Source organism: Paramormyrops kingsleyae, chromosome 4, assembly GCF_048594095.1.
Source record: "Paramormyrops kingsleyae isolate MSU_618 chromosome 4, PKINGS_0.4, whole genome shotgun sequence".
In the NCBI taxonomy this organism is placed as follows: domain Eukaryota; kingdom Metazoa; phylum Chordata; class Actinopteri; order Osteoglossiformes; family Mormyridae; genus Paramormyrops; species Paramormyrops kingsleyae.
In genome coordinates, this window is record NC_132800.1 from 38595324 (window position 1) to 38863008 (window position 267685).

At 44.5% G+C, this 267685-nt stretch overlaps 8 protein-coding genes and 2 long non-coding RNA genes across 19 annotated transcripts; 5 read left to right on the forward strand and 5 right to left on the reverse strand.

Moving 5' to 3' along the window:
* Window positions 1-42287: 42287 nt before the first annotated feature.
* LOC111837191 (polyunsaturated fatty acid 5-lipoxygenase-like) lies at window positions 42288-55686 on the reverse strand. The gene is made up of 20 exons (XM_023799046.2): window positions 55409-55686; window positions 55100-55280; window positions 53195-53263; window positions 52931-52960; window positions 52799-52834; window positions 50966-51007; window positions 49353-49412; window positions 47561-47651; window positions 47349-47381; window positions 47028-47147; window positions 46747-46847; window positions 46110-46261; window positions 45774-45914; window positions 45474-45677; window positions 44626-44712; window positions 44205-44374; window positions 43898-44013; window positions 43645-43745; window positions 43374-43544; window positions 42288-42969 (listed from the first exon to the last, which is right to left on the reverse strand). Exons 1-20 carry the CDS (start codon window positions 55517-55519, stop codon window positions 42790-42792), a joined length of 2196 nt encoding a protein of 731 aa, XP_023654814.2. The 5' UTR covers window positions 55520-55686; the 3' UTR covers window positions 42288-42789.
* Window positions 55687-56048: 362 nt separating this feature from the next.
* Window positions 56049-83130, forward strand: LOC111837188 (SWI/SNF-related matrix-associated actin-dependent regulator of chromatin subfamily D member 3). 4 transcript variants are annotated; one of them, XM_023799041.2, is made up of 14 exons: window positions 56049-56161; window positions 57982-58211; window positions 65985-66172; window positions 70391-70433; window positions 71670-71792; window positions 72027-72149; window positions 72872-72967; window positions 75395-75496; window positions 77335-77496; window positions 77644-77741; window positions 78219-78354; window positions 78590-78712; window positions 78883-78984; window positions 79106-83130. In XM_023799041.2, the coding sequence occupies exons 2-14, from the start codon at window positions 58200-58202 to the stop codon at window positions 79157-79159; spliced, it is 1362 nt and encodes a 453-aa protein (XP_023654809.1). In that variant the 5' UTR covers window positions 56049-56161; window positions 57982-58199; the 3' UTR covers window positions 79160-83130. The 4 variants fall into 4 exon arrangements, with proteins under 4 accessions (XP_023654809.1, XP_023654808.1, XP_023654807.1 ...); XM_023799040.2 differs by lacking the exon at window positions 56049-56161 and adding an exon at window positions 57815-57884; XM_023799039.2 differs by lacking the exons at window positions 56049-56161; window positions 57982-58211 and adding an exon at window positions 61634-62105.
* A 1310-nt stretch (window positions 83131-84440) lies between these two features.
* On the reverse strand, window positions 84441-91438 carry LOC111837190 (chondroitin sulfate glucuronyltransferase-like). The gene is made up of 4 exons (XM_023799045.2): window positions 90098-91438; window positions 88261-88825; window positions 86900-87082; window positions 84441-86679 (listed from the first exon to the last, which is right to left on the reverse strand). Exons 1-4 carry the CDS (start codon window positions 90529-90531, stop codon window positions 85405-85407), a joined length of 2457 nt encoding a protein of 818 aa, XP_023654813.1. The 5' UTR covers window positions 90532-91438; the 3' UTR covers window positions 84441-85404.
* Window positions 91439-92801: 1363 nt separating this feature from the next.
* Window positions 92802-99669, forward strand: abcf2a (ATP-binding cassette, sub-family F (GCN20), member 2a). 2 transcript variants are annotated; one of them, XM_023799048.2, is made up of 15 exons: window positions 92802-92930; window positions 93808-93984; window positions 94201-94416; window positions 94504-94686; window positions 95326-95497; window positions 95712-95807; window positions 95891-95993; window positions 96544-96639; window positions 96788-96907; window positions 97147-97236; window positions 97323-97433; window positions 97530-97592; window positions 98605-98733; window positions 98818-99021; window positions 99183-99669. In XM_023799048.2, exons 1-15 carry the CDS (start codon window positions 92816-92818, stop codon window positions 99297-99299), a joined length of 1992 nt encoding a protein of 663 aa, XP_023654816.1. In that variant the 5' UTR covers window positions 92802-92815; the 3' UTR covers window positions 99300-99669. The 2 variants fall into 2 exon arrangements, with proteins under 2 accessions (XP_023654816.1, XP_072567406.1); XM_072711305.1 differs by lacking the exon at window positions 92802-92930 and adding an exon at window positions 92934-93021.
* A 1425-nt stretch (window positions 99670-101094) lies between these two features.
* On the forward strand, window positions 101095-106645 carry faim2a (Fas apoptotic inhibitory molecule 2a). The gene is made up of 12 exons (XM_023799061.2): window positions 101095-101185; window positions 102175-102321; window positions 102477-102604; window positions 102694-102758; window positions 103049-103102; window positions 103217-103267; window positions 103397-103436; window positions 103712-103749; window positions 103843-103930; window positions 104020-104115; window positions 104348-104401; window positions 104583-106645. The coding sequence occupies exons 2-12, from the start codon at window positions 102177-102179 to the stop codon at window positions 104727-104729; spliced, it is 906 nt and encodes a 301-aa protein (XP_023654829.2). The 5' UTR covers window positions 101095-101185; window positions 102175-102176; the 3' UTR covers window positions 104730-106645.
* Window positions 106646-106948: 303 nt separating this feature from the next.
* On the forward strand, window positions 106949-111614 carry ttc19 (tetratricopeptide repeat domain 19). 3 transcript variants are annotated; one of them, XM_023799055.2, is made up of 10 exons: window positions 106949-107296; window positions 107516-107584; window positions 107755-107865; window positions 108252-108290; window positions 108376-108432; window positions 108526-108587; window positions 108672-108766; window positions 109242-109396; window positions 110052-110214; window positions 110391-111614. In XM_023799055.2, the coding sequence occupies exons 1-10, from the start codon at window positions 106964-106966 to the stop codon at window positions 110531-110533; spliced, it is 1227 nt and encodes a 408-aa protein (XP_023654823.2). In that variant the 5' UTR covers window positions 106949-106963; the 3' UTR covers window positions 110534-111614. The 3 variants fall into 3 exon arrangements, with proteins under 3 accessions (XP_023654823.2, XP_023654824.1, XP_023654825.1); XM_023799056.2 differs by having other exon boundaries at window positions 107006-107296; window positions 107493-107584; XM_023799057.2 differs by having other exon boundaries at window positions 107008-107296; window positions 107496-107584.
* Window positions 111615-112878: 1264 nt separating this feature from the next.
* LOC111837195 (anion exchange protein 2) lies at window positions 112879-155082 on the forward strand. 4 transcript variants are annotated; one of them, XM_023799051.2, is made up of 24 exons: window positions 112879-113032; window positions 125912-125970; window positions 130394-130526; window positions 138516-138675; window positions 139275-139519; window positions 140911-141047; window positions 141198-141472; window positions 143455-143591; window positions 145165-145345; window positions 145602-145737; window positions 145945-146134; window positions 146413-146518; window positions 146656-146840; window positions 147400-147616; window positions 147763-147969; window positions 148551-148699; window positions 149292-149486; window positions 149716-149943; window positions 150159-150248; window positions 150595-150761; window positions 150972-151225; window positions 151365-151534; window positions 151715-151888; window positions 151988-155082. In XM_023799051.2, the coding sequence occupies exons 3-24, from the start codon at window positions 130500-130502 to the stop codon at window positions 152066-152068; spliced, it is 3711 nt and encodes a 1236-aa protein (XP_023654819.2). In that variant the 5' UTR covers window positions 112879-113032; window positions 125912-125970; window positions 130394-130499; the 3' UTR covers window positions 152069-155082. The 4 variants fall into 4 exon arrangements, with proteins under 4 accessions (XP_023654819.2, XP_072567407.1, XP_023654818.2 ...); XM_072711306.1 differs by lacking the exon at window positions 112879-113032 and adding an exon at window positions 113126-113547; XM_023799050.2 differs by lacking the exon at window positions 112879-113032 and adding an exon at window positions 121487-121636.
* Window positions 155083-158155: 3073 nt separating this feature from the next.
* fastk (Fas-activated serine/threonine kinase) lies at window positions 158156-167792 on the reverse strand. Its single transcript, XM_023799047.2, has 10 exons — window positions 167275-167792; window positions 164623-165436; window positions 164054-164524; window positions 163655-163803; window positions 163101-163317; window positions 162418-162577; window positions 162244-162335; window positions 160355-161027; window positions 160153-160267; window positions 158156-159369 (listed from the first exon to the last, which is right to left on the reverse strand). The coding sequence occupies exons 2-10, from the start codon at window positions 165392-165394 to the stop codon at window positions 159283-159285; spliced, it is 2736 nt and encodes a 911-aa protein (XP_023654815.2). The 5' UTR covers window positions 165395-165436; window positions 167275-167792; the 3' UTR covers window positions 158156-159282.
* Window positions 167793-170972: 3180 nt separating this feature from the next.
* Window positions 170973-173508, reverse strand: LOC140588846 (uncharacterized). Its single transcript, XR_011990045.1, has 4 exons — window positions 173286-173508; window positions 172871-172975; window positions 171636-171728; window positions 170973-171408 (listed from the first exon to the last, which is right to left on the reverse strand). It is a non-coding gene; the product is annotated as an uncharacterized lncRNA (long non-coding RNA).
* A 77876-nt stretch (window positions 173509-251384) lies between these two features.
* LOC140588847 (uncharacterized) lies at window positions 251385-256160 on the reverse strand. The gene is made up of 2 exons (XR_011990046.1): window positions 256068-256160; window positions 251385-252184 (listed from the first exon to the last, which is right to left on the reverse strand). It is a non-coding gene; the product is annotated as an uncharacterized lncRNA (long non-coding RNA).
* Between the last annotated feature and the right edge of the window lie 11525 nt (window positions 256161-267685).

A 267685-nucleotide genomic window follows, 5' to 3' on the forward strand; every position in this document is an offset into this window, starting at 1 on the left:
TTACTGTGTCTTACCCATCCTGTCTAAACATCTAAACAGTGCATATAAACAGTTACAATATTGCTTGGTTTACAAAAAACACAAACGATAAATATATCACATCATGTAATATTTTTTTCTGACAGTTTTCACTTAGAAAACCACTACCCTCTGTTAAAATGGTTTAGTCTAAACTCCCACTCCGGGGTGCCTGTTCCAAAAGCGCAGTTGCAACTTGCATAGTTGGGAAACGTGCCCCCTGGTGGCAGACACTCACTCACAGAGCTGTGAGCAAAGACGCTTTGTGAGTGTCGAATGTAAACCAGCCCTAACATTTAGTCTACATGCATAGCCTGCCCTATGCCTAACCTAGGCCACTGACAAGCTTTGGTTGAAAGCCACAAACTCTGTATCAAAGATATTTACTAGAATTAGATAGATGACATATCTAAATAGTTCAACACCCACGCAATATTTTGGTAACTTAACCATCCCTTTAACATTGCTGGGCTTCAAGATGTCCTAGACATACTTCTGTAGCATTAGCTTGGTTAATTAATGTTATATTGGGGCATCTTGCTGTAACATTTATGTCAGTGTAAGTTGAGTAAAACGTTAGTGGAATTCCACTTAGTTAGTGGAACCGCTATGAGCCCCTGGGCTCTGGTCTGTGACAAATACAGCCCTCCAGAGTATGTAGATGGAAAAGTGCTTAAAAGTCCTCAAGTCAAGCACAGAGTAGAACACGACCCACAGTTGTTAGTCCAAATGATCAGTGCACATCTCTACCTGTGATTTAAAAACTGACTGGTTTGCTGTGGTTCAAAGATATTATAGCCGGTAAACTGAATTTTGAATATGTAGCTAACATTACTTCTGCGTTTTGATTACAGAGTCGGACTGTGATACATGGGACCTGGTTCTTTACAACCATAACCTTCTAAGCAATGGCTCACCATTCCGATGAAAAGGTTTGGATGTAACGTTTTGGCATAAGATGCATGTCGTTAGGGCCGTAAATACCAGACACTGAGAGACAGGAAGCCTTAAGTTCATAACATGAATAACTATGTTCAGCTGAAGTTTGCTGAAAATAGCAGACAAAAAGCTCACTCTCCGCAGTGCTCTTCCTAAGGCTACTTCCTTACCATACCGCACTGCACCAAATGTTACAGACGTACTGTAACACAACAGAATAACTTAGCAAACAAGAGCTCACTCTCTGAAGTGTTCTTCCTCAGGCTACTTCCTTACCATACCGCACTGCACCAAATGTTACAGACGTACTGTAACAGAACAGACTAATTTAGCAGACAGAGCTTACTCTCTGCAGTGCTCTTCCTCAGGCTACTTCCTTACCATACCGCACTGCACCAAATGTTACAGACGTACTGTAACAGAACAGAATAACTTAGCAGACAGAGCTTACTCTCCACAGTGCTCTTCCTAAGGCTACTTTTTTACCATATTGTGCTGCACGAAATGTTATTGACATATTGTAAAAGAATAACATAACTCAATATAAAATATGTGTAATTATATTGTATGCTGCCTTAAAATGACATATTTGGGCCCAATCCCAATTCTACCCCTTACCCCTACACTTACCCCTACCCCTCCGTTTGGCGCGTTCACGTGTAGGGGTAGGGGTGTCTCAATTCTCTTTTGATTGGAGGGGTAGGGGTAAGGGGAAGGGCTAGATAGCCCTCGAAACGAAGATTTTTCGGGACCTCACTTCAAACGAAGGGCTAAGAGAAATTTACAACATGGCTGCCCACTCGAGCAAGCAGACCCATAAATGTTAAGTAATTTTTGCCATTAATAAGGATTTTTATGACATTTTTTCATTACATGTATATTACCATCAATCTTGTGTTTGTGTTTACGGTGATGTTCTGTAAAGAAACGTTTGAAAAAAAATCGCTAAAGTTTGCTGCGGATAGCACTGATTGCACAATATTAGGAAATATATTTTTATGTCATATAACGTTACCCGGTAACTGCATGTTGTAACGCGTTGTTTTGTTTTGCTTACGGCCATATGTGTACATGTAAATGAACGGTGCTTACACTATTCGTACTTATTGCAACATGACAACATTTTTGTAAATTATATTCTGTATAGGGACAGCTGAGGAAACCCGAAGGCTCATACGTTTTCGAGGTGAAAACGAACATCTGTTTTTAAAGTCCAAATACGGCGCAAATAAACTTTGGGAGTGAGTAATCTTTACATGCTACAATGCTGACGGCGACATCTTGGAATTTGTGATAACATCGGCGCTTGTCCTCTGACGTAACGTTAGGAGGTAGTGACAATGGATGATGACGTATAACAGTGTAGTAGTGGTGTCCCATTTCTTAGGGGAAATTTTTTAACCCTACCCCTTTCCACTTCATTTCAAGGGGCAAGGGGAAGGGGTGAGGGGTAGGCAAAGGGGTAGAAAATAGAATTGGGATTGGGCCTTAGTCTATGTTGTTTTTGACCTCACTGTTTTAATGTGATCTGTTGTTTCTTGCCTTCTATGTTGAACAGGCCTCGCTCTTAAATTTTTAATATCAGTGGACTAACAGGTCTAGTTAAATAAAGCTTATTTTAAAGGTTATTAAATAAAGGTTATGAAACCTAGCAGGTTTCTCCAACAGCCACATAAGACTGTGAGTAGGAAACCTGTCTTCTGTTAACGGAAAGATCAGTGCATGTGCGGGAGTGACCATGTACGGGTTTGTGAGTCTCATGGACTCATCTCTCACATACTGCAGACCCAGACCTCACTCGCCAACCTCTTGCTGGATTACCTGGAGGAGCTCAGTGATGAAGAGCTGAAGAGGTTTAAATGGAAACTGAGTAACACAACATATGAAGATTCAAAGCTCCCTCCTTATAATCGGCTGAAGGACCTGGATATAATGGATTTCACTGACCTAATGATACGTTCCTATGGTGAAGTTGGTGCTCTCAAAGTCACGCTTGAAGTCCTGAAGAATATGAACCTGAATGACCTTGTTCAGAGATTGGATAACGTCCTGCGGAAGTGTAATCATATTTTTAACCTTTCTTGTTTTTCATCTAAAGTGTAACCCTTTTATGCTCTGGAAAAATAAATATAGTATATAGCATTATAAAGAAAATCATGAACAGTTAGATACTGATGTTGGAGACAGAAATGAATTTGAATTTCTTCAAGCAGGAAGTGAGTTGGGTGACATTTTGGAGCAGAGTAGGAGCTGGATGCTGTTCTGTAGTTTACTCTTTGCTTTTAGCAAGCAAGCCCACTCCTCCTTTTTCTATACTGTTATCATGCCGGGGTGGGGAGGGGAGAGTTTTTGGTTCCTCTCGTCTGCTGTCATCTGACATTCTTTCTTTCTTTTTTTTGGTTCCTCTCTTCTGCTATCATCTGACTTTCTTTTATTTCTTTGCCTTCTCTCTTCCATATTTTTGTAATTATTCTGTCACAACATGCCCATGTAAAGCACTTTGGACTCGGAAGTGAAAGGTGCTATATAAAAATACATTGAATTGAATTGAATTCTGTATATCAGGGCCTGTGGCATCGACAATGTACACAAAGGCTAGGGGTGCCATCCAGTCAGAAGGGGGCGCCCTGGTGCCGAAAAAGATAGGAAAGGAAGGGGGAAAAAATGAAAAATTTTAACTTTTAATATATTTATTCACTAAAACGATTTAACATTGTTATTTTTAAATAATAAAAAAGCTTATTAAATAAGCAAACCTTACTAAATAATGGATATTTTTTTGCTTTGCCCGGCACCCCCCTCCCCTCTGTATCACACACTGTATGTGTCTTTAAGTGACATTGATACGAATGATAAGTGTGTGATACGATTAATGGTATCTAATTCAAACAGACACTATCATGTCAGAAAAACCAAAGCCCTCCAGTGCCCAGGGAATAAAAAGAAGAAGAGAAGAGGAGGAAAAACGGGAAAAAGACAGAGGTAATAATCACTACTCAGAGTAATTACCGTGTTACTGTCTGTGGTCCGTGGAGCAGAGTGTTACTAGCTTACCTTGGATAATTCGGCATTTCCTAATTTAATAAATAGCTAGAATCAACGTCAGTTACTCCCAACGTAAATTCACTAGGGAAAGTTGGAAATACTTTTCAGGTGTTTGGGAATGTGAGTAACCTACAGCATCATTTTCAGAGATACACTTTATCTTTAAAGTGTCCTGCTGCACCTGCATGAACTGTCCACTGTGTCTGTCTCAGAATAGTAAACTGTAATAGTCAAATAAAATGCATTTCTATTTCTTTTTCCCGTCCCCTTTTTTAACTAATAGTTTAAAACCTTTGCATTTATATGCATAGCAAACAGCATTATCATGTGAGCGATGTGCTCATTGAATGAGGTTTTGTGCATGAATGCCAGCCAGCTATAATTTCTCTTGCTGTTTATTTTGTGTTTAGAAAGTTATAATCTGGCTTAGGTGCTGTTATTGGCTGAGTTTAATGCCGCCCCAGCCAGGGCCAGTCAGACCTATAGGCGACATAGGCGGCCGCCTAGGGCACCACCTTCTGAGGGGGCGCCGGTGGTGATGCTCTCCTAGGGCTCCACATCAGCTAGGACCGGAAGTGCTGTACAGATATCTGGGGCTTCAGGAAAAATAGTTAGGATGTGAAATTTAATTTTAACACAATGAAATAGTAAAAAGTTTTTGTGGTGGGGGGGGGGATTTTGTATAACAACAATAATGACCTGTTATTTTTACAGCTTTGGGATCCTTTCTCAGATCCCCACTAATATCGGTGAATGCAATCAAAAAACTAAACCTGCCAAAAATCTTGTATTTTGTTTGGTAAGGGCTGTGTAGGGGTAAAGGTCGTCATGTTGGGATTAATGTTGTGTGTTTTAATCCTCCTACCACACTGGTCAGGATCATGTTGAGAATTAGTGCATTTTCCTCTCATTTTTCTTCAGGGGAGCTCATGTTCAGCATGATCAAATGTACCCTGAAGCAGAAATGTGAGTGTGTATTTGAAGGGAAAGCTAAGGGAGGACAGCCAACACTTCTCAGTGAGATTTACACAGAGCTCTACATAACTGAAGGTGGGACTGGAGGAGTCAATGATGAACATGAAGTGAGACAGATTGAAACAGCATCCAAGAAAAGGCAAACAGAAGATAATACAGTCAAGTGCAATAATATATTTAAACCCTTATGTGGGCGTAAGACACCTATCAGAACTGTACTCACTAAAGGGGTGGCAGGTATCGGGAAAACAGTCTCTGTGCAGAAATTTATTCTCGACTGGGCAGAAGGAAAAGCAAACCAGGATGTTCACTTCATATTTGCTCTTCCTTTCCGGGACCTGAATTTGATTAAGGATGAATACAGTCTGATTGAACTTCTTCACCGCTTTGTCCCAGAACTGAAATCACTTGAATCCACTGAGCTGTTCAGGTACAAAGTCTTGTTCATCTTTGATGGTCTGGATGAGTGTCGCCTTCCTCTAGATTTTCAGAACAATGCCAGCTGGTTTGATGTGACAACAAAAATGTCACTGGATGTGCTGTTGACTAATCTCATTAAGGGGAATCTGCTTTCATCTGCTCTCCTCTGGATAACCTCCCGGCCAGCAGCAGGCAATCAGATACCTCCTGAGTGCCTCCACCGGGTGACAGAGATACGAGGGTTCAGTGATGCCCAGAAGGAGGAGTATTTCAGGAGGAGATTCAGTGATCAGATCCTGGCCAGCAGGATTATCACACATGTGAAATCATCAAGGAGCCTCTTCATCATGTGCCACATACCTGTGTTCTGCTGGATTTCAGCCACTGTGCTTAAGAGACTTTTTAATGAGACTGACAGGGGAGAAATTCCAAGGACTCTGACTGAAATGTACACACACTTTCTGATCTTTCAGACAAGGTTAAAATATGACAAGTATATGAAAAACTATGAAACCCAGCTAATGGAATACAGCAAGGAATTCATTTTGAAACTTGGTAAACTGGCTTTTGACAACCTTGAGAAAGGCAATCTCATATTTTATGAGCAAGATCTGACAGAGAATGACATTGATGTCAGTGAAGCTTCAGTTTACTCTGGAGTGTGCACAGAAGTCTTTAAGGAGGAATATGGGTTGTATGAGGAGAAAGTGTACTGCTTTGTGCATCTGAGCATCCAGGAGTATCTCGCTGCTTTATACGTGTTTCTATCAAACTCATCAGCTGACCTGCTGGAGACTGCAGTAGATCAGGCTTTAGGGAGCAAGAATGGACACTTGGACCTCTACCTCCGCTTCCTCCTGGGCCTCTCAACAGACTCCAGTAAGACTCTGTTACAAAAACTACTGGGAAAGACAAGAATCAGCTCACATAACATTGAGGAAACAGCCAAATACATCAGGGAGAAAATACAGGAGAATTTATCTACAGAAAGGACCATCAATCTGTTCCACTGTCTGACTGAGCTGGGTGACAATTCTCTAGTAGAGGAAGTCCAAAGCTACCTGAATTCAGGAAACCTTTCAGCAGAAGACCTCTCACCTGCACAGTACTCAGCTCTGGCCTTTGTGATGCTGATGTCAGATGAGGAGCTGGATGTGTTTGTTCTGAAGAAATTCATCAGATCAGATGAAGAGCACTGGAGGCTGCTGCCTGTGGTCAAGAACTCCAGGACGGCTCTGTAAGTGACATGGGGATGGGAAATCATGTCTGGTCTGGCAGTAATACATGAATATTGTTTGAAATGTCTGATGAATATTATTACTTTGATAGTCTCGACTACAGCTGTTTCTATAGCAGTAACTGATCTGGACCACAGACTTTATGATGACTGAAGGTAGTGATGTAGTAACAAACAGAAAAGTGACGTTTCCGTTCCCATCCAGTCTGCCTTCTGATCACAGGCACAGCATCCTAACCTGCTATAGAAACAGTGAGGGCTCTTTATCCACAGGGTGTATAAGTGGTATGTGAGTGTTATTGTCAGCAGGTGTTTTCATGTGATGGGACCCAGAGCTGGGAGCTTCCATATGACTGCTATCTCTGGCTGCTTACTGGCGCCCTCTGCTGGCCACAGCTGCTCCTGGCTGAAGAGAGAACAGAACAGAATATCTTTATTGTCACAGTACATGTACAAAGATACTCTGTGTGCTTTCCCACCAATAACAACACCTCCAGTCGGGCAGTTATATATTAACATTGTATAAAGTATATAATGAAAATATATCATTCATTTCCCCTGTGGATTAATCACGAGGCTGGATTTTTTTTATCATGACAGTCTGGAAGCCAGATTTTATATTGACTGAAGTTAGTGATGTAGTAAAGTGACAGGTTTTCCATGACCGTCCTTTGTGTGACAAACAGCCAAGAGCCAGAATTTCACAGAATGTTCGGACTCTGTGCCTGTGAGTGGAAGGCCACTGGTTCAGATCTCCTGGCCAGCAGAGTGATGTCATCGCTGGGCCCTTGAGCAAATCCCTTAATGCCAATCACTGCAGGGGCACTGGATGCTGGTCGACCCTGCGCTGTGACCCCAAACTTCCCCTCACCTGTGTGTGTCTGTGTGTCTCATGGAGAGCAGAATGGGATGGGTGAAAAGACAATTTCCCCATGGGGATGAATGGAGTATCACTGTTCAGAAATATTTCTTTTAAATGAATGTTCCTTTTAAAAGTATATCTGAAAGGATTGGTAGTCCTACAATTATGGTATTGGTGATTTCCCAGGTAGAACAATACAGAAAAGAAAGGATTTCACGCACAGGATCAGGAATTCAGGTGTCATTTAAAAAGCATAAACTCCTCTGGACATCATTCAAATCCCACATAAACACACACACACACACACATATCCCAGGTGGGAACTGAACACGAAACCCTAGATTGTCGGCTGTAGTGCTGATCACTGAGCCACAGCGCTGCTCAGAGCTTTATGAAAATACTTATGCAGATATTAAAGAGTCTCAGGGTCACTGGCCCTTTAAGATAATTAAACAGCAGTGCATTAAAAATTGATTTGCAGTTGGTTACAGGGTTTCAAGGACATAGAAACAACAAAATAACTGATACAGTGGTACCTTGGTTTACGAGCATAATTTGTTCCGGAAACATGCTTCTAATCCAAAGCACTTGTATATCAAAGCGAATTTTCCCATTAGAAATAATGGAAACTCATATGATCCGTTCCACAACTCAAAAATATTCATATAAAAATTGTTAATACAAAATATAAAGTAAAAATACATAAAACAAATTAACCTGCGCTTTACCTTTGAAAAGAATCGTGGATGGTGTGAGGGAGACGAGAGGAGAAGAGAAGGGTTATTTTGTAGGACGACTTTCACTATAATTAACGGAATCACTGCTACCTGTTGGCTCACTGGAATCTTTTTCTGTTTGTGCGACTTTAACAAGGAACCCATCCAATGACAGCCTCTTTTGCCTCCTTTTCGATTTCGTAAATGTGGACATTGCATTGTCGTTAAACAGATTCATGGCACGCATGCGCTTCCTGTTTTGAAGCCGAGCGCGCGTAAAAACAAGAAAAACAAGGAGCGCATGTGTGCCATATGATTTTTGATGATACTTGGCGGTTTCCAAGTCAAAATTTATTAAAAATCCTTGCTCGTCTTGCGGAACACTCGTAAACCACGTTACTCGTAATCCGAGGTTCTACTGTATATTGTAATTAACCTATGACTGAATGGATTTTAGAGCACATTCACACTCATGCCCTCATTCAAACTGGCTCTGGAAGATAATGCAGTATAACACATACAGAACATTATTGGGAACATGGTCTGTATGACTTATGAAAATGTACAGTTTGAATAAAACTATACGCTTTTAACGTATGATAGACTTACCCACTGTCAATGATTATATGACTGCAAAAATGCCCAAAATACACAGTAATCTCGCAGGAGATCCTGTATTGTGGCAAAAGCTGCTCGTTTGAGTAGATTGAGCCAGTTCCTGGATATTCTGCACACAAAACCTTTCAGGATATTTGTGCTTTTAAATGAAAATGTTCACTATCTTCTTCATGTCAGGGAACATGATGACCATCATAGGATTGGCCAAAATTAAAAATGTACTATATTTAATCACTTTTCTAACTGTGGTGATTTAATGTACTGTTTAGCTACTAATTCTGTTTTAACTGTATTCTGTGCTTCTTATTACACTGAAAAAAGAGTTTGGATATTTTGTATCACTATGATCACTGATGTGTAGGATTTATACTGGTCTGTTTGTGTGTATAATAACACGGCTCCTTTTGCAGGCTGAACAGCTGTAATCTCACAGAGAAATGCTGTGAGGCGCTGGCTTCAGCTCTTAGATCAAACTCCTCACCCCTGAGAGAGCTGGACCTGAGTGACAATGACCTTCAGGATTCCGGAGTGAAGCTGCTCTCTGCTGGGCTGAGGGATTCACACTGTAAACTGGAGATACTGAGGTCAGTATTACTGGGGATTCCACACTATAAACTGGAGATACTGAGGTTAGTATTACTGGGTATTCCACACTGTAAACTGGAGATACTGAAGTCAGTCATATTTGTCCGGTCAAATAGTAAACTAGTATTTCATGATGATCACTATGATCACTGATGTGTAGGATTTATACTGATCTGTGTGTGTATAATAACACAACTCCTTTTACAGGCTGAGCAGCTGTAATCTCACAGAGAAATGCTGTGAGGCGCTGGCTTCAGCTCTCAGATCAAACTCCTCACCCCTGAGAGAGTTGGGCCTGAGTGACAATGACCTGCAGGATTCAGGAGTGAAGCTGCTCTCTGCTGGACTGGGGGATTCACGCTGTAAACTGGGGATACTGAGGTCAATTGTATTTGTCAGGTCAAATAGTTAACTGGTATTTCATGATGACACTGCAACTGGGACACAGATTAAACCACAGGCCACAGGTATTTTACAGTACAATTGAGACACCCTCTACCCTGCAGACACAGAAAGGAGTGTCCTGGGAAGGGCTGAGGGATCAGCCACATGGCCAGTTCCTTTACTCTGACTTAAGCTCCTGTTTAGGCCTCTAGATGCAGCAGAAGGACTAATTTTATAAGAGCCTCTCATGTCTGAAGAGCCTCAGACAGTAATGCGGCTGATCCTGTATCCAAGCTGTCTAAGCATGAACTATGTCAGTATTTTATATTATAAAGTGTTTCTGTGACGTTTGCAAGGCAAGTCAGACGAGCAAAACGCTGCACTCACACCATTTCATTCCCACTAAGCAGGTTTAGATTTCAGCTTTTTATTTCTCGGAAAAGAGGACATGATGCGGATGTTTTGTTTTAATACTGTTATACTGACTTAATATTGTTACACTACGTACTAGAATAAATATCTGGGCTGGACTTTTCACAGTTTCATAGCAGAGGAACCTAAATCACATTTCCTCAGATGGAATTACACCAAATAAAATCCTCCTTTATTTTGGGTGCCTGCTGCATGGACCCCTTCCTGTGTCATATCAGCTGCCTGTTAGCTATGAAAGAGGAATCACTCCTGTAATCAGCTCTCACTGCACTGTACAGATCTGTGTGGACCACAGTGTTTAAAATGTTCATGTGCTAAGGTCTCTCAAACAGGATTCCTGAAAGTACTGTTGCATCCATAACTTTTTTTCACAATTAACTTTTAACTTCATGATTTGTACGATTTTAATATTAAACAAGCCGTGCATCAGGTAGATCAGCCTGACAGGCCTGCATTAGCTGCTGGGGATGTTCACATCTCCTCCGGTCAGAGTTCCTAGTCAGTTTGGGGACACCTGGCAGAAAGGTGGCTGACAATCTATGTGTTATACAGTACCATATAATATTCCATATGGACACCCCCAAAGGGGCGGTCTTTATTTTAGGGGGATAAGGGGGGGGCATTTAGGAAGGGCAGCCGGAGTGTGGATTCTAGCTCCCTCCTCACGCGGCTGGGCTCGGCTCCTTGGTCGCTGGCTGAGCAGGTGGGGGGAGGCAGTCCCTTGTGGGTGGTCATCCTCCAGGCCGTCTGTGTTCAGAGAGAGAGACGACAAGCAGGCTGCTCCCCAGTCACCTTCTCCCCCCCTCTGCCCACGATGCAGGCTCTGAGTCGTGCTGGGGGAGGCGATCCCGCCCCCTCTCTGGGGCTGTAATCAGCTGTCACTGTCAGCTGCCTCCTGTTGACATTCCTCACTGGTGGTTCTGCAGCTGACCGTGGGGATCTTTTGGTTTCTGTCTGGCGCTGTGGTGCTGATCGACCTCTTTGGGATTTAGCCGACTTTCCTGCCCCTGTGGCGTCACACTGTTTGCTCTTGGCGTCACTGCAGGGCCTCATCCTCTCTGCCATCAGAGCTCTTCTTGTGGCAGGACTGTGGATGAGGGAGGCCAGGTCTAAGTTTAATGCAGTGGGTCGCTGTCACTGGATGGTTTAATTTTGAACTGAGCTGATTATTCATATCTGTTACTACACAATCAGTCAGGCTAAAAGGTGAGTTTCAGTGAACAGTGTGTGGGGGCCGCAGGAACAAAGGCACACAGGCAAACCCGGGTGCAGAATAATGCCCCCAAATGGCAGCTTTTTATCAGGAACAGGGAGAACAGGGATGGAGGAAAACGGGGAGGTGCTGAACGGTTGTTTGGTCTGGGGGGGTCCAGGCCAGTCGCTGGTCCCAGTCAGGCAGTGGCTTTGGGCATGTCAGCACTGGCATTTTGATGGGTTGTTGCCAACTGTATTTTGTCCGTAATTTTGTGATTTCCTTTCTGCAGGCTGGCAGGCTGTAGAGTCACAGAAGAAGGCTGTTCTTCCCTGGCTTCAGCTCTGAGTTCAAACCCCTCACACCTGAGAGAGCTGGATCTGAGCTACAATCACCCAGGAGACTCAGGAGTGAAGCTGCTCTCTGCTGTACTGGAGGATCCCAGCTGTAAACTGGAGAAGCTGAAGTGAGTACAGAATGAATATTTTATGTCAGTTCAAGTAAAGTTTGTTTATGTAGCACATGTTCAAACACCAAGGTTATTCAAAGTGCTTTACAGGAAAGATAAGAAATAAAATGTATAAAGTAAAAGTGTGGGAATAAATATGAAAATAAAAAGAAAAGAACATGAAACATTAAAGAACAGATATTAAGTGACAAAGTGCCATTTGCATCAGTTACTGTTACATAGTCGACCATGGAGCTGCGGCCTGAGTGCTCTGGTGCCAGGAACACGCTTATGCTGGAACACGGTGTTCGTTACGGACAGACTGTGGTCAGCACAGGAGTCCAATAAGAGAGCAGCGTTCGGGTTCAGATCAGTCAGGCCGTTCCTCCCAATCACAGCCCTCCAGGTGTCACTGTCGTTACCCACATGAACATTAAAGTCCCCCAGCAGAACAATGGAGTCCCCAGAGGGGGGGCGCCTTCCAACATCCCATCCAAGGTCTCCAAGAACGCCGCATACTCTGAACTGGTGTTCAGTGCATAAACACACACAACAGTCAGAGCCCGTCCCCTGACTCGAAGTCAAAGGGAGGCGATCTTCTCGTTCATTGGGGTGAACTCCAACATACTGGCCCCGAAGCGGGGGGCTATAAGTAGACCCACCCCTGCCCTCCACCTCTCACCATGGGCAGCTCCAGAGTGGAATACAGCCCAGTCCCTACCCAGGAGTTTGGTTCCAGACCCCGAGTCGTGTGTCAGCAGTCAAACCATGTTAGAAATAATCAAGCAGTAAAGCAGGAAACCAATAATTCTTAGCACACGATTTGTGTTGGTTAGCAGCATTAAGAGATGAAGAAATGTGACAGTTAATTTGCAATTTAGAACTTAACTGTGTTTGGTTTAACAAAAGTTACAAATTAAAATATAATGGACACCAATCAACACCGGGGTGATTGATAATATGCTTTTTATATACTGTACAGTCATTGATTTAAAAAAATCTCTTCTGTGATGGCTGTGATGGCTCACATTATTGTAATATACAGTACAGCAATGCAAAAAGTGGTTTTATAAGTGTTTCACTTTCCTAAGGGTGAGCCGGTGTGAACTCACAGAGAAATGCTGTGAGGCGCTGGCTTCAGCTCTCAGATCGAACTCCTCATCCCTTAGAGAGATGGACCTGAGTGACAATGACCTTCAGTATTCAGGAGTGAAGCTGCTCTCTGTTGGGCTGGGGGATTCACACAGTAAACTGGAGACACTGAGGTCAGTATTACTGAGTATTCCACACTGCAAACTAGAAAATCTGAGGTCAGCATTACTGGGCATTCCACACTGTAAACTGCAATCATTGAAATATTTGTTAGACCAGACATATTTGCTTAAAAGTAATACTTTTAATGGTGAGATGATATTATTTATTGGAGAATTTTTGTCTGTCTCTCTGCAGGCTGTCAGGCTGTAGAGTCACAGAAGAAGGCTGTTCTTCCCTGGCTTCAGCTCTGAGGTCAAACCCCTCACATCTGAGAGAGTTGGATCTGAGCTACAATCACCCAGGAGACTCAGGAGTGAAGCTGCTCTCTGCTGTACTGGAGAATCCCAGCTGTAAACTGGAGAAGCTGAAGTGAGTACAGAGTGTGTGTCTGACACGCTACAGAATCTTATGCATATATGTGAAGAAGAAGCACCAATAAATAAATGGATACAGCAATACTATGTTATGGCTTAATGGTTAGGGAAGCGCACTTGTAATTGAAAGATTGCTGGATGGAATCCCTGACCAGCACAGCACTACTGAGGTACCCTCAGCAAGGTACCGCCCCCAAGCACTGCTACCTGGGTGCTGAATTAGCTGCCCCCTGCTATGTCATTATGTCACATATGGGTTAAATGCAGAGGACACATTTTGTTGTTGTGCACTGTGTGCTGGTGTGTTAACAATAACCACTGATCATTAAATTCTAATTCTAAAATTCTAAATTCTGCTTTTGCTATAGTGTGGACCACAGTGGAGAGTGCAGGACCAGACCAGGCTTACAGAAATGTAAGTGTGTTTGCATGTTTTTATTAATAATACCATTAATACCATTTTATGATTGTATTCATGCAATTGTTGTGATGAGTGTGGCTTTTTGCACTGTATGTAGATGGATTTCCATGTTTGTATTTAGGTGAGTTTCTCTGTGTGTGACAGTTTAAACAGTATCCAAAGGGAAAAAAAACTAAACAGACAAAACATCCAGCCATCCATTACCATAACTACTTAATTCAAACTGGGGTCATGGAGGGGCCCAGAGCCTATCTCAGGAACAAGGGACACAGACAGACGCCAACACACAGCAGGGTGCACACACACACACACAAACACACACACACAGTCACAGGGTCAATTTTGACTCGCGAATCAGCCTGACGCTTTTAGACCATGGGAGGATTCATTTTGAGATTCATTAGCATTTTCCTAGATGGCACCCGTAGTCTTTTCCCAAACCGGGAGAATGGTCTGACTACAGAACACTGGGTGTCTCCGCTAGGAGGATCTCCACTGTGGGACACATGACCTCCACTCCTGGGCCGGACATGATGTTATGCAAACTTCAGAAACAGAGCCGAAGTATAGGATAGAAATATGATTATTAATGTTAATAATTATATTATTTGTATACTTATATAATGTACATGTATATATGTGTCTGTATAATGTTAAACATTAATACAACATTTTATATATAATTCTAGAATTATATAAGTATTATTATTACTGATAATAAATCATAATAATGCATTATAATAATATAGCATAGGATATTATTATTTTTATCTTCACTAGGATTATATCATATCACTCTGTATAACGTAGGATATACCACCACTAGGGGGCGCCGGAATCACATGACCGCCACAATAGCGTGGACATGACGTCAGTGCAACATCGGGAACTATCTTTAATAATCCAGCCTACTGAAATACAACATTGAATATATAGGAAATGTATTTATTTTATTGGGAAAATATTACATTCATTAATGTAAATTTTTATCAATACTCCCAAAATTATATAATTTTCTCTGTGATTTCAAATACATAATTACAACTCTTAAAAATGTTAATAACAGAAAAAGTGCCAAACTTGTGAAATTATACAATGATTTAATGAATGTTACATAAATTTTCTTTTTACATTTGTCCTTTTTTTTACTTATAGTTAGTAGTTTATTTATTTATAGTTCATTGTTTATGTCTTATTGGTTATGATTATATTTTCTCATACATTGTTATACTGTAATGTTGTAATTATATACACCTCTAAAAAAAATAATCCAGCCTACTGAGTTCTCCGGGTCAGGATTGGAGTTTCCAGCCCCACAGTAAAGACCCTCCTGGCGGAGTCTGCAGCCAGATGTAATCAGTTCATGCTCCTTACCTCTCTCTTCTAAACCGGTGTTCCGATGCCGGACTCTCTCTTCAGTCTGCGGGCAGCGCTGCTGTGAAGAGGCGTGCGGTTCGAAGGAAGGCTATATTTTAAACTAACGACGCTCACTTTTAGTATTGATCTCTGATGCCGTTTTGTGATAAATATGCTTGTGGTGAATATGTCTGATGAATGTCGCTGCTTTATAATTTTATTTACCCGTAATTACGCTGTTAGTTTAGCATGCGCAGCATTTTGGCGGCTCTTCCCACCGGCATTGCGCGCCGTCCGACATTTCCTGAGCTATTTCATAAACATTAATCCCCTTTTCGTTCGGGGAAGCTGTGCTGTTTTTATATTATACAGAAACATAAAGTACAGGCTGCCTGATGATATTAATAATTCTTCCTCCTGCCTACAGACTCCTGCCAGCTGACACTGGACCCCAACACAGCACACAGACACCTGTCTCTGTCAGGGGAGAACAGGAAGGTGACATGTGTGTGGCCAATGGAGCAGCCATATCTTGATCATCCAGAGAGATTTGATGGCTTCCCCCAAGTTCTGTTCAGAGGGAGTCTGACTGGCCGCTGTTACTGGGAGGCTGAGTGGGATGGTGATGAAGCCTGGATAGAATATGGAGCCCGGAAAGAATATGGAGCCCGGATACAAGGTGGAGCCCAGATAGGAGTGACTTATAAAGGAATCGGGAGGAAAGGAGAGAGTAAGGACTGTGTGTTTGGATTCAATGACAAGTCATGGGTTCTGTGGTGTGAGCCTGACAGTTACTCTGTCTGGCACAATGATAAAGAGACTCTTATACCCATAGAGTCCTCAAGCTGCCGCAGAGTAGGAGTGTATCTGGACTGGGGGGCTGGTGCTCTATCCTTCTACAGAGTCTCCTCTGATGGACTGACCCTCCTGAGCAGGGTCACCTCCTCATTCACTGAGCCCCTCTATCCAGGGTTTGCAGTTTATAGAAACTGCTCATTGTCGCTGTGACGTGTTGCTGGTTCTCCTGGAAAAAAGGTAAAAATTCAGCTTTTTAACCTTTATGATAATTTTTATTCTGAAATGTATGTTTTTCTCTCTAAAATGTAACTAAATGTAATCCTGATGAGTGGGGGGGGCTTTCCCCCTCCCCTGTATTTGTACATTTTATATATTTATGTCTATTTACTGTATTTCCTCCCTGTACAATGACAATAAAGGCTTTCTGTTCTGTCCTATTAATGTCCTGGTTCAGCGTCACCCAAAGCATAACTGAGTAACATAATGAAACCACAGTCTAGCAGATTAAGTTAAATTCACTTTACTACTGCAGCTGAACATAACTAACATAATGACACTAAATCAATGTATATAATAACAATTTAACTGGAGACATAACAGAAAAAACATTGGTGTCACGCCCAGCTCATCCGATCCTCGTGTGTGCCACGCCCCCCTCATTACCTCGTGTTACTACCCAATTGTCATCATTTGTTCCTTGTTATTTCCTGCCCATCTGATGTATTTAATCCGCGTCTGTATCTGTATTCCTTAGTTCCGTCATTGAAGTTGTGTGTTGTTGCTTGAAGTTCACCGTTGTCTGCCTCGTTCTGCCTAATAAACCCCGTTTGCCTGTCTGTACGGCTCGTCTCGCCTGCTTTCCGGCTCGTCTGCTCCACCAATTGCAGAATGATGGAACTCCCAAGCGCACCTCCGCAGCTTGAGGACAGCCGCCTCAAGCTGCTGGATGAGGTGATATATTGGCTGTCCCAACCCGAGGTCCGTGAGGACCCTGGGCTATGGCAACTAGCCAGCAAGAGCGGCCGCCTCCTTCAGGGGATGACTCCGCTCACGGGCACGCACATCGGCAATGAAAATCTCCGGCAGCTGGTCGAAGGATTCACGGAGAAGCGGATCCAACCGCTTGTTCTTGCCAGGACAACCCCATGTCTTCCAGCCAGAAAGTCCCGGATGAAAAAGAAGCGCAGTGGAACCAGAGTGGAGGAGGACGTGACCCTGTACCTGGGAGCTTCCTCGCTCTCTGCAGCCTCCTTCCTCGCTGACTATTGTGAGGAACCCCTCTCGATACGGAAGCCAGCGGGGATCCCTGCAGTTGCACAGTCGACGTCACCAGCAGCCTCCATATCCCAGAGTGGCTACCTGGAGTATGTGGGGATCAGGGCCGTTTGGGATGCTATTCCTCGGGTCCCCAGAGGTCTTAAAGGGGCAACGCCCGCATTAGAAGCGCCAACTCTAGCAGCAATAGGAGACGCCCCCGTCGTGCTGGACCTGCCCGTGCCGCTTGTTTCGGTGCCTGCTGAGGCGCCTCCTGCTGGCCACACGCCCGAGGTGCCTGCTGAGGCCGCTACGCCTGTGGCCCTCCTGCCTGGTGCTGCAGCTATGCCCGGGGCTTCAGCACCGCCTCCTGCTACGCCCGAGGCTCCTGCAGCACCGCCTCCGCTTGCTGCTATGCCCGAGGCGGCCTCTTCTCCAGCTCCGTCCGTCTCGCCTGAGGTCCCTGCACTTGCTGTTCCTGCTCCGTCCGAGGCTCCTAGGCCTCCGCCTCCTGCTCCGTATCTACCTGCTCCAGTTCCCCCAGCTCTGGTCCCAGTCCCTGAGGAGGTCCCAGACAAGTGATACGCTAACAGCCAATCATGTACCAGTATCACGTTTGGTTGCGCCATATCGTTGTATCGTGCTGGTCTGCTGGATTCCTCTTCATAAGCAGAAAATGAGTGCCGCAGCGACCGAGGAAATTGTAAATAAAAGAGGAAAAGTCAGCTCGCCAGTATGGCAGTTTTTTGGATATTATAAGTCTGACCGTAGTCAGACCAATGTCGTGTGCAAATTATGCAAGACCGTCGTCCGCGCCAAGACTGGTAATACCATGAACTTGATGTACCACCTTAGCCGCGCTCACCCTTTGGAGCACAACCGTATTCAACCAACAACATCTGTAGCTGCAACACCGCACAAGCAGCAGACCACCATGGAGAGGTACTCTGCATCAGTGCCTTATGACAAAGAATCTAAACGATACAAAGATATAACGGAGGCAGTGGCATATCATATAGCCAAAGACATGCTTCCGCTTAGCCCTGTCGAGAAGCCAGGTTATAAAAAGCTTATACACGTGCTTGACCCATGCTATGTTCTTCCTGGCCGAAAGTACTTTTCTAAGACTGCCATTCCTAAGCTGTATATAATGTGCAAAGAATCTGTGCAGCAAGAAATATTGTCAGCCAAGTACTTTGCAACAACCTCTGACCTGTGGTCAAGCCGTACTTCTGAGCCATACATTAGCTTGACCATTCACTTCATCAACAGTAAATGGGGTTTGAGAACCAGATGCCTTGAGACTGCATACTTCCCTGAAGATCACACAGGAGAAGTGATAGCAGAAGGCTTGAAGGAGGCACTGTTGTCCTGGAGTCTGATTGAAGACAAAATGGTGTGCATCACCACAGACAGCGGGGCAAATGTGGTAAAGGTGACTTCACTGAGCAACTGGACACGGCTGCAGTGTTTTGGCCATCGTTTGCACTCTGCTGTTGGTGAGTAGCTTTGTCATTTTAATGCTCGCCATCAATGTTGGTTCCTTTAGTGATTTTATTAGCCAGTAATTGAGATTATATATTATGATCTATGGAAGCAGCTTTACACACTGACATGACTCTGTGTGTGTGTGTGTTTCTGTGTGCGTGTTTCTGTGTGTGATTTATTATCAGTTATTAACGCTGGCATTGTTTTTCTGCAGGTGCTGCAGGAAAAGATAAAAGAGTGGAGAGGGCTGTAGGTGTGTGCAAGAAAGTGGTATCTACCTTTTCTTACTCGTGGAAGAAAAAGAGTGCGCTCTCTAAAGCACAGGAACGTCTCCATCTTCCCACACACCAGCTGGTCACAGAGTCACCAACCAGGTGGGGCTCAAGACAAAAGATGGTGGCAAGGGTCCTAGAGCAAGAAAAGGCCATCACTGAAGTTTTGTCTTCTGACAAAAACAACAGGCACCTGATCCCAACGTGGCAGGATATTGACGTCCTTGAGTCAATGCATGTGGCCTAAACTCCTCTCCTGGAGTTCACAGACTCCCTTTCTGGGGAGTCATATGTGACGGTCTCGTACGTGAAGCCTGTGCTCCACCTTTTCCGCTCCAGTTTGCTGAAAGTTAATGAGGGGGGACACTCAGCTCACAAAAGAGCTGAAGACAAAAATAATGACCTATCTCGATGAGAAATATGCTGACCCTGACACAGATGATCTCCTTGCCATGGCTACTTTCGTGGACCCTAGGTTTAAACACCAATACATCAGATCAGAGAAAGTAGGGGCCATTCAAATGAGAGCTGTGTCTGAGATCATGGATGAAGACCAGGGCCAATCACAGGCAGGGCCTTCTGAGGGAGCAGCAGACCAAGGTGCAGAAGGAGGAGCTGTCAGTGGACCACCTATGCCACTGGGCATGAAGAAGCAACGCAAGTCATTGGGGAGCTTTTTCAAAAAACAGTGCCAAGAAGATGATGCTTTGCCTCTCACTGAAAAACAAAAAGTGGAGATTGAGCTGGAAAGGTACCTGATGTGCCCTGATGCAGACAGTGAGTCTAACTCTCTGGACTGGTGGAGGCTACATGAACACAACTTCCCCAGATTGTCTCAGCTGGCGAAAAAGTACTTGTGCATTCCAGCCACCAGCACCCCCTCAGAAAGAATTTTTAGTACTGGGGGTAATATTGTCACATGCATCAGGGCAGCTTTAGACCCAGAGAAGGTCAACCAGCTGGGGTTCCTAGCACAAAACCTGGACTGAAAATATACTTGAATAGTTCAACTTCAAGTATGATTAGAGTAAGAATAACTTGAAGAGTTACTTTTTCATATTTCTGCAGGTTTTATATTTCAAACAATGTTACTGTACTGTATCAGGTTTGTTTTTTTATATTACAGATGTATCTCAGTCTACATCAGTTTTATTTATGTTTACAAAACACTGCACATATTTTAAAAACACTTTATTTACCAGAAGGTGAACAGCTAGTGAACTTGCACTAAATTCTCAGGTTTCTCTGTTTATATTTAACACTTTGCACTATTTTATTACACTTTATTAAGCATTTCTTACATTTTCTTTCATTTTGCACCTTAAATGTTGAGAGATAATTGTTAAGTGTTCATTGTGACTTTAGACTTATGTTTACATTTTAATTTTAATTTGAGTTTTCCATGGTTGTTGACATGTTTAAAATAAAAATGTTTAAATGTAATATATTTTTCTCCTGGTCCTTATTTTAAATTGGTCATAAAAATATCAATAATTATCGATATCGACCGATATGAAACACTCATATCGTGATACAGTTTTCAGCCATATCGCCCAGCCCTACCTTGTGCCTGTTCTCTGTGTCTGTTTTGTTTCCGTTGCCCTGCTGATGGTCTCCTTTTTGTCTTCCAGGTCCTGTCCCCTCGTCTCGTCCGTTGCCTCCCCTGGGGCACGCCCGGAGTGCGCGCCTTTGTTAACGCCCGGCTCGTCCGATCCTCGTGTGTGCCACGCGTTACCTCGCGTTACTACCCAATTGTCATCACCTGTTCCTTGTTATTTCCTGCCCATCTGGTGTATTTAGTCTGCGTCTGTATCTTAAAATTAAGCAGCTTTATTTGTCATTGCATAAAATACATGGTATCAAACACAACGAAATTTTGTATTCAAATATCTGTATTCCCTAGTTCCGTCATTGAAGTTGTGTGTCGTTGCTTGAAGTTTGCCGTTGTCTGCCTAATAAACCCCGTTTGCCTGTCTGTACGGCTCGACTCGCCTGCTTTCCGGCTCGTTTGCTCCACCGATCGCAACAATTGGAAAATATAATTATATCCAGTTACTGCCCTGGTTCAGTGGATTAAAGTAAATAAAATTAATGTATTTTATTATGTAATTGAATTTGTTTTGTGAGCCAACTACTCTGAGGAAACATCTGCCCTCTTTATGAACTCAAGCACTAACTGTGAAGTAGTATCTGATGGTGACCCACTTATTCGTGATGATAATATTACCTCCACTGAAGTAATGAGGGCAATCAAGGATTTAAAGAATAATAGATCCCCAGGCAATGATGGAATTTCAGCAGAATTTTATAAGTTGTTAACTGATCAACTTTGTCCTTTCTAAGTTAATGTTTTTATAGAAAGTATTGTGTCATGGATCGTGCTAGAGAATCCCCATCGCCATCTCAGCCACGCCCCCCGGGGATTCCGACCGATAGGGCTTCCCCGATGCTTCGCACCCTGTTGTCCAGTTTTTCTAGTCTTAACAGTTGCTCTGGTCTCGGACACTCCTCTCCCAGCTGTTCCTTGTTTCGGTGCCCTATATACGGCAAATTGGTTTTCTGATCTGTGCGAGATCATCACGGAGTGTCGTGAATTCGAGCATTTTTTTCTGTGTCTGATTATCTGTTCTCTGACATCTAATACGCTTCCTAGATTCTGAGTTTCAACCTATTCCCCTCTGTACCTACGCTGATCGCCCGACCCCCGCCTGGAAGACCGACACCGGATTTTGGTTCAGCCCCCTGGTTACCTTCACCATCTACAGTTTAGGAACCCTGCAACCACAAGACCTGGAGCTCCAGTGTGGATTTGGAGATCCACAGACATGGGGTTATAAAGATTTCATAAAGGGGAATACCTGAAGCTGATCCGTGTCAGTGTCCGTCTTATTGATAAAGAGGAACTTCCCCCTAGACTAACTCAGGATGTTATTACATTAATTCCCAAGTAAAAAAGATCTCACCAAATTAGACACCGCACACCCCATTACACTCCTGAATAATGATTATAAAATTCTTGCCACATCATTTGCTGGGAGATTCAAGGGCTACCTAGACAGTGTTATAGATGAGACCCAATCTGGCTTTATGAGACACCGTAACATAGTTAGCAATATACAGTTGGTCTTAGATTTACTGGATTATACTGAACTTGTAGAACATGTTGAGTTTATGGTGCATCACACCAGGTCGCACTATTATGTTTCTGATGCCAGGCCTAGTAAATTATTTGCTGTCAGGCTTAGGCAACGTGACTCTTTCAATGATCTCATCAATCAAAACTAGGGCTGGGGTCGTCAACACTAACCCTCTGAAAACCAGCAAATGTTTTTTTTTTACTTCTACTCAGATTTATTCTCCTTACCCTCTGCCCCCCAGTCCTCTCCCTCCCCACCCTCTGCCTTCTCACCCTCCAATCCCAATTAGTTTCTTGATGCTTTACCCCTCCCCCAGCTCTCGGGTCCAGAAGCCTCTGTGCTCGATGCTCCTCCTTCACTCACTGAACCCAAAGAGGCTCTGGACTCCATGAGCCCTGGGAAATCTCCAGGGCCTGATGGTCTCCCTCCCGAACTCCTTTCTGCCTTCTGGAAACAGTTTTCTACTCCACTCATCCATATGCTGAATTCTGCTATCTCTGCTTCTCATCTTCATCCTTCTCTTAGTTCATCCTTGATAACTTTACTCCTTAAACAAGGTAAAGACCCGACAGACTGTTCCAGCTACCGCCCATTGTCCCTGATGAAGGAGGATGTCAAGCTGCTCGCTAAGGCTCTTGCTAGTCGGCTGTAGGTGGTGATATCTAAATTGATTCATTCTGACTAAACCAACTTCATTACGTCCCGCCATGACGGCAACAGCATACGCCACCTGCTGCATGTACGTCATGCTGCTCCCTCCCTTCCCTTCCCTGCTGCCCTTCTCTCCTTAGATGCAGAGAAGGCTTATGATTGGATGAATTGGACATTTTTCTGGAGGGTCCTCCATCGAATGGGCTGTGGCCTCCATCGACTTACCAACATGGTCCAGAGCCTTTACTCCTCCCCCTCCTCGCTCCTTCTGACTAATGACTTGGAGGAGCCAGGCAGGGCTGTCCTCTATCCCCTTTACTCTTTAATCTCTCATTAGAGCCTCAAGCTGCAGCCCTCCGTCATTCAGACATTACTTCTCCTATCCTAATGAAAGGTGTCCCTCTAAAAGCTTCCTTATATGCCAATGATCTGCTCCTTTATCTCGGTGACGCTCCTGATCTTCCTCACGTCCTTAACCTGTTTCAAACATATGAATCCCTGTCTGGCTTTAAGATTAATAAGTCTTCTCTCCTTCCACTGAACCCTGCCTGTCACTCCTCTTCGTTTCCTTCTTCTACTCCTCAGATGGGGTCTTTCAGATACCTGGGGTTGAATGTCTACCCCTCGGTCCCAGAGCTCACGGCTGCTGGCTTCCGCCATGTTAGTCTCGCATATCTCGATCTCCTCCTGATCTTCTCTTTCCCTCTCATTCCAGACAAGGCTGGCCATTATTAAAATGAATCTGCTCCCAAGGATTAATTGTATTACTTCCATGCTTCCCCTTCCTCCTCCACCTAGATACTGGGCCTTTTAAGTCTCTCATTTCCATGTTTCCTTGGGATGGTAAAAGACCTTGTCAGACACTCTACTCTAATCCACGACCGGTTAGACTGGGGTGTCTCCCTCCCACATTTTGAATTGTACCACCTTGCTTTCACTCTAATGCCAGTTTGGAGATTGATCAATCCCCCCCAGCATCCTAGCCTTTAGCCATCTAGCCTCTCTCCCCTTTCTGCCCATTAAACTGAAATCCATCTCTGCCTCTGTCGGTCCGATTATCTCCCACGCCCTTTGTACATGGAAGGATGGAGAAACAGAATGAAAAATGTCACCCCCACACTTCGTAGCTCCACACCCCTGTCCTGAACGTTGGCTGCCGCCCCATCTCTAGCTCACCATGGTCACAGTCACATATTTCTACCTTGGGTGACATTTTTAACAGCTTGGATCTCAAATCTTTCCAGTCTCTTAAGTCCACGTTTAATCTTCCCTCCTCTTCATATTTTTTCTCCCTCCAGCTGAGGTCCATGCTTAGGGTTTGTAGTCTCTCCTTCTCCTTTCCACTGCCGTCTCACCCGCTGTGCAGATTTGTTTTGTCTCTTTCCCCAAGTCCTAAGCCTGTGTCCAGTCTCTATTCCCTCCTCCATAAATCCTCTCATAAACCTCTCTCCGTCACTTCTGTCTGGCAGATGGAGCTCTCCTCCACCCCTGTTTTATCCTGCAGTATCATTTTTCAAAATATTAAAAACTGCTCTAACAATCCCAAACATCACACAATGTGAATGTGTCCATAGACTGTACCTCACTCCCAGGAAATGCCATATCATGGGATTAGATCCTGACCCATAGTGTCGTCTCTCTCCCCTTCTAGTCCCTGACACCTTTCTCCATATGTTCTGGGACCCTCCTCCTGCTGCTGCACTTTGGGATCATATGGCCAAATCTCTCTCATCGGTTCTTTCCTCTTCCATCCCTCTGTCCCTTGCAGTCCTTCTTCTTCTGCACTTCTCCTCTCTCCCCCTTTCTCGCTCCCAGCAGAGGCTTCTGATGTCCGCCTCCTTGGTGGCTGAGTTGTTATTAGCCTCTCTCTGGAATCCCCTGACCGTGCCATTCCCTGTCTGAAGTCCACCTTCCTTACTTTGCTGCTGCTCGAACCGTCTGCAGCCCGGATTAATAATTAATTCATCCAGCTCCACCATTCAAAGTTGGCTTCAGGACGTGCAGCTAATCAAGGGCTGGCTGGGGGTCTTATGCTGTGACCATATTTCTTGAATTAAACAATTTTGGCTACTTTTTATTTTCCCGAATTCAACATTATTATTATTATTATCATCATCACTATTTCAGTCATTACCTCAGCTGTCCCCCTCGCTCTCCTCAGGGCTCGGGGTGCCAGTGACCTCTACTGTCGTTGATCCTTTTCTTTCGCTGTTTTCTTTTAGGCTGCTGTTAGGGTACACTGAACATGACAGTTTCATCCTTTTCTAGACTTTTATAAGGCATTCGATTCTGTAGAGCATGACTTTATTTTGAAATCGCTCTAGAAATTTGGTTTTGGTGATATGTTTTGTAAAGCAATTAAAACACTTCATAAGAACTGCGACTTTCTCCTTTGTCTCTGTTTCAGCTCCGATCCGCCCGACTCTGCCTGCATGCTCCCGCTTCCTTTTGAGACAATATAATGTTGTGAAAATGCACTACCTAAATAAATTTGAATTGGATTGAATTAGATTAACTTTCCTGTCAGACCAAAAGGAAGAATGCAGTTCAGATCTACATGATAAATCGGGTTTATCATCCATATTCAAGGTCTGTGTTTGTTGCTGATATGTTTTCTTAACTGTTATATGAATTAGCTTATATTTGATACAGCAGAATAATAAGAAATTCATCATGTTAAAGGAAATATATTTAAAACTATTATTCATAAGTAAAACTTTGAAAAGGTTTGGTGCAAGTAGCAATAATTAACTGTGACTGTTTGTTTTAGTTACTAGAGGAAAAAGCCATAAAGTTCCTAAAGGATGAGCTGAAGACGTTTGTGAGGTACCTAGATCAGACTTACCCAGAATGCTCTGAGCCTCAGCTGGAGGAGGATAATGACCTCAATGATACAATGATAAGTCATGGAGTCTGTACTATGGAGGGCTAAGAGTGCCAAAATTAAATAAATAAATACACCAATAATTAATTAATTAAATGTGCCATGAATTGTTTAAAATGGGAAATATAAAGATAAATTATTACTTAAATGTGTCATGAATTATTTAAAATGGGAAATAAAAAATATCGTTAATTAAATGTGCCATGAATTATTATCTACCATTAGAAATAAAATCATTATTAATTAATTACATGTGTCATTTACAATTATTTCACTATTTATTTCATTTTGGCACTATCACCACATCATGAATTAATTTTATCTGTCACTGCGGGTCGTCAACCGAGAGTAACATCTGATTGGTTACCCTGTACAGCAAGTCAAAACAAATAGATCCCAGATAATGGATCGGTACGGGACCCGTCAACATACTCCGAGACAATAGATGGCAGTATTTGTTTTCACATTGCTACCTATAATAATCAAGAAGAAGAAGAATTTCGCAACGGCCTTAATTGAGCGATATAGGTAGGGGTGTCACTACCGAAAATGTTACATCTACCGAAAATGTAACTTCCGCTACTACGCATGCGCACGCTTGCGACTTCTGGAAGAAGGCGTGCTATTTTTATGGCATCGCGTCACATTTCATCGTCTGTTGATTTTTTATGATAATGTCGACAGCGAGAGGAAAGAGAATTAACCGGATAATGATGGAGTCCTTCGACTTTAAAATATTTTATTTCGCATAGGCCTTTAATACCTAATGTGCTTCAGAAGGAGCGACGTAAAATACAGGGTATGGCCATCAATTTTAGTCAAAGGTGACATTAATTTAATGTTACCATTATGTACTACTCCCAGTTCGATGTGCTGTGAAGTTTCTTAAACTAAGCCTCCTTTTTTCTCCTTAGTCATTTAATTCTTTTCTTAATTGTATCAGTGTAATTACCACACACTCCTGTCAGTTAAGGCAGCTGTGTCTTGTGGTGCTAAATGAAGCAAATTATATTTGTTTCTGACAGACGACCGATTGTTTTATCTTGGGCCAAACCGCACAACTTAAACATTGTTTATGTTCTGCAAATAAAAGTTCTTAACTATTATTTTGGAGTGACTTTTTTTTTTTTTTTTAGAAAATGCTGGACATATATCACAGCCCCTTGATAAGCAATATGGGTACACGAGATTGATATACACTCACCTAAACGATTATTAGGAACACCATACTAATACGGTGTTTGACCCCCTTTCACCTTCAGAACTGCCTTAATTCTATGTGGCATTGATTCAACAAGGTGCTGAAAGCATTCTTTAGAAATGTTGGCCCATATTGATAGGATAGCATCTTGCAGTTGATGGAGATTTGTGGGATGCACATCCAGGGCACGAAGCTCCCGTTCCACCACATCCCAAAGATGCTCTATTGGGTTGAGATCTGGTGACTTTGGGGGCCATTTTAGTACAGTGAACTCATTGTCATGTTCAAGAAACCAATTTGAAATGACTCGAGCTTTGTGACATGGTGCATTATCCTGCTGGAAGTAGCCATCAGAGGATGGGTACATGGTGGTCATAAAGGGATGGACATGGTCAGAAACAATGCTCAGGTAGGCCGTGGCATTTAAACGATGCCCAATTGGCACTAAGGGGCCTAAAGTGTGCCAAGAAAACATCCCCCACACCATTACACCACCACCACCAGCCTGCACAGTGGTAACAAGGCATGATGGATCCATGTTCTCATTCTGTTTACGCCAAATTCTGACTCTACCATTTGAATGTCTCAACAGAAATCGAGACTCATCAGACCAGGCAACATTTTTCCAGTCTTCAACTGTCCAATTTTGGTGAGCTCGTGCAAATTGTAGCCTCTTTTTCCTATTTGTAGTGGAGATGAGTGGTACCCGGTGGGGTCTTCTGCTGTTGTAGCCCATCCGCCTCAAGGTTGTGCGTGTTGTGGCTTCACAAATGCTTGGCTGCATACCTCGGTTATAACGAATGGTTATTTCAGTCAAAGTTGCTCTTCTATCAGCTTGAATCAGTCGGCCCATTCTCCTCTGACCTCTAGCATCAACAAGGCATTTTCGCCCACAGGACTGCCGCATACTGGATGTTTTTCCCTTTGTGCACCATTCTTTGTAAACCCTAGAAATGGTTGTGCGTGAAAATCCCAGTAACTGAGCAGATTGTGAAATACTCAGACCGGCCCGTCTGGCACCAACAACCATGCCACGCTCAAAATTGCTTAAATCACCTTTCTTTCCCATTCTGACATTCAGTTTGGAGTTCAGGAGATTGTCTTGACCAGGACCACACCCCTAAATGCATTGAAGCAACTGCCATGTGATTGGTTGATTAGATAATTGCATTAATGAGAAATTGAACAGGTGTTCCTAATAATCCTTTAGGTGAGTGTATACCCCAATTTTATTACGATTTCTAAAGAAAAGGCATCTATTCAGCAATACCAATTGGGAAAGTGTAAGATTACTGTCCGGCACTAAAAGCAACGCGCACACAGATGCAAATATTACAATCGGCAAAGTAATATCATATGGTTTAAATACCACAATAAAGTGACGGCTGAACTATAAATATAAACATCAATGACCCATCTCACAATACGTGACCAATGAATGATGATACACGACATCCATGCCCTGAATCACGGTCTGCCGCAAAATGTGAATACATGCGCAGTATTGGGCCTGGTCCATGATTGGTAGCGCCATGTTGGAAATGACACAGCTTCAGACCAAAACAATCGGCTGCACAAGATCCAGATAGATCATTGTTTGTCCCGCCTACTGACTTTGATGGGTCACACTGACAGATAAAATTAATTCATGATGTGGTGAAAGTGCCAAAATTAAATAAATAGTGAAATAATTGTAAATGACACATGTAATTAATTAATAATGATTTTATTTCTAATGGTAGATAATAATTCATGGCACATTTAATTAACGATATTTTTATTTCTCATTTTAAATAATTCATGACACATTTAAGTAATAATTTATCTTTATATTTCCCATTTTAAACAATTCATGGTACATTTAATTAATTAATTATTGGTGTATTTATTTATTTAATTTTGGCACTCTTAGCCCTCCATACTGTACTGCCATGGGCGTAAATTTCATTTAACAGTAGGGGGGGACAATAAATATAAAATTTCTCATGAGCAATTTTTGAAGGGGACACAAGTAATACAGTCAAATTGTACTTATGAAGATATGTCCCCACAATGAAAAACTTTGCTTCTATCATTATCATTGTAGCACGGAGACTGCGTCATTATGGTTATTTTCAAAGGTTTTCTCAGGTTCAATGACAAAGCAGATTTTTCTTCAAAACTATTTATTGCATTGTTTGTTATGTTGTTTACAGTCAAGCCATCAACATACAATAAAATTTAAACATGACTTTAAATGCATAATAGAAATTGTTTATACAAAAATGTTAAGTTAATGTTAAGTTAACATTATGCCAAGTCGTCACAAATAAAACAATGCATGGGAAACGGCTTTGGCGTGTTAGTTGCAGTGCACTATGCAACAAGCTAACGTTAACTATAACTTAAATATAGCAGATTCATGGAAAATTACATCGGTAATCAGCATTTTTGCCGCAACTAATTTATGAATGAGTCTGCATCAATTACATTAAAGAGAATCGCTTTATTTAAAGTGAATAAAATACCCTACTTACTGGAGTTCAACATTAATTGAGCCACACCCCTGACTCGTGTGCGTGGAGTAGGCGATATGAACTGGGAAAGCAGGCAGTTGGCCAAACCACTGTGAGGAAGGGGAGGGGGAACTTAACTGTTTCTAAATGCATTTTTTGCGTTTGTTTTTTTTTCTACTTACAGAATTATTTTAGATATACATACATATATTTTTCACAATAGATAGTGCGATTTTTTTTTTTTATATATATATATTTTTTTTGGGGGGGGACAACCCTTGGATAGGGGGGGACATGTCCCCTCCGTCCCCCCCGGGATTTACGCAGATGTGTACTGCTATCATGACAGTTACTCTGTCCGACACAATAATAAACAGAATCACATTCCAATACAGGCCTCAGGTTCCCGCAGAGTAGGAGTGTATCTGGACTGGGAGGCTGGTAATCTGTCCTTCTACAGTCTCCTCTGATGGGCTGATTCTTCTGGGCAGGGTCAAATCCTCATTCACTGAACCCCTCTGTCCAGGGTTTTGGGTTCGTGGAAACTCCTCAGTGTCGCTGTGCCGGCATACACAGCGACACTGAGGAGTTTCCACAAGCTCACTGCTGGAGGAATTATTTTTACTGTATCATAGTGTGATATGTTGCCAGCATTGGTAGAGTTGACTGGCTTGAGATTTTCAATTCGAGACAAGTCTGCACACGCATTTACATGTATATAAGAGTTTTATTACCTTGTAAATAGTCTGTAAGGTTTGCAAACTACCCTGTTACATACTCCCAGTAGTTACCAGTCTGGTGCTAACGGGGATGGCCAGTAACAATCATACTGAGAGTGAAAGAGAGAACACCCACAACGCAGACAGATGGGTCACACAAGTAAACAGGTTTTATTTAACATATTGTACTATTAATAAATAACATGTAAACGGACTGAACTGTGGACGGCGCTAAAGGAAAGAACATAAAAGAACCAAACGTACCTCTACGCTAAGCTGGCAATATACAAGCATAACACTACTCTAAAAAAATCAAATGTAAGAAAGAAAAGAAACTGCTCTAGTCTTACCTGACTAACAAACATAAATATAGGAAGTGGCACCCGCACCATACCTGATGTATCTAAACATAGGTCCAACTTACGTATGAGGGAATGTATAGACGCGCCCCAGCTTCCCTGTCCGGTCCTCAGAGGTAACATACCCCAAGACTTTTGATGTAGCTAAATTTATGTTTACAATGGAAAAGTATAGATTTGCCATAAGATTTTTTTGTGTGAGCATGAAAATTGGTAAGCGTGAGTGTCATGCCACTCAGTCATGATATTATATATAATAGATATCACCACGATATCATAAATATCTAACGTATATGAGATCAAATCTTAATCTCATAATGATCTCACAGTGACATTGCATCATGATATGGCCTGTTTGATATCACTGTGCCATACTTATGACATCATATTGTACCCAGAGGTGGATTTAGTGATTTGGGGGCCCAACAGCCAAAGATAGGTACGGGCCCCCCATACCCCATATCCTCTGGTATTTTAACCCATAATAATAAATAAGAGCTTCTCCCATAAGACCAAACAAAAAAAAAGTTGTGTTTGTGCATTGTATTCATGCAGATATGGATGGGACCTGCCACTTAGAATTAAGGATCATATTCCTGTGGATAATTATCTGTTTTAACTTGTAACATCTGCAAGATTAATATGCTTAGTATTAGTATTAGCCTCAAAGTATTTAACAGATCACCTTTAAAATTATAAAAGCATTCGAGTGCTCAGATCTCAGGAGAAAGGGCTGTTAGTTCCACGCACCAAGACTCGTGGCTACCGTGCCTTCCAGTCTGTTGCCCTGAGGTTATGGAATGATCTGCCTCATTCAGTATGTGCAGCTGATTCTGTTGAATATTTTAAACATAGCATTAAAACTGTTTTATTTAAACAGGGTTTTGGTTAGATTTTCTTGTTTTATCCTTATACTCAAAATAACTGATTTTCCCTCTGACTAAAATGTAATGAAATGTAAGTCTGATGAGAGTGGGGGGGGGGGGCTTTTCCCTCCCCTGTATATGTACATTTTATATATGTATGTCTGTATATTGTATTTCCTACCTGTATAATGACAATAAAGGCTTTCTATCCTGTTCTATTAATATCCCGGTTCAGCGGTGCCCAAAGGATGACTGAGTAACATAATTGAAACAGCACTCTCTGGTGAATTAAATCAAATAAATTCACTTTACTACTACAACTGAACATACATGTAACTAGCGCAATTACACTAAACCAACATATTGTAATAACCAAGGCATCTTGGCTGCAGCAAATGACAAGGAGACTTCTTGCCAGGAGGAACGTACGCTCCAAAAAATGGCCTTTCAAATTTAAGATAAACTGTTTCTGTTTGGAAACAAGATGGCCTAAAACTAGCTGTGTCATTCTCCTGTGATTCCTGTCCACCTGACATGACACTAGCAAAATTATTTGTTAATGCAGTAAGAAAATTGTACTTGGTAAGATTTCCTAAAGTAAGACAATATGTCTAAATTTAATGAAAAAATCCTAATGCTTAAAGTGAGGGAAATTTTTCAATTTTAAACAATTTAACCATATATTTTTCTTTAATTGCACATCTGCGGTTCGATACAATCCATATTGTCAGAGGTGTAAAGAGTACCTGAAAACCATACTTGAGTAAGAGTACAGATACCTTACTGTATAAATTACTCCATTACAAGTTACAAGTCACCAATTCCAATAAGACTTGAGTAAAAGTCGTAAAGCATCCAATTTTAAAAGAACTTAAGTATTTTACTCGTACTGAATGTAGGCTCAAAGAACACCAAGAAATGTGGAAAACAAGGAACTATTTATTTATGAGGCTTTATTTCCTAATATAGACATTAAATTGAACACCTCAATGTTTCAAAATGGCAGAAGAAGAAAATAGAACAAAAAGTCAGTCTCAGTCAAACTCAAATGTTCAAAAAAAAGGTAAAACAATAAAAAAACTAATAAAAAAACAAATTCAGAGCTGACTTTAATGGTGTCTTAAGGGCAATTCTTAAGGGCAATTCTTAAGGGTATTTCAAGCAAAAATGGAGCACTCCTAGTAATAAAATAATGACTTGAATTACACCATGATAATTATCAATATCGTTTGATATGATCATGATAAAAATATTTTTGCTATATCGCACAGCCTTAATGGATGCTACCACAGTGGCTTTGCTAACTAGCTAATAACTAGTAACCCATAGGAAGCAAGCTGAACAGTCGTTTGAGCAGACAGTAATATCTGATGACGCACAAAGTCTTTAAGTGTCAAGTCTTGTTAACTACATGGAAGCTATATTATCAGCAAGAAGGTCTTTACCTAGTTACCATAGTTTTGGTAGTGAGTCGGCTAGATAGTCAGCTAACTGATGGAAACGTTTAACCAGCAGCAAAACAACCACAAACAACCATGCGGGTCCCACAGTAAAATCTTTGTGCAGTAATTGACAGTCAATAGTGTGTCTAGCAGAAACATTAACAAACAAAATAATAAATAATAGATAGCACTGTTATTACACTGGGATACTAAAGATTTTTAACTTAATGACATAACAGGTACTACAACGGTTCCGTTCTGCGAGTTCGCTTTGGCTTCCGCTTTAAGACGTGTTGGACAAGGGCGTGGCTTTCGCGGTACGAATGGGCCGGGTTGGATGTGGGCGGGGTTGGATGTCCAACCCCGCCCTCCTGCAGGCTGCAGCCAGACATACTTGAAGAAATTAGCCGTGGTAGATAAAGATCCTGACTTGTCGCACGCAATCACAATGTAGCGAGTAACGGTAAACGTCCGTTCAAATGTAGTGGAGTAAAGAGTACATATATTCAGTCACAAATGTAGTGGAGTAGAGAGTAAAAGTTGCTTATATTTTTGATACTCAGTACAAGTACAAAGTAGCCAAAAAAATACTTAAGTACAGTAACGAAGTCCATTTACTCAAGTACTTTACACCACTGCATATTGTTATAGGCAAATCTGTCTTTCATGTCTGTTGCTTAAATTAAGTATGAAAATCTTGAATTTTTTTCCAGTTTTATTCTGTATAGTTTTCTTTCTTTATAAGATTACTTAAGGCATGTTGTCTCTAAACAAGTAAATTAATCTTATATGTTGTTAGTCAGTTTGTTACTGAAATTAGAATTTTATCTAAATATAAAAAAAAAATTACATATTGCTTAAGTTTTCGTTTTTCGTGGAGCTCTTTAATTAGAGCCCTTAATATGACTAACACAAGCACGGGAACCAAACACAGGGAGACAATTTGACGCATGATGCTATTACTGGTTGTAAGAACTGCAATCACGATTGCTTTCTCAGAGCCTATATAAAAAATATGGCCTACTGAATAAAGATTATAAGAAAGAAAAATCTGAATGTTGTCATTACTATTATGAATATTTATGCAATAGGTCTATTCTAACAGTTCCGTAACTATATAGGCTTCTATAAAGACTATATCTTCTGTCGTTATAATGGCGATGGGCGACTAATTACCCCGGCCAGTGCAGTGACCCAGCACCCGCCCCCCCATCAGACTCACATGTGGGCCATACAACGTGCAGTCAATGAGCGCAGGCTTCAGATAATGGAAACCAGCTGCAACTGCATGCCAGCCAGAACTGCCGCAAACAGTGCATGGCGAGTGCCGATTGGGCGGTTTGATCAGTCATTTCGTTACTGTCGGGAATGAATCCTTGAACGGCTGAATACTCATAACGATTCGTTACAGACTGGTATTTGTTACTTACTTACTCGTTACTACTCAAATCGACACCACTAGCCTGTATCTGCCATTGAGGACACTGAGGTCAAGACCTTAGTAATTTTTCTGCAGCTCCAATAACCACAATCTGTTACGGGGCACATTTAGGACTCCATGAAAAAACTAAAAATGCAAAAACTCTTGCATTTTGTTTGGCTACTTATGGTTATGGTTAGGACTGAGTAGGGGTTAAGGTTGTCATAGTTAGCGTTAGCATTTTTCCCATAGAAATGAATATGTGTGAGATAAAAATTCAAATGTAATACCCAAATGTAATACAAAAGTAGTAAATGTTATGTACATGTATAATCTCCTAGCAATAGAAGAATGCACTAGGCCATTAGGAACCATGTGTTCAAGGTCAGATGATAGCATCAGGCCCTAGTCAAGAAATAGCAAGCACTGAAATACCGGAGCAAACCATATATGCCCACACGGAAATAACCTATATAAACATATATGTTTTAATATAGGTTTTGATATAGGTTTTTAATATATGTGACATATATAAAATTGGCCGTTTTCCTATATTATATGTACATATATGCACATATATGTTCACCTATATGTTCACCTATTATTCAATTATTATTAAATTATTATTATTACTAAAATTATTAAAATCCATAGCTGCTAGACAACATAAATAAAAGCCCAAAATGTAGAAATTAAATTTTTTTATTTACATTTAGAAAGTGTCTTGTCACACAACGACAGTCCACACCTGCAGGAGCCAGGATTCAAACCCTCAACCTTCCGATCATGGGACAACCCGCTCTCTCATCTGTGCCACTGTTGCTGTTAAATTGCTTTTTCTTTTTCCTCTATTTCTCCCTCTCCCTCCGAAGGTTGGCGTGAAAAAGAAATGTTCTTCTAAATACAACTGCATAGTAAATGTTTCATGGGACTGCATAGTAAATGTTTCAGGAAAACGTGTAGACATCATAGCTTTCCATCTCCTCTCACTTATTTTCCATAGTTAAATTCCATAACATGCCAATTGCATGTCATACCAATTTCACGTGTTCGCACATAAGTTTTTTGCATTTTTTTTTTTTTTTAGTTAGTTCTTAGTTATTGCCTTGATAATAGAAAATATGAGCTAGGCATCATGTATGACAGTTGCCAAAGTGAGATATGAGCTAAAATGACCAGATCCTGCCATGAGCTATATAGGAGATATATCTTGTATGTACATATAGGGCTTATATGTGGATATAAAGAAGCAATACAGGAGACCTATATGGCCTGTATATGCACATATATGCACCTCAATTTTGCCTATATGTGGCATATATACGCATATATGCAGCATATATATCATCATATATATGCATATATACTGCATATAGGTTTCATATATGCGCATATATACTGCATATAGATTTCATATATGCGCATATATCCTCATATAGGTTCTTTCCATGTGTGTGGAAACACACAGTAGAACTCAAGGTAACTAAGAATGAGACAGAAAGGGCAGCAGGAACAGGTGGCATCATAAGGAGGGACCCTCAGAGCAAAGCAGAGTTTGTTGCCAAAAAAGGGCGTGAAACAAAGGATAAAAAGAACTGTAAGAAGAGGCTTGGGGGAGAACTCCTGCGGTATCTCCCAGGGCCCGTGCTGTAAGATACCACAATAAACTGAAGGCTGAAAAGACTTTACGCTGTCCTGAGTCCTACATCGTGAAATTTCCACAACATGAGCGGTCTCCATAAGGATATGTTTACCCGACGTATGTGTGTGTGTGAACCATCCCCCATTATATACATTTCAAGTATTACATATTTCTACTGAAAAGGGTTATTTCAGATAGAAAATAGAATTTTTGCACAAAATGCTGCCAGACTTGGCTACTTAAGCTGTTTTATACACTGATCAGCATTGAACCTTAAATACCACAAAAACTGACAACTGTTGTATTTGACAGACTAAATGCCATTGAACAGAATAACCCCCTAACAGAATAAATACAGCAACATGTATGAACAAACTAGCAGGAAGAACATTACATATACAAAATCAAAGCATGGGCTATCTAAGAACAAATTATGAAACACATTGTTTTACAAATTAGTGCCGCATATTTATTCCTTGAGACACCACTAAGTTCCCAGGGGGGCTATAATGTACCAACATCAAGAAACAAGTTAGCAGACTTTGGGAGAAGGCACCTCTAAATTCTTCTCTGAAAACCTGTTCTCTGACAATGCCCAGTCTAAAATGCCTCCTTAGTGCGAAGCCTCTTCCACTAAGGACAGAACACCAGTCACCTGCATGTTTGCTCATTGTTCTCTGGCATTTTAATGGACGTTCATTGGGGATTTCACCACAAATTTGGGTCAAGACAGCATCATTCACACAAAGACTTTGCAATGCTTCAACTGATGACTGAATCACCTCTCTGGGACTGCATGTATCTACACACTGCGACTGTAAAGTAACATTAGCAGGTTCCAAAATGCCAAGAACGTGAACCAAAAACTTACCAATGACAAAGAACTTGTGCTTATTAAGTTGACATGCAAGCTCTGCTGCTGCTCTGCCCTGATTAAGAGGCATCCTCATCATCTCCAACCTTTGACAAGATGTCAAGGATCACCTCTTCATTGTCAACCACACACTTGGTCACCTCATAATGATTAGTCCACCGAATTTCGAAGAGCCTATTGTGGAGAGGGCAGTTGTAATTCTTGGTGACATAATGGTGTTGAAAAAATGGGTGTAGTGAACCTGCCAAATCAAAAACCCTTTTGGCACAGAGTTGGTTTGAATTGCATGTACAACAGCTAAATGGATTTGGTGAATCATAATTTTAGCAGTGCAGAGCAGCATCTTGAAAGTGACTGCTGGTTACCATGCAGTCTTAATGGGCTGCGTTTCAGTCACTATTTCATGCCCATTCCTTTGTCTGACAACAGAAACAGGGCAGGACACAATATAAAATTCAGTTTTCTCTTTTTTTTGTGGGTCATGTGGACAAAGAAACTGCACCCGATACAGCAGGTGAATATGCAGCCCACAAAATTGTACATCGAGCTGGGCCCAAGTGAAGCCGAGGCTCTGAAATCAAAACCATAGGCTGATCTTGTTTTTTCTTCGGTGGTCTGTTTTTTCTGTGGTGGCCTGCAAAGACAAATCTGACCCGAGACTAGTAATGTAGGATCTGGCCTGTATGATAAGTTACTGCTCTAACCTGCACTGTGAACTTGCCTCATTTCTGGTGTATATCCTTATAATCATGGGCTGTAGTCAGCCACCACTAGCAGATGACAGCCGTAATCGGTCAATACTGGTTTGCTATATGGGATCTTTACCTGGGCTTGAGAACAGATTCATCTGCAGTCAAAAAACCACGTGTTTAAATGATTTGATGCCTCTCAATTGTCTGTAGTCTGTGAGTATTTATTAATAATAATAATAATAATAATACATTTGATTTTGGGTATGACTGTGGTGTGTGTGAATGGTGTGTGTGCACTGCGAAGGGTTGGTGCCCCGTCCAGGGTTATTCCCAGTCTCACACTGGTAACTTCTGCAATAGGCTCTGGACCCCTGTAACCCTGCAAAGGACAAGCAGGTATAGAAGATGGATGGATGGATGGATGAATACATCTAGATTCACTTTAAGAACTTAATGACTGTTATAGTAGATGAGAGAAAACAAAGCACAGTGAGGCAGTAAATAGGATAATAAGACTGGAAAATTACCAGACAGCTTGATAAAGATGCAAAACACTGATTACGAACAAATCTGAAGAAAAAAAACAGAAGCAGCTAAACAAGTTTTACCAACAGAACCTCCCACCTCCCAAGATTAACTGGCAGCAACCCCTCCCACAGTTAACAAGTTTAACCAGCCAGTGCAAGAGCACAACATATGCCAATCCACGGTCATCAAAAGGTTGGGAACCCTATGTTAGGGTATGTAGACTGTGGGACGTAATGCAGTAATAAATAAATACATAGCAATTTAGCAGGATACATATAGAGGAGTAAATGTAACAACAATAGGTAATAAAACCACAGAATGTACCAATGGGAATGATGAAGACAGCGAGGAGGACAGGCGATGCACCAATCAAAGAGGACAATGTAAAGTGAGGGGAGCCTGAAAATTAGAGAGGGGAGCATATGAAAGTTTTGGACAAACAAGGTTTCAGGGGAGATTTGCAGACAGAGTTACAAACATCTGGGGGAAGGGGATTGCAGAGATGGGGAGTTTCCCTAGAGACAGTTCAGTCACCAAACCAGGAAGTTTAAATGGAGGGATAGTGAGGAAACCAAAGGAGGAATGTATAAGGGGCTGGTAGCGGAAATGTAAATCAGACAGATAGAGGGAGAGCAAGATTGTTGATGTGTGGCCACGTGCCAGTTTATAAGTCAGGTGTAGAATTTTGAAATGGATCCAGCATTTCACAGTTAGCCAGTGTAAGCCATGGAGAACAGAAGGAATGTGATGGTGGGTTTAGTTGCAGGTGAGAAAGTGAGTCCTGGGCCAGTTGAGGTTTGTTGAGGGACCTGGAGCTGATGCCCATGAGAAACAGCTGGAGATGAAGGCATTGATGTAGGAAATGGCAGCAAGCTGTGAGAGGCAGGGTCTGACTCGGCCAAAGTTGTATAGATGGAAGAGGGAGACTTTTGCAAGACATGAGCATTCAGTGATAGATGGGGGTCTGGTTCTGTGGGCTTAATCCTTTGAGTATAACCTTTATGTTAAAGACAGGTTAGTATCTGCAGTGAATCCTATTAATGTGGGATGCAGCAGATGTAAATGTTAAGTAACTAACTGCATGAGTGTTTTACTTTGTTATTAAAAAAGTTGACTCTGAATGAGTCTGTCAGATTTAAGATTAAAGTTTTCATGGCCAAATTTATGAAGAGAAGATGCTGCTTATGTCCTTAAGAAAACAATTCAAATGTACCCATTTGCTGAGACACTGACTTTCAGGGATACACAGTGACACTGTCTCAGAGTTTTATTGAGTCACCTCTGGTGGCCACTCAGAGAAGTTCAGGTTCACCCCCCCTAACTGTGAAGGTAACAGCATTAGGATGATTGTCTAAAGGCAGGCCGGTACTGCCTGTGGCAGCACGCGCACCATGGAGTGGAATAGAAGGGGCACCTGAGGGAAGACACTTCTCTATCTGAGTCTGCGTTTGCTTAGAAATGCAATCACTGTCTCTTCAGCCTGACTTTAATCTTGTTATACACTGTAAATATGCAAATACTGTTCAGGTTGTAATTCCCTGGTTGTTAGAGATCAGCCTGGGGGATCCCCGATGATGTCACATGGGTTGTCCCAGTACCTACGCCTATGTCTCCAGGAGAATCCCGGTCTGTCTATGCCTCTTCTCGCCAGTGTTTCTTGTTATGAGGCTACTCCTCCTACCAGATGTTTGCAAGTTTATCTAATTGACTTGGTTTCTTCTGCATGTTTGGCACGCCTGTGAGCGAGTGTAGCCTTACCGTAGCATTGTTCGACAAAGTAACACTGATCAATAGACGTAGGCCTAACTGTCGGTTCACACTACAGCTGCATTTTTCAACAAGGCAGCACACCTCACCAGATATTCCTGGTTTACCCGTGAGTTCAAGCGTTCCTGTATCCGTCTACCTATCTACCGATCTTCTGAACCGTTTCTGCCCTTTGACCCCAAAACCTGTCCAGCCCCCCTGCCAGCCTATGCTCCTTGCCTTATCATTGCCCGTCCTCCGACTACTGAAACCCGTCTTGCCCGACTTTTGTCTGCCCCATGACTACAATTCTTTCGGCTCTCTCGGGTTTTGAACTGGACTGTTTTTGTCTACAATCTGGTGCCTCATTAAAACCACTCACCGTACCTGATCCTGCACAAGTGTACTCTTCCCTTCCCATGCTGTCCGTCACGCTGGTCCAGATATGGCCCTTATCTGTTTCAAATCCAGAAAGCAGATTCGGACCTGTATTGGTCCATTTTGCAAAAAGTCACCGGGCCAGATAGGGTTTCTGATCAACATTTGGCCCGGCTCCGGTTCAGACTCATTTCGCTATGTTGGTTGTTTTGTTACATATATAGACCGTAATATTTATAGTTTAGTGGGAGAAAAAATAATGCTGAAAATTTGTTTTGGATAAATACAGATGTATGTGCATAAAATTTTCGCCAGATGAGCTACTTGCAAACGTGTAAATCAGTTACAGATTTGGAACGTAGGACATTGATTTTAATTGGATCCATGTTAATTCAGGCTCAGATCTGCTATGGATCCGTAGTATGTATCCGGTTCGGGTTTGGACTTGTGTACAAGTAGACCACACCAGTTTTGTGGACTTTGACTGAAGGTATATGCAGAGCAGTGCCCATTTGCCATCTGGGTCAGTGTGAAAGTGCCCTATAGTGTCTGTAGTCTTATTCATGGCTTTTAATAGAGACGGGTTACTGGGAACCTTAATACTGGACATACTATGCCCATTTTAAATAGGATTCACTTCTTTCCTCTTTTGGATGATGACTGAACTGCTCCTGTTTGCCACAAGAGCATGGCCGCTCAGGAGCGTGTGCAGTCCATGCTCAGGACACTTTCCAAACTGCTGTGGGATGCGCAGGTGGAGGGCTGATCACTGTATATTTTATAGATTTAATACAAGCATCATCATAGTTAATTACTGGCTATACTTTACTTTAAAATGTTTATATGAGTGATGTGCAGCTCTGATGTGCCCCCTAGTGGAATAATGCATTTTTGTGTGAATTCCATGGTACAAATCACTCAGATCAATAAGGATGTACTCACATTTTTGGCCCAGTTTCCTTGTACCGTGCCCAAGCACGATTGTCCCCACTCCCCTGCTGGTCTGCAGTGCCATTGCACTTCACATTCTGGGCCAAGCATGCTTTCATTATCACTGCGCAACTTTTTTGTGTTGAAGAAAGCACAGGAAGAAGAGGGCAATCGCACAGCATAATGGGAGACTACGATTAATGTTAACCTTTGGTGGCTTATTTGGAGTCATTTTGGGCACAATGACACATGGCTCACAAATTTATGGATTATGCAACACAGTGATTTTCAATTAATTGTGCTGCACGGATAAGACGAAAGTCTTGTATTTTACCAAATATCTCAATTGTTCCTGGATACTGTCATCAGCTCCTATTTTCAGGAGACACTACACCTCTGCTGATTCCAGCCTATGTATAGTGTATGGGTGTATATGTATAGGTGTGCATGTATATGTCAGTCACATCGACATCATATCTGTGTTCCGTGCCCAGGCACGGTTAGCGATCACACTACACATACTGTCAGATGGCACAACCAAAAATTCATCCATTCGTTTTCCGTAACCACTTGTCCTATTCAGGATGGTGAGGGTCCGGAGCCTATGGCCGCAAGATAGGGAACAGCCCAGAACGGGGCACTAACCCATCACAGGGCACACTCACACCTACAGACAATTGGGTAACTCCAATTCACCTTAGCAAACCTACAACATGGGGGAAAACATGCCAACTGGAGCCATGGTGGATATTTGAACCGTGCTGACAGAGGAAAGAAACAACAGTGCTAATGACTGTGCCATTCTGTCACCCCTTATAACCAAAAATAAATTTTACAATTATTTTTTTCCAAATGAAAATCTTCATTAAGTAACCATCTAAATGTCTATAATGCAATAGACATTAATTCCTATATATTAGTTGCAGATTAGCAGTAATATTAATTACAGTTGCTAATCTGACTTTCCAAGCTCATGTCAAATTAAGCAGACGTGTTGGGTCACCTGCCCAAAGCACTGCCCTTGATATTAAAACTGTATAAACTAGATAATAGTTTCATATTTTTGTGATTTTCATGGGGGTAATTTTTTATGTTATTATTTTAAATGTTTCAAACAAATTAATTTTGAAATTTACTTAGAAAACTATTAATTTTGGTATGTTAACTGCTCATTTGTTCAGACAGTTGCAGCACCTGACACGCTATGTATTTAAGGGTTAAAAAAAGGACACAAATTTTCATATCATGTCATTCACCCTTAACCTTTATTGTTTGTCAGCTCATTACTTTAGGTATAAGCTTCCTGATTCATGCAAAACAAAGTAACGTGAAAAGACCATAGAAATCTAAATGAAGCCCCTCTGATTGCTGTAGGGGTGCTACATTTCAGAGTTTGAACCCCACACCTACAGGTATTATCTAATGTGTTTGCGGTCACTTCATTCCTCACCAGTTCAGGACCAAATGAATGGAAGGTGAAATAGCCTGCAGCCTTAGGAACATGCAGCACGATACAGACTAAATATAGGGTTAGGAAAAGACCAAACGCCCATGGATTACAGTGTTACATGTGATTGGGTGATACTTTGCTTAATCCCAACACCAGCTATGAGCTTTGCACCAACTTTCAACTCAATTAATAGCATCTACTACCTACCAATCAGAAACAAGAATGTGAGTAATGTTAGCAAATCAAAGTGAAGGAGGACATCAAATTCTGGTTTGCGACCCCATCTTTCAGATGGCGATGCTGTTTTCGATTCCAGCGGGGTACAGATACGCGTACGGGAAGGGCTGCTCCCTTGACCGCTCCTTAATTGCTTCCCCAATTGCGCTTAGCTGTGTCTGGAATTTCTTGATAGCATCCCTCAGACGTGGGTCATTGGATACTTCATTCCCATAAGTTCCCAGGGCAACCTGTGGGGGCAGTGTAGAGGACTGACTGATGTAAATAATTGATTTATAATTCCAGATATGGAAGCTGAGGAGCAAAACTATCAGGAGAAATCAACATTTCTACACTTGGGAGCTGAAGAGAAGATCCCTCAAAGTGCATAATGCTTGCAGCTCACAGGGCAGAATGGATGAGTTTAAGATTAGAAGAATAGATTGAGATGGCAAGAGGATAATGCTGGATCTCACAGGGAATCATTTGTGGGGAACACAGGGACCAAGGACTGACTGAAATATTCCAGGTCAATTTCAGTACCAGCATCCTACTGCCAGTGAGATGTTTTTTTTTTTTTTTTTAAACTAACGAAAGGTTACCGATGCAGATACGTGTCACAATGGTCAGAAAATTCAAACAGCTGAGCACTTACAAAGTCTTCGGAGACCTGACTGAGGAACCGGGATACAGACATGGCTTCCAGGGTGGACGCCAAGCCAGGCAGAGTGTTGACAATGTATTGCTCATCCACCAGATCCTTGTACTTTGGTGGGGGCTGCCTCATCGTTGTGGGACCGTTTGGCATCCAGGCGTAAGTGTCATACTGTAGGGAGGGTAAAGGATTCGGTGTAACTCTGATACAGATTTAATAATAAAGATCTTTTCATTCACGGATGACGTGGTTGTAATTATCAGCGTGTCACCTGTGCGTGGTTCACAGCGGCGTGCTGAGCTGAACAGGTGAACATCACCATGCTCAGGTATCTGACCGCTTCCGCTTTGGTCTCCACGTTTTGCGGTAAATCTAATAAAATACAAGGAAAACGCCTCCCTTTGATTTCTGCAATTCTTAAAAAAAAAAAAAAAAAAACTCATGCTGTTTTGTTTGTGGTTCATGATATAAATACATACTTTACCTAGATAAGCACAAGATACTTAGATTATTAACCACATTACCTGTTTCTCCCTGAAGTCCATAACGGTAAGTATAGGAAAAGAAGTTCTGAAGTTCAGTGTCCTTTCTAATATCGTGATCGTCTTTGTAGTACGTATCAATGACCCTCTGAAGGAATCTAAAACAAACAGTAACAGCATTTGAAATAAGCCATGATACTTTTATCACTTACACCATGTTATACAAAATCTGATGCCAGAAAACATCTGGCTAATGTGCGAAAGTTGCTTTCCCAAGGTCCCCGACAGAGTGGTGATTGGATGGATGGGTTACAACACACAGCCAATGAAAGCAAAGAAAACTCCTTACTCAGATATTGCATCCCAGATAACCAGGGCATCTTCCCTGTAGTAATAGTTCATCAGATTCTGCACTCCACGGCTCTCCAGGTTGTCAGGCAGACAGAGGCTCTTGTAGGTTACTTGGCTGAACGCTCTCTGCAACACCTCCCACTGGGCAGCCTTGCCAAAGGCTGTGTACTGTGAGGGAAAATGACAGTGTAAGATGAATTCAGGCTTTTGTTGCATTATGTTAAATGAAATGCTTTATTTGCTATTTGCACAAGTAAAATTAAATTCTTTAGTGTTCACATATCCCCTTTTAGAGCATTCTGTGGGGTTTAAGGTCTGGCTTAATGATCCAATGGCAACTACCCCTCTGTGAGTTACTGCATATTAAGGTGAGAACCTTACAGATAATATTCAAACCAGTATAAAACAAGTCCACTAACCTCCATAAAGAAGCCCGTGTCGTTGGTGAGTGTAGCTCTGGCAGCTACGTTGATTGGTATCGTGTATCTCCCCGTGGCAGCAAGGATCTGATTGTGGACACCACAGTATGGAAGGGTCTTAAAAATTGTCTAGTGTTGGGCAGCAAAACTGAGCAAATTAAAAGTTACCTGTTGGTCATTTCACTGTTTCAGCATTTAAACACAATCAATTGTGACAGTAGGTCTTGTATTCAGTCACCCTAAATGCTGTCATGTGACACCCCTGCTTGCCTTCACTGACTCCCTACCGGCACTTGCATCAAGTTCAGATCCTTGGTGCTGGCTTACAGGTCCATCAAGAGTCAAGCACCCATCTCCATCAAAAGGTTCCTCAAGACCCATGTCCCATCTCACCCCCTTCAGTCAGCAGACCAATAACCAGACAGTTCACTAGGTTGATTTCCAGCTGATGGAATGAGCTACGGAAGCACATCCAGTCATCAAATTTCCTCTCCACCTATAGGAAACTGCTCAAGACCCATCTGTTCTAGAACTACCACTATTAGCCTAGAACCTCCATGTTCCCCAAATGCTTTTTAGGTTGTACTTTTCGCTTAATTAATAGTAGTAGTATTTAGTTATTGGTTTGTGAGAAGTTGTTGTGTAGCTCCTGCTCTATTCAGCATGTCTATTTGTAATGTGCTGCATGCCTCACTTGTATGTTGCAGACAAAAAAAAAAAAAAATTTAAAATTACAAAATTAAAATTAAAAATACGAAAAAAATGTAATAAAATTTACATTTTAAATGGAAAAAACTACTCCTGACTGAATCCCATGTTCTTTGCCCATTCATAAAAAAGAACTGTACCCTCAGGATTGGGTGCTCATCATGCAGTGACGTGATGATGCTGAAGAAGAAGACCTCAGCCAGCAGATGTGTCCTCAGAAGGTGGGAGATCAGCTCGTGCAGGTAGAAATCAGAGTTACGGACCCAAATCTTTGCTAGTAGCCAGGCCTCAGGCTTGTCGTTTGGAGTGAAGATGGGGTTCTCTTTACCGGGCTCCTGTTTCAACTGTGGAAGTACAGAAAACAGGCATCAGAAGTACTGTTCAGCACATTACACAAACACACTGGTAGATGAATGGTGTTGCCATGGATACTGCAGTACCTGGATAGCGATGGGCATCAATCCCTCGTCTGTCTCCTGAAGAAGCACGATTGGTGCAGCTAGATGCTGCTGATGACCATCAATGGCGCCCTCTTTGACATCATCAAGCAGCTTATAATCAACCATATATATCTTCCCATTCTAAGCAAACAAGACCAAAATATCTATTAACACATCCAATTCCTACCTTAACTTCAAAAATTGGTTAAGTTTCCCCTGCTTTTAAATTATGGTTCATCCCAATATAAACAACCAACACGAATATGATCTGTTCTAGTGAAGATGCATCACATTTCAACAAATAAGCACATAAGTGCCTTCAATTGAAGGGCCCACCTGGATGAGCTCTTTGATGTTAGGATACACTTTTGTTATCTCTGGAATCTTCTCTGGGAGTTCAGTGCACTTCTCTATCATTCCTGGGTTACATCCATTAAGAAACTGGCTCCCAAAAAAGGCGTCATCCTTCCAGTTCTCAGAGATGTACACTAGGAGAAAGACACAGGTGCTTAGTGCATGAGGACCCTACACCCTTCAGCAGAGTGTAAGGCTGAGGGTACTTTCACACCACAGGAACTTTTTCTGGAACCAGAACCTTATTAAAAGAACCAGGGACTTCATTTTAATAAATTAAGTCCATAGTTCCCTTGACTTTGCCCTGACCTGGAAATACTATGTTGACAGGGTATATGATTAGAGCCTTTCCCCTTTCTCAGGGCTCATTTGGGCTTATTAATTTTCTGGACAAATTGAAGTTGGTGACCCTGTGTAACTGAAGTGAACCAGTCTTTACTCCACTGTTTCTAGTCTGTCAGAGGATTCTGTTCACCAATCCTCTGCATTTCAGTCCTTGAATTTTGTATCAAACTCAATCTAATAATGATATATCCTTGTTCCCCAAGTCTGGAGGAACAATATTTTGAAATACTACAAAAATGATGATGCTTTAAATTTACCATAAAACTTGACCTACCTGCTCTTTTACTTGGAAATAAAAACACTCTTCTGACGTCATCAATCTTACTCCATGTGCGGCCAAAATTACTAAGTCTTCTTAGCAAAGTCTGAATGGTCCTTTAGCAAAGAGAAGAGAATATTACCATGGTAGCTAACAAGCCAAAAGGGGACAGAAGTGGAATGTTAAAAACAGATTCTTTGAGATAAATACCATACTGTCACAGGCAACTGACAATGTCTGATTAGGACACTCTGAATTCAGTTTTGCATACTGCAATTTGTAAACTCAGCACTTACACAGCCATGAAATTGTTGGATAGTGTCAGAAGTTTGAGGGGGCCAAACCACAAGTTCTCTGGTATCGTGAGGAACTGGCTTTCATTCACAAAGCTTGGAAGGCCGCTTGTGTGGACGGCGCTGTGAAGAGTGGAAATCGGCTCCATTAACCAAAATTTATACGCTTAAAGTGTATTTCACGGCATACTTTCTATACATAAATTCATTATGATATTTACAGGGAGTTATTTTCCACTTTGATATCTTAAAATATACATATATGCAAAAACAAAAAAGCAAATAAACAAACCAACAAAATGAAGCACAGCAAGAAATACTCACTTTAGTGGTCTGGACATTTTTCCCACACATATCCTGAAAAATAATATTACATTAAACTGGTGAAATACAACGATAAAAATCAGCTCCAAACAAACTTTTGACTGCAAAGATTTTGCAGCATGTCACTCTCTCTGGAGTTTGCATGGACTTTCCACTTTGCGGGGTGGTGTGAAAGTGCAGAGCTGTAGGAAACTGCAGCCACATCCACTTACAGAAGGAAACGGATCAGACCATTGAACGGGTTCCATGGGCTCTTGTTCTGGCTGTACTGAGGAGATGCAGTTGGACTGGGCGCATTACGACCTGAGTGAACACAGGAGATTATAGGGGCTTACTAAGATTCATGAAAGAGCCAAAACTCAGCACTATAATCCATCACCACCCGAATGTGCACAGACTGATTCACTATGGCATCGGTTACGTTGCTGCTGCATGCGCGGGATCTCAGGCCACTGCAAGTGTGAAACACGGTTAAAGTGAAGACTGCAATCAAGGTTATCATGTCATCTCAATTGCTAACTATGTATTCAGAACAATTAGACATTAATTGAAACAGGGAATCGCTGATAATAAACAGTGTATCTGCTTATGACAACCATGCAAAACACTGAAGGATCCAAAATGAAATTTTCCACTATTCTATGAAGCCACAAAGAATGCAAGATTTTGCAAAGGTTACAGTTACACTGTTATCACACTGTGTGATGTGTGTGCTTTAGGGGTAACTTACATTATGGGCCATTACTGTTACTCAGAAAGGCGTTTTGAATAGATTCCGGCAAGTGGTATACAATGATAAATTATCTTGACTATTTGCAATTGTACACGGTAAACATTTCAGGGTTACTGAAAGAATCTCGATACACTACTTGTCACTGTTCTTATAAATGCCAGAACAAACTGACAAATGCCTATCACATGATGCCTGTGTTCGGAGGGTGCCACAGTTCTACAACAAAAACAGATAAATGTAAAACAAAGCAATTTAAGCATGCATTACATCTCAGCGCTGTTGGTATATCTTCAAAAAGCTACTCACAGGTGAAAGAAAAAACAACCCTTTTATTTCTTTTGGTTGATCAAAGGGAGAGTCTATCCCAATCCTGGGAATAACAACTCATCCAACATAACTTACACAACTCTTCTTATCGATATTTGATCATCTTTTAATTAATCAGAAATTCACACTTCATTGGTTAGCCTACAAATAACTTAATACACCCCTCAATCCATATACACATTTCTTATTGGTGTCCTGAAAGTTTCTTAATGCTACGTCAAATACAAGGTCTACCTTAAGCTTTCTCTTAACGTTCCAACGTGTTTTACGAAATATTCTTAGCTAAGTATATCTTCCGTAAGATATGCTTTCATAAGGTTGGTCTTAGCCTCTTAGCCGTCTCTTATCGCTGCTGTTGGCTCATACTGCTTATTTAAAATAAAACTAACATCGTTAAGGGTACAGTTTCATAACTAAACATCACTTAAAAAAAAATAAAATAAATATACTAGTTCATATAAATTATTTTGTCTGATACATGACTACAATCTTCGTTAGGTTTCGTCCTTGTGCTCTGAATGCACACCGAATTGGACTCAGTAATGTGTGGATTCATAATGAACCACATGGAACACAGTGTTGATTATGTATTTATTAACTGGAAATTCTTTCGATATTGGGGTGGGAGCTTTCCCCCAATTTCCAACGCCGGAAATGCACACACACCTCTGTAAATGTGCCAAAGTCACAGTATATCACAGTACATTACTGGCCAAAAAGCACCATAGTCAATACTGAAGCACATAGGACGTTCTATGTTTAGACTGACACAACTTTTCTTTTGGCTATTGTGCTATTGCTCCTCCCAATATCAATGACAAGCACACATAATGGTGCACACAGGTGTTTTATAGAACAAATAAAATGGTGATACTACAAATCTCGAAAGGTGGGTTCATGCACCCCTAATCCCAGCACATCTAAGACGATAGAAAGTCACCTACCTTCCATTTTATTCACCAATTTGCTCCTCTTTGTTGAATCCAGCGCCAAAATAATTCCACCTAAGATACAAGGCTTGGACTGAATTCACCTGATGTACTTTGTGTATTAGTGTTCAAACTGACATGTGATATATAGTGTACATTTGGGTAAAAATATTAACAACAATTGCATGTGTTGTATTTGAGCTGATACTGTGGAAGGACACAGTATCATTTACAAAGCATTTATTTTCCCCAAAGTATATTTATGGAGGACCAGAGGTGTTTTTCTCCTAGTGTCAGGGGCTCCAGAGCTCTGTTGCCCCCATCATGAAACAGGATTTCTTGCTTAGCTGGATAACTTGACAGATTTAAAGCACCCCAGTGTAAACAGATTTTTGTTCATTCACTATGAGCCCAAAACTACCTTAACTTGTGGGATTTATCTGACCAAGCAAGAAATCCTCCTTTGTGATACAGACCCCTAGACTCCACAACTGTACAGAAAAATAACCCCAGAAACAGAATCCATCACAGAAGAATATCAAGAAAAGCATCAATGCACTCTCTGAAACACTGAAAAGGTTGGGGATATAGGCTGCAATTTTTTTTTAAATCTGTGTACAGTGGTATCTCAGTTCTCAAACTCATTAAAACTGGAATTTCTTAAAAAGTCAAACCAACCAGTCCGAAAAAAATAAATACCTAGAACTCTGTCTGAATCTCAAAGGTCAAACTATGAAAGTAGACCTAAGAATTTTGTACATGGCACGTCTCTCAGCAGAAACAAAGGGTAACGCTTCAGTCTCAGCCTCGCATTCGCTGTGATAGCATCACGCATGTTTACACTAACTGAATACATTTAGACAATGATAGACAGTAACAGTAATTATATAATACTTAAAGATTTCTTATTTTAATATTAATAATAAACCATTAATACATTAAATTACAATAATATTGTTGTGCCCAGCGGGGCTGGAATGGAGACAAAGGCGCAGACGTCAGGGTATTGGGGAATACAGGTAAGGCAGGCAAAACGCAGACGGACAATACAATGACCGGACTGGGGAAACAAACTGAAATGCAGACAAAATACAGAGGACGAATGACAACCAGAAAGAGCTGATCACACGGGGATTCCACACAGGGTTAACGAAGGGGCTTGGCACACAGAAGGAGTGGGTGATCGGGGCATGATTTTTTTTTTCTTTTTTTTTTTTTTTTTTTTTTAAACTTTACACATTGGATACATTTAGTTTCTTACTTTAAAAATTACTGTTTTGATAAATGTGCTTAGATGTGTTTAGTACAGTATATGCTTTTCTTGTTTTGTCAAGTTCATTTTGTGTTTAAATGCTAAAAAAAAAAAAAACACACACATTTCGGTGTTATTTTTTGGGGCCGGGAATCAATTAATTGGTTTTCCATTATTTCTTATGGGGAAGTGTCGATCAGAACTCGAACTTTTTCGGATTCGATCCGGAGTTCTGAACGGATTAATTTCGAGTTCTGAGGTACCACTGTAGTTGGAAATGGGATCACAGTTACAGAAGCCCTCATGGGTCAGTTCTTTAGGTTCACAAAAAGATCACAATTGTATGATCTTACCAACAAAAACAAGGTTGACTTACAGCAATGATGTTTGGCCAGTGACATGAGGGAGAAGGTGTTTGCTGAAAAGAAGATGGTTTATCAGAACTTAGAAAACCTCCATTTACTGAATGACAAGCACTGGTCATAATACGCTAAAGATCAAACATACAATCAAAGGTCAGAAAACCGGCCACAGGGAAGACAGATTAATAATGTCAGTTTCTAATGCATTTTGTATTGTTCTCCATTTTACAATATTTCTGCTTTGATCTAATATTCTCATATTGATAGTAATACAAACAAAGCGATGGAAGCTTTTGAAGTTAAATGCATCATTTACTGGACTCCAGCCAGTCATGAAATATCAGCAGTGAAATCAGCAGTCGGCCCTCCATATCCCCAGGTTCTGCATCTGCAGATTCAATCTAAGTATTCGAGAAAAAAAAAAAAAAAAAAAAAAAAAAAAAAATCCAGAAAAATTCTAAAATGAAAACCTGAATTTCCATACGCGGTTTTGGATGTTGGTGAGTGTTAACCACTGTACTGTGTATGTGTGTGTGAGAATGAATTGATATTTTCTGTATCAATAAATTATTTTTCTATGGTAATTCAATACGATGGCTGCATCTGTACTGAACATGTACAGTTTTTTGTCATTATTCCCTAAACACAGCATAGCAACTACTTACATAGCATTAAAGTTTTTTGATTTGAATACCTATTTGTCCCCGAGGGGCAATTTGAGGCACGTAGAGCAGTGTTGCACAGACACAGAATCTAAAGATTTAAAGCAGGGGTTTTCAACTAAAATTTAAAGAGGTCCAGTTAGAGAAAATTTCTTGAAACAATGGTCCGGAATATCATAATGTCTAACTATTTAGTGTGATATATATTTAAGTAGCCTATTAGTTGCATCAACATTGCATTTAATCAGTACCTGACTGTCAAATCAAATTAATTCAGTACAATTCAAAAACGTTTTGACAATATTTGTTGTCACGTGACACAGAACTTCGGATGGCCAATTCGAGATGTCTGCACACACATGCAACAGTTCTTACCTTGTAAATAGTCTGCTTTTGTATTTAACCGTATAAATACACATTTGATGTAGCTAATTTTAGGTTTTATAATGGAATAATATAGATTTGCCGTAAGACTTCCAGCGTGAGTCTGAAAGCGTGAGTGTCATGCCAAATGCTTGAGATTTGGCAGCCATGAAAACGTACATTTTTTGTTTATATAACAGATAACATTATTTTATACATATGTTAAAAAGCAGAAACTTCAACGAACATGAAACAATAAACTACGTCTATTTATCCAACATGTTATATAATACATACTGTATTTAAAAACTTTTCAGCTGTATGATTTCAGGACAAACCAGTCACTCTGTTAGGAACATTACAAATTTTTGGTTGCGGGTTTTAGCTTCGCTGCTGCTATTAACACTAATGGCACATCAGCGCAGACAAAGGGCTGCAGGAGACAAACTACGTCTAGCTTGGCGGTTAGAGGTGTTTGACGTTCATTGGCGTGGGAAACGGCGGTTCTACTGCTAAAACCCTACCGAAAAGACCACAAAAGCTGCGCCGGATAAAATAGAAGCGTCAGGTTTTAAATAATAACTTAATGTTTTGGCTGTCGGTCCGGGTCCGTATAGGACAGCTTCTGGGTCCGGACCCGGACCGCGGTCCGCCTGTTAGTGCCCTCTGATTTAAAGTATATGGAAGGATCTACATATTACACCATTTAATCTGACGGATTTGAGAATCTGTGGATTTTGGTATCCGGGGGGCATCTTTTAGCCAATTCCCCATGGATACCGAGGGCCGACTGTATAGAGTTTTAACATGGATCAGACATACTTAAATTCTGCGACTCTGCTTCTTCGGAAGGTGCACCTAGAAAAAAAAAAAATTCAATTCATTAGATAGAGGAAATAATTTTATTCAACTAAAGACCATGGTGTGTTTCAACAGTATAGTGTTTAAGCTTACTGAGAGGAGGTGAAGCCCAGCCAACTAGCTCTAGAAAAAAAAATTGAAATCCATTAGAAAGTGACGGACATTTCCCTTAAGCAGAGAGAACCGTCTTTATCAAGAGCCATATCTCACCATCCATACAAAATTTAACACGGTGTGATTCAGACAATTAAGTTCCCGACTGTCACCTGCTGGCTCACATCCTGCAGGCCATGGAACTACGACACTGATCCTCATACCAACACAAACGTGAGTGCAGAGTTATAAATGGTCACTTACCCTGGAGATTCCTTTTCTCTGCCATCCCCTCCTTCCTTGTCTGCTCATCATCTTCCCAAGGCAGCTTTCCTGGAACAGATAGTTTAACTGAATCATTCACATCCATCCACGCATCTTCTAGCTGCTTACTTTGATCGTGGTCTCAGAGCAAACATATCAGAAAACCATCACAACATAAATAGAAAATATTACCTTCCAGCCTATTTACAGTCTGCCATGTGTTTAATGACACCCCTTCATCATGGTGAGAACACAGTACATGCTGTTCTGCATAATGTTTAAGATGTATAGGCTTACACTGTGTCAAAAGTTTGGACACACCAAGCCACGTACAAAGGAGAGTGACGCATGACATGACCTGGCCTATCCCATTTCTGCATGATCCCGCTAACAATTTATCATTCAAGGAAATGTTTAGCGAACATTACGATTAAGGTAGGCTACGGAAATGTTCAAAGTGTCCAGTTTTCCCAATGCTCCCAGAATGTTATCCCACTACTACAACAGGGTGGGATTATGCCCCAGACTAGCGCATTTTGTCTTCATTCAGGGGGAACTTAGATAAATATTACAGTTCAAGTCTTATTATAGTGATAAAATTATATTACACAAAATTTTCTACCTTCTTCCTACCATTCACCGTTTGAGCAGCTTCCAATGATTAGCAATAACAAGCGACTAGCGGTGGCACCTCCACAGCCGCGCACTGCGCTCACTCAGTTCTACAATCTACAAACCCCATTTCCAGAAAAGTTGGGACATTTTCTGAAATGTACTAAAAACATAAATTAGCCTTTATTCAACTGACAAAAGTTGTACTGACCGAACTAACTTGTATTTTGTAAATATACACAAAGTCATGATTTGATGGCTGCAACACACTCAGTTTGCACAGACTATTCCAGTAATAACAGTTCGGAAGACTCTCTCAAGACATCAAGCAGGCTACTTGGTAGCAGGTGAGGTATCATGATTGGATAAAAAGGTAGCATCCATTACAGGCTCAGTCTTTGCAAGCAAGGACGGGGCGTGGATCACCCCTTTATGCCAAAATTTGAGAGAGATCGAATTGTTAGTCAGTTCAAAAAGAACATTCCTCAATGCAAGAATGCAGAGAATTCGGTTCTTGCGATATCTACAGTGCATAAAATATCGTGAAAAGATTGAGGGAATGCAGAGACATCTCAGTGCCTAAAGGGCAAGGTGGGAAACCACTGTTGAATGCGAGTGATCTTCGAGCCCTCAGGAGGCACCGCCTAAGATACCATTATGCCACTAAGAAATATAGCTAATTGGTTTCGGGAGTGCTTCGGAAAACCATTGTCACTTAACAGTCCTTCGCTGCACCCAAAAATTACGCAAGGAGGAAGCCGTACATTAACTATGTAGAAACGCCGGGAAGTTATCTGGGACCAAGATCATCTCTGATGGACCGAAAGAACCATGTGCTGCGGTCAGATGAGTCCACATTTCAGCTTGTTATCGGGGGGGGGGGGGGGGGGGTGGAATACGGGCGCCGAGTTGGGAGCCACAGATAAAACCGGCAATCTAGATTGCCATCTGCGATAGGTGCCCCTCGCGCGCGCCGGGAGAGAACTCACTGGTTAACATTTGAAAGCATTGTAAAATTTTAAACTTGTACATTGTTTTTACCAAACCGGCGAAGTCTCAAAAAACGGTACTTTTAGAAGATAAATATCTTCTCCACACACTTCGCACAATTGGCCTATGCATACCTTGTGTGAACAAGAAATTAACCAAACTCTAAAAATATGGTCACCAACCCTGCTCCTGAAGATATACTTTCTAATTTTCCCAGTCTTGTGAGAACACACACACACACATATATAAATCAAAATTTCCTGATCCTGTGTGAAAGTAGCGGCAGACTTTCACACTACATACCTGAACCTTCTGCTATGGTCTCCTTCGTGATGGAAACGTTTCTGAAGACCGGAAAGTAGAAGACAGACCCCAAGCTCTCCACCTCAATGTATTTGCAGTAAAATGTCGTGAATATCCTTTTAATAAAAGATGCTTGCCGTCGGATGATGATCTCTTGTGGTTCTTGATTAAACTCAATGGCCTTTGGGAAGGAAAAGGCAGCATTAACCACATAATAAAAATAAATCTATATTTTTATATATCAATATATTAGTAAAGGTTTCATAAGTCACAAGCATGTAAATTTTCATTTTTTTGTATCAAACTCACTGTGCCTTGTTTTGTAACTTTGACCTCTCCGGACAGCCATTCTCCATTTTTCAGCTCAATATAAATGCCGTGTGCTGCAGCTTCGGGTTCGATTCTGATTGAGTAGGACATGACTCAATTTCTGGTCAACATTAGCCTTCTCAGCAAACAAAGCTGTGTTATGGAGACTCCCAAATCACACGAAAAGTGATTCCTTCACACGACGGCTGTTGTAGCTCCTCGGCCCAAAACTGGGGTTTATACTGCAACCTGACTTGATAGCAGGTGCCCAGGATCTGGCCCACGAACTGCACACCAATCAGAATGAGGGTGTGGCCCAAATGTGGCAAAGACACTACGAAGAGGTGAATTCTTAAAAGTACGACTCATGGGTCTCATTTATAAAAACAGTGCAAATGACTCATACTAAAACTATACTTAGGCACAAAAGCCGAAAATGGCGTAAGTAAAAAAAAATCTGATTTATAAAACCGTACGCACGCACATTTGCGAGCAATGTTCTCTATATAAATCACACTCTACCTAGAAGTGTGCGCACGTGGATCAGCCTCATATTCCGCCCTCGCCCATATTTGGCCATAAATGGTCAATGCAAAACACTATATTAATATTGATGCATACATATAAAGCCATAAATGGTCAATGCAAACACATCATGAATATTGACGTATACAAATTAGGTCTGATAAACGTTTACTTATTATGGCAATCGACTGAAAGTGCAAGAAAATCCAGGTGCTTGTGGGTGAGGTGGTAAGTAGAAAAACCATTTCTTTGGTGGTTATAGCAGTGGGGAGACAAGCAAAAAAAAATGCAGCGAGTGGCAACACGTTGCAGATCCTGTTAGTGCTGTGAGCACAGCAAACAAGACAGCACGTGGCATTAAAAAATCCTTGTGCAGCTTTATGCACCTGCGTGACCGTAGTATTTATATATTTCCAGCAATCAGAGTGAATGCTTCACACTTTGTCCAAATGATCGTTATTATCCAGTCATGGCCACCACTCTAATGTATTCACATGTCAACACCTGCGAAGTAGACAGCGCTGATGAATATTACAAGTGTAGCTTGGTTTAAGATTTGAACCGTTTTTTTCTATGGTAAAGTAGATGTGTATGTGACGTGTGCTATGAGGTGAAATTAAATGTACGAGTTATGACGCACAAGCATAAGGCATCATTATACGTGTAATGATGCCACTCATTTTTTCCCAACAATCTGGCTTCATTTCACCATCTCCGCCAGGGGTATCATTTATAACCGCTGCGTACGCACAAAACGGCACATGAAAGAGGCGTCCGCAGCTTCCCAGGCAAACGTTGCGATAAATAGAAACAAATTTGACGACAGAATATGCGGATCTGTACGAAAACTCTGAGTCATGCGTACGAACATTTTTGAGGAAATGGAGATGGTGAACTGAAGCTGGATTATATGAAAAATGTGAGTTTCATCATTACATATAAAATGCGTGTTACTCTTATGTTTAAAGCTATTCAGCCATATATTTAGCGCACTGATGTGTACTATAGAAGCTTGGTTTTAAAGAGAAATGTTTTCGGCTACTTTCATCACTATTTTCCAAACATGCAAAATATTTTTGGCTCATAATAATTTGGTAAGTTCAATGTCTTTTCTTGACACTATTAATATTGTGGAGTTAATCCTTGTATATTTTGTACAAGTCATGAAATTACAGCAGGTAAAATTAAGCAGAAATGCCTAGAGTTTAGGAAGCTAATAACGACCAATGATGATCGCTTCATGACATTGCATATGTATAGTTTGAGTATGTTTTTATGTAATTTTATGTAAGATTTTGTACTGATATTGTGTTGCTGCTACCTTGGCCAGGTCTCCTTTGCAAAAGAGATCTGTGATCTCAATGGGACAAACCTGGTTAAATAAAGGTTAAAATTAAATAAACAAATATTATCATGGCATTAAATTTTCTTATAAAAACTGTTACCACACTGAAAACTATAGGCAGCAGTTTCTGGCAGCATAAAACTAGGTGCAAAAAAAACTGCTTCCACACTAAAAACTATAGGCAGCAGTTTCTGGCGGGATAAAACAATGTGTGAAAAACTACAACAACACTGAAAACAATAGGTGGCAGAATGAAACTATGTGTAAAAAAACTCCCCCCTTTTAGGGAAGTTATTTTGATAGCATAAATCGTAGTGCATCCTAGTAGATATAAGTGTTTTATATTTTATTTTTTAGGTAGCAAATTCTGGTAAGGCAGAAAAAAATTGCAGAACTAACAAAACGATTTAGTCACCCTCTATTGTTTGAATTGGCTGTGTGGTTCAGTCTACGAGCTTTTTGCGTCTCCCATGCTTATTTAGCATTAAAATCACATTTCCTGTTATGCGGTGGGAAAGCGACACACAAACGTAGCCAGGAACTACAAAAGTTCTCGGTCGAGACAACCCAGGAGCTCGGAACCAGGAACTACGTTCCTGATCTTCGGTGGGTCTGCGCCTTAAAACCGAGGGGTTAAAATTACATAACAAAGGAAAACCGACCTATTATTGATAATAAAATGTTTTTTTTTTGTCATCTTCAGTGGTAATTTGCTGACGCTCCCTTCCAGCGCTTCGGCACCGCTCCCCTTTCCATCGATGGACGCGCCTGCGCGGCTGCCTCCGCCGCACTGAACGCCGAAGACCCCCGACCCCCCGTCCACAGTCCCCGTGTACCCTCCCCTCTCAGCTGGGGAGCCGGGGCGCCGGACCGGACACTCGCCGCTTGACGTTTGCCGACGCGGCGCAGCGCATCGCCGAGATGGAGAAGAAGGTAAGAGTTCAGCATGGAATCTAGTAGTGCCCCCCCGGCCGTGTCTGCATTGTGAGTTGCATTGTATCCCACCCTGAAGCCCCCGCCGCGCAGCCCTGCCCACTTTGGCCCGGTCGGGAGCTTGGCCAGCTCGCCACCTACTGAGACATGATGCGCTCCGATAACGTGGCGCGATCTTAATCAACCCGCGCTGCGCTGCTGAGCCGCGGCTGCTCCTGCTTTTATCCGGCTTTGTGGGGCTGCTGCTGAATGCAAGACCCTGTGCATACAGGGAGGATGGGACCTCTTATTCGATCAGGCGGCTCATTATGGTCTGCGGCACCAAGATGCCTTTGCCGATATACCTGTGTGACCCTTTCCGAGGGACAACAATTAGTGCGAGCATAAACAGATCACCCCGATGGCCTCAGGCTGGGCTGTGGCGCCAGGCTGGTTTCGTTCTCATAACTAACTGGGTTTTGTGGGTCAAGTTTCGACATCACCAAAACTCCTTTTCTGGTGCTTTTTTTTGCCTAAGGCAAAAAAAGTAAACAGCTTATTCCCATATAGTGAGAAACACAGACCATGATGAGGATGAGGGAAACAGCCACTGGTAGCTGTGACCAGTTGTCTTCCACTCGTACTTCTGGTTTGGAGGGAAAACAGCCTCGTCCTTTCCATATAAATTTGGAGAAAGAATTATGCTCACATAGACAGACTCTGATAATTTATATACAGCCCCACATGTACAAGATGCCCTGAAAAAGGCCTAAACACTGTCACACCCCTGTCCCTTAAAAATCTGTGGTGGTCAGGTGGGAATTTTTTCTTAAATTTGATTCACAGCTTCCTCTGCTTCAGATCTGCATTACCCCTCCCCCCCCCCCCAATTACACTTACACCCAATTTATGATTTTAATCGATTTATTTTCCTAAAAAAGTAAAACAAAAAAAGATATTACTCAATATTCATAGGCACCACAACCCTCAAAATTTGTTTTTAACCAATCAGGCATGTAGCCACTTAGCAAGATACAAGTTTGCAAGCAAGCCCAAAACAAAACACTACAAACAAATCTGCTGGCTTTGTGCATTTTTGCAATGCAGTGTTTTAGCCAGTGTGCCACTGACTCGTGGAGCTTTAAAAGCACATTATGTGGGCTCCCTGACTTTTATGGGGAAACAAAATTCAAAAACTACAAATAAACAAAAACTACAAATATTCCTTCTGAATTTAACTGAAATAAAATAAAAGCGTATGTTGAATACTTTCCTTTGCCAGTTCTTAATTTTTTTGCCAAAGTAATGATTTGTTTATTTTTCATTACCATTAATGATACCTGGAACATATTTAGCCTATTTTGAGGACTTTAGTCATATTCATATAGGATTCTCTACGGAACTGAAGCATTAAATAGATCTACAACTCTCTGTTTCTCTAGAAATAAAATTACTAAACCTTAAGCTGAAACCAAAATACATAGAAACTAAATTGAAATGTATCTTTAAAATAACTAATAAACCCACACTGAAAACTAAAAGTAAACTGGATTTCAAATGAAAACTGGAAATGATACAAAAATAAAAACTAAATTGAAAAATCAAAACTATAATAACACTCATCAGAGTTTGCATCTAACAGCAAGAGGAAGCCTTTTGAAGCTTCTTGTAGCAAAACATGCTGTTTCTGTCCATAGAAAAATGCCTAAAATGGACCAGCTAAAAAGCAGCAAACCATGCTGACGTCTGTCTGTCTGTCTGTCCATCCGTCTGTCCACTTACTGGGCAGGTGACTGATGACCAAGCCAAAGGACCATGAAGCATTATTCTACCTGAGGGCTTGAGTGGCCAGCAGGGGGAGTGCTAATCCACCAGCTGTGCTGAACCCCCCCCCCCCCCCCCCCCACCCCAGTCATTATCATTTGATGCCACTGGCTTTGGAGACTGAGCAATGGGGGTTCTCTCAGGGGGATTCAAACACCCCACAGTCATTGTCAAAATCTCTTTTTGGCCCTGCCATATTGGGTTTCCATGGTTACATGAATCAAAGCACGTTTTCTTTTTACCTTTTGTATGGCCATAGAATGGAGCTGTATTACTGTGTATAAATTATATGGAGGCTGTCTGTTGTGTTTGAATTTAGCAGTTAGGATGCCAGTTCTGTGAGTTTAATCCTTTGAGTATAACCTATACTAAATAAGACAGGTCAGTATCTTCAGTGAATCCTGTTAATTTAGGATGCAGCAGATGTAAATGTTGAGTAGTTGACTGTGTGAGTGTTTTACTTTGCTATTTAAAAAGTTGACTATGAATCTGTGGCTATTGAGATTTAAGATTATTTTGTTGAGACACTGACTTTCAGGGAAACACAGTGACACTATTTCAGGTTTTTATTGAGTGACCTCTGGTGGCCACTCAGCGAAGTTCAGGTTCACCCCCCTGATTGTAAAGGTAACAGCATTAGGATGATTGTCTAAAGGCAGGCCGGTACTGCCTGTGGCAGCACGCTCACCATGGAGTGGAATAGAAGGGGCAACTGAGGGAAGACACTTTTCTATCTGCATTTGCTTAGAAATGTAATCACTGCCTTTGCAACCTAATGTTAGTAACTAATATTAGTATAAGAGTGGTTCAGGATAGATTCCACTGCATGTTGTACCTGTTTAACTATGCATGTGACAATTAAAGAATCTTGACGCTATACACTGTAAATGTACAGATACCGTGCGGGTTGTAATTCCCCCGATGTCCACCAGGGGATAGCCTTCAATCATATTACTTCACTGGGAGCATCTAGCTAAACCCCACATTCAAAGGTGCAGAGAAGTGTCTGGTCACTTTCGCTCACTTTTCATGATGGGACACAGTAGATGAATAATGTGGGGAATTTTTGTGATGTTTAACTTGGCTGTGGGGTGGATGCAATATGCTTATTTTAGTGTGTCAGAGTTACGGCCGTGCCGCCTGTGCTTTACAGGCGGAGAATGACCAGCCTGAGTGAAATGCTGCCTCTTTTCCCATTTATAGTCAGTAACTGAATATAATTATTCAGTCATTCCATGAAAAGGTCCAACTGAGGACATGTCCTTAATGCTGATAAAAAAATATGCATTTGTAACATGTAACATGTGAGTCTAAAAGTCACATCCATAATGCTGGAATCGTGCTACTGCAAATTCTTTAGATTTTTATTGCTTCTTTGCGGCGAAAAGTGCTTTATTTACTGTAAACTGACATATTTCTAAATCATATTTATTTATAGGTATTGGATTTTTTTGCCATTTTTCTGTGGCAATGAAAGACTGCTGCTCACCGCTCTTAATGGTCCCCTCTGTAAAATGCGTCGTGGCTCCTTTAAGCGGCTCTGCTCCTTTTTCAGAATGAGCGCACTGCGTTGGGGCAGCTCACAGTCCCAGTGTAGCCTGGGGAACAGCACTCCAAAGAGCAAACTTCTCCAGCCCCGACCCATAAGTAGCGGAGAGCATCAGCCAGTCAGACCAGCCGCCCTCATCAGCCAATGGAATGCGAGAGCTGCACTGGGGGCCATGAGGGTGGGCTGGCCACAGCCCCCCTGCCGGAACCCTGTCCTCCACTGGGCTTGTGAAAGGCGGCACAACTAGAAAAGTGTGCGAGTCGGAGAGAGGACTTGGCGGGGCGGCGCTTTAAAAAGGAGAGAGGGAGGGGCAGCGGACGGGGGTGAGGGACACGGCGGCACGGTGACGGCAGGCGCGGCGAAAGGCAGGTGGGAGAGGAGCGTGGGGGGCGGCCCTGGGAAAGGCAGAGGGAGAAAAGGGAGCACAAAAGAAGGGGAGCAACGGGGGGAGGGGGGGCTGCTCAATGGCTGCGGAGGACACAGCCGGCGGAGCGCGCAGTGCCACCAAGAGCAAACTGTTTGAGTTCCTGGTGCACGGGCTGGTGAGTCGGGGGTGGTGGGGGCTGAGCGTGTGACCGAGAGTGTGACCGTCACTTTGTGTGTGTGTGTGACCATCACAGTGTGTGTGTGTATGTGCATGTGTGTGACCATCATAGTGCATGTGTATGACCGTCACAGTGTGTGTGTGTGTGGGACCGTCACAGTGTGTATGTCACCGTCACAGTGTGTGTGTGTGTGAGGGTGTGTGCGACTGTCACTGTGTGTGTGTGCCATGGTCACAGTGTGAGTGTGTGTGTGACCGTCACTGTGTGTGTGTATCACCATCTCAGTGTGTGTGTGACCGTCACTGTGTGTGTGTATCACCGTCTCAGTGTGTGTGTGAGTGTGTGTGTGACCGTCACTGTTTGTGTGTGACCATCACAGTGTGTTTGTGAGTGTGTGTGACCGTCACAGTGTGTGTGAGACCATTACAGTGTGTATGTGAGTGTATGTGTGTGTGACCCTCACAGTGTGTGTGTGATTGTGTGTGTGTGACAGTCACAGTGTTTGTGTGTGTGTGTGTGTGAGAGAGAGAGAGAGACCATGAGAGTGTGTGTTTGTGACCACGAAAGAGTGTGTTTGTGACCGTGAAAGAATGAGTGTGGTGTATGTGTGTGAGTGACCGTGAGAAAGTGTGTGTGTGTGACCGTGTGTGTGACCACGTGTGACAGTGAGAATATGTATGTGTGTGTTTGACTATGACAGCATGTGTGTGTATGTGTGACTGAATGTGACAGTTTGTGTGTCTGTTTGACCATGAGACCGTGAATGTGACCATGTGTATCTGACTGTGTGTATCTCTGTCTCTCTCTCTATCTCTTTCTCTGTCTGTCTGTCCGTCTCTCTGTCTGCCTGTCTCTTTCTCTTTGTCTGTCTTTCTGTATGTCTCTTTCTGTGTCTTTCTGTCTGTCCATGTCTCTCCTGATGATTAGCCTCATGTGAAGGTTGTTTCCATCCTGCTGAATGCTGTGATTTGTCACTTTCTTTGCTCATTCGTTTAAGGGGGGGTGATGGGGGGGCAAGGTGAAGCAGGAGAGGCAGGAATGTCAGGAGCATCCTGGACATCACACAAGCTGAGAATGGGGAAGCGATTGGCCGACTCCAGAACATTTTGCGGGGGGGGGGGGGTATAGTGCCGAAGGGATGCAGCTCTCTGTGTCTGCAGGGTGGCAGGGGGGCAAGGGGGCAGTCCGGAGGCTGCTGTGTGCCTCACTGAGCAGGCGGGAATGGTTACAACATGACCCCCGGCATCTCTAGTCATCCTCATTGATGGGACGGCTAAGTAGGGCATACCCCCCCCCGCTTCACCCAAGGTCTTAATGAGGAGATGGGGGTCTGTTGGGGGCACAGGCAGCTCAGCTGGAACACGGACTTGTGACATGCAGGCCAACAGCAAGTTCAGGTGTCCTGATAGTGTCTTTGGTTTAGCACATGTGTTCGGAGCCTTGAGGTACCATCAGCCTGTGCCATCATCCTCAGCGGAACTCTGGGCTCACCCTGGGGATGCTTTGCCAGTGTTACCATGGAGCTGACAAAGTCTCTCTGATCAGACTCTGTAATCTGGCCAGCGGCCGACCTGATCTCTCTGATTGGACTCTGTAATCTGGCCAGCGGCGGACCTGGTCTCTCTGATCAGATTGTAATCTGGCCAGCGGCCGACCTGATCTCTCTGATTGGACTCTGTAATCTGCCCAGCGGCCGACCTGGTCTCTCTGATTGGACTCTCAGGTCTGACCAGCAGCCGCCTCGTTTTCTCTCTGATTGGGCTCTATAATCTGACCAGTGGCAGTCCGGTTGGTCTGCACCGTTAGTCAGTGGCTGTGCCACCGTGCTGCGTTCTGTGCATGTGGATGTCCTCTTTGTCAGGAGGTGAATTCTGCAGAAGCTGAAAGTAGCCATTGGACTGTGAGCAGATGCTCAGTCGGTGTGCCATTGGTTTGTGAGCGGATCATCAGTTGATCTATAAACGGACAGTAAGATGCTCGGTGGGCATGCTGTTGGCCTGTGATTGGATGGTAGGTTGGCGTGCCGTTGGCGGTGAGCAGAAAGTTGGTCCACATGCTGTCTGTCTGTGAGCAGATGGTTGGTCGGCGTGCTGTCTGTCTGTCTGTGAGTGGACAGTTGGTCGGTGTGCCCTTAGTCTACAAGCAGACAGTCGGTCTGCACTGTTAGTCAGTGGTGCTACCACCGTGCTGCGTTGTGTGCATGTTGACGACCTCTTTGCCTCCCGGCTGCCCCGGGCACCGCTCTTTCCCGTGCCAGGTCTCCGCCTAGCCCTGCCGGGGTGACAGCAGTCAGCGAGGACCCCTCCTACTTTTGGCACACGATGTGACGGGTAGCGACTCGCGTGCCTGGCGGGGATGGGGACGTTGCCGTGGAGACGGGGATCAAGGACGGTCTCTTCGAGCCGATGCCCTCTAAAGCGAGTCACCCTCCTGAGTTCAGAAGACGTCTGTTTCCAGAGAGTTCCTCACTGTTAGAGCGTTTCCAAGCTTCGCACAGTGCGTTTATCATTTCATTGCGGCCATCTGAACGGTCCTAGAAGCCTCAGCTCGTGGTTTTATTAACCTGCCAACCCAGACATTTCGCTTGCATGAGATCTTTGGCTGAACAGATCTGGCTTGACCAAGTGCCCCTCTATAGAATGTTCTGGAGCCCTGAATGACAGATCAGGTACCTTCATGTGGATGGTGGGGAGCCCAGGTATTTTTGAAAGGATCAGGCAAAGGCAGAGAAGGACTGAGCAGGAGACCTAATATCCACACAATTTCTTTCAGTTCTGTGAGCGAGATAAACTCTGCTGCTCCTTTGTGCATCTCTGTGTGTTTTAGATACATTTGCAATTAATTGTCATACTTAGATTCACCCTTTCTGCATAGCTCACTCTACCGTGTCTGAATCGCTGCCAGAGAGCATGAGCTCACTTTGAAATTCACTCCCATTTTCTCTGTCCATTCCTATCTATAAAAGAAAAAAAAAACGGGTTATTTGCGTTTTAACGCATTCAGTGGAAAACTCGCTACTGTAATAAATATGCACCAAAAGGGGCGGAACCATCTCTGAACTGTATGGCTGTGTCCTTTATCGCCACTGCCTTTGGTGTTTTACCCATAATTCTCTCCTTGGCTCTCCATTTATCCACTGCTTTTTTGGCTCTGCTGTCCCTCTAGGTTATGTCTGCAGTGTGTAAGACCCAGACTGTTGCTGTTTCCTTATCAGAAGCATCGCTGGTTTTAAAGCGGAACCATAATATTAATATGTAATACATACATGTATCTCTTCATCATCTTGGTCCCATGAGATCATCTGCGCCATGTGCGGCCAGTTTACATTTTCTTACTAAGGTGTTGCTTGACTTATTTGTGGCTTTTAATAGAGGCAGGTTACTGGGTACCTTAATATGGGATGTGCTGTGCCCAATTAAAATTGGATTTGCTCCTTATTTTGGAAAACCACTGAACAGTCGCTATGCGCATGCACAGTCCGTACCCAGGACACAAACCACTGAGCCCCAGCTAGTCCTCTGGCTGAAAAATGGAAGCCCAAATAGGACAGTCATGAGCAAACTTGGAGAGCAGAACCCATGTGTAGAATCTTTGTTAGTGTACAGATCCAGTTTGGAATGTTTGCTGTTGTCTTACCTACACTGGGTTTTATGGGATGTTTGCGGTTGTCTAACCTGCTCTGGGTTTTATGGGATGTTTCCTGTTGTCTTACCTGTTCTGGTTTTATGGAGTTTGCTGTTGTCTTACCTGCACTGGGTTTTATGGGATGTTTGCTGTTCTCTAACCTGCTCTGGGTTTAGTACTTAAATAACCATGGCAGGAATGAACCCCCTGTGTTTGAGACACCCCTGACTCTCCCCCTCTTCTCCTCTGCAGCGTCCTGGAATGCCCTCTGGCACGAGAATGCCGCATCAGGGTGCTCCCATGGGCCCGCCTGGTCCCCCTTATGGGGGGAACCCCTCGATACGGCCTGGCCTCCCCACCCCGCCAATGGAAGCCAATCGCAAACGGCCCTCCATGGTCCCGCAGGTCCAACCACAGGCTGTTCAGAACCGCACCAGAAAGTGAGTCTGTCTGTCTGCTTGGCTTGTAGATTTGACCTCAACCTCTGCATTTAGATAGCAAGTACTTAGGACTGTTTGCATGTCTGTCTGTCTGCCTGTCCGTGTGTCATTTTCTCTCTTTATCTATTTCGCTATCTGTCTCTGTGTCTCTGTCTCTGTCTCTGTCTCTGTGTCTCTCTGTCTCTGCCTGTCTCTGTGTCTATGTCTCTGTGTGTTTCTGTCTCTGTCTCTGTGTCTCTCTGTCTCTGCCTGTCTGTGTCTCTGTCTCTGCCTGTCTCTGTGTCTCTGTCTCTGTGTCTCTGTCTCTGTGTCTCTCTGTCTCTGTGTCTCTCTGTCTCTGTGTCTCTCTGTGTCTCTCTGTCTCTGCTTGTCGCTCTGTCTCTGTGTCTCTGTCTCTGTGTCTCTCTGTGTCTCTCTGTGTCTCTGTCTCTGTGTCTCTCTGTCTCTGTGTCTGTGTCTCTGTGTCTCTGTCTCTGCCTGTCTCACTGTCTGCATGGTCACCTGTCAAAGATTTTGTTTGGCCTGAACAGCTGTGTTCCTGGACTGCACACGTTTCTCTGTTCTTTCTGGCATCTTCCTTTAAGCTGCTAACATCTCCACTCAGTGACCATGGTGTTTTTTGGAGGTTGGGACTCCCCAGAAGCTTCCTGCTTGCTGACAGATCACTAGAGTGTTGGTCAGCGCCCTTGATCACTGGCAGAGGGATATAATCCTGGAGGGAAATCAAGGGCTCGCCAAGGTGCAGCCATGGCGAGACAAAGGCTGGCCTGCAGCACGTTTGTGGAGAACGTGTGAGGGCTGACATTTAGTACATGGCCAGTGAGCTGCCCACATTCCTTCCTTCTTCCCGCAATCCCCTGTTTGTTTGTTTGCTTTGGCCAGCCTGTTTCCCACGTCAAGCAGGCCAAGCTGCCAAGCTGCCATGTGACTGTCACATGTTTACAGTGCTTACCGGCTGGTTTTGTCACCTGAAGGGCTGACAACGACCAGTCAGCCGGGTTTTTAGAAGTGTGGGTGCCACACGGCCCCCAATGTCTGTCAGTGCCAGAGAGTGCCTGTTTGGGTACCCCTGTTCTTAAAGACTTCCCTGTGTCTCCCTTCTATTCATTTATCTTTTGTTCATCTGTGTTTCCACCTATGGGCTTTTCATAAGTCCACAAATCACTGTCCGATTACGTTCCGATGTATTTGCAAAGCGTCCTCTGTCTGTTGACGCCCAAGTTGACGCTCAAGTGTACTCTCGGTGTGTTGTCTGTCTGGTGACGTACCGGTGTACTCTCAGAGTGTCCTCTGCTTCTGTGATGCACCGGTGTACTCTCAGAGTGTCCTCTGCTTCTGTGATGCACCGGTGTACTCTTAGAGTGTCCTCTGCTTCTGTGATGCACCGGTGTACTCTCAGAGTGTCCTCTGCTTCTGTGATGCACCGGTGTACTCTCAGAGTGTCCTCTGCTTCTGTGATGCACCGGTGTACTCTCAGAGTGTCCTCTGCTTCTGTGATGCACCGGTGTACTCTCAGAGTGTCCTCTGCTTCTGTGATGCACCGGTGTATTCTCAGATCATCTTGTGTCTAGTGGTGTACTGGTGTAAACTCAGAGCATCCTCTGCCTGGTGACGTACTAGTGTACTCTCAGAGCATCCTCTGTCTGGTAATGTGCCAGTAAATTCTCAGAGCATCCTCTGTCTGGTAATGTGCCAGTAAATTCTCAGAGCATCGTCTGTCTGGTGAGGTACCATGGTACACTCAGAGCATTCTCTGCCAGAGGGTCCTCTGTCTGGTGACCTACCAGTGTACTCTTAGAGTGTTGTCTGTCTGATGCCGTACCGGTGTATTCTCAGAGTATCCTATGTCTGGTGATGTACCAGTGTACTCTCAGAGCATTGTCTGTCTAGTGATGTACCGGTGTGAAATCAGTGTGTCCTCTGTCTGGTGACATACCAGTGTACTCTCAGAGCGTCCTCTGTCTGGTGATGCACCAATGTACTCTGAGTGTCCTCTGTCTGGTAATGTACTGGTATACTCTCAGAGCGTCCTCTGTCTGTTGATGTACTCTACGAGCATTCCTTGTCCACTTCTTGTCCTTATCTTCTATTTGACTGACTGACTAATACCAACAGTCAGATAGAGCACTTCTTAGTCAGGCAGCGGTCTGCACCCTGAACAAACCCACCAGCACCCTCAGTCACTACACCCATGACCTCTTCTACCTCTTCTGTGTTACATTCCCCTCTACATGGAGCTGATTTAGATCCCGCTAATCCGTTGGAAGCCAGTGGGGTTTTCTGGAGCCAATGAGATCATAATAAGGCATTTCCCATATTTGGCTCAGAGCTGTCTGGAATGATAAGTAGACTGTGTTAGGTTGAAATGAATACGCCATAAATGATGCATAATCATAATAATATATAACATGAACAAACTTATGATTATACTATATCATACATTATTCAGGAAGAGATAATGTTTGTCGTATTTTAGAAAAAATAGATTAAAAGGTGCCAGAATTACTAGAAAATACAAAGAGATACATTTTCAGGGACCCAAGGTGACAACAGAGTCACTCCACACATGTCAGTGTGCTCTGGTGCATGCAGATGCCGCACGGCGTGGTGGGAAACCTGAGAAAGGTTTCTGGTTCATTAGAAAAATGAATGAGGGGCCATCTTCCAGTGCCAAGCGCTCGAGCAGGTGCCCTTTAAAGCTGGCATTTGTGACATTGATTAAAGGCCCCTTTCAAAATTGAAGATATATTTCCCATCATAGAAGGACATCTGCTTGATCATACGTCAGCAAGATTGTGGGAATTTGTTATCTATCACACTGTTACTCAGCTAGTAGCTTCACCGAGGATGCAGGTGACCTTTCTCTGTCACTTGGAAGTCCCTCAGATGTGCAAAGGATTATTTCCCTGAAGGCAGCAGCCATGAAATGGAGAATATTGTTTAATAAAGCTGTGGAACGTTCAGAGCCCCCGCTTAGAACTTCGTAGACTGAGGACCATGTTGTCTTTGCTTTGGCTTCATAAGCTATTTTATAAGGTTATAAAATTGTCTTCCCTTGGCCAGTAGCAGGAGTTCCAGGCCACCTTTGGGCTACATGTTGTCTTGGGCTCACACTGAAGGTCTTCTTGGAGGCTGTCAGTCATGCCTACCCTTAACTCTGAAGGTTCTATTGTGGATGTTTAGAAAAAACTTTTGCCCCCCGAGGACCACCCTCCTTCTCCAGAGGAAAATTCTTAGCCTCTCTTAGCATGGAGTATCCCTGCAGAAACCACAGCCCATGCTGGAAATGGAGGCCATGGGAGAGGTTAGCAGCAAGCAGCGGGAGGGGCGGCCACTTCCTGTCCCACTGGCGTGGCCGGAGGCAGCTGTAGACCCGGGATGAAGAGGCCTCCCCATGCCCACGACCTCTGGAGGACAGTGTTTGCAGTGACCATATCCTAACATTACGTACCTCATTAGCAGCTCAAGCAGTTGCTTGCACATCTAGTATGGAAATACGTGGGAAGCCTAAAATCGCTCACCAGTCAGCTGTGATACTGGCTCTGTGGTCCAACAGCAGCTCCTTGTCCTCCGTGATATATGTTGGCTGGTCTGGCTGTCCGTTCCCATTCAGCACATCGACTTCAAGATGTGCGCTTCTGCCTCACATGGAGGGGGGAGGCGGGTCTCCCGCGCCGAATACCGTCGTTCAGGGGGCCGGATCGATGTGCGTGACGCACTGTTAGATTGGGTACATTTAAAGAGGGCAAAGAGGGGCTCAGCTTGGGGGGGGGGGTGGGGATCTGGAAACGGGATCAACCAAAACCTGGCAGTTAAGGGGGCTTGAGCGGATCAAATGTGAAACGTTGGAAAACTGAATAAAAGGTGGCAGGGGCGCACACACGCACACACACGCGCACAACACACACACACACGCAGCATCACGCATGACTGCAGACACCAGCCCAGAAATCCATCCAAATTGAGGAGGCTCCATGCAGAAGTGAGAATAAATTGGCCGGCTGAGGTCCCTCCCGTTGGCGGAGCAGCGTGAGTCCCAGCCGCTGCCCGTCCCTCCGCGCTCAGATCCACGCCCTCGCTGGAGACCCGCAAACAGCTGGGAACAATATCTGGACGCGTCCCAGTAATTTAGCAGATGGCCTGTGCACTCTGCTATCTGTCACCATAGTAACGTGCTCTTTTTTATTTATTTCCTTCTGTCCTTCTCCCCCTCCATAGTGCCAAGAGAAGGAAAATGGCAGACAAGATCCTGCCTCAGAGGGTAAGCCGCTCCTCTTGCTGCGCCGTATTGTTTGCTTGTGTGCGTCCGTCCGGGTGCCGGCTCGGTGGCCGGATGCATCGCGGGGTCGCGTCTCCTTCCGGCCGGGGTTCTGAGCGGGGTGCCAGGGCCGCGAAGACCAGGTGGACGCACGCGGTGGGTTAGCGTTCCGTTTCGGGCTGAGCATGGCAGTCAGAAAGGGCTGCCGGATGGGGGGATGAGGGATGGGTGGGGCAGGTGTCTTGGGCACTCGGTGGCTGGGGGGCTTCTAAACTGGAGAAGGCTGTTCTTCCCAGGTCCGGGTTGAGGGGGAGGGGGGCTGCTCTGGATGCAGGGTGTTCTTTTGGGGCTCAGTGGTGTCTCATTCGAATGCGCCCGTGGTGAGAGGCACCGTGGGGTGACGTGCAGACCTCTTGTTGTCCTTATGATTGCAAACTCGCCCCCCCCCCCCCCCCCAGCGTGTTGTAATTTTATTCAGGAGGCAGAAGCTGAGCTACATCAGACTGTTTAGTTTTTGCCTGCCTGTCGCCATCGCCGACTCCCCGCATCATCGCCTCCCTGTGACTGGATACCATGTTTGCTGCCATCTCACCCTGGGCCCACAGATATCCAGGGGCACAAAGAGGATTTCAGGGGAAGGGAACGAGGGGTAGACAGAGAGCAGACCAGCGGGGGCAGCTCTGATTACAGAGCTGTATCTGATGTGCCTCTGGAGGGCATCATCAGTAGCCATACCATCCCTGCACGCCGTGCCTTGGGTATGTCGTTAATTGTATCTCCAGTAGGATGTCGCTGTTTTGGTGGTGTGAGGAAGCTCTTCTGATTGAAACTAGGTTTGCTGTTCCTCATAGCGATTTCAGTCAGAGAGAAACTCAGTGGTACTTTTGAGAAACTACTGCATATGTACACCCTCATGGTCTGGGCAGCGGAAGACTTTGTTGTTGCATTCAGCTCCAAAGTGCTATGATTCAGGGTGATGTAATGTGCTGAAATTCCGTTCTCACGAGAGAGAGGGATTTTTGGAATGCTGGAAACTTCCTGGTAACTGTAGGATTACCATAATATGTGAAACCTCCGGCTGGATGATGTCATCCGTGTCTGAATCCCACGTTCTCTCAGATTTATCTCCTTTTGCTTTTAGATGAGTTGCTCAGACAAAATGTCAGGTAGAGAAGACTGTTTTTCTGAAGAGTGGTATGTATTATCTACTTCTTCTATACTTCATTTCTTGAACTTCAGATTCGTGAGCTGGTCCCAGAATCCCAGGCCTACATGGATCTTCTGGCTTTTGAACGCAAATTGGACCAAACCATTATGAGAAAGCGAGTGGACATTCAGGAAGCTTTAAAGAGACCAATGAAGGTAACGCTGATCATGGTCTGTCATGCTAACCTCTGGTGTCATCCCTAGCTTTGATAAACCATTAAGTTACCGAACATTCTGTGCTGTGCTGACATCACAGTTTATTTTCTGTATGACATGAGTAAATACATGTGTCCCACTCACTGGGTCACAGTCAAAGGCCTGATCACAATGGTCTGAGTAGCAGTACAGGACCTTCACAGGCTCATGGTGATGCTGGCCTTGCTTTCACAGCAAAAGCGCAAGCTGAGGCTGTACATCTCCAACACCTACAACCCGGCCAAGCCGGACGCCGAGGACTCGGATGGTGGCATCGCCTCTTGGGAGCTGCGGGTCGAGGGCAAACTTCTGGATGATGTGAGTCCACTGTGTCCCATTTATCAGGCCGGTGAAATGAGTGTACACTGGGACTCGCGACAAGGGAACACTGACTCATCCAGGCATTTGTGACACATGTGACAATACTGTAGCTGTGTTTCAAATGCAGTCAGCCTTTCCATAAGCCTGTGTTTGTCATGACACACACAAAATGACCCCTAACACAAAACCCTAACCCTTACATTAGGAGTAAGGCAGTCCCAGTCTTTTTAATCATGCTTTAATATAGGACCACATGTGACACAGGTCTGAGGCAAAGACATTCATTGGTAAGGACCAGGGGCCGCCTTCAGCAGATCTGCATGACCCTCAGGGTCTTCATGGGTAGAGCTCAGGTCTACAGTCAAAGAGATTCATTCGCATTGATTGTTTACACCAGAATAAGAATTAATTAGAATTTGGTGATCAGTGGTCATTGTTGACACACCACAGCACACAGTGCACAACAACGAAACGTGTCCTTGGCATTTATCCATATGTGACATCGTGACATAGCATGGGGCAGCTAATTCAGCGCCCGGTGGAGCAGTGCTTGGGGGTGGTACCTTGCTCAGGGTACCTCAGTGGTGCCTTGCTGGTCAACTGCAAGTGCGCTTCCCTAACCATTAAGACACCACTGCCCATAAGGACGACTCTGATGCCGTCTGTCCTGCCATTGTGGTTGTGAATGCTCAGTCCTGAACCTCTGTTCTCTCTACCAGCCCAGCAAGCAGAAGCGGAAGTTCTCCTCCTTCTTCAAAAGCCTGGTAATTGAACTTGACAAAGACCTTTATGGTCCTGACAACCACCTGGTGGAGGTGAGTACTTGGTCACATTTGTCTAAAAAGGAATCTTCATAACCGCTATTGCCTTTGTGACCTACAAAGCATATTCTGAACAAGTCTGATCTTAGTTCTTAGAGATATGTCGAGAGATGAATCCAGCTTCATCGTCCACAGTTAATTAGTTGCCATTCCTGAAGTCACAACCTTTGTTTAGTCGTAGTTCCACCTTTTCAGTCCTTTCTTCTATGTGTCCTTAGATCTTCATTTTCTACTGTAAGTGTGGTATAATCAGAATATTGTTGATATTTCTTCCACCAAACTTGAGTCCACAGTCATCTTCCAGCTCAGCTTTTCTTATTATATGCTGTGTATGCAAGTTCAATAGGTGTGGTAGTACTATGGCAATGCAATGATAATACTGTGCAGTCTTATCTAACTGCTTTACAACTGCGGAACCGGACAGTTACTCGATATTTCCAAGCTTTAGAGACTCTTCATAAGGTCAGTGAGATGCTCTGCTACACATATTTTCCTGAGAAAATTCCATAGTTTGACAGGGTCAACTTTGTTGTCAAAGGCTGTGTTGTGATTAACATTGACTTCTTTCCAGTATTTCCGTGTTTTATTTGATTATCCAGCATCTGTCAGCAGTGACGTCTCTTGTTCCTTGGTGTACATTAGGGTGGTCCTTAACTATGAGTCAAATTTTAAAATGGCTGTTTTTCATGCACTCACCCTTTTATCTTGTGATGTGTTGTAGGATTGTATTCCTGGCTTTTTTTCATAGTTTTACTGATGTTTAGAGGCTGCTCAACATGATCAAAATCTGTAAATGTAAATTATCAAAATATACTAAATTTCAGACTGAAAATGGCTACAGCAACAAAGAATATTTACTTGTTTACCTGTAAAAAACAGTTTTTTAGAAATAATTAAGAACAAAACAATGTGAATTTGTAATCAGCCATCAATAAATTGACACTACAGTCGAATAGTCAAGCTTTTTAAGGCTTAGATGAGTTATCCACTGTCTGTAATACTTGTTAATCTCTTGGGTCATTCATATGATTGTTAGCAAAAATGTGTTAAACATCATATTTTTCTTGTGGTTCGGCATCAAGCATGCTCTCTATCATATTTCTTAACGTTTGGTCAATTTAACTAAAAAATTAAATCAAGAATCATGAAATTTGATCAAATGAAACACTGTGTAAAAATTTTAAAATATGCTAAACTTAAATTTGTGACGAAAGTTAAGAACAACAAAAGGCATTATTTTAAAAAGTTCTTATTGCATGATTGCTACCTGGATTTTTTTAATAACGGTATTTTTCATGGCCTGTTTTTAATTTAAATAAACCAAACATTAAGAAATACAAAAAAGAAAATGACCACAGAAAAATAACAATCAAATGAATGAAATGAGAGATTAACAAGTATTACTGATGTTGGATGACTCAACTAGGCTTTAGCTACTAGAGCTGCTTCAGCAACCTTGTCAAAAATCATCAAAAAAATCATCAGAAAATGTTTGCTTATATAAGATAACAAAAGAACTTGCATTTTCAAATTTTCATTTTTAAGGGCACCCAATTGTACATTCAACAGTCCTTTTTTAAATAGGACTTTGTGGAATCTATCTAGAATGATCTTTACTGTAATCTGAAGAGAATTTGTGAGACGGATTATACACTTTCTTTGGTACTTTTGGTACTTTTCTTTGGTAGATCTCCTCCAATCTGTAGGCCGTTTTGTTGTTTTTCCATACTTGGTATAATTCTTCTTCAGCTGCTTCTGAGGAGCTGTGTCGGTGTGGTTTGTTCCAGTCGTCATTAATCCAATGCAGCCTCAGTTTTTCCTTAGGAGCTCTGGCTGTGTGCTGTCAGATGCTCTCACAGCAGGCGATCTGACCACTTTGCCACCTTGTTAAAAGGATGCAGACACAAGCTGGTTTAGGTCCTAGACACTGTGCCAGGTCCTCATGGGTGCAATCAGCTGGTTCCCCCTCATCTGTTCACCACCGCATTTGAACACTCTCTGCTACTTGCATTTTCACCTATCAGCTGCCAGGGTGATGTCACAGTGACCCAATGATAGGGGACTTTGCCTTTATTTATGCCAAATGTCCCAAAGTTTTTCACCACCTTCTGATGTCTGTGTGTCCGATTAAACTGAGCAGGTTGCCAGCAGGAGAGGTTCTTGCAGTAACTATAGCAGGTGCTGTTAAAGGAACTGCTGGTGTCTTTGCAAGTGATCCTCCCTAATGAAGCTTTTAACCTCTCCCTTGATACAAGAGATGAATAGCATCAACCTGCTGTAACAGATTTACACGAAGGCTTAACACCAAAAACGCCTTTTTCATCGCTGATTTGAGCCTCCTCCCTTGAGATCCAAAACACCCCTCTGGTGTTGTGACCAGTGATATGGATCCTGACGTGTAGGTCTGTGTTATTTACGCAGTGGCACCGCACCCCAACCACACAGGAGACGGACGGCTTCCAGGTCAAACGGCCGGGCGATGTGAGCGTGCGTTGTACTCTGCTGTTGATGCTTGACTACCAGGTGAGGGTGCAAGAGGGCCTTGGGATTTTAATTTTAAATTTTTATGACTTTGAGTATAGGTAAAAGGGGTCACCTTCACTTATTCTCACTAGAGAATGTCCTGCAGCCTTGGATATCTGCATAACACCATGCAGTTTATATACAATCCAAGACAAAGAGGCCTTGCCCACCATTTGCCCAGTGATCTTGCCCATAATTAGTTGCTGCCTTGCACATGGTTCAGTTCCTACTTATTTCAAACATGCGGTTTACCCATTACTAAAAAAACAAAACCTGGACCCTACAATACAACACAATTATACACCAATCTCCAACCTGCCATTCCTATCCAAATTTATGGAAAAGGTTGTGTTTTTCCAGTTGTCTTCCTGCCTCAGCCAGCATAGCATCATGGAGAGGTATCAGTCAGGCTTTAGGTCTTTACATACTGTAGCACTGAGTCTGCACTACTTAAAGTATCAAATGACCTCTTACTGTCTGTTGCCTCTGGTTCCTCTGCTGACTTGATTCTGTTGAATCCTACCTTTGACTTTTGACACAGTCAACCATGATATTCCCCGCAGACCGACTCTGTAATAGCGATTCAGGGTACTGCCCTAGGCTAGCTCATTTCCTGTCTTAAAAATTTACAGTTAAGATTGGCTATAAGTCTTCTTTGGCAGCTCCAGTTAGCTGTGGTGTTCCTCAAGGATCTATTCTAGGCCCTGTCCTGTTTTCTTTGTATATGCTCCCCTTAGGCTCTGTCTTTCAAAAACATACTAATTCATATCACTTCTATGCAAATGATATGCATCTTTATCTTCCACTGAAACCTGACAACTGCTCCTCCTTCATGGCTCTATTTAATTCCCTTGAAGTGTTTTCAGCTCAGAACTATTGCTAAATTCAAGCCTCTTCTTTCATTGGAGGATTTGGGGAGAGTCAGTCATGCCTTAATCTCCTCCCACTTGGACTATTGCAATTCTCTCTATATAGGCATTTCTCAATCTTCCCTGTCCCACCTCCAGCTTGTGCAATATGCTGCAAGCATATTGTTTTCAAAGCCCTACATGGTCTGGCACATTCATTCCTTTCTAATCTCATTCATTTTCATACACTCTTCAGTTGCTTGTATCCTCTAACCAAATGCTTTTGTCAATCCTAAGGACCAATCTAAAAAGCCCAAAATTGTGGAATAGCTTGCCACTCCAGTGTTGCCAGTCTCCCTGCATTACCACTTTTAAATTACGGCTTAAAACTCCTTTTGCTCCTTAGCATTTGGGTCTGTTTGATGTTTTAGTTTTTAATGTTTTAATAGTTTTAGTAGTTTTCTATTTCAACGTTGTTGATCTGTCTTCATTACTATCAAAATTTTTTATTAAATTAAAATGTGCCGTTATGCATTATTACTTTTAAATCATGTCAATTTATTTTGTCAAATAGTTAATGTTATGCTTCAGTATGTCTTTTTAGTTTTAATTCTCTTTTTTTGTGCAACACTTTGGTTTAACAATTGTTATTTTAAAATAAATAAACTGATTTCAGTCAGTGGCTATTGAAGGCTCCTGAAGAACTTCGTACTCAATAAAAGGTTAGAAGATGGACAGATTGACAGATGGTCTTGGGGTCAGGCCTTATAGGATCAATGTCTGTAGCATTACCCTTATGGGCTACCAATCATTCTGGAGGTTTATTTGGCTAATGTGACTAGTCATTCCCGTCTTTCACTCTATCCCAGTTGGTTTAATTTTATTTATTTATTTATTTTTTAAGATTTGTTTGGTGGTATTTAATTTAGATATTGCTAGTAGAGGGTACAAATATCACGGAAACCCTAAACGCTGCTGTGTCCCTCTCAGCCCCCGCAGTTCAAGCTGGACCCGCGTCTGGCTCGCTTGCTGGGAATCCACACCCAAACCCGCTCAGCTATCATCCAGGCCCTCTGGCAGTATGTCAAGACCAACAGGCTCCAGGACATGCACGACAAGGAGTACATCAACTGTGACAAATACTTCCAGCAGGTAGGGTACCCCTTCATCACTCTCACCATCACAGTGGATACAACACAACAAAAGCTGTAGGCGGTGGGGCATCAGATTATCAGTTCAGTTTCAGTTTCAGTTTCAGTTTGATTCAGTTACCCCAACTCACTATGACACCTGCTGCAGATCTTCGACTGCCTGCGTCTCAAGTTCTCGGAGATCCCCCAACGTCTTACCAACCTGCTTCTGCCCCCTGACCCCATTGTCATCAACCACGTCATCAGGTAAGCAGGTCCTGCATGTGACTGAGGTTCACAGCTGAATATGGATATGCAGAGCACAGTTACCACACTGGATTGTATATTGGAGCAGACAAATCAACTTTTTTTGAAGTAAGCGATGATCATGTCCCAGTTGGCACTGCTGTAATGCTCTTCATTAGCATGGCCTAATTACCCAGCAATTTTAGGAAAAAAGAAAAACTCTTAATTAATATTGTTTAATCATGGATTGAGGGGCAAATGCTTTATGTATTTAGCACTATGCAGTTTGAAAGCAGTGAAGTTTCCCCTGAGGAAGAGAGGCAGGAGCTTTTGTTCCAGAGAGTTTGAGTAACCTTGGTATAATAGACTTTTATGCATGAATGACATCATAGTCGGAATAAACCATGCCAGGAGTCATTGCCTTTAAGGCTGGACATATATTAGTGTTGTAGTGTTATGTTAAGGTGGCACACAGAGTTCTTACCCTGTACCTGACAGTGTGGACCCCAATGACCAAAAGAAGACTGCCTGCTATGACATTGATGTTGAGGTGGAAGATCCTTTGAAGAGCCAGATGAGCAGTTTCCTGCTCTCTACGGCTAACCAGCAGGAGATTGCATCCTTGGACAACAAGGTTACACAGATTTTTTTCTCCATGTCTTTAGAATGTGTCTGGTTCGTCCTTGACCTCAAACGGACCAAGATAATGTATCAGTGAAGTCGGGCTAATCCAGCCTGCTTCGACTAGTCCATAAATGGCTTTGTTTAATGTATTATGACCTTAATCTTGGTGGTGTTTATAGACAGTTCTATGATGTCTACTGAACATGACTGTCTGTTTACCTGGCTCTGTCTTTTTCTTTGCCTAGATCCATGATACTATTGAATCCATAAACCAGCTGAAGATCCAGAGGGACTTCATGCTTAGCTTCTCCAAGGACCCAAGAAGTTATATTCAAGACTGGCTCAAATCCCAGAGCCGGGACTTGAAGGTGTGTTCAGTGTTTGACTATATGTAAACCACAGAGCCATAGTTTCCAACGAGAAAGTTTGCTGCTACAGTATGTTGGGTCTTCTGTACAGTGATTCAGGAATCACTGCAGATCTGCTGTCACATGTTCAGGGCAGTTCTTTACTGTAGTACTGTACTGTATTGCTGTAGGCAATGACTGACATAGTGGGGAGCCCAGAGGAAGAGAGGAGAGCTGAATTCTACTACCAGCCCTGGTCACAAGAGGCCGTTAGCCGTTACTTCTACTGCAAGGTGAGAATCACATGGAACCTAATTAACAGTCAGTGAGATGAGATTAGCTGCCCAGTATGGAGTACAGTTTGTCATCAGGGTTCATCCTGAATTTTCAGTATCCTCTCACTTTCCTCCACAGATCCAACAGCGAAGGCAGGAGTTGGAGCAGACCTTGGCTGGCCGCAACACCTAAACCTGTTACTCATGTCCCCGTCCCACATACTGTTTCTGTTAGACACCAGTGCAGCCTCCACCTCTGTTCATTTGTTGGTCTCCATGTTCTTCCATTGCCTTGACCCCTGGTAGGCAGAATACAGCCACACATTTGGCCTATTTTGGCCCTTTTTTGTCCTAGATTAAGTCAGAAGATGTCATAATCACTGTTAGATATTCCTGCTGTTTCTCTTATACGCCAGATCCCCACCATAGGCCAGCACCATCCTGTTCCACCTTTTACACATCGAGCCAGCATTTTTTACAATCTCTTGATGTCTGGCTAATGCATATCTGATCTTTTTTTAACAACCACCAACTGGCTCTACAGCCTGGACATAAACTCTCCCTGGATCTGATCCACTTGTGGGTGCTGAGATCCATAACCCCCCCACCCCCCAATGAATGCTACTAGGTTCCCAGCTTGGATTGTGAAGGCAAGTGACTTTAGTGACCTCCAGTCAGTGGGCTGCCACCTTCTCAATACAGCCACACTGTCAATACTGAGCCATTCGCACCTGTTTTGCAACCCTGGACTCTCAATGCAATTATTGTTTTAGCCATCATCCAAAAATAAAACACCACTCACTGAACTGTATTTATTGACAGTCTTGTAATAGTTATAGAAAAATATTCATAGCTTGTTTAGTGGAGCCACCATGCTGTCTGTCCAGGGCTCAAATTCAGGATGATGAGAAGACCTCTTCCCAAGGAGCAGGATTAAATATCCCATGCAGTCACATGCAGGATGTCAAGAAGGTTTTGTCGAGCTTTTTGCTAGCTGCACACAATGTACTTCATTCATCACCTTCAGCGTTGACTGTGAGACTGTGAGCTCTTTTAAGAGTAGGTGCTTCTTCAGTGAAGAATTGCCGTTTTATTGAAGAAAGTTTCTACACAACCGCCTGCAGACACACTCAGCTCCTTATGTAGCTTGTCTCCGTTTCTTAGCAGATGAAACCCAGGAAGTGGCTCACGATTGAAGTGCAGACCCTGAAATTAACCTGTTTCAAGCTACATTTTGCCAAAGACATTTCGGCAGCTCATTGATTTGGTTGCAACACACGTGTCCATGATTGTTTATTGATAGTTTGATTTCATGTATGTTCAACAGGTTATTAATTTGATTGAATTGTTAGATGCCCAGTCATTTGTCATTGTATGTTTGTTAGGTCATTCCTTTAGTGTGTCATTTATGTTTGGTAGGTTATTTGTTTAGTGTGTCACTGAATGTTTGTTTAGTCATTTGTTTGGTGTGTCATTGTGTGTTTGGTTGGTCATTTATTTCATTACTGTCAGAGAAGATGACATCTAGGTACCCAAAGTAGATATGGACACTGTGTGTATGACATATATTTGTGTATTTATGTATTTCTAAAATATTTAACAGACTATTGTTGTTTATTTCATCTGTTATACAAAAGGAAGGATGAAAAAATGTTCAAAATGTCTTTTACCACTCAGTTGTCATATTGTTTTTTATTACCGTTGCTAGTATGTTTATTACATATGAATGTATGAAGTAATGTGTTATTCAGACAAAGACCTAGAAGGGTAGCAAATAATATGTTTCACATATGAACCTGCGATTCTGTACTGAGCAGTTCATCCAATCTGCTAATTGGTTGGATGAGTTGGTAATACAAACTACAACCTTCTTGGTTTACCCTACAAGTAGAGTTGAAAGCAATCACCAGCTAAATAGGACTCACCAGCAAATGTGATCTAACCACAGATATTTGGAGTATTTGCATTTCCAAGGGTACTTGGTGAAACAGGGAGTTGTTAGATGTGTTTGCATGAGGTTCTGGTTTGGCACTAGACTTTGCAGTCCAAATATGTCATGATATTGATTGATTTTCTGCTGGCATTGCAGTTCAACATGGCATCTAAAGTTCATTGGCTAACTTATTTCCTCTGGTCCAGAATGTCTGGCAGATCCTTGGACAAATTAGGCTTTGTTTTGAGCATGACTGTACTGGTATCAGTCAGAGAAAAATACCAGAATGTAAAAATGCAGAACCAGCAAGAAAGACTGGAAAGTGTATCTGCACGTTAGTGCTCCATTACCAGGGCCCTGCATGCAGCAGCTTCTTAATATCAGTGTTTTTTTCCAGTGCTTTATAAATGTGTAACCGATGGATCTGTCTGCAACCTTGGTAAGGATGAACGGATGGATGGATGGAAGGGTTATATATTTCAGTAAGGTGTGAAGTTGTTGGATGCCCAAAAAGGGCTTTTGTCAACCTGAATACAGATCTTCAAGTAGATGTTCCTCATGCACTGTAGCCAGTTCATCACTTGTGATCCATCTTGAGATAGGGCACATCACTTTTGTAGACCTGTCTGATCCTGACTGTAACATTCAGCTATCCTTGTGCAGTCTGCGTGTGGCGTCACATGAATATTAAAACATTCCAGTTCATGTGTGTGGCTCTGAGCCTCACTCGCAGGGATGAACAGATTCTTACACAGTTTCATTCAAATTACTCAGGTTTGTTCCAAAAAGGAGAAAGTATGGAAATGGGATGAAAGAAAAAAGAATGTGATGATGATTTTCAGAGTTTCTCCCAATGGCTTTTGGTGAGCTGCTGGCACTTAAACCCATTTTACTTTCATTTAGTGAACTAATGGGTGGTGCCTTGACTGTAGCCAGTATGTGATCTGTTGTTGCTGTCAATCATAACCTTGTACTCTATGTAGAAATGTATTGTTTACATGTATATTGGGGGGGGGGGGGGCTAGTCCTCAGAAATGGAAAAAAAAACCCACTTCTACTAATGTTTGTTTTTATAAGAATCTATGCATGTCGCATGGACGCCATTTTATATTTTTAAAAGGACAAGAACGTTTTTAGCATGACTATGAGATGCGAAGATCAGCAAGCCTGACTGAGCCTGAGCCACATGGCAGCTGTGGATTTCCAACTTGGAATCCAGTGGTCTTTTTAAGGACTAGCAGACCTCTACAACTGGCTAAGACGAACATGTTCCTTCCCAGATGATGAAGCCTTTTATATCATCAGGGACTCAGTGACTTGTGCATGTTCAAGATGTCTGGTGGAGCTACTATCCTAACATCTCCTGGGACTAGACCATAGATTTAACTGTTCTGTATCAGGCTTACCACTCAAGGTTGATTAGACCACCTGTGGTCTGAAGGCCAGGTAATGACGTCCTACTGAAGCTTGAGTTGCATAGTACAGAGATGTGCTCTTCTTCTTGCAGTTTTCTTGTAGTGTACAGCTGAAAGCATGTAAGACGCTGTGTCTGAAAGGTCTTCAGTAATAAAGCTGGGACGGACATTTTGAGGCAGCTTGGATGTAAATAAATGCAGTGTTTGCCAAAGGCAGCAGGTTCAAGCTGAATCAGAAATATTACAGAAATGGTAGAAGCCAGCAAAACCAGCCATTTGGTTGCTTCACAGGCTAAGCTAGCTTAGCTCCTTTAAGATAGAGGCTAACATACAACCAAAAAAAAGAACACTGGCCTTGTTTGTGACATGCTGACCTGATGTTTGCCTGATGTTGCCAATCCCCCGTGTCCACTGTGGTCCCTGTTTGAAGGACGCCCGAGAAATATGGTAACAATGGGACTCCCATGTGTTGTTACCAGCTGCATCAGGACATAGAGCACAAGTCCTTGAACTACATAAAACTCATTTGGCTTAACTAGGTCTAGCAGGTTTGTGCAGCCAACTGCAAAAACACAGTGGGATACTTATTTTTTTTTGAGGAGTCATCCGTCACAATCCAGGGGATTTGGGGCAGTGTAACAAAATGGGGATAGTACCCTTCTGTATCCTGGACCCAGATGCCTGACCACCGCTTCCCAAGAACCATTCGTCCTACTTGTGACAAACTGGACATATGCAACGTTTCTTCTGTTTGTACTGTTGTTCTTGAGCCTGATGTTCCATTTTGTGCTGTGAATTAAATCTCCTTTAAACAAATATGTGAAATGCGTAAACTCACACAGACACAGCTGGTTTTTTCCAGCAGAAATGGTGTGTGAAGAGACTAGATTGAGGCACCCTTGGGGGTGAAGTTCTAAGGACGCCACGGTGGCTGGTGCTGGGACCTTACATCCCCCACCAAGCTACTGTAGGTTTATCCCATAGTCCAGACACATGGGACAGGAGGAGCTGTGACTGAGCTGCCCTTGGAGCTCCATGCTGGAGCTGCACCGTGGAGCTGGCGGCCTGCCCACCGTTTGCCCTGCGCTCAGCGAGAGAAGCTCAAGCTCTGGATCACAGTGACCCCGATCGGATAGGGAAGACGTACCAAGAGGACACTGCTCCTCCGTGCTTCTGTGGGTCTTTGATCTTCCATTTGAGATGTATCGGCTATATAAACAAAAGACCCTAAATCAATTCATAGCTATTCACCCTGCATGCACATGGACTTTCAGAAAATCATGGGAGACCCCGGCACAACAGACATATCTGTCATACAGCATCAACGGTCACCCGTCTCCTGCAGGCAAATGTAGCTGCTGTCCACATGTCTAATCTACTGAAACTGGAAGAGTACAGACGCTCCTCTACTTACGAACTTTCAACTTACAAACTTTCAGACGTTCAAACGAAGAGGACTGTAAGTCCAAATTATGCTCATTGGGCTCCTATTTCCTGTCCGCAACATAGATTGTTTTTTCTGTGCACCAATTCCTCCTAGTACGACTTCTGGCCGCTACTCCCGCCGTGCAGCAGCGTAGCGTGCGTACTCCCAGCATCCTAGTTATTTGTACTTGCACATACCCTTAAAATGATGTTGAATGACGACTTACGAACATTTCAAGTTATGAACGGCCGTTCAGAACGTATCTCGTTCGCAAGTAGAGGAGCGATTGTACAAGTAAAATGTACAATTCTGCCTTTTTGGGCTAAAGAATGTAAAACATTTCAATGAAAGTAGGTACAGGGGGTCTCCTACAGGACAAATTGATAGCCATTTTAGATTAATTCCTGGTACATTAAGGCACCTCCCCTGTGGTATTTCTGATAACCCTAAAATAAACACACAAAGGACCAGCCTGTTTTCCATCTCCTCAGTTTGAGTAGATTACTAACAATGTGTAACTTGTGCCTTGTATAACCTTATAACCTGAAAAACAGGTTAAAACTTATATATACACAGTGATCCCCGCCTATCGCGGAAGATGCGTTCCCATCAGCGACAGGTGAAAATCCACGATATAGAAAGACCATATAAATAAACATTTTTTATGGTTTAAGCCTTAAAGTACCCCACCCCCCACACACACGCTTTAAACACATGTAAATTTATTAAAACAACACATATGTTATGTGGATGTTGAGCTAAGGAAATGAGTAACATAAAAAATTATATGTAACATGTATGTATGTGTATATATATGTATATATATGTGTGTGTGTGTGTGTACACATCTCTCTCTCTCTGTATACGTAATAGAATATATAAAAAATAAGAACATTTTAATAATGGCGAGTGACATCTGCGTAACGCTTTCCTTCCTGAAGCATATCCAAGAGTTTTACCTTCTCCTGAATGGCGCTGGAGTTTAGACTCACTACTGCCAGAAGGCTTAGAAGATGCAGGACGCTTGGGAGCCATTATAGGGCTTAAAACTAAACAAAAATAATCGGACCACAAGCAAGGTACGCGATACGCAGAGAACTGTGACGGGTCGTGGGAAAATCCACGAAATAGCAGGAGGGGCGATAGCTGAACTGCGATATATAGCGGGGGATCACTGTGTGTGTGTGTGTGTGTGTGTGTGTGTGTGTGTGTGTGTGTGTGTGTGTGTGTGTGTGTGTGTGTATAAAATCATTAAGATGTGGATACTGGACATCTCCATCAGAATCCCTGCACAAACACACTCCATCAGAATCCCTGCACAAGTACTTGGAAAGGTCATCTGCTGACTTTTGACCCTCAGCTGTACACTGGGCTAAGGGTACTCTGCTGTAGCCACAGCAAGATGCATAAAATATGCAAAAAAAATAAAATTTAAATAAAAACATAAAACAAGTTATTGATGTGATAATATTTCCTGAACTTGCTTTATAGATTCCTCAAAGACAGCCCAAGTCAGGTAACATTAATACCGATAATGAGAATGAAAGCTTTGCAGTGTTTGGCACTTTTCATACATTGGCAGTCCATGAAATTTTTAACGTTTAATGCTGTGTGTGATAAGCTTTATGTTGCTCTGCTCTCTTCTCTACTTGGCAGAGTCTTTTCTAAGTGCTGTTTGCCTGTTCCTGTTCAAAGAGACTCATAGCCAGGTGGGATCGGGAAGCCAGCCCCTCCAGGTTGCTGAGGACGCAGCGGTGGTAGATGTCCTCGCTGAGGCGTGGGTTACAGGCCCGCCTCACGTACTTCTGCACCAGCGCCGGCTCCACGGCCCGAAATACATGGAGTCCGGAGTAGCGTACAAAGACCTCGTAGACGTCCATGTTCTCTAGCAATTCGTCATTGTCCAAGATGTCGGCTGCCATCTTGGAGCGGGCGGCCATGTAGTCTGCGTTATAGAAGCAGGCTTCCTCGAAGACATGCCGGTCGAAGTGACCATCCCGAAGGCCCTCAGAGGCAAAGGACGAGGCAGCTGCCGATGGCTGCTGGTCACGGTATATGATGGCTGGACTGTACTCCTGGAAGTGGATGGGGAAGAAGACCTGCCAGCTGCTGATGGCGTTCATGCGGCACCGGTTGAGGAAGTCGCCGTTAACCTCTGTCCACACACTGGCGAGAAAGAAGAGAGTGTCCACTGGATGCTTCTTAGAGATGATGTCCATGAGCTTGACCTCCGAGGGTACCTCAGTCTTCACACTAATCCATGGGATCTTCACGTCGCCGTAGCGCTTCTCTACCTCACCAATCAAGGACTTGACCCCAGCAAATACGTCGGTTTGGCTAACTCGCTGGGCATCAAAATGGTCATAGACGAAGAGAAACGTGAGCAGCACGTTGTCATGGGTGTCCAGAGTGTTCATTGCATACATGTCCAAGAAGTTTCCGACGTGCTCCTGTACACGGGCCGTCACGGGCAGGATGACCTGCACACGTGTGGCCTCGGTCACATAGGGCATGGGGATGATCTCCACAGCACTGAGGGGTCGGAGGAGCCCCACACGCTTAGCAATGACTTGGCTGTGGCCCTTCTGGGTGAGGGCCTCAAGAGCCAGATCCAGAGTGTACTCCATGCCACGTGTGGGGTCGAAGCGGCGGTAGCCATTGAGGAGCCGGCGCTTGCGGAAGCGGAGCTGTGGTTGGTAGCGCTCATTCAGGTGCTCCACTGCAGTCTCGAGCACAGCAATCACGTCCGCCTTGTCCACCCCGCGCAGCTCGCACTTGGGAGCGCCATCAACGCATGAGTAGATGTGTTCCTCGGTGAAGTATTCCCAGTTGATGACCTCAAAACGTGTCCTGGGCTTGAATGGGGGGTTGATTCCTACAGGCCAGGTGGCTCCTGCCCTGCCCTCTGGGGTCAGCTCACTCAGATTGTTGATCTGAACCTGCCCAGAACATACAGAATCATGATTACCAAAGCAACATACTGACTTTCCATAGTGCTCAAGCTTCAAGCAATGGACTGACTATGAATTACAGCTATGGATCTCAGTTACATCAAAGAATCTTTCTCTAATAGATAATGCATGGAGGTCCTGAGATCTGTTGAGTTATTGCCGTTCCTCTGGAGATATAAACTGCATGGCCAAGAGACGAAGCACTAACCTGCAACTGCTGGATCTGCAGGTAGGTCCGGTCCAGCTCTATCTGGCTGAAGCGTTTGTGTAGGCGATACATGAGGTCTGGTTCTGACACAGGGTGAACTGTGAAGGCGTTCTTGAAATGCGGGCTGTCCTCACGTTCTGGGTCTGCGTTCTTACCCAGCTCAAAATAATGATACTTCATTTCCTGTAATAACAACAATACGAGGGAACTTAACACTGTAATATTACATTTATGTGCAGACACTTTAAAGGTCACACTTTAGGGGCAATAAAATGTATCAGGACTAAAGTTCCCAGGTCTGCTTCTGATATGCATTTTATTATAAGGAAACTTTCTGCTAGGACACAATGCTATTAAAAATCACATCCACTAAACAGCAGCAGGGACATAACGGCGTGATATGCATGTGGAATTGTTCACAAGTAGTAGGATTTAAAAGCTGGAGCTCGCAGCATTTGGCCAGACATCTGGAATGCATAAAATGATTGAACCACAGCCAATGGCAAGTGTGTTTACCACACGTACGTGACCTGAACTAACTTCACACAGTTTGGATGTTCAGTCATCGCATTCCTTCTCAACAGCCTGTAGCTATCAAAACATTCTAGTGAAAAAACTCACCCAAATATGACCCAAAATTATACAATACAAATTATGCAATACAGATTCTACAAATATCCAGTAGTAAGTTATATACAGTAAGCATAGTTTAGCATAGCACGGCATAGCATAATATATAGTATATACTATACAGTATATAGTATGGTATAATATTTAGCAGGGGTGGGGAAGCTGTTCCATGGAGAGCCGGTGGGTACAGGTTATTGGGATGGCCTCTCAATCAGCCAATACGGTGGGTCCCCAGGACTGGAGTAGAGAACCACTGTTTTATTATTGGCCGATTGAGAGGTCATCCCACAAACCCACACCCATACAGGCCCTCCATGGAACAGGTCCCGCAGTCCTGGTATATAGTATAGTATATAGGTCTGTTTAACTGCTCCTGGATTTCAGATGCTTCCTTTACACTTCCTCACAACTCAAAAACCACATTGATACATTGTTGTCCTTCTAATCCATAGATTGACCCAAAGGCAAACTGTCTAAGGAGTTAGAGCATGATCGACAATGGGCTGGTTTTGTTCCTCTCCTTATTTCAAAAGGACAAATGTAACACAATGAGTAATTAGGGACTAGCAGACAAAAATGCATTGAAATGTCCAAGAACTAAAAACCCTCCTGAGAAATTCCCAATAAAACAGATGGTGGTTGTAAGGCCAGACGAGGATCAGAACGATTCAGAAACATTTTAAGAGCAGGCCGTGAATCTGATCTTAACCCTCAAAAGTAACACTGGTTACCTGGTGGGTCTCTTTGCAGCTCAGACCCAGGTAGTCGATGATGCAGCGGCCGAGCCACTCATCAGGCCTGACGCTCAGGATGTCATTGCGGCAGGTATCCAGGTGGGGCTGTAGGCGGGCCAACAGGCTGCGGGAGAGCAGGTAGCCATATCCACCGTGGCAGTAACGGGCACGCTCCTCACCGCCGATGAACTCCTCAGGCCGGCCCATGTAGAGGTCCTGCCCGGCGCTCAGGTGGCCCGCCAGTTCCGCCAGCCGCTCAGCGTGCGTGTACGTGTCATCCTGCGCCAGGTAGAACCAGTCATAGTCGGCACCATAGTGCTGGTGCAGGTGCTGCACCGTCTCATACATGAGCCAGACAGGCCGGTCGTCGCCGTGGGCGACCACCGCCATGCCGTGTGGCAGTTTGGTGCTGCGCAAACCGGTGAAGAAGAAGATGCGACGGAAGTGATGCGCCACGGTGCGGTTCACGGCCACCGCCAGCGTGTTGAGGGTGGCACGGGAGGTCAAAATGCCCACAAGGAGGCGCTCTCGGATACCCAGCTCCGTATGGATGTACCGTGTCCTGCAAAGAAGACGCTGCTATTACGATTGAGGAAACTAATCCACTGTAAACAACAATGGCAAAATAATGGTAATCTCCACTGAAGTGACCTGGAACCAAACTGTGCATGTGAGGCATTTGTGAGTGAACTGGTGCATAAATCACCATCAGCAACCCTAAAGCGCCATTCTAATGCCAACCACATGCTGGTCACGATGCAAATTGCATGATATAAATCTCCAATGAAAGATGCTGATGATTCGCTGGCATGGTGAACGGAGTTGTTTTCGCCAATTGCTGATGATTTCTGCGCCATCCCCAAATGCCTTATTGTTGATAAGCCAAATTGTGTTCTGATATACTGTGGTTTTTAGATCATAGCGTTATCCTTGCAGTGGTCCACGTATTTCCATTAGGGCCTCTCTGATAGACAAGGGGCTAGAGATGAACCCTCAGACAGTTTACATGGCATGTAGCATGAAAAGCCCAGTGATAAATGGTTCTACAAATAGGTTCAGTTACATCACACAGGGCCGAAGGCCCAGAACTTTCCAGGGTCCCTTACGTAAGGCAAGGGGTAAATAAAAGAAATCGCAGTAGGCCGTAAACAGTTTCCAGTGTTTATTAAAAGTAAGTAGAGCAGTCATTGCGACTGCCCCCAGAAAGCTGCAGGCTGCCCCTGGCCCGAAAGGATAGAGGAGCATGGATTTCTGCAAGCGTAGTCAAGGGGCAGCTCAGCGTCATTTAGCAGGATGCAAGGCACAGATACCTGCAAGCTCTCAGTAAACCATTAAAAGACCAATGATTCAGTGTGACCAAGCAGACAAGTGAAGCTCAAAGCAGAAAAGATGACAGAAGGAGGATCGCAAAATCATGTGAAGGTGAGAGACAGGCAGAGCAGGCAAGACACAGATCCTGCAGGGAAAATGGAAACTTTAAAGATCGAAAATAGTCATCTCTATTCAAAGGTTTATTTGATTGTTCCACAGTACAGAACACGGGACTATACAGTTCGTACTCATGGTCTCCAAGGAGACACGGTGCAGCATGTGCATCAAACTGAACCACAGAGCCCTAATATATTGTGCTGCATATGACAGGGCAATATTGCGTTATTGTACATGATTACAGTAGGACACCACAAGTCCCAACACATTACCAAAGTGGTACACTATCCACAGATGGGCAAGAAGGCCTTTTAGTGAATATTATTTTCCCCCTGATATCCACAATACCCTAATAAACGCACTTTAAAAAAAAAAAAAACACAACACACTGGCTCCATGAACTTGCCTGAGGACTTTCTTGTGTGGCTTGTTTGGGTCCATGTGATAGGGCACAATCCGCGGTTGGAAATCTTCGTTTGCGGCATCCCCATCCAGACCCCCCTCAGTGTCTCTCCTGTGGTCGCCGGGGAACAGCACACGGTTCCCCAGCTCATCCCCGCATGAATCGCCCGCATCCCCCTGGGTCCAGGAAACCATGAGCAAACTGAGGCTGCAGCCGAGGGAAAGCCCCAGGATGAGGGGCAGCGCCGGTCGGAAGGCTGCGAGGAGGGAGGACACCCGCATGGCGCAAACCCTATCCACGTACTGGAAACGTGTTCGGGTCCTTTCAGGGCGGACGGCTGACCGCTCAATCGAAAGTAATTCACCCACAACAATGCGGGGCAAAATGCGTAGTTTTAGTAGCTTCCAAATCTCTGTCCATTGTATAAACAGGGACATGGATACCTGGCGTCGATCGGTGCAGTGCGTCCTGTGCAGGTATCGGATATGAAACGCCGCAAAGATTTCTCAGCTGACATCGTGTGCTGGGAATCACTCAAGACTCGCCCTTTATCAGGTTAAAATGTGTATACGTCTCATGCATACAGATGTTTTAAGGGTCTGACAACCTGCAGAAAACCGACGCTTCTTACAGCATATCGTGATCTACACGTTATATTTACACACACATATGTGTCATCTACAGCAAAAAGTTAATGGGACAGTCAGACTGATCTGGTGTCCGAAAGGGATTTAATATTACCCTGAACCAGTCACACATTTTTTTAAATTTTCCGACACAAACAGCTATGTTCATTTATTCTAACAGCGGATATTGTAAACTGCATTTATTATTATTATTATTATTATTTATTTCTTTTTTACTTTGTCTAACAGCAATACGAAAAGCGGGCTGAAAATTAAGCCCACGTATATTTAAGGCAAATTGGCAGTCTATGTAAAACAGACTCTCTTCATTTTAAACGATTTTAGGTTAAATGGCATAGACGGCGATCATCTGGGGTTTTTTCCTCACCAGTAAGCAGACGTATCACTTTTAGCGATCACGAATAAATTCATTAGCAGCAATCTGTAAACAATCCCTTATCGTAATTTTATCTGGAACTAAATCCTTCTCATCGACACACACACAGCTACAGCATTCAAAATAAAAACGTACTTTGCTACGATTTATGTTGTCATTTTTATCGCTTGCGACGTCTATCCATTTTCAAGACATAAAAAAAACACCTATTTGACGCTGTCCGGAAAACCACGGCCTCCCGTCCAGACCGCTTTCTGGCAATCCGAAGTCAAGCCCCGAGTCTCGACGCGATACGAAACGAGCTGAGCGGTCACACCGTATCCGGACTACAGCTCCTCTGAAATAGCCGGGTGCTGCGCAATTTACGGAAAGAGAAGGCGGGCCAATCGAGATGAGCGACATTGTATCCGAACTGTAGTACTGTACCGCTTCGGAAATAATCGAGCGCTACGCAATTTACGCAAAGCCTGTCCTGCGGAGTGAAGTCAGGTCAAGCAAGCCCGCTGTTCATTGGCTTGACATCCGCCTTCTATTTCTCTAGTGCGTCTCTTTGATGTGATGCAGCGTGCTTTTCCTATGGAAGCTCTGGTTTCATTTGCTTTAACACTTTTGCCCGTCCTACGTTTTTCTTTTTTCTAATAGAGTACAGTCATCTTTCCGTTTTTCGTGCAGAGAAAGAGAATACATGTGTAATATCGGGCGAAGGAGAGGTTTCGCGGGGATGTTGGGCGACAGGGGGAGGGGTTGATCGGAAAGAGTTCTCGTCCGCAGGGAGAAGGGTTCTCATTCAGTTGTTGCGAATTTTGCATGATCGCCTGTTATCAAGTGGGGCATAGGGTAAAGTTTGCCTACCAGGGGTCCTTCTGCCCTTGGTGAATTTTGCAGTGGGCCTGTGTAATATGCTGTGTACCAATATACTGTAGTATAGACTCCAGCAGGGCTGGACTAGGCTTTAACAACGGCTCTGGAATTTGGGGCCCTCCATGACCCCACAGTAAATTATCATTGGTCTCCCATGTTATTTTTTTCTGAGTGATACATTTTGCTAAAATAAATTTTGTTGGCCGCGCACCATGTACTCATCAGACCACTGGGAAAATGCCAGATGCCCACTCCAGCTCCCTGGACATTCCAGACACATGAATATTTTACGTGTATATTTACATTTATTTTTAACAGATGCTTTTATTGAAAGCGACATACAGTATAATTGAGAAAACTAGGTCAACCAATCACTGAAGCAATTGTCAAATGGGGTTTAGGGTGTTGCTCAAGGGTTGAACAGTGAAATCACTTTGCAGGGCATTTGAACTATAGCGACTTTCCGATCACAGGCACAGTACCCAACTTACATTACTTTCCACGAAAAATGTTATAAATGGTATAAAATAGCAATTTGGTATGTAAACCATTTGTTGTTATAAACACTTTAATATTAATAATACACATTAGTTATAAATAAAACCATTAGATAAATAAAAAAGTTCTGTAGTGTATTGAACCTTTCTACGATTTCATTAAAAAATGTATGAAGTGGTCTTAATACCGAAGCAAAGACAAAAGTCAGGGAACAGTGTGCTTAAGGCATTTAAAACTTTTGCCTGCAGTATTCGGTATGCCGCACTGTGTTTTCGTTGAGCGGATTTTGCCGCAGCGAAATCACGAAAGACTACCTATCCCAGAATGCCGAGCAGTCGCATGATGTCAGACTCGCGCTGCACGCAAACCAATCAGATTTTCCTCCCCGGCGTTAGAGACACGCGCGGCCGTGCGGGTTTTTCCTTCTCAGAATCGCCGGCAGTCGAGAGGGAAGGTAAGGTATCGGGGTGTGGAAACATGTAACTGGCTTTACGATCCCCTTTCCGAACATTCGTTATTCTGTCTAAATCTACGGTCTTGAAGAGGTACTGTCAGCGTCCGTGAAGAGGTACTGTCAGCGTCCGTGTACACGTAAGGCGGTGCCGGTTAACCGCGCAGCTCTCTGTCTGTCACGCTGCGGTGCGGGTGGCGGGGATGCGGGCCGGCCCGGTGCCACTCCATGTGCCGCTTTGCCCTCCCAGATCTTCCGGGCCGCACTTGTCTGGTGGAGTACGCGGTCGCTGCGTTGAGGCTCAGGTGGAGCTTAATGGAGCTCTTTGTAAAAGCGAAATGGATGCCGGGCCTAGTGCCGCTGTCGGCCCTACGCTTCGCGGGACCCCAGGGCCCGCATAGCGTCCTAAAGCCGGCCGCCCACGGTAGGGGGGGTCTGTCCGGAAGAGGGTGCCGCGTCCAGAAACCGAAAGGCGGGGGGGACGGTGTTCTTTCCTGAAATGGCTACAAACATGGGTGGGGGAGGGGATCTGTCCGGAAGAGGGTACGGCGACGGGGGAATCGCTTCCAGAATGGGGGGGGGGGGGGGGGGGGGGGTGCTTCTATGGAGTCACCACGTGTTAAGTATCTCCTTTGTTGGGGCCGGTTTGTAACCTGTTTTCTTATGTAAGACAGGTTTTTGCTCAATAAGTGTTTATAAACGGACGATCTGTATATTTAAATTTGTTTGTTTGATTTTAATCTTAATACTGCCGCTTTAGTGTATGTAAACCCTTTAAAGTGGTATACTCACAAATCCTGTATTTAACTGAGGTAATTTTACTGTTAGTGATGATCACTCGTGTGTCCATACTCGGAACTTTAAGCCATGTGCTTCTTAGGTTGCTGTCTTGTCGGATACTCCTGGGGGTCTGCAGCCATGCCGTCTGATCTGGCTAAGAAGAAGGCCGCCAAGAAGAAGGAGGCCGCCAAGGCTCGCCAGCGCACTAAGAAGCCAGATGAGGTGAACGGGGATCCGGAGAGCCCGGAAAGCCCGGAAAACGGAGCACTGGACAGTGGTAAGACAGACTCGCCACTCGGGGTACATTAAGATACGGTCTGCCTGACTCCAGCCTTTGACTAGGACAGGCAGGTTTGCATTCAGCAGTGATTGAGGGATGATGGGTTTGTGTTGTACTCAGTTGGCGTTGAAGCACCAGGACTCCTTGTCCCAGCAGGGGTGGTTGAACGCCCTAGTGATCAGATCTTCCTCTCAGGCTTTGCTTTCTCTGTAGCTGAGGTAGCCAGCCTGACGAAGGAGATGGATGAGTTTGAGCTGAAGAAGACCGAGGCGAGGGCAGTGACCGGCGTACTGGCATCCCACCCCAACAGCACAGACGTGCACATCAGCAGTCTGTCGCTCACCTTCCACGGTCAGGAGCTGCTCAGTGACACCAGCTTGGAGCTCAACTCGGGCCGCCGTTATGGGCTGATCGGCCTCAACGGCACCGGTAAGCCCCCCCAGATGACGACGCCCTTCACAATGGCCGCTGCTTGAATGCGCCGCTCTATAAACGAATCGCGTCCCTCCATCTCAGGAAAGTCCATGTTGCTGTCGGCAATCGGCCTCCGAGAAGTCCCCATCCCAGAGCACATTGACATCTACCACCTGACGCGAGAGATGGCCCCCAGTGAGAAGACGGCGCTGCAGTGCGTGATGGAAGTGGACGAGGAAAGGATCCAGTTGGAGAAGGAGGCTGAGCGCCTGGCCCACGAGGACTGTGAGTCTGCACTGGGCTCAGCCTACGTTGTCACTTAAACACATTGTCCCTTTACTTCCTTCAGATTTAATTAATGACATTCTAGATTTATTGCCTTCTGGAACATATAATGTTCTACATATTGCTTTTCTCTTCAAGAAGTGTGAATTCTACTTTTGAAAAGGAACATTTACTGTGCAATAGTGGCCTAATGATTAGGGAAGCAAGTTTGTGATTGAGAGATTGCTGGTTTGAATCCTCAACCAGCAAGGTACCGTCCCCATACACTGCTCTCCCAGTACTAAATAATAGTTGCCCACTGTCCCAATGTCATATAACTGAAGAGATAAAGTGCAAGGAACCCATTTTTTTGTTTACTGTGTGCTGTGGTGTGTCTACAGTGACTATAATTTTGGCATTTCTACCCTCTTTCCATCAAGAAAGTTGTCAGCATACATATTTACCACTAACTTTTTTTTTAGCTAGCCTGTAATTGCTGGTCATAATCCATTCCCACCTCCAGTGTTAACTCATTTTTGGTCATAATCTTTTTAAATTAATGCAGTTTGATGTCTTAACAGCTGATGGCATCTTGGACCTTCTAGGTACAGTTTGGGTTTTGCCGAACCATACCGATGAAATGTGCTGGTGTCCCCTCAGCCGAGTGCGAGAAACTGATGGAGCTCTATGAGCGTCTGGAGGAGCTGGATGCCGACAAGGCCGAGGTGCGCGCCTCCCGCATCCTGCACGGCCTGGGCTTCACCACCGCCATGCAGCGCAAGAAGCTCAAGGACTTCAGTGGCGGCTGGCGCATGCGCGTGGCCCTAGCTAGGTGAGGACTCCGCCCCTTTCGCGGTGGGGCCACAGTGTCGCGCGCGGATATGATGTAATAAAAGGCCGGATGAGCGCCACCGCCCAGCAGTACGTTCTCAGTGCGGTGCAGCGATGAGAATTCGGGAGAAAGCGTAGACTGACCTGCGTCACCCTGGCTGTGGAGTTATCCCTCCAAAAATGGCCACCCCTCATATGCATGTCTCCTGTGACAGAGCTCTGTTCATCAAGCCATTCATGTTGCTGCTGGATGAACCCACCAACCACCTGGACTTGGACGCCTGTGTGTGGCTGGAAGAGGAGCTCAAACAGTAAGTCCGCTTTGGCTGCCACTGCTGTCCATCTTCGCTGGCATTTTCTGTCAGTCTCCATGCTGCCTTTGTCCTCTGCACAGGTTTAAGCGTATCCTCGTCCTGATCTCTCACTCTCAAGACTTCCTGAACGGCGTGTGCACCAACATCATCAATCTCCACCAGCGAAAGCTCAAGTATTACACGGTAGGAGACTGGGCTCTCCTGTGTCTGCGTGGGTGAGGCTCGGTAGACCTGAGGCCTGTATTGCAAAGCTGGATTTCTCGGTTAGCAAAAGAACTTGTCGGATTTAAGGTAGTCTGGACTAAATGTTAGTGAACGAAGAAGTCTGTTTAAACTGGGACACCTTAAATCTGGCGAGTTATTTAGCTAACCAATAAATCTCAGTTTGTGATGCATGTGCTTGGTCAGTGTGCTCAGAGGCACCCTCTACAGGCTTGGGTTGCTGCTCTGATGTGATGTAAACAAAAGGCCGAATTATAGTACCGTCGCCAAGCAGTATGTTCTCAGTGCGATGGTGCGTTGATAAAGATGGACCGAAGCGTTTATCTGATCAGGTGCGCAACAACACAACAAGCCTCTGATTTTAGGGTGTCTGGGTCTTCTGGGGTGGGGGATGAGGGGTCGTGACCATGTGCAGCTCAGTCTGAAATAACTGCCGATCAGTCACATCCTTTAAGCGCCTTTGCTGGGTGTTTAGATGCATGCAGCATTAATGCCTGTGTTTGTGTTAAAGGGTAACTATGACCAGTATGTGAAGACCAGGGAGGAGCTGGAGGAAAACCAAATGAAACGGTACAACTGGGAGCAGGACCAGATCGCACACATGAAGGTAAGCACGGCCCCCCTGTGGTCATATGGTATTAAGTTGGAACTTCACAGGCTGCAGTTACGCTGCATATACCTTGTGATCTGCCATGTCAGATTGGCACCTCCACGGCATGCAGATCACATGTGATTTATGTTTCGTCTTTGTCTAGAACTATATTGCACGGTTCGGTCATGGCTCTGCCAAGCTGGCCCGGCAGGCGCAGAGCAAAGAGAAGACCCTACAGAAGATGGTGGCGTCGGGATTGACGGAGCGCGTTGTCAATGACAAGGTATGTTTGGGGCCGGTGCCCATTTACAGCAGTTGAGCGCGATGCACTCTGAAGCTGCTTGGGGATCCTGGCTTGTTTGAAAGAATGATCCCCAATAATGCTTTAAGAGTGATGGTGGTCTTTGATCTTCAGTGTGTTTAATGGGCTATAGGCTTTCTGGCCAGCCTGCAGATCTGTCCTGGCCTCAGAGCTCAGCAACACAGGCTGATCTGTTGGCTTTCCATTTGCTGTCTCTGCAGACCCTGTCATTTTATTTTCCTCCCTGTGGGAAGATACCTCCTCCAGTTATCATGGTTCAGAACGTGAGCTTTAGATACTCTGATGACTCGGTGAGTTTCCTGTATTTCTCCGGACGTGGTCCTGGTACTGCGGTTGGTGCCGTGGGCCTAATGTCGCTCCCGACTCTGGGTTTCAGCCTTGCATATACAAGAACCTGGAGTTTGGCATAGACTTGGACACACGGGTGGCCCTGGTGGGTCCGAACGGGGCTGGGAAATCCACGCTGCTGAAGCTCCTTGCAGGCGAGGTGTGGAGCTCATTCCTCATGTCAGGTCCTCAAACTGCTGTGAATGGTCACTACACAGCAGGTGAATGAAGGTCTAACACATCCTCTCTATTTCAGCTTCTCCCCACTGATGGTATGATTAGGAAACACTCTCATGTTAAGATCGGCAGATACCACCAGGTAATGTATGACTGCTCTTGTCTTCTGTTTAATTCAGATGAAGCACGTACAGCTCTGGGAAAAAATTGAGACTACAGCTGAATTTTCAATTTCACTTATTTCTCACTTTATGGTTATGCACCTGTGTAAAATGCACATTTCTTGCTAACTCCAGTCCGGCTCTTGCCTGCTTCTCATTAATGAAGGGCTTCTTCCTTGCTTTATGGGTCTTCAGTCCTGCTTCTGCTAACCTGTTATGAACTGTCTTAGCAGTGCACTTCGCACCAATCTTTTTCCCAATCTTTTTCAAGGTCCAATTTGTGAGGCACTGCTGGATAAGTTGACAGTCATCTCTGGCATTAGAAAGCTGCTTCTGCCCTCTACCTGGCTGGTTTTTGGTTACTGCCAGTATCTCCTGCTTCACCTTCTTGTGTACTGCTGTCTTAGACAACTTGATGGTGATCTCAATTTTTTCAAGAGCTGTATATGCTTGATTTGAGGCTGTAACTGCAGAACATTGTGCAGTCTTGATTGCTGCTGCTACTGAGCTAAGAGTGTTGTGCTGCCCGTACTCATACTCAGCCAGAGTGCTGAAGAGTGCTGTCTATGATAGTAACCTGCTTTTCTGGCTGATAAACTGGGTGGATGAAGTTTGAGAGCCCTGGTTGTCAGTGTGCTCACAGGCGCCCTCTACAGGCTTGGGTTGCTGCCCTGATGTGATGTAAACAAAAGGCCGAATTATAGTACCGTCACCAAGCAGTATGTTCTCAGTGTGATGGTGCGTTGATAAAAATGGACCGAAGCGTTTATCTGATCAGGTGCGCAACAGCACAACAAGCCTCTGATTTTAGGATGTCTGGGTCTTCTGGGGTGGGGGGTCGTGACCATGTGCAGCTCAGTCTGAAATAACTGCCAAGAGGTCTCGTCCCTTTGAGCTTCCTGTGAACAGGATGGTAATAAGCTCTCCTGTCGGAATGTAGTGGGCGATTTGCTTCTGGGCTGAAGCATTGACTGCTTAGGTTGTCCTTCACAGCACCTGACTGAGCAGCTGGAGCTGGACCTGTCTCCACTGGACTACATGATGAAGTGCTACCCCGAGATCAAAGAGAAAGAGGAGATGAGGAAGATCATCGGTCGCTATGGACTGACTGGAAAGCAGCAGGTGAGCCCTCGGTTGAAAGCGGGTCCCCCTGAAGCTCTTCTTCGTGGTTGCCTGTAGCCCATGCCGCTTCTCTTCCTCCTCCAGGTGAGTCCCATCAGGAACCTGTCAGATGGGCAGAAGTGCCGGGTCTGCTTCGCCTGGCTGGCCTGGCAGAACCCCCACATGCTCTTCCTTGATGAACCCACCAACCACCTGGATATTGAGACCATCGATGCCCTGGCAGAAGCCATCAATGACTTTGAGGGTGGCATGATGCTGGTCAGCCACGACTTCAGGCTGATCCAACAGGTACGTTTTCACAGCCGGCCCTGTAACCTTCAAATGCAATTCACTTGGAATTAGTCGCGTATGTTCTAGAACCTCTTGGTCTACAAGCCTCTGGTCACAATTTCTAGATAGTGTTGGATTGAATGCCCACCTCCTGCATCTGTCTTTGTGCTCCCACACAGGTGGCTCAGGAAATCTGGGTTTGTGAGAAGCAGACCATCACTAAATGGAACAGGGACATCTTGGCGTACAAGGAGCACTTGAAATCCAAAATCGACAAACAGATGCATGACATCTGAACATTGTCCAGGTGGCACCACCAGAAACCTCATGAAGCTTCCTCCCTTCCTCCCTCAGTCATGGCTGTTTGGAAGCATGCTGAACTGGCAGTACACCCCCCCCCCCATCTCTTTGCAAAACGCCAGGTCTCCCTCATGAACCATCTTCAGCGAGGATGTCAGTCTCGTCACAGTAGGCTTGCCCTAGTCTCTCCAAATAAAGCTGTTTGTGACGTTTGCACTTAATCTTCCTTTTAATTGTATCTGCAGCCACACAAATGGGACTGAATCACTTTTAGATTCCATTCCCACTCAAGAGCTTTTATTTTGTCATTTATTTAACATTGTATTTGCAATAATGGGTTTGTCTGAATAAATGAGTAAACTCCCATTGTGATACTTTCACTTCCCATCCCTGTTTGATGCTGACTGCAGTAGGACCACTGATGTTGGTGTTTTTGAGGGTGGAGGCTATTCAGATGGATTATTGGCATAAAGACACACATTGTTTTGGGCCCTCAGAGCTGGTTTCGGTGTCATTTACTCTGTTTGTTACACATTCTTTTGAGAAGCATTTTTTTTTTACCTGTGTTTAGGTAAACTATTTCCCTGAAAGTTATGGAGAATGTTTGTGTTGCGCAGCCTGTACTCTGAGATCTGGGTGTTGTCTGTTGGGATCTGGATATCAGATGTAAATCAAGTGGTGTGTGTTTTTCCTGTAAGTCTCCAGTCTGCTACTTCTCCCCCGAGTAACTAAAGTTAAAATGGGGTTTTAAAATCAGTCGACAGGTTTACGTTTATTTAGCAGATGCTTTTGTCTAAATCGAGGATAAGAATGAAGTTTCAGCCTGTCCTGAGCTGCACACTGCCGCCTGTTTCTTGATCGCCCAGTTCACTGTACAAGCTCTGGATACCGGTGTAGCTTGGCCCACAAGAGGGAATGATTTACATGCTATTCCATATTTATCAGACACTAGGAGGAGTACGCCATTGTGGTGTAACTCATTTCTTGAATTAAAGACAAAAGTCTAAATAAAATGCTCTAAACATAAGAGATCTGAGGGTATAACTTCTATATTCCAGGTGATGCACAGTCCAGGCCATTGTTGCCAGTATCTCTATTTTACTTTATGCTGGCTGGTCCCACACAGGATCCCTGTGATCATGCCCTTTGGACAGCAACCCATGGAACTGGGCTGTAGTGATTTGTGAGGTTCAGTCCATGGTAACAGGCAACTTGCAATAATGTGCTGCAAGTGAAATTTTCTCCTTTTTCTCATTAATTCATAAAATTCCCTGTACTTTTATGTCACTGGACAGAAACATCTGATAAATAAAAATAAATGCTTCCTTGGCTTGAGGCTTGCCCTCCTATGCAGTTTGGATTTTGTTGTTCCTCTATAGGTTCTTTTTATTTATGATCCTTTGCTTTGTATGTCAGGCTGAATTTCATTTGCTATTTAGGAAAACTGCATTGGTGTATGGCAACCAGAGGATTATGTCATGATTTCTTTCACCATTTTAAAAACATGGCCTTTTTATTGAGATTAATACTATTCATATTATGTAATGTTTTCAGTTTCTTGGAACTAGGTGAGGATGACTGAACAGACTGTATCAAGCTGTCTTAAAAACATAATAAACTGCGTTTATACTAAAACCCACCAAACTACTATACTGGATACAAACCCTAAACCCAGTACTGGGTTTCCAGTTGGTATCTTTCCTAAATATGGTACGGTCCATTTTTACTCCATTGCAATTTTGCTGTGGCGGGGGTGCCTATATGGACTCCTTTTCCCATAATCCCCAGCGGCGCACGTGGCCGCTTGCGTCACCTGCGGGACTGTTTCCTCATCTCTCTCGCTAGCAGGTACCGTCATTTTTCAGCCACCTCTCTGTTGCAGGTAAGAGTAATGCTTTGAAATAATACGTTTTAGCTCGTATTGGCCTAGCTTAACCCTGGTATGGTGCCACCGTGCTGTCGAAATGCCCCGATTTCCGTTCCCACCAAGTCGTGCTGTGTGCAGCCGCTCCAGCGCACATTTTTGTATTCAGATATACAAAAGTACGGCTGAGGTTCGGAAAGGCGCCGAAATTCTGAAATTCAGGTACCGGCGGACACCTGCTTTGGGTGCAGCAGAAAAGTTTGACTGTAAAAAGCATTTTAGTGGCAGGTTTACCCTGAGCTTGTTGGTGTCGGTCCTTTTGTTGACTGCGCCTCCACACATCCAAGCGGCCTTGGAGGAACCGAAATTGTTTTTTAAACGGTTTCCTTGTATTTAACAAAGGAGTCAATAACTACACCCCACGTTTTGAACAGTAAGCTTGCTCTACAGGTATCTATATGCTTTGTGCCCGCCCGTGACACTCAGGTAAGCTGAAAAATGATTAACAGGGTTGCCAACTCTCACGCTTCTGGCGTGACATTGATGCTTTCAGACTGTCACGCTCACGCAAGAAATCTTACGGCAAATCTGTATTATTCTATTATAAATCTAAGATTATATACATAAAAAGCGTTGGGTTGGTAAACAAACAACTGTTACATACATGTGAATTGTCTCGAATTGAAAATCTCACTCCAGCCAACTGACCAAAGTTGGCAACCCTGAATTAATCAGTTATTGACTGCAGTTAGCATTAGTTCCCCGTATCTGGCTCTGCCTTATGTGTTTGGGTTTGACTTCAGGCTGTGACGTGTGACTGTGTCTGGTGTGGTGCCATCCGGAAATCACAGTGTAGCTTCTGAGCTCTGTCTTCGCTACTGCTGGCCCGTATTGCTAAAGCATTAAACCGTTTATAGACATCGGAGTGCCATTTTTCATCTTCGATATGTTTGTGTTGAACTGACATGGACCCCCATCTAACCCCCGGCATCCTGTTCTACCCCCAGTCATGAGTATGCCCACTGAACCCCCCAGCTACACTGAAGCCACAGCTGGAGACAAGCCTCAAGGCCCTAGAGGTCTGGCGGGCGCCACTCAGGCTCTTCCCTTTGTGCCCTTCCACCCAAGCTGGGCGTACGTGCACCCCAGCCCCAGTGAGTAACCCTGTGATTCTGCTGCCCTGCCTTGTCTTTCTGTTGCCCCCTGCCCGCCAGCTGTCGTTCACCTGGTGCTCTCTAACTCGCCCTTTAGGGTGCTTTACATGCAGTCAACGTCCGCCCGGTCCTAATGCCCCACCCTCCTCTTGTAGGCTCGGGCTACTCCAACCCCTACGCCTCCGATGTGTCTTCACCATACTCGGACCCCAGCGACAGCTGGGACGGTCTCAGCGGGAGCGGCTGGGAGGACAAGAGCATCCGGCGCATGTTTATCCGTAAGGTGGGAGTCTTTTAGCTAGGCTGGACTGGGCTCTGGAGCTGCAGGGCGGGTCCGTGAGCCGCTAATGTGAACCAGTGACCTTCTCGCAGGTGTTTGCCATCCTGATGCTCCAGCTGATGGTGACCTTCGGCGTCGTGGCTCTCTTCACATTCTGGTAAGCAGGCCCTGAATTGAGTGACATTATCAGAATACTGCTGTTGCTGTCCCTGACATGCCCTCAGACTGCTATATGATTGTAATGTGATGAGCATTAATTTTTGCCAGTTTATTTTATTTATGAAGTCATGTTCATTGTAGGCTGATTGGGGGCTGATTGTCTTTGTCTGATAAGGGAGTGGAAATGATGCACGTCAGCTGACTCTTCTGCTCTCCCCTCCCCTCCCCTCCTGTCCTATGTTCTCTTCTCCGCTCCTCCTTCCTCTGTCCTCCCCACCTCTCTTGCAGCGAGCAGGTCAGGATGTTTGTGCAATTCCACCGTGTGCTGTATCTGGCCTCTTAGTAAGTAGCTCCTATCCCCGGTGATGACACACACCTTCACCTTGTCAAGTCTGGGCGCCAGAGGCAGTGCGTCTAACCAGATGTGGCCAGTGACCTCTCTGTCTCCCCCCGCAGCATCACCTTCATGGGGACGTACCTGGTGCTGGCATGCAGCACAAGTGCTAGGTAAAGCCACACCCCTCCCCATCGACTTTGATCTTCAAATAAACTAGCTTTCATGCAATGGATTTGGAGCTTGGTAAGCAGGCTGCTGATGACACAGATATGCTGATTATTAATTTGACTTCCTCCCAGACGACGTCATCCCACCAACCTCATACTTCTGGGCATCTTTGTGAGTACCGGCTGAGGGGTGATCCTGTGCATGACTGATCCAGAGATGGCCTGCCGTTGCCCTTGGTTACAGACCTGTACAGCACACACTGATAGTTCGAATAGCGGCAGCCTCCGTGGCTTGTGGGCGGGGCTGCCTTGTCACATGACCTGGAGTGTGCATCTGCACCCAATGGGGAGCAAGTCTGACAGCATTAGGAGGAGGCTTCTCTTTGCACATCTCGGCTCTGATGATGAAGGTGGTGGTGATGATGATGATCTTGTTGTTCTTTCTAGACCTTGGCGATGTCCTACATGGCGGGAATGCTGGCCAGGTACGGTGCCATGCACGTGCGAGGCTGCCATGGAGAGGTGTTTGCCGTGGACCTGCTCTGATGACTCTTCCCGCCCCTGTCTTGTCTCCATAGCTACCACAACACCCGGGTGGTGCTGCTCTGCGTTGGGATCTGTGCCTTGGTCTGCTTGGGGGTCACGCTCTTCTGCTTCCAGACAAAGGTGTGCCAGTTCCACGTGGCCCAGAACAGGCGTTGTGGACCCGCGATGAGTGATTGAGACTGACCACTTCTCCATCTCCTCATCCCCAGTTTGACTTCACTCTCTGCCACGGCTTGATCTTCTCCCTCATGATGGTGCTGATGATGACCGGGCTGCTGCTGGTCTTCACCGTGCCTTTCGGCTACGTAAGTGGCGATGGGCGGCTCTGACGCATGCACTGGGGGGGCAGTGTGCTCGGGGGTGTAACGTGCGTTAGTTGTCTGACGTGTGCTGGAAAGCTCCAGAGTGTCACCTAATGTCACCTAATTTGCATTGTCACCATTGCTGAGGTAAGTGTCATTAATGTAAATGTATAGACACTGAATGCTAAGACTGGTATAATGGATTTAAAAATGACATTTCGTCTCTTTCCATCAGATTCCCTGGTTGCAGACAGCTTACGCAGGACTGGGGGCGCTGGTCTTCACTCTGGTGAGCAGAGGCAGCTTTGCAGTCTATGGAGCCCCACTCAAAAAGTCACTTCAAGGCCCCCGCTTCCTTTATTTTAGTGACTGTTGAGTGGTGGCAAACATTGGTACTGCTGGTGAGCTTGTTTGCCTGGTCACTGTGTGGGACCAGGCTGACCCTGCCCCGGTGCCTGTCCCCACTGCAGTTCCTGGCCTTCGACGTGCAGCTCCTGATGGGGAACCGGCGGTACTCCCTGAGCCCGGAGGAGCATGTGTTCGGCGCGCTCTGCCTCTACATGGACATCGTCTACATCTTCTTCTTCCTGTTGCAGCTGTTTGGGAGCCGTGAGTGAATGCCCATGGCACATGCCTGCTCCCACATGTGCCCCCCCCCACCCCCACCCCCACACATGCTCACCCCGAGACTCCCTGACCATCTTTTTGCTTTTATAGGATATTGACAAGCTTGCCCCCCCCTCCCCCCCCACCTAGATTCCCATGCTAGCTTTGAGTTGGGATTTCATGTTTATTCATACCTGTGTGATGCTCCTTAGTGACTCCACACCCCCCCCCCACCCACACAACTTCCTCCAAAAAATAACAGGTTTGGCACCTGGGGGGGGGGGGGAGGGTGGCATTTATCCTCACTGTCCCTGAAGTTCTGCGGTGACTCAAGTGACCAGGTGGTGGTATCACCTGGATTTACTGCCTTCTCATCTGTTCCTATGAGACACCTGTGGGGGGCGCTAGTGGGAGCCAGGCAGAATTCCTCCTGTGTGACCTTGTTTTGGAAAGAGGTTAAAAACAAGATACAGGTGAGCTTGAGAGCAATAACAGCTCAGAGTGCTGACCAGTGGGACAGATCTCTGTGTAGGGGTGCGTTAACCCCTCGCTCCTTGGTGAATTGAACAGACTGTGGGCTCCCTCTACCCCGTCCTGGTTCACAGGCTCGTGTTCAGGGCCTGTGATCTGTTGCTGGAGGAGCCCATCTCATCCGGAAGTGGCACTGATCGTTCAGACTTACTGGTGCTATTCTAAACCGTGGTGAGGAATCCTCTTACTTCTGAAGTCAGTCATTCTCCTGAGTCTATATTTCACATTGTTAATAACAGGTTCTGCGCATATTTTATGGTTCTGAGCATCAACTGTTGCATCATAAGTTTAGTTCTCTCTGGTTATCAGTTAACTTTACTGTCACACTTACCTGCAGCAGCCTCAAATATCTTCAGTAGTTTTCTAATTATCCTCATCCATGTATATAAGTGCCATTGTTTTGTCTTTCAAACACATAAATCATATTCGGAACCATGCTGAACTCTGGTTCCTTTTTAAATTTCGTATTCCTATCTGAGAGCGCCTGGCTCTCGTTGTAATATCCTACACACAATCATTATATATTTGATAGTGAATGGTGTGATGCTATGATCACACAACTGTGTTGCTGGTGTTTTAAAAAAAATGCCCCATTATTTCTATGCTTTTGTGTTTAATAGTGTAGGTAAAATCCTGTTATAAACTGCCATGTTTGATTGAAATTCTTTCGAGATACGTTCCAGAAGATGAAATCAGTTAAGTGCTATAAAGTGAATGTGCTTCCATGCACATTTAAGAGGTGTTAAACTGTAAATGTTATTTTAAAGTCAGTATTAACGCTGTGCCTGTGTGTGTTTGTGCTTGTGTGTGTGTTTGTGCCTGTGTGTGTGTGGGTTACATGCTGACTGGACAGGAGGGACCATAGATAGACCTTGATGTAGATGTTTAATATGCCAGATGCACAAAAGGCACATTTTGTTCATTTCCTTCCTGGAAGACAAATGTAAATGTTTTACATTATATATGTCCCTGGTTTAGTATTTAATGGAGCCCCCCCCCCAAAATTTTTTTTAAAAATGCTTGATTCATATGGTAACAGAAATTGGATGCATTTAAGGATAAACGGGGTGAATTTGATTCAAGCTGGAGCTGTGAGCACAATGTGATGGTCGTACCTGGATTTGCTATTACTCACCTCAACTATCATCGGCCCTCTGTGAAGCTGCCCGCCCATGATCGACACTTTCTGTAGCCCTGCGGTGTGTGTGTGTGACCGTTTCTCCTAATGTCACCGCACCTGTTTTTCATGTATGGTGTGACGTGTCAGTGGGCAGTGCGTGGCCAGGAGTGAAAGCAGAGCTCTTCATAACAGCACAGCCACTGACAGTATTACTGCCAAAAGAAATCTATATTTTGTATCTTCATATGTTCAAAAAATAAAATCTTTTATTGTGAATATTGAGCATTTTGTGCTTCATTAAAAAATGCGTGCTAGTGGAAAGCTAAGAATTATTTGAACTGTATAAATGCTTGGAAATTACCAAGGTCCATTTTTGAGTTCAGCTAGCTGTGTCCGTCTGAGGTAGACTCCGTATGCACGCTGTATCAACAGAATGTGCGGGTGTGAACAGAGGAATCTAGCTCAAATGTGAGCCTAGAGCCTAGAACGTGAGCAGCTCACCTATTAAAACATCTGATCCAAACAAATCAAGATTGCTACTCGGCTGTCTTTACAAATCCAGATTAATGGACCCTAGTCACACCGCTCGTACACATGTGCATGAACGTGCGTAGGCTCGCGCCCGTAAACGCCAGGGGCGTGCCACCATTGCTTGGCGTCACCACGTACTCCTTGCCGGCTGGAGCGTCATGGCGGCCCGTATGGCGCAGCGAGCGTTTTCCGCTCTTCCCAGGCTCTTCCAGAAACGGAACCGATGTACTATCTTGGGAGCTTCGGCCGGTCGGCTGCTATCTTTTAGCGAAGCAACGTCCCGGTCTGGAGTGGCGAGGTCCGCTGCGAGCGACAAACCGCTCCGGCTGCCCAGTATCGCCAAGAACTCTGGGGGCTCCGGATCCCGACAACCTTCACTACTGTGGAGCGCTTTGGGTAAGGTGACCGGATCTTAATGACCGATGAGCCGGCTGCCTGTCTTTAAATGTAGAAACGCGGTTCGCTGCATGTTCCGTACTGATCCAAAAGGGGTTTGAGTCTAATGCATGGTATGTCAGAAGTGCCTGGCGATTGCACAGATCGGGTTTACTCAGAGGTCGCCTGCTGTCTCCTCTTTTTCTCTGCTTAAAAGCAGCTTTCTCGCTCTTCTCCAAGACTGACGATGTAGAAGATGAAGCTAAGAAGACCGAAGATGAGATCATCATGCTCCTGAAGCGCTCCAAGGTATGTCAGCCGGAGCTGATGCCCCTTTGCTGATGTGTGACTGGCGAGTCCTCCGTCCCGGTTTACAGTCAGTTTGCTGTTGCGTTTTGTTGGCTGATTGTTAGATGAGCAGGCAGGATGTTCCCTGTGTTCTGCTCCCTGTCTGACACTGATTGTGTTATGTGTCTCAGCTCAGCATCATCCAGGGGGAGTTCCAGGCAGCCAGCAGGACCCTGCACCAAGCCATCCGGCTGGCCCACCAGAGCCACAACACTCAGGCTATCATCTACACCTACACAATGGTACTGTATAGCACTTATACTCTATATCCCTATTATTCAAATCATGGTCCTCAGGGTCCGAGCACTGCTGGTTTTCCAGCATTCCTTTACCTGTGAGCCAGATGTGAAGCCTCTGACCAATCAGAATCAGTAATTATTAAACTAACTACCTGGGAGAACTGAAAACAAGGCCTGGATTTGGAATCGAGGTCCAGATTTGAAGAGCCCTCCCTGCTCTATATTGTGTCATACCTGGGTATTAACTTGTGTTGGATGCACTATAGTAAAATATGATGGTGATTTAAATAAAATCACCACAGCATTGCTTGTTTTTACCCCATTGCCTCATTCTGGATATTGTGGGTGGGAGACCAGGTGTCAGTGATGTCGTCTTTCTCTCTATCCAGATGGCGAACCTGGCTTTTGTGCAAGGCCAGCTGCCCGAGGTACATTGGTTGCCCCCCTCGGAGATGCATTATGAGCCATGGGCACTGAGGCAGAGCAGTGAGCTTGTGTTCTTCCTTCCCCCAGGCGGAGAAGCTCTTCAAAGCGGCCATGAGCTTCCTGCTGGCTGGGGGCACCCCGGAGGTGAGTGACATGGCCTATCTGTCCGGGGTCCATGTTGCCCCCTGCCGCGCAGTGTGACGCCCTATTCTCCCAATGTTCTCTTTGTGGGGGCAGGACGACAACGCTGTGGTCGAGATGAGTCTGAAGCTGGCCAGCATTTATGGCTCGCAGAACCGGTGAGTTTGGGCAGTGACCGGTTGCGTCTGCAGCCAGGCGCTCATATTGTCAGCTGGTCCGTCTGTATGCATTGCCCCCTGCAGGCATGACTTGGCAGAGCATGGTTTCCAGTTCTGTGTGGAGTCCCTTGAGGCCAAGATTGACAAGCATAAAGAGCTTTCCTCAGACAGTCTTACAGGTAATAACCTGACCACACCCCTCAGGTAGCTTTCGTTATTGATTAATTGAAGATTATTAAACAGGGGATAATGAGAGAGGTTGCTAACAGTAGTGTTGGGCATATCAGGTCTAGGAAGTACAAATCCAGACCAGGATTTTGTTTCTACCAACTAGTTCAGTACAAAAGAGTCACAGAGTACTTAGCTGGTTGGTAGAAACAAAATCTGGTCTGGATTTGTACTTGCTGGACCTGAAGTGTCCAACACTAACAAAGAGATTCAGCGGATATCTAGGTACTTACACTGACTTTTCACACACTGTCTGAAATCCAGCGTCCTTGTGGGGAAGCTCCTTCTCTTCCGCTTGCATGGTCTCTCATTGATGTTCTACCCGAATCGCTGCTCGGCCAAACGGCTGTGTGCTAATCGGTCCTGGTAATAGTCTGGGTGCATGAGTACACTGCTCTGCTGTGCCCCCCCCCCCCCCCCCCGCAGACGAGGAGCGGAAGGACACGCTGCTGCTTCTGGGCTTGTGCCTGGACTCGCGGGCCCGGTATCTGACTGCCATGCGTCGGCTGGACCAGGCACGGAGCGATTACCAGCGTGCGCTCGAGATCTGCAGGCGAGAGCAGGGCGACACTCACCCACAGGTACGGGGCCCTCAGTCTGCAGGGGACTCTGCTCTGTGTTCTGGGTCCTACCTATTTTAATAAACTGCATGTGAAGAGGAACGTGTGCACACTTCAGTGGTCTTAGTGCTACTGTGTGTTTGTGATGTATCACTGTGATGTTTAGCCTACAAGTGAGTTCATAGTGATGAAAAGTAGGCTGAGCTAAATACTGCTCAGATAATATAAACCTAACGTTTATTTTCGATATTGTGTGTTCGGTTTTGTAATGGCTGCTGCTTATTTCATTGATAAAACTATATCATAGGCTATTGTCGTTGGTTTAATGCATAAGTAGGCATTTCATAAATAGGCCTGTTTATTTCAAAGCAATATGATATTTAAATAGGAGTGTTCTACTGTAATCATTTGGGTTTGATATTGAGGTACCAAAGCTGATATCAGTGTCAAAGTCAAAATTCAAATGATTCCGCTCAAGAGCTGTGTGGTAATTAGCACAAGGAGTTGAATCAGGTGTGTTAAATGAGGTGAAACCCAAAATTGCGCAGGGCTCTGGCCCTAAAGGACTGGAGTTTGACACCCCTGCTTTAGTGTGTGTGCGGGCATGGAACAGGATCTCCTCCTGCTGTACCCTCAGCTGTCAGTAGAGGGCACTGTGACATTGTGTGCTTTGCAGACCCTGGTGCTGATGAATGATCTGGCCACAGTGCTGGACATGCAGGGCCGCCACGAGGAGGCACTGGCCCAGGTGAAGAATGCCGTGGCCTTCGGCAAGGAGACGGGATTCCCTGAGCAGCATGTGCTGCTCGGAAACATGGCGGGCATCCTGCTGCACCAGGGTGAGGTGCTATGGTGCAAAACTCGACTCTGTCACATGACCAAAAAATAACATTTAATGAGTCAGTTGTGTTCTGTAATTCTGGCGATATGAAAAGCAGATGTATGTTTCTAAAACGGGTGGGGGACCAATCAAGTGAGAGACTTCAATCCATAACCAATCATGTTCTCTTGCCAGGTCAGGTGAGTGAGTCAGCACGTCTCTACCAGGAAGCACTGGAGATGGCCAAGACAGCCGGTGACAACGAGGCGGTGGAGAACATTCAGGAAGGGCTGAAGGAGCTGGACAGCAAGCGGGGTGGACAGGCGGGCAAGGCCTGAGAACCTGAGCCTCACTGGAGCCCCCCCTTTCCAATCAGATAATCAGGGGCTAAATGTAAGGGACATTGGGTGAGGTGGGGGGCACTGAGAGGGGGGCTTAAATCAGGCAGTGACAGACAGCCTGTAATAATTCTGCCCGCCGTGGATCTGCAAGCCTCATCTATCAGATCACTGCCCTATTGATCAGTCATGCATTTGCTGAATCAGATGCCAGCAGGCAGTTCTTCTCCCCGGGGACTGGAGTCCTGTACAATTTGGAGGACTGTCACTTGTCTCACAGCTAGACCACCTTATGTAACGATTGAAACTGGCAACGTTGAAGAGAAGCGCCGTGAGCCCCAGCTGGAGACACCTGCCCCAGGACCGGCTCGCTCCTGTGAAGCCGGCATCATGGGGAAGGTGCAGCCATGAGGAACACCATCCTGAACGTGGGCTTTAACTGCACTGTAAAGCCCTGCAATAGAATCTCTCATGTTTATTAATAAATGTTTGATTTGCCGTGCATTGGAGTACTAGGGAGGAGTTACCAGTTAATACTACGAAAACGATCATGTTCCTCTTGTGTGACCAGAGTTTTCCTCTCTTTGCAAATTGAGTGGGTCATTCAGACAATGACTATTTCCCTCGTGTCACATAATCTAAACTCGCTGATTAATCCAGCTAAGAGATACTTTCAACGAGATGAGTCTGGTCTCAGAAGCTGTGGCAAGAACCCATGCTGTTTGGTGGCTGAGCCCTGTCACATTCTTAGCTGAGTTTGGGGTTAATTTAGACCGACAGATAACAGGTATGTAATGTTTATGCTGAGACACAGGTATGTCAACTGACTAAGTCCTGGATTCCTGTCACAGATGGCAGTGACCTGCCCAACCCTGGCTGCCTTTAAGATGGCAGAAGAGCAGCATGATGCCACTGACCTTGGATCCAGTAAAACGTACACGCTTGCTTCTGACATATCTGCATTCACAGAAGCCAAAGCAGCCAACTGCCCCAGAAACCTATCCCTGTTGAATCTATACTGTTGTTACTACTAAATACATTGGGAAGGAATACTGTATTTAATAAACAGAAATTAATGCTGCATTTCATAACTTTATTTAATCCAAAGGTTACAGGGCATTCTGGTTAACTCCATGTGACATAAGGCTACATAATGCATTTTAATTCACTGAATTTAACCTAATAGTGAAAATTGGTATTTGCCCCAGGGACCAATAAAGTTTATCTTATTTCTTAAAAAACCATCAGTCCCATTTAATATAAAGGACCTAGACGTGCCCTTTTACGTTTCATTTGTTTGGATGAGCCCACTTATAGAGCCAGCAGCACAAATCATCTCTCAGTTTGAAATCTTTATTGAATAGGCCATTATCGGTGCTGTTAAATCTCAGGTGCTGCGTCATTGTCCGATATGGACACTGGGGGGCACTATAGTGACAGTTTGTGAGATTGCCGCAGATTTTCATCAATTTAGGTGGTACTCAGGGCACAGGACAAATTATATACTTATACCAGGTTAAATATTGTATATAAACCTTTAAGATTACGTTTGTTAATTGGATTTCTCAGTATGACACACTTATACATTGTACGAAACATAGACCCATGCTCAGTCAACCGCTGCACGCGACTTCAGATTATGGTGATTTAAAAAATTCACCTAGTTTCACGTCTTCTTGTAGTAAGCAAGACAGGTTCTTTGTGCTACACCTGGCGCTATATATATTTAACATGCACCCGTTCAAGATGACTATAATGACAGACATTCAAGCTTAGCTGTTCTGGAATGCAGGGCTGGTCATAGGCAACATTACAGACAATTTCACTTCTTCCTCGGACGGCGGTGATACTCGACCAGGACGCCACATCGGATAGGCCCGATACTGCTGGCGCGTAAGAAAGTTAGGAATAATCTGCAGTCCGCCTTTATCATAGCTGGAGCAGACAAACGGTATACTATAAATTTAATCTTTTGTTAAAGACAAATCTCAGCGGCTTGGGTGGAAGCTCTTTTGGGGTGACAAACCAAGCTGGGCGGCAGCCTGAAGTCGGCTAATATTCTCCGCGAAGCGCCTCTTCATACGTTCCGCCGCCCCTCCGCACACGGACCCTGGAGAGGCAGCAGCGTGGCACTGCACAATGCATATCCCCCTTCCAGCGAGGGAGCATGAGGATAAGAACTCCGTGCCATAATAAGGCAGCAGGCACAATGCACATACCCCCTTCGAGCTCGAGGGGATAAATGCCTCACGCTACGGAGAGGCAACAACCCGGCTCTGCACAATGCACACCCCCTTTCCTGCTCGGGGTCATGGGGATAAACGCCCTACGGCGTGGAGAAGTAGCAGCCCGGGGTTGCACAATGCACATCCCCGCCCAGAAGTGGGGAGCCTGAGAAGGACGTCGCAACACGTGGTTGTGGACGCGCACGTAGTTTTCCCCGATCTGCCCCAGTGTGGGGCTTAGAACCCCCGTTAGACACGGAGAGGGCGCTTCCAGGTAAGGTTTGGATCGGCATGGACCCGCCACCCACCATCGGTCCGACCAGATCAGGCAAACCGACCGTTAAATAAGTTGAAGGCAAACCTCGCTGCCAGCCCCAAGTTGTTTTTTACTGGAAAGAGAGGGAGAGATGGCGGGTAATAATGGCTCGATGCGGAGCGAACGGTCCGTCCTTCGCCAGAGCCCCTCTTGGTGGTCCTGACTGGAGCGCGGAACCGAGCCACCGATGCATTTTTAATATCTATATTGATTTTACGGTATAACTGGGTGTCGGCTGCTCGGTTCTGGATCTTCAGACCGACGCTCCATGGATACCGGTCGTCCTCCTGCTCCCTCAGGATGGCGCCGCTGTTTAACCGGCTCCACGCCGGCTGCGCTACACTGGCGACTCGTGCATACAACGTGTCGTTTGGTAGTTGGGCGGAAACGCAGAAACAAAGCGGCTGAGCAACGTGTCCGGGGGTCCTGCCGGTTGCTGCCGTTGCCGAGCCGGCTCAGCGGACAGACAAAAGGCAGGTCGCCGCCGCCCCGGACGCGGGGATTCCCTTCGCTATCATTGGCTCCAGATAAATGGTGGACGGTAGAGTTGTTAAAGAAGACCATCTGATAAACGTGTTATTAATAAGTTTAAAATAAAGCCGAACAGTGTCTTTAAAGTGCAGTTTGTTTTACTGTTTGTTTTAATGCAGCCTGTTTTTTACAATGAGTATAAACGAGACTGGTGTTATGATGTCGCTGGGAGTGTTTACCTTTAAATGGTTTTGCATTTTAATAACATTTGTATGAAATGTGATTTAAAGTCATGGCTGAAGATGTCGTTCTTATGGGTGTGTTTCTTCACTAGTATTAACATTACCGAGGCAGATTTCAGGCACTAGGTATCAATATTATTTTTAAGCTTTTAAACTGTGGGGTAACAGGACATAGTAGAAAAACACGTTCTAATAGGACCCAAATTAAGAGATTATCTCCTTCTGCCAAACATTCAGCTGACATATGATAAATTAACAGCATGTTGTGTTTTGTACAGAGTGCTGATTTTTGTGGTAATGATAATCTGAGGACCGTTCCTCGTGTCCTGTTTTGTGAATGGCCCGAAAGACGTCTGTCATTCGGGGAGGATTTTCCTCTCCAGCTGAGCCGTGATTGGCTGCATTAGGCACCGATCGGTCAGACACGGAGCACTCGTGGGTTAAAGTGTCACATGATTGCGCATTTGCGTGGCGTCCTCATTTACAGATAGTTGTTAGGCTAGTCACTAGTGTGAGTCAGGGGAGCGGTGGGGGGCAGTATATATATCCCTCACCTTTTAGGGAGAGCTAGGTTTAGATGTGACATCCCCCCCCTCGTCAGAAAGGTCCAGCCAGGTATGAGGGGACCATCTGTCAGTGAAGGAGTCCATGCTGTGGGTTATGTCTGGGCTTGTAAACTATATGTGTATAGTAATGGGCTACTTGTCGTTTCTGCCAAGGCAGCTGGAAAACCTATAATTGTACACCTCTCTTTGTTTACCATACAGGAGATTAATTGGTTTTATGTTCTTAGCTACCACACCACCTTATGTCTGCCCATGCTTGATCACTCTGCTTGAGGCACATGGTTATTGCCTTTTCCTGTTGGTTGGGCTCCTGCCTTGGCTTCAGTACGTCCTCTCTTCCCAGGCTCCAGAAACATGCAGTTCCTGTTGAAACATGAACCGGTGAATGCATGTAACCATTTGAGCAATGGCTGTTGCACAGATGTCTGAGTGAATTCCTCTAGGTGGTGCAGTGTTGGTGGTTCCTCTGAGTTCCGGCATCTGAGGCATTTAACATCAGTGACCGACAACCTGCTGTTTGATGTCACAAAGTGCGATTCTTCCCAGGTCACATTTTCCACAAAGGGTTTTGACCTTCGGAAGAACGTTCTGTTGCGTTGACCGGCAGCCGGCAGCTGGCTGTATGTGAGAGAGTGTCAGTAAAGACGTTTTTGTTCCACTGTCAGCGTACCCTTGTGTTATGGAAGTTACTTGGTACAGTTATGCTGGGGTGGTGTTTGGCTCAGTGGGTCAACTGCTGTGCCTGTAATTGGCTGGTTAAAATCCTGTGGTCAGCGGGGTGGTTTCACAATTTGTCCCTCGACCCTTAACCAACCCTTCTTTCTCAGTCGCTTTGGATAAGAATGTTGGGATAAATTAATGCAATGTAGAGGTTCCTTTGGTGTGCTGCTCCGGTTCCCCAAACCTGGGCCCATGGTTCTGGATGCTTAGTGGGTAGGAAGTGAAAAATCCGGAACAATCCCAGAATAGCGTGACCACAGGGCCCGGACGTAATTGTGAGGATTTACAAATTCGTTCAGTGTTGTTGACGCTCCCCCACACTGTGGTTGTTCCAACCCCACCCCCACCCCCAGAAGATCAAGAAACAAGTTTCACCCTGAGCAAGCATAACCACCTAGTGATGCTGGTTTTCTCAAGAAGGCTGACTTGGTCTGCAGACCTTGAGGATGCCTAGCCTGGCCTTTACCTTACCTTTACTGGTATAGCACTGGTTGGATCTGCTGGTTGACTCCCCCTGTAGGCCAGGTCGCTACATTACACCCTGTCCCTTGGGTTAGAGGAGGTGGTGGTAGACGCAGAAATGCAGATACCTGTCAGGCTGGAGTGGAGGGTCGTTTGTGACTGCATCCTTCAGCCCTAGTCTGGTTTAGACTGGGTCATTCACAGAAAAACAAGCAAGCTTTAATTACTACTGGAAAAAATGCTGGGTTGTGGGCTCGCCGACTCGGTGGATTTCCGCCAGCCCGGCGGGGCGGCTTGGCATTCCGAAGGGGATCAGGCGACGGCTGACTCCTTTTACCTGTTTTGTTTTTGCTGGTTTGAGTTCCGTCCTTCTGTGCCACAGTGCCGAGTCGTGCAAAGTGCTCTCCCCGCTTTTTAATTAGACCTTCAGCTGTTCAGCCACCGTGCCTTTTGTCCGCCCGGTGAAAGGAACGTTTACAGGGTCTCTCCGGCGAAAAAGGCCGCGAGCCGGGAGCTCTGTGTTTTGGCTGCTCTCCATGGACCCTTGAAAGGGGTTATTAGGGATGGACAGCTGCCGGTGGACAGCTGGCCGTCCCACTCTGGGCTGCTCACTTCGGCTGCCTCGTTTCCCCCCAACTGACACGACCTTTGTGCTCATTTTAGGTCCTGAGCTGTGGATCAAATGTGTTAAATTACAGAGCATCTGAACTTGACACATGCTGCAAGTTAGCGCCATAGTTACACTGTAGTATCTCAACTGCGTCCTGTATCTCTGTGTGCTCCGGAAATCTGCCGCATTTACAAAAATAATACTTTTACCGTGAGATGAATTGGTCTTGTTGGAGCTATTTTGAGTGTTGAGTTATTTAAAAAGATTTATGCTGCGTGTTGCTTAATTTTAGGGAGAAATCTGGCTCGGTTCCTGAAGCAGTTTGTTTATGTTTAGGAATGCAAAGTGCACATTAAACTGTGAAAATGCCCTCTCTTCAGCCTTTTGCTGATATTGACAATTCTCCCTTTTCTTACTGTTCTTTTCCATAAGGAAGGCACTTGCAGATCTTGTTTCAGCATGATAATGGTTTATTGAACAGCAAAATAATATAATGTAATATAATGTAGACATGTGCTGGGTATTGAAAGGCAGCTCAAACACAAGGTCAGGACAGTTCTCTACCCCTCAAGATCCTCTGCGACAGGGTACTGTGTGTAGGTGTGGTGTGTGAATTTGCGTATAAGGGGTGACCTCCTGGGGTGTGAGGATTCTGAGACAGGGAGGGGGCAGGACAGGGACCTCCCTCAAGAGCAAATGGTGACTCAGTCACTTCTCTGGTCACTGCTAATTCAGTTACTTCCTTATCACCCTAGTGATTCAAAAGTAAACCCCTATTCTATTCCTGACTATTCCATCATCAGAATTTGCTGTTTGTATTCAAATTACCAACCAAGAACACTGGGGCGTCATTTTTTCACTTTCCCTTACGTCTCTAAATGTTTATGGGTTTTCCCTCACGTTCTAACAGAACCTTGCATGCAGTCGTGGACTTATAACGGGTGCAGGAATGGGAACATCTTTCTATTTTCGTGGCAGCTGCCTTTCAGTTCCCCCCCCCCCCCCCCCAAAACCCGTGCCAGGATGGTACACAACAGTCTATGCTTATCAGACTCTTTAAGGATAGTTTGCCTCTCAGCCACAAGTACAGTAAGAACATAAGAACTATACAAACGAGAGGAGGCCATTCGGCCCATCAAGCTCGCTTGGGGAGAACTTAACTAATAGCTCAGAGTTGTTAATATCTTATCTAACTCTGATTTAAAGGAACCCAAGGATTCAGCTTGCATTACATTATCAGGAAGACTATTCCATACTCTGACTACACGCTGTGTAAAGAAGTGCTTCCTTAAATCCAGTTTGAAATGTTCTCCCGCTAATTTCCACCTATGGCCACAAGTTCTTTTATTTGAACTAATGCTGAAGTAACTATTTGGTTGAACAGCATCCAAACCTGTTAGAATCTTATAGACCTGGAATTCTTATCAAATTGAGCTTTAGGAATTATCTTGCTAGTAGCAGTTCTTTGTCTGTGTTCATGAAAAGTAAGAAGTTCCTTCTCTCTGCAGGCCTACATGAGTTCTGTATATACTTTGGATTAATTGTGTCATGTTTCCTTCTAAATAGCCCTTAATAATTTGTTGTGATTGTAACATGACTTTCCCAAAACACCGTTCACAGCAGGTGCACCTGTGTGTCCTCTGGGGTGACGAGCAGGGTGCAGGAGTGTCTGAGCCTGGGAAACCTTCATTCTGTCCTGGCAGTTGTGTTGTCTTCTGCTTGTTCCCAGGAATTGCCCCTTAATTATCCTGTGTGTGGCACGGAGTCCCAATTAGAGTCTGGTCATGCACGCTCTCGCTTCTTGGACGGGCTTCCTAACGATTTGCTGGGTTTGTCTGCCTCTCTGTGTGGGCGGCCCCTTGTTTTTGGGCTTAACATGTTCAGCAAATCCAACAGTGCATCCCTGCTTGAGGAACATGTCCAGGTGGGCTTAACCATCATTTACATCTGGAAGATTCTCACGGGGGTGGGGGGGGATCCTCAGCTTCATGTCCATGTTTAGGACGGTTGACGCTGTGGGGTTTCAGTCTGTATGCTTTTTATTGGGGGAGGTCACACTTTGCCACGGTCAGCGGCAAGAAAGAACTGGGATGAGGAGTGGAGCTGCGGAAGCTGTTCACACGGTAGGTGCCTCTATGCCGTGGTGCATGCTGGGATTGAGGTGGACTGAGCTCCATACTGAGCACCTTCATCTCTGCTCTTAATCTTATGCTTATGTTATTATGGGATTAGAAGCATAGGACGTCTTACTGCTCATGTACAGCGGTTTGCATTCAGCACCCGCCATACGGGGCTTAATTTGTCGATCATATTCATCGCACGTTGCTTTTGATCAACGTTGTAACTTGCAGATGGAAAAAATTATCTTGGTTCACCAGTCAGTCCGCCCCAACAGCCGACACACCAAGGCTTAGTGCTTTTGTGGATGAGTTTTTCGAAGATTGTAAAGGATACCTGGGTGGGCCTTTGTGGTTGGTAGGCCTCCGGAGGACACACGAGGACTCTCTTGTGAACTCTGGTGAACAGGATGCTTATGGGCACAGCAGTAAGGAGACACTTCTGGGTAGTGAAATACAATCAGGTCAAAGCTCAGATTGCTCACTTGTTGTCAGGTTGAGTTCAGCGTATTGTTGTCGTGTAGTTAGTTCCTCTTCAGCTGTCTGCTGTCAAGGAGACTCACGCCAAAGATTTGGGTCTTTAGAGGAAAAAGCCTCAACCATATGAATGTACCATGTATCCGGGTGCGAAATTTGAGACTTTCCAGCAAAGGGATTCATTTTATTTTGTGAAATGTGCATTGATTGTTGATGGTCAGGCTGATTTCAGAGTCGCTGATTTCAGAGTGAGCATGAAGGAAGACATGAAGAGATCTTGGTGCTAATGGGGTCACTTGTGGGTCTTTGTAAATCCACATGCCTGTTTGCTGCAGAGCTCTCAGCTGGTATTGACTTATACAGCTACATGTCATCCGTACAGCCAGTTTCTGCTCTATTTTACAGGATGCAATTTCAGTATCAAACCAAAAGCAGTCCCTTTTGGTGATCTCGGCAAACTCTTCATGCCTGGTGACACATCTGGCCCAGAACCAGATGCTCCGTATTGCTGCACCAGCAGACCCAACAGGAAAGTGTAGAAAAAGCAAAATGCTGCTGTAAGGGGGTTTGCGGGACCTTTGTAGCCAGGTTCACGAGTGGCCGGATGTCAATGGGGAGCTGCTCTTCCCAGAAGGACAATAGGAGGAAAAGGACTTTGGTCCCTTCTGGAAATGACACTTGTCACTAACCAAAGGGCTGAATTGCAGATTTCTCTTACTTTGAACTATGTGCAATGGGTTTGGGATCCCCTGATTGACTGTGTGCTCACCTTGTATACATGTGTCTGTCATGGATAGCAAGACAGGATGAGTGAAAACTACCCCATCAATGGCCATTTTTGATTCTGCCGTCGTTCTGCTGTTGGTGAGGGTTTGCCGCCTCTGCCACTGCAGACAGACCCCAGACGGGGACTGACGGTCCGTCAGCTTTCTGATCTCCTGGTGTGGCTGATTTGTCGGCTTTGATTTGGCTTCTGCTTTCAGATATCTGCTGGAGCGAGGCTGTGGCTTTGATGCTGAGGCTGCTGGGGTGGGGTGGGGGTTCATATCTGGCCCCCGGTGAGTAGTGATTATGCAGCGCCACACTGTATAGATGAGGTGCTGCCCCCATGTGGCTAACGGAGAGTGTGTCCAATCGCAGTCAGTAAATATTCACTTAAGGCACTCGTCTGATGTTACTCTTACTGCCTGAGTGGATCGACAGCTTACAGGGAATTTTGGGACACAGCATGTGGCTCCTTCCAGAGAGTGTAATCTGCCACATATCCTGTGGTACTGGATACTGACACCAGGACCCTGCTCATGAGTGCCACCTTTGGTGTAGGATGAGAACCTGCCCCTCCGATGCTCTGTATGTATTGGATGTGGGCTTTGCCGTTTCAGTGCTGTAACTGTCTATTCCCAGACAACACTCACAAGGGCTTTGAAGTTCAAGGCTTAAAGGTCATGCATTTTCCCAGCAGAGTGCAGTAATCCGCTCAAATGGGGCCCCAGGGGGCCAATAAGCCTTAATTACATTTGAACTGCCACCACCCACGAAAAGCTGCAGGTGAGCGTTAAAGAAAAAAAAAATCAAGAAAATGCATAACTATCAGAAGGTTTAGATGGTTTGATTTCAGCAGCCAGCTTAGGTTTTTGTAGGGATGTTCTGGACTGTTGAGATCAGGCAGTTCTGGTGTCTGAGGAAGCAAGAGAGACTGAGCTCTTAAGTAGCTGCATTGTGTATATTTTATCGTTTTATCGCTCTGTCGTTGTCCATGTTTAGGGGCTCCTGCCATCGTGAACATGAATCCGTGAACTAAATGACACGTGGGTGCTGGGGTGACACACAGACCTCCCCATGGTCCTGCCAGCTGGGCTTTATAAGCTGAAACCCGCTCTGATTGGTTCGGCCTTGTACTGAAACTCGGTGAAAATCGTTTCCATGACCTAACACTCAAAGCGCAGCACTGGGATAGACAGTCGGGCCACTTTTGCAAGCTCCCCCTCCCCAAAGCTGTACTGTGGGACCATGTGAGTGTGTGTACAACTGGGAATGTGACAGGCACTGGAAAGAAGAGGGGAAGAGGAGGAGGTAGTCACATGGGGCTTGGACTAAACGCGTACAAGCACACCACTCCTTCCAGAAAGGTGGTAATCCAGATCAGGTGAGTCCGGACGGGAAAACACACCAGGGCTGTTTAATCCCCTCCTCAAGGACTGGCAGTCAGTGCTCCAATGCACAGCAGCCGGCAGCCCTTTCGTTCAGGGACCGCCAAATCTTACCGAGTCCAACTTACCGCTTTTCACACCATACCAGGGTCCGACCGCAACAGGGTTCAAAGTGGCTCTTGCCACCTCTGAGAGGCGCTGTCGGGTCCCTGTGCGGCTGGGAGGCACTGGTTGGGCGCCAGCTGTGGCAGTGTGGTTTTAAGCGTGCGGCAGAAAAAAAGCAGGGCCCAGTGTGAGAGAGAGTGAGCTGTGGCAAAGGGTTAGGGCAGCGCAAGATGACATCATTACGCCATGTGATCGCTGCGGCACTGAGCTTCCCAGAGCCCTGTCTCACGTGCCACACTCTGAGACCCAGGGGTCACGTGGTGCACCTGTGGAATTCGACCGTGGGGCCAAGCTGCTCCTATACCGCTGTCTGGCCACTCCCCTCCACCTCGGGCTGTGGACTTTTTTTTTTTTTTTTGCCAAAAAAGCTAATCCCAAAGCTGCCCCCTCCCTAAATCCCCCACTCCTTCCCCAGCCCTTTTATAGGTGCCAGTCCGGTCCGCCGAGCACTCACTCACTCTAGCGACATTCTCTCTGTCGCTGCATCGGTGTTGAGCTGCAGGGCTACGGAGGACCGAGTTCTGTGGCTGTCTTGTGATTTTGCGCATTTTTCACGCGCTGAAGGTGACCGCAGCGGTACTGGTATGAATGCCGCGTCCTCTGTCTCCTGGTCTCATCTTACCGGGCTGTCATTTCATCACCCTCCTTTGTCGTTGCAGGCTTTCACTTTGCATGTTTTCCCAGATCAGTCAAATGCTGTTTGGTAATCCTCTGATGTTATTAAAAACTTGGGCTTTTTCTATAAAGATTGTGTCGTTAAGGAATGTACAAAATGCATGTGCGGAGTTTAGTATTGCAGTGTCTTTTGTCTTGTTTACGCAACAGTATTTTCACAGGCCTATAAACTTCAGAAGAAAGGCTTAATTGCCTTGTGCCATTTTGACATTTGACCGTATCCTGAATGAAGTGTTTGAGTTAAAGCTTTGTCTATATCGTGCTGGTTGGATCAGATGGCACATCGGAGCTCCATGCCCATCATCTCTGAGGTGCATGGTTGTGGCCTGCCAGCGGGTGGCGTACTCGGCTCCCCCTCAGTGGCCTCGGCATCGGTGCGGCCTCCTGTCCGTATGAATGGCTCTCTGCTGTGGTTGTGTGGCGACGACTCTGCACAGAGACCCTGCAGCGCTCCGGTTTGCACCCTCCAGACTGAGGCTGTCTTGGTCTCTGGCAGCTGGAGTTTTTTTTCCAGTGAGGGTTCAACTGCTCGCAATCGCGCACGGTTTTGTGGACTGAGGAATGCAGGAGTGTGTGATATATATATATATATATATATATATATATATATATATATATATATATATATATATATATATATATATATATATATATATATATATATATATAAAAAAAACATTCTTTATTTCCTTTATACTATTTATACTTCATATGTTGTCACAGTCTTGGTCCCAGACAGACCAGCATTTCACTGCATACTGTATACACTTTATGACTGTACATGTGACAACTAGATTTGATTTTGGTTTGATGTAGATGTAAGATGTGATTTTTTTTTTGGTATTCAGAAATAATTGCATTACCAAAATATGCATTTGGTGAAGGGTGCAAAACATTGTGCGATATAATTCGACGGTTAGGATACGACAGAGCTGATGGTGTTTCAAGCAAAGCATTGCAGATCTTTTCAAACTGTAGTTAGATTCCATTGCAAATCCATTATCGTTGCCGCAGAACTAACCTGGCTCATTTTTGATAGTAACAAGCGGTAATGGTGGTAATCGGGTCGAGACTGAGGCCCGTGACCTTCTGCATGCTTGCTGCATAACTTCATGGTTTCTTCATTATCGGGTCTTGGATCCGGTTCAGTGCATTTTCACATCTTGGGGGTGAAGGTAGCGGCTCGACACATTGCACAAGCTTTCTGGATCCACAAACTCGTGCCCCCCCCCCTTGCCGTACACAGTTGCTGTAATTGTAGTTTCTATTAAAAGGCTAGTTTAAATGTATCTTCATGTGTTATTTGCCGGGAAGGTCTGCCATCTCTCTGAGATGAATGCGTGTTGACGACAGCTCTGGGGGGAACCGGTCGGTGTTTTTCCTGAGCTTTGGCTAAGCAGGGTTATAATCATAGGGAAACATGAAAAGAGCTGAAGACCAAAATAAAACGGCAGGCAGCAGCACTGCTGAGCTGCAGATGAATGCCGATGTCAGGGTCACGAGGCGTGGAGGTTATTGTAACTGCAGACGCGCGCGTTTCTCCGGCGCTGCGTGTGGGGCGTTTTCGGGATTTCTCCTAGGCTTCCTTCTGCTTCCTATCTTTGGACTTTGTGGGTTTTTAAATCTATGAGTTCCTTCACCACAGCAAAGGGCCACGTTTGGTTGCTGGCGGACCTTCCCTAAATGTGTGCAGGGTCCTGGTTACTTTTAGAGGTACACAGACATGTATTTAAAATGTCAGCCGACTTGCCTGTACTGAAACGTCCCCACGGTCCTCCCTGCTGTTGCGTCATTTCGTGAAGCCACGCCCACTCCGCCTTCATCTTGTTGTTCATTCCTATGTGTATTAGAGGCTCTCTCGTTTCGTGTCTTGTAGTGTTGATTAACCTTCCTCCTCAAAGGGTAACTGCCTGTACTGCTGACTCAGACGTGATATATCCCCTCAGGTTTGTCATCAGAATATGAGAGCACTGTTCCACTGAACCCTGTCCGTTTCAAAGTCCTGGACCATGCGTTGTCAGGCATTTCCCAAATTCTTCTAATTTTGGCTGACCCTTGCTTTACGTTAACTTATGTTAACAATTGTATTCTTGGTAAAGGAAGTTTCCTTGAATCTGAGTGAGGAGGAGAAGAAGCCGATCATTCGGTGTGAAGATGGCCGTACGTGTGTGGCCTTGAGGTACCAGCGTTGAGTTGCATTGTCCTGGGAGCCATGGCACAGTATTTACAGAGAGAACATGGAAGAATCTGTGAACTTGAGGCGCACCAAAGCCTACCTTTTAGCTTCAAACATTAGGCTTGTGCATTAAATCATTGTACCCAGGAGAAACATCAGACCTACCACATGGTGGGGCAGCTGGACCAGCTGGTCATCAGTCATTTCCTTTGACTGAACCCATTTTGCCTGTGTTTGTCCTGGGAAGTATGGTTTGTCCTCCACAATTCCAGTGTGATTCCCATGAGGGAATTCAGTGGACACCAGTACCTATCCTTTGCTGCCAGTTTCCTTTTCTCAAGCCACCTGCCGGGGGTTGTGGTTCGGTGAGGAAGCCTTGACCTACTTGAGGGATGTGTGTGACACCCTGCTGTTGATGGGGGGCCATGGGGTGCAGGGGTTTGCGGCATGTGTGCGGAGCAGAGCATGTGAGCGGAGTGGAGCGGTGAGAATTTCCGCTCCTCGCTCACGAGGCTATTGACTCCGCCCACCTCGTTTTAAATTTTTTTCTGTTGATGCTGCTGCTGCCTCTTTCTATAAAATAAAATTTCACTAACAGCGTTACGTGACATTTAAAAAATCCTATTACACCTACTTTGAATGACAAAACGAATTTATTTGATTACCAATATAGGTTTTTATACTTTAACTTAATTTATAGACTTGATATACTACAACCATATAAAACTTGCTCACGTTTTGCTCTGTTCGCGTAAAACACTCTCAAGTTTCTGAGAAAAAATGATTCCAAAGTGAATCTTTACTCACTGAAACAGTTTGACCACATTGTTGTTCTTGCTCTACATTATTGTCATCTATACGTTTGATAAGAATATTACACTTGTATGATCTATAACTTTCCTTTGTGATATACTTTGCGAATTCCATCTCGGCCAATTTGTGTAACAGTCTTGATAATTGTACAGATGAATTCTGGGTAGATTTGGGCACGCCTCAGAATCGTAGCGTGAGCGGTATCGGAGCGAAATTGGAGCGAGACAGAGCGTACGCTCCAGCCTTAATTAAAAAACCGCTACGCGCTCTGACTAAATTCCAACCGCTCCACTCCTCGCTCACATGCTCTGGTACGGAGCAGACCCCACACCCCGCCCAGTCCATGTCGCCCATCACAGCTCCCGGTGCAGGTGGTAGACGGTTGGGTCCAGACAGCCTTGAGAAGGAGCCTCAGTCTCCCTCCTGTACCTCGACCAGAGGGGATGTCCCAGCCACGCAGCCTGCGGTGACGCTTATCTGCCCACGCAGAGTGGCGCCCTGCTCTGCCACTGACGTTCGCAGTCAAGGCCCCCTCTGATGCTACTGGGGGGGGGTATGGGGGCTGAGATATGGGGCATTACAGCACGACAAGGCTTAGTGGCAGTCATAGGCTGTCCTGTGTCTGTATCAGTAATCCTGATTGTGTGTGTACGTGTTTAGCTAATGAGGAACGCACTGTGTGTATGTACCAGGCATGTGGTAGTTAATCTTAGGTCTTTGCTCACTGTTTCTCTGGGAAACCTGCACACCTGCACACATTTATCATTTATGTCATTCGATATTCAGATCCACTTGTGTGTGTGTGTGTGTGTGTGTGTGTGTGTGTGTGTGTGTGTGTGTGTGTGTGTGTGTGTGTGTGTGTGTGTGTGTGTGTGTGTGTGTGTGTGCGCGCGCGTGCGCGTGTGTGTGTGCGTGCGTGTGCGTGCCTGAGGTCCCCAATCCTGTGCCTTACTGTTGAGTCATCGCTCTAGTCACATGCTGTCCAGGAGCCTGTGTTTCGAACACATAATCCCAGGCCGGAAGCCCTGAGTATCCAGTCTGTACCTGAAGGCTTGGAGCATGTGACGGAGGTCCTGTGTTCTGCTAAGCCAATCGGGAAACGTCTCACCTAACAGATTGTGTCTCTCTCTCTCTCTCTCTCTCACTCTCCCTCCATCTCTCTCTCTCTGCCCCTCATCCCTCTCTCCTCACAGTGGCGTTCAGCTTTGCTCTGCGATGTCTGCTGTAACCCTTCTACAGTAAGCCCACAGAGGTAAGTGCTCGTATCTCTCTGTCCGCCGTCAGCAGTGACTCTGGTACCCTGTTTCCCCTGACAGTTTCTCTGTCACAGAGATCTCATTCTCCTTCGGGTTCCTCTGTTTGGCTCTGTCTACTTGCCTGGCTGAGTGGCTCAGTGCCTTTACCCTGCATTCTGCTTTGGGGCAGATTGGGCTTTGAGTCACCTGAAATAAACCAGTTCTTTCATATTTCCTGTAACCAGGAAAAAAAATTCCTCCTTACAAGCTGGCTTCATCTCAAGCTCTCTACCAAGACACTGAAACCTGAAGCCTTTATTTACTGAGCACACGCTGGAATCTGATTTATGACAAATGAAACTCTTCTTTTTGGAGAGGAAGGACCTTGATGGGTGGGGATCTCAGCCTCACCTCCTCGTTTTTGCTCGCTGTCTGAATACTGATAGTATTTGGGGAAACTTTTGCTGGAAAAAAAAGTCGATGTTGTGCCTGGAGTCTGTAGAAAAGGATGGAGTTTTCTGCAGTATGAGAAGGTTGATCTAAAAAAAAAAAATGGCTGAGGGCAGAAAATTGACTTCTTTAACCATCTTTCAGCTGTTTCTTCTAAAGTCAGTGCCCCCTCTCATTAACAGTAAAGGTAATTTTCTTCTGTTATTTTGGTCAAACTGTTATCCCTATTAGTATTCTGAGCGAAGGTGAATGTACTTGTATGAAGGTCCTGGACTGAGATTCTTGTTCTTGTTGGGAGGCTTGGAAGCTCATCACTGTGTCAATCATGCAGCACAACTGTTATGTTTCGTGTATGTTGCTCAGTGATGCCTTGGTCTGGGAGAACATCTGCTGTAGGATTGAGAGGATGTGAGGTGTTCACATCGGAGCCGGTGAACTGCCCCTCTGGTCCTGTGCAGCCATGGCGACCACTTGCGGCAACAGATCACTGGGGAATGAAGTGACACGATGCTGGTTGGATCCTAGGGTTAATCTGAGGTTGGTTTAAGTTCTGCTGTAGCAGTATATTTAATTAGAGCTTATAATCTGTATTCTGTAGTCTCATTTTCACCTTGAATGCGTAAGTGTGTATTGTTGATGTTTTTTTTGCGTACCGCAGCATGGGAAGCCATTCAGGCCATGAACCAGGTTGGCATGGTGATTCATTTTGACCCGGTTTCTCTTGGTTATTGGGGCTATGGTGATGCACTGAGGTGGACAGTGCTGACGTGCTAATTGATGTTATTGCGCTGGTAAGACCCTGATCCTAATGTGACCCTTTTCTAACTGAGGGTTCTGCTCTCCAGCATAGGTTTTACAAGGGCTGCTGTCTCCTCTTTCTAGGAGAGGTACCGACCTTCATTTTTTCTTCAGACACAGTTGTGTATTAAATGATTCAGCTTTCAAAATGACAACGGTTACCTGGTACAGCTGCTGGTGGTGGGTCACTGATGGAGGGCAGTGTGGACGCATGTCCTCATTTAGCCTCCGCAGAGGTAAATGTCTGATATTAGGCGCTTAGGGGAGAGACTGATTAGGGTTCTGGTTCTCTGTGAATGTGCCAAGAGCGACCCAGCAGCCGGCGATTTGTTTGTCCAGTTCTGAAGGATCTCTGCTGAGTCACTCCGTGTCTCTGTGTCACCTTCAGATATCTGGTGGAACCTTGGCCTGTGTGATGGCTGGACTGTGTTGGTCTCCCTGTATCCTGCTAAAGCTTCAGCTTCCTCAGCGCACCGTGTCGGTCTCCCTGCATCCCGCTAAAGCTTCAGCTTCTTCAGCGCACCATGTCGGTCTCCCTGCATCCCGCTAAAGCTTCAGCTTCCTCAGCGCACCGTGTCGTCTCCCTGCATCCCTCTAAAGCTTCAGCTTCCTCAGCGCACTGTGTCGTCTCCCTTCATCCCGCTAAAGCTCTCTTCCTTCCTTTGTTTGGAGATCTGCCCTTTGGCCCCTCTGTCCTTCCGCCCCCTGTTTAGCTGACGGGCTGAAACTCTCCTCCATCTCGTCCAGGGTGTCACTTCAAGATATTCTTGGTTTCTGTCCTGTGGTCAGGGAGAACTTTTTTTTCTTGTATTTACAGTAGGTCACAGTATATTTTGGAATTCAGATCGATGCGTAGCTTATCAATACCTGACAGTTTGGCCAAGTCACTTTGCTTTAAGTTTTGGCTAGGAATGGTAGTGACTCATTACTACCCGTGAGAGGGTTTCCTCCCTGCAAATCACCAAACCTGCTTAAAACAGCTTCTCATTGCACTCAGCCCTAGATTAACACCACCATTCATACCATACAGCAACGTTGGCTGTAGCATCTAGTTCAATTAGTGGAAAATAATGAACGAATCAATGGATAAGTCCACATAGAAAAAAAAGTTGTATGGGTCCCCATGTGAGATTGTTTATCTGAGTCCCAACCCACAGAGCTGCCCCCCTCCAACAAATTAATTTTTAGTCCGTGCATAATCCATATATTTTATAGTTTTGATGTCTTTATAGTTATTCTAAAATGTAGAGCATTACAAACAAACCCTTCTATGGGTAGGTGTGTCCAAACGTTTGACTGGCACTGTATATGCTTGGAGGAGCTTCTCAGAATATGGCCCAGCTCAAATGTTTCTCACTATTCCGTTGCTGGTGAAATCCCTGTGAATCCTACTTTGCCACTTGTCTCTGTTGAAGCATCTGCTGTGACATCTGGAACATGCATCCCTCTTTCTACTCGTAGATGTTCGCTGATTATATAAAGTGGGTTAAAGTCGCTAAAGAGAACTAGGCTTCCGAACAGCCACCTCTGCTGCTCCGTTCAAGGCTTTTCCGTCCAACTTGTCTTCTGTCTCTGGCAAACATCTTTGTACTATAGTCTTCTTCTGTGTGCAAGGTATTCTTCAAACCCATGGATGGGGTCCTCAATGACCTGCCAGCCTTCACCTTGATCTTATGTCAAGATTGCTGTTGCTGGTCACTTAAGGTGCTGTCACAATGATCCACGTTTCACTTCTATGAGGAAAGAGAAAGCAATTGAATTCAATTGATTTACCCTCGCTTTCCTCTGTTTTGCACTTGGCTTTGGTTACTGATTCATCCCACATTGTTGTCATTGAGTCACTCCATGGCTCATCAGGATTTGAATCTCCAGGTTTAGTAGGAACTGCTGTGCAGATTGAAACCTGTAGCTGTAATTGCTTGGTTGCTGCAGATGGAGACAGAGCAGAGGTCGTGCTGATGGTGACCCTTCCCATGCCTCTCACCCTTGTTTGCCGGTTGTCCCCATTGTCTTTTTGGTAGGACATGGCATTACAGGGTGGGCTGAGGAAGAGCATGGTTTTCTTCCAAAATGTTAACATTGGAGAAAATCAATGTTTTGGCCTCCCTGAAAAACCGCCTTTAGCCTGTGTGTTCCTTTCTGTTTATGCACTTGCCAGTGGTTGAGTCCAGCTAACATTAGCGTTTGCATAACCCTGGCCACTTTGCTCGTTGCCTTACGCAAACAAACCAGCAGTCGACTGTCTGGACTGTTTTGGGATTGATCTGAACTTTACACAGCTTCTAAAAACAACAGAAAGGCGACGCGTAATCTCCTGCGAGCACCGTTCTGCAGAAATGCTGTGAACCCGGTTTTTAATATCAGTCCAGCCTTTGATATGATTAAGGCTTGGCAGTAATGGAGGAATGTGCCCCTTTGAGAGGGAAATGAAAGCAGGGTTCCATGGGCTGGCCTGGTTCTCAGAGTAACACCTAGTGAGAAACAAACCCTAAGGCCCTAAGAAACATCCACTACTATGTTGTTTGCACAGACTCACCTGGATTTGTCTAAATCAGGGCTTTTTTTCCTGTTTGCTCCAGAGCTTTCACTAATCACATTATCACTTATCTTCTTTGTAACCCTGCCTTACTTCATATGCTGTGCTTGTGTGCGGGAGAAACATCTATTACGGAACTTCTCTGCCGTGACATAATAAATTTATCTATAGACGTGCCTGATGTAACGGACTCTAATTAGATGTTGAAGGTCTGTTGCACCCATCTGGTTGCAGATCACGTCCTGGGGGCGTAGCCTATGTTGGGGCACATTTGTGCTTTAAAAGGGACTCTAAGGCCCCCCCCCCCCCCCCCCCGTCAGCTGCTGCTCCATGTTTCAATGATGCAGACTTTCATTACATGTGAGAAGAACATGGGTATGCCTGCTGTTTGACATGACAGAGCCCTCTGGCTGATCTCCTGACTGCCCTGGTACCTGTTGAGGGTGGTCTGCTGGCAATGAAAGGCCCCTTTGCACGGTTGGGTAGCTTGGACTGGCAGGAAAATTTCATCTGCTCTGCTTCCAGCATTTACTCTCCTCCTCCCATGAAGCCATGCGCTACCTTCCTGTCTCCTGGACATGGAGGTGGTCCGCATGACTGATCGGCCTGTCCGTTTTATCCTGAATTAACCTTTTTTTGGCCGGTTCTGCTCCCAGGTTATGCTGCCCAAAAGCTGCCCGCTGCGTCTGAGTGAGAAAGAGAAGGGTTAAGGACCCCAGCTGCCACGTCCCGCGCCCTCACCGCCCACATCACCGAAGAGCCATGAGCGCCCCCCCACATGCCCGCGAGGTCAGTGCCATCCACTAACCTTGGCCCCCAAGACCACAAGCTCATTAATAAAAATGTATTTGGTTCAAATTTTCCTGTCCACCTAGATTTCTTAAGTGTTGAAACTGTACCATAATTCTGTAAACACCCACTATTTTTTTTTTTGTTGCCGTAATTCATTTTAATGCCTATTTTCTATAAGGCTCTTTGTCAACTTGCATTCGCATTTGGGACCGGGACCACCGGACGCAAGCCATTTTGTATGTGTCACGATATTGTAGCTTTCCGTCACATATGCATTACTGTATGCATACTGTATTACAAATTATATATGGACAATGGCTCATTATACGGCCGGTAGCGCTGCCCATTCTCCTGCACCCGCTTGCGTCTGTTTTCAGGTGTCTCTTGATCAGTGTATATTGTTCACTATGGGCCTTGGACGTACGGGCGTTCGGATGAGATTTGATCAGGCATAACTTAATATAAGACTATATTTCTGTATTTTCTATGTCAGAAACTTGGTTTCTTGCACGAATCGTAGTTGTTGGCTTTGGACAGAAACTGTTTATTTGCTGTCACTGGTGCAGGGGGGCGTCCGTGAGGATTTTGACTGATCTGATATGCTGTAAAGGACAGATGCTTTTAAGGGAGCCCAGGTTAGCCTACCCCATGGTGGAGCCTCTACCTGTTATGTGAGGTCTGTGTTCAGTGTAATAAGGTTACTAGTGGGCTTTGAAGATTTTGTTGTTTTTGTTCTCTGGAGGTCTGTGTTCTGGGTGCTAACGCAAGACACCAGACGTGATGTGTGTGTCAGAGGTCGTCCACTAAGATGGACCTAGCGGGTCTGTCTGAACTTGCCGGCCTTGCTTTGGGTCACGGCAGCCAGGAACCCATTGGGAATCCTCTGCATCTCCCTGAACAGTCTGCGCATTCTCCGAAGCACCGGTTCCGATCGAGCCGCATTGATGTTTCTCTGCAGGAACACAGAGTCGTGAGAGGAATACAGAAACTGATATGGGCCATCGGGTCCTTTTTTGGGACCGTTCTGTGGGACTGCAGTGGAAGCAGGCAGGAAAAGCGATACGGTCCAAGCTGACGCTCAAGAAGAAGAACAGCATCTGTATTTGGTCTTCATGAAAATAACACTGCTCTTTATCTGGGATAAGGAGCACTAGAGGGTGTCAAACGACGAATTAAACACCTGGGCCAGTATGCATAAAACTTCTCAGAGTAAAATTTCACTCTTAAATGCGTCACAATTCTAAGAGTGACGTGATTTTGCTCCTACTCCTAGACTTAAGAATAAGTGGCATGCATGAACATTCTTAAGTGTTAAGAGTAGGTCTCAGCTCCTAAATTATTTAAGAGAGCTGGAGAGGACTCCTAAACCAGTTAGGAGTTGCACGATGGCAGCAGCACACGAAGACGGAGACCACGCACTTTCCGTGAAAGAAAGGGCGTACTGCAGACGTACGACAATAATGAATTGATAAAAAGGTACAGGCTCGATCATGAGGGCGTTCTTTTTGTTACCAACCTAATTAGGAACCAGATACAATCTCCTACGTCACCTAAAAATGCACTTACAGTTGAACTGAAGGTGATAATGATGCTACGTTTTTGGCAACTGGAAAAATATAATAATAATTATTATTATTATCATCATCATCTATTATAGCGAAGGTCATAAGAGCAATATAAGTAATGACACAAACCTGTAGCTTGCATGCTTGCTTTATAAACTGTGATTTCCTTTCGCGAGGTTGATAAAACATTATACCACCTTTTTTCCACATTACTCTGCTGAACGCCTTGTCCGAGGTGATGCAGCATTTACGGAGCTTGCAATAGCCCCCTAAGCTTTTTTTGTCCGTGCTTGTAACAGCTGGGCCAAACTTTCCTCGCACTACCTCCTTCCATTTAAGCACCAACTGTGCCAAAAGAACCGTTTTGTTTGTCGTCCAGTTTGGTTTTCTTTTAGAATTCAATGTCTTGCTATGAGTTTTGCGTTTGACCCATAATTTATACAACATGCGCATCTATTAGTGGAAATTGATTGGTGGTGTGCTAGATAGATTTTCGTACAACCAATTAAAGATATGATCACAGAAAGGTATGTTGTATAAAGCTGTACATTAACGGTTTAACATCACTAATATATTCACCGTGCAGCTTCTCTATTGGTTGAACTCAGTATTTGGGGCGGGATTTTATTTATAGTCCTCATTTCACTACACTTAAATGCTGGCTCCGTCAGCACTTAGGAATTGGGCTTAGACTTTGCTGAAAGTTACTTTTAGCAGCTTTATACAATGCTCTTAGGTCCTACTTTTTGTTAAGTTTTTTTTTTTACTCTTAAGTCCAAGTGTACGACCATTCTTAAGACCATTCTTAGGAAGTTTTATGTATACCGGCTCGGATATTTTAGGTTAAGTTGCATTTTATCCATTGGTCATCTGTAGAATCAGATGAGTATAGGTTAGATGGTGTTGATGCTGATGTGATCTGTAGGGGTTACAGCGCCCCCTGCAGGACTGCTCTCCCAAACCCTCCCCACTTAAATTAAAAGATCTTTTATTGGACATTTGCACAAGTACAAGTACATTGAAATGCTTCTCTTCACGTATGCCATCATACTTTATTTGAAGCACCCACACAGAGTGCAGGATCAGGCTATTTATTCAGCACCCCTGGAGTTAAGAGCCTTGCTCAAGGGCCCTATAGAGGTGACTATTCTGTCGAAGCTTGGCTTTAACTGGTGACCTTCCAGTCACAGGCACAGAGGTTTAACCCACTAGGTCACACACACTCATACCCACTGTACAGTGCAAATAGCCAGCTGGCCCAGTGAAATGGAGCCACACCAGTAAGGGCATTCTTCCTGACGGACACCTTCCAGCTCCTCGGTCCACATCAGTCAGGTCCCTGAGACTTTGTGCGTATGCATGTGTTTGGAATGACATCGCCTTGTGTTCGCTGTCAGGCAGTGAGGAGCGTTTCCAGAGCGTAGCCATCAGTGATAACAGACAGGCCATGAGTGCTGACTGATGAGCGTAAAATAGTTATGGTGAACAGGGACACTGAGAACGCCCTTGCTCTGTTTGAGCTGACGGAGGCACAGGTCCTGCCTGCTCTCCGGGGCTCTGAATCCTGCTGGGACAGGAAAGCTCGCGCTGCTGTTAGCGCTTCTCAGGATGTGCGGCAGAGAGCGGTTAATGATTAGCCTTCTCTGGAGAGTGTGTCGTGTGTGGAGGGGAGGGGGAGGAACGTGGCGTGCCTTTGCAGCGATCAAGCCATTTGTAAAGACCACGCGCCCAGACAGCTTTCACAAGAGGCGCGAGTGTATTTCCAGGGACAGTGTAGTGAGATTTGTTGAGATGAATATTGAGAAGGAGTCTTTAGGCAAAGGTCAGAAGTGGTCTGCTTCCTGAGTGTTATAGGACAGCGATATAATGGACTTCCTATTTAAAATGAAGGTGAGTCTTTTTGTGGCATAGAGCCCCTCTGTGAGGTAAACAGTGAAAGGCTTTGTGTCCTGTAACAAGATACCCACACCCCATTGTAAAAAAAATCAGTTCAGCCGAATTACTGCCTTACATTGTAGATTTAGTACCCGTTAAAGACTGAAGTGGATTAAAGTGAAATGGTAGCACTTGCCGATTTGTGTGTGTTTGTATTTAACGTTACTCCGAGCTCAGCGGGAAGTGTGTGCCAGACTGAATTTTTACACTGTTAACCTTGCATATGTACTTTTACATTTCAACAGATATTGGATGTATCACCATATTGCATAACTTTCATATTGTTCAGTACGGAAAATCTGAATCAGAAGGATCAGTGGCTTTCCAGACAGACTCTGCACTCTTCTGCTATATCATTTTTATACGGGACCAAGTACAAATGTTTTATAGCACGTGTAGTGTTCTCATCTGCAGGCCTGCAAGACCTTTCTGTAGCCAGGCAGCCAGCAGGGGGAGCTACCCTTCCATCCTGCCTCTCTTTTAGCCAGTTATGTTTCTTACAATGTGTCCCCACGTTACTCATTGCCACGTGCCCACTGCCAGTGCGCAAAGTGGTAGGAAGGAAAAAAGTTCTGGATTCACTTCCCCTAAACACTGAATGTCTATGTCCGTTCTTAGCCAATCAGGTACAAGCACAGTTCGCTCCTTGCTTACAGAAGCGCAAACAACACAGCCTGAGCCTTAAAAGGTTCAAGTGGAGCTAATATGTCATAATGGAGTTGGAATTGACCTGGAGTGATATTGCCAGAAGTACGATGTGTCCAGTGTCAGCCAATCGTTAGGTGATGAAGGTGGTGGAAAGAGATGATGCATCGTGATATGGCAAATTCGCTGCTCGTGGATGCACCATCTGTCGGTGTCGATGGTAATCAAAGTCCAGCAGGATTACTGAAGGCGGATAAGAGATGGAGAGAGAGAGGGTCGCTCTGATAATCCTGCAGTTAGTGTTTCCTGTTGGATTCTTCAGGAATGCGACACCTTCTCTGTCACTGGTTTGCAGAGCAGCAAATGATCCATCCATTGATCTGATGACCGCTGGCTGTGAGAGGACAGTGATTCATTCAGAATATATGCCTCTGTGAGCTCGTCCAATGAGCTTTGAATAAAGCTTTAATCTCTAGGTAGAAACCACCTGCAGCTCTGGTGGAGACGGTACTTTATTGGCCAAACCTTTCCTGAGCTTGTTTTGTGTGACTTTTGCAGATGCTAGGATTTTTGGGGACTTCTGTACCCCATGCTGACACACTGATAATGCAGTTTAACCATTAATCAGTTTGACTTCTGACCCCAGAAAGTGAGAACTGTTCAGGAAAAGGTCAGCACCTCGATCCTTGACTGGTTTATCCTTAATCCCAATGTGTCATAACTTGACCTCTCTTCTGAATGGAAACCCGTAGGTAATGAAGTTCATTGCTGAAAAACATTGTGTTTGTTTTTTATTTTACATAGATTGCCTCCCTGCTAACGTCCTTGGAGCCGCTCTATCTGGTTTACGCTAATGTCCTGAGCAATGGCTCCTTTTCTCACTGACCTTGGTGCTTGTGTCTCTCCTTGGCCCATACGACAGCTGCTCTCAGACCAGGCAGAGAGCCAATCATGCTGCTGATGTGGAAGATGGGAGGGGTGTTTCTGGGAGTTTAAAAGAGCGACAGGGGGGGGGGGGGCGTTTCTGGCAAGTTCCTCAGGAGTGGCCTAGGCTGGGGGATGGGAGGGATACTTTCTAAATGGGTCTCGCGTGTGTCTGTTCAGCTGCGTCCCAGCAGAGTTACTGAGAGGAAGGAAAGGTCCGTGTGCAGAGAAACCTGATCTGTCTGTGCTTTGGAGATGGATGCGGAAGGGCGAATCGTTGGGGAAGTATTCCGGGTCCAGGTGAAACCCTGCAAATAGCCAGGGTCCAGGTGAAACCTGCCTGGCTGTTTACTATGGAGTCGAACTTCACGAGCCCCCGAGGCGAGCGGCCTCTTGAAAGTCTTGCAAGGCTCCGGGGCTTGAGGCCACCTGCTTTCTGTACAGTCGCTTTGTTCCCACTGCGTGAAAATACTGAGCAGCAGTGAGCCTTGCAAAGCCCAGCAGTCAAAGGGCACCTTGAGCAAGCCGGTGTCAAAATGACAAGTCAGCTTTTTGGTTTTGCACTTTGTTTGGAAGTTTTCATGCTTGATGGATGTTTCAGTATCCTGGTCGAGTAAATAACTGTTTAAATAATGTGCCAGGACCCAGCCACACTTAGCGACAGGGGATAGATGAAGCTCTGAAGGCTGCAGGCTTAATGAGACACCACCTAGGGGTCAGGTTGAAGACCTTCATGCCAAAATGAATAAGGGCAGCAAAGGACGTAAGATGGGAGATGATGCTGGGCTTGTACCATTCTCCCCAGCCACCATGGCCAGCATGGTGCAGGTGTAGCAGGGTTACGTGTGAGTGAAGAGGCTGGCTTTTCTGGGTCAAAGCCTCTGTGTGGTCAGTCCAAACTTCAGTGCAGGATTTTTTTTTCTTTTCTTTTCCAGGGAGGTCCACTTCTGTCCCCAGTACAAAGGCTGCTCAGTCTGTGCTGCTGCGGGACCAGAGCTTTAACATTAACTTTTCCAACATGGACTGGTCTTAACGGCCCTCCTCACTCCGTGACCCCCCTCCCCATGCCACATTTCCATGAATTCCTTTGGGGAATGTTTTCTGCATTCCTTGCTCCTTTGACTATGCGCGAGGACTTTGCTGTCTGCACCTGCTCAGTGTTCATGGTCCCCTTGAATGTCCAGAATGGTCTGTCCATTTTCAAGGAATAGATTCGAGCCATTTCCAAGTAAGGCAGCAGCTTCTCTTAGAAATTAGTCCCTAGGTCAGTTTTGGTCACAGTGGGTGGTTCCTTCTCTGAAAATCTCCTGCAGCTCACTGCTTCCATGCTTTGTTGTGCAGATAGTTTAACCCTATTCTAACTGATTGTTTGCTCCCATTTCATTCTTGGTATGCGGCCAAGACCATGACCATGACCAAGACCACGATTGCACAACATTAAGCTAAGGTCCATTTCCTTTTTTTTGCCCAGGAGGGTAAATTTCCTTCTCCATTATTTCATGTTTTGTCCTGGTTATGATTCTGGACCTTGTGGGAGCTGTACCTAGTCTTCTAAATTCTCAAGACTAAATCTGTTTATCAAAACCACTGTGATTCCCAGTTGATGAATCTCACACCCAACACACGTGGTTTACCTTCTCAGGCTGCCTGCTTATGCTGAGATTAGCAAGGTGCCACAGCAAAGTGAGGCTTCAGTATGGCGAAGCTGTCAGCTAAGCTGATTGAAGCAGCAGACTTTCATGGTGAACAGTGTCTGAAGACATGGCACCATGAATGCAGTCCACATTTCTAGATTTGGTGATGTGTAATTTAAAATGCACTTCCCATCAGTATTTATCACTTATCAGCCTGATGATTTACTTGTCAGTTGTTACACTTGGTATGGACCCTGAACGACAACTGACTTTACCAATGACTCTGTTTCCCTCTAGTGTAGGTAAGGTGTAATTACAACATTTCCCTTAATTTCAGGTAGATGTTTTTCTTCAAAGTCTGTGTTTGTCTATTTATACGGTCCGTTCAGAAACAGCCACAGCTCACCAAAGTGCTGTACGGTTTGACAAAATCAAAATCATATTAAGTAGAAAAAATGACATAACATGGCCCCCAAAATAAAACTGATACAGAAGTGGATTCAAATAGAAACAAAAAATGTAAAAAGTAAATACATAAATATTAACAGTATATGAATTAAAATTAAAAAGGGGGGGAAACAGTAGATGTACTATGACCCAGGGTATGCTAATGCATAAAGATGCAGTCTAAGCTTGGATTTAACTGTTAGGCCAGTGGTAGGGAATGGTTAGGGAAGTGCACTTGTGGTTGGAAGGTTTCTGATTCAAAACCCCGACGAACAAGGTAATAATAAACAAATAAAAGGGACTTATCAGCTGACTTTAGTCAAAGAATAAGGACTTAAGAATAAGGAATAAGGACAAATGGACTTTTACTAACTGAATATGAAGAGCATTTAACAGGAATTGATAGAATAAAGCCGGAACTGTAAGTCTCATTTTTGTATGTATGTGGGACAAGAACTTTTCATTTTAAGTGACACTCATGTGTGCACATGCTAGTCTTATTCACACAAGTGCCAGTCCTCTCAATGCCAAAGTTCATTGTACTGCAGTAAGATTTCCAACCTTTTCATCTGAGCAGCAGGTGCTGTTTCCATGGCAGCGGTCGGGTAGCCCTCTGTACCTAGCATTTAATTTAGAAGGTATTTCTGTCCTCTGCGATAGAGGTGCAGGGACGATGATTACAGTATTTCAGGTGTGTAACTGCATAATCTCGCCTGCTAATGGGCTCTGAAACGTTGTCCAAAGTGGCCTTCCTTGTCCTTTCACGGCCTTCCCCACTCATCCACGCACTAGAAGCGCATCATGCATCATAACCCCGCCTCTTTTCACTCTCGCAGCTCGAGCCGTCGGCCCCACTCCCCCGCGGTGTGCGGCGTGAGGAGGATGACGAGGGAGACCTCAACAAGGCCCTGGGGGTAGAGAGATTCCAACAGATTATCCACCCCACACCACGCGTCCGGGACGAGCACCGCACCTACAACGAGGCGGATTTTGAATGTGAGCGCCCTCCATGGGCTGGGTCATGCCTGGTTGCTCTGGGGTGTGGGAGCATGACCGTCATGGTCCAGACGACCAGCTATATATCTACATCTCTGCTGTTTTTTTTAGGGAAGCGGGAAGCATGGTGTTCTAGTAACCTTAGACCTTAGAGGCAACCTTTTGAAGTGTCATAGAAGCCATAACCTGTTGTACTTTAAAACATGGTATTTAACCTGAATTAGTATAGTTAGTTACTAATCTCTCCTGAATAAGGGCATCAGCATTGCAAGGGGAAAAAATAATCTTTTGTGATCTGAGGAACATCTATTGAACTGTAACTGGAGATGCAAATATGAGCTTTGGGTTAAACCATCCATGTCGATGTCGAACAGTGAGATGGGGCTAGATTAGATCTCTGCTTCTGTATCAGATGACGCTGCTTTAGAGCAAAGTTTCCAAGTAAAATTGAAATTTTGCAATGAGTCTTTATAGTCTGTCAGATGGCTTTTGAATTGGCTTCATTAAAGTGGCGCAAACATTTTTAAATACTCAGAAGTGCTGCCAAGGGCCAGTCACTCATCTTCCTTTAACGTCTGAACAACTCCTCTTCCTCCTAGACCACCGACACTCCTCTCACCACATCCACCAGCCGCTATCCAAGCACCTCCCTGCAGGGGGCAGGAAGAAGAAGAGCAGCAAGAAGAGGAAAGGGGTCGGCTCTGGCCGGAGGAGGGGCTCTGGGAGCAGCGGGGCCCCCACCATTGAGGAAGACGAAGAAGAAGAAGAGGCGGAGGAGGAGTCCTGCAGCCAGCCTGACGTGACCCCTGATGCAGAGCCAGACAGTCACTCGCAGGCAGTGCAGGTACAGCCTTTCACACAGGATCAGTCACGCATTGGGGTTTGGATGCTCCAAGTGACAGAACAGGGACATGGTTAGTCTCATTGGATCAGGACCTGTCAGTCTTGCTTTGTGCTATTAAGGAATTTGGGTGGAGGTTGCAATGGCTTGTGTGGTTCCTACCCAAAACGTCACCAGAAAACAGGTAGAGGTGTTCCGATACCATTTTTCCCCTCCCGATACCGATTCCGATACTTGGGCTCAGGGTATCGGCCGATACCGAGTACTGATCCGATACCTGGGTGTGTATCTGTATATGCAGCTTGACATATAATACATGTCGCTGTTTTACTGGCTGGTTGATCAAGCCTGAAATACTGCCAAACAGCGGACATACTTCTTGCACATTTGTACTTCTTCGCTGCCGTAAACAGTGGTTGCTTGTGGCAACACGACACAACTTCCTGTGTTTGCATTCTGAGCAGCGAAGAAGAATTGATTTCCGATTTGCAGCGTTAAGCAAAGCTAGCGGGCATAACTAGGTTATGTTTAGGAAAATGGTATCGGATCGGTACGTGGACTCAAATACTCGCCGATACAGATGCCAGATTTTTTGGTGGTATCGGCAGCATTTCCAATACTAGTATCGGAATCAGAACAACATTAAAAACAGGCACCTGACCCACTGACTGGGTACCATGGTGTGCACCGTTTTGAGGAGTGGTTCTGGTCAAAGCAGGATGGATTCTGCTCCAGGATGCATTTGGCATAATTTATCATTTGCATCTATTAAATAAAGAACCCCTCCCCACCCACCTAAATGAATAGAACAACATTCTTACTATTTTATGAGTGTGTTTACTTGTTAAAACTAGTTGACCAATAGCTATGTTATTTCTGCATGTTTGTTTTTTGACCGAAACAATCTAATTAGACTAATCCATTAAGCCCCTAATCATGTTTTCTGCTGGTAGAATTGGCTCAGGGTGCTGGTAGGAAAGTACTGGTGGGAAACTACAAAACTGGGTACTGGTAGGGCTGGTTGAAATGTCTTGGCTTAAACTGAACAGGAGTTTAGTTCTAAAGCAGAAAAAAGAATTACGTTACTGTATTGAGTCAAAAGTTGTAGTACACTGGCTGTGAAAGCAGTGCGTGTGTGAGAACAGGGGTACTTTAATAAGGGAAGGGGAGTTAAGGTGATTGCAAGGGGCTCTAAAAATTATGGAACATAACTGGATTGGTCTGGGTTGGGGGCCCAGCATGATATGCTTTCGCGGGGCCCAAAATCTCCAGCAGCATTCCTATGTGCGAAGAGACAGTGCAGAATTAATCTCTGTATAAATACTACATCGTCACTCTTCTGGAGTCTCTTTAATAAATTATAAATGCCCCTTGGGATTCCCTGTCCCCCCCAGTTCTTCGTTGCAGATGATGACCCTTCACTCTCCACCATCAGAGCTGCCGAGTCCACACCCCCACGCCAGGTAGACATCGTACCCGAGTCGGCCCTGTGCAGGGGCTCGGTTCTCCTTGAGGATGCCACAGCCACAGAGTGAGTATCCAGCACAATGATCTCTGAGACCATACATGAATACCACTGCTGCAGTTGGCCAGTGAGTGTGGAAGCCCTGAGGCATCACTGCCTGCAGATGTTGGGGTTCCTCTGCTCTGCTCTGAGTGTCTCATTCCGACCCCTTTACAGTGACTCGGTGTCAACCCCGCCCCAAAGCAGAAAGGTGGCCTCCAGCTGCTCCTCGATGCCGTCCTCACCGACCTGCCCAGCGGACTCGGGTAGCCCCCCGGGCCGCTGCACCCCCACGGGGTCCAAGGTGTCCCAAGCGGGCCGCAGCTATGACCTTCAGGAACGGCGCCGCACGGGTAACATGACGGCCGCTGAACATGGCCACTATGAGCGCATCCCCACGGACGAGAGCGAGGCACAGATGCTACCCACCGTGGACTTGGATGGCATCAAAAGTGAGTACTTTTTGCCAGTTGCTAAGATTCCATGACAACCCATAAATATGCTTCATGTGGAAAAAGGTTAAAAACTCAGGGCAAACTCTAATACTTGGTATGTAGCTTAGACGGTGAATAACTGACCAAGAAACCCTATGACACCATACATCAAGCCTCATTTCTTGGTATAGACTTATGTCAGAAAATACACTGTGACAGGAACCATCTTTATTTGGTATTAATAGAAAATTCAAGTGGCCTAATCAAGAATTGTAATAACGGTCAGAAAATGTCATCCTTTTCCATTATACACTTGTGTCCATAGAAAGGAAATACAGAGCGCATTTAATTAACTTTGATCAGATGCAAACGTGGAGGCCTTCTAGAAGCACATGACCGCAAATCAAATGTGGCCTTTCATTCCTCCCCATCCGTGCTGCTCATTCTGTAGGAATTTCAGCCCTTTGTTGGGAGGGTCAGATCTGCCCACTACAATTGTGTTTTTCCGCATCCGTCAATCTGCTTTGTGTTCAGACGCAGTTATGACTGCTGCTGTTCTATAAACTGGCACAACAAAAGAGTGCATTCACTCAAAGGAAATCAAAGGCGAAACATTTCAAATAGATCTTCGGGATTTTACCGAAATCCACATAACCTGAGTAAGTAAGCAGCTCATTCTTTGGTCCTCATCTTCGTGTCCATTACTTGTTTGTGGAGTTTTTGACTCATTATGAGTAAAAGGCTGCCTGGTTCACACCATGTACCATCTCCACCCTACCTGTGTAGCCCAGTCGGCTCCAAGGTAGGGACTTAATGCTAGAATAAGGGACACAGGAAATTTGGGAACAATTCAGGGCCTCAACACTGAGGAAAAAATAATTAGATTACTTGTTTGTGGGTGGTCTCGGAGGATTAACAGTGGCTGGTGTGTAGCTGAACAGGTTAGGATGCTAGGATGTAATTGGAAGGTTCAAATCCCAGAATCAACAGAGTGATTTCACCTCTGGGCCCCGAACAGGACCCCTAACCCATAATTGCTTCAGGGACTGGCCGACCCTGCTTTCTCAAAAAAAGGTGTCACTTTGGATAAAAGCTAAATAAATAAATGTAAATGTTGTTGAACCGCAATGCAAATTGACCAGTGGTTTGTTGGAATGCAAAAAATGTCACCACGCTCAAAGGTGGAGCAGAGCTGTACGTACACAAAGATTGGGAGGGGTTGGCAACTCTGTAATATTCACCTCTGAAATTTTTACAGGTTCGTATGAAGTGCTGTTAATAGTGATGCATGTTTTGGTGCATGTTTTAAATCCCTCCCTTAAAATGGAATTAGCTTTCTCATTTCCATCCTCATAATCAAACCCAACATTTCAGATCTGCACCATTCAGACCTGAAGTCTGGTGAAGAGGATTTTGTGCTTATCAAACATTCTCACAGCAAGTGTGGTGATCGGTTACAAAAATTGATCATCAGTGTCATCAGTGGTTGATGACATGGCTTCATGTTGACCGGTTTGTTGTCTTTGTCAACCACCAGTTGACAAACTTTTATATGGACTATTATGTGATGTCCTTTACACCGTTTGATGTAACCATCTCCTTCAAGGTGGGGGGGGGGGGGGGCACAAGAATCTTATGTATCTCAAGTCTGACTTGTACTTTCACTTATACTTAGTTAAACATATTCCATCATGTGGGTCAATTTTTTTCTGTAAGTCACTATTGAAACAATTATGAATAGCTTGCTGATCCTAAAGCCTTGTTTGTGGTGAAGGTCAGCTGGCTCAGACCTTGGTTAAGACTGGATGAGACTCAGCAGCTGATGGATTCTGTAGAGAAACAGGCTGTCTCTTGGCATCTGCAGTAGGATCTTCGAGGTCCTGAATGTGGATGGGGGGGGGGGCAGCTTACTTTTCACTCCACACTTTTTCCACTGATGCGACGTGAGCAGGCCAGGAGATGCCTGGTCCCTCACGTTCGCCCACATCTGCCCATCTCAGGCCACCGTTTCGAGGATGTCCCTGGGGTACGGCGTCACTTGGTCAGGAAGAGCACCAAGGGTCAGGTGGTGCACATTAGCAAGGACCACAAAGAGCCCAGCACTCGCTGCCGGAAACTGGACCGCACCCCACACGAGGTGAGATGGCCCGAAGAGCCAGAATAAACAAAATCTGATGTGGAAAGAGTGCTGTGACTGTTGGTAGCAAGCAGAAGCCATACAGATATATTGCGGGGAGGGTGTCAGGGGGGTGGTCCAGTCAGTGGGGGCCCAGCACCCCTTCTGTCACAAAAGACGTTCACTTTATACCTGTTTTTCCTTCACCTGCATGACCCTGTCCGAGCGAGAGAGAGAGGGAGGGACGGAGAGGTGTAGTGGAGTTAAAAATGAATGAACTTGCGTCTTTTCTTTCACATCGTAAAAAGAAAAAAACAGGTAACAGGACCCCAGAGCCATAGAGTCAGTCAGTCAGCCATCCATGTTTTATTTAGTGTGAGCTTACGGCCGCCAGTTAGACTGCGAGTCTCCCTCAGGGCGGGCATGTGCATGTCCAGGTGTGCGAGGCACCTCTTTTTGGAGCTGGAAGGTCAGGTGTGAGCATCTCTGGCTGGAGATGCGTCTGTCCTGCTCTACCGCGACCCGCAACATGGTCTGGTTGGATTACCAGTATGATGCGGACTGGCAACGGAAGGTGAGCATGTGTGTAGGGGGCAACAGGTTTTAGTGGCGGGGTGTGATAGGAGTGAGCAGCCATCGCTCACCCCATTTAGGAGTAGGTAGTGTAGTAAGGTGAATACTCCCAACCTTGGACACCAGCCGGGCTTAGCTAGGTGTGCATGCGGCATTTGGCTCAGCCGAAAGGTGCGTCAGGTTAATTATTCAGTATCTCTGGGAGGCTGGGTCCTCCACGTGTGCAAACATAGGCTTCTGTGCGGTCAGAGGTGTGTAAACATGTGCACACTGAGGCTTCTGTGTGGTCGGAAGTGTATGCATGCGTGTGCAAATGGTAACTTCTGTGTTCTGTGTGGTCAGAGCCATGTATAGACTGAGATTCCTGTATGGTAAGAGCCATTTACAAACGGAGGCTACCTGGTCACTCTTGTGCTGTGCTTTTTGCTCAGAACCAATATACTGCCGCTTTAAAGAAAGTGTGTCGGTCGGGTATCAGGTGGCTATTTAAAGGTAAATGAATTTACTTCAATTCGGCGTGAGAAAAGCTCATTCAGACTGCTAGGAGGTGTTCGGTTCCAGGTGTTTACAGAAATCTGGGTAGTCCAGGAAATGGACATGGCTTAAGGAGTCAATGACCTTACCCACAGTTAGAGATGTGATTAGTGTCCGGTGTTGGACTTGGACACCGTTCCTTGCATTCCTGGAGGGGGTTAGGGCCTTGCCTGGACCACACCTGATGGGATGCTCTAGCTGTGTAAATCAGATACAGAATTGCATTCATTTAAATTCCACATACCCTCACTATTTTTATTGGACTGAAATGCGTTGTCTAACCTTTTTAAGATTTCATCAGCAAATGATGAGAAAGTTACTCAGGTTAGATGTCCATGAGGCTGCAGGTGAGCGGTGCGTGACAATATCGCGGGATGAGCAGGTGATTTGTGAGCCAGAGGAACGATGTCTATCTTACAGTCTGGTGCCTCCTTTCTGACCAGTGTCTTCTGCATTGTGGTTGTGTCTGTCTCTGTGTGTCCCTCAGGTATTTGTAGAGCTGAACGAGCTCATCATGGACAAGAATCAGGAGATGCAGTGGCGGGAGACAGCTCGATGGATCAAGTTTGAGGAGGATGTGGAGGAGGAGACGGAGCGCTGGGGCAAGCCCCATGTAGCCTCGCTCAGCTTCCGCAGCCTGCTGGAGCTGCGTAGGACCATTGCTCAAGGTGTGTGTTGGGGGTGTGGCTTACCTCTGATGCCCAGTCAGAATTGTGCTCTTCACACGTACTTTACTGTAGGTTTCCAGTATGTAATTAAGAAAGATTATTTATTCTTCTTTGATCCTTTCATTTGAATACAAAAAAGGAATAAATCACAGAAGACGACATGAAGCATTAAGGATCGGAGGGCTGGGGTTGCCGGAGAGGTGAGCAGAGTGTCACCTGAAAGACTGAAATGTCATTGGGTTCAATCTGTCTTCAGGGGCAGTTCTCTTGGACCTGGACCAGAAGACCCTGCCCGGCATCGCTCACCAGGTGGTGGAGCAAATGATCATCACGGACCAGATCACGGCTGACGACCGTGCCAATGTGCTGAGAGCACTACTGCTCAAACACAGGTGAGAAGGGACATCCGCCAGATCATTAACATCCGTTCTATGAATTTCAAAGGGGATCTATGAAAAAAAGTTTTTTTTTTTTTGTTTTTTTTTACTAGATGTTTGAAAAATGATTTGAAAACATGAATGGATTTGCTGGGATTCATCTTCTCCCTTCTGTACTCGCTGTCATTTTCCCACAATCCCCTCTTCCTCCGCCCCCTCCAGCCATCCAAGCGACGAAAAAGACCACTCTTTCCCCAGGAACATCTCGGCGTCCAGCTTGGGCTCCCTCATGTCCCACTACCACAGCACCAACCACATCCCTCCAGCAGAGCCCTCTATTACTGATCCACTCATGAGCGGCAGTGCCTCTGGCTCCGAGAATGACACCCGCGTCAATATTGAGAAGAACGAGGTACGTCACCCACCAAACACAACCTACTGCCTGAAATTACATCATGCATGTGTCAAAGGGACAAGGAGTACCGGGATAGAATGGTTGGATTCATCTTCTCCCATCTCTGTTAAGCTCAGATGACTTGCAGCTCTATTCTGTTGGGTCTTGGCTGGAGTTTGCATAGTTTGCAGGACGTGAAAGCAGCTACACATTCCCTTGCTGTAACAGTCCTTCAAGTGAACCGTGTATGTCCCCTGTGTAATGTGCTTGAATTGTTCTTGGACTTTCTAATGCAGAAGGAGAGTACTCCAGTACTGGGCATGCACAGGTCCAAATCGAAACACGAATTGAAACTTCTGGAGAAGATCCCGGACAATGCAGAAGCCACAGTCGTTCTTGTTGGTAAATTGAGTTCTGCTGTGACTCTCTCTATGTTAGAATACCTCATTCTGACTGGCTGCTTTAGGTAGGATGAGGAGGGCCCGTGTGTGCTGTTTGGGTTTAGGTCACATGTAAATGGGTGACATCTGATCTTGCAGGGTGTGTGGACTTCCTGGATCAGCCCACCATGGCATTTGTGCGACTGCAAGAGGCCGTCCTCCTTGAGTCGGTCCTGGAAGTACCAGTGCCGGTCCGCTTCCTTTTCATCCTGTTGGGCCCACCCAGCACCAACATGGACTACCACCAGATCGGCCGCTCCATCTCCACCCTCATGTCGGACAAGGTATATCTCGCAGGTTCACATCGGGTTGGGGCACCTGTAGAGGCACAGGGGGCTGTTCTGCAGCTGCCTGTGGTGTTTGGGTAGCCAGGAAGAAGTGAGGCTAATGCATCAGGTAAGTGTGTCCTAACCCAGTCCTCAGCAAACTACAGACAATCCACATTTTTACTCTTTCCCAGTTCCCAACACACCTGTACCAGGTATTCAGTGTTCTTGATTGACTTAGAACTGAGAGAGAGCAAAACTGTGGACTGTTTGGGGGCCTCGAGGAATGGTTTGGGAACCACTGCTTTATATTATAGGGCCAAGGTGGTCCGAGTATACTAATATTGATGGATATAGATATGGTAAAGCTCTGATTCTATAATACAAGACCATAATCAACTGGGGCAGAAAGATCTTATTAATCATTTAATTGTATGACAGCTGGTCATGCGGCCTCTAGATCAATTCAAGGCAGCATCAGATAAAATTTCAACAACATGTTGGTTACCTGGTTCAGGGGTGATGTGTCAGACTGAGAGACAGCCGTTCAGACTCAGTTCCCCTCTTTGGCTCATAGTACTTCCATGAGGCCGCCTATCTGGCCGACGAGCGCCAGGATCTGCTCAATGCCATCAACGCATTCCTGGACTGCAGCATCGTGCTGCCGCCATCCGAAGTGGGGGGGGAGGAGCTGCTGCGCTCCGTGGCGCGCTTCCAGAGGGAGATGCTGAGAAAGCGCGAGGAGCAGGAGGTCAAGCTGCTGGCCAAGGACGTGCAGAGCACCCAGGACAGGGGTAAGGAGGCTTGGTCCACACACCCTCCTGAGCTACCTATGTGGTTAGCACTGATGATGTAGCCTCCCACTTTGTATGGATTTTATGCCCCCTGCATATGGGACATCACTGTGATGGCCATCTTTCCAATCCCTGTTTTGGCACAGAGGCTTTCCTCACCCCCCTCAAGCCCAGCGATGATCCCCTGCAGCGGACAGGACGGCCTTTCGGGGGGCTGATTCACGACATCTGCCGGCGTTACCCCAAGTACGTCAGTGACTTCAGGGACGCCCTGAATCCCCAGTGTATGGCGGCTGTCATCTTCATCTACTTTGCTGCCTTATCCCCCGCTATCACGTTTGGCGGCTTGTTGGGTGAGTGGGTGGAGTCACCTTTCACCAAGAACCAATGATCTGCCAAAGTAGTGTGAAGGATCTTTCCTGGTGACAGCCTTGTATGTGAGGCCAGCTCTCTCTTGCTGTGCTCAGTGTTGTACTGTGAATGCTTGAAAAATAATTATTATGATCATGGATGCATTAAACTGGTATACAAATACGGATTCACTCTATAACGTGACAAGAAATCACTGTGCATTGTACTGTTTATACCCCAATTGAAGTTCACATTGACCATATAAAGGTTAGAACACACAGTGATTTCTTGTAACAGCACAAATGCACATAAAATAAGTATGCATTTGCGTTGTCATGACATCATAAGAAGAAATTGCTACACGCTTTATACGTTGAATGTGTACTGGTGTACTGGTCATGTGCATCCCGGATAATGAAATAAAAAGGATTCTGTGCAAGTTGTTTAGATTTTTATGGAGAGACATGTTGGAAACCAGTACTGATGCTTAACTTTTTGTCCAATGAAATGGCACTAAAGTGCAATCACACCTAACTGCCCCCCCCCCCCCCCCCCCCCGATCCCCTTTCTCTTTGTTCCTCAGGGGAGAAGACCAACGGGCTGATTGGCGTATCAGAGCTGATCATTGCCACAGCGATGCAGGGCATCCTCTTCTGCCTGCTTGGGGCACAGCCCCTCCTGGTGGTGGGCTTCTCAGGGCCCCTGCTAGTGTTTGAGGAGGCCTTCTTCTCAGTGAGTCCCCCCCACACTCGCTTCTTCTGCCAGGGAGCCAGTGCTGGGCCGATGCGGCTGTACAAGTCAGCCAACACGTGAGCTGTCGTTAATGACCTGTCTTTGAGCCACCGGCCTTTGCCAGCGTGTGGCTGTGTGAAATCTTTCAGATCAGCCACTGACAGACATAGGGTGTGACCTAGTGGTGGAGATCATAAGGGGTCGAGGCCGAAGGTGGGTGGGATTGTTGTGCATTATCAGACACTGATGCTGTTACCCATTGGACCCAAACCAAGTTATTGAAACTGCATAGCAGCCCCACCCTCCTCACGGCATCCATCCTCCTGCATTTCAGCTCTTATACTGTTGTCATTGTTGTTGCCAATGACAGTTCATCTGTTGGGTTGAAATCAGTGCTATTTCTAAATTTGAAAAAGCCATCACAAAGTAGGTGTACGGCATCCTCATCTACTGAAATGAGATGGGAGAGAAACCTTATGGAAGAATGTGTTTGATTTCAGAGATGTCATTTTCAGCTACAAACCTTGGTTCCTGCAAAGGCTATTCTAAACATGGCTCTTTCTGCTCGTCTTGCCGTCTGTCTGACCCACAGTTTTCCAAGGCGAATGAGTTGGATTATCTGACAGGGCGAGTATGGATTGGCTTCTGGCTTGTTGTCATCGTCGTGCTCATGGTGGCTTTCGAGGGCAGCTTCCTGGTGCGATTCGTTTCCCGCTTTACCCAGGAGATCTTCTCCTTCCTCATCTCCCTCATCTTCATTTATGAGACGTTCTCCAAGCTGGGCAAGGTGAGAACAGGACCATGCTGCTCTGAATGCTGGAACCACATATGCAGCGTAGATAATAAATTATGATTCTTTGATTCGTTCATCAGAATTTCAGGTGCCATAGAATGGCTACACAGAGTAAAAGTGAAACGTATACTTTTAAAGACCTGGTTTATGACTGTGATATTGTGTGATCTTTGTAGGTGGTTGTTCAGCATTTGACTGTTTCTGGTGTGTGTGGAATACCCAGATTTTTCAGGATCATCCTCTGCAGCCTTGTACCCTGAACAGCACAGCAGGGGGCAGCAATAACTCTGCCACAGCCATCACCAACGGCTCACCAGTGGCACCCGCCACTCCCCCCAGGGAGCGAGGAGAGCCCAATACTGCCCTGCTGTCCCTGGTCCTTATGTCAGGCACCTTCTTCATTGCCTTTTATTTGCGCAAGCTCAAAAATAGTGCCTTCTTTCCTGGCAGGGTGAGTACATTCATTCTGGAAATCTCACCATCAGCCTGTAGTGCAGCCACTTGGGGATTTGTTGAAGCAGCTAAATGACTTGTTAATCACAAAAAGGCCTCATTCTGAGGCTTCACCTTGCTGCCTTTTGGTCAAACATATGGGGTTTGGTGGAATCAGGAGACATGCTTTCAGGGAACTCCAGCCTAACCTTGTTCTTCTGACCTGTTGTGCAGTTTCGCAGAGTGATTGGTGATTTTGGGGTTCCCATTGCCATCCTCATCATGGTCATGGTGGACTACAGTATCAAGGACACCTACACACAGGTGAGGTTGAGTCTCTACGTAGAGAGCAAGAAATGTGTGTACTATCCATTGAAACTGCAGGTTCATCTCCAACTTATGAGAAAAACCTACACGTCAATCTTCCATCCTAGTTACTGCCGGTACTGAAGATGTAAGGCAATAATGCCACCCAAAATGTCTCTGTTTCTAATGATAGCTAATGTTGGTTTAATATTATTAAAATTAATCATTCAAAAGTGTAAGAGATGAGGTCACTGGCTTGCAGAAAGACTGGAGTTTGTCAGCCCTGCTTACCTGGAAATGTGGTAATATTCTGAAGAAAGTGGTGCCCCCTGGCTGCTGACCATATCCTCTGCTTCCTGTTTAGAAACTGAGCGTGCCCAGTGGCTTCTCAGTGACCAGCCCAGATAAGCGTGGCTGGGTGATCAATCCACTGGGGTCGGATGGCCAGTTTCCCATTTGGATGATGGCGGCCAGTTTCCTTCCTGCTATCCTGGTTTTCATCCTGATCTTCATGGAGACACAGATCACCACGTGAGACCCCCTCCCCAACATGTTCTCAACCTGATGTGAAGCCCAGACAGCAGATCAATAGTGCTTAGTCCTGCATGATTGTTTATACCAACTGAAAACAAGGGTTCATTCAGGGCCTCCAGGGATGAAGGTCGGGAAAAGTGTTAACATGTTTGCCCCAGAGCACAGTTCACCCCCCCCTCCATTGTTCTTTTGGTCTCCCCCTCCCAGGCTGATTGTCAGTAAGAAAGAGCGAATGCTTGTAAAGGGTTCTGGGTTTCATGTGGACCTGCTGATCATCGTAGTCCTTGGCGGCGTGTCCGCAATATTTGGCCTGCCCTGGCTCGCAGCTGCTACTGTGCGGTCGGTCACGCATGTCAATGCCCTCACCGTCATGAGCAAAGCCGTTGCCCCAGGAGACAAACCCCGCATCCAGGAGGTCAAGGAGCAAAGGGTGACTGGGCTCCTGGTAGCCATCCTTGTGGGTAGGTCCACACAGACTAATTTGGAGTTTTGGCTTTTGCCTTTTCTCTCCTCTTCCACTCTCACTGTTTTCCCTCCACCTTCCCGCCTGTCCTACATACTGATATCTGACTTTACACCGTGTCTCCCCTACCACTGCAGGCTTGTCCATTGTCATCGGTGACCTCCTGCGCCAGATCCCCATCGCTGTGCTTTTCGGCATCTTCCTTTACATGGGTGTGATGTCACTCAACGGCATCCAGCTCACTGAACGCATGATGTTGTTGCTGATGCCCCCAAAGTACCATCCTGATCACAGCTATGTGCGAAAGGTACCTGGAGTGGTGTGGGGGCTACAGATTTTATATTACCTAAGTATCATCATAAATGAACATCATAAATAGTCTGCTGCTTGTTGAAATCCCACTAATTTGATTTGCACTCTTTTGCTGGAGTTCCCTGAAAGCATGTCCCCTGTTTATAAGAACTCACTTTTCTCCTTCCTTCTCCAGGTCCGTACCTTGCGTATGCACCTCTTCACAGGCATCCAGCTGATTTGCTTGGCAGTGCTTTGGGCAGTGATGTCAACAGTGGCCTCACTGGCCTTCCCCTTCGTCCTCATCCTCACAGTCCCACTCAAGATGTTCCTCTTGCCCCAAATTTTCACTACACGTGAAATGCAATGCGTAAGTTACCCAAAAGAGGGTGCCACATGCACAGCACGACAGGCATTCTTTTAATCCAGACTGACCCCATTTGTTGAACTCTCTGTGGTTGTGTTACAGCTGGACTCAGATGAGGCAGAGCCAACGTTTGATGAAAAGGAGGGGCAGGACGAGTACACGGAAATGCACATGCCAGTGTGAGACGCCCCTCCAGTTAGGCAGTGGCAGAAGGGCAGCAGCCCATGTACATTTGTAAATGTATCACCGTTTCTGATTTTATATCATCGAACATTTTTTTTTAACAGAAACATGGGTTAAGGTGGCTGGCATGGGAACCAGGTGTTCAGGTGTCACACACTATGAGATTCACTATTTAAACTCCCAAGCAGTAACACATGGTTGAGGGGTCACAGGTCACCTGTTTTCCTGACAGCTTCCTCATGGATGCCTACACATGACCCATGCTAGTGTTTCCTTTGCTTTTATTCCTCCCATTTTCCACATGTGGTGATAGGTATGAATAATCTCAAAAAAGCAACATTTTTAGTCAACCGTCATATATTAGCTTCTTTTTATCTGGAAAATCCCTGTATTGTCTGTGGTGTCCAAGTACAGTATCTGTCCTGCCCTTCCCAGCATTAAACCTAGACATGGTATTCGGTCACAAATGGGGGGGATAGCTCCTACTCTGCTCTGTTGCTCTTTTGCTCACAGCTATGTTTTGTAGTTGAAATGTCTGCTTTCCTTTGGTTGCACCAATGATTTCCAGTGGCTCACTGTGCAGTCAGTTTCAGCACAATGATGAAAGTTGACTGTGGTTCATTGTTTATTAACATCTGGCTTGTGGAGTCAGCACAGTCCAGGTTAAAGATCACCTTGCAGGTGTTGTCTCTTGAATAATTCAGTGATTAGACCAGATGAAACAGAAGCAGAAATTTCTCTTTTAAAATGCCTGTGAATGTGGTCATTTTCATATTTGGAGTACATAACAACTACGCAGAGCTTTAACATTCTCCTTACTTAAAGTAGCGTTAGGCTGACTGATGCTGTAGTTCACCACACCAAAAAAAAGCTGCATCTCACTGTGACTCAAAGCAGCTGTCGTTGCCTCATACGCAGCTCCCCTTGATCTTCTATGATCTACAAGTCGGTCTCCTCCATCTCTTATAGAACCAAAGGCTAAATTCCACGTTGCATCTTGTCAAACATATTTCTGGTCAGTCTTCGTTGTTTTGTGCGTGCATATCATGATGCCCGAGGTCCTGTTTCTTTTCTCACTGCAACTTTTCACTTGTGTTCTTTCCAATTTGTGTTAAATTAACCTGACAAATTAGTGTTTTTTTTTATCATATTACTACAGTAAGTTGTGAATTTTAACTGGGTGCCTCACCGCTATTTTAGTCAGTGTGAGACTACTTACCTGTGATGACTTTTTAAAATTCTTTATTACTTGGTTTACATGACAAGGCTGACACCGACATTTAAAGTTAACTGAACTGGAAGTTATGGAGATTCCTGGTCACTGGGGAGTTCGAGTGTTGGACGGTGGCTCTTATGTTCTCTGTGCGATATTTCTTCTAAAATGTGGAATGAGCAGTTTGGCTGTCTGGAGTGAACAGGTACGAAGCAACTTTACAGGAGGCCTGCCAGAGGCATGACTAGATGCTGCAGTTTACACACAGTGTGAAAGGCGATCCCTGTATGAAGGAAGGAATGGCTCTTTTTTGCTATTATTTCCTATTGTGCCTTCAGCATATGAAACCATTCATCTATTACAGCTTTACCTTTTTTATAAAATGATGCAGTCCGCGTGAATTGGGACGGACCTTTAAACAACCCCCCTTTAGCATTTAAACTGTGTTAAACTGTGGTTGACAAAGAATGAGAAACTACGCAAATTCATTTTATGTATATGTGTAGCAGTGTGTCAGTATATTGTCCTGTTAAACATCATCTATCCTACATGTTGCACACTACAACTGGACACCAATTTTGACTGCTTTTCAACATTGTATTAACAATGGGTGGGGATTTATTTACATATTTACATGTATGTTCAGATAAATAAGTCTATGCTTTTGAATTGAATAGATGTTTTTCTATAACACGTAGTAGATTAAATGAAGGCTTCCCTGCCTGTACACTGAGGGTCACCTCTAATCTTTGGAGCCCTAGTCTCAAAGTTAGTTCATAGTTAGTGCCACTAAAGCTAGTTGAACAGAAACCTGGAATCGCATTCTATGATCAAATCAAAGCAGCAGGGACAAAAAGGGGACATTCCAGGCTGCACAAGTTCAGGTTTCATCTAAGCCACTGTTTCCCAGCCCTGTTCTTGGGGACCCCCAGACAGTCCACATATTATATCCCAGCCAATCAAGGACTTCGAATACCTGGTACAGGTGTGTTGGGAGCTGGGAGGGAGAAAAAATGTGGACTGTCTAGGGGTCCCTGAAGACCGGGTTGGGAAACACTGATCTGGTGTGTCCTGTTCAGGGGCTGAAGTAACCAGATTACACATGCCTGTTACATTCTCCTGCAGTGTCACATTCATGGGTGTCTGTTACATTTAGTCTGTTGTTGAAGTTGTTCTAGGGCACCCTTCCAGTTCTGAATGAAAACACTTAAGTTCGCTGTCACAACAGGATATGTTTGCAAAGTACAAGGTAAAGGTTTGGCCAGCATTTAAATCTGTAAATGCCTGCTTTGTAACATTAAGACCAAGTCTATATGGCATTTTCCAGAAAGGTTTGAGCCCAGTAAAGCCCAACAACATGTTATGTAGAGCCTTGTGTGTAATCTCATACCCTGTTCAGCATTAACTTGCTTTGAGTATCTCCTCTATGCTCCACAAACCCGAACATCACATTTTAGTTCTATGAATTATCTGACTAAGAAGTACCCAAAGTTGTCAAGTATGTCTACATCTACACATGGTCTGCATACCAGTGAGAAAGATGTTTTTCATGCTCACAATCTGATCATAGCTTGGTGTACTGAAATATCCATGATTGTGGTTTTATTTTTGAGATAATGATTTAAGAACAGTATGTATGCTTGGTATAAATATGGAGAGAATGTCAAGAGTATCGCATGACCGCTGTTTTTCTTCTCTTATGAAGTCAGCCTCCAAAATGTGTGGTGGTGTTATGTTGTCCTCTGTACAAATTCTGTTCAAATATATTGATCAAAAATTAAATTTTATATTTAAAACACTGCTACTGGTCTTTTTATGTGAATGGCTGTATCTGCTGGTGTTTTCTTACAGAATATTGTAGTTAATGTTTTCCATTCTTATGAAATTTCAGGTTATACTGAAATGCTGTATTTTTTATCATACCCTTGGTAAATCTGCACAAACACAAATGATACCCTGGCTTCAAAAACAGACCAGTTTAGGTTTAAGACAATACTGTCTTAGTTTTTGATGAAATTATTCATGTATTGGGATTACTAAAAGTTCTGTGATAAATGTCACGTTGGTGACTCGTGACAAATCCATTTACATTAGTTCATTAACAATATAGTTATATCAAAGCAGTAAATCTATGTGCCTGTTTAAGGGTACCAGAGTCCTTAGGGCAGTGTAGAGTAAGGATGTGTGGATCAATACTGAAATATCGATTATTTTTATCAGTGTTTCACTTTGAGAATTGATTTTAGCGGTAAAATATCTTTTTACCTGCTAATTCAAATGTTTATATTATTATAGGGAGCAGAACATGAACTACTACAGGCAGGGCTGCCCATAACGAGAGAGAAAGGGAAGGGCTTACTGGATTCACTAAAGAGCAGGGAAATCGTTCGATACTCTAGTACAGGGGTCACCAACATGGTGCCTGCAGGCACCAGGATGCCCCCAAGGACCACATGAGTTGCCCACGGACCTGTTCTAAAAGTAGCACAACTCACCAGTGAGCAGCATGACAAGATAATTTAATTTTATCCTGTTGCTATTCTTTAATCACATTTGCATTTATGTAGATTTGAAAGTGGACAATATCTAAAAAAAATCATTTAAAACATGTTTATTATACATGATGTTTAGATAAGTGTAGGAGGTCATTTCAAACTGGTAGCCCTTCGTATGGCTCAGTACCCGTGAAGTAGCTCTCAGTTTCAAAAAGGTTGGTGACCCCTGCTCTAGCATCACTGCCCCTCGCAAATTTTATCGTCAGCACCCCCGTTGGCAAGTTTAAAGCAGTGGTATCGTCCATCCCTAAGCATAAAGCAGCAAGAATTAATGTACTCTAACTGACATACCTCTCGGCGTCGGACGGGTTATGTCAGCCGGGGAGCTCAGCACACCTCCCGTGCTCGCTTTTTAACGGCCGGCTATGAGGGGAAATAACAAGCTAATTAAACACTACTGCAACTCGCCGGCATTTCCGCGACCTTCCATGTCTCAGTTTGACTCTGCACTAATTCAATGACGGGATATTGCTGAAAAAATCCTCTGTATTGCTCTGGTAAAATGTGAGAAAATTCTGTCCGTGAACAGAACCTCTTCGATCGCTACAACGGCGAGTCAAATAATTCATGCGGCCCTTAGAATTACGACAAACGTCTCAGAGGACATTACTGGAATATAATGTAATAGATGTTATGGTATATTTATGTTACTGTAATCATATACTTAGTTGATTACTATAAATTTACCATGGGAGGACATCGCACATTGGTCTTACCTCTTCACACGCAGACAGTAATGGGGCAGGTGCAGTTTAAGTAAAAATAGCGGGAAAGGCGACTCCCTCGGCCCCCCAACCTGGAACCTCCATATCACTGATACTAGTAGCAAAATGGAAGTAGTTTTAAATGTTACATGATTTCTGTGTAATTATATTTATATGTTCATTAATGTGTTGTCATTAGAGTTAGCATGCAGAGGCTGTGCTGAAAGGTATTTTGCTGAATTGTCTGTGCCTAGTTTAGCTTTTTGGTTATGTTAAGCTAGTGTTGATATATCTCTACAAATTTTTTTTGAAATACAAGTTCCACACCACAAGCAAGTGTATCCCATTGGAGTTAGGGTTGGAAATACAGTAAGGATTATAGTTAGGGTTAGAGATGGTACTAGGGTTAGGGTGTAGCTACAGTTTGTGTTGGAGTTAGGATAAGGTTTGGACCTATGGTTGCAGTTGGGCTTTTGCTTATAATTTGGGTTAGGTTTGGGGCTACAGTCAGTGTTGGAGTTAGGGTAGAGTTTTCACTGTAATTCGTGAGATTTGGTATAATTTTTCAATTTTAACTGCCAGTGCAGGTTTTTCTTAGTGATCGGATATGATCAGGTGGTGTGTGACTCAGCAGGTTGATCATGAAGGTCCAAATCCAATGGATGGTAACATGATGACACCATTGGGCCCTGGAGCAAGACCCTAAACCCTCATTTTTCCAGCGACTGGCTAACCCTGCTTTCTCATCCATGTCGCTTTGATAAATAAATAAATGTAATCAAGTTTGAAGTGGATAACCTCTGAAACCGACTTAAGGGAATACAGTATTTAATTACATAGGAAGACTTTTGATGAATTAAAGGGAGCAGCAGAGCATGCAACATCTTCCATGCTGCATGAATTTACACACGAGATCTGCACGGCCTCAACACTGTCCATTTCCATGACACTTCCACCTTTTCATGGAGAAGAGGACCAAGTATGCCATGATCCATGTGGAGATGAGCAATCAGGACCTCACCAAGAAGCTTAAAGAGCTGGAGAGGACCTGGAGAAAGCTTCCCTTCTCTGGTTTTTGGCTGGCATTCATTCTGTCCTGTGAATTTTTAGTGCTTTCAGTCTTTCAGTTATTCTCATACCACATTGGACCAAAGAACATATCACTCTATGCTGTCATGAGGTATACTTACATACCAGAAATAGGTTCCTTCACAATCTCCTTGTGCATGATTTCCCCCACAATATTGTGGTTTCTTTATCATGTTCACATGCTGTTCAGTCAACATACTAATTATCAGCATTATATTGATTTTCATGCCATCACCATCATACCATCTCTTCCTCCATCCATATAAATCCTTTTTATGGAGCTACATCTGCTCTTTGAGAACAAAAGCCAAACTTCTGTGCTGAACGTGAGCGGGATCCCAAAAACTCTGCAGCAATGAAATGAATGTGGATGAAATGATGGTTCTTGAGGCCAAAAACAGATGAAACACAACATTCAGCAGAAAGGCAGGTACCAGGAGTCCTCCACTCTATGAAGCCACAGTTAAGGATAGCTGCTGGGGAGAAAAGCTTCACCGATTCAAGGAGAAGCCGGAGACTTTTCCCGTGGTTTTTTAATTTTTTTTTATATAGACATTTTAACTTGGATGTATAAACAAACACTCCCACTTTCCTTCCCACTTTTTCCCCCCAAACACACACACATACCATCTGCCTCCCACACGTTCCACAACAACAATAAATTACTGCTCTCTCTGAGCTCCGCAAAATAGGCTGGTTCTGTTAAAGTGCAAAGGCAAACCATACAGTAAGTGAGGCCTCTTACAGGACGACCACATGACATGACAGAAACACCACGTCCTCCTCCAGGTTTACGATCAGCCTGATATCCAGGCAGAGGCAAAATGCAGGTGACTGAAATGTACACCTTGATTTTAATGATTCCCATCAGTGACACCATGCCCATGACTCACCCAGCATGTATACACCCAGCATGTATACAGCGGAGATCTCAAAAGTAACAGAATAGGCATTCTTTGGGACAATAACAAGAAATATTATTAGAGTTACAGTTGGCATGTTTGATCCAAAGCAGATGTAGGAAGAACTACATCTTGAGATGGGTCTGATTTCACTGCTCTCCGAGAATCACTGCCAATAGTCAGAACGCCCAGGATTAAAGTAATGCACGTGAACGTCGGGTGTAATCGGACCATAGCTGGGTCCACACGGATCAGCACTAGGCCAAAAAGGGTCTCACTGCATGCATTGCTTTGCACTGAAACCTCTTCTTATAGCATATAGAAAATATAATATACATATATATTTGTATAGTTTTTTTTTGCTAAACTTTCAGAGTACTGCATACCAAATTACCCTCACAACTACATTCCCACATTGGTACACCAGTATCATAAAACAATATTAACAAGCCTTGCTTAATTCTTAACCCAAAATTCCCCAATGACCATAGAGTTCAGTTACTGAAAATAATATGAAGTCTGCAGCCAGAGTCCCTCGCCATCAGACCCTATTACTACCTTCCCCCCACCCTGCCAAATGGCAGAATATTTGTTCCAACCCTGAACTGTACCTGACATGCGTCACAACTTCTTAAGTACAGGATATAAAAAGGGACTTAGGAACAATTACAGAAAATATCATCTTTGGGGCAGCCCTGCCTATCCTGCCCACAGCCACCGGCACCGCGACCCACTGAGACCACTGCTGCTGTCATGAGTGCAGCTCCAGTAACTTTTTGTTGAGGTACCGCTTAACCTCCTCGATGCCATTCAGTTTCTCCAGCTCCAGGTAGGGCAACTGGTAGGAGAGACAAAGGCAGAGCTTGGTGTCAGAGTGCACACACACGCACACACACACACACACACACACACACACGTTTGTATTCATATCTTTGTGGGGACCATCCATTCATTTCTAAGGTAAAAACTCTAATCCTAACAATGACAACCTTAACCTCTATCCAGCCTTAACCTTAACCACAAGTAACCAAACAAAACAAGACTTTTGCCATTTCTAGGTTTTTGATTACAGTCACAAATATGACTAAAATTGAGTTACCCCTTGTGGGGGCCAAAAAATGGTCCCCATAACATCAAAAAGACAGGTTTTTAATCACATTGTGGGGACATTTGATACCCGACATATAATATATACATAGTCGTGTAATCATTTGTGGGAATCGCTCCTTCATTTCTGTGGGAGAAATTCTAATGCTGACTATGACAACCTTAACCTCTACCCAGCCCTGACCATAGCCATAAGTAACCAAACAAAATACAAGAGATTTTGCATTTTTAGTTTTTTCATTGCAGTCACGGATTTTTTACAGGAAACTGGTCCCCATAAGGTTTTAAAAAAAAAAAAAAAAAAGGGTACTCATCACGTTGTGGACATTTGGTCCACACAAGGTAAGGTATACCTGGACCACACACACACCACTGGCGTCAAAATGTTCACATCTACAGCTCTAAAACAAACACCAGTGCTAAAAGGTCCTTCTCAGAAATGCATGGACTGCCCAAAAATAGGATACACAGGTGTACAGTGACCATGGGAAAGAGGAGCCTGCAGCTGACCCACCTGCAGGATAACGTAGCCCAGCAGCTGGAGGTGCCGGTCTCGCATGGCACGGGAGCCCACCAGCACGTCTGAGTTGTGGCAGTAGTGCCACTTGTCGTTCACAGACATGACCACCCTGCACATGGAAGGAAATGCATGCGAACGCCGGGCATCACGGGGCAAATCATCACCACGTCGAGATTTAAAGAATGCCGATACTCACCTCTTAACCTGCTCTTGTTCCCGTGACACCCTCTCCGTTTCCAGACAGCCTGTGGTGTGAGGCTGCAATGGCGGGGCAGGACTGATGCCCCCTTGCCCCCCATCGGGGTACGGCACCCCCTCGTAGAAGGTGGGGAGCTCACAGTCGGCCGTCCGTGCTGCTTCTGTGGCGCTTCCTTCGTCCTCAAGGATCTTGCCTATAGAGAACTGGAAGAGGGAGTCGGAGGGCGCCCCCCCGGCCGTACCCTGGGGAACCGCTTGTGTCAGGCAATCAGAGGGACTGCTGAGGGTAGAGCTGTCCTGACTCTCCAAGGACTGCTCCTTTGCCAGGCTGGCATAGTAATCCGACGAGGAGTAGTAAGGACTGTAGTCGAGTGGCCCACCCCCATTCGGGGCCCCTCTTTGAGCGGCAGTGGCAGTGGGGGCCGCAGACCTCATGTGATGTGGAAGAAATGTCGGCTCAGAAGCCGCGAGCTCATCCCCTGTCCTCTTCTCAGCGCTGTCCTCCAGCTGGACAAAGGGGGAGAACTTTTGGAAGTCAGAGGCAAGGCTGGCCACAGAGGAGCCCTGTGCCTCTGGGGACTTGGGGGGGATGGTGACGCCCACCCCCAGGGAACCTGCCCCAGCCTTGATTGGCAGAACACTTCCAGAGCTGTTGACCAATAACAGGAAATCTGAAAACATGAAGAGAGAACCTATGAACGGTTTTGTACAGAATCCTGCATGCAAATTTTATACAGTGGTACCTCAGTTCTTAAACTCATTAGAACTTGAATTTCTTGAAAGTCGAACCAACCAGTAAAAAAAAAATTACCTAGAGCTCAATCTGAACCTCAGAATTCAAACCATGAATGCCGACCTAAGATAACTTGTATGCGCGGGGAAATGAGTCACGCGGCACGTCTCTCAGCAGAAACAAATGGTAACGCTTCAGTCTCAGCCTTGCATTCGCTGTGATAGCATCGTGCATGTTTACACTAACTGAATACATATCTTTACACAGTAAAAATACATTTAGACAATGATAGACAGTAACAGTAATTATTATTATATAATAAAATACATTTAAAAATAAAGATTTCTTATTAATTTCATATTAATAATAAACCATTAATACATTTCATTATAATGATATGGTCGCGCCAAGCGGGGACAGAACGGAGACAAAGGCACGACAAAGGGTGTCGGGTAATACGGGGTTTAATTACAGGTAAGGCAGGCAAAACGCAGACAGACAATACAGTGACCAGACTGGGGACACAAACTGAAACGCGGACTAAATACAGAGGACTAATGACAACAACCAGAAACAGCTGATCACACGGGGATTCTACACGGGGTTAATGAGGGGGCGTGGCACACGGAAGGAGCGGACGCTTGGGGCAGGAAAGATTGTTTTTTTTTTTTTTTAAAACTTTACACATTGTTTGGATACATTTATTTTCTTGCTTTACAAATTATTGTTTTGATAAATGTGCTTAGATGTGTTTAGTACAGTATATGCTCTTCTTGTTTTATCCGGTTCATTTGTGTTTAAATGCTAAAAAAAAAAAACACATTTAGGTGTAATTTTTGGGGGCCAGGAACCAATTAGTTGGTTTTCCATTATTTCTTATGGGGAAAATTCAATCAGAAGTCGAACTTTTTAGGATTCGAATCTGGAGTTCTGAACGGATTAAGTTCGAGTTCTGAGGTAGTTCTGTGCCACCTTCTATACAATTTGTCCAGTGAATTACTACATGGATTAAATCTTGGTCCTGAATCCTACAGAACATTCTCGTTACCTTAAGTGATCAAATACTGCACCCGTTGAGACCTGATAGTGACCACTGTCTTCTTCAGGTTCATGATCGTGTATGGATAGGCCGCCCTTCGGCGGGGGCCCCGTACCTGTATAATAGCCGGGGGCCAGCACCTCGTCCTGCTTGTATCCATGCTCTCCCACCAGCTGCCGTAAGGCCTCTGCCACCAGCCCTTTGTAGCTGCACACAGTCACAGAGCCGTTTAGGGAGGAAGTGGCGGAGCACTGGCAGCCATCACAACAAGGAGGAAGTGGCTTCGCACCTGTACTTGCGATTGACCTCGTCGGCCGTCAGCGCGTGATCGAACATGAGCACCTTGTGGGCGTCCTGCAGGCGCGGCCCGTCGTAATCGCGGTACTCCAGCTCCACAGCAGCGTCTAGCAGCGACAGGTAGCGCCTCACGATCAGGGCATACGGGCTGTCTGTGGATCGGGGGGGGGGGGGGGGAGGGTGGGGTGGTGAGTGGCGGACATGAACATCTAGAACCTCCCCCACCTTATCACACTGGAAATATCAAGATCACTGTTATTGGAAGCCTGATTCATAGGGACTAGATCTGTCTGTCTGTGAATACAATTTTACACACATGGGTAATTTGTCCAAGCCTAAAAGGGCTTTGAGTGGAGGGAGCCCACCATCACACTTTACTCCTCTGCTACCCCCTGCCCTGACTGAGCTACAAAGCTCCCTGTGAAAACCAACCTGTGCAGTGCAGCATAGTGCTCGCCAACAGGGGAGCCACTGCAGATTTTGGGTCCCATGAAAGCATATCATATTGAGCCCCCAACCCAGACCAATCCAATTATGTTCCTCCTCACAGAACCCCTGCCCACAAAATACTGAACGAAGATGAACATCTCTATGAGTCAAACAACCCTAAATAAAATGCCCAGTGCACTAGCTTTGTGGCAGGAGCAGTGGATAGGGAGTAAGAGCCAGACTCACTAGTGACATTACTAATGAAGGAGGAGGAGAAGACGCGGTGCAGCACCAGGCCTGGGAAGTGGCCCAGTTGGAAGAGAGACATGAGGATGTTCACGGTGGCCAGTGGGGAGCTCAGAGCTTTGAGCTCCAGCACCTCTTCCAGCTTGGAGAAGAACAGTGCCTCATTGGATGGTCGGTAGCTCATCCGGCTGAAGGGGAACACAAGTTTCTGAATCACCTGTGAAGGAAGGAGGAGACAAAGTTAGACATGACCATAAGCCTGCAGAAGGGCTAGAAAAGGGGTACCAAACTCCAGTCCTGGGGGGCTGGAGCCATATGTAGTTTAGGTCTTTCCCTGTTCCACCACAAATGATTCGGCTCAAGAGCTACGTGATAATTAGCACAAGGAGTTGAATCAGGTGTGTTAAATGAGGGGAACCCAAAAGTGTGTAGGGCTCCAGCCCTCCAGGACTAGAGTTTGACACCCCTGGACTAGAAGGTATCAACATTTCTGAAGGTTCACCCCCTTGCCAGGATACACCCAGCGCATACGAATGAGGAGTCAGCCTTCATACCTTGCTGTCTAGGTACTCGCCCTTCTTGACAAGGAAGTCGGCAATAGTGTCCAGCAGACGGGTCTCACGCAGCCGGTGGCGAGCGATGTATTTGGCAATGAGCGCCATGGTGAAAGGAGTGATGCTTTCCACCTTCTTAGGCAGTTCCTCTGTCACAAGACCCAGGAGATAGAAGGTCATTGATGCTGACTAGCCTATTCGATCCATACCTAATCTTGCTCACAACGTGCAGCAAGAAGTGACATGTAAGCAAAACCCTCCAACTAAAATTGGACAAAGAATGTTGTCTTATTAAGAAGAGGCAGCTTGTTCAGGTCCAAAGTTAAAACTAGGAACACAAAAGTCCCTCCCAGTAGTCCTGGTTTTCCTTGACAAGGGAAGAGACGGCATATAGCCTACCTGCTAGACTGCTGACAAACTTTTCCTGACGATTCTGGTAGAAGAGGTGGGAGCTAAAGATGAGCTCCAGGGACTTGTTACTGGCCTCACGGGCGCAGGCAGACAACATCTCATCCAGCAGCGCCATCTCATGGTCACGCACGCTACTGACACTGGCGAGCGTGTGCTTCACCAGTCTCAGTATCTTGCGGTTTGCTAATAGCTGTTCGGGTGAATGCCCATCGGCCTGCAGGGCGCGCCATTTGAGTCGATAGTAGGACAGCAACAGGAAGAGGGTCTGTGGGTGGCGCTCTCGCTCGATGTTCTTCTCCAGGCCTGACAAGCAGGACTCGATGAGTGGGTGCTGGCTGGATGGATGCAGCTTCATGCTGCTGCTGAACACCATGGAGATGTCCTTCTGGTTGAACTGGGATAGGCGGCTCCGTGACTCCTCCTCCAGCACCTGGACTATCTGAGATTCACTGGGGAGGCCTGGGGTGGCGACAGATTTATACACGTTTAGAACAGGACAGTAGCATGACACCATTTTCCTGAATGAAACATGATTTTACATTATAATGATATCTTACCTAACGCAGCCACAGCATAGAGGCAGTTGACAATACTGAAGTTGTCAAATTTGGTGCAGTCCCTTACAATAGCATCACAAAGAGTCTGGAATTCCGGCTGCTCCAGGACCTGTCGGAAGTGGCTCTCCCCAGTGCCCGTCCCTCCGGACGTGGGGGTCAGGGCGCCCTCCACCCCAGCCACGGTCACACCGACGGCCTGCTGTAGCTGCAGGAGCTGGCCGATCTTCTGCAGAGCGATGGGGTAGTGGTTGTAGGAGATCTTGCTGGGGTTCTGCGTGACCCAGCGCAGCACCTCATCCACGCTGCGTGAGCGATCGATCAACCTTTTCATGGTGAAGAAGGTATCATAGCTCATTTTCTCGTGGATAAAGTTCCAAGTCTTCTTTCTGTTGTGGTGCAGGTGGGCGCTGGGGTGGTAGTGGGGCTGGGGTGGGTGAGGCTGGGGATGAGGGTGATAGTGGTGATGACCTTGGAAGTGGGTGCGGTGCCCATCCAACCGTCCCTGATAGACAGGTGGGAAGTTCTGCGGAGTGGCCAGATGTGCATGAGGGGCTAGAGGCTGGTGGTGGTTTTCAGGGATGGGCAGCCCTGCCCCCACCACACCAGCCCGTCGGCCCTGTTTGGCCCCGCCTCCGCCACCGCCATAGAAACGGGTAGCGTACATGTTGATGCAGGTGCCTGGGCTCGGGGGGCTCGACAGGCGGAAGAGTTTAAGCAGAAGGAAGACCGTGTTACGGGTTAGGGAGCCGACCTGGTGCGGCAACCACAACATGGTACGTGGAGCCAGCTGACGTCGAAGTGTGGCAGGTTACACCTGCAAGGGGAAAAGGGCCAGTCCACAGAGTTATCATCCAAGAAACTCTCACATAAAAACAAAAAGCCAATCACACAGAGCCGACATATGCCAGGGACAGACTGTCCCCGTAGGTTCTAGACAAGTTCGGTAGTCCACTTGAGGGAACAACTCTTTTCTTAAACATACTTTAATTTGATCAACCTTAGATCAATAAACACTATGTCTGAGCACCACCAGAATAAGCTCCACTGAGCCACCTCAGTTTAATACTAAACCAGTCACGTGGAATCTGAATTCCAGAACCAAGTCTGATCTTTGTAGAAGGGTTAGGACCCACCACCTCACTTAATCCACCTGTACTTGAGACCCAGCACAACAAACTGCAATTATTATAATAAGAACTAATAATTAGAACATCCAACATTTAAGAACACACAACCCACTAGGGCTGTACGATATCACATCTGGAATATGTTTTGCTCATGCACAATAATCACCAGGTCACTAGATGATGGGCATAAAAATGTATCCGGACGCCGGCTTTTTGCCATTATACGGAAGTTTACTCACACCAACAATTTGATAAGCAGATTAGTAGTACGGCTACAATATTAATGAGAAGCTTATTGTGACGCCCAAAAGTTAGTAATCTGCAAAAATATGGCCTATCCTTATGTTTAATGAACGCGTCAGACTTTAAAATGCAAAAGGAACCACTACACCACAAGTGCATTTTTACCTTGTTTATTCACAATATCTCATCTTTGAAAATATGCTGTGGCTGTTGAGCTGTCCCTTTCTTCACCACCAAGTCAGTACTTATCGCTTCCATGATTTACCAAAACATTAGCATGTGGCATGCTCCACTAACCAAATTTAATAAACATAAGTATATGCCACATTTATACAGATGGAGGATCATATAGTACTGAAAAGCAGGTGCCCGAACAAATCTGTTCACCCGTTAACTAAATCTCTGGTGATTATTGTGTATGCGTACATATCACAATTATATTGCAATCTGATGTCGTGCAGCCCTACCACCTACATATACCATTCCTTCAGATCTACATTACACACATGCACACACACAGAAGAGACCTATTATGTATGTTATCCTAACTGACATAGTTACAGAGTGTTTTATCCAGAGCAGATATCATGGTTCATCATTATAAATTTCAAGACTGACCCAGCTGGGCAGTTCTACCAAACTTTCTCCAGTGACCAAAAGCCCCAGTCCCCCTAAACTACCAGCAATCACTTCTAATAAATTTTGGGGGATTCCTACCCCCCAAAAGAGTCAGTTTCTGAACAGTCAAATGAAGAAATTAGTGTGACTGGGAGACAGCTAAGAAGGTCAAAGTATTGGTGCTTCCTGTGCCTCAAAAGAGGGACTTCATGAACATCACAGAACGGCCCTGAAAATCCACATGACAAATACCGTTATTATTTTCCCTCAACTCTGAAGCCCCTGCACACCAAAGGCTTGAATATTGACCTTAAACAATGTCCAGACACTCTGTGGGGGTCTCATGAAAACTCATAATACCGAAATAAATCATCATTGATCTGAGAGTCGTTGTGGGAGGAAATACAAGGGACTACTCATTTCCGTCACTTTGCGAAATAAAGGCACTGGTGACTGCAATCTTACAGTTAATATCCATTTAAATGAACACATTTGGCCTTAATAGCACCGGATAGCAAATCGCAACGCCTGGGTTGTAGATCCAGATCCCCAGAGGTGCCCTGCTGTTGTACCTTAGAGTGGGGTACTATTGTAGAACTGCGGCGGTATTTGCGCTTGCGACCCGTAATCAGTGTGCAGACAGAGAGCCGCGCCCTTCACTTACATGTTCGGGGTTTGCTGTCCCGAGGTCTTAATTCAGTCCATGTCCGGCGGAGACGCGGGCCCGTAATGCGCTTACGGGCGGAGACGCTGCAGCGTCACACGGGTCGGGGCACGCTGCTAGCCGACCCACTAATAGGGCTGCGCTGGCTCGCTTAATGCCTAAAACACTGCTAAGGGAGAGTCACGGGAAAAACGCCTCCGTGGATGACAGCTGGATCGGGCGGATTAGGGTCGAGTACGCCGCCGTTCGTGGCTGAACTCGGACAGCGCTAATAGTAAAGCACCGTTCCTGCACCGACGGCAACAGCCAACCACATCACCGAGACCAGCGGCCCCTTTGGACTCGCTCGGCGATACGAGCTAAACTGCGGTAGGCTCGGACAAGCAGAAGCGGACAGCCGTGTGCCCACCACACCCGCAAAGATATCGGGATGAGTCCTCCGTGCTTCACTTGCAGGCTTCGGCCGCTGCCCTGGCGTCCGCCATCTTCCCGGCAGCCAACGGGCTTTTACAGTCCACACATCCCCCTAGGTGAAAAGCCAATAGTAGACGGCGCTCAAATAAAGGAACCAATCATGAAGGACGGCATCCGAGCCGCTTCGACCAATCAGAATTCTAATTTAACTGCCGTTATCCAATTAGAATAGCTTTCGTTTAATAAACAGGAAAGAAGATAAGCGCGTGAAAGATTTCACCGGCGACCTTGGAATTGTGAATAGCTTAACCTTATCATTGTATTTATTTATCCGTTTTTGTTTATAAGGCTCATTTCTGTGGTGTTAGCGTAAGCTGAAATGTATATAAAATATTTATTGAATATGTAGTTATAGTCGGGGTGTAATCTTGAATGTATGTAATGCAAATATTCAGTGGTACGGATTCTGTAATGCCTTATTGAGTTTTGCAATACTACGCGTTAAATCTCACTTGATCATACGTGAAGGAGCTGAAACATTGCATGATATCGCATTGAGACAGTTTTCATATTCTACATTAACATTATACAATATATTGTTGAACAGGAATTTATTTAGCGTCTAATAGCATTTGAAACATTATGATGATTCTTTACTATGACTGAACAATGAATTACACTACCATTCAAAAGTTTGGGGTCACTTCGAAATGTCCTTATTTTTGAAATGAAGATAACTTTAAACTAATCAGAAATACACGCTATACATTGTTAATGTGGTAAATGACTATTCTAGCTGCAAATGTGTGGTGTTTGGTGCAATATCTACATAGGTGTATAGAGGCCCATTTCCAGCAACTATCACTCCAGTGTTCTAATGGTACAGTGTGTTTGCTCATTTGCTCATTGTAATCATCAGAAGGCTAATGGATGGTTAGAAAACCCTTGTGCAATTATTAGCACAGCTGAAAACAGTTTAGCTGGTTAGAGAAGCTATATGACTTTCCTTTGAACAGGTTGAGTATCTGTAGCATCACATTTGTGGGGTCGATAAAACGCTCAAAATGGCCAGAAAAAGAGAACTGTCATGTGAAACTCGACAGTCTATTCTTGTTCTTAGAAATGAAGGCTATTCCATGCGAGAAATTGCCAAGAAACTGAAGATTTCCTACAATGGTGTGTACTGTACTACTCCCTTCAGAGAACAGCGCAAACAGGCTCTAACCAGGGTAGAAAGAGAAGTGGGAGGCCCCGCTGCACAACTGAGCAAGAAGATAAGTACATTAGAGTCTCTAGTTTGAGAAATAGACACCTCAACTGGCAGCTTCATTAAATAGTACCCGCAAAACGCCAGTGTCAACATCTGCAGTGAAGAGGCGCCTCTGGGATGCTGGCCTTCAGGGCAGAGTGGCAAAGAAAAAGCCATATCTGAGACTGGCCAATAAACGTAAAAGATTAATATGGGCAAAAGAACACAGACATTGGACAGAGGAAGATTGGAAAAAAAGTGTTATGGACGCACAAATCGAAGTTTGAGGTGTTTGGATTACACAGAAGAACATTTGTGAGACGCAGAACAACTGAAAAGATGCTGGAAGACTGCCTGACGCCATCTGTCAAGCACGGTGGGGGTAACGTGATGGTCTGGGGTTGCTTTGGTGCTGGTAAGGTGGGAGATTTGTTTAGGGTAAAAGGGGTTTTGAATAAAGAAGGCTATCACTCCATTTTGCAACGCCATGCCATACCCTGTGGACAACGCTTGATTGGAGCCAATTTCATCCTACAACAGGACAATGACCCAAAGCACGCCTCCAAATTGTGCAAGAACTATTTAGAGAAGAAGCAGGCAGCTGGTATTCTATCTGTAATGGAGTGGCCAGCGCAGTCACCAGATCTAAACCCCATTGAGCTGTTGTGGGAGCAGCTTGACCGTATGGTACGCAAGAAGTGCCCACCCAGCCAAAGCAACATGTGGGAGGGGCTTCTAGAAGTGTGGGGTGAAATTTCTCCAGATTACCTCAACAAATTAACAGCTAGAATGCCAAAGGTCTGCAATGCTGTAATTGCTGCAAATGGAGGATTCTTTGACGAAAGCAAAGTTTGAAGGAAACAATTATTTCAAATAAATATCATCATTTCTAACCTTGTTAATGTCTTTACTATATTTTCTATTCATTTTCCAACTCATGTGGTAAATAAAAGTGTGACTTTATGGAAAACACAAAATTGTCTGAGTGACCCCAAACTTTTGAACGGTAGGGTACATATACTACATGCTGAATTCTTACAGCCGGCAGAGACAATGAGTTTAATTCAGCCATTTATATCTTGCGTGCTTCTATAGGAAAAGTTCATCAACAAAATGGCAAAAAGGAAATGTATACAAATAATATTTTCTCAACTATCTACCAGAGGGACGTTATGAAGTACATTTGAGTAGTGTGAAGTTGTGGTAGTTACTACGATTTTAAAGGCCCCGGAGTGACACAGGCCGTGAAAGTTTTGGAACATAGTATACGATTAATTGTATATGATTGGTCTAGCTTGGGGACCAAATATAATACGCTTTCATAGGGACCGAAATCTCTAACGGCACCCCTTCTCTTAATTAAAAATATAATTTTATTATTTACTCAAGACAATATATTCTCAAGCATGGGCGTGTAATCAAAAATACGAAACATATCACTGCTGACTGATAAAATTTTCATGTGAACTATCGTGGTAAGAGATGAGTAAAAGTTCTAGTTTTTATTGGTTGTTTTGGCTTTAAGATTTACGTTTAAAATAACAAACTAGCACACACTATAATTAAGCTCCCAATATTGTGCTTAAGCCTGTTCTTATCCTATAGCCTATAGTTAAAGCAAAGGGGTCCCGTAAATAAAATTCAAATAATATGGGACAAATCGCTTTCCGTAGGTTCGGAAGAGAACACAGTATTTTATTTTTCTATACGGGAGGATCCCGTAATATATAACATTAGTGGCGGCGCTATTCAGAACAGAATTTTCCCCGCCTCAGTATTATATAAGCTCAGTAATGTTTTAAGCCAATCAGTATGAAAAATAAAGAGAAATTATTTCTGGTATATCTGAGCATGTCTGCTGTTTTTTGGACGGCGGAACTTGATACTGTACATGTAAAGCTGATAATGTAATAATTAGGCGAACCGAAGAACTCGTTTAAACAGCATAAAACCAAGGTGGCGACGCGCCCCAGCTGTGACCGTCTTTGCAAAAGAAAATAAATCAGTATACAGCTAATACAATGAAGGAGAATGATAGATTAATTCTATTTTTATTTTATTAATTGTATTTTATTAATGTGTGTCATTATTTCGAGAGAAATAGTCGAAATTAGAAAGTTTACCACTGTGTTGAAAAAAATGGTCTTGAATCTCGCTCTACAATTAAAAGTACGAACCACGGACGCTGCTGTCCGAGACCAGTTCAGGACGGAGTAGAAATGGTGTTAATTAAGTAGTTCATCTGTTTAACTGGAATTGCATCGGAAAATTTAAAATGTTGTATTACATCCTGATTTCAGCCATATAATAAATCGAAGCATTTTCCATCCCAGTTTCCTCCTCTTGGGACACTGCAGGACCATCATCTATCAGTAACAGCCCGGACAGTCAATTTCTGCTTTTTCAGCAGCCTTGACAGCCATGAGAGAAGCTCCTCCAGTGATTGGTCGACACATTTTCTGTCTTTTGTCCTTAAATACAAAATGAGGATGAAAAGTTAAGCACTTTAATCAGAGTGTGATACATTGATTGTAGTCATTTATTCACATTAAACGTAACTTTATCATTACTAAACAGTACACTGATAAAATTTTTCCAAGTACGTACAAACATGTTTAACACTATGTTAACAGCAAACAATTCACACACTCGTAACATTTCCATAATGTTAAGATTCTCAAATGTAATTTACACTTACTTTATCCACTCTCTTTTGTGGTGCACAATCAATTGATGGATCCGTAAGATCATTACCAGACCGTTTGCTGCAAACTCTACAGTTAATAAATGGCTGCAAAGACACACAGACACACAAAAACAATGTTGAAAGTGGTGGGCAATAAATGCAATGAGACAATGTGTAGTAAAGATTTAGGGCAAAGCTGCTGGACTGTAGGGTTTAATCAAACAAATCAATTTTAGGAAAAGAGCTTTCAAAACAGGGACACCATAAGGTGATATCATATAAAGCAACTACAAATCAAAGTATTAACAACAAATCCCATTTAACAGAACACTGTTCTATATTAAAATACTGCCCTCTGATCAAGCTAATTCAGTGACCGTGATTACACTGCTGTACTACGGAGCGTGTTTACTGGATTAGCCAGGTTTCTAGAGGCTTACTTCCGAGTTTTAGGTACTATGAATTGTAGTTCACTATTTAAAGGAGATAAATTTAACTGGTAATTGACACTGCACACCTAAACTGCTCTAATCAGGTTTAATTGCTGGCTTTCAGATTAAAACAAGCGTTAAGTCCCGCCCTTTCACCACAAACGTAGCCTATATATGAGCCCCCTTTGACTGAATAGTAGGGATGGGTAATACCACCCACTGATTTTCCTCTCAATCCGATACCAAGTAATACCAAGTTTTTATCCTGATACTGATATTCGGTGCCCCTTTATGAGCCACCTATCAAAGGGCAGATGTCAGTCTGCATCACTAGTTTACAATGTCAAAGTATGGCCTTTTATGTAAATGCACACAGACTATGATAAAGAAACCTCACATCAACTTACTGAGTTGATAACCATCATTATAGTACCATTTAATGCTGATTGCAGCAATCAGAGTTGGTTAACCCAGCTATTGACTTAACTCTGGGTGTGTAAAACCCACTTTGTAGTACAGCCCACAGGTCTATAAATAAGGTCAGCTAGGTGTCACAGCTCGAGGCATACTCTACAGGTCGCCCCTCAGATGATTAGTGTTTGCTTCTGCCTGGTAATCCAGCCTTTTGCCTTTCCATTGCTAAAATTTGAGATTAAGATGAGATGAAGATGGATGTTTGAGGCCACCTATTTATTTGTTACTTTATTTATTGTTGGCTAACTTTCCCTCACAGGGCATCACCAGTATTATCGTGAACTGAAATCAATTTGCTAATTGACATGTCCACTGCTCACAGTCCAGTGACTCATTACTTACCCTGTTGGTCATAAACATGCAGTCATCCCGATGATCTGGTACAGTTAACTTTGCACAGTTTGTTGCTTTCAAGAGAAACTCAATCTCAATATAGTCATCGGCAATCTAAATCACATAAACATATGTTATATATACAAAACTGGCAAGAATTTTCATTGAAAGTCTACACAAAATAATAACAATCAGCAAAAAATGCAAAACTGTCACAGACTGGAATGCAGCAGATTCAGAGGGAAACTGTGAGAAGCTAATATTGACCAGAGCTGACATATAAAACCACCACTTTCATTGTAAAGTGACATTAAGCATCATATGCATTGAAATGAAAAAAAATCTAAATCAATGGGATACTCATTAATTCCGCTTGCAGATGATGAAAGTATCACACTTCTGTCAACATTTTCTCAGTAGTTACCTTTGGAAGGCCCTGCATGGCATAGAAATTCATGTGCTGACGGGTATTTTGATGAGCATTTTTGACTCCGTGTTTAATGGCCTCCTTGTAGTGATCAGGGAGACTGTAGTAGTCTTGATGGGCCTCTGTGGAGATAAGCAGAGCTCCACAAGCCAGCACCAGAACCAGCAGGCGGGTCATCTTCCTCTCAGCACTGGGATGAGAAGCAGGACTGAGGACACTGGTCTGTGGTCCCCTTATTCAGTACATCAAGAGGCGTGTCCTTCACCCCAAACAAACAGACCTTTGAACAACATTGTGGCCAAGTCAAGTGGGTTTATTGTCATTTCAGCCATATACACAGTACACAGTGAAACAAAACATTGTTCCTCCTGGACCATGGTGCAACACAAAGAACAAAATCAGCAACAACACAAGATGACACAAGAGTGGGCAGGACAGAACTATACAGAGTGCAAGGAGCGCAAACACATAAACACAAGAGCTACAATACAGTAATACAGGACAAGACAGCGCAGTCAACAACATACAGTGCTGACCTGAAAAGGGGCATCAAGGTTGCCAGGCAGGCACAGAAATAAGGCACAGAAATAGAAAATAGAGGTCCACTTCACATACAACAACCCACAGTGGGTGTGGCAGGGAATACAACACATTACGAACATCAAAGGCAACCACACCGCCTCTGTTAACAGCAATGCTCTGCTAGCAAAGGAGCTAAACAGCTTCTTTGCTCTTTTGGAGGAACACAGACCAGACACAGCCACACTGTCCCCTCCCCCAACCTTCAGCACTCACAAACTCTCTCTGCAGGAACACCACGGGAGATGTGTACTCAGTAAACACGAGGAAAGCTGCTGGTCCTAACGGTGTACCAGGGAAAGTTCTCAAAGCATCTTCAATCTCTCCTTATCCCAAGCCACCATCATTCCAGTCCTGAAAAAGTCTGACATAACCTGCCCCGCCCAATTATAGGCCAATGGCTCTCACCTCAGTGGTGATGAAGTGCTTTGACAGGTTGGTTGCACATCACATCAAGGCCAGCCTCCCCCCCCTCCTTCAATCCCCATCAGTTTGCCTACAGATTGAACTAGTCTACTGATGATGTCATTGTCATAGCCTTCCACACCGTGCTGAGCCACATTGAGCACCCCAGAAACTATGCACGAATGCTCTTCATAGAATATAGCTTAGCTGTTGATACAATCATCCCCGATATCCTGGTCGGAAAATTTCTGGATCTAACCCCCCCCCCCCCCTACCCGTTCCCCAGTCCGTTAGATGTGACTCCTATGTCTCCTCCTCCCTCACACTCAGCACTGGCTCTCCAGATGGCTGCATGATGCTGAGTCCACTACTCTATGCCCTGCATGCCTATGACTGCACTCCCACCCATCCTACCAAATACCATCATCAAATTCATGGACAACACCACACTGATCGGGCTCATCTCAGGAGGAGATGAATTCCAGAAACTGACAGGTTGGAGTTCAACAAACAACTTAGTGCTAAACACAATCATTGGCTTCAGGAAGGACAGAGGTGACACTGGCCTGCTAAGATGGTGGCATAGTAGGACGCAGCAGCGTCTCTGGATTACGGATACTGTGCATTTTTGTAGTTCTCTGTACTTTACTGTTTTATGTTTACAAAAATATGTGTGAGAGGTGGACGAAGGCTCAAGTACAACCACTGTAGCCTTCTGGAAATCAATGAAAGATTTAGAGACCAAAACTCCCCCGGAGACTGAAGAATTCTGCGAGCCCGACCCCAAATAGCCAGAAGAACTTATCCCAACAAAGAGATGCTGCAAGCAGTGCAAGTGAATCCGCAAGTGTGGTAAGCAGGGAGGTGTCTGGGCTAAGCTAAAGGCTAACCCAATCAGACCGGCCATTCCATTAATCATACTGGCAAATGTCCGTTCACTAGACAATAAACTTGATCACATCAGACTTCAAAGAACTGCACATCACGACATGAGAGACCGCTGTGTTTTCATCTTTACGGAAATCTGGCTGAATGAAAACATCCCCGATGCAGCCATCTAACGGGGCTAGACGCTATCCGCACAGACAGAGATGCTGGCAAATCCCGAAGAACTCGCCACAGTGACCTGTGTGAAGTGTTAATTTTGTTAACAAAAAAATTTTGTCATCGTTATCGTCAACTAAATAAAAATGATTTTGCTAGGCCTAAGACTATGATGAAGTGTATTAACACTTTCGTCAATGAATAAAAACAAGACGAAAATACAATCAGAAATAATGTAGTTCATGTAAGTCAGGGGTATTCAACTAAAATTTAAAGAGGTCCAGTTAGAGAATATTTCTTGAAGCAAAGGTCCGGAAGATCATAATGTCTAACTATTTAGTGTGATAGTATATATTTAAGTAGCCTATTAGTTGTATCAACATTGCATGTAATCGTTACCTGACTGTCAAATTAAATTAATTCAGTACAATTCAAAAACTTTGACAATATTTATTGTCACATGACATAGAGCTGAACATATATGTATGACTGCCGATATGTATATATATTAGTGTTCATGGATTTAAGTATGATCGATCAACCAGGGAAGCAGGCGAGGACGACGATCGAGGAATCGGGAATAAGGGTTTTAATCGACATTTGGAGAGGCAGCCAAGACAGAAGCGTCATAACAATACATTGACAGGACTCGGGAAACAAACTAAGACGCAGACTTAAATACACAAGACTAATGAAAAACAACTCAAAACAGCTGATGACAAGGAGATTCCACACGAGGTTAACGAGGGGGCGTGGCACAGGGAAGGAGCAGACAATCGAGTCATAACAGTCAGCATTGGTGGATAGGATGAAATAAAATAAAATTAAGAATTAAAACATCATAAATATTCCATATCTGTGTGAATTTCCAGTACATGTTACTAATATTAACATTTTACTAATACTACAAGTATCTATTGCTAAGGCATATACACTTGTTTATGCGATGGTGTTTTGTAGGCCTATTCAATGTAATAAGTTTCAAGGCTCATTAGTGTCAAGCAATTTTACTCTTCTTTTGCATATATCTGGTACCTTTTTGGTAGCACCCGCTGTTGGGTACGTATAACTAACGCATTTGTTCCACAGAATTGTTTTGAATAAACAGTAAAAAAAAAAACAGAATCCCAAAAAGTATATTAATTCTTTATTTTTTCATTTTCAAATTAAAGGTTTCAATTCAAGTAATTTGAGTCACATGATAAATTAATGTCTATGTTCTATGTCTTCCTTGTTGCTAAAATCATTGAGGGTGTAACCCCCTTTTCTACATGAAGAATTAATTGACAAATTAATGCACCTTCTTTTTCAGGTTCATCACTGGGTGTGACCAAGCTGCCGACGGGGAAAGACGCATAGCCATTCTCAAATGTTCATAACTTAGGTGTCTGATAGTAGAATTCAGCCCCATGGCTCTATCTACTGCCCCAACTAATTATTTATATTTGATTAAACATTTGTCTCATCAAGGACTGTAGTATCATTCAAAGGTCTGTTTGTGTGAAGGACACGCCTCTTGATGTACTGAATAAAGGGACCACAGACCAGTGTCCTCAGTCCTGCTTCTCATCCCAGTGCTGAGAGGAAGATGACCCGCCTGCTGGTTCTGGTGCTGGCTTGTGGAGCTCTGCTTATCTCCACACAAACCCAGCAAGGCTACCACAGTCTCCCTGATCTCTACAAGGAGGCCATTAAACACAGAGTCAAAAATGCTCATCGAAATACCCGTCAGCACATGAAATTTTATTCCATCTGGGAACATCTGGAGGTAACTGCTGAGAAAATGTTTATAAAAGTGTGAAACTTGCATCATCTGCAAACTGAACTAAGCATGACACTGATTTTGATTATTTCATTTCAATGCATATGATGTTAAGCCAGTAAACACGCTCTGTAGTACACCCCTCAGCAGTGTAATCACGGTCACTTAGCTTGATCGGAGGGCAGTATTTTAATATAGAGCAGTGTTCAGCTAAATTGGATTTGTAGTTAATACTGTAGCACCGGCGGGGCGCATGTCCCAGCATGCCCCGCGTGCAGTTGTAATTACCTTTGTTGTGTTGTTGTTAATGTTAATGGTTACATTTCCTTATTGTTGCACGTGTGTTTACCCGTGTCTTATGTGTACTTCATCCGATCCTCGTGTGTAATTAGCTGATCTAAATCTCCCACCGTGTATGCATCTTACAGTTCAGCATCTAACAACCTTGTGTTTCCTGATTATAATTGGTTTGGTGTTATTTGAGTGCCTGATGTAATGTTTTTCAGGCTTTCAATAAAGAGCGTGTTCTACCTCCATGTCTTTCTCTGCTCCTGCAGTGCTTCGGTCCATCAGACGCCACTAATATTTTCAGTTGTACTTGCTTTGTATGATATCGCCTTATGGTGTCCCTGCTTTGGAAGTTCTTTTCCTTAAAATTGTTTTGTGTGATTAAACCCTGCAGTCCAGCAGCTCTGCCCCAAATCTTTAGATATATCTTTACTACACATTCTCTCATTGTATTTATTGCCTACAAAGCTTTCAATATTGTTTTTGTGTGTCTGTGTGTTTTTGCAGCCATTTATTAACTGTAGAGTTTGCAGCAAACAGTCTGGTAATGACGTTACAGATCCATCAATTGTTTGTGCACCACAAAAGAGAGTGGATAAAGTAAGTGTAAATTACATTTGAGAATCTTAGCATTATGGAAATGTAACAGGTGTGTGAATTGTGTGCTGTGAACATAGTGTTAAACTTTGAGCATGGTTGTACATGTAAAAATTTGATCAGAGTACTGTTTAGTAATGATAAAGTTATGTTTAATGTGAATAAATGACTACAATCAATTAATGTATCACACTCTGATTAAAGTGCTTAACTCGATATTCATCCCCATTCTGCACTTAAGCCTTTGTTTTCTTTCGAAATGACGGTCACAGAGCGTTTCCACATTGGTTTTATGCCGTTTACAGTATACGAGTTCTTTGGTTCACCTTATTACGTACATTATCAGTTTTACAGGTATCAAGTTCCGCTTATAGAAAAAAAACAGCACACATACTCAGATATACCACAAATCATTTCTCTTTATTTGTTTTTCATCCTGAGGACAGGATGTGTGCAGGTTTAAGCACAATGGCACTTAATAATTACAGTGTGTGCTAGTCCAGTGCACCTCCACCTTGATCGCGTAGCCAGATTCATGGTGCAGAGGGAGACTGAACGCCTGTGACTTGCTGAAAACGTCCATCCTGGTTTTCCATCGGAATTGGGGCGTCTCCCTCGGGGACGGGCTTTCCACCAAGGAGACCCTGCAGGGGGTGGAGACATATTCGGCAAAACACAAAACATCGCACTGAGTGTAAGGCAGCCCGGATCTTAATTGCACAGTACTGTAATTCGAAAAGCGTTTTAAACAGCTTTGTGTGTATGCCTCTACCTATGTATGTGTGTGCTATTGGTTAAGTGTGTGTGTGTGTTTGTGTGTGCATGTGTGAGGGGTAGAGATAAGTGTGGATGCATACCTATATGTGTATGTATGTATGCGTGTGGGCGAGTGTAACGATTTGTCCATGGATGTGCTAGTAGTTGATGTGGGGGGCAGCAGTGACACCCCCTCCACTGACCCAGCCTACAACCCCCAGCACCGGCACAAGCCAGGTTCAGAACCAAGAAGGCCCGGAATCCAGACACTCGCAGACACCCCTGGCGAATAATCATCCTGAGATTCAGATACATCGTCCATGATTCACCTATAATATTATTGTATTAAGGTTAAACTGTATATAAGTATGTTTTTTTTTCCTTACTGATTACTTATATAACTTGTTTTTCAGAAATGACTTGTTTCTCATGAAAGGAGCATCCTTATCTTTGATAGAATCCTGGTTCTGGGATGCTTACCCTGTTCAATGATGCTTACCATGTTTTTCTGGGTTTCTGAGGGGCTTTCCTGAGCACAAGGAAAGGTGTTGCTCAATATGTTTTGCACACCACTGGTCGGTGTATGAGACACTTGCCTCGTCTTCAGAGAGAAGAGAAAGCATTGCTCAAGGACACTTGTCTTACTATCTTTGATTGAAACCACAGCTAGTGGTCAGTGTGTGTGGGACGCTTACACCATCCTCAGGAGGAGGGGGATGCATTGATTATGGGAACTTGTCATATTTCTGATTGAAACTGCAAGCAGCATTATTCGGACAAAATTGGAAATTTGAGAACGCATTGCCTGAGGGGAGGGGTGAGCCTGGCCAGCTCATCCCCTGCCCGTACGCAGCGCTAAAATTAGTATAAAGGAAGGGGGAGATCTCGGTGTTGACCGGAGCTCAGCCGTGGGATAGAGAGCGTGTTGCCCAGCACTTTATCGGGACTTACGTGTTGGTCTCCTGCCAGGACTGAAACAGGCTCTCCAGTCCGTGTGTGTAGGTGGGTGATGATGGCACGTCCGAGTGTGAACAGCTTTGTAGTGTCTGTGTATTGATTCAGTTATTATTGGGATTAATTATCATTGCAAGGGAATGACAATAATGATAGCATCAATTTGCATTTTCTATCTTTGCATGTTTTATTGTCTTTTATATATACACATATAATCACTTGTATTTGCAGCAATATTCTTGTTTATGATATATAATATTATTTGATATCACTTGTGATACGAGATTATTTTGCTTTGCCTTTGATCCTGTATCTTGATATTGATTTTAATGCAAGGTTATTTTGTATTACTTGTAATAAAGTGTTTTTGAGTGAACCTAAGTGTATCTGTTTGTTCCTTCGAGAGCCCTATAGCCCCCTCACATCATTTTAAAACATTTTGGCATCACAAACAGGACTCGAGAGGAAAAAGATGTAGGACTAAGGAACAAACATGTTTAGGAGAAAGATAAGCCCAGGAGATAAGGAAAGGTGGAGGGCCTGTTGATTCCTGGACTGTCGTGTTGAGAAAAGTCGAGCCTGAGCAGGTGTTGACATGCCTTAGAAAGGCTCCGGTGACTGTAAAGGATCCTGTGCTGCTCTACAGAGACGCTTATGGATCGTGTTGGCTGCGTACAGAATGCAGTATGAGCACGCAGACCAGGCTGAGAGGGAGAAAGAAAGACAGATGAAAGAGTTGACTGAGAAGTTAGGTCGGATGACCCCAGCACAGGGTCAGGTGGATATTTTGCATCAACATCTGCAACAGGTAACGGGGGTTGCAGAGGAGGCTGCGATGCATGTAGCAAAAGCTAATGCCAGGAAAAAGCAGATTCTGTGTCTGCGAAAGATAAGAGCGTTTGTAGCTACTGCAACTGCTGCTAATTAGGATCCCGAATAGTGGGATGGAAATATCTGGGACTCAGATCATAATGATGGTGATTACATCTGGAACTCAGGAGGGGGATGGACAACTTAAATTCAGAGGTACAGTGACTGATATTAAATTCAGAGGTAATACGACTGATATTGGTGGGGAAGGTGAAATGCAACCTTTCCCTATATGTCTTGCAAACAAGGTAGTGAAATTGAAGCAATACCGAATTTCTGGAGGGTAGCAGGAGATATCTGAAACAATAATATACTCCCTTTGAAAAACAACCTCTGGCATGTAATTGGGCATTATTAGAAATGGAACAGATGACAATAGGACACGATGTCCTACTATGACCTAGGATTCCTATTATGATTGTTATTTGTATACTGATTCTTGGTCAGTAGCAAACGGTATGGCTGTTTGGATGCCTACGTGGAGAAATGAAAATTGGAAAATTAGGACCAAGGAAGTTTGGGGTAAAGAATTATGGGAGTGAATCTGGAAACAAGTAAAGAGATTAAAAACACAGGTATGTGGGTTCAACAATAAGACGACCCACCTAAACCTGTAGAAGTTATAGCTATGGGACAAGATAACACTTTGGATGTTATGGAGCCAGGCGCCAAAATTGGCGACATATCCCATATAAATGTTAGTTAGGAGAAAACTTATGTGCATGTGAGTTCTTCTTTATGTGTATAGGATGGCGCGATGGTTCTGGTGGTGGGTGTGGCTGACGCTGCTGGCGATGTTCGGCTATGCTGCAGTCCCAGGGACCGAGTTGGAACACATTTCCACCTTCAAGCTTAGGTGGAAAAACAGCACTGAGACCCGGCAGCAGGACAACTTCACTTGTCCAGCCAACCAACCCTGCCTGCTTCATCATTGTGAAGAGGAGCGAATGTGAACTGGAGTGAGATGTACTTCTGCAGGGGGTGTTATAGGGGAAAGAACATTCCCATCCTCGCGTCTGCCGGAGTGCCCCCTCAAGTGGGTGTGGGGGTGTCACTTAACTCGATGGATGAATTGGACTGAATGTACTATGACTGGAGGTCGACCGATATGGGTATTTCAATAGCCGACGCCGATATTCAGGGCCAGGCGATGGCCGATATATGCTGCCGATTTTTTTGGTCGATAATTGGACATTTTCCCCTCTATTTGCATGGCAAAATATCACACTAATAATGACAAAGGATACAGAAAATTTCTCAACTTAGCATTTATTAAATACTGACTTGTGTAAATTTAAATGTACACTTAAATAACAAAAACACAATACAAAGTGTAAACAACAACAAACTTATAAACAATAAAAATAGCAGCATCAGAATCTCTATAGCAGTGGTTTTCAACCTGTGGGCCGCGGCCCCCTAGTGGGCCGCGACGGTATTGCAGGGGGGCCGGCAATTATTATTAAAAGAAATTGTAATATTGTTAATATAATAAAAAATGTCTAGTCAAAATCAAATAAATCATAATTTGATATATAATTAAATAAATTACCAGTTTATTCAATAAAGACAATTAACAGCCTTGCTTCCGAGTACTTAGTTAACCCGACACAAAAAGCGGGATCGTTTAAATTCTTTTGCAGTGGGCCGCGGAAACATATGTGTTTGGCTGTGTGGGCCGTGAGTTAAAAAAGGTTGGGAACCACTGCTCTATAGATATTGCAGCAAACTCCTGATTTTTGAGGGAAGGAAAATTAGTAAACAATACAAAGAGGAATGAGCATGTTATCTTCAGTTTTAATCCCACTTCCAGTCCCTGAGTCTTCCTCTCCCCACCCATCCCTCACAGCCATCAGACAGCAATTACTAAAACAGAAGAAAAAATGCAAGGTTAGCATTTTTATTATAGTGCCTTCATCTTCATCTAGAGCGAGGTGTGGGCAGAGTGAGATGTGGGCAGAGTGAGATGTCACACAATTACCATATAAAGGATACAAGATGTTAAGATGGCAAATAACACGGCACACATTTGTTGTTTAGACTGTTGTGTCTGGTTAATTGAGAGCTGAAGGATCTTAGTGTTTACTAGTCTAAGCAGCAGAATGTCTACAAACACTGTGCATGCCTTTATGGGTTTTTAAGCAGAACACATTGGTATAGAAACACATTAATGTTAGGTTTCACGATTCACTGATAGGAGATTAGGAGAATATACACATTCAATGTTTATACTTAAATTAACCCTAACCCTAACCCCAACCCCTCATCCACCTGCGGTACCATTAATGTCATTGCACCCATATATTGTAACTGAGCGACATCTTGCCCTGCCCCATTACCGCAGGCTGCAGCAAGGTGTACTTGGGGGGATCCGTCTCATGATTGCGGAGGCCTTATAAACATCAGGTATTTCACGGTTTGCAAGTGTTTGTTTTGCCATGCTTTGCTATTGGTACGGAGCCCGCCAGGGTTCAGGTGAGATATAAATTCGTAATCTGTACCAACGGTTTTGCTATCTGTACCCACCTTGCTAACGTTAGCTTCCCAGGGTTTCTTGTTAGACAAACTCTGTGTCTCTGTATACTTCCATTTACTGCGCAACTGATTGTCCAGTTATAAAGCATCAAACAGGGTGAAGATGACTTTAGTTTCCAATTCCTCAGTCTGGAAGGTGACCAGATTTTGAAAACTAAATATCATGCCTACGTGTATGTAATCTCCATCACAGTCCCCATTTTCCCCATAATCCTCGTTTCTATAGTGTCAATTTGTGTAATGTGAGTTTTTTTCTTTTTGAAGAAACTCTTTATAGAAGAACATACTGGACACTACATGTGTAGAAGTACCCCTTTCTAATTAGTGGGGTCCATTGTGTCAGCTACAGCCTTTACTAACATACACATAAGTATACCGTCTTACAGCACTCTGCATAGACAAACATTGCCGGTAGAAAGGGTTATACTGAAAAGCTCAGACTTTCAATGTGGGACTGTAATAAGGTGCCCCTTTTGTAGCAGGTCTGTTCATCAAATTTCTGCCCTACTAGAGCTGCCCAAGAGCAGTGGAGCAGTGGAAACATGTGCTTTGGAGTGTTGAATTTATCTGGGGGACGAATCAGGTTTTGGTGGTTACCAGGAGAATAGTATCTTCCTGAATGCATTCTAGTAAAATGGCTGTGTACCTGCCCATGTGCCAACTGTAAGGGTCTCACATTATTTGTGAGGGTTTCTTTGTATAGTCCTAAACATATGGTCTCATAGTGTGCATCCTGTGTCATACTGGCATTCAATCCCAGGTAACTCCTGCCATGTACGTCCCTGTATAGATTCCAGGTTCATGGTAACCCTGACCAGCAGAAGTGGTTATTGAAAATGGGGCGATTGTATATACTCTACATATATTTCAACTTAACACTTGGATAATAAAGATTTTTAATATTTGATTAAAATTATACACACTTGACTGAAGTATCCTAGCGAAAGAGCCTTAAATGCCACAGGGAGTCTAACTTGCAGAGGCTGTTTCTGCCTTGCTGGGTCGTACACATACTCAGATGATGTTGTCTCAAATGTTTTAAGGAAAACTTCAAAGAGGAAATATATTACTGGAAAGCAGCCTATTTGATTAATTTGAAAGACAAAAAATGCTAAATAATGCAGTATAGTGAAATGTTCACGTAATCACCATAATCATGTGCAGTAAAGAACATAACAAATATCTAACACCATAAAATATTTCACCACAAACTCAAATGACAGGCTTCTCTCATATTTGACTACTCAATTGAACATAAAATAGAATACAAATAAAACGATACTGTAACTGCAAGCAGTGACAAACGGGCCCAAAGCTAATGGACAGAAGCAATGGGGAGGAATGGAGTGAATGGCATAAAATTAGTAGTTCAGTAATGATGGCCAATGCATTTAAATAGTCAGAAAGTAGAAAATACTACTATGATAGGATGAGACCTGACATTTGGACATTACAGTAGAAATGTTCATTAAGTTAGGATAAAGGAAAATGGGTAGATGAGAAACAGAAGGGAAATGTTCTTGTATCTGTTTAGGAGAAATATCACCAATGTAGAACCGTCTGGTGGAGTGCCTGAGGCTAACTGAATGCATGGTTTGGGTCTTATGGTCTGAGTAGTTATGTGAATTAGCAAAGGTGGGTCTTAAACACATATGCACAGTGGCCGTAACGCCCCCGTTTGACCAATCAGCACCAAAGTTGGAGGGTCTGTTCGTGGTCCAGTGCTAAGTTAGTAGGTCAAATTTTGTGAGGATTGGCTGAAGCATGCCTGAGATTAAGGCGCTTGATTGAAATGAGCATGAAAATGGTGCAGGTTGGTTGTGGCTGGTGGCCATACTGAAAGGCAGGTTATTTTTTATGAATCATCCATAAGGGCAGTGTCCTGATTGACCTGCCACCAGGATGGCCTAGGTGAGGTGTACATTGTAGGAGTTATAGGAATATGTAATTTATGGAGTTTTTAAACATCACAAAAGAATGCAAATCACTGTCATTGGATGGTACATATATCTTGATTTGGCATGACTCACAGAACTTTGGCAGTACAAAGGATTTTAACCAGTAATATGTCACTGGAACAGAAATTAGAAAAATGTAAGTTGAACTGATTTTCCAGGTTTATACAGACATGTTATATTGCTGTAGCGCCCCCGTTTGACCGATCGGCGCAAAATTTGGAGGACCCTTCCCCAGTACTGTCCTACAGGATATATTCAAGTTTGGTGATGATTGGCTGAGGCAGGCCTGAGATATAGCTGTCTTATTGAAATGGGTGTGGCACCTGTATGTTCTGGGTGTGGCTGGTGGCCGTACCTTACAGTAAGTTTAGGATTTTTTAAATAATTATTTATAAGGACTGTCTCCTGATTTAAATGATACCAGACGTATGTAGGTTGGGAGAAAAGCAAATGTTGTCACTGTAGCGCCCCCATCTGGCAGACTGGGGTGCCCTTACCAGGGTGAGGTCAGGGTCTGTAGATACATGGATCATCCAGATTTAGTTGAGATTGGTGATTGCTAGGCCTGTCAAATGCATGCTTGATTTTCATTGGCTAATTATGGCCACCATTGAATGACTAATGACTGCCATACTACGGATCTGACAGATATTGGCAGAAAAGTGTATGGGGCGCTATAGCGACCCCATCTGACTGACTGACTCGGGTCGGAGGGTTTGAGTAGTGGGTAGGAATTGACATCATCCTACCAAGTTTGGTCGGTCTCGGTCTTATGGTTTAGGCTGCACATTCAGTTTTAGGGCAGAAAAATAATAAATACTCCTAAGAAAAACAATAATGGTCCATAGCACTATAATGCTTTGGACCCTTAACAATATAAATGGGCGCGTTCGACTTCGCCTGCAGCTGACGTGACGTGGAGCGAGATCTGTCGGAGCTGCAGGGGTGGAGTATAAACTGACTACAGCCAAGTCAGACAACTTCTACTGTTCGTAGTCTGCGAGACCTGCCTGCAGTGGCAGCACTGCCAGAAGGGTGTAGATAATCTATACAAATATCACCTGCATGCACATTACTTTCTTTTACAATAACCAACTCCTGATCCAAACTGTTAGCAGTGAAAAAAATAAAATATTGTGTATAGCGGCCCTGCGTAAAAAGATAGCTGCCAGGGAAAATATCAAATACATTAATTTTAAGGATTCAAAGTTTTTATTGTCATGTACAGAGTACAATGCAATTCTTACTTGAATGCCATTACATTACAGTAACTAACAATAAATAAACAACAAACTTTGTACTATTTTCTAAAACTTTGTATTACAGCCGTTATGTCATTTATTTAAACTTTATTTTAATTTACCAGGTAAATTAACTGAAAAACAGATCTCACTGCTTTAAGTGCTTCTCGGGAGAAATAGCAGATAACGCCACGAAACTTCCAGGGATACAAACGTCATGTGTGTGACTAAAATCTTCAGCCAATAAGGGCAAAGTTGTGTCGTCATGGAGGCGGTTCCAATTTGTGCAGCCGGCTGAGAGGTGCTGCACGATCTGTCTTGCTCTCGCGAGGTGTTTGTACCATGTGACATGGTGACGTTGGGCAGCGGGCGATAAAAATTTAACCATAATGCATTGCGTCAAGACCATAATGCATTGCTTTAAGCCAGCGCTTGTAAGCGGCTGTATGAAGTCGAATGCATCCAATAACAAACTTTTTTTTTTTTAAAAAATGCTTTCTTCACCGGTGCATTAAATTTAAATAAAGAGCTATGATGGTGCTACAAATGGCTTTACATATTAGTAGCGTTAGCCGCTGTGTACGGCATTATTTTCCTACAATGCTTACAGTTGGTTCGTGTTTTGTCCGTCACCCTTTCGCCGTTTATATTTTCCGCCGGGTACCCAAAATGCTGCCACACAAAAGATTTAAAAGTGTCTGGGGCTTCTACTATGGCAATTTAGTCAGACGCTGCAGCACATGCTTACAATTGCTGATTTGCAGCGAAACCGCTTTCCTACGAGAAATCTCATATTGTAATATCGCGAGATCTCGTGTTACCCCTACTTCTTATTAACCGTCATGACTTTATAACGCAACAATTCATATATATCCTGAAATAAGAAGTGCCATTTAAGCTTATCTATAAAATGTATCCAGTTTAATATATATATTTTTCTAGATAAAAAAAAACATTTATTGTAGATTTTGCAACAATTGTCGAGAGACTGTTGTTAAGTTATTTTGGAAATACCCTTATATAATTTCATTTTTGCACGATGTTTGTAATTTTAATGTCTATTATGATTGATTTTGCTCTTTTGTGGAGACTTGTATTATATGGGATGACCGAGAATCGTCGCAGTCCACAGGAGTATTTGATAAATCTCATTCTTTTATTAGCCAAATTTCACATTCATAAAAGTAAATATCTTCGTAGGATACCCTCTTTTATTTCTTTTCAGTTAGAATTGAAGCATTATATAAATTCAATTAGGCCCTCTCTAAATAAAAAAGCTGGGAAAACTGTAAAAATAAGGGATTTATTCAAAGTATTTGTATAAATTTGTATATAGCACCCCCTAGCGTATTTACCTTATTACTGTATTCTTTTATGTGTAATGTATTATTTGGGGAGCTTCCCTTAAGCTCTGACAAAGGGTGGCGTAGTCTAATTGTGCTACATTTGGCATAGTCGACAGGATCCATAGTAGTTCTGTTATTTTGTGTTTTTTTGCAACCAGGGGGGTGGGGGGGTATTGGAATTGTAGTAGATTGTAGAAAGAACAGCAGTTACCTGAAGAGACTTGTAGAGGCTTGTTATGGAGGAGGAACTTCAGCGACTTCGATCACGGCTCCAACAGCTTCAGCTGGAGAATGAGAGACTGTCCCGGGCCCAAGATGCAGCCAGGGAGGGTGCAGGTGGAACATGGACAACTATAGTTCTATGAAACTGGAGTTGATAGCTGTTAAATAGGATGTACAAGAGTAGTTTCGGGAATATCTGGTGGGGAATTTTTTTACCATCTTCACAGATAATAACCCACTCTGTTACATTCAAACTGCTAAAATAGGAGCAGTTGAACAGTGGTGGGTTTCTCAGTAGGCCTCCTTCAGTTTTGAGCTCAAATATTGCCCTAGGCGTAGTAATGCGAATGTGGACGCATTGTCCCGTCAGTATGTGGAGTCTTTGGTTCTAGGTACTGGTGTTCCTGTTGGATTTGGACAGAAGCCGCAGGAAGTTTTGGTTGAGGTCCAGCCAGTTCAGTGCGAAGAAATTGCAGCCTTTCCAGGCCGTGATATAGATGACCTGGCCGAGTTACAAGAGCAGGATTTGTCAGTGGGTCCAGTGAGGAGGTTTTATCGAGAGGGCAGGTGCCCAGTAACCGAGGAACGACACATACTCCCATTTGAGGCAAAGTGTTTATTACGCCAATTGGATAAATTGGTGGAAAACGATGGAGTGCTTTACCGTCATATTTATCCACCTAGGGGTGTGTTCAAGAGAAGAGATTCTACAGAATGTTCATAATAATCATGGTCACCAAGGTGTAGACAGGACACTGCAGCTCCTTAAAAGCAGGTCTTTCTGGGTATGACCAGTCAAGTGGAGCGCTGGTGCCAAAACTGCGAGCGCTGTGTTTTAGGGAAGGCGGTGCAACTAAAACTTAAAGCCTTTTTAGGTACCTTGCAAGCAAGCCTTCCTCATGAAACTTTAGCAGTGGACGTTACTGTCCTGGAACCTGCAAGTGATGGTCGAGAATATGTTTTGGTTTTGACGGATGTCTTTACAAAGTACTCCCAGGCTATACCTACCTCCAACCAAAAGGCTAGCACATGTTCAGCAGTTCAGCAGTGGTTTTATCGCTTTGGTCCACCTAGCCGTATTCACGCTGATCAGGGACGGAATTTTGAAGGTAATTTGATTAGACAGCTTTGCAAAATGTATGGGATTCAGAAAAGTAGAACTATGCCATATCATCCTCAGGGGAATGGGCAATGTGTCAATCATACTTTGCACAATTTGCTTCACACACTTCCTCCAGCAGAGAAGAAACGTTGGCCGCAACATCTACCCCAGTTGACATATGCTTACAATACTACACCCCACCAAATGACCGGGATGACACCTTATTATTTAATGTTTGGCTGTGAATCTCGATTGCCGATAGACTATCTTCTGGGTCCTGCTGGGATCAGTCAGGATGGTGGACCATTGGAGTAATGGGTACAAAACCATCAGGAAAGTTTGCGGGTGGCTCAAGAGCATGTGAGGGGTCGGTTGGGGGAACAAGCCACACGACGAAATCAGAAACAAAATGATTGGTTAATGATCAGGGGTTGGATGAAGGTCAGTTGGTGTGTTTGCAGAACCATGTTCAAGGTAGAGATTAAATACAGGACCACTGGGATGCCTGTTTGTATAAGGTAGTTCGGTGTCCCCAAGATCAGGGTGTGGTTTACTCTGTAACTCCAGTGGGGGGGGGACGGGGTTGTCCGTCAAGTTCACCGAACAGATTTGCGTCCAGTACCACAGAGGGTTATTAGGCCAGGGGAAGATGTTCCGGTAATGTCTGCAGAGTCTGGGTTGCCCACAGCGGCAACAGAAAAGGGATCGGATGAGGAGTCTGTGATTCTACGGGGACAGGGCTGGTGGGAGGGGCGCAATGGAGCCTCCAGAAGTAGGTTGTGCCCCCTCCCTGAGGTGCAGAGACCAGTTAGACGTTCGGTGAAGTCCACCGCTGGTCATCATACCAACCCCTATAAGCTACCACAGTCAGTGAATGATTGTTCAGTTGGGGAGGAAGACTAGTGTTTTGGGGATAGAATTCTTAGCTGTGATCGTAGGGTCATCGATTTCATTTTGGGGGGTGAATTGTAGCCGGTCAATTATAGGTAGGTATAGGAACTGCAGTTAGGACCGGAGGCGCAGCTGGGGTGAGATGGCTGCACATGCTCCGATGGTAGGGCAGTGATAAAAGGAGCAGGCACAGGAAAGGCAGCCAGGGTCCTGATCGATTTCGTGAAGCATATTGAATTTGCAGCATAGCAGCCTTTCTGTTTGCTTATTTTAGGGGTGGGCAATCTTATCCGCAAAGGGCCGGTGTGTATGCGGGTTTTCGCTGCAACTCCCTAATTAGATTACTAATTAGAGGACTGATTGGCTGAAGAGCCCTCACACCTGGGTTTGAACAGCTGACCAACTGGTTATCCCAAAAACCTGGCTTATTTGGTTTGAATGGGACACTGACTTGTGGGGTAAACTGCTGTTCTTTAGGGGTTTTTAAGATGGAATTACGGGTTGATAATTTTAAGGATCTTGGATGTAAACCTCCCTCGTGTTGCTTTAATATTTTTTATCCGAGGTTGTATCGTGTATTATCTAGCCATCCGGCTTAGTTAGTGGTGTTTAGTGGAAGTGGCTGGCTAGTTTTATTTTCTTTTTTGTTTGTGTTTTTTTCTTTGTTTTATATATATCTTGGGTTGATTATTAGACAGGCTGCGCCAGTTGGCACCCGTAGTCTGGCTGCAGGATTGTGCATAGGGTTCTCTTTTATTGCTCAGGTGCTGTGAGGTGCACCTGAGCAAACTCTGGGCAACCTGTTTTTTTGTTGGCTGTATTGGGGTGCAGCATATAGGTTTATGCCTTTTGAACAAACCCATGATTTATGTATTTTGATTGTTTAATAAAGTTAAAATATTATTTTATGTTTAACATGTTATTTAGGGAACTTCCCTTAAGCTCTGACAAAGTAAGCGTGGCATAGTCTAATTGCGGCCTGCTAGAATTAGTTGAATATAACTTGTGCGCACAAGATTAAAAAAAAAATAAAAAATCACCTTATGAGCGCTTCATAGGGTAGCATGATCTTGAGTCGTTTTTTACAGTACTCGGGGGCATTTTAACATTTTCGACCAATCAGCAAATATTATTTTGACAGCAAAGCTGAGAAACCAATGAAAAGTGAGTTAGACTCAACGTTCTAGAACTTAATTGTTGCTTACGTAAATATCGGTTTGATGCTCCCTATAAAAGAGCCGGGTACTGTTTCACTGCATTCAGTTGGTGCTTCCTGCAGACATCGTTTCACCGTATGGCTCTTGTTCCGTAAAACAACATCCAAACGAAAAAAAAACATCCAAAGGAAAAAAAAAAACATCCAAAGAAAAAAAAATAACATGCAAAGGAAAAAAAAAAATAATAACATCGAAAAAAAAAACATCCAAAGAAAAAAAAAAAACATCCAAAGGAAAAAAAAATAACATCGAAAAAAAAAACATCCAAAGAAAAAAAAAACATCCAAAGGAAAAAAAAATAACATCGAAAAAAAAAAACATCCAAAGAAAAAAAAAATCCCGGAAAGCCAGCGCTGCACAAGCAGCTTCACTAGAGAGGGCGGTACAGCGTAGCTCATCTTCAGCCAGAGCTGACATGGGTCCTCAGAAGAACTGAAGGGCCAACAAGGTAGGGGGAAATACAAATTTCGTTTGACCAAGGTAAGTGTTTTGCCCGTTATTTTTTTTTGAGCGGTTTTCAAAATGCTGCTTTATAATCGTTTTAGATAGTGTGACAAGTGAAGGCTTTACCTACATAAGGCTTTATTACTGTATTAGGGCATTGTCAGGAACAATGCATCGCCATAATGTGGTCAAAAAACGATGCATTGCTTTTCCACGTGAACACTGATTGGCAAAAGAGCTCACCAAACAATTAAAAGGTCTTTTTAGTAATAAGAAAATAATATGCAATAAGTTATTATTGTTTATTGTCGGCCACAGGTCAATTAGTCACACAACTTTTATTTAATCAGTTAAATTTCCTTCAGTTCTATATGGTGCCACTTGAAATATATTTCCACCCCAAACTTCAGCTCCTTTTCCTGGCATTTTACTAGAATGCATCCTGAGAAATACGCAAGCTGTTGCATTTCCTTGGTGCCTTGATGTGTAAGTGTGCTGAGGATAATAGTTGCAGATGTGCCTTTGTTTATATTCCATGAGACCAGTCGGTGCTGTGAGAAGTGTGAGACTGTCAGGGTGAATTTATCATACAATCACACACATAAATACCTGAGGGTTGCCAGTCCTTTTGTATTGTTACAGGAGGAATAGAGCTGATGAGTGTGTTTCTGCACACTATCAAGGGCATTGTAGCGCAGTTTTCTCAAGTGGGAGAATGCTGCTCATCACCTGTTTGACAATATGGCCCTTAGTATATATTTACTCCTCCTACATTAATTTATGTGTAAAATTAATGTAATCCACATTGTTTGAAGCAAAGCTTTTGTTATTTTGGTTATTATTTATTTAATTGTGCTTTTCGGTTCATAAAGAAAGAAAGTCTCTCATTTAGATGTTAGTGCTAGAAAATATCTTTCTGCCCTCCACATACTGTATGCAGTTCTTTTGGGTATAAAGACTCCAGACTCTGTCAGTTTGGAAGTCCACATTTTAAAAGGTGGACTTTTATAATAGCCCTGATTGTCAGATTGCCAGAATATTAATTAAAGATAAGCACAACAGAGAGGAGCTATAAGAACTGACATTCAAACTGGCATTTTGTATCTTAAGTGTTTAAGTCTATTCCTCCAAAACACTACAAAGGTGATTAGCAATTCAATGTAATCTGTTTGGACATTTAAACCATGAAATATCTATTTGAGTTTACTCCATTTGGACGCAAGTGCCATTCACTAGCCAGCACAAAGTTGCCAAAAAGATTTGCCTGAATTGCTTTTCCATTTTAAAAGCTTTCCATTTTTAAAATGATGTTAAAGCCTGTTAAAAATATTTCACTAATGCTCTATGGCAATTCATTCCAGATGAATCAAAACATTCCAGACATAGACATACTTTCCTATTTATTTGTGAGGTACAGGTTAATCAAAGTCATAATTGAAGTTAATGTTCTCCCAGCATGGTACTAAACCACCCGATATTACTAATTGTCTTGACTGAATCCACTCAACTGGCTTTTTGAGCTCTCTGTGGCATAATTGGAACTGGAAAGCATTCTGAATTTGGCTCTCAAGGAATGTAGCCCAGTTATATAGCTCTGTATCATCTCCGAGTAACTGCTTTTAGGAGTATTGGCCTACCTACAAATTGTTTGTAGGACTGTTGATCTGTTTTCTTGGGGTGTAACATTCTTTGCAACAGTAGTACTGAATTTTCCCTGAATTTTCTTTATTTTGTTTGCGGGGCACATTGTCATTGTAGTATTTAAATATGGATGAGGGAATTTGTTATGTTTTTCAAATCTTACTATTCTTTTGTCTTTCTGGTCTAAAAAAGATTCTTTAGTATTATGTTTCATAATTAATTTAGAAAAAATTAAATGTAAAAAAAAAAAAAAATATTGCAGAGTAATCGTGCTGTATGATGCTCCTTGACAATTTGAATGCAACCGTTTAAACCAAGACTAATTTGAAGACGATAATATATGTGTCAGGGTTGCGGGGTAAGCGAGCCGTAAAGCAAGCAAGCGGAGCCGTGAAGACGGACAAAGCAGGGTTTATTGGCAGATGTAGGGTTAACGAGTATGGACACCAAGACAATACAATGACGGATCTGGGGAAGACGGACTGAGAGGGAGGAGGGAGCAGGAGGGGACCACCCAGGGGCCAAGGGAACGGGACGAGGGAGTGACGGAGGGGACACGGAGGGAGCAGGAGGGAACACCGGTGCAGGCAGGCAGGAGGGGGAAGCCGGGGAAGGCGCCGTCCGACGCCAAGCCGGAGCAGGGGGGCCCGGAGGCGGCCGACACGGAGCCGGAAGCGGGACCGAGGACCGGCACCGAGGAACCAGGGGGGGACCCGGAGGGGACTGCCGAGCCGGAGGACCCGCAGGCAGCCACCGAGCCACAGCCAGGGGCCAAACGGGCGGGCCAGGGGGCAGTGCGGGCGGGACCCGGGCCCGACGCCTATGTCCCCGTCCCTTACGGGACACCAAAAGGCGGGGTCCTGGAGGGTGTTAGCCTTGGCGAGGCTAGGGCAAGGGAGTCATGAGGGAGGTCCCCGAGGGTAGAGGCTTGGGCAAAACAGGGCGCGTGGCCGCAGGCGGTGCAGCCGGAGCCGGGGACAGGACTGGCGAGCTGGGCTGGATGGGCAGGACAGGCGAGCCGGGCTGGACGGGCTGGATGGGAACGCCGGGCTGGTCAGGCGCCGGCAGGACAGGCGAGACAGGCAGATCAGGAGGGGGCGCCTCAGCAGGAGGCGAAGCCAGGCCGTTGGGCGGAGCTGCAGCGGGTACCCTCAGTTCCCGGCCAGCAGGGGGCGCTGCGGCGGGCGCCGCCAGCACACGGCCAGCAGGGGGCGCATCCGTGGCCACCTCGGGCAGGGCCGCAGGCAGAGCGGTGGCAGCTGCAGGAAGCGGTGCAGCTGGAGCTGTGGGCAGGACGGGAACAGGCGGGTCCGGAGCCGGCTGGACCGATGAGCAGGGCTGGATGGGCTGAGCGGCGGCCTCGGGTAGGGCCGCGGGCAGAGAGGTGGCCTCAGGCAGAGCCGCAGGCAGGACAGGAGTGGCGGCCTCAGGCAGAGCCGCGGGCAGGACAGGAGTGGCGGCCTCAGGCAGGGCCGCGGGTGTGTGGCCAGCAGGGGGCGCCTCGGCGGGCGCCGCCGTCACGTGACCAGCAGGGGGCGCCTCGGCGGGTACCTCAGACGTGCGGCCAGCAGGGGACGCCTCAGCAGTCACCTCAGGCGTGCGGCCAGCAGGGGCCGCCTGGGTGGGCGCCGCCGACACGTGGCCAGCAGGGGGCGCCTCTGCGGGCACCTCGGGTTTGCAGCCAGCAGGGGGCATGGCCACAGGCAGAGCGGTGTCCTCAGCTGCAGGTAGAGGCAAGGGCAAGGGAGTCATGAGGGAGGTCCCCGAGGGTAGAGGCTTGGGCAAAACAGCTCCTTGGGCAGAGCTGCAGCAGGTACCCTCAGTTCTCGGCCAGCAGGGGGCACCGCGGCGGGCACCGGCAGCACGCGGCCAGCAGGGGGCGCATCCGTGGCCACCTCGGGCAGGGCTGCAGGCAGAGCGGTGGCAGCTGCAGGAAGCGGTGCAGCTGGAGCTGCGGGCAGGACGGGAACAGGCAGGTCCGGAGCCGGCTGGACCGATGAGCAGGGCTGGACCGATGAGCAGGGCTGGTCGGGCTGAGCGGCGGCCTCGGGTAGGGCCGCGGGCAGAGAAATGGCCACAGGCAGAGCCGCGGGCAGGACAGGAGTGGCGGCCTCAGGCAGAGCCGCGGGCAGGACAGGAGTGGCGGCCTCAGGCAGGGCCGCGGGTGTGTGGCCACCAGGGGGCGCCTCGGCAGGCGCCGCCGTCACGTGACCAGCAGGGGGCGCCTCGGCGGGCACCTCAGACGTGCGGCCAGCAGGGGGCCCCTCGGTGGGCGCCGCCGACACGTGGCCAGCAGGGGGCGCCTCAGCGGGCACCTCAGGCGTGCGGCCAGCAGGGGGCGCCTCGGTGGGCGCCGCCGACACGTGGCCAGCAGGGGGCGCCTCTGCGTGCACCTCAGGTTTACAGCCAGCAGGGGGCATGGCCGCAGGCCCAGCGGTGTCCTCAGCTGCAGGTAGAGGCGCAGTCAGGACCTCGGGTAGGGCTGCAGCGGGCACCACCAATTCCTGGCCAGCAGGGGGCATGGCCGCAGGCAGAGCGGTGTCCTCAGCTGCAGGTAGAGGCAAGGGCAATGGAGTCATGAGGGAGGTCCCCAAGGGTAGAGGCTTGGGCAAAACAGCTCCTTGGGCAGAGCTGCAGCAGGTACCCTCAGTTCTCGGCCAGCAGGGGGCACCGCGGCGGGCACCGCCAGCACTTGGCCAGCAGGGGGCGCATCCGTGGCCACCTCGGGCAGGGCCGCAGGCAGAGCGGTGGCAGCTGCAGGAAGCGGTGCAGCTGGAGCTGTGGGCAGGACGGGAACAGGTGGGTCCGGAGCCAGCTGGACCGATGAGCAGGGCTGGACGGGCTGAGCGGCGGCCTCGGGTAGGGCCGCGGGCAGAGAGGTGGCCTCAGGCAGAGCCGCAGGCAGGACAAGAGTGGCGGCCTCAGGCAGAGCCGCGGGCAGGACAGGAGTGGCGGCCTCAGGCAGGGCCGCGGGTGTGTGGCCAGCAGGGGGCGCCACGGTGGGCGCCGCCGTCACGTGACCAGCAGAGGGCGCCTCAGCGGCCACTTCAGACATGCGGCCAGCAGGGGGCGCCGCCGACACGTGGCCAGCAGGGGGCGCCTCAGCGGGCACCTCAGTCGTGCGGCCAGTAGGGGGCGCCTCGGTGGGCGCTGCCGACACATGGCCAGCAGGGGGCGCCTCTGCGTGCACCTCAAGTTTGCAGCCAGCAGGGGGCATGGCCGCAGGCAGAGCGGTGTCCTCAGCTGCAGGTAGAGGCAAGGGCAAGGGAGTCATGAGGGAGGTCCCCGAGGGTAGAGGCTTAGGCAAAACAGCTCCTTGGGCAGAGCTGCAGGAGGTACCCTCAGTTCTCGGCCAGCAGGGGGCACCGCGGCGGGCGCCGCCAGCACGCGGCTAGCAGGGGGCGCATCCGTGGCCACCTCGGGCTGGGCCGCAGGCAGAGCGGTGGCAGCTGCAGGAAGTGGTGCAGCTGGAGCTGTGGGCAGGACGGGAACAGGCGGGTCCGGAGCCAGCTGGACCGATGAGCAGGGCTGGACGGGCTGAGCGGCGGCCTCGGGTAGGGCCGCGGGCAGAGAGGTGGCCTCAGGCAGAGCCGCAGGCAGGACAGGAGTGGCGGCCTCAGGCAGAGCCGCGGGCAGGACAGCAGTGGCGGCCTCAGGCAGGGCCGCGGGTGTGTGGCCAGCAGGGGGCGCCTCGGTGGGCGCCGCCGTCACGTGACCAGCAGAGGGCGCCTCAGCGGGCACCTCAGACATGCGGCCAGCAGGGGGCGCCGCCGACATGTGGCCAGCAGGGGGCGCCTCAGCGGGCACCTCAGTCGTGCGGCCAGTAGGGGGCACCTCGGTGGGCGCCGCCGACACATGGCCAGCAGGGGGCGCCTCTGCGTGCACCTCAAGTTTGCAGCCAGCAGGGGGCATGGCCGCAGGCTGAGCGGTGTCCTCAGCTCCAGGTAGAGGCAAGGGCAAGGGAGTCATGAGGGAGGTCCCCGAGGGTATAGGCTTGGGCAAAACAGCTCCTTGGGCAGAGCTGCAGCAAGTACCCTCAGTTCCCGGCCAGCAGGGGGCACCGCGGCGGGCGCCGCCAGCACGCGGCCAGCAGGCGGCGCATCCGTGGCCACCTCGGGCAGGGCCGCAGGCAGAGCGGTGGCAGCTGCAGGAAGCGGTGCAGCTGGAGCTGTGGGCAGGACGGGAACAGGCGGGTGCGGAGCCGGCTGGACCGATGAGCAGGGCTGGACCGATGAGCAGGGCTGGACGGGCTGAGCGGCGGCCTCGGGTAGGGCCGCAGGCAGAGAAATGGCCACAGGCAGAGCCGCGGGCAGGACAGGAGTGGCAGCCTCAGGCAGAGCCGCGGGCAGGACAGGAGTGGCGGCCTCAGGCAGGGCCGCGGGTGTGTGGCCAGCATGGGGCGCCTCGGCGGGCGCCGCCATCACGTGTCCAGCAGGGGGCGCCTCAGCGGGCACCTCAGACGTGCGGCCAGCAGAGGGCGCCTCGGTGGGCGCCGCCGTCACGTGACCAGCAGGGGGCGCCTCGGCGGGCACCTCAGACGTGCGGCCAGCAGAGGGCGCCTCGGTGGGTGCCGCCAGCACGCGGCCAGTAGGGGGCACATCCGTGGCCACCTCGGGCATGGCCGCAGGCAGAGCGGTGGCAGCTGCAGGAAGCGGTGCAGCTGTTGCTGTGGGCAGGACGGGAACAGGCGGGTCCGGAGCCGGCTGGACCGATGAGCAGGGCTGGACCGATGAGCAGGGCTGGACGGGCTGAGCGGCGGCCTCGGGTAGGGCCGCGGGCAGAGAAATGGCCACAGGCAGAGCCGCGGGCAGGACAGGAGTGGCGGCCTCAGGCAGAGCCGCGGGCAGGACAGGAGTGGCGGCCTCAGGCAGGGCCGCGGGTGTGTGGCCAGCAGGGGGCGCCTCGGCGGGCGCCGCCGTCACGTGACCAGCAGGGGGCGCCTCGGCGGGCACCTCAGACGTGCGGCCAGCAGGGGGCGCCTCGGTGGGCGCTGCCGACACGTGGCCAGCAGGGGGCGCCTCAGCGGGCACCTCAGGCGTGCGGCCAGCAGCGGGCGCCGCCGACACGTGGCCAGCAGGGGGCGCCTCTGCGTGCACCTCAGGTTTGCAGCCAGCAGGGGGCATGGCCGCAGGCCAAGCGGTGTCCTCAGCTGCAGGTAGAGGCAAGGGCAAGGGAGTCATGAGGGAGGTCCCCGAGGGTAGAGGCTTGGGCAAAACAGCTCCTTGGGCAGAGCTGCAGCAAGTACCCTCAGTTCCCAGCCAGCAGGGGGCACCGCGGCGGGCGCCGCCAGCACGCGGCCAGCAGGGGGCGCCGCCAGCACGCGGCCAGCAGGGGGCGCATCCGTGGCCACCTCGGGCAGGGCCGCAGGCAGAGCGGTGGCAGCTGCAGGAAGCGGTGCAGCTGGAGCTGTGGGCAGGACGGGAACAGGTGGGTCCGGAGCCGGCTGGACCGATGAGGAGGGCTGGACCGATGAGCAGGGCTGGACGGGCTGAGCGGCGGCCTCGGGTAGGGCCGCGGGCAGAGAAATGGCCACAGGCAGAGCCGCGGGCAGGACAGGAGTGGCGGCCTCAGGCAGAGCCGTGGGCAGGACAGGAGTGGCGTCCTCAGGCAGGGCCGCGGGTGTGTGGCCAGCAGGGGGCGCCTCGGCGGGTGCCGCCGTCACGTGACCAGCAGGGGGCGCCTCGGCGGGCACCTCAGACGTGCGGCCAGCAGGGGGCGCCTCGGTGGGCGCCGCCGACACGTGGCCAGCAGGGGGTGCCTCAGCGGGCACCTCAGGTTTGCAGCCAGCAGGGGGCATGGCCGCAGGCCCAGCGGTGTCCTCAGCTGCAGGTAGAGGCGCAGTCAGGACCTCCGGTAGGGCTGCAGCGGGCACCACCAATTCCTGGCCAGCAGGGGGCATGGCCGCAGGCAGAGCGGTGTCCTCAGCTGCAGGTAGAGGCAAGGGCAAGGTAGTCATGAGGGAGGTCCCCGAGGGTAGAGGCTTGGGCAAAACAGCTCCTTGGGCAGAGCTGCAGCAGGTACCCTCAGTTCTCGGCCAGCAGGGGGCACCGCGGCGGGCGCCGCCAGCACGCGGCCAGCAGGGGGCACATCCGTGGCCACCTCGGGCAGGGCCGCAGGCAGAGCGGTGGCAGCTGCAGGAAGCGGTGCAGCTGGAGCTGTGGGCAGGACGGGAACAGGCGGGTCCGGAGCCAGCTGGACCGATGAGCAGGGCTGGACGGGCTGAGCGGCGGCCTCGGGTAGGGCCGCGGGCAGAGAAGTGGCCTCAGGCAGAGCCGCAGGCAGGACAGGAGTGGCGGCCTCAGGCAGAGCCGCGGGCAGGACAGGAGTGGCGGCCTCAGGCAGGGCCGCGGGTGTGTGGTCAGCAGGGGGCGCCTCGGCGGGCACCTCAGACGTGCGGCCAGCAGGGGGCGCCTCGGTGGGCGCCGCCGACACGTGGCCAGCAGGGGGCGCCTCAGCGGGCACCTCAGGCGTGCGGCCAGCAGGGGGCGCCACCGACACGTAGCCAGCAGGGGGCGCCTCTGCGGGCACCTCTGGTTTGCAGCCAGCAGGGGGTATGGCCGCAGGCTGAGCGGTGTCCTCAGCTGCAGGTAGAGGCAAGGGCAAGGGAGTCATGAGGGAGGTCCCCAAGGGTAGAGGCTTGGGCAAAACAGCTCCTTGGGCAGAGCTGCAGCAGGTACCCTCAGTTCCCGGCCAGCAGGGGGCACCGCGGCAGGCGCCGCCAGCACGCGGCCAGCAGGGGGCGCATCCGTGGCCACCTCTGGCAGGGCCGCAGGCAGAGCGGTGGCAACTGCAGGAAGTGGTGCAGCTGGAGCTGTGGGCAGGACGGGAACAGGCGGGTCCGGAGCCGGCTGGACCGATGAGCAGGGCTGGACCGATGAGCAGGGCTGGACGGGCTTAGCGGCGGCCTTGGGTAGGGCCGTGGGCAGAGAAATGGCCTCAGGCAGAGCCGCGGGCAGGACAGGAGTGGTGGCCTCAGGCAGGGCCGCGGTTGTGTGGCCAGCAGGGGGCGCCTCGGTGGGCGCCGCCGACACGTGGCCAGCAGGGGGTGCCTCAGCGGGCACCTCAGGCGTGCGACCAGCAGGGGGCGCCTCGGTGGGCGCCGCCAACACGTGGCCAGCACGGGGCGCCTCTGCGTGCACCTCAGGTTTGCAGCCAGCAGGGGGCATGGCCGCAGGCCGAGTGGTGTCCTCAGCTGCAGGTAGAGGCGCAGTCAGGACCTCGGGTAGGGCTGCAGCGGGCACCACTAATTCCTGGCTAGCAGGGGGTGCAGCCGCGGGCACCTCAGGCGGTGCCGCGGGCAGTGCGGCGGCAGCAGCAGGTGGTGCCGCGGGCAGTGCGGCGGCAGCAGCAGCAGGCGGTGCCGCGGGCAGTGCGGCGGCAGCAGCAGCAGCAGGAGGTGCTGGCAGGTCCGGAGCCAGCATGTCCGGAGCTGTCCCTTTAAGGGCTCTGGGGATCCGCGGAATGCCATCTCTCACGGCGCGTATTTCCCCTTGACCCAGACGCTCCGGCCGATACTGGTACGCCTCCAATGGAGGCGGCTTCTCCGGGTGGAGGCTCACCAGGCGGGCAGCGGCGGTGTCCTCCCAGGCGGGCGGTGAGCATTTGCGCTCACTGGCGAACTCTCCGGCAGGCAGTAGATAGCAGGCTCCCAGGAAGAGAGTCGGAGCAGCCTCCTTTCCTTTGCCCCTTCGCCTCTTCTTTTTGCGGCTGGGGCTGGTCGGTGGAGGCGGGGTGGCCTCCGGAATGGTGAGCCTCTGGATTTGCCTCTCCATGAAGCCTTCGACCAGCAGCCGCAGGTTGTCACGCACGTCGTCAATGACGTGCGCGCCTGTTAATGTAGTCATCCCCTGTAGCAGGCGACCGCTCTCGCTGGCTAGCTGCCACAGCCTAGGGTCCTCACTGACCTCGGGCTGTGACATCCAATACAACACCTCGTCCAGCTTCTTGAGGCGACTTTCCTCAAGCTGCGGAGGTGCGCTCGGGAGATCCGTCATCCTGTCAGGGTTGCGGGGCAAGCGAGCCGTAAAGCAAGCAAGCGGAGCCGTGAAGACGGACAAAGCTCCCTCATATATATAATGTATTTAATTTGATATGTTATCAGGACTGTATTCAGATTGGTCTTCGTTTGGACGGTTGCATTCAAATTGTCAAGGAGCATCATACAGCATAATTTTATATATATATATATATATATTATACACACAAATGTACATTTATTCATAATATTAATAATAATGTAATATTAAAATTTGACATTTGGACTAGACATATATAAGGGTAAAGTGTCGAGAGGCCTCAGGGTCGTGCAAAAGACAAGAATAACATCCAAAAAATTTGGGATTGGTGATTCATTTTTACGCCATCTTAAGCTCTGGGGCCCTCTGGGCTTGGTTCCTGGAAGCTTTGGCCGTGGGTTCGGTTTGGGGGGGGTGTCGCTGCTGTCCCCCACATCAACTATTAGCACATCCATGAACAAATCGCTACCCACACGCATAAATACATACACATATAGGTATGCATCCACACTTACCTCTACCCCCCACACATGCACACACACACATAACCAATAGCACACACATTGTTTTTGTTTGTTTGTTTTTGTGTTTTTTTTTTTTTTTTTTTACAATGCAAATTAAAAATAAAGCAGTCCTCCTCAGAGGGGGGGTGGTGGAGGGAATATATAAAAAAAACTTAAAAATACATCCCAAGCATACTGTCTGCAAGCGATGGGGTGACATGCCTTGCCTGCTCCCCCAATTTAAATGCACCTTAGTTATCCATACTGACCATCTAGTCCTTATACACCATATTTTATTTTTTTTTTGGAATAGGGTGGGGTGCGCAGGATTCTGCCGTCTGCCAGTGGTGGGGAGCTCGTGCCCTGACCACTCCCTCACTTTTAATGCACCAGTTTTTATTGCACACACTTCAGTTCATACACACCCACATGTACACACCTACACACACATTATTATTATTAGTATTATTTTGTTTTTCTTTGTTTTTGTGGTATTTTTTTGGTTTTTTTTTTGCAGTGGAAATTAAAAATAAAGCAGTCCTCCGCAGAGGGGGGGTGGTGGAGGGAATATATATAAAAAAAAGTTTAAATACATCCCAAGCAAACCGTCTGCCAGTGGTGGGGTGACATGCCTTGCCTGCTCACCCAATTTAAATGCACCTTAGTTATCCATACTGACCATCTAGTCCGGATACACCATATTTTAATTTTTTTTGTGAATAGGGTGGGGCGCGCAGGATTCCGCCGTCTGCCAGCGGTGGGGAGCTCGTGCCCTGACCACTCCCTCACTTTTAATGCACCAGTTTTTATTGCACACACTTCAGTTCACACACACATTCATACACACCCACATATACACACATTACACACACAGATTGAGCGGGGGGGCAGTGGGGGCCTGTGGGAGGCCCCTTTGATCACCTCTCTCTGGGCCGGCGCAGTGTGCCGGGTGTTGCAGGTGGTCCCGGAAGGGTCCGGAGAGTACCCGACACACCCGCTGAGACCCTGACCCACAGTGGTACAACCTTATTGATAATAAGTTGTTGTTGTAAATTTGTATTATGTGGTGGTTGATGTTGCTGTTTATTGTGTTTGTTGGTATCACAGTTGCAGCTGCAGTTATCAGTTTTGTTGTTGCTATTAATGTTGTTGTTGCTGCTCGTTGTTTTATTTTAATTTTATTATTATTATTCATTGTGTTTTTTTTTGTAATGGAAATTAATAATAAAGCAGTCCTCCGCAAAGGGGGGGGTGGTGGAGGGAATATATAAAAAAAAAAAAATTAAATACATCCTAAGCATACAGTCTGCCAGCGATGGGGTGACATGCCTTACCTGCTCACCCAAAGTTTAATGCACCTTAGGTATCCATTCTGACCATCTAGTCTTTATACACCATTTATTTTTTATTTTTTTGTGAATAGGGTGGGGCGCGCAGGATTCCGCCGTCTGCCAGCAGTGGGGAGCTCGTGCCCTGACCACTCCCTCACTTTTAATGCACCAGTTTTTATTGCACACACTTCAGTTCATACACACCCACATGTACACACCTACACACACATTATTATTATTATTATTATTATTTTGTTTTTGTTTTTCTTTGTTTTTGTGGTATTTTTTTGGTTTTTTTTTTGCAGTGGAAATTAAAAATAAAGCAGTCCTCCGCAGAGGGGGGGTGGTGGAGGGAATATATAAAAAATAAATAAAATAAAATAAATAAAATACATCCCAAGCATACCGTCTGCCAGTGGTGGGGTGACATGCCTTGCCTGCTCACCCACGTTTTATGCACATTAGTTATCCATACTGACCATCTAGTCCTGATTCACCATATTTTTATTTTTTTTTGGAATAGGGTGGGGCGCACAGGATTCCGCCGTCTGCCAGCGGTGGGGAGCTCGTGCCCTGACCACTCCCTCACTTTTAATGCACCAGTTTTTTATTGCACACACTTCGGTTCATACACACCTACACACACATTATTATTATTATTATTATTATTATTATTTTTTTTTTTTTTTTCCTTTTTGTTTTTCTTTGTTTTTGTGTTTTTTGTATTTTTTTTGCAAAGCAAATTAAAAATAAAGCAGTCCTCCGCAGAGGGGGGGTGGTGGAGGGAATATATAAAAAAAACTTAAAAATACATCCCAAGCATACCGTCTACCAGCGGTGGGGTGACATACCCTGCCTGCTCACCCAATTTTAATGTACCTTAGTTATCCATACTGACCATCTAGTCCCTGATACACCATTTTTTATTTATTTTTTTTTGGGGGGGGGAATAGGGTGGGGCGCGCAGGATTCCGCCGTCTGCCAGCGGCGGGGAGCTCGTGCCCTGACCACTCCCTCACTTTTAATGCACCACAGTTTTTAATTGCACACACTTCAGTTCACACACACCCACATGTACACACCTTACACACACACACACATTGAGTGGTGGTCTGAGGGGGGCCCCTTTGATCCCCTCTCTCTGGGCCCGCACAGTGTGGGGGGTGTTGTAGGTGGTCCCGGAGGGGTCTGGCCCTCTCCGCTGGTGGTGGGCTGGGTGGGTGCCTGGGTTGTGCCGCTGTGGGTCAGGCATGTTTGTTTTTTTAGATCTAAACAGTGATTCTAATCAGTAGTGCTTTACTGTCTGTTGTAAGATAATTATAAAGGTATTTCTCCATTTCTTACTTGATGGATGCTTTTCCCTGAAGCAGCACATGGTTGAGGCAGGGCATACATCCCCAGCATACCATCTGCCAGCGGTGGGGTGACAACCGTGACATACCCTGCCTGCTCACCCAATTTTAATGCACCTTAGTTATCCTTACTGACCATCTAGTCCCTGATACACCATTTTTTATTTTTATTTTTTGGGGGGGGGGGGAATACGGTGGGGCGCGCAGATTTTCGCCGTCTGCCAGCAGTGGGGAGCTCGTGCCCTGACCACTCCCTCACTTTTAATGCACCAGTTTTTAATTGCACACACTTCGGTTCACACACGCATTCATACACACCCACATATACACACATTACACACACACATTGAGCGGGGGGGCAGTGGGGGCCTGTGGGAGGCCCCTTTGATCCCCTCTCTCTGGGCCGGCGCAGTGTGCCGGGTGTTGCAGGTGGTCCCGGAAGGGTCCGGAGAGTACCCGACACACCCGCTGAGACCCTGACCCACAGTGGTACAACCTTATTGATAATAAGTTGTTGTTGTAAATTTGTATTATGTGGTGGTTGATGTTGCTGTTTATTGTGTTTGTTGTTATCACAGTTGCAGCTGCAGTTATCAGTTTTGTTATTGCTATTACTTTTGTGATTGCCACTCATTTTATTTTTATTTATTATTATCATTATTATTATTTTCATTTTGTTTTTGTGTTGTATTTTTTTTGCAACGCAAATTAAAAATAAAGCAGTCCTCCGCAGAGGGGGGGTGGTGGAGGGAATATATTAAAAAAAAATTAAATACATCCCAAGCATGCCGTCTGCTAGCGGTGGGGTGACATGCCTTGCCTGCTCACCCAATTTTAGTGCACCTTAGTTATCCATACTGACCATCTAGTCCCTGATACACCATTTTTTATTTATTTTTTTGGGGGGGTGGAATACGGTGTGGCGCGCTGGTTTTCGCCGTCTGCCAGTGGTGGGGAGCTCGTGCCCTGACCACTCCCTCACAATGCACCACAGTTTTTAATTGCACACACTTCAGTTCATACACACCCACATGTACACACCTTACACTTATTATTTATTACTTATTTTATTACTTTATTTATTACTTATTATTATGATTAATATTATTATTGTTATTATTATTTTCATTTTGTTTTTCTTAGTTTTTGTGGTATTTTTTTTTTTTTTTTTTTTGCAATTGAAATTAAAAATAAAGCAGCCCTCCACAGAGGGGGGGGGTGGTGGAGGGAATATATTAAAAAAAAAATAATTAATACATCCCAGGCATACCATCTGCCAGCGGTGGGGTGACATGCCTTGCCTGCTCACCCAGTTTAAATGCACTTTAGTTATCCATACTGACCATCTAGTCCTTATACACCATATTTTTATTTTTTATTTTGTGAATAGGGTGGGGCGCGCAGGATTCCGCCGTCTGCCAGCAGTGGGGAGCTCGTGCCCTGACCACACCCTCACTTTTAATGCACCAGTTTTTAATTGCACACACTTCGGTTCATACACACCTACACACACATTATTATTATTATTATTATTATTATTATTTTCTTTTTGTTTTTGTGTTTTTTGTATTTTTTTTGCAAAGCAAATTAAAAATAAAGCAGTCCTCCGCAGAGGGGGGGTGGTGGAGGGAATATATTAAAAAAACTGAAAAATACATCCCAAGCATACCGTCTCCCAGCGATGGGGTGACATGCCTTGCCTGCTCACCCAAGTTTAATGCACCTTAGGTATCCATACTGACCAACTAGTCTTTATACACCATTTTCTTTTTTTTTTGGGAATAGGGCGAGGCGCACCGGATTCCGCCGTCTCCCAGCGGTGGGGAGCTTGTGCGTTGACCACTCCCTCACTTTTAATGCACCACAGTTTTTAATTCCACACACTTCAGTTCACACACACATTCATACACACCCACATGTGTTTTAAAATGATGTGAGGGGGATATACGTCTCTCGAAGGAACAAACAGGCACACTTGGGTTCACTCAAAAACCACTGGCATGCATGAGCAGAGAAACGTTTCCTCCTTTCAGAGAGAAGTCCAGTTGCCATGACTCAACCACCAGATGTGTTAGTGAAAGGTTTTGGGCCTTGTACACTACTCATCATACCACGATGCACTTACATACTAGTGTTTTTTTTTCCTTTGCAAATGTATTAGAGTGTAATTGTGTTAATGTGCATGGAATACTGGAATTGTAGAATGAATTGAAGATGAAGGCACTATATTAAAAATGCTAACCTTGCATTTTTTCTTCTGTTTTTATTCTAGAGACTAGAAGTGGGATTAAAACTGAAGATAACATGCTCATTCCTTTTTGTATTGTTTACTAATTTTCCTTCCCTCAAAAATCAGGAGTTTGCTGCAATATCTATAGAGATTCTGATGCTGCTATTTTTTTTTTGTTTATAAGTTTGTTGTTCCCGAAAGCCAGTTTTGTCAGCCGGGGATCGGACTGCCAGGGCCTCCCTTGGCCGCCACCCGATCCACAAAGCACCGAACCCCTGCCATTCCCCCTGCGGGTGGTGGGCCCACCTGGGGACAGTCCCACGAGCCTCTTTCGGGCTGTGCCCGGCCGGGCCCCATGGGCCAAGGCCCGGCCACCAGGCGCTCGCCAACGGGCCCCTCCCCCAGGCCTGGCTCCAGGGTGGGGCCCCGGTGACCCTAGTCCGGGCGAGGGAAACGGAACTTTGTTTGGATACTTTTTCATAGGGTTCTTTTGGATTGCTCTTTGTCTGGCCCCTCCCCTGAGACCTTTTTGCCTTGGGAGACCCTACCAGGGGCTATTGCCCCCGACAACATATCCCCCAGGGTCACTGAGGCACGCAAACCCCTCCACCACGATAAGGTGGCAATCCAAGGAGGTCATGAGCTATGGGTAATGACCGAAAGAATGAGATCGAGAATACAGGCGGCCGAAATGAGGTTTCTCCGCAGGGTGTCTGGGCTCTCCCTTAGGGATAGGGTGAGAAGTTCTGATATCCGGGAGGGCCTCAGAGTAGAACCGCTGCTTCTTCACGTCGAAAGGAGCCAGTTGAGGTGGTTTGGACATCTGGTGCGGATGCCTCCTGGGCGGCTACCCGGAGAGGTTTTCCATGCATGTCCTACAGGGAAGAGGCCCCGGGGCAGACCCAGGACTCGCTGGAGGGATTATATCTCTCGGCTAGCCTGGGAACGCCTCGGTGTCCTCCCCGAGGAGCTGGTAGAGGTAGCTGGGGAGAGGGAGGTCTGGGTGTCTCTCCTGAAGCTGCTACCCCCGCGACCTGAACCTCGGACAAGCGGCAGATAATGGATGGATGGATGGATGGATGGAAGTTTGTTGTTGTTTACACGTTGTATTGTGTTTTTGTTATTTAAGTGTACATTTAAATTTACACAAGTCAGTATTTAATAAATGCTAAGTTGAGAAATTTTCTGTATCCTTTGTCATTATTAGTGTGATATTTTACCATGCAAATAGAGGGGAAAATGTCCAATTATCGACCAAAAAAAATCGGCAGCATATATCGGCCATCGCCTGACCCTGAATATCGGCGTCGGCTATTGAAATACCCATATCGGTCGACCTCCAGTCATAGTACATTCAGTCCAATTCATACATCGAGTTAAGTGACACCCCCACACCCACTTGAGGGGGCATGCGAGGATGGGAATGTTCTTTCCCCTATAACACCCCCTGCAGAAGTACATCTCACTCCAGTTCACATTCGCTCCTCTTCACAATGATGAAGCAGGCAGGGTTGGTTGGCTGGACAAGTGAAGTTGTTCTGCTGCCGGGTCTCAGTGCTGTTTTTCCACCTAAGCTTGAAGGTGGAAATGTGTTCCAACTCGGTCCCTGGGACTGCAGCATAGCCGAACATCGCCAGCAGCGTCGGCCACACCCACCACCAGAACCATCGCGCCATCCTATACACATAAAGATGAACTCACATGCACATTAGTTTTCTCCTAACTAACATTTATTAACTGGGATATATCGCCAATTTTGGCGCCTGGCTCCATAACATCCACAGTGTTATCTTGTCCCATAGCTATAACTTCTACAGGTTTAGGTGGGTCGTCTTATTGTTGAACCCACATACCTGTGTTTTTATTCTCTTTACTTGTTTCCAGATTCACTCCCATAATTCTTTACCCCAAACTTCCTTGGTCCTAATTTTCCAATTTTGATTTCTCCACGTAGGCATCCAAACAGCCATACCTATTGCTACTGACCAAGAATCAGTATACAAATAACAATCATAATAGGAATCCTAGGTCAGAGTAGGACATCCTGTCCTATTGTCATCTGTTCCATTTCTAATAATGCCCAATTACATGCCAGAGGTTGTTTTTCAAAGGGAGTATATTATTGTTTCAGATATCTCCTGCTACCCTCCAGAAATTCGGTATTGCTTCAATTTCACTATCTTGTTTGCAAGACATATAGGGAAAGGTTGCATTTCACCTTCCCCACCAATACCGGTCGCGCTGTCACCTACCTCTGAATTTAAGTTGTCCATCCCCCTCCTGAGTTCCAGATGTAATCACCATCATTATGATCTGAGTCCCAGATTTTTCAATCCCACTGTTTGGGATCCTAATTAGCAGCAGTTGCAGTAGCTACAAACGCTCTTATCTTTCGCAGACAGAGAATCTGCTTTTTTCTGGCATTAGCTTTTGCTACATGCATCGCAGCCTCCTCTGCAACCCCCGTTACCTGTTGCAGATGTTGATGCAAAATACCCACCTGACCCTGTGCTGGGGTCATCCGACCTAACGTCTCAGTCAACTCTTTCATCTGACTTTCTTTCTCCCTCTCAGCTTGGTCTGCGTGCTCATACTGCATTCTGTACGCAGCCAGTACGATCCATAAGCGTCTCTGTAGAGCAGCACAGGATCCTTTGAGGTCACCAGAGCCTTTCTAAGGCATGTCAACACCTGCTCAGGCTCGAGTTTTCTCAACACGACAGTCCAAAAGTCAACAGGCCCTCCACCTTTCCTTATCTCCTGGGCTTATCTTTCTCCTAAACATGTTTGTTCCTTAGTCCTACATCTTTTTCCTCTCGAGTCCTGTTTGTGATGCCAAAATGTTTTAAAATGATGTGAGGGGGCTATAGGGCTCTCGAAGGAACAAACAGATACACTTAGGTTCACTCAAAAACACTTTATTACAAGTAATACAAAATAACCTTGCATTAAAATCAATATCAAGATACTGGATCAAAGGCAACGCAAAATAATCTTGTATTACAAGTGATATCAAATAATATTATATATCATAAACAAGAATATTGCTGCAAATACAAGTGATTATATGTACATATAAAAGACAATAAATCATGCAAACATAGAAAATGCAAATTGATGCTATTATTATTGTTATTCCCTTGCAATGATAATTAATCCCAATAATAACTGAATCAATACACAGACACTACAAAGCTGCTCATACTCGGACATGCCATCATCACCCACCTACACACACGGACTGGAGAGCCCGTTTCAGTCCTGGCAGGAGACCAACACGTAAGTCCCGAGAAAGTGCTGGGCAACACGCTCTCTATCCCATGGCTGAGCTCCGGTCAACACCGAGATCTCCCCCTTCCTTTATACTAAGTTTAGCGCTGCGTACGGGCAGGGGATGAGCTGGCCAGGCTCACCCCTCCCCTCAGGCAATGCGTTCTCAAATTTCCAATTTTGTCCGAATAATGCTGCTTGCAGTTTCAATCAGAAATAAGACAAGTTCCCATAATCAATGCATCCCCCTCCTCCTGAGGATGGTGTAAGCGTCCCACACACACTGACCACTAGCTGTGGTTTCAATCAAAGATAGTAAGACAAGTGTCCTTGAGCAATGCTTTCTCTTCTCTCTGAAGACGAGGCAAGTGTCTCATACACCGACCAGTGGTGTGCAAAACATATTGAGCAACACCTTTCCTTGTGCTCAGGAAAGCCCCTCAGAAACCCAGAAGAACATGGTAAGCATCATTGAACAGGGTAAGCATCCCAGAACCAGGATTCTATCAAAGATAAGGATGCTCCTTTCATGAGAAACAAGTCATTTCTGAAAAACAAGTTATATAAGTAATCAGTAAGGAAAAAAAAAACATACTTATATACAGTTTAACCTTAATACAATAATATTATAGGTGAATCATGGACGACGTATCTGAATCCCTTGATGACTATTCGCCAGGGGTGTCTGCGAGTGTCTGGATTCCGGGCCTTCTTGGTTCTGGACCTGGCTTGTGCCGGTGCTGGGGGTTGTAGGCTGGGTCAGTGGAGGGGGTGTCGCTGCTGCCCCCCACATCAACTACTAGCACATCCATGGACAAATCGTTACACGCGCCCACACGCATAAATACATACACATACAGGTATGCATCCACACTTATCTCTACCTCTCACACATGCACACACAAACACACACACTTAACCAATAGCACACACAGCTTCAGAAAAGCTATTCAAATAAATAGCACTAAGAGTCTATTGGGGACTAAGTGCAAAATACAAGAGAACATCCAGAAGTGCCAAATGGCACCATTGCACTGAACAATCAATGAATCTTCAACACCATCATCCCAAATCTCCTGCACGACAAGCTCTCCGACCTTCATGTACCCGACTCCACCTGCAGATGGATCACAGACTTCCTGACCAACAGGAAGCAACACGTGAAGATGGGAAAGCATATTTCTATCTCCCAGACCATCAGCACCGGATCGCCGCAAGGCTGCGTCCTTTCTCCCCTCCTATTCTCCCTCTACACAAACAGCTGCACCTCCTCCCACCCATCTGTCAAGCTCCTGAAATTTGCAGATGACACCACCCTCATCGGACTCATCTCTGATGGGGACGAGTCTGCCTACAGACAGGAGATTGATCACCTGGTGTCCTGGTGCAATGGGAATAACCTTGAGCTCAACGCCCTGAAGACAGTGGAGATGACTGTGGACTTCAGGAAAAGCTGTGCCCCACCTCTACCCGTCTTCCTGCTCGGCTCACCAGTCACCGCTGTGGAGTACTTCCACTTCCTGGGCACCATAATCAGCAAGGACCTTAAGTGGGAGATGAACATCTGTTCTCTCAAAAAAAGAGAATGTTCTTCCTGAGGCAGCTGAAGAAGTTCAGTCTGCCAAAGACTATGATGGTGCACTTCTACACGGCCATCACTGAGTCCATCCTCACCACCTCCATCATCGTCTGGTACCCTGCTGCCACTGCTAAGGACAAGAGCATACTACAGCGCATCATCCACTCTGCTGGAGAGACAATCGGCTGCAACCTTCCATCCTTACAGGGCAGAGGACTGTTTCCTGTTCCAAGTGCCAGGCTGTTTGAGTTGCCCTCTGGAGGAATCCATACTGCCCTGTGTGATGGTGCAGTTTGCTAATAATCACTGCAATAGTTTTTACTTATTTCAGTACACCAATTTGACTTTAATGTTGAAATAGATGCTAAACCATGGAATGATTTCATAACTAGAGAAACATGTTTTTAACAAACACTAGCAAAGGTAGCTTATAGTTAAGCTTACTTCAGTAACCAAGGAATGATTTAAGCTACAGTGTGTAAGAGGAGTGGTGAATGATAATTTGTCTCACTCTTACATGACAGAATAAGTAAACAGAAAATATAAAACGGCTGAAACAGCGTCATTAGCGTCAGCTACAGTAGAGGTGCAGAAGAGTTGTCATGACTGAAGTTTTCCCAAACTTTGAAAGATCGCGTGCGAGCCTTTTTTGCCGCGTGTTTCTCCAGAGGCTCCAGAGATCTGCTGGTTGACACAGCCATGGCGGCAAATTTCCTTTTTGCAGGGTGGTAGGTGATGTCTCAATATTTATGAGAAATGTGCTACATGATTGGCCAGTGCATGCCTTACAAAATAGTGCTGCACTGCATCCAAACCTGCATCACTAAGAACCGCAAATACAGTGGAAACCACTTGTAGTAATTAGTCTGTCTGGGTGAATTGATCATTATAACTGATTTTCAGGCAGATTTCCAACTAATTGATATTTGTATATTCATTACATGAATATAAGGTAATAGAAGAGACACCATCACTATTTACTGAATTTTATTGAGTATTAAGTCTTTTATTGAGTCTTGAAATACAGTATAGCTGTTTAAAACACTTTTCGAATTACAGTACTGTGCAGTTAAGATCTGGGCTGCCTTACACTCAGTGTGATGTTTTGTGTTTTGCAGAATATGTCTCCACCCCCTGCCGGGTCTCCTTGGTGGAAAGCCCGTCCCCGAGGGAGACGCCCCAATTCCAATGGAAAACCAGGATGGACGTTTTCAGCAAGTCACAGGCGTTCGGTGTCCCTCTGCACCATGAATCTGGCTACGCGATCAAGGTGGAGGTGCACTGGACTAGCACACACTGTAATTATTAAGTGCCATTGTGAATAACCTGCACACATCCTGTCCTCAGGATGAAAAACAAATAAAGAGAAATGATTTGTGGTATATCTGAGTATGTGTGCTGTTTTTTTCTATAAGCTAGGTATGTCACTATCACCAGTTCTGCGCCATAGGGGCTTTGGCAGGCAGCCTCGTTTTCAATTTGGTCGCCATTCCCCAGAGCACCAGGGTATCCCAATAGTTTTTGCCTTTTTGTTGTGTTATTTTTGTGTCTATTAGGATAACCCGTTCTGATAACGTAAAACACACCTTCATCCGGGGATTTCCATTAAAAACACGGTCATCTGACTTTCTGATATCTTCGAAATTTCCTCCCGATCTTACCGAAAATTTCACTCATTAAAACCTTCGTTGGGACAATAAAGGTAAGCAGAATTATTCTTCAAACTATGATAATTATATTTCTTAGTTAGTTTATTCTATTTAGGCGTATTTTGAGCAAAATTTATCGATCAGCAGTTCACTTTTTTGGATCAACACTTTGTTGTTTTGTGGTGAACAGTGCAGCAAGAGCCGAAAATAGCATGATTTTCAGCATGGAATTTACAGCTTTAAAATGATGTGAAGGCTTTTAACTGAGGTTATATGTGTTTATGAATATATATTCTTGTAATAAAATGGAGTAGATACCCATCGCAGAGTGATGCTCATTTTTCTGAACACCATAAACAGGTCACAAAGTCAAGTATGGTTCTCTATTGTTTTATCTGTTAATACTGTAAGTGGACGTTAATAAGCCTTAATTGGCGATACAAAATATCCTATAACTTTATTGCCATTCATCACAGATATAAGTTCTTGGTATCATTGAAAAGGTCTTATCAATCCCTTTCTTCTGGTGCTATTTTTGTAAAAATCCAACAACTTTGAAATTTTTTGTGACATACCTAGAGTATATAAGCGGAACTTGATCCATGTAAAGCTGATAATGTAATAAGGCGAACCAAAGAACTCGTACAAACGGCATAGAACCAGTGTAGCGATGCTATTTTGAGAGAAGTAGTAGAAATTAGAAAGTTTACCACTGTGGTGAAAAAACTCGTGTCTTGTGTCTCGCTCTACAATTGCAAGTCCGAACCACGGACGCTGCAGTCCGAGACCAATTCAGGACGGAGTAGAAATGGTGTTAAGTAGTTCATCTGATTAACTTGAATTGCATCGGAAAAATTTTAATGTTGTATTACATCCCGATTTCAATCATATAATAAAGCGAAGCATTTTCCATCCCAGATTCCTCTTCTTGGGTCACCGTAGGACCATCAGCTATCAGTAAGAGCTGGACAGTCAATTTCAGCTTTTTAAGCCAGCACATCTCCTCCAATGAATCTTGGACACATATTCTGCCTTTTGTACTTAAGTGCAAAATGGGGATGAAAAGTTAAGCACTTTAACCAGAGTGTGATACATTGATTGTAGTCATTTATTCACATTAAACATAACTTTATCATTACTAAACAGTACACTGATAAAAAAAATTCCATGTACAAACATGCTCTAAGTTTAACACTATAGTAACAGCAAACAATTCACACATTCGTTACATTTCCATAATGCTAAGACTCTCAAATCTAATTTACACTTACTTCATCCACTCTCCTTTGTGGTGCACAATTAATTGATGGATCCGTGAGATCATTACCAGACCGTTTGCTGCAAACTCTACAGTTAATTAATGGCTGTAAAAACACACAGACACACATAAAAACAATATTGAAAGATTGGTGGGCAATAAATGCAATGAGAGAATGTGTAGTAAAGATGTATCTAAAGATTTAAGGCAGAGCTGCTGGACTGCAGGGTTTAGTCAAGCAAAACAAATTTAGGGGAAAGAGCTTTCAAGCAGGGACACCATAAGGCGATATCATACAAAGCAAGTACAACTAAAAGTATTAACAACAAATCCAATTTAACTGAACGCTGCTCTGTATTAAAATACTGCCCTCCAATCAAGCTAAGTGACCGTGATTACACTGCGTGTTTACTGGATTAGCCAGGTTTCTAGAGCCTTACTTCCAAGTTTTAGGTACTACTAATTTTAGTTCACTATTTAAACAAAATAAATTTAAATGGTAATTCACACTGCACACCTAACCAGCTCTGAGCAGGTTCAATTGCTGGCTTTCTGATTAAAACAGACATTAAGTCCCGCCCTTTCACCACAAACGTAGCCTATATAGGAGCCCCCTTTGACTGAATAGTAGGGATGGGTAATACCACTGATTTTCCTTTTGATCCCATACCAAGTAATACCAAATTTTTATCCCGCTATTCAGTGCCTGGTAATCCAGCCTTTTGCCTTTGATCTGCTAAAATGTGAGATTAAGATGAGATGAAGATGGATGTTTGAGGCCACCTATTTATGTGTTACTTTATTTATTGTTGGCTAACTTTCCCTCAGGGCATCACCAATATTATCGCAGTCCAGTGACTCATTACTTACCCTGTTGTCCATGAAAGCGCAGTCATCCCGATGATCTGGTACAGCTGACTTTGCACATTTTGTTGCTCTCAAGAGAATCTCAATGTCAATATATTCACTGCTCATCTAAATCACATACACATAATACATACAAAATTACCTACAACTGTTTTAAAGTCTATATAAAATAACAAAATAACAATGCACAAAATGGAAACAGAAGGAGCAAATCAATGTCAAACTTATTAATTCATCTTACAGATGAAAGCTTCACACTTTTGTAAACATTTTCTCAGCAGTTACCTTTGGATGGCCATGGAAGGCATAGAAATTCATGTGCTGACGGGTATTTTGATGAGCATTTTTGACTGCGACTTTAATGGCCTCCTCGTAGACTGCAGGGAGACTGTGGTAGTCTTGCTGGGCCTCTGTGGAGATAAGCAGAGCTCCACAAGCCAGCACGAAATACAGCAGGTGGGGCATCTTCCACTCAGCGCTGGAGGAGAAGCATAACTGAGGACACTGGTCTGTGGTCCCCTTATTCAGCACGTCCAGGGGCGTCTCCTTCACACTAAACAAACAGACCTTTGAATGGTGCAACAGTCCTGGAAGAGACAAATATTGATAAATTATATGTTTGGGCAGTAAAGTCCAACTGTATCAACTGTTATGACACAATTTTCTGAAATAAAATGCTTGGGTTTGATTAAAAAATAAATTCATTTTAAGATTTTAAGTTAGATTCAGGTCTTGTTCTAGCCACCCGAAACTACAGGCAATGTCAATAAAAAAATCATAGAGTGCAAACGATAAAAATGAAGAAATAAAATTTGTTCAATAATGAAATAGATAATATATCTGCAATGTTTTAAATACTGAAACAAAAGATAATTATCAATAACACTTTCTTATTAAACGAGTGCTTTTAAAGTCCATCCATTTTCTGAAACCACTTGTCCTGTTCAGGGTCACAGGAGAACTGGAGCCTATGGGCACAAGGCAGGGAACAACCAAGGATGGGGCGCGAACCCATCGCAGGGCACACTCTCACACCATTCACTCTCACACCATGCACTCTCACACCATTCAGTCACACACCAGTCACTCTCACACCATTCACTCTCACACCATTCACTCTCACACCATGCACTCTCACACCATTCAGTCACACACCAGTCACTCTCACACCATTCACTCTCACACCATTCACTCTCACACCATTCACTCTCACACCAATCACTCTCACACCATTCACTCTCACACCATTCACTCTCACACCATTCAGTCACACACCAGTCACTCTCACACCATTCAGTCACTCACCAGTCACTCACACACCAATCACCTTCACACCATTCAGTCAGACACACCATTCAGTCAGACACACCAGTCACTCTCACACAAGTCACTCTCACACCATTCAGTCTCATACCAGTCACTCACACACCATTCTTTCTCATACCATTCAGTCACACACCAGTCACTCACACACCATTCTTTCTCATACCATTCAGTCACACACCAGTCACTCACACACTATTCACTCATACACCAGTCACTCACACATGCACACCTATGGGCAATTCAGTAACTCCAATTAGCCGCAGCATGTCTTTGGACTGTGGGGGGAAACCGGAGTACCCAGAAGAAACCCCATGATGACATGGGGAGAACATGCAAACTCCACACACATGGAACCCAGGCAGAGACTTGAATCCAGGTCCCAGAGAAGTGATGTGTTTAACTGTGTTAATTTTGATACCTCATTTGATACCCCATGGAAGAATAGTATGACCAAAGATTGATAATAGGATTTAATTTCAGTGCTGAATATACAGAGTATATTTTGGATGGTATTGCAAACACACTTGTGCATGTCATTAATCATGATTTTAAAAACAATTTGATGGCCCAGTTTTGAAATGTCGGTAGCTACTAGATGCAAATTTTATTTATTTTTTTGGTCACCCTGTAGCAGAAATGCAGACACTCAGCAGACCTCCTGTCTGCAGAGTGTAATTTATTAGAGACCCCTGGGATATTTGAGTAGTCAGAGGGCTCAGCGGGCAACCTACAGTTTGACCAAGGTTAGCTGCAATTAAAGTTGTCAACCCTGTGGGAGGGGATTTAAAAACATGTTACAATTAAATTGTATTTTGTTCCAGCCGAATGAAAAACAGCATTTTATACGGGACATTCCTATACAATACTTAAAGGTTAAAATTTGATTGGTTGAGACCCCTGGGTCTGGGCACCCTACATCATACCGTTTTATGCATATCGGCCCTGGGCCGGTATGCATAAAACTTCCTAAGAATGGTCTTAAGAATGGTCATACACTTGGACTTTAGAGTAAAAAAAAACTTAGCAAAAAGTAGGACCTAAGAGCATTGTATAAAGCTGCTAAAAGTAACTTTCAGCAAAGTCTAAGCCCAATTCCTAAGTGCTGACGGAGCCAGCATTTAAGTGTCGTGAAATGAGGACTAGAAATAAAATCCCGCCCCAAATACTGAGTTCAACCAATAGAGAAGCTGCACGGTGAATATATTAGTGACGTTAAACCGTTAATGTACAGCTTTATACAACATACCTTTCTGTGATCATACCTTTAATTAGTTGTACGAAAATCTATCTAGCACACCACCAATCAATTTCCACTAATAGATGCACATGTTGTATAAATTATGGGTCAAACGCAAAACTCATAGCAAGACATTGAATTCTAAAAGAAAACCAAACTGGACAGCAAACAAAACGGTTCTTTTGGCACAGTTGGTGCTTAAATGGAAGGAGGTAGTGCGAGGAAAGTTTGGCCCAGCTGTTACAAGCATGGACAAAAAAAGCTTAGGGGGCTATTGCAAGCTCCGTAAATGCTGCATCACCTCGGACAAGGCGTTCAGCAGAGTAATGTGGAAAAAAGGTGGTATAATGTTTTATCAACCTCGCGAAAGGAAATCACAGTTTATAAAGCAAGCATGCAAGCTACAGGTTTGTGTCATTACTTATATTGCTCTTATGACCCTCGCTATAATAGATGATGATGATGATGATAATAATAATAATAATAATAATTATTATTATATTTTTCCAGTTGCCAAAAACGTAGCATCATTATCACCTTCAGTTCAACTGTAAGTGCATTTTTAGGTGACGTAGGAGATTGTATCCGGTTCCTAATTAGGTTGGTAACAAAAAGGTACAGGCTCATGATCGAGCCTATACCTTCTTATCGATTCATTATTGTCGTACGTCTGCAGGATGTCCTTTCTTTGACGGAAAGTGCGCGGTCTCCATCTTCGTGCGCGTAGTGAAGCTGCCATCATTCAACTCCTAACTGGCTTAGGAGTCCTCTCCAGCTCTCTTAAATAATTTAGGGGCTGAGACCAAGTCTTAACACCTAAGAATGTTTAAGGAACAGGGCAAGGGCAGGCACATATATACACTGATAACAAGAGCTAAATGAGGGACACGTTTGGACTGTTAACAATTACAAAGTACTTAGAATAGGAAAACTATGAGATACAAGAAACAGCGGTATCAGTGCATAACAATAAAACTAGACGTTCAAGTATAACTAAGAACAAACGGCGTAAAACTAGACTCAATACAGAAATACAATCACACAAAAAACATAATAAACATGCAATAATCAGATAAAGGGTCAGGGTACAAAACACCACACTATCCACAACAGTTAGGGAATGGATGATTACTTAGCCGCACACTAAGCCCATTTAGCCACTTGGCAACCTGGGACACAGAGGAAAACACAAGGACTAGTGAATGTGCTCAATGCAGTGAGCCTGGTAATGTTCTCCTGCCAAACCCTCAAGACTCATCCATCAGTCTGCCAGACAGAGAAGCGTGATTCATCACTCCATATATCCAGTGCTCCAGAGTCCAGTGGCAGTGGGCTTAACATCACTCCATACAACGCTTGGCATTGCTCTTCGTGATGTTTGGCTCTCAGCACACAGCTTTAGTACTGGGGTTAATGCTAAAGGTAGTTTGGAATTTTTCAGTTATTGAATCAACAGAGCATTGGCGACTTTTATGTACTATGTGCCTCATCACTCGGTGACCCTCCTCTCTTACTTTATAGGGTCTGCCACTTCATGACTGAGTTTCTGTTGTTCCTAAACGCTTCCATTTTGCAATAATACCACTGACAGTTAACAATGGAATATCTATCAGGAAAGAATTTCACTGACTGACTAATTGCAAAGGTGGCACCTTATGACAGTGCCATGCTTGAATTCACTGAGCACTGAGCAGTCTACCACATACTATACACCCACACATACACGTAGGTAGTCACACACTCGCACTCGCATGCATAGACGCCCACTCAAACATACACGCACCCCCTCATCTTAACATCATACATGTATAAGTTAATCACCAAACTTAGAGACCTGGACATTAATACCTCAATCTGCAACTGGATTATGGATTTTCTGACCAACAGACCTCAGCATGTTAGGTCAGGCCACATCTGCTCCGCTACCGTCACGCTGAATACTGGTGTACCACAGGGCTGTGTGCTGAGCCCTTTCCTTTACTCCCTCTTCACCCATGACTGCAGGCCTGTTCAGGGATCCAACACCATCATCAAATTTGCAGACGATACTACGGTGGTCGGTCTCATCAGCAACAAAGATGAGACTGCCTACAGAGAGGAGATCAAGCACCTGGCCACTTGGTGCACGGACAATAATCTGCTCCTTAACACCACTAAGACCAAGGAGCTCATTGTGGACTTCAGGAAGGGAAGAAGAGGTTCACATGAACCCATTTACATCAACGGGATGGCTGTTGAGCCTGTCTCATCCTTCAAGTTCCTGGGGACCCACATTTCGGAGGACCTATCCTGGACCACCAACACCTCTAGCCTGGTCAAGAAGGCTCACCAGCACCTCTTCTTCTTGAGAACACTTAAGAAGAACCAGCTGTCCTCAGCCACCCTGGTGAACATCTATCACTGTACAATAGAAAGTATCCTAACCAACTGTATAACAGTTTGTACGGAAACTGCTCTGTTGCTGAGCGTAAGGCACTGCAGCGGGTGGTGAAAACTGCCCAGCGCATTATAGGGACTCCACTTCCAGCCATTGAGGACATCCAGAAGGAACACTGTATGCGTCGAGCACACAGTATTCTTAAGGATTACTCTCATCCCTCCCACAAACTGTTTTCTCTCCTGCCTTCCGGTAGGCGCTTCAGGTGTCCCAGGTCAAGAACCAGCAGACTAAGGAACAGCTTCTTTCCCAGAGCGGTCTCCTTATTGAACTCTGCCCCCCACTGACACCTGCCCCCCCTCACACACTCCTATACTCTCTCCATTATCATTGCACTATTTAATTTTTAATGCACTTCACTGTACATACATATTTGGAAAGCAATATCCATTGTACAATACAGTTGTAAATTTCTTATTATACAGTATATATCTGTAAATGTCTATTTGTAAACTCTAGAAATAGCAATCTGTACATTATGTTCATATCTATCGGCAATTCCTGATCACAGTTAATAGCAACCTGTATATATTGTTCATCTATTAGTAAATTTCTGATTAAAGTCACTAGCAACCTGTATATTATGCTCACAGTATATCCATCTGTAAATATTCCCCTTACTTTCTCCCTGCACATATCCCATTTAAGTGCACTTATAGCTTATACCTTATCCTGCACTTACTGCTTATTGCACTCCTGGTTAGACCTAAACTGCATTTTGTTGCCTTGTACTTGTACATGTGTAATGACAATAAAGTTGAATCTAATCTAATCTAATCTATACATTCATACACTCACATATACACATGCCCACTCAAGCTCAGACAGATCTCCTCACCTTAATAGCACACATGGAGACATTCACACACTGACATTTGCACACACACTCATCCTGACACATTCACACTCATACACACACAGTCATTCACATACACACACATCCGTCCATTTCAACTTTGTATTGTACTCAGGGGGCCAAGTTAGGACAGCATGATCTCATTACGCTTTGTCACTTGGAACATGCGTGGTATTGGCTCATTTGCTAAGAGACATAAAATCTTAGAATATCTAACAACATTTAAGGAAACTCACTTAGCCAAAATAGGACAGTGCATTAAATTCACCAGAATTTCCACATGTATACTTAGCTAGTTATAATTCAAAACAAAGGTGTAGCAATTTTAATTAACAAAAGAATATGTTTCAACTGTAAAGACACTATCACAGACCCAGAAGGTAGATTCATAATTATTATTCATAATTCCACCACCTTTTTGCTGCAATATCATCACACTCAGAGACAGAACTTATACTGGGAGGGGACTTTAACTTAGTACTTCACTCAGAATCTGACAGACGTAGTACAGCAGCTAGTTACGGTACTTGCCAGTCATCTGAAACAACAAAACAATATATGAATGATTTCGGCCTATGCAATGTCTGGCGCACTTTTCACGCCACGCTCAGAGAATACACGTTTTTCTCGCCTGTCCGTCATTCTTACTCCCGGATAGACTTTTTTCTTACCAGCAATACAGTCATGAAAGATGTATATGTAACAATCAGTGACCATGCACCTGCCACTATGACGGTCACTGTAAAAGTTAGTGCACCACCTTTTAAACTGAATACATCATTACTACCAGACTCAGAGTTTCTAGAAGTTATTAAAAAAGATTGGACAACATTTATTGAAACAAATGACCTGCCAGGTATCTCTCCGTGCATTCTCTGGGAGACAGCAAAGGTTGTAATACGAGGCAGAATAATTTCACATTCAGTACGCAAAAAGAAAAAAGCATTGGAGACAGAACTAGAACAGAAAATTAAAACTTTGGAATCAGCACATGTTGCCTCCCAAGAAAAACACCTTCTCAATGAGCTGAGAAAATGTAAAATGGAATTGCAAGAATTAAGAGACAAAAAAACTCAGTTTTACTTACAGAGATTACACGTGGACAATTTTGAACATAGTAATAAATCAAGTAAGTTTTTAGCAAACCAACTAAAACAGAATAAAGAGAAAGTAGCACTCTTTTCAGTTACAGACCCCAATGGGAAGGCAACTCATAGCCCAGGAGAGATAAATAGGATATTTAGGGACTTCTATAAAAAATTATACTGATATTAATCCAACCAACTCTGAAATAGAAGAGTTCGATTCAGATTCAACAACATCGACCTACCAAAATTAAACAATGAACAAATATCGGCATTAGAATTACCTCTCTCAATACTGGAACTTCACGATGCACTACAATGTATGCCTAACGGGAAAGCTCCAGGTCCAGATGGATTTCCAGCAGAATTTTACAAAACATTTTGGCCTCTGCTAGCACCACTATTCCATAGAATGGTTATAGAAATTAAAGAAACTGGCAGCATCCCTTCAAATATGAATTGTGCAGATATTAACCTGCTCCTCAAACCTGACAAAGACCCTGCTCTCCCCTCTAGCTATCGACCAATATCACTCATAAATGCGGATCTCAATATCATCAGCAAGGCACTGGCTAGTAGAATTGAAAAAGTGACACCTTATATAATACATCTAGATCAAACGGGTTTCATTAAAGGCAGACAGTCCACTAACAACATGAGGAGACTAATTGGCGTAATAGACTACTGCAACATTCAAAATAAGGAAGCCATAATCGTTTCATTGGACGCAGAAAACATATAACATATAATCCAAGACAATCGCATGATATCATTTGACAAAATAGCAGAAACTTATAGCATTGAGAAAAACAAATACTTAGAATATCTTCAACTTAAATCAATAATACATAATAGATGGTGCCGTAAGCAGTTAGATCTGGAGCTTTCACCTAAAATAACAAACTTCTTAATAACTCCAACTAAAAAAGTACTGTCTAGGATTTACGTGCATCTAGCAGAATCTGATACAACGCTCTCACTCCCTACCCACAAATGGGAAAGGGATTTACTCATCAACCCAGACACTAACTTCTGGAGGCAAATTTGCTTGAATACCTTATGAATCAGAACTCCAACCTGCAGCTATTACAGTACAAAATTTTACACAGAACACACTACACAGGGCAGAGGATATTCCAGATGGGTATCAGAAATACTGACATATGCGTAACTTGTAAGAAGGATGCACCAGATGCATGCTTTCTGGTACTGCACACCGGTCAACGAATTCTGGCAAAGGATTTGTGAAGACTTATCGACATCCCATCCCACCCTCCCCCTCACTCTGCCTGCTTGGGGACCTCACTAACAATAATATAGACACGAATAAATCTTGCATGCTTCTCACAGTACTAACCATTGCCAAGAAAACAATCCTTCTGAACTGGAAGTCAAAAGAGAATTTAAACATAACTCATTTAAAAAATCTACTCTTGGATTATGTTTCCATGGAGAGGATGTCTGCCTGTAAGAAAAATCAATCGATTTTGAAGATAGTTGGACTCCAATAATACATTTTTTAATGTAATGTTGTCAGGGGTGGTGGGGTCTTGCCCTCCCTGCCCCGGGATGGGGGCTGGGTGGTTGGGGTCCTCTGGTGTTCCTCTTGGCTGAGGTCACGTGGTTGGTGCCTCTGGGTGGCCGCTGGTCCGGCCTGTTGGGGGCGGTGTGGGGGATGGGGGGTTCTACCCCCCCCCAGGGTGGGTGGCGCACTGGGGGGAGTCTGGGGGTGGGGCCTCCTGTGCCGGGTGGGTGGATTTGGGGCGTGGGCTCTGTCGGCTGGGGCTGCTGCTCCGACTCCCGGGCTGGTGGTCACCCGCATGCGGGGGGGGGGGCCTGGTCTGCCCGGGCCCGTCGCCTAGTGGGGGCGGGTAGGTGTCTGCCGTTAGTGATTCTGGCATTGGGCCCTCGGGCGCTGTGGGGTGGTTGGGAGGGGGGGTGGTAGAAGGAGCCTCTGCCTCGATTTGGGGGGGCCCTGGGGTGGCTGGGGGGCAGAGGTCACCCTGCCTGGCCGGACCGGCTCCCTGTTTGCCAGGGGGCCTGGGGTTGTCCCGTCCTTGGCTGCTAGCTGGGGTCTCATCAGGCGTGGTGGGGCGGGACTCTCCCGGTCTGCGCCTGGTGGGGGGGGGTTCCCTGCTGCCGGGCTGCCTGTGGCGCCCCTGAACACCCCGGTTGGCCGCCCCTGCCGGCTGTGCGGGGTCAGGGATGGGGACTAATCGGGGCCAGTCGGGGATCTGGCCCCGGTGCCGGGGGGGGGCCCATTCATGACACGCCCTTATTGCTCCCCTGGGCCCGACACCACATTTCACACGACACTAGGGCTTTGAGGGGCGGTGGGGAGGTGCGCCGAGACACTGCCCCTCAATTTTTACTTGCATGTTTGACACCACATGACACTAGGGCTGAGGAGGTGGGTTGAGGCAGATGTGGCTTTGCCGTCTGCCAGCGGTGGGGGGGTGCCCGTGCCTCAACTGCTCACCCACTTTTTGCACTTTAGTCATATACACAGTCCATACTACATTAGGGCCTTGGGGGTGCGGGGAGGGGGATGGGGGACTCTGCCATCTGCCAGTGGTGGGGCCCTCATACCCGAACTGCACCCACTAATTTTAATGCTTTATAGACATAAACACACAACTCTCTCACACATATACATGCACACTTCACACTAACATGGGACGGGACGGGGGCTGAGGGGCCCCCCCTAACTCTCTGTCTCTGGCCCTGCGCGGGTGGGATGGCCCGCCGGGTGGAAGATCCATCATGGGGGGGGATGCAGGTGGCCCTGGCCGGTGTGGGCGGCCTCCTCTCATGGGCCGTGGGCCGGGTGGGTCCTTGGTTCTGCTGCAATGTGGTGGGGCCCTGGCGGGCAGTCCGGGGAATCTTGGGACGCTCTGGGCCGGGCGGGAGGTCTGCCGCTCCCCGGTCGCCGCGGGTCCGTTCCCAGGTGGGGGGGAGCTCTTTGTTTGTATGGGCCTCCCTTAGATCATCCTGCACTGTCGGGGGGGGGGATGTGCTGGGTCGCTGCCGGGGGACGGGGGTCCCTTCAGCGTGTGGGGCCCTTCGGCCATGGACTCGCTTTCCTCAGTGGGGGGGGGGGGGGGGTTGTGGGTGGGGCTGGGGGGCTCGTGGCCGGTCCCCCCTCTGCGGGACTCCCTGTACAGGGGTTGGTACCCCCTTAGTCCCTTGCGGGCTTTCTCTCGGGTTGGGCAGGTGGTTGTCTCAGGGACGCGTGGCCGTGGGCCCTTATGCCGTGGGGGTGGCGGGGTGGCCTCGGTTGCCTGGTTCCCCCCGCCTGTCACGTCCCCTGACGGCATCAAATGCCAGCACATCCAATGACAAATCGGTTCACACCTGCACTTGCACATACAAGAATAGGTGCATAGGAGGTTGAGCGATCAATCATTATTATTATTTCTTTTTAACGTATGTTGTAGATATAGGAATTGAAATATACATGTATATGTGTAGGACATGCTACAAATATATACCTATTTGTAACATTATTATTATTATAATTGTTATTGATATTGTTGTTATAATTTTTGTTGTTTGATGTCCTTGTAATGAGTGTTATGTTTCTTATGGTTGTTTGTATTCTGTATTCCCCTACACTGAATTTTCTCCATCCCACCTTCATTATTACTCTTATTATTATTTCTGTATACCTTTGTTTTCCTTTTTGTTTTCCCCCCCTCTCCCCATGGTGATTAATGTCTGTTATTGTTACGATTGTTGTTTCTGTGTCCCCCCCCCCCCCTTTTTTTCTTTCTTTTTTTTTTTATAATCACGGTACTAGGACGGGTGAGTTCGGAGCCGCCACACTCTTTACACTGTACCTTTAATTTAATGTACAATTAAAAAAAAAAAAAAGAATTCACTGAGCACTTCAGAATGACTCATTCTTCCACAAATGTTTGCAAAATTGACTGCTTGGCCAGGTGCTTGATTTTATACACCTGTGGCAATGGGTCAGAATGAAACACCTGAATTCAATAATTAAGAGGTGTGTCCTAATATTTTTGTCCATATAGTGTACAGTTCTATATTGTACTCAGTGGTTGTAAATATTCATGGGTACAGATTCAATAACAGCTTGTTGACTTTTGCAACACTGTCCGTTAACATTTACTTTATCACACATGAAGAACGGCCAGCCTCAGCTGGAACATTATGTGATGTCGCCTTAAGATCTTTCTTTTCAAATTCAAGATTGACACTGAAATATATTGTTGAATGTGATGGCAAATGAAAGATTACAAATTGTTTTAATAGACTGTTGTTATGACTGAACAATGAATCACATATATGGACATGTTGACTTTGTATAGCTGGTACCCCCAGTAGAAACAAAGGGAATGAGAATAGAAATTCATCAGTTTATTTCTTGAGTACATCTAGGTAAAAGTAGTCAGCAAAGTGTTTAAAAGGAATTGCATACAAATAATATTTCCTCAGCTATCTGCCAGAGGGACCTTAATCAGAACATTTTTACTGACATTCCAACAATTATTCTGTTGGTCAGGGTATAAATGCTATGTGTCTCTGTAAATGGTGTTCAGTTGTGTAACTGGTTAACTGCAATTGCATCGAAAAAATTTAAATGTTGTATTACGTCCTGATTTCAGCCATATAATAAAGCAAAGCATCTTCCCTCCCAGTTTCTTCCTCTGGTCCAGGTCGCAGGACCATCAGCTATCAGAAACAGCCCAGACAGTCTCTTTCAGCTTCTTTAGTGTCCGTGGAAGACAGGACAGTGGAAGATCCAGTAAGACGTTTAGGAGGATGACACATATTACCTCGTTTGTCCTGGAACATGGGGATGAAAAGTTAAGCAGTTTAGTCAGATTACAGTCATTTATTCAGCAGTGGCAGCGCCAGTGACTTAATGTTACAGGTGCTATAGGGGAGCGAGATTATTTAGAGCGGGTGCTTTAACTTTTCAGCTTATATAGATGATGTATAGAAGCACACGCCATGATAAGCTATGTAGGAGGATAAAAGACTAAATTAATTCTAACTTCTAGCTCTCTGTGTGTACTTTGAACAAAAAATACACTACAGGTATGCTATAAAACAGCAAAAATGTCTTACACAATATACAGATTTTACAAATAGTTAAAAAAAATTAAACCAATTTTTTGGGGGTGCTGTGGGGGTGCTATGGTCATCACAGGAGGAGCTAGAGCCCCCCCAAGCTTTTCCCTGGTGCTGCCACTGTTGTTCAAATTAAAAGTAACTTTGTCATTAATAAACACTTAAACAGTACTCTGATCAAATTTGTCCATGTACAAACACAGTCAAAGTTTAACCACATGTTTAGACACAATTCACACACTCGTTACATTTCCATAATGCTAAGACTCTCAAATCTAATTTACACTTACTTCATCCACTTTCTTTTGTGGTGCACAGTCAATTGATGGATCCGTAAGATCATTACCAGACCGTTTGCTGCAAACTCTACAGTTAATAAATGGCTGCAAAAACACACAGACACACAAAAACAATATTGAAAGCATTGTAGGCAATAAATACAATGAGAGAATGTGTAGTAAAGATATATCTAAAGATTTAAGGCAAAGCTGCTGGACTGCTGGGTTTAATCAAACAAAACAATTGTAGGGGAAAGTGACCCTGATTACACTGCTGTACTACGGAGCGTGTTTACAGGATTAGCCAGGTTTCTAGAGGCTCACCGAGTTTTAGCTACTATGAATTGTAGTTCACTATTTAAATGAGGTAATTTTCAACAGTAATTCACATTGCACACTTAACCTGCTCCGATCAGGTTTAATTGCTGGCTTCCAAATTAAAACAGGCGTTACATCCCGCCCTTTCACCACAAATGTAGCCTATATAGGAGCCCCCCTTTGACTGAATAGTAGGGATGGGTAATACCACTGATTTTCCTTTTGATCCGATACCAAGTAATACCAAGTTTTTATCTTGTTACTGATATTCGGTGCCCTTTTATGAGCCGCCTATCAAAGGGCGGATGTCAGTTTGTATCACTAGTTTGCAATGACAAAGTGGGCCCTTATATGTAAATGCACACAGACTATGATAAAGAGCAATCAGCAATCAGAGTTGGTTAACCCAGCTCTATTAAATTAACTCTGAGTACGTAAAACCTGCTTTTTAGTACAGCCCACAGGTCTTTAAACAGGGCCAGATAGGTTTCTTAGCTTGAGGCTCTTCATGTCGCCCCTCAGTTGATTAATGTTTGTTTCAGCCTGGTAATCCAGCCTTTTGCCTTTGATCTACTACAATTTAAGAATAATATGAAGGAACTGGATGTTTGAGGCCATCTATTTGTTTGTTTGTTTGTTGCTGGCCAACTTTCTCCCAGAGGACATGGAAAAAAATACCACAAACCAAAATTAATTTGTTAATTGATGTTCAATGTGCAATGTCCGGACCCCCTACGACCCAGTTGGATAAGCAGGTTGGACGATGGATGGATGAATGGATGTTCAATGTTCACAGTACAGTGACTCATTACTTACCCTGTTGGTCATAAACATGCAGTCATCCCGATGATCTGGTACAGCTGACTTTGAACATTTTGTTGCTCTCAAGAGAATCTCAATGTCAAAATAGTCATCGGCAATCTAAATCACATAAACATATTATATACAAAACTGCTAACAACTGTTTTAATTAAAGTCTATATAACAAACAATAATCAGCAAGATTATTGTGCATTCAAGTCACAGACTTAAATGCACCAGATTCAGAGGGAAACTGTGAGAAGGTAAAACTGAAGAGACCTGAGATATAAAACCACCACTTTCATTGTGAAGTGACATTAAGCATCATATGCATTGAAATGAAAACATCAAAATCAATGTGATACTCATTAGTTGTAGATGATGAAAGCTTTTATAAACATTTTCTTTGCAGTTACCTTTCGATGTTCCCATAGGGTATAGAAATTCATGTGCTGACGGGTATTTTGATGAGCATTTTTGACTCCGTGTTTAATGGCCTCCTTGTAGAGATCAGGGAGACTGTGGTAGTCTTGCTGGGCCTCTGTGGAGATAAGCAGAGCTCCACAAGCCAGCACCAGAACCAGCAGGCGGGTCATCTTCCTCTCAGAACTGGGGGGAGAAATAGGACTGAGGACACTGGTCTGTGGTCCCCTTATTCAGCACGTCCAGGGGCGTCTCCTTCACACTAAACAAACAGACCTTTGAATAGCACAACAGTACTGGAAGAGACAAATATTGATAAATTATATGTTTGGGCAGTGGACAAAGTCCTACTGCATCAACTGTTATGAAACAATTTTCTGAAATAAAATGTATGGGTTTGATTAAAAAATAAATTCAGTTTAAGATGTTTAAGTTAGATTCAGGTCTTGGCTGGCCACTCAAAACTACAGGCAATGTGAATAAAAAAAATAATAAAGCACAAACGATAAGAATGAAGAAATAAAATGTGTCCAATAATGAAATAGATAATATATCCACAATTTTTTAAACACTGAAACAAAAAATAATTATCAATACTAATATCAATAATATTAAACAAGTGCTTCAAAGTCCATCCGTTTTCCGAAACCACTTGTCCTGTTCAGGGTCACAGGGGAACTGGAGCCTATGGGCACAAGGCAGGGAACAACCAAGGATGGGGTGCGAACCCATCGCAGGGCACATTCTCACACCATTCACTCTCACACCATTCACTCTCACACCACTCAGTCACACACCAATCACTCACACCATTCAGTCACACACCAATCACTCACACCATTTAGTCACACACCAATCACTCACACACCATACACTCTCACACCAGTCACTCTTAAACCATTCAATCTCATACCATTCAGTCACACACCAGTCACTCACACACCATTCAGTCACACCACTGTGGACTGTGTAAGGAAACCAGAGTACCCGGAGGAAACCCTACGATGACATGGGGAAAACATGCAAAATGCACACACATGGAACCCAGGCAGAGACTTGAATCCAGGTCCCAGAGAAGTTATGTGTTTAACTGTGTTCATGTTGATACGTCATTTGATACCCCATGGAAGAATAGTATGACCAAATATTGGTAATAGGATTTAATTTCAGTGCTGAATATACAGAGTATAAAATCTTTTTTTTTGGATGGTCTTGCAACACGTACGTCATTAATCATGATTTAAAAAAAAAATCTGATGGCCCAGTTTTGAAATGTTGGTGTTCTTCTTGTCACAATTTTAGATACAGTTTTTATTTATTTTTTTGGTCACACTACCAGAAACGCAGAAATGCAGATACTCACCTGGCAGGAGGGGAGGGTCATTTCTTAGAGACCCCTGGGATATTTGAGTAGTCAGAGGGCTCAGCGGGCCCCCTACAGTTTGACCAAGGTTAACTAAAAATTAAAATTTTCAACCCTGTGGGGTGATTTAAAAACATGTTAAAATTAAATTGCATTTCGTTCCAGCCGAATCTCATATTTGTTGAAAACCGAACACAGCATGTTATACGGAACATTTCTATACAATCCTTAAAGGTTAAAATTTGATTGGTTGAGACCCCTTGGTCTGGGCACCTTGCATCACATAGCTGTTCTGTCCTGGCAATGCAGAGGGCACAATAACTTTAGGGATGTCCTACATCACATAGCAGTTCTGTGGCGCAACTACAGAGGGCGCCAAGGCTTAAATCTTAAATCTTAAAATCACAGGGACAGGCACAGAGGATTAGCCCTCTTAGGTCCCTACAATGCAGACATGTTCTGTGGCAGGACTGCAGAGGGTAGGCCTGTTAGAAGAACAGAATAGAATAAACCTTTATTATCCCACGAATGAGAAATGTAGGTGTTACAGAGCTCTTATACAAAAGTAAGTAATGTAGAACAACAAGAGCAGGTAGGTCAATTGTCTATACACACAACCAAAGTTTTATAAATAAATAAAGATGTACAGAGATATGTACAAAATGTACAGAGATATATGTACACAAGTGTGGGGGTGGGGTGTGAGTAATCCTGGTGAATATACAATGTACACTCAAGCTGCAAATCGGTAACAGCAGTTAAAGACATATGATATGTCCGTTAGACAGTATATGAGTAGAAAATACTCACGCTAAAACTGTGTTATAAAGTCTGACAGCTACTGGTAAGAATGACCTGCGGTAGCGCTCCTTCCTACACTGTGGGTGTAGAAGTCTATTGCTGAACGAGCTGCTCAGGGCTCGTACAGTCTCATGCAGGGGGTGGGGGGTGTGGTCCATAATGGATGTCAGCTTAGACAGCATCCTCTCTTCCCCAACCTGCTCGATGGATTTCAGTGGACAGCCCAGGACAGAGCTGGCCCTCTTCACCAGTTTGTTAAGTTTCCCCCTGTCCCTCTCTGAAATTCCACCACACCAGCAGACCACAGCATAAAAGATAGCAGATGCTACCACAGTGTCATAGAAGGTCCTTAAGAGAGTCCTGTTCACCCCAAAGGATCTTAGCCGCCTTAGCAGGTGAAGACGACTTAGACCCTTTTTATAAACTGCCTCAGTGTTTGTAGACCAGTCCAGTTTGTTGTTGAGGTGAACACCCAGGTATTTGTACTCCTCCACCGTTTCAATGTCCAGACCCTGGATGTTCACCGGTGTAGTAGGAGAAGACTTCTTGCTGAAGTCAATCACCAGTTCCTTCATCTTGCTGGCATTGATAACTACTAGTTACGATAACTACTTTTGTTGGATGATATATTGTTCCAGAAATAATTGCAATAAACTATATTATTGTCATTTTAAGACCATTTTATGTCACTGACATAATGATAATATAATAGCATAATAAGGCTTGAATTGGAATTGGAATGTCAAAAATACCCTAATTACATAAAACAGGATTCTCATGGACAAGCAATTTCTATAGTTTGGGAAAGTCCATTTGATATGTCAGAACACATACCAACTTTTTCTCTTTGAATGGTCCAAGCAGTGTTTGAGATCCGTGATCCTCTGAGGTGTGGATATTCCTTCTGCAGTGCAGCTACTGGATAGGTGTGGTCAACCAGATTCAATCGATCTGCATGAAAGCAATTGAGATCTGGGTCGGTATGCATAAAACTTCCTAAGAATAGTCTTAAGAATGGTCGTACACTTGGACTTAAGAGTTAAAAAAATCTTAGCAAAAAGTAGGACCTAAGAGCATTGTATAAAGCTGCTAAAAGTAACTTTCAGCAAAGTCTAAGCCCAATTCCTAAGTGCTGACGGAGCCAGCATTTAAGTGTAGTGAAATGAGGACTATAAATAAAATCCCGCCCCAAATACTAAGTTCAACCAATAGCGGAGCTGCACGGTTAATATATTAGATATATATTAGTGCCATTAAATCGTTAATGTAGAGCTTTATACAACATAGTCAAACGCAAAACTCATAGCAAGACATTGGATTCTAAAAGAAAACCAAACTGGACGCCAAACAAAACGGTTCTTTTGGCACAGTTGGTGCTTAAATGGAAGGAGGTAGTGCGAGGAAAGTTTGGCCCAGCTGTTACAAGCACGGATAAAAAAAGCTTAGGAGGCTATTGCAACCTCCGTAAATGCTGCGTCACCTCGGACAAGGCGTTCAGCAGCGGAATGTGAAAAAGGATGGTATAATGTTCTATTGACCTCGCGAAAGGAAATCACAGTTTATAAAGCAAGCATGCAAGCTACAGGTTTGTGTCATTGCTTATATTGCTCTTATGACCTTCGCTATAATAGATGATGATGATGATGATAATAATAATAATAATTTTTATATTTTTCCAATTGCCAAAAACGTACGTAGCATCATTTACACCTTCAGTTCAACTGTAAGTGCATTTTTAGGTGACGTAGGAGATTGTATCCGGTTCCTAATTAGGTTGGTAACAAAAAGGTACAGGCTCATGATCGAGCCTATACCTTCTTATCGATTCATTATTGTCGTACGTCTGCAGTACGCCCTTTCTTTGACGGAAAGTGCGCGGTCTCCATCTTCGTGCGCGTAGTGAAGCTGCCATCATTCAACTCCTAACTGGCTTAAGAGTCCTCTCCAGCTCTCTTAAATAATTTAGGGGCTGAGACCAAGTCTTAACACTTAAGAATGTTTAAGGAACAGGGCAAGGGCAGGCACATATATACACTAATAACAAGAGCTAAATGAGGGACACGTTTGGACTGTTAACAATTACAAAGTACTTAGAATAGGAAAACTATGAGATACAAGAAACAGCGGTATCAGTGCATAACAATAAAACTAGACACGTTCAAGTATAACTAAGAACAAACGGCGTAAAACTAGACTCAATACAGAAATACAATCACACAAAAAACATAATAAACATGCAATAATCAGATAAAGGGTCAGGGTACAAAACACCACACTATCCACAACAGTTAGGGAATGGATGATTACTTAGCCGCACACTAAGCCCATTTAGCCACTTGGCAACCTGGGACACAGAGGAAAACACAAGGACTAGTGAATGTGCTCAATGCAGTGAGCCTGGTAATGTTCTCCTGCCAAACCCTCAAGACTCATCCATCAGTCTGCCAGACAGAGAAGCGTGATTCATCACTCCATATATCCAGTGCTCCAGAGTCCAGTGGCAGTGTGCTTAACATCACTCCATACAACGCTTGGCATTGCTCTTCGTGATGTTTGGCTCTCAGCACACAGCTTTAGTACTGGGGTTAATGCTAAAGGTAGTTTGGAATTTTTCAGTTATTGAATCAACAGATCATTGGCGACTTTTATGTACTATGTGCCTCATCACTCAGTGACCCCCCCCCCCCCTTACTTTATAGGGTCTGCCACTTCATGACTGAGTTTCTGTTGTTCCTAAACGCTTCCATTTTGCAATAATACCACTGACAGTTAACAATGGAATATCTATCAGGAAAGAATTTCACTGACTGACTAATTGCAAAGGTGGCACCTTATGACAGTGCCATGCTTGAATTCACTGAGCACTGAGCAGTCTACCACATGCTATACACCCACACATACACGTAGGTAGTCACACACTCGCACTCGCATGCATAGACGCCCACTCAAACATACACGCACCCCCTCATCTTAACATCATACATGTATAAGTTAATCACCAAACTTAGAGACCTGGACATTAATACCTCAATCTGCAACTGGATTATGGATTTTCTGACCAACAGACCTCAGCATGTTAGGTCAGGCCACATCTGCTCCGCTACCGTCACGCTCAATACTGGTGTACCACAGGGCTGTGTGCTGAGCCCCTTCCTTTACTCCCTCTTCACCCATGACTGCAGGCCTGTACAGGGATCCAACACCATCATCAAATTTGCAGATGATACTACGGTGGTCGGTCTCATCAGCAACAATGACGAGACTGCCTACAGAGAGGAGATCAAGCACCTGGCCACTTGGTGCACGGACAATAATCTGCTCCTTAACACCACTAAGACCAAGGAGCTCATTGTGGACTTCAGGAAGGGAAGAAGAGGTTCACATGAACCCATTTACATCAACGGGATGGCTGTTGAGCCTGTCTCATCCTTCAAGTTCCTGGGGACCCACATTTCGGAGGACCTATCCTGGACCACCAACACCTCTAGCCTGGTCAAGGAGGCTCACCAGTGCCTCTTCTTCTTGAGAACACTTAAGAAGAACCAGCTGTCCTTGTCTATTTGTAAACTCCTGTTCTAGAAATAGCAATCTGTACATTATGTTCATATCTATCGGCAATTCCTGATCACAGTTAATAGCAACCTGTATATATTGTTCATCTATTAGTAAATTTCTGATTATAGTCACTAGCAATCTGTATATTATGCTCACAGTATATCCATCTGCAAATATTCCCCTTACTTTCTCCCTGCACATATCCCATTTAAGTGCACTTATAGCTTATACCTTATCCTGCACTTACTGCTTATTGCACTCCTGGTTAGACCTAAACTGCATTTCGTTGCCTTGTACTTGTACATGTGTAATGACAATAAAGTTGAATCTAATCTAATCTAATCTAATCTAATCTATACATTCATACACTCACATATACACATGCCCACTCAAGCTCAGACAGATCTCCTCACCTTAACATCACACATGGAGACATTCACACACTGACACTCGCACACACATGCCTCCTGACACATTCACACTCATACACACACAGTCATTCACACATGCACACATCCGTCCATTTCAACTTTGTATTGTACTCAGGGGGCCAAGTTAGGACAGCATGATCTCATTACGCTTTGTCACTTGGAACATGCGTGGTATTGGCTCATTTGCTAAGAGACATAAAATCTTAGAATATCTAACAACATTGTCCTACTGCAGGAAACTCACTTAGCCAAAACAGGACAGTGCATTAAATTCAGCAGAATTTCCACATGTATATTTAGCTAGTTATAATTCAAAACAAAGGTGTAGCAATTTTAATTAACAAAAGAATATGCTTCAACTGTAAAGACACTATCACAGACCCAGAAGGTAGATTCATAATTGTTATTCATAATTCCACCACCTTTTTGCTGCAATATCATCACACTCAGACACAGAACTTATACTGGGAGGGGACTTTAACTTAGTACTTAACCCAGAATCTGACAGACGTAGTACAGCAGCTAGTTACGGTACTTGCCAGTCATTTGAAACAACAAAACAATATATGAATGATTTCGGCCTATGTGATGTATGGCGTACTTTTCATGCCACGCTCAGAAAATACACGTTTTTCTCGCCTGTCCGTCATTCTTACTCCCGGATAGACTTTTTTCTTACCAGCAATACAGTCATGAAAGATGTATATGTAACAATAAGTGACCATGCACCTGCCACTATGACGGTCACTGTAAAAGTTAGTGCACCACCTTTTAAACTGAATACATCATTACTACCAGACTCAGAGTTTCTAGAAGTTATTAAAAAAGATTGGACAACATTTATTGAAACAAATGACCTGCCAGGTATCTCTGCGTGCATTCTCTGGGAGACAGCAAAGGTTGTAATACGAGGCAGAATAATTTCACATTCAGTACGCAAAAAGAAAAAAGCATTGGAGACAGAACTAGAACAGAAAATTACAACTTTGGAATCAGCACATGTTGCCTCCCAAGAAAAACACCTTCTCAATGAGCTGAGAAAATGTAAAATGGAATTGCAAGAATTAAGAGACAAAAAAACACAGTTTTACTTACAGAGATTACACGTGGACAATTTTGAACATAGTAATAAATCAAGTAAGTTTTTAGCAAACCAACTAAAACAGAATAAAGAGAAAGTAGCAATCTTTTCAGTTACAGACCCCAAAGGGAAGGCAACTCATAGCCTAGGAGAGATAAATAGGATATTTAGGGACTTCTATAAAAAATTATACTGATATTAATCCAACCAACTCTGAAATAGAAGAGTTCTTAAACAACATCGACCTACCAAAATTAAACAATGAACAAATAACAGCATTAGAGTTACCTCTCTCAATAGTGGAACTTCACGATGCCTACAATGTATGCCTAACGGGAAAGCTCCAGGTCCAGATGGATTTCCAGCAGAACTTTACAAAACATTTTGGCCTCTGCTAGCACCACTATTCCATAGAATGGTTATAGAAATTAAAGAAACTGGCAGCATCCCTTCAAATATGAATTGTGCAGATATTAACCTGCTCCTCAAACCTGACAAAGACCCTGCTCTCCCCTCTAGCTATCGACCAATATCACTCATAAATGCGGATCTCAAAATCATCAGCAAGGCACTGGCTAGTAGAATTGAAAAAGTGACACCTTATATAATACATCTAGATCAAACGGGTTTCATTAAAGGCAGACAGTCCACTAACAACATGAGGAGACTAATTGGCGTAGTAGACTACTGCAACATTCAAAATAAGGAAGCCATAATCGTCTCATTGGACGCAGAAAACATATAACATATAATCCAAGACAATCGCATGATATCATTTGACAAAATAGCAGAAACTTATAGCAATGAGAAAAACAAATACTTAGAATATCTTCAACTTAAATCAATAATACATAATAGATGGTGCCGTAAGCAGTTAGATCTGGAGCTTTCACCTAAAATAACAAACTTCTTAATAACTCCAACTAAAAAAGTACTGTCTAGGATTTACGTGCATCTAGCAGAATCTGATACAACGCTCTCACTCCCTACCCACAAATGGGAAAGGGATTTACTCATCAACACAGACACTAACTGCTGAGGCAAATTTGCTTGAAAACCTTTCGAATGAATCAGAACTCTAACTTGCAGCTATTACAGTACAAAATTTTACACAGAACACATTACAGAGGGCAGAAGATATTCCAGATGAGTATCAGAAATACTGACATATGCGTAACTTGTAAGAAGGACGCACCAGATAATTACCTGCATGCTTTCTGGCATTGCACACCGGTCAACGAATTCTGGCAATGGATTTGTGAAGACTTATCGACACACCTAGGGCATCTCATCCCACCCTCCCCCTCACTCTGTCTGCTTGGGGACCTCACTAACACTAATATAGACACGAATAAATCTTGCATGCTTCTCACAGTACTAACCGTTGCCAAGAAAACAATCCTTCTGAACAGGAAGTCAAAAGAGAATTTAAACATAACTCATTTAAAAAATCTACTCTTGGATTATGTTTCCATGGAGAAGATGTCTGCCTGTAAGAAAAATCAATTGATCGATTTTGAAGATAGTTGGACTCTAATAATTAATTTTTTAATGTAATGTTGTCAGGGGTGGTGGGGTCTTGCCCTCCCTGCCCCGGGATGGGGGCAGGGTGGTTGGGGTCCTCTGGTGTTCCTCTTGGCTGAGGTCATGTGGTTGGTACCTCTGGGTGGCTGCTGGTCCGGCCTGTTGGGGGCGGTGTGGGGGATGGGGGGTTCTACCCCCCCCCCCCCCCCCAGGGTGGGTGGCGCCCTTGGGGGAGTCGGGGGGTGGGGCCTCTGGGTTCCACCTGTGCCGCTGCGCTGGGGTGGGTGGATTTGGGGCGTGGGCTCTGTCGGCTGGGGCTGCTGCTCCGACTCCTGGGCTGGTGGTCACCTGCATGCAGGGGGGGCCTGGTCTGCCCGGGCCCGTCGCCTGGTGGGGGCGGGTAGGTGTCTGCCGTTGGTGATTCTGGCATTGGGCCCTCGGGCGCTGTGGGGTGGTTGGGAGGGGGGGTGTTAGGAGGAGCCTCTGCCTCGATTTGGGGGGGCCCTGGGGTGGCTGGGGGGCAGAGGTCACCCTGCCTGGCCGGACCGGCTCCCTGTTTGCCAGGGGGCCTGGGGTTGTCCCGTCCTTGGCTGCTAGCTGGGGTCTCATCGGGCGTGGTGGGGCGGGACTCTCCCGGTCTGCGCCTGGTGGGGGGGGGGTTCCCTGCTGCCGGGCTTCCTGTGGCGCCCCTGAACACCCAGGTTTGCCGCCCCTGCCGGCTGTGTGGGATCAGGGATGGGGACTAATAGAGTCCAGTAGGGGATCTGGCCCCAGTGCCGGGGGGGGCCCATTCCTGACACGCCCTTATTGCTCCCCTGGGCCCGACACCACATTTCACACGACACTAAGGCTTTGAGGGGCGGTGGGGAGGTACGCCGAGACACTGCCCCTCAATTTTTACTTGCATGTTAGACACCACATGACACTAGGGATGAGGAGGTGGGTTGAGGCAGGTGGGGCTCTGCCGTCTGCCAGCGGTGGGGGGTGCCCGTGCCTCAACTGCTCGCCCACTTTTTGCACTTTAGTCATATACACAGTCCATACTACATTAGGGCCTTGGGGGTGCGGGGAGGGGGATGGGGGACTCTGCCATCTGCCAGTGGTGGGGCCCTCATACCCGAACTGCACCCACTAATTTTAATGCTTTATAGACATAAACACACAACTGTCTCACACATATACATGCACACTTCACACTAACATGGGACGGGGAGGCGATGAGTGCTGAGGGCCCCCCCCTAACTCTCTGTCTCTGGCCCTGCGCGAGTGGGATGGCCCGCTGGGTGGAAGATCCATCATGGGGGGGATGCAGGTGGCCCTGGCCGGTGTGGGCGGCCTCCTCTCTTGGGCCGTGGGCCAGGTGGGTCCTTGGTTCTGCTGCAATGTGGTGGGGCCCTGGCGGGCAGTCCGGGGAATCTTGGGACACTCTGGGCCAGGTGGGGGGTCTGCCACTCCCCGGTCGCCGCCCAGGTGGGGGGGAGCTCTTTGTTTGTATGGGCCTCCCTTAGATCATCCTGCACTGTCGGGGGGGGGATGTGCTGGGTCGCTGCCGGGGGCCCTTCAGCGTGTGGGGCCCTTCGGCCATGGACTCGCTTTCCTCAGTGGGGGGGGGGGGGGGTTGTGGGTGGGGCTGGGGGGCTCGTGGCCGGTCCCCCCTCTGCGGGACTCCCTGTACAGGGGTTGGTACCCCCTTAGTCCCTTGCGGGCTTTCTCTCGGGTTGGGCGGGTGGTTGTCTCAGGGACGCGTGGCCGTGGGCCCTTATGCCGTGGGGGTGGCGGGGTGGCCTCGGTTGCCTGGTTCCCCCTGCCTTCGCCTTGGGCCTGGGGGTAGTGGTGGGGGGGGGAGGGGGGGGAGGCAGGTGCTTGATTTTATATAACTGTGGCAATGGGTCAGAATGAAACACCTGAATTCAATAATTAAGAGGTGTGTCCTAATATTTTTGTCCATATAGTGTACATTTCTATATTGTACTCAGTGGTTGTAAATATTCATGGGTACAGATTCAATAACAGCTTGTTGACTTTTGCAACACTGTCCGTTAGCATTTACTTTATCACACATGAAGAACAGCCAGCCTCAGCTGGAACATTATGGGATATCGCCTTAAGATGTTTCTTTTCAAATTCCAGATTGACATTGAAATATATTGTTGAATGTGATGGCAAATGAAAGATTACAAATTGTTTTAATAGACTGTTGTTATGACTGAACAATGAATCACATATATGGACATGTTGACTTTGTACAGCTGGTACCCCCAGTAGAAACAAATGGAATGAGAATAGAAATTCATCAATTTATATCTTGAGTACATCTAGGTAAAAGTAGTCAGCAAAGTGTTTAAAAGGAATTGCATACAAATAATATTTCCTCAGCTATCTGCCAGAGGGACCTTAATCAGAACATTTTTACTGACATTCCAACAATTATTCTGTTGGTCAGGGTATAAATGCTACGTGTCTCTGTAAATGGTGTTCAGTTGTGTAACTGGTTAACTGCAATTGCATCGAAAAAATTAAAATGTTGTATTACGTCCTGATTTCAGCCATATAATAAAGCAAAGCATCTTCCCTCCCAGTTTCTTCCTCTGGTCTAGGTCGCAGGACCATCAGCTATCAGAAACAGCCCAGACAGTCTCTTTCAGCTTCTTTAGTGTCCCTGGAAGCCAGGACCTTGGAATATCCAGGAAGATGTTTACGAGGACACATATTACCTCGTTTGTCCTTAAATGCAATATGGGGATGAAAAGTTAAGCAGTTTAGTCAGATTGCAGTCATTTATTCAGCAGTGGCAGCGCCAGTGACTTAATGTTACAGGTGCTATAGGGGAGCGAGATTATTTAGAGCGGGTGCTTTAACTTTTCAGCTTATATAGATGATGTATTGAAGCACACGCCATGATAAGCTATGTAGGAGAATAAAAGACTAAATTAATTCTAACTTCTAGCTCTCTGTGTGTACTTTGAACAAAAAATACACTACAGGAATGCTATGAAAACAACAAAAATGTCTTTCACAATTTACAGATTTTACAAATAGTTAAAAAAACAGTATTCTGATCAAATTTGTCCATGTACAAACACAGTCAAAGTTTAACCACATGTTTAGACACAATTCACACTCGTTACATTTCCATAATGCTAAGACTCTCAAATCTAATTTACACTTACTTCATCCACTTTCTTTTGTGGTGCACAGTCAATTAATGGATCCGTAAGATCATTACCAGACCGTTTGCTGCAAACTCTACAGTTAATAAATGGCTGCAAAAACACACAGACACACAAAAACAATGTTGAAAGCGTTGTATGCAATAAATACAATGAGAGAATGTGTAGTAAAGATATATCTAAAGATTTAAGGCAAAGCTGCTGGACTGCTGGGTTTAATCAAACAAAACAATTTTAGGGGAAAGTGACCCTGATTACACTGCTGTACTACGGAGCGTGTTTACAGGATTAGCCAGGTTTCTAGGGGCTCACCGAGTTTTAGGTACTATGAATTGTAGTTCACTATTTAAATGAGGTAATTTTCAACAGTAATTCACACTGCACATTTAACCTGCTCCGATCAGGTTTAATTGCTGGCTTTCAAATTAAAACAGGCGTTACATCCCGCCCTTTCACCACAAATGTAGCCTATATAGGAGCCCCCCTTTGACTGAATAGTAGGGATGGGTAATACCACTGATTTTCCTTTCGATCCAATACCAAGTAATACCAAGTTTTTATCTTGTTACTGATATTCGGTGCCCTTTTATGAGCCGCCTATCAAAGGGCGGATGTCAGTTTGTATCACTAGTTTGCAATGACAAAGTGGGCCCTTATATGTAAATGCACACAGACTATGATAAAGAGCAATCAGCAATCAGAGTTAACCCAGCTCTATTGAGTTAACTCTGGGTATGTAAAACCCGCTTTTTAGTACAGCCCACAGGTCTTTAAACAGGGCCAGATAGGCTTCATAGCTTGAGGCTCTTCATGTCGCCCCTCAGTTGATTAATGTTTGTTTCAGCCTGGTAATCCAGCCTTTTGCCTTTGATCTACTACAATTTAAGAATAATATGAAGGAACTGGATGTTTGAGGCCATCTATTTGTTTGCTTGTTTGTTGCTGGCCAACTTTCTCCCAGAGGACATGGAAAAAAATACCACAAACCAAAATTAATTTGTTAATTGATGTTCAATGTGCATTCCGGGATAGGCTCCGGACCCCCTACGACCCAGTTGGATAAGCAGGTTGGACGATGGATGGATGAATGGATGTTCAATGTTCACAGTACAGTGACTCATTACTTACCCTGTTGGTCATAAACATGCAGTCATCCCGATGATATGGTACAGCTGACTTTGCACAGTTTGTTGCTTTCAAGAGAATCTCAATGTCAAAATAGTCATCGGCAATCTAAATCACATAAACATATTATATACAAAACTGCTAACAACTGTTTTAATTAAAGTCTATATAACAAACAATAATCAGCAAGATTATTGTGCATTCAAGTCACAGACTTAAATGCACCAGATTCAGAGGGAAACTGTGAGAAGGTAAAACTGAAGAGACCTGAGATATAAAACCACCACTTTCATTGTGAAGTGACATTAAGCATCATATGCATTGAAATGAAAACATCAAAATCAATGTGATACTCATTAGTTGTAGATGATGAAAGCTTTTATAAACATTTTCTTTGCAGTTACCTTTTGATGTTCCCATAGGGTATAGAAATTCATGTGCTGACGGGTATTTTGATGAGCATTTTTGACTGCGACTTTAATGGCCTCCTTGTAGTGATCAGGGAGACTGTGGTAGTCTTGCTGGGTTTGTGTGGAGATAAGCAGAGCTCCACATGCCAGCACCAGAAACAGCAGGCGGATCATCTTCCTCTCAGCGCTGGAGAAGAAGCAGAACTGAGTTCACTGGTCTGTGGTCCCCTTATCCAGCACGTCCAGGGGGGGTGTCCTTCACCCTAAATAAACAGACCTTTGAATAGCACAACAGTACTGGAAGAGACAAATATTGATAAATTATATGTTTGGGCAGTGGACAAAGACCTACTGCATCAACTGTTATGAAACAATTTTCTGAAAAAAAATTTATGGGTTTGATTAAAAAATAAATTCAGTTTAAGATGTTTAAGTTAGATTCAGGTCTTGACTGGCCACTCAAAACTACAGGCAATGTGAATAAAAAAAATAATAAAGCACAAACGATAAGAATGAAGAAATAAAATTTGTCCAATAATGAAATAGATAATATATCCACAATTTTTTAAACACGGAAACAAAAAATAATTATCAATACTAATATCAATAATATTAAACAAGTGCTTCAAAGTCCATCCGTTTTCTGAAACCACTTGTCCTGTTCAGGGTCACAGGGGAACTGGAGCCTATGGGCACAAGGCAGAGAACAACCAAGGATGGGGCGTGAACCCATCGCAGGGCACATTCTCACACCATGCACTCTCATACCAGTCACTCTCACACCAGTCACTCACACACCACTGTGGACTGTGTAAGGAAACCAGAGTACCCGGAGGAAACCCCACGATTACACGGGGAGAACATGCAAAATGCACACACATGGAACCCAGGCAGACACTTGAATCCAGGTCGCAGAGAAGTGATGTGTTTAACTGTGTTCATGTTGATACGTCATTTGATACCCCATGGAAGAATAGTATGACCAAATATTGGTAATAGGATTTAATTTCAGTGCTGAATATACAGAGTATAAAATCTTTTTTTTTGGATGGTCTTGCAACACGTACGTCATTAATCATGATTATAAAAAAAAATCTGATGGCCGCCCAGTTTTGAAATGTTGGTGTTCTTCTTGTCACAATTTTAGATACAGTTTTATTTATTTTTTCGGTCACACTACCAGAAACGCAGAAATGCAGATACTCACCGGGCAGGAGGGGAGGGTCATTTCTTAGAGACCCCTGGGCTATTTGAGCAGTCAGAGGGCTCAGCGGGCCCCCTACAGTTTGACCAAGGTTAGCTATAATTAAAGTTGTCAACCCTGTGGGGGGGATTTAAAAACATGTTAAAATTAAACTGTATTTCGTTCCAGCTGAATCTCATCTGATATTTGTTGAAAATGGAACACAGCATTTTATACGGGACATTCCTATTCAATCCTTAAAGGTTCAAATTTGATTGGTTGAGACCCCTGGGTCTGGGCACCTTACATCACATAGCTGTTCTGTCCTGGCAATGCAGAGGGCACAATAACTTTAGGGATGTCCTACATCACATAGCAGTTCTGTGGCGTGACTGCAGAGGGCGCCAAGGCTTAAATCTTAAATCTTAAAATCACAGGGACAGGCACAGAGGATTAGCCCTCTTAGGTCCCTACAATGCAGACATGTTCTATGCCAGGACTGCAGAGGGTACTGTTACGATAACTACTTTTGTTGGATGATATATTGTTCCAGAAATAATTGCAATAAACTATATTATTGTCATTTTAAGACCATTTTATGTCACTGACATAATGATAATATAATAGCATAATAAGGCTTGAATTGTTAATTAAGAATATTCAGACATTGGAATTGGAATATCAAAAATACCCTAATTACATAAAACAGGATTCTCATGGACAAGCAATTTCGATAGTTTGGGAAAGTCCATTTGTTATGTCAGAACACATACCAACTTTTTCTCTTTGAATAGTCCAAGCACTGTTTGAGATCCGTGATCCTCTGAGGTGTGGATATTCCTTCTGCAGTGCAGCTACTGGATAGGTGTGGTCAACCAGATTCAATCCATCTGCATGAAAGCATTTGAGATCTGATTTTTCTCATTGGGGCTGTCCAGGGGGGGAAACCTTAAAGGAGACAGACAAACCACCCACCTGAGTGACCCTTTGGTGGACTGTTTGCAAGGACAACATCTTGGGTGTACCAGTGATATTTAGCTGCTGTACCACATGGGGTAGAATGATAGATTGCTCTGACCCATTATTGAGGACGGCAGGGGTTTCCCCATGGGAAGTTCAAAACATTAGGATTTTAACAGTTAATAATGTGATCATAAAACATTATTGAAAAATATATAATCACTGTGAACAAAAATACAGCCTTGTGCCCTGAGACAGTGCTTACCATTCTGGATAAGGATCTTCATGACCTTCAGCATGACCCTCTGGGAGCAGTTTGGTTAATCCAGGGAAACTCTGGTATGTGGTAGGCTTATGGAATCAGGACATGAAGTTTGTTATTGAAGTACATTATAGTAAGGGGTTATTGAAGTATGTGTCAGAGTCAGAAAGTTTAGGTCCAGAATGCACAAATTCAGACCAAGTTTTTGCTTTAACCAACCAGTGGAGTACTGGTTTGTCCTGTGATCTGTGAAATTACAAATCAGTAAATTCAACTACAAAGGTGGCAAAGTGGCTTACATATCACAATAATGTAGCAGGAGAGCATTTATCCAGGATTACATCGACAATGGCAAACCAAACAGATTTAAACTTTCACTCAAAATAGCTTTTAATAAATAAATCTAAACAGACAGGACAGGATGCACAGGTCTGTAATATTCATAATTACAAACCATAAAGAAAAAAAGTAAACAGATACAAGTGGAAACGTGTAAATCATACGTGATTATTACATTATCAGATTAACATAGCAAACACGCTACTATACAGCTCCAATAGTATAAGTGCACTCTTATAGTGAACAAAATCACAAAACTAACAACAGAAATTAAAGTTACTGGTTTTGTGAGATCTTGCAAAAGTCCATCTTGGATCTTTTTTTTCCAAAAATCATTTTTTCCCCCCATCTATGTCTCTTCTGGAGCTCCAGAGCTTCAAAATGGCACAGAGCATTTTATTCTCCAGGCGGATGATTGCCCAAAATACAGGACAGGACTCAGTATCTGAGTCACACACAAATAACATTTGAATGAATGTTTTCAAGACACTCAAACCATTTCACAGAACTAATGGGGAGTCAGTTCATCCACCACCACTGTGTAACACCCACCTGGATGATGCGACAGTGGCCATTCTGCACCAGTACGCTCACCGCACAGTAGCTAAGGTGGTGAAGGAGTGGGAGAGAATTCACTAGTTAGCAGAGCATGTGAGCGGAGTGGAGCGGAGCGTGAGCGAGGAGCGGAGCGGGCGAAATTTGGTCAGAGCACGGAGCGGTTTTTTAATTAAGGCTAGAGCGGTCGCTCTGTCTCGCTCCAATTTCGCTCCGATACAGCTCACACTACGACTCTGAGGCGTGCGCAAATCTTCCCAGAATTCATCTATACAATTATCAAGATTTAGATCCGCTTTGGAATCTAAAAAGACCTTTCTCGGAAACATGAGTGTGCTACGCGAACACGCGGAGGCCAGAGCAAAACTTGAGCAAGTTTTATATGGTTGTAGCATATTAAGTCTATAAAGTAAATAAAAGTATAAAAGCCTATAATTTGGTAATCAAATAAATTAGTTTGTCATTCAAATTAGGTCTAATAGGATTTTTTAAATTCACGTAACGCTGTCAGTGAAATTTTATTTTATAGAGAGAGACGCAGCAGCAGCATCAACAGAAAATACAGTAACTGAGGAATTTAAAACGTGGATGCGCTTAGCCTGTATATTCTTTAGGCTATTAAGCCCACTGATTCCTTTATTTTTAAGCCTATTTTGTGTGGAATGCCATTGCCAAACCTGTCCATCGTTGCCTATATGTTGTTTAAAAATAAATATTTTCTGTTCTGAGTGCCGTTGCTCACATTTCTTTATGATATAAGGCATCGGTTTAAGGTGATATTTGTTAGGCATTCAGATTATTTGTCCCTCTTTTAAATTTGAGCGAGCGTGGAGCGGTTTGACTGGAGCGGGAAGAAATTTTAGTGGAGCGAGGAGCGGTGTTGAGCGGACGACTTAGTGAGAATTAGAGCGGAGGAGCGGGCGGAGCCAACAGCCTCGTGAGCGAGGAGCGGAAATTCTCACCGCTCCACTCCGCTCACATGCTCTGCTAGTTAGATACAGGGGATGAATTGGAGGCCAGATTTGAAAGCCTTTGAAGCCCAGCCCAGGAAGGCCTGTTGCCACATACAAATCCCCAGCTCATGGCCCAGCAGAGAGGGCCGTGCTGCCCATGAATTTCCAGTCCCTGACTGCACTGCTTTATCTCCCATTGTCCCGGCTGGACCCTGTCTGTTGCCGGATGTCCCTGCTGTGCTTTGTTCACTGCCAGATGTCCTGGCTTAGCCCTGCCTGCCACCAGAGGTCCCGGCTCAGTCCTTGGGTGTCCCAGTGGTCCCAGGCCTACGGATCCCTCGGCGCCCTTCAGTGTTGGCCCTGGGGTTCCCTCAAGGGCCTTGGGTCCCGGTCCTGTAGGCCCATCACCGTCCATCAGTCCCAGCCCTATTATTCCCATAGCACCACCCAGTCCCTCGAACCTTCCAAGACCCCTGAGAATCCATGTCCCTGCATCCAGCTCCCGGGGACCCAGAAGAACCATATTACCCATGCCCCAGTTTTTGCCCCATTACCCTGTCCCACCTTTGTTTCTCTCTGGTCTATGTCCTCTGTGGTCCACACTAGTGTCTCTGTCCCTTTCCTTGTGTTCCTTCCATCTGTCTGCCCTGTTTCTGTCCCATGGTGCTTCCAGTCTCCTTTCCCTGCAGTCCCTAGTCTTGTCTTTGTCTGCTTCCCGGCCCCAGTACTGTCCTGTCTCGTCTTGTCACGTGTGTGCCATGCTCTCTGGTTGTCATTGGTCTTGTTCTGCTCTGTTCCCCTTGTGACATTCTGTGTCTGGTCCAGTGGTTGGTTTTGACCTTCTGGAGTTCCATCTTGTATTGTCTGGTCTGTCCACCATGGATATTTTCAGCCCTTGTCTGGTCCTGGGTCACGTCATTCTTCAGCCCTCATGTTTGCTCCCTCAGTCCCCCTCCTCTGGTCTTTCATGCTGCATCTCATTCTGCTCCCTTTTTGGTCTCCCATATAAAAGTACTTCCCAGTCCTGTGTTCTCCTGACATTAATGTTATCTCCCCTGTGTTCTGTGTTTCCCCTTTGCCCTTCATTATTGTTTTGGATCCCCCACAATCCTACTTGTTTCTGTTCAATCCTTAGTTAATAAAACCCCATTTTGTTCATTTAAATTCCTGCTCCCGCATCATGCCTGTTGCTCGACACGACAATGAGGATGTAATCCCAAATATCAAACATTATATCACTGCTCACGATAAAACCTTCAGGGTATGAGATGTGTAAAAAGTAGTATGTAGGAGTTCTAGTTTTTATTGGTTACACTGGCTTTCAATATTAAATCTAAAATCACGAGCACATACTATAATTAAGATCCCATTGTGCTTAAGCGCACACACACCCTGTACTTAACGCAAGGTGGGTCCTGACGATACAATTTGCCAGGGGTGGATCTATTGTGTCCTGTAGTGGTTCAGAAAGCCAGCCAGAATGAATAACTGAAAATAATTTGCGGTATATCTGAGTATGTCTGCTGTTTAATTTTCTATAAGTGAAACTTGATCCATGTAAAGCTGATAACCCAGCTAACACGCCCTTGTGGGGCCAACACGGGTTTAAAGTGGGCTGGTCGGGTTCCACGTGGGCATGGGCTCTAAGTGGGCTAGTAAACGGGCTGATACTGGGGCCCTGTTGGGCTGCCTAGGAAAGTTTATAGTGGGATGTATGTGGGAAGCCCAGCAAACCTGTACATATAGGGCACACATGGGCCCTTTGTGGGTTTATTTGGGTATACAAAGATTTTGTAATTTTGGCATAAATATATCCAAAATATTAATTTATGTTGCTTTTATTATGCATACGTTTAAAAATATGTTTTTCCATTTTCATGTTCATAGTGAGTTCTTTGGATATTAGTGGGGCCCATTTGGGTTGCCCATTTAAACATAATGAATATGTGGGCATACCAGAAAACGTTAAACGTTCATTTCCATTTACTGTGCTATAGCTGATTCTGTTTCTTTGGGGGTATCAACATAGCGTAAGAGCAAGCAGGAAGTAATACTGACAATTATAATCTAGTTAAAGCAGTTGAAAATTGTTTTTGTTGAAAATTGTTTTTAATTCTTTTAATTAGCAGTAATCAACCGTTTAAAGGTGTTTTTGTTCAATAATATCCCGCAAAGTTCATTCGTTTTATACATTTGTTAAGAACTGCTTGTCCCACAATTAGGATTATGGGTAGGATGGTGATGAGCTGCCGTCACCCCTCCCACTAATTGTTTTGTCGTGTATCCCATAATTCATTTTTCCGCGCAATTTTAACGTTCAGGAGTGGAGCAGCGCGAGAGTAATAAATCTAAGCGGTCCGAAGAACAAGCCTGAGGTAAGTTATGTTATTTCTTAAATGCTTGAATAGTAAACCTGACAAAAGGTGTCAATTAATAAAGTTTGGCATCATAACTTTTAAGAATTTGTCATGTCCTATGATGATATTCTTATTGTAAATTAGCACGCATGCTAACATAACTAGAAACGAGTTAAACATGGCATTTTTGTTGCTGAAACGTTCGAATTTTTTAATTTGTGGCTACGAATTAAAGTACCACTTGGTATTTTAATGTACTTTAGCTATACATAGCTAAAATAATGTTGTATATATTTGAATGTGTACTGCTCTATTTACGATTATTAAATAATCGCTTGGATGTTAACCATACTGTGTTCATTTACAAATGACATTTGCCCTAGATTGATTGGTCTGTTATTTTCCCACCTAAAGTTTGAGCTCACATATGAAAACTAGGTGGTGGTATGTGGTGGGGTTAAAATATACATTTGTGAAAATTAGTTGTGTTATTAAGTTATGTGGAATATAATATTGCCTTCTATACCATATACAGAGACAGGGGTTTCTGTACATGTTTGCATACCTACTAGTTGGAAAATTGACATTTTTTTCTATGGTTTAATTTGTTTCTGATGGAAAACTACTTATTTGAATGCAGTCATTTTAACTTGTATTTATTAAAACACATAATGTATACACGTTTTTTCCCCCATGGAATAGACTTATTCCATGATACGATAAAGAATGCACTATATAATTACAGTCTAAATCAGGGGTCTCCAACTCCGGTCCTGGAGAGCTACTATCCCGTATGTTTTCTGTCCCACTTGGCTTCTGATGAGCCACACCTGGCCCTGGTATTTACCTGAGAACAGGTGTGGCTCATCAGAGGCCAGGTAGGATAGAAAACCTAACTGGACGGTAGCTCTCTAGGACTGGAGCTGGAGACCTCTGGTCTAAATGTTAAGCGCCTGTTTTAAATTTTACTTTATTTTACAAAGTTTTGTCTCAAAAAACTGGTATCTGTGCATCACTAAATATATGTCAGTGATATTGTAATTTATAAAAGTACTCTGTTGCTATCTTTTGGGGGGGAAAAATGTAGTATAGCATACCATAGTCGATACAGCACAATAATACTTGTTGGATGGGTTCATAGATATTCTGGAGATCTGTCAATTAATGTTTGAGCTGTTAATTTAATTGATAATTCTTTACTACTCAACTTAATTGATATAATCCTGTCTTACTGTAATGCTAGAGCAGACATTTTAAATGAAATTCTCACATGGTTCGGGCTGCATAGCATAATAAAACAGAAACTGATGACACTTGGTGATAATTTGGTTGTGCTTGCATACTCACAAATGGAATTAAAAAAAGTATGAAAGCTTTTTTGTCAAACACAAAAGCTAGATTTATTAGTTTTTGTTTTGCATAAATGACTATAATATGAATTTTAATGCATTTTGTTTTTCTCCTCTGTAGGCATGATGCTGCAGCCGGGCCTCAGCCATAGTTTCAACTTTTCACTTATTGCTTTTTTTTTGTTTCAAAAATGTATTTTTGCATTCACAAATGACAATGTTCTGTTGAAAATTTGGTGTCAGTTAATAAACTTCATTACTTAAACTACATTCTGAATTTTTTTCATTTTTAAATGTCTAGACAAAGTTGAAAATAACATTTGTGAAATCTTAATGCCATTATTTGCCTCATTTACCTGTTATTAACGTAAGCCATGTACTTGCATTTTAAAATTAAATAAGAATTGTAGAAGTACTAAATGGTGTAAATTTGTGTAAAAATAGCAAATGGTGTAAGTTTGTGTAAAATAGTACATGGTGTACATTTAGATTTTAGCCTAACCAAATTTATATATAGCTTTAATATTTGAAAAATAACCTTTGTGGGACCCAGGTATATAGCCCAGTTGCCCAAAAGGTTTAGCCTGTTAAAACCCCATCATTTACCCAAATGAGCATTCAGTAGTGGGGCCATACATGAGCCCAGTGAGTTTGCCTAAATGAGCCCCAAGTTTAGCCCATATTAGCCCCAGGTGGGCTGCCACAGGTGGGGCCACCATGGAACCTGAGGACAAATCTTTATGGGGCCCAGTAGGGCTGCCCAAATGGGGCCCATGATTCAGCCCATCCATAAACCCACATGGGCCCCACATGGACATGTTGGCTGGGAATGTAATAAGGCGAACCAAAGAACTCGTATAAATGGCATAGAGTTTCAAAAGAACATAAATCAGTATACAGCTAATACAATGAAGGAGAATGATAGATTATTTTTATTTTATTAGTTGTATTTTATTAATGTGTGTCATTATTTCGAGAGAAGTAGTAGAAATTAGAAAGTTTACCACTGGTGAAAAAAACTCGGTCTTACGTCTCGCTCTACAGTGCTGATATTTCCTGAGCTATCCGCCAGAGGGACCTTAAGCAGTGCATTTTTACTGACAGGACACTGCAATAATTTTTATCTTGGTAAAAGTATAAATGACATGTCATTGTAAATGGTGTTAAGTAGTTCATTTGGTTAATTGGAATTGCGTCAGAAATTTTTAAATGTTGTATTACATCCTGATTACACCTATATAACAAAGCAAAGCATTTTCCCTCATAGTTTCCTCCTCTTGGGACACTGCAGGACCATCAGCTATCAGTAACAGCCCAGACAGTCGATTTCAGCTTTCTAAGCCAGCACAGTTATGGGAGAATCTCCTCCAATGATACGTGGACACATTTTCCACCTTTTGTCCTTAAGTGCAAAATGGGGATGAAAAGTTAAGCACTTTAATCAGAGTGTGATATATAGACCTAGATTGTAGTCATTTATTCACAATAAATATAAATTCATCATTATTAAATAATACACTGGTAAAATTTTACATTTTATATTCTGAGCACACGTCTCACAGTTAACTGATCTTGTTACATTTCCATAATGCAAAGTTTCTCAAATCTAATTTACACTTACTTCATCCACTCTCTTTTGTGGCGCACAGTCAATTGATGGATCCGTAAGATCATTACCAGACCGTTTGCTGCAAACTCTACAGTTAATAAATGGCTGCAAAAACACACAGACACACAAAAAAAGAATTGAAAGAGTTGTATGCAATAAATACAATGACAGAATGTGTAGTAAAGACATATCTAAAGATTTATGGCAAAGCTGCTGGACTGCAGGTGTACAAAAGACCCGGTAATTATTATAATGTATTTAAGTTGACACGTACGAGGACTGGTAACGTGCATTCGTAAGACATATGACCGGAAGAGAGCAAAGTGAGGATGCGGGCAGCTCGTATAGTTGGTTTATTCAGTTCGTTAACTTCTCAGCCGAAAGCTGCCCCTGTGTCACATTTGAGAGTGTGCATGGATATACAAGTAAGTAGCATTACAGAAAACTTATAGTAGTTACTTGCGCACTTACCGATAACTGCGTTACTTTCCTGAGTTGTGGAAGCGGCATTTAATTGTAATTCACTGATTCCATTAATACCACATCGTTTAAGTTATTCCTGTTTATATTATCATGTACATTTAATTTACGAGTGTGTTGCGTTTAATGGAATATGTATTATTTGCCTTTCGTGTTATCAGTAGCAATGTGCAGCCGCTTATTGAATATGTTAAAGTGTGGCAGATTTATTTGTTGATGTTACTGGTTAATTTAAGTTTGTATTCATTTTAGAACCACACTCACGGATATTCCTGCGTATGTACCTATGTTCCTGTGTTCTACGCATAATCCCACTGCAAATAAACAACTAAGGACTGGACAATTGTGTCTAACTTAATCCTATTAGGTTCAGTGTGTCTTCGCAGTCCTGACCGACTGCCCGCAGTGTTTCTACCTCTCCTGAACCAGGTTTCATTTGGGTTCAGTCACCCTACAGTTCAGTAGGGTTTAATCAAACAAAACAATTTTAGGGGAAAGAGCTTCCAAAACAAGGACACCATAAGGCGATATCATACAAAGCAAATACAACAAAAAGTATTGACAGCAAATCCCATTTAACTGAACACTGCTCTATATTAAAATACTGCCCTCCGATCAAGCTAGTGACCCTGATTACACTGCTGTACTACGGAGCGTGTTTACTGGATTAGCCAGGTTTCTGGAGGCTCACCGAGTTTTAGGTACTATGAATTGTAGTTCACTATTTAAACTAGATAAATTTCAATGGTAATTTGTACTGCACACCTATGGAAGTAAATTAATGACAAAAGTCGTTGATGAAAAAAGACACGTTGAATTACACTTATCGAATAAAAACGCATTGCATTAATGACGCTTTGAATTTTTGGGGACTGTAATTTAATATCTGCATACATTTAAACATTGAACATTTCAACTGAAAACATTTCAATCGTAATTTCATTGCTTAAATATTCAGTACAAATATATTCGGCTTCCAAAATTCAGTTACAAAAGATACGTATTTTAAAGTGCATGTTTATAATTCAACCACATGAATTCAGTTAATTTAATTTCGCCTCAAAATAAATTTCAAAAGAACAAATTCAGTTGAAAATATTCCATGTGTTTTATTCGCATCTTTATTATTCAAGCAGTAACATTCAGTCCTCTTATTTCTGCTTTACAATATTCAGTCCCGTTATTTTCGCTGTTTCAAATACGCTGCCACAATTTCAGTGGTTTAAAATACGATCCGAAATTCAACCCTCTACATCCGGGACTAGCAGGATGAGCCAAAGATTGCCGATAGAGTTCTCTTCGGGAACCGCGATCAAAATGGAGCAAGCGATCAGTACAAGTACTGATTGACTTGGCAGCAGATTTTTGTTGATTGTGTTATTTATGTTTCTTGTCGTTTACTGGTCAATACGATAACTTATTGCAACCCCAACTAGTAGGTTTTTATGTAAGTAATTCGCTAGCTACATTAATTATCACCAAACTTATCTTGCTAACGTAAGATGCCTGCGGGCAACTACAAGGTTTACACACCCAAGAGTTTAAATCAGCGTGATAAATTTATGATATTGACAGTCAGTTATGAAAGCTGCTGGCAACAGGTATAATGGCAAGGGCACCAGCAACTGACTTATACCTTGATGGAATTTGTATAAATAGTGCATTATAACTATTATGTAAGAAAACAAATGTTTAGCACGATATTATACACTGATGACGATATGAATGTTCATAAACACGACGCGATATTTCACGGCCCAGCCCTGTCCGATACCGTTTCATTGTCACCGTCTTTTCCTTTATTAATTAGGCATATCATACTTTCAAAGTGCTATTAAGGTCCCTTCTGGTGTCATCGCCGACGTCACGGACCTGTCAGTCCCCAAGTCGACGACTATCCCCCTGTTCCCCTTGCAAGCTAGCAAAGTGCTATTATGGTCCCTTCTGGTGTCATCGCCGACATCACGGACTTGTCAGTCACCAAGTCGACTACTATCCCCCTGTTCCCCTTGCAAGCTAGCAAAGTGCTATTAAGGTCCCTTCTGGTGTCATCGCCGACATCGCGCACCTGTCAGTCCCCAAGTCCACTACTATCCCATCCCAATAAGTTTTCGTATTGACCAGTAAACGACAAGAAACATAAATAACACAATCAACAAAAATCTGCTACCAAGTCAATCAGTACTTGTACTGATCGCTTGCTCCATTTTGGTCGCGGTTCCCGAAGAGAACTCTATCGGCAATCTATGGCTCATCCTGCTAGTCCCGGATGTAGAGGGTTGAATTTCGGATCGTATTTTAAACCACTGAAATTGTGGCAGCGTATTTGAAACAGCGAAAATAACGGGACTGAATATTGTAAAGCAGAAATAAGAGGACTGAATGTTACTGCTTGAATAATAAAGATGCGAATAAAACACATGGAATATTTTCAACTGAATTTGTTCTTTTGAAATTTATTTTGAGGCGAAATTAAATTAACTGAATTCATGTGGTTGAATTATAAACATGCACTTTAAAATACGTATCTTTTGTAACTGAATTTTGGAAGCCGAATATATTTGTACTGAATATTTAAGCAATGAAATTACGATTGAAATGTTTTCAGTTGAAATGTTCAATGTTTAAATGTATGCAGATATTAAATTACAGTCCCCAAAAATTCAAAGCGTCATTAATGCAATGCGTTTTTATTCGATAAGTGTAATTCAACGTGTTTTTTTTCATCAACGACTTTTGTCATTAATTTACTTCCATACACACCTGACCTGCTCCGATCAGGTTAAATTGCTGGCTTTCAGATTAAAACAGGTGTTAAGTCCCGCCCTTTCACCACAAACGTAGCCTATATATGAGCCCCCTTTGACTGAATAGTAGGGATGGGTAATACCACTGATTTTCTTTTTGATCCGATACCAAGTAATACCAAGTTTTTATCCCGATACTGATATTCGGTGCCCCTTTATGAGCCACCTATCAAAGGGCAGATGTCAGTCTGCATCACTAGTTTGCAATGCCAAAGTGGGCCCTTATATGTAAATGCACACAGACTATGATAAAGAGCAATCAGCAATCAGAGTTGGTTAACCCAGCTCTATTGAGTTAACTCTGGGTATGTAAAACCCGCTTTTTAGTACAGCCCACAGGTCTTTAAACAGGGCCAGATAGGCTTCATAGCTTGAGGCTCTTCATGTCGCCCCTCAGTTGATTAATGTTTGTTTCAACTTGGTAATCCAGCCTTTTGCCTTTGATCTACTACAATTTAAGAATAATATGAAGGAACTGGATGTTTGAGGCCATCTATTTGTTTGCTTGTTTGTTGCTGGCCAACTTTCTCCCAGAGGACATGGAAAAAAATACCACAAACCAAAATTAATTTGTTAATTGATGTTCAATGTGCATTCCGGGATAGGCTCCGGACCCCCTACGACCCAGTTGGATAAGCAGGTTGGACGATGGATGGATGAATGGATGTTCAATGTTCACAGTACAGTGACTCATTACTTACCCTGTTGGTCATAAACATGCAGTCATCCCGATGATATGGTACAGCTGACTTTGCACAGTTTGTTGCTTTCAAGAGAATCTCAATGTCAAAATAGTCATCGGCAATCTAAATCACATAAACATATTATATACAAAACTGCTAACAACTGTTTTAATTAAAGTCCATATAAAATAACAATGCAAAAAATGCAAAACTGTCATAGACTGGAATGCAGCCGATTCAGAAGGAAACAGAAGGAACAAATCAATGTCATACTTATTAATTAAGCTTGCAGATGATGAAAGCTTCACGCTTTTATAAACATTTTCTTTGCAGTTACCTTTGGTTCTTTCCATTGGATATAGAAATTCATGTGCTGACGGGTACTTTGATGAGCATTTTTGACTGCGAGTTTAATGGCCTCCTTGTAGAGATCAGGGAGACTGTGGTAGTCTTGCTGGGCCTCTGTGGAGATAAGCAGAGCTCCACAAGCCAGCACCAGAACCAGCAGGCGGATCATCTTCCTCTCAGCACTGGGATGAGAAGCAGGACTGAGGACACTGGTCTGTGGTCCCCTTATCTAGCACGTCCAGTGGGGTGTCCTTCACCCTAAATTAACAGACCTTTGAATAGCACAACAGTACTGGAAGAGACAAATATTGATAAATTATATGTTTGGGCAGTGGACAAAGTCCTACTGCATCAACTGTTATGAAACAATTTTCTGAAATAAAATGTATGGGTTTGATTAAAAAATAAATTCAGTTTAAGATGTTTAAGTTAGATTCAGGTCTTGACTGGCCACTCAAAACTACAGGCGATGTCAATAAAAAAAATAATAAAGCACAAACGATAAGAATGAAGAAATAAAATTTGTGCAATAATGAAATAGATAATATATCCACAATTTTTTAAACACTGAAACAAAAAATAATTATCAATACTAATATCAATAATATTAAACGAGTGCTTTTAAAGTCCATCCGTTTTCCGAAACCACTTGTCCTGTTCAGGGTCACAGGGGAACTGGAGCCTATGGGCACAAGGCAGAGAACAACCAAGGATGGGGTGCGAACCCATCACAGGGCACACTCTCACACCATTCACTCTCACACCGGGCACACTCTCACACCGGGCACACTCTCACACCATTCAGTCAAACACCAGTCACTCACACCATTCAGTCACACACCAGTCACTCACACCATTCAGTCACACACCAATCACTTATACCATTCAGTCACACACCAGTCACTCTCACACCATTCAGTCACACACCAATCACTCACACACCATTCAGTCACACACCATTCAGTCACACACCATTCAGTCACACACCATTCAGTCACACACCATTCAGTCACACACCACTGTGGACTGTGTAAGGAAACCAGAGTACCTGGAGGAAACCCCACGATTACACAGGGAGAACATGCAAAATGCACACACATGGAACCCAGGCAGACACTTGAATCCAGGTCCCAGAGAAGTTATGTGTTTAACTGTGTTCATGTTGATACGTCATTTGTTACCCCATGGAAGAATAGTATGACCAAATATTGGTAATAGGATTTAATATCAGTGCTGAATATACAGAGTATAAAATCTTTTTTTTTGGATGGTCTTGCAACACGTACGTCATTAATCATGATTATAAAAAAAAATCTGATGGCCCAGTTTTGAAATGTTGGTGTTCTTCTTGTCACAATTTTAGATACAGTTTTTATTTATTTTTTTGGTCACACTACCAGAAACGCAGAAACTCACCTGGCAGGAGGAGAGGGTCATTTCTTAGAGACCCCTGGGCTATTTGAGTAGTCAGAGGGCTCAGCGGGCCCCCTACAGTTTGACCAAGGTTAGCTACAATTAAAGTTGTCAACCCTGTGGGGGGGATTTAAAAACATGTTAAAATTAAACTGTATTTCGTTCCAGCCGAATCTCATCTGATATTTGTTGAAAACGGAACACAGCATTTTATACGGGACATTCCTATACAATCCTTAAAGGTTAAAATTTGATTGGTTGAGACCCCTGGGTCTGGGCACCTTACATCACATAGCTGTTCTGTCCTGGCAATGCAGAGGGCACAATAACTTTAGGGATGTCCTACATCACATAGCAGTTCTGTGGCGTGACTGCAGAGGGCGCCAAGGCTTAAACTGGCAATCTTAAAATCACAGGGACAGGCACAGAGGATTAGCCCTCTTAGGTCCCTACAATGCAGACATGTTCTATGCCAGGACTGCAGAGGGTACTGTTACGATAACTACTTTTGTTGGATGATATATTGTTCCAGAAATAATTGCAATAAACTATATTATTGTCATTTTAAGACCATTTTATGTCACTGACATAATGATAATATAATAGCATAATAAGGCTTGAATTGTTAATTAAGAATATTCAGACATTGGGATTGGAATATCAAAAATATCCTAATTACATAAAACAGGATTCTCATGGACAAGCAATTTCGATAGTTTGGGAAAGTCCATTTGTTATATCAGAACACATACCAACTTTTTCTCTTTGAATAGTCCAAGCACTGTTTGAGATCCGTGATCCTCTGAGGTGTGGATATTCCTTCTGCAGTGCAGCTACTGGATAGGTGTGGTCAACCAGATTCAATCCATCTGCGGTGAAAGCATTTGAGATCTGGTTTTTCCTCATTGGGGCTATCCAGGGGGGGAAACCTTAAAGGAGACAGACAAACCACCCACCTGAGTGACCCTTTGGTGGATTGTTTGCAAGGACAACATCTTGGGTGGACCAGTGATATTTAGCTGCTGTACCACAAGGGGCAGAATGATAGATTGCTCTGACCCATTATTGAGGACGGCAGGGGTTTCCCCATGGGAAGTTCAAAACATTAGGATTTTAACAGTTAATAATGTGATCATAAAACATTATTGAAAAGTATATAATCTACTGTGAATAAAAATACAGCCTTGTGCCCTGAGACAGTGCTTACCATTCTGGATAAGGATCTTCATGACCTTCAGCATGACCCTCTGGGAGCAGTTTGGTTAATCCAGGGAAACTCTGGTATGTGGTAGGCTTATGGGATCAGGACATGAAGTTTGTTATTAAAGTACATTATAGTAAGGGGTTATTGAAGTATGTGTCAGAGTCAGAAAGTTTAGGTCCAGAATGCACAAATTCAGACCAAGTTTTTGCTTTAACCAACCAGTGGAGTACTGGTTTGTCCTGTGATCTGTGAAATTACAAATCAGTAAATTCAACTACAAAGGTGGCAAAGTGGATTACATATCACAATTATGTAGCAGGAGAGCATTTATACAGGATTACACATCGACAATGGCAAACCAAACAGATTTAAACTTTCACTCAAAATAGCTTTTAATAAATAAATCTAAACAGACAGGATGCACAGGTCTGTAATATTCATAATTACAAACCATAAAGAAATAAAGTAAACAGATACAAGTGGAAAGATGTAAATCATACGTGATTACATTATCATAGCAAACACGCTACCATACAGCTCCAATAGTACAAGTGCACTCTTATAGTGAACAAAATCCCAAATTAACAACAGAAATTAAAGTTACTGTCATGGTTGCTGGCGTCTCAGGCACGGGAACGAGGCATAGTGAAGGCACAGAAAGGGCGGACGATCCACTTGCGGCTCCAGGAACAGAAAAGGGGTTTATTAAAACAGAAAACACTGTTGTGTGTGCTGTTCAACAACATTTAACGTTTGATGGTCGTTGTGATTAGTACAGATGTCGTATGTTGTCTTTCTCTTTTCACCAGACATGGAAGCAGATTATCTGGTTTTTTTTTTTTTTTCCTCCTTTTTTCTTTCCATTCCTCTCTCTCTCCCCCCCTCTCTCTCTTCCCTCCTTCTCCTTTGTCCCCCCCCTCCCTCTCCTTCTTTTGAGGAAGTAAATAAAAATATAAAATAAAAAAAAATAAAAAATAATAATAAAAAAAAAATAATAAAATAAATTAATTAATAAATAAATAAATAGATATAGATCACAGAAAACACTACAAACGACTAACCAAAAACAAAGGACCACGAGGGGTCAAAAGCTGAAGGGGATTAAACAATACAAAATAACAAAAACCGAATACACGTAGAACACTGAAAAGACCTAAACCATCAAACATCGCAACCATCAAACATCGCAACCATCAAACAAAAACAATCAAAGAACAACTACTACAGAACACAGGACAACACCGGAGAACTGAACTGAAGCAGGAACTAAAATACTAAAAAGGGTAACGAGACTAACACAGGACAGGTGAGGCTAATTAACAAAGACCAGGGAAACGAGGCACAGGTGAAACTAATAAGCTCAAAGGAACTAAAAACAGGGAAACTAAGAACTAACCAAGGAAACCAAAACCAACACTAGGGAATTACAAACAGGTAAAGACAAGCAGGGGCACAAGGAACAAAACCAAACCCAACTACAAAATCAGACAAGAACCAAAGAAACTAAAATGAAACACTAGGGAGCAAAACATCATCCAAACATCAATTTTTCCCCCGTCTATGTCTCTTCTGGAGCTCCAGAGCTTCAAAATGGCACAGAGCATTTTATTCTCCAGGCGGATGATTGCCCAAAATACAGGACAGGACTCAGTATCTGAGTCACACACAAATAACATTTGAATGAATGTTTTCAAGACACTCAAACCATTTCACAGAACTAATGGGGAGTCAGTTCATCCACCACCACTGTGTAACACCCACCTGGATGATGCGACAGTGGCCATTCTGCACCAGTGCACTCACCGCACAGTAGCTAAGGTGGTGAAGGAGTGGGAGAGAATTCACTAGTTAGATACAGGGGATGAATTGGAGGCCAGATTTGAAAGCCTTTGAAGCCCAGCCCAGGAAGGCCTGTTGCCACATACAAATCCCCAGCTCATGGCCCAGCAGAGAGGGCCGTGCTGCCCATGAATTTCCAGTCCCTGACTGCACTACTTTATCTCCCATTGTCCCGGCTGGACCCTGTCTGTTGCCGGATGTCCCTGCTGTGCTTTGTTCACTGCCAGATGTCCTGGCTTAGCCTTGCCTGCCACCAGAGGTCCCGGCTCAGTCCTTGGGTGTCCCAGTGGTCCCAGGCCTACGGATCCCTCGGCGCCCTTCGGTGTTGGCCCTGGGGTTCCCTCAAGGGCCTTGGGTCCCGGTCCTGTTCGCCCATCACCGTCCATCAGTCCCAGCCCTATTATTCCCCAACCCAGTCTCACGGCATTTCGTGATATAGTCACGAAATTTAATCTATTGATTCGTGTTCATGGACACGAATTTCCCTTTTTTTTCGTGTCACTCTGCACGAATTTCGAGCCAATGTATTTCAATAGGAAATATCTTTCGTGCCTCCAGCACGTTTTTCTTTCTGACGCTGGGGTCCACAGACGCTGTATTGTCCGTCCGTCCCCCCCTTTTTTATTTATTTGTTTTAAGCGCTACTTTACTCAACATTTATGTAGGAGATTGTATCCTTGTTTTTATTGCATTTTATTCTGTAGGCTACTTACTATTGTAAACGATCGTCAGTGCTTCCAGTTAAAAATATAGTAAATATATTCTCCCGGTAAAATAACGAGACTGCACAGCTGTGCTACGGCCATCGCATCTAAATGTCGTTTTTACTGAGAAATACAGCTTTTCCATTGGTTTGGTGTGTCAAATCTAGCAGTAAATACTAGCCTACAGTACACATGAGCCTTATCGACCGTTTACTGGGTTAATTATGCCAGCTAAAACTGATATCATCCCGATATTCTCGTTTTTTCTATAATGGAAAAATAGTTTCTGATCATTTTAGAAGAAGAAATAGTGAAGTTTTGATCACTGTTGAGCCAATTTTGGATCATTTTGGCACCTAAAATGACCAGCTTCTAGCCATTCAGGAAGTGGCTTTTCTATGAAAACGCGATGAAACTGTCCTATCCAGAACTGTGTAATCAGGAAGTAAGCTGTGTTATGGTAGCGCTTAGCATACAGTATATTCTGCTTGTAATGATATAAACGGGCATTACGCACGGTAAGGAGCTGCTTTTTGCTTTCGGACTGAATGCTTAGGTGTTCGCGACAAGCCGCGACCGTAATGCCGTAATCTATTTCGGTAATACTGCAATAAAACGCACGTGGCTGTGTTTACTGGCGCTTTACAGATTACGTCATCTAGAGCGATCACCGAGGGGCGAGGACAATTCCGAGTTGAGTGACATCACGTCCGACAAGCTCCCGTTCGAGCTACCCACATCTCGGAATAAACATGGCTGCCTCCATGAACACGTTGCTGCGTGTTGTTGCTTTATATTTTAGCAGATTTGGAGTTTTCCAAATGGAGAAAATTGAGATTTTTCCGAGAGACAAACAAGAAACACGAACTAGTCAAACCACAGTAAAAGCTTTATAAAATATTTTAGTACATTCATAGCGATATTCTTTTTTCGAACAGCAAAGAAACTACAAACAAACCAAGTCGCCATGTTGAAATTACGTCACAGGGGCAACTCGGACAACAAAATCTTGTCCGACTTCAACGTCATAAAAGAGGCGTGTTTCCGACGGGAAGTGACGTTTTTCGTGACGTTTTCATCCGAGTTCCGAGTTGAAGAGAAATTATGGAAGGCCAACGGGGCCAAAACGTCTTAAAAACACGTCGATATTTCACATGCAAAAAATCAACACGTCGATATTTCACATGCAAAAAATCAACACGTCGATATTTCACATGCAAAAAATCAACACGTCGATTTTTTACATGCAAAAAATCAACACGTCGATTTTTCACGGCTAAAGACGTCAAAAACAGGCGGCATTTTGCAACGTGTGCTGAAATGGACAAAGCGACCCTTTCAAAATAAAAGCACCACCAACTCCTGTCCACAAACGTCCCATAGTTGAGTTTTTCCCTCTTTTTTAATTATCTATTCATTATCAATTAATACATGCACACTGAACATAAAAAACATTGATATACTGCCTTTTTTTGCATACAAACTATCTGCTGTCATACACCTGCCTCAAGTACTTTTGTCCATTAGACAAACAATTGCACATACTTGTAACTGCCATCCAGTGACTACATTCAACATATTTATTCAGATATCCCAGCACTGCTGGTATTTAATGGTGTCTATATTGAAGTCTTATTATCCATGTATAAATGGCTTTTTACATACAAGTTGTTGAGACCTGCGCGAACGAAGGAGCAGGGAGCGGAGAATCAGACTAAGGAAGCCGTGACGGGTAAACCGGGTCTATTAAAGCCGACAGGGAGTAGCACAGGACGAACGTTAATGACAGACCTGGGGAAAACGGACTCAGACACAGACTAAATACACAGGACAAGGCGAAAATAGCAGGCAACAGGAATTAACACGAGGTAACGAGGGGGGCGTGGCACACACGAACATCATACAAGCAGGTCATGACACAAGTCTCCAAACGCTAGGACAGATCATAACATATTAGTTATTATTATTATTGTAATTCTTGTAATTTACAGCTGTTACTTTTTCTCATCATTCGTTGTCCCACAGACATTATTTTAAAGTTAGTCAACATGAAAATGTTGGAGCAAAAATTACTGCATTTTAAAAATTTAACATGTTAAAATGATGGCAGCATATTGTGCCTCTGACTACCATTTCGGGCATCAGTGAAAATGGTCGATTGTGCAGAAAAAAATACATCATCCGTGCAATGTCTGATCAGCTCCCCCGATGGAGAAATCCGTCACATTAGTGCTTCATTCATCGAAATTGTTATCGGCATTTTGCGTTATTCTGGGCTCGTTTTCACTTTACGTTGTAGATTTGAAGTTGTAAAACCAACATAATAAACACAGAATCACCTTGTGCTCTAATTTGAATAATCGAAAAGAGGAACTACGACAACAATAGTTAACCTACATCACTGTCAAGTGATTTGCAGTCACACCTCATCGATCCATGCGTGTACTTACGTCATAGAAAAAATTAACATAATATAAATATTTATTATTACGAAAGTGGACGTTTCGTGTCGCAGCAATGAATATATAAATTATACTAATAAGCAGTGGGACGTATCGCCGTACGTGTTTAAACGTACCGTGACTAAGAGACAACGCAAGCCTTCGCCGCAGGTACGTATTTCTGCATCACTTTACGTTTTTGATTACGGATTCTTTGCGTGGTCGTGATGAGCCACAGACGTCTGCTTAACGGAGGTGTGCGTGCCATTAATTAAACTAGACAGAGAACTTCGTTCGGAGCGCAAAGGAAAATGGCTCTTAGAAGCTTTCTTTTGAACTGCAATCAAATATTTATGGAATGCATGCACCCGGCTGGCATTGTCTGATAATGTACAAGCTAAGGTAGACACGATACTGACGAGGTAATTCATTTTTTGCTACTTTAATATAACAGCTGTTATTATGATTTATTCCCTTAGCGTGTCCTTGAATATCTTTATTTTGCTATAATAGAATGACTACAATGGAAAGCAGTGTACGTTGGGCAAGTGGGCGATTAATTGAAAATGATTTTGCCGATGAGATGATGAGAACAATTTCGGAGTTTGTTGCCGAGATTCAAACACTCACCCAGCAACAAGGTTTGTCAAGTGTATTATATTAAACATATATTACAATTGTATATTATTATTACAGTTTCAATTGTCCCAAAGCAGAAAAAATCACTACAGCCATTAATTGACAAATCCAGAGTGGTGCAGCTAATCTACGCACGTAAACCCAAGTTTTTCTTAGGAGCCTGTTCCAACCTGGAAATTGTACATCAGAATTGCCAAAGTAATGTGACATTTTCAAGGAATTTGACCTAACAAACCTTGTTCCAATACAATCAAGATAATAAATACTAGAAATGTAAATACATGTGAGCACAAAAGAAAGTAGTAGTATAGAGTATTAATAAAAACCCTACTACAATTATACAATATATATATATATATATATATACATACTTTAGATCTATAAAGTCTATGAGTCTAGATGAAGTGGTGTGGCCTGTTGAATATTCAAGTACCTAGGAATCCATATCTCAGAGGGGCTGACATGGGCCGAGCAACAAGGATTGTAAAAAACTCATCTCATCCCAGGAATGGACTGTTTCAGCTTCTGCAATCAGGCAGAAGGTTCTGCACCATTATGGGCAAAACAGAGAGACTTGTGAGGAGTTTTTATCCTCAGGCCATTCAGCTTCTCAACTGAGACCTGTCCAACCCCTCCTTTTTGTAGTATTACATTCTTGATCACTGCAGAGCAGCCTAATTTTTGTCTGTATTAATAATAATTGTCTGTCATTCCATACTGCCTCTATCATTTATTACTGTACATGCACTGTTCATGCTGCTACACTATTACAAGGGTTTCTAAGCTGTTCACACTGTTGTGCAGACATTGCAAAATGCACTTTAACTTTATAACTTGCACATATGTAAATCTGTCTCAGACTTGTTTAATCTATTTCAAAGTTTTACTATTTTCCTACATTGTTTTACAAATTTGATCTTTTTAACTTGTGTTCTTTGTTTGATTTTTTGTTTAATTATTTAATGGAGGCACAGTCAAAAAGAGCGGTTCACTATACATTTCACTGCATGTTGTACCTGTATGACTATGCATGTGAGAAATAAAGAATCTTGAATCTTGAATCACCTTCCTTCACTCTGACTGTTCTCTATATCTGTGTGTGCCAATAGAGGTGAAGTGGGCATACGTGTTATACAGTATAAAACTTGACAAGATTGTAAGCAGAATGCTATGACATAGCTATGAGGAAGGGGCTGACTTACTGATTTATGAATTAAAAGAAAACATGTTTTAGTTTTTTATTGATTAAATAGACAAATGATGACATTGTACAAACATTTTGAATATTTAAAAAAAAAAAAAATTCAAATATTTCTCCCTCCTGTTGACAGGCTATCCCCCAGTAATAACTGGGTACTGTACCTTGCTCATGACTGCTACTGGCACAGTGCTTGTCAGCTGCCCACTGCTCCTTCACAGATGGGTCACATGCAGAGGTCACATTTAGTTGTGGTGCACTGTGCTGTGGTGACAAATAATTACTCACTTTAATAATAATAATAATAATAATAAGAAGAAGAGTAGTAAGAATTTGTTAAATACAACTACTAGTACCAACGAATTGTAATTAAGAATATTAATAATATAGGCATACATGCACATATTTTATCATATTTAAAAATAATTAAGTGTATGTCCTCATTTAAAAAGAGAGAAATTCTGCCTGTTTTTGACGTCTGAAGGCGTAAAAAAATACGTCTTTAGCCGTGAAAAATCGACGTGTTAATTTTTTGCATGTGAAAAATCGACGTGTTGATTTTTTGCATGTGAAAAATCGACGTGTTGATTTTTTGCATGTAAAATATCGACGTGTTTTTTAAGACGTTTTGGCCCCGTTGGCCTTCCATAATAAATAATCGAACGCACCATATTTCGAGGATCTAAACCCTTGGTAGTGCTATCAGGAAGAGCTGATGTAACGCAAATGCAAACAGAAACACAAACTTTTGCGAATAAACTCTGAATAAAGTAAAGAAATAGGCTTTATTATGGATGTAATGCAGATGATGTCATTGTTTGTGGGCTTTAAAAGTTAAAGGGAACATTTTACTAACGTTTTACTAACCCTAGTAAAATCATTCAGCATGTGATCGAGCGCGGGAGCCCCGGGTGAGAGTCGCGATACGTCAGATACACAGCGCGTGCATTATAGGCTGTAAAACAGGACTTTTAGTGAGTGCGTTTTTGCACAATTTCATATTTTTAGCTGTTTTTGCGCATTGAATTTCTCGCAAATACTTCCACACACATCAATATAATTATACCTGCCGTTTAGTTCACGGTCTTATGATTCTGACGATATCTGTATGATGTCTATACATCAAAGGGATCCCAAGTTATTAAAGTTAGATTAAAGTGGACGCAATTTGCACCCATTGATGCCAAAAGGTTAATATATGTATAAAATTAATATATTTAAAAAAAACTGAAGAAAAGAAAAGAAAAGGTTTTGGATAGTGGACGCCAGCAATACCCATGAACCTCAGCCTCTGTTGCTATGGAGACGGAGCCAGCCTGCTTTGCGATTGGGTGAATTCTTGTCATTGCGCTCAAACCACTGTTCAGGTAAGGTACCACGCTAAAAAATAATGACCGCGTTTTGTTTAAATGTTATAATTGATCCCTTTCTTTGCACTTAGACTCACGTGGTTTTCATATTAGGACAACGATAAAAAGCCCAACCAATGGTTTCCTCATTATCAGCGGGGAAAAAAAACATACACTTGTAAAATTAGCTCCATTTGCTAAACGGCCTAGCAAACTTTAGTGTAAGCTAACTCTCGGTTATATTAGCTGAAGGGTAACCTAGCGTGGAAGCCGTGGAGCACTGCATTATTGTGTGGGTCAAGGGTGATTTTATCTCAATCATCATGACCTTATGTTTCAGTCGTAGCCAAAATGACAAAATGTGAACATTATGGAACGCTAAACACGCAGAAGCAGTGCGCTCTGGCGCAGAAAGTACTAAAAAAAAATAACGAGTGATAACGAGTCACGTGCCAGGAAATCCCTAATATTGATAAAGGTATCCAGCTATTGCTGTAGCTC

What these genes read in the sequence shown, in the direction of transcription:
- LOC111837191 (XM_023799046.2), bottom strand. Translation starts at nt 55,519, where the DNA reads ATGTCCTACTCAATCAGAATCGAACCCGAAGCTGCAGCACACGGCATT. An exon ending in ACTGGCCAAACATCATTGCT is followed by an intron (nt 49,413 to 50,965) that starts GTAAGTCAACCT and finishes CTTGTATCTTAG; the next exon opens with GTGGAATTATTTTGGCGCTG. An exon ending in ATTGGTGAATAAAATGGAAG is followed by an intron (nt 47,652 to 49,352) that starts GTAGGTGACTTT and finishes GTGTTCACTCAG; the next exon opens with GTCGTAATGCGCCCAGTCCA.
- LOC111837188 (XM_023799039.2), top strand. Translation starts at nt 62,028, where the DNA reads ATGGCTGCGGAGGACACAGCCGGCGGAGCGCGCAGTGCCACCAAGAGC. An exon ending in CTGACAACCACCTGGTGGAG is followed by an intron (nt 72,968 to 75,394) that starts GTGAGTACTTGG and finishes TTATTTACGCAG; the next exon opens with TGGCACCGCACCCCAACCAC. An exon ending in GTCATCAACCACGTCATCAG is followed by an intron (nt 77,742 to 78,218) that starts GTAAGCAGGTCC and finishes TGTACCTGACAG; the next exon opens with TGTGGACCCCAATGACCAAA.
- LOC111837190 (XM_023799045.2), bottom strand. Translation starts at nt 90,531, where the DNA reads ATGTCCCTGTTTATACAATGGACAGAGATTTGGAAGCTACTAAAACTA. An exon ending in CCACACAAGAAAGTCCTCAG is followed by an intron (nt 88,826 to 90,097) that starts GCAAGTTCATGG and finishes TCTTCTTTGCAG; the next exon opens with GACACGGTACATCCATACGG. An exon ending in TGCAGATCCAGCAGTTGCAG is followed by an intron (nt 86,680 to 86,899) that starts GTTAGTGCTTCG and finishes TGTTCTGGGCAG; the next exon opens with GTTCAGATCAACAATCTGAG.
- abcf2a (XM_023799048.2), top strand. Translation starts at nt 92,816, where the DNA reads ATGATGTCAGACTCGCGCTGCACGCAAACCAATCAGATTTTCCTCCCC. An exon ending in ACCAGATCGCACACATGAAG is followed by an intron (nt 96,640 to 96,787) that starts GTAAGCACGGCC and finishes GTCTTTGTCTAG; the next exon opens with AACTATATTGCACGGTTCGG. An exon ending in TTAGATACTCTGATGACTCG is followed by an intron (nt 97,237 to 97,322) that starts GTGAGTTTCCTG and finishes TCTGGGTTTCAG; the next exon opens with CCTTGCATATACAAGAACCT.
- faim2a (XM_023799061.2), top strand. Translation starts at nt 102,177, where the DNA reads ATGAGTATGCCCACTGAACCCCCCAGCTACACTGAAGCCACAGCTGGA. An exon ending in GTACGTGCACCCCAGCCCCA is followed by an intron (nt 102,322 to 102,476) that starts GTGAGTAACCCT and finishes CTCCTCTTGTAG; the next exon opens with GCTCGGGCTACTCCAACCCC. An exon ending in TCATACTTCTGGGCATCTTT is followed by an intron (nt 103,437 to 103,711) that starts GTGAGTACCGGC and finishes TGTTCTTTCTAG; the next exon opens with ACCTTGGCGATGTCCTACAT.
- ttc19 (XM_023799055.2), top strand. Translation starts at nt 106,964, where the DNA reads ATGTGCATGAACGTGCGTAGGCTCGCGCCCGTAAACGCCAGGGGCGTG. An exon ending in TGCTCCTGAAGCGCTCCAAG is followed by an intron (nt 107,585 to 107,754) that starts GTATGTCAGCCG and finishes TATGTGTCTCAG; the next exon opens with CTCAGCATCATCCAGGGGGA. An exon ending in TCATCTACACCTACACAATG is followed by an intron (nt 107,866 to 108,251) that starts GTACTGTATAGC and finishes CTCTCTATCCAG; the next exon opens with ATGGCGAACCTGGCTTTTGT.
- LOC111837195 (XM_023799051.2), top strand. Translation starts at nt 130,500, where the DNA reads ATGAGCGCCCCCCCACATGCCCGCGAG. An exon ending in GAGGATGCCACAGCCACAGA is followed by an intron (nt 141,048 to 141,197) that starts GTGAGTATCCAG and finishes ACCCCTTTACAG; the next exon opens with TGACTCGGTGTCAACCCCGC. An exon ending in GTGCCTTCTTTCCTGGCAGG is followed by an intron (nt 149,944 to 150,158) that starts GTGAGTACATTC and finishes CCTGTTGTGCAG; the next exon opens with TTTCGCAGAGTGATTGGTGA.
- fastk (XM_023799047.2), bottom strand. Translation starts at nt 165,394, where the DNA reads ATGTTGTGGTTGCCGCACCAGGTCGGCTCCCTAACCCGTAACACGGTC. An exon ending in CTATGCTGTGGCTGCGTTAG is followed by an intron (nt 164,525 to 164,622) that starts GTAAGATATCAT and finishes TCGCCACCCCAG; the next exon opens with GCCTCCCCAGTGAATCTCAG. An exon ending in GAGGTCAATCGCAAGTACAG is followed by an intron (nt 162,336 to 162,417) that starts GTGCGAAGCCAC and finishes GACTGTGTGCAG; the next exon opens with CTACAAAGGGCTGGTGGCAG.